General features: G+C 42.6%; 1 protein-coding gene and 1 pseudogene across 1 annotated transcript; both read right to left on the bottom strand.

Annotated features, from left to right (window-relative positions):
- Positions 1-5,034: 5,034 nt before the first annotated feature.
- Positions 5,035-200,633, bottom strand: TRPC7 (transient receptor potential cation channel subfamily C member 7). Its single transcript, XM_058549377.1, has 14 exons — positions 200,578-200,633; positions 145,934-146,160; positions 139,144-139,306; positions 136,101-136,878; positions 91,882-92,064; positions 60,413-60,577; positions 53,320-53,536; positions 40,818-41,051; positions 36,703-36,967; positions 21,872-22,067; positions 15,908-16,129; positions 15,153-15,233; positions 8,101-8,176; positions 5,035-5,898 (listed from the first exon to the last, which is right to left on the bottom strand). Exons 1-14 carry the CDS (start codon positions 200,631-200,633, stop codon positions 5,729-5,731), a joined length of 3,033 nt encoding a protein of 1,010 aa, XP_058405360.1. The 3' UTR covers positions 5,035-5,728.
- Positions 98,077-122,140, bottom strand: LOC131409948 (small ribosomal subunit protein eS4-like; annotated as a pseudogene).
- Positions 200,634-203,350: the final 2,717 nt, after the last annotated feature.

Below are 203,350 nucleotides of genomic sequence, written 5' to 3' on the forward strand. Positions count from 1 at the left end.
CACTTCACCAGTCTGTACCTACAAAATAAGGCTAGATATTTCCTATTTATGGCAGGAACCTCTCCACCAGAACATGGTCATCCTCGAAGTGTCTCCTGGTTATTTCTAGAGTCTCTGAGTGGGGACCCCCCAAATAAGGGTGATAAGTGGAGTCACCATGCCAGCTGCCTTGTCCCCCTCTTTGCTTTTCCCCCTCCTTGGCCTCTCCACTACCTGCTACTTGGCACAACTGTTGAGAGGTGCCTCGCTGGGGGCTGTCACAGAAGTGCCCAATTCTGGATCCCTCCAGAGCTGGAGCCTGGGCAGAGCAGGGAGAAGACTTTCCTCCCAGCGCTGAGGTGCTTTATCACTGGGGCCCCAGAGCAGCCTTTATGTCTAGCATCTTGTGGATCGACCTTGAATGGTTTAACCAGCTTGAGACCATCACCCATTGTCCAGACCCTTGTGAAGTCTCAAGAAAAACACTCCTGGCAGTTTCTGGCCATTGCTCCTCTAACCACAGAAACGCAAAACAGCCCCAGGGGAAGGTTGGGGCGGAGAAGTCCTAGGTCATTTCTGTGATCATCAGAATGATGTAAATGATATCCGAGGATTTAAATGACATCCAGAAACCCAGTGCAGACTAGCTTCAACAAAAATGGGATTTATTTGGCGCAAAGCTGAGAAGGGCTCTGGAACAGTTGCGCAGAGTTAAGGAAGGGCATTGGGGAGAGAATGTCACACAGCTCCCTCTCCTTCCCTCCCCTCCTTTCCCCATCTCTTCTCCTCTCCCCAACCCCCTCCTACCTCCATTTCTCCCTCACCTTAATTTCTCATCTCTGTTTGGCTTCTTTTACAGACAGTCACCATCCATGTGGCAGGAAGGGGTCTACTGGTGTCGCAGATTCACATTCTCCTGTTCACGACCCTACTTGAAAAAAGGATTTCTGTTTTCCAGTCCACAAATATCTAAATCTCAGGGCAAGAACAGATGGCCCTGCTTGGGGTTCTGTTGGTTTCAGGGGCACTGGGGACTCTGGTCAGCTGGGTTGGGGTCAGGGGACAGCCCCTGCCTGGGAGGGTGAGGTCTGTTTCTAGCCAACGAGGAGGTCACAGCCGGTGCAGAGCTGACAAGCCCCTCTTCCCCTCCCCTCTGCGCGCCTTTCCTCCGCATAGTCTCTGTGTCTACACTGCTCTGGAGGCGCTAGGAGTGGAAGGGGCAAAGTTAGCAGTGTGGTCTACCCTGATGGTGTCCACATCCGCGCTCAGACACCTGTAGGTGTCCTGGTAAACTTTTACTTGGAGAATTTAAGTTGCCTTCTTTGGCCTTCTATTTCTCCAACACGCTGCTGGGGTGGGTGGACCACTGGCCTGGGTATGTGTGGGCTCAGTGTCAAGGACCCACCAGCCTCTTTTGTCAGTAGCCCAGTCAAGACGCAGGGTGCAGGGAGGGAGGCCGCGGGAGCGGCTTCCTCCTCCTCCTCCTCCTGCTCCTCCTCCTCATGCTTCCCCAGTTCAGGATCCGGGGAGGAGCCAGCAGCTTTGGACATCCTTCGTGGATGCCAAGGGGAGGGTGGCTGTGAGGATGTGGCCTTCTGTGGTCCCCATTTCTATCAGCATCCAGTCACTGTTCCTCCACAGGCAGGGCCAGGCTGCGTGGACCTCTCAGTTCTCAGGACCATGCATCCATTCCTCTCCACCGCAGTCTTAGCGAAGTGTTTCTGGGTAGGGGAGAGCCCTACGCTCCCCAATTTCTCTTAAACGTTTTGATTCTTCCTTCAGTCCTCTCCCTTCTTTAAAGACTCACGTCTTTGGAAACCCAAGGACAAAGGAGATGGGTCAACCTCTGGAGCTTGCTGTGCCTGCAGACCAGGGTTGGAAGGGGTTTTGCTGCCTGGTTAACAAGCCTGAGCTGATTTCATCTGTGTCTCTCCTGGAGTCCTTTCCCTCTAGTACATTCACCCTTCGGGGAGGAGGGGAAGAGATGGAGAAAATATAGAATGGGGGCGTGCCTCCATGCCTCAGAGGATCAGAACTCCTAATTCCTGCCAGCCTCTGGGGGCCTCCAAGTCTGCACTTTACATAAGTGTTAATGTGCACTTTGAGGAGTGACAGGTGGTGAGGCTGCTCATTTTTAACCAGTTGCTCAGTGCTCCTGAGCAGGGCGAGGTGTCTCGGCCTCCCTGGGGGCAATCATATGTGAAGGCGTCTTGTCACGGCCTTCCCAGATCTGTGGCCCCTTGAAGGAGCTTTCACAGAGTCACATCCACATTAGGGAATCTCCTCCAGCCTGGACTGTTGGCCAATTTTTTGTCTTCAGGGCTCTGTTGGAAAGGAGGGAGGGAGGGAGATATTCTGTGATGGGCAGAGGAGGCTGGCCGTGTTTTCTCAAGTGTATGAGCACACGTCCTTTAGGAACAGCTCTGGGGACTAATTGGGGGTTTTTTGCCCAGGAAGTGTCATTAGGATTTGTTGAGTCCTATTACGAGCCATCAGAGGGTGACAAGTTGCTGGAGAACTTGCTGCTTAACCGCCGGTTACCCGGAGACCCTGGACAGGGCTGCCACTCCCGAGTCCCACAGGCAGCCCCAGCCAGGTCTGCATGCGGGTTGTCTGGCCCACGCAGAGTCTGAAGAATCTCAGTAGTAACAGAAGGTGCTAGAACTGGGCCTCCTTTCCTGCTGTGACTAGAAAGGAAACCGCACAATTCCGCTGAATCGTGTTTCCTGCAAACTCACCAGATTTTCAGAGCCCAGTGGTGCCATCTGAAGGGCAGCAGTGACTCATTGAGTGGCTACTCTTTGGCCCTGTGCCCATGCATAGTGGGGAATAAAACAGACCCAGCCCCCCTCATGGAGCTTCCCCAGGAACAGTGAAGACAGACATTAAATGCGTACATCGTTATTGATGAAATAATGACAGAAGTGCATAGAGACGCACAGGGACAGGTACGGTGCTTTGGGAAGTGGGCAAGTCCTCGGGGTGTCTGTGCAGTTTTCAAGGAGGGCCTGGGCCCATTCTCCTCCCTGTCTATCCTTGAGCCCCTCCCAGACTCCATTCTTCGTGCTCCTGTTTTGTTTCTCCAAGAGCTGCTTCCCCTGCCTGGCTAATTCCACAGCAAGGAGATGGAGGAGAAGTGAGGGAGGGTGTCAGTGCCTGGAAAATCACCCGGCTCTTGCCCCTCGCTCCAGGCTGATAGCTCTGCCAGCCCTCAGTTCCAAGGCCTCTCCAACAGCTGTCCATGAAAGAGGGGTCCCTCTCCTCCCCCACATCCATCTGGCAGCCACGAATCCAATCGTGGACTACCTTCACCTCCCAGACACGCCATCAAGCCTAATGGATGGTACTAGTTTTCCTTTCCAGTTTTTAATTACTTAGAGGGACTTGTTTTTCTTTATCTGCTTAAGGGACAGATTTGAGACTTAGGTTTGATATGAAAAGGGCACCCCAGAATTTGAAAATGGGGTTGCCAGCTGCTTCTGGTTGAAGGCAGATAGGGAAATTGAATAATCCATCTTTGAAATGTTTATTAGCATTCTGATGAAGGTAAGTGAGGGATCTGAAAGGAAATCTTCTGGAAGTGTTGGTAATTTGTCCCCTGGATAAATCAATTGCTCTTCCTACAAAGCACATCAGCCTCCCTATTCAGAGTCCAGGCTTAACAAGGAGCCCCACTGGATGCATATGTATTTCATCCCTCAGACTAGGCAAGGGACTCAGTCAATGCCTGCTGAATGAATTCAGTCATCAGCCGCAGGCTTTGGGGGCTGTGCGGGCTGTGGATGAGTATTGGAGAAAAGCTGCATGTATTCTCTCTGGAACAATGCACCATCACAAAGACACACACAATCTGATGTGCACTTTAGGATTTGTAGGTTCTTTGAAATCCATCCATGGACCCCCACGCGGACCCCAAGTGAAAAACTCCTGGATCAGAGCTGACATCTGTAAAGCTCCCTGCATGTACAGTATGCCCCCCGTACCCTCGGACGCCTCTGTTTCCTTCTTGTTTGAGCACTGGGTGGGGGAGCCGGGAAGGTCCATGTATGGAGCCACATTTCAGGGCATCTTGTCTAGTCACCCATCTTGGCTGCCAGGGGACCAGCAAACGCCAGCTTTCTTTTCCCCCAAGAAATTGTGAAGATTTGGCAAGACTGGGCCTGTATTCCCTATGGCAACAATCAGCTGGCTTAGTGTCTGCGGCCCGCTTTAGGTAGAGCATGGCTGTCTAGTTTGTCAAAGCCCTTCCCCACCCGCTCAAAGCTGGGACCGACTTCAGCTCTGTTTATCACCCCGTTTGATTTGCTCTTTTCTTAGGGCACAATTACACAAAAAGCTTTTAATTCTGAAGGTATACTGTCTATCACGAAACACAAGCCCCCTCATGCATATACATATATAAAACACACACACATGCATGTGCACACACATATTTTGCCCTTCCAGGGTGTCTGCAAAACATCTGAATTTGGACCCTGATCCTCCTTTTCCTCACAGGGTTGCTGTGGGGGTTCAGTGGCCTGATGCATGCAGAGCCCTCAGCATAGTGCCAGGTACACAGCAAGTGCTCACTCAAGACGTCTGACTAGTGTTACTAGTGTTTCTTTGGGGCCAGTGGGCTTCTCCTGGAATCCAAAGGTATCCTCTCCAAGCTGATCAGGACGTTGTTCGGGACTGGGGTGCCCTCTGGTGGCTTCTCTCCCTACTCACACCCAGATTTGTGGATCCCTTTCACCAGGTGCCTGCTCCCCTCCCACACAAGGGGAGAGAGCCAGGGGTGGGGCCGGAGAAGGTGATCTGCTTCCCACACCATTTCCTTTGCCTCCCTCCTGACTCTGGTGAGGTTGGGGTGGGGTCCCTAGGTACGGGGATAGAAGGAGGGGCTTGGAGGTGGGGTCCTGGCTGCATGACCCTCAGGGGTTGGTACCTTACCCCCTTCTACCTGCCCCCTTCTCCTCCTAGAGCAGTGCTGCCCTGTGGGTTCCCAAGGCCACCTCCGTACAGGGCACCGGACGGCAGGAGGGCAGTGCATCCACAGAGGCTCTCTGTGCTATTATGAGGTAATTTTATTTCTTTCCATTTTAGGTAAAAATAGTAAATACAAGATAATCTTAATAAAGGTAAAAATACATCATTTGGATTTTGTTGTTGTTCTCTGAACAGTGTTACCTACAGTACAATTTTTGATTTAGGATTTTTAAACTTTTTTTTTTTATAAACAAATAGAACTATTTTGCTATTAGGCTATCTGTGTTCTCATCTGGCACTTAAGAATAAATCACAGGTCACCTCCCAGTTCTGTGTGGATGTGTGTGGGTGGCAGGGAGGGAGTGAGAGGGGGTGCATGGGATGAGGTGGTTTGTCTTCCAGGGATGCAGACAGAGCTACGATCCCGTGTGCAGTGGGAGGGCACGTGTGTGCATCCAAGATGGACTTTCCTGCGCTGGCCACAGGGACGTATGTCACTGTGACTGGACCGAAGGTCTCACATGTGTGTGTGTGGGGGGGGTGCTTCTTCCCCTCCTCCTGTGGTTGTGTGTCTCACCCAACAGCCTGGATTCACAACAGTTCTGGGACCAGGCAGGCCACTGGGCTGCAGATGTCAGCAAGGCTGCTCAGGACAGAGCCAGTGGGTCCCTTTAGTGTCCTAGAGGAGTGGGCCTGGGACCTCTCCCTGCCAGGGCTGGTGACCAGGGCATCCAACTTGGCCTTGGAATGCTGGTAGAAGTCACAGATGCCGACGTGAGCTCTAAATGTCTTTGCCCTTGTTCACTCTCAGGTGGTCTTTGTTTAAATTCTTCCCAAATTTCTCACTGAGCTGTTGGATCAGGTCGGCCAGCTCGCCGGTGGCTTGAGATTTCTCTTCCAGAAGCTCATAGCGCAGGCTGGAGATATCCTGCTTGATTTCCTTCAGTTCGCCTGCAAGGACAGAGGAGATTTTGGTGAGTATGAGCAGGCAGAAGGGGCTCATGCCATGTGCATTAGGGGCGTGCATCTTTCCAGCAGAGTGTCCAGTTGTTGGTCCAGCCCACCAGAGTGGAGGTGGGGGGACAGGAGCTGTGTTTTGACCTAAGTACCACCCAGCTCCTATCACTGAAGGTCACATTCATCCATTTAAAACCCTTCTCCCCCCATTCCCCGTGAAGCTCTCCTTTCTATTAAGGGTTTGAGGTAGACGGAGGGGTCGAGATCAGGGTTGTGAATTGCTAGCACCTATTTCATATCATGATTGTTAGAATGTTGGTCTTAGAGCCACTAAAGGCAGATTTCAAGACTCTGAGCAACACCCTTGTTACTAATATTTGTTTTCATGATGCTCCATGTTTTGTTCTGTTGTTATTTGCAGAGAGGAGAAACTCCCAAGTGTGAAGGAACGGCTCACACAGTGGACGCGGCCACGGAGCCGGGCAGCCTCGCAGGAGCAGGGTCCATCCAGACCACGCCGGCAGTACCGCTCTGCCGAGGCAAGCTGCCACAGGCCCGCCTCCTCCTCCTTCCGCAGCAGGGGACACCAGGTGGGACTTTCACTTATTTCCACAGTGAACCACGTGGTCAGAAATCCACATGGGCCTGGCCTGTGGGAATTTTTTTAAACACAAAAGGGAGTCGAAAGGTTCTTTCCTGGCATTATAGATACCGGACTTGACTCAAGTGGGGGTCTACTGCCTGGGGCCACATTATTCTCATCTATTTTCTAGGTACTCTTTACATAAAGAAAATGCAGAGATCTTCAAGGTACGGTTTGACCAGCTTTGAAAAATGCATACATCCCCTATTTTCTTTTCGTCAGGTGCTTCACCGAGCCCCAGTTTCCTGGTGTAATTCTAGTGGCATGAAACCCCACCTTCTATAATCAGTTACATTCCTGTCAATCACAATTACGCACTGCTCGAGGCTGGCTGGCATGACACCTGGCAGTTTCATATTTGAGATTCAAAAGTAGGGGTAGGTAGGGGGCTGCTGCTCAGCCCTTAGAAAGTGTCAGCCCAGGGATGAGGTCAGTCATTGCTGATCTTCAGGCTGCACCCTGGATGCCCCAGGATGAAGCAGAGGGCCACTAAATGGCTCTTCTGGTAGGCCCCTGTGGCCCAAGCCAGGGGGAGACTTAGTGCCTTCAGTCACGGAGGAAGCAGTTTCTAGGTAGCAAATATTGTCCCTCGTGTCTGATGAAGATTAATTACCTGGTATAAGGTAATTTGCTTTTCACTTAAGAGTAACTGCTTAGAATAGCCTGTTTTCAAACAGTGAAAATAATGTAGTTCACAAACTTCGGTGTGCATCAGAATGACCTGGTGCTCTTTTCAAAATGCAGACCCCCAGGCGCCACCCTAGAGATGCTGGTTCATTAGGGCTGGGTGGGGTCTAGGATCTGCATTTTTAACAAGTGATTCTGAGGCTGGGATCACTTTGAGAAACACTGCAGGTTGTCAGATTCTGCGAGCCAGCTGGAATGGAGAGGGTGGCAGAATCTGAAAGAGGTGTATAGTTTGCTGCTGTCTGTATGTGCCCCCATGGAATGAGCAATTCTGGGCCATCCTGAACTTGAGGGACAAGAGGCCAACTCAAGGCAGCCATCACTGCAGTAGGCAGAATAATTATCAACACCCATCCCCCGAAAGATGGCCAGTTCCTAATCCCTGGTGTTTAGTCTGTGAAAATGGTAATGTCACATGGCAAAAGAGAACTAACTACAGTTGCAAGTGGCATTAAGGTAGCTAATCAGCTGACCTTAAATAGGGAGATTATTTTTGACTATCCAATCTAATCATGAGTCTTTAAAAGTGGAAGAGGAAGGCAGAAGAGTGGGTCAGAGAGATGTGATGACAGAAGAGGCAAGAGAGGTGGCAGCGTGAGAAGGTTCCTGCCCTGTTGCTGGTTCTGAGATGAAGGGGCTATACACAGGGAGACTGGAGGGCGGACTCCAGGTTAGCGCTAAGGGCAGCCCCAGTTGACAGCCAGCAAGGGAACAGAGACCTCAGTCCTACAACTGCATGGAACCGCATTCTGCTGACACCCGAATGATCAAGGAGCCTCCCTGGGGCCTCCTGACAACACCTTGGTTTTAGCCTGGTGAGACCATGTCCAACTCTCAACCTATAGGAAACGAATCCCATCTCTTACCTTCATTGACTTCGTCATTTTCTCTATCCACCTGGGCCTTCAGGACATATCTTTTTATGAGCCGTTTCATGATTTTCTGAAATGTGAACACAAGTAAGGGATCAAGCGAGCCTGGGCGAGCACAGAGGCAGCCTGCACGGTGTACTCTCCTGCAGAGCGCCAGGTCTGCTGCTGGGGATCCTCCCATGCCTGGTGCCTCACTTTGGAGGGGTACACTGCCTAGTGAGGGAGGCTGGGCCAGTTGCTGTTTAACCTCTCCCTCCAGGATTCAATACCTCCTGACCGTGGGGTGTAAGAACAGGACACTCTCAATGGCAGGAGGCAGAGCCAAGGAGAGAGAGAGAGAATCATCTAAGATCCACGGGCACGGCTCGAGGGTCCTAGGCCTGACTCTACCCTGACCTTTGTGACCTTAGCCAGTCATGTCCTCTTCTTGGGGCTTCAGCTCTGAAACACTTTCTTCTATTTCAACAACTGATGCAATCAGGAGGGAGTGTTAAAGTCCTAGCAGGCCAGTCCAGGTGGGACTGCATCCCTTTGAGGTGCTGTGCATGAGAGGAGATTGGCTCAGCTCAGAGTCAGGACCAGGCAGGGAGGACAAGTCCACCATACCTTGGAAAATTCCTACCAGAGGCAGAACCAGATAGAGCCGGGCCTCGGGAGGTTCTGCCAAGACACCACTTCCCTGAAATCCCACACACCTGACACTGTGCTGCCCGTCATGCTGGAGGGGACGGGTTGGCCTGCAGGTTCCACTTATTATGCAGATACTGGATTCTTTAGAGCAAACGAAGCATGAATAAACCCTCGAGAGACATCCAGAATAGAGCCAAGTGTAAGAAAGACTGCAGGAGGTGAACTTTGGATTTTGCCAGCTAGTCATTTCAGGGTTCTTGTGAAATCACAGGATTTAAATATATTCTGGTAGCTGAGACTTCTGAATCTTGCAAAGAGCTGAGCAGCACAGCAGAGAGGGAGGGATTCCCTGCTCCTTGGACATCCTCTCCTGCGACCTGCTCACCTGCTCACACCTGAGGCTTGAGGGGACAGAGGCAGCATTTTCTAGATTGAAGGGCCCTGAATTCTGTCCCTAGCTTTGCTGTGTGACGTAAGCAGGTTGCTAAGCTCTCTCCGACTACATGGGCTCAGGAAGAGCTTCTTGCAAGTGAAAGAGATGTGACCTGCTGGAGGGCCTAACTCCTCATTATCCCCAACTAGTGGCTCTCTCAGTGCCTTTAATGGTGAGGACCTGGCCGAGGAGGCGTTCCCCGGCCCCCGTGATTCCAAGCCTTCAGTTGAACCTGGCGAAGGCTCTCCACCGTGAGCTCTGAGTCAGCTCATTTAGGCCAGGACTGCCCCTGCTCTGCCCAAGGGCAGTGGTCCAGTTCCACTGGCTCTGTGGTTTGAGTCGTGATCTGTTTCAGGCTGAACAGTGAAGTAGCAAGTTGCCTTCATGCTGCCCCTTCTCAGAGATGCCTGGGTCTTGTCATGTGAGTGGTTAAACTGCGTGCTAGAATTCTCGCTGACATTCTTCTAGTCAAGAAGGCAAGTTACCTGAGTTATAAGAATATATGCCTTTCCATGGAACTCAATAATGCTCTTTTCACTTTGAATTGGAAAAACAAAACTATAAAAAATAATCTTTGTCCTGAGCCAGTTCTCATGGGAAAAAAGAAACAACCCAGATACCTAAATATCTAACATTCTTACTGAAAAGGGAATTCATAGGTATTCTTCCATGGTAAAATGTCAGGCTGACACAAGTCAAAGGATCTAGTTAAAGTTTGTTGCCTTTTTAAGGAAAACTTCAAGAATTAGGGGTTCTTTGGTTTCTGGATCCATCAATTAAAGAGGCTTTATATTTATGATGTAAAATTACCAGCCAGAGATTGGAGGTGGGGAGTCCTCTCTTCTGTGATGGTGATGAGTGGCATCCTTTCATAGCTATGGCAGCCAGTCCTCCTGGCTGAGTGTGCACACGGTGTTTTAGTGCAACATGATTAAACCGATTATTTAAAAAGATTCCATAGTATGTGTTTATTATTAATACAAAATGTGCCCCTCAAACTCCATTTGTTTTGAATAGGTGAGGCCCTGCTCACAAGCCTCCCTTCAATGCAGAGTAGCCCACTGGGAGGAAGAGAGAAAGCGTGAAAAAGAAGCAAAGAAACAGTTGTACTGAGTCCTCGCTACAGACCAGGAGTTGTGTGAGCCTCCTTGAAAAAGTGACCTCATTGAATCCTCCCAGAATCCCAGTGAGATGAGGGTTGTCATCTCCATTTACAGATGAGGACACTGAGGTTCAGAGAGCAAAGTGACTTCTCCAAGGTCACACAGCCAGGAAGTGGCAGATCTAGGATTTAACCAAAATGGAAACCAAAGCTGGGGCTTCGTCCAAGCTTGAGAAAAGGGTTAAGTGCAAGATGCTTTAGGGATGAGATGCACGCAACTGGCTCCCATTGGTCAAAGGGGGATTGGACCACTCTTGGGTATGTATTTGTCCTTTTAAAAAGCATTGTCTTTTATGTAGGAGGAAGTCTAGCTAGATTTCAGAGGATGGATGGCTTTGTTCATTTGTTACCCTTGGGATATTTCAATCAAAAAAAATTGTTACCCTTGAGGAAGAGGGTCACTGGTATGTCATTGTCATGAATGCTTCTGGCCCACTCTTGAACACTGGCACGCTTGACCTGAGCTAGGGTTTCTGTAGACCTGCGGCTCAAAGGCAAGAGAAGCAAAGGTTTGCTTTCAAGCCTCTCACTATGCATTTGGATTATAGAGGCTTAATATGGAAGCAGAATTAATTGCGCGAGCACTACAGACATGCAGGGACATTTAACCCCCACCCCCCAGCCCCAGTTCACTCCCAGGAGCTACAGGTACCATAAGGGAGAACAGTGGGACCACCTGTCAGTTGCTTAGAGACTTTGTGTCCTGATGGGGACCTAGCTTCCCCTCTGGCATATGCATGTAGACCACTTGGGATCTACAGGAGCAAGATGCCAGTCTTGTCCCCAGAAAGCCTGAAATGGTTAGAAAATGCCCAAAGTTCTGTTTAACATGGATGCTACAGAGGATATCTGTTTCCAGAAAAGGTGGACATCAAGTCTACCCTCCTTTACTATGTAGGGGAAAAGCTTGTTCCTTTGTTTGAGTTTGAGATATTTCCTTGCTAGCTTCCATAGAGTTCTTTCTTTCATGAAGATAATAAACTTCCCCCTAACCTGTCCCTGTTGGTGGCAACTCTGTCCACCCTGCCCTCACGCATTTAGCAAGTGCTGGAGACGAGTATATTTAGTGATATTATTCAGGCAAAAGAAGTAATACTCAAGGATGAGAATGAGATGCACAATGGGTAAGAATGGTCGTGACACTGAGACCTACATCGAGGGAAGAAGGCACAGACTCCAGGGGACCAGGTGGCCTCAGGATGCTGCTGGTGGTGGGGAAAATAGAAAGTCTTTCTATGGAAGAGACAACACTCTCTGCAGCTAATGACAAAAACAAAGAAGAGAACACATACAGTATGTTGAAGATGCTAAATGAAGTAGAATCCAGAGGGAAGCAATGTTGCCACCTAGGAAAACAGAAATTGAGGAACATTTGGAAGAAAGTGGACAAAATGGATCCCATGACAAGTCATTTGTTAAACTGGGGTTTGTCAGACATCAGAATAGAAGAAATTAGCATTGGCAAGTTGTCTATTCTATTTGCTTTGATCTCTATAGAAAAGGCATCTAGAAGGTGAAAAAGGGACTCCCGGCTGGGTTTGGGGAAGGGATCGCATCTACAGGTCGAGGCTTGTCTGAGTTATGGACTGTGCCTGGGTTCTATGGTTCATTTGGGATGTGGCTTGTTTGCTTTGCCGGTGAAGGAAATGTGGCTCTCAGAGAGTGAGTGTGTGGGGTCTGTATACATGCTAACGAATTGACACACTGGATCTTGGAACAGGCCACAGCGGCTTTGAGAGGAGGCACACATTGGCCACCTCACCAGCATCATGGTTTTGTTCCACTGTTTAGTCTCGTGTTCACAGAGCCCAGACTAGAAAAAACATAGCAAAAGCAAGGAATCAGTTTTGAGAAAAATAACAATTCAGACCCCCGGAAGCCTAAGAAGAGCAAAGCACAGAGAGCCTCTGGTCTGAGGGGTCTGGCTTCCCTTACACGGAGAACCTCTCCAAAGAGTTGAAGGGTTGACAAGCTTAAAATAACAGCTCAAGCACTAAGTTTGAAAAATCAAGCAGATCTACTGAAGAGACAGAAAGGAGACAAGCTTAAGAGCTACATGTGTATGAATAATGGGGCTTTTGTCTTACTGAGAATGCGACAGAACTTCTCAGAACCACCACAGTGTGAGATGCTGACCGCACACGCGCTCAGTGAGATGGCAGCACTAGGTGTGGCCTGGATAGTAAGACAGCAGGAGTGAATTGGGGACGTTTGGAAGTTGCTTTGGGAAGAAAGCAATGCAACTTGGAAGGTCACCAGTGGGCCAAAGGACACAGAAGAGCCATTGTCAGGTCCTTGCCCAAATCCTTCCTTTTGCTTCGCTGGTTGCTGCCTGGGGATAGCAGAAGGAGCTCTCCTGCTCCTTGCTTCCTCCCCTCAGGCTCCATAGGCTCAAATGGATCTCATCTTAGTGACTGTCAAAAACAGTCACTGAGAATAGGGCAGGTTCTGAGGAAGGCTCTTATGCAGCACAATGAAGATAAATAACTTCATCTTCAAGAGAAGATGAATAAGATGCAACACTATGAGGATGCCCAGTGCCTGGCAGCATGACGTAGTAAAAGAGGGGTACCCCTCTGAGTCAGACAGATCCCAGTTCAACCAGCTGTGTGACCTTCACCCCTGAGCCTCAGTCTCTCCTCTGTTAAATGGGGTTGAAGACAGGGCCTCTCACAGGAATATGGTTAGATTACACCTGGGTAGTGACTAGCCTGACCCAGGTGTCCTTTTGTGCCATCTCACGGTTTATTCCTATTTGAGCAGATGATGGCTCAGGAAGATGCCCAGACTTCTCCTAGCAGGGCTGAGCAAAGTACACACATGCAAATGCAAGGTGCTCTCTGCTCCTGTGTGCTGTCCTCTCAACCCTTTCTCTCTGATGCCTGCTGGCTCAATTTTCCTTTCTTCTTTTCTGAGACAACTATTTGAATAAATAGCCCCAGGCTTTTCTTGGTGGAGTCACAAAATACAGGATGAGCAAGCTTCCCAAGGTCATCAGTAGCCTGAAGCTACAAGCCAAGCAATCTCTGTAATCACAGCAGGAAGCTCTCAGGGAGATGGAAGGCAGCGGAGACTCAACCAGTGATGATGAAGACAGAAATGGGATCGCTCTGAGACTGTTTCTGAAAATGGTCTCGTTCCTGAAGGATTCATTCTGGGTACAGGATGTTCACCGCATGATCAGTCTTCCTTTATCTCAGCAGCTGATGCTGCTCAAAACCCATGAGAGATTTGGCCCTCACCCATTAGGATTTTCTATGTTTTCTGTGACTCAGATAATCTGTACTTCTCTCTGAGAAGCTCAGGAATAAAAATCCTTCCACTGACCAAAGGATTTGTCCTTTAAATTAACTCAAAGCAGATCAAACTGGTCAGGTCCAATTTGCACACGATTAAATACAAGATTTGCCCATTGCCAGTTTTTGCTGGTGTCATCTGATAAAACTATAAGTACTTTGAGGGATGAGCCACTTCTTAATTATACACTTAAATCCTCCTAACGGCACAGCTGGATTCTGAAATATGGACGAGATTCAATTAGAGACCTGGGTCTGGAAGAAGCTAAGTCTGTAATTGCTCCGTCTGAGACAGCGCCACCAAGCACACATCACCTCAGCCAAAGGAACAGTCAGGACAGCTTCAGATTTACATCTGATAAGAAATGATCAGCATGGATAAAACTGCTGATCACCGAGAAGGGGAAGGCAGGAAAAGAATGGCCTGCACTTTTACATTCAATAACCTGTAGTTACCATCTCTCACGGGCTCATAGGCTAATTCAAACTGATTCAGAGATTTGGCATTAATTTCCAAAAGCAATGCAAGGTCTGCAAGCATAAAAGGTCTTCTAACTTTTGTAACAACAGACTTTGGCAGGCTGGCAGTCTAAGCTCAGGTGTTCACTGAAGACACCCACATCCACCTGGTTGCTTAAGACAGGTACCTGGGAGTCACGCTGGGTCCCTGCCTCTCCCTCCCCCTATCCAATGGTACAAATCAGGTCCTGTTGGCTGTGGGTCCAGAATGTATATTGAATCTGTCTGCTTTTCTCTATCACTCTACTCACACCCCAATCCAAGCCACGATCCTTGCACCTGGATGACTGTCACATCCTCCTCACTGGTCTCCCTGCTTCCACTCTTGTCTCCACCAGGCTCCTCTCATTATATTAGGTGGTCTTATTAAAGCACAAATAAAATTTTATCATCTTCTCCCTCCCCAAAGTTAAACTCCTCCCATGCCTTCGTAGATAATGTAGAGTAAAATCCACATCCTGACCTTTGGCTGGTCCCCTGCTTTCTCCTCTGACCTCATCACCCACCCCTCTTCCCCATTCCCTGAGCTCCAATGGCTCTGGACCTGCCAAGTTTCTCCCTCTGGCTTTCGCTGATGCTTTTCTTCCACCTGGAGGGCCCCAGCTGGCTACCTCCTCCTCCTCTATGAGGTCTTAGCTAACTGTCCTCTCCTTGAAGACATCTCCTCTGATAACCATATCTAAGTAGGGGCTCCCCATTTTTTTCCCTTTTTGCACCTTATTGTCTTCTTCTTGGCACTTTTATCAATTTGAAGTTGTATATTTATTTGTGTATTTCCTTATTCATTGTCTCTTTCCCTCACTGGATGGGAAGTACCACTAAGACAGGAACTATGTCTGTATCCCCAGGAAGTAGCATGGTGCCTGGCATGTAGTAAGCACTCAATAAATATCTGTTGAATGAAGGAAGGAATGAAGCTGTGTTCTGGGGGGATGACATAGCCATGTGACTAAATTGTGTCTTGATGGAGTCCACTTCTGCCCATACCTGGGAATGGGGTGGTTACCTGGTATCTGGTGGGCTTGCTGAAAGTGTTATTTGCTGTCAGATTTTCAGAATTCCTCATGCCAGCCTGGTAGCGAGCCTTCTGGGGAAAAAAATACAAAATACATAATAGATACATCCATCCATACGTGGTAGGACTTGAACAGCACTCACACATGGGGCAGTCTCTAAAAAGAGAACCCTTGGGAGGCCGATATACCCACTGCTACTTGCCTCCTAGGACACCGTTCCTGGGGACTTTAGTTCTGTAGGATGTCAACATCCCTACAGAAAGGGTTACAGAATATTGTCTGGTCAACTTTGGGAAGCACAGAGTTAAAATTATATGGGTGTCTTTCCTCCAGGACTCCTCAGAGATTTTAATGTGCTAATAAACATTGAGAATCTCCAGGAGGGGGAAATAATGGGCAGGGAATCTTTCTTCCCAGAGATCATTCTCCAGATCCTTTCTGGAAAGAGCTATTCTGCTTCTAGGTCACTAAGGACTCCTCTCAGTGGGGTCACGGCTCAGCCAGGCAGCTTGCTGAGCCCCCAGCAACGCTCCTCTCCAAGGAACTGGAGGGAGAAGGGGAGCGTTCACAGGCAGCCTCTGCTGGGGCTGCAGCTTTGCTGATGCACCGGCAGATTCTGAACAGCATCGGCCCCTCCCGGCTCCCGACTTCGCTGGTATCAGGGGCGCCATCCGAATCAAACACACACCATTCCCTCCTCCCCCTCCTGCTGCCTTCTTAGCCCCATAAACCCCATGCTACCTACCCTGAATTTGGAATTCAGCATGCCCATTTCAAGGTCATTTTCACAGCTTTTGGCCTTAGATTTGCAGAGTTTTATGAGGCACATCTTGATTCTCATTATGAGATAATAAAATGATTTAGGGCTTGGCACTAGATTAAAAGGAGCAGGTAGAGTTCTTCCTTCATCAAAATAAGACAGCCAGAGCTTTGCTCGGGCAAATTTCCACTCCACGTCTGCATCCTCCTGTGGAACAAGGGAAACAACAACACACCATCAAAGGCCAGGATTTAATAACTGAGCTCATCTGAGGAGTGAGGATGCAGCCTGCGAATTCTGAGAGGTTTCTGAACAGGACTCTGACTGATGCATTTGTGGGTGTTCTCCTTCGATACAGAGGCACAAGATGGGAAGTTTGCTCTCGCTAAAACCATATACAATTAGTCACCCATAAAGATCTCCACCTAACTCCTCGGATTCATCTCTGAAAACCTCAGCCAGTTCATCTTCCCTTGTCTCCACTGTGTATTTTTACCAACATTCTCCACTTGCCACTTACCAAGGCACTTTTCTCCCTGCCACTTAATCTTATTATTCATTAACGTTTATAGCTCTGTGAATGGATTCACCAACCACCACAGTGTCAAGGTATTAATCTTTTAGAGCAGCACTGCTAATAGAAATATAATGTGAGTCACAAAGGTGAACCACATAGGTAAATTTAAATGTTCTAGTAGCCACATTATAAAAAGTAAAATGGAACAGATGAAATTAATTTCAGTGGTATATTTCATTTAATTCAATAGATCCAAAATGTTATCATTTCAAAGTGCAATCATTATAAAAAATTATTAATGAGATAGCTCACTTTTTCTTTCTCACTGAGTCTTCAAAATGGGCATGTATTTTACACTTATAGCACATCTCAATTTGTGCTATAGCCACATCTCAAGTACTCAGTAGGCACATGTGGTTAGTGACTACCATATTGGACACCACCGTGTATTTCTTATTAGAAAGTGTGTTTCTTATTTGTCAGAGAGCTGCCAGGGAGGCTGTTAGAGATTCTGCATATGTAATTCAAAGGGAACAAACCTGACTGTAGTTAGCAGGAGGGAGTCTGGCCGTGTTCTCTTACCTGGGGATGATGGTAAGTTTAAACCCTAGATCTGTTACTTCTGACTTGATGTCAGTGCCAGACTGATGAGTGGGCCCCCTAAGAGGTAGCAGGTGTGTTTTTTACATAGGCAGGCTCCTTAGACCTCTGTTCTAGGAGGGTGGTTTGAGGCCAGGAAAGAGGCATGGGATTTGGAATAGACAGACCTGGGATCATGACCCCTTACGAGCTGTGTGACTTTAGGTAAGGGCCGTGGGCTTGCTCATCTGTCCATGGAGATAACGCTGCCCCCTCACAGAGCCCTGAGATTGGCAGTGAGTACCTGCTTCATGAGTGGTGGGTTCCTCTCCCCACAGGCAATGGCTACACTTCAAGGGGCTGTGAACCCAGCAAGGGCCCACGTGAGGCTACTGGGATGTGCCACGAGATATAAGGTCATCGCCAGCAGGCTTGACCATTTGGTTTGCTTTTGCTGAGACCCCATCAGCACCTGGCCTGGTCTATGGGGACATCCTATGTGGATCTTTTAGACTGGCAGCTTTGTGAGGGCAGAGGTGGCTCCTGGTCTTTGCTGTACCACAGAGAGGTGTGACAGGGACACCTGACCTGAGAGGAAGGGTGGGACAGTGGTGAGAGCACAGGTTCTGGAGCCTGCCTGGGTTCCAGTGCTGGCTGTTCCTTACTAGCTGTGTAACCATGGCAGGTGACTTGGCTGCTCTGGGCCTCAGTTTCCTCATCTGTAAAATGAGGATAATAATACCTACCTCATAGGTTGTTCTGAGAATTAAACGAGTTAATGCATGAAAAACACATAGTGTCAGACACTTAGGAACCCATCAGTAAATATTTTTATCTTCATAGCTTAACACAGTGCCTAGTGGTCAACCTTTAGTCATTTAGCAAACATTTATTGAGCACCTACTCTGCCTGGCATGTGCTGGGTAGGCACTGGGGAAGACAATCCATGCCCTCATGGAACACGAAGGCTGCCAGTGCCATGGGTATGCTCAACAGCTCATCAGCTAGGCTCTTACCTAGAGTCGTGCTAAGAGCCGTGGGAGGCTCTGGGTGCTAGGGCCCCTGACCTGGCCTGGGGGTCAGAGAAGGCTGCCCCGATGGCTTGTGTTTGAGCTGAGATCCAAGGGGTGAGTAGTTCTCAACCAGGTCAAGTGTGGGTGGGGTGGGGGGTGGAGAAGAGTAGGAGTTAATTAGTGGAAGAGGCAGTGAGAAGCGTAAACAACTCTTCTGAGAAAGTTGGCAGTAAAGAGCAGGAGAGAGAGAGGTTGAGAGCTGGAAAGTGAGATTGAGGGAAGATTTTTTGTAGTTTTTTTTTTTTTTTTTTGAAGATCAAAAGACTTATTTAAATGCTGACAGGAAGGATTAGACAGAGAGAGGGTGAAGATGTAGGCGGAGAGGGATAATGTGCAGTGGTGGCTGCTGAGGAGGCGAGAAGGCAGGGAGCCAGGGCACATGGGCAGGGCTGCTCTGATGGAGAAGGCCTCTCCCACCCACAGGAGGGCAGGCAGGGGGACTGCAGGTGCAGAGGCAGGTGGATCTGTGGATTGGGACAGTAGGTGCTCAAGATCTATTGACTGAATAAATAAGTGTTCTCATGGAAGGATTTACAAATATGTACTTCATCATTGTTACATACTGGGCACTTTCCAATGGGCTTATTTCACTTTTTGTGGCCCTTGCACAGGCATCACCAGTGAGATGGGTGGGGAACATGTGCTCTCACCTGACGAGGAGAAGACCAGAGCCCAGAGGGGAGGTGTGGGCTGCAGTGTGCTCTCTCCATCTCATGGCACCACACTGGGGTGAGATAACTTGACATCACAGCCATGGGCTTGCCCACTCCTGCCCCAAACTTGTGGGCATCTCTTATGCCAATCACGCGGCTTTACATTCCACATTCATTTGGACCAAAGCATGAATTGCTTTTTAGGATGGAGCCAACCTTCCTAGGTGAGTGGTACAGAGACCCACAGATTGTCCAGGCACCATCTAGTTTCTCTTACACATGGGGAAACTGAGGCCCAGAAGGGCAGGGAGGACTTGTTAGCAACAGCTCATACACATAGGTGACCAAATGTGTAAAACACTTTAAAAAAATATTTGTCCATAGACTCAGTGCTGCATTTGCCCGGGGTTGGTGGGGGTCGGGGGCTAAGGCTTCATGGCCCAGCTTACCTATTCCTGTCACCTCTTGTCTCTTTCCCTGCACAATCTATGCTCTTGCATTGCTGAATATACCACATTGTTTCACCCCTCCCTGCCTTGGCACATGTTGTTCCACGTTGTTTAGAATACTCTTTTTTTGGGGGGGTATTATGGACCAAATATGTCTTCCTAAAATTCATATGTTGAAGCCCTAACTCCAAGTACCTTAGAATGTGACTGTATTTGGAGATAGGGCTTCTAAAGAGGTAACTGAGGTTAAATGAGGCCATAAGGATGTGGCCCTAATCCAATATGACTGGTGTCATTATAAGGAGAGGAAGAGATTCCAGGGATGTACCACACACAGAGGAAAGGCCATGTGAGGACACAGCAAGAAGGTGGCTGTCTACAAGCCAAGGAGAGAGGCCTCACCACAGACCAACTCTGCGGACACCTTGATTTTTGACTTCTAGACTCCAGAACTGTAAGGAAATAACTTTCTGCTGTTTAAACCACCCAGTCTGTGGTATTTTGTTATGGCAGACCTAGCTGTAACTACAGACCCTCCAGGGCCCTCCAGTTCAACTGACCCAGTCTTATCAACAGAGTAATTAAGAGTGGTTTTTCAGGAACTGAGACCCCTTGTCCAGTTCAGGACAGTTGAGACCACCAATCTATCAACTGGGCCTGCGCAAATGCTCAAAAAGTGACCTTTTTGACGTCAAGGAGTTAAAAACTCCTCCCTCAGATCATGGTAATGCCGCCATTTTGTGAACATGCCTCCTATGAAGAGCCATGAAGCTTGAATATGCTTGTGCAGATCATCAATTACTCACTTCTTCTTACCTCCAATCATCTATCTCCACACTTCAGACTGCCCTGCCCTTCATCCCATAAATTGTGCCTCAAACCCTGGATCCGGGAGACAGACTTGAGAACATATGCCTCTGTCTCCCTGCAGATCTATCTTGCAAAATAAAGCTGGTTTCTTTTCCCAAAAGCTGATGCCGTAATAATTGGCTTTTTTTTAATGCACATCAGACAAGAGAACCTCAATTTTGTGCAGTAACATAGTCAATTAATACATGGAAGTCTTTATTTTTTCCTATATGAGAAATACACAAATAATTGTTTCTTATAAAAGATTTAAATACAGAGGTACACCAAGCAAATAGGACAGTCCTCTTTCAAATATCCTTTCTCCTTTTAGTCCCTTCCCCAGAGGATGCCCCAGGTCAAGGGTGTGGTACCTTCTCTCAGCTTTTTCTTTCTGTATGCACATTTGTATTATTACGTAAATAAGAGTTGCCTATATATATTTTTCTACAACTTGCATCTTTTCACTTAACAATATCTTAGGGATTTTGCTATGTCAGCACAAAAAATTTTTTCTCATGGTATATACAGTATTCTAAGATCTATACTATATCATAGTTTACTTAAACATCCTGATATTGATGGGCTATTTCCAAGTTTTTCCTTTAATGAACATCTATGTAAAATAATATTTCTGCATAGATCTTTTCTTAGAATTGGGATTGTTGAGTCAAAGGGTTAGTGCATTTTATTTTGGTTTAATTTTTAGTTTATTTAATTTTATAATAAATAAAACAATAATAGATTTGTAAAGCATAAAAAGGTATAAAGAGAAAGGCATTCCACCACCATGTCCCCCAACCCCCACCTCCCAACAGTTACCCCTGCTGTGCATTTCTTGTGTATCATTTCAGAGGTTCTTTTTCTTTTTCAAATGCTTATACAATGGAAAATGAATATGTATTCCCTTCTCTTCCTCTCTTACACGAGAGCGCACGCTATGTACGTTGTTCTGCAACTTGATATTTTTTCACTTAAAACTATATCTTGGAGGTCTTTCCACATTAGTAGATAGAGAACATCTTCATCCTTTTTTAAAGCTGCACAGTATCCTAATGTTCAGATGTATCATAATCTATTTAGGGATTCCTACTAATGCTCATTTAGTTTGTTTTTATTTCTTGCTGTTCCAAACAAGGCTGCAATCAATAGCTTATGGTTTGTGCATTTTAGATTTTGATAAATTGCTTCCTGATATACTCCCTTGACTCCCTTATCTGTTCAGCAAAATTGTATTAGTCTTTGAATGGCCATCAAGCATCACCTCTGGAAGCTTCCTCCTCTCATAGTCAATCACAGACTTTGCTTTGCACCTCCTGTACCTGGTTGGACTTCTCTGGTTGCCCTTCCCTAGTGCACTGCAATTTGTTGATTTACAAGTCTGTTCTTCTCACTGAATAGAGTTCTTTGAAGGCAGAGATTGTGTCTTAGTCAATCTCTGTGTTGCCAGTGCCTAGCACAGGTGTGGCATGCAGTAGCTACTTAATAAATAACATATGAGAGGCAGAAGGGAATGTGGGCTAAAAGATACAGTCATTCCAGTTTGCTGTGGGTCACCTGCATGAGGGGACACATGTAAAAGAGGAAAGATTCATGACCCTGACTCTTTCTGCCCTTCTTGGGCCATTTTGTGCCCACTATCCTGTGTGGCACGTTGACTGGAAGTGTTTCTTGGAGCAATCCACGAAGAATGCTGGTTGTTTGCTAGTCTGGCTTCACATTTAATAACACACAGCTTCTAACGTCTTTACCCTCATTGCTGAAAATGGCAATGTAAATTCAATCAAGGAGGAGAGAGCATTTTCAATTAACTGATACCTCAATTAACTTACCTCAATTTCCTGATACGAGTTGTTGATCATGGCTATTAGCATATTGAGCAGCACTACCACCATGGTGACGTTATAAACGCCGTAGAGAACGTAGCCGATGTTCTCGATGAATTTGTGGTCATATTTCAGCACCACCGAGATCACTTCAGACAAGCCAAAGATGGACCAAAATAAGGTTTTAAAACTTTCTTCAACTCTACAAGGAAACAGACAGTCCCTTCAGGCAGTTTTCACACAACAGTTGTCTTTATGCAGATATTAGGGGTTACCCTGTAGTGGGGCGGGGGCTGGCTGGTGGTGCCTGTATTCTGAAATAATGAGATATTCAGATTTCTAGGAAGACTTTGAAAGAATATGATAAAGGGCAGGCTCTTTCTTTTCCATTCAATCTGTTTATTGGGACTCCTGGCTGCGCTGTCATTTTTATCTCGTAATTAAACATTTAAATTAAACACCAGGGCAAATGCTTGTTCTTGTATGTTATTAGCCTCAGAAAGCACAGGCTTCCTTCAGCAGTCTCTTGAGTGTCTCTTCTCAGACTGCCCAGCCCCACGTGAAGGGGAAGAGGCTGGGGTCCACAGTGGAGCTGGCATCGTCGGTGCCTGGCCCTTGCTGGGTACTTGCTACAGGGCAGCTCACTTAAGTCTCATGGCCACTGCCGTGGTGGGCTCGCTTATTACCTCCATTTTACAGATGGAAGCACTGATGCTCAGAGCCTTACATGGCTTTCCTAGTGGCACCCAACTGGAAAGGGGTGCAAGTCCAGGCATGTCTGAGGTTTTCAAAAGCACATACTTCTAACCACATGCTTTACTGCCCCCTGGCTCTGGGTAGTGAGGCCAGCCACCCAGATCAAGTCCTCTTAAACTGGAATTGGATTAGGAGAGTGGTGAGTTTGGTGTGTCCATATTGTTCCAATTCACGAGGTAACTGTCTAAACCTCACCCTGCAGCTCACTCAGGGTAGAGACTGCACGTGCTTTGAGGAGCAGTTCGGTGAAAAGCTGGCTTTTAGGATGCTGCTCTGTGACCTTTTTGAGACTATGAAGTTACCAAAATACACTGGCTTTAAGAATAAGATCCCAGCACATTTCACAGTCCATACTCTGTGGCTATGACCCTATATCAGGTTTACGACATAGAATCCGATGAGAAAACTGGATTTTGTTTGAGAGGTTTAGGACATGCACAGGTACCTGATAACACCTGAACAGTTAAGTGCAGTTCTCTTAGTTTGTATCCAGATTTTTGGTACCATTATGAGAAAGCATTTCCTTTTTTTTCTTTAACATTTCAGACTTTCAACACTCACCCACAAATGGCCAGGATTAGCTAGATCTCAAAAAAAAAAAAAAATCAGCATTTCTTAAGGGTTGATATTTATTTGACAAGATGTACAAAAATACTAGTACTCGTCACTTTGGCTAAAAATCCAACTCTGACTTGCATGAATTTTCAGCACTCCTGTAAGTGTGTGTGTGTGTGTGTGTGTGTGTGGGTGGATGTGTACATGTGTGTCTAGCCAGATGTTTGACTCATTCTCTGTGCATCCCAGAGTCTGAAAACTAAAAATCAGAGTGAGTTTTTGTTGGCATTATTTGTTTTTGGTTTCTCTTAAAACTGTGAGTTTGGAACATATAGTTTATTTTGTTTTAGCAAGAAAGAGTTTAGTTGGGCATTTGGAAGTAAGGACTGGGTATCAAGCCATCATTTTAGAGCTCCAGCTCCTGATGCTCTTCCGGGAAAGGGGTCCTCGGGAGAGGTGCAACATCCATTTTGTGTGAAACAGATACCATTGAATGTGTGGCATGATTCACTGAAGGTATTGTCTCCCGTTAGGAAGCAGTCTTTGGTTATCACCCTCGTAGAAGGGGATAGTGGCAGAGAGAGTCCAAAGCCACTGGATGAGCCCCAAATCCCAAACTGGAAGGAGCCAGCAGGACATGATCTCTCTGACAGTTGTTCCCTTCCTAGAGACATCAGGTAAAAACTGGAAGACACACTGTCTGAGGTCGGGGCTGGGCAGACAGGTGCTGGTCCAGGATTGCGCGCTGACCATGAACAGCCTAAGAAATGGATGATACATGTGACAGAGAGATGTTTTACAGAAATTCATCTTCCTTTTCCTACCTTGGAAAGCCCCACAAAACTTTGACTAACACAAACAAAGCAAGCAATTATAGAATACATTCAGGGAAAACCTTCTGAATTTTAATTAGGGAAAATGGCCTAGATTCAGCATGTATTTTTTTCTCATTTGCTTCTTGCTATGAATTTTGCTACTAAGCTCTGATTTATCCTTGGTGCCTTCACTTAGGGATTCTATGTCAATGATCTGAAGGATGCAGAGCTGGCCCATTAAGCAGTATGTGTTCCAGTTAGAGAGTATTTACAGATCCCTAAACCTAGGCCTTAGCCCCTCCTCTAGCAGCACCCCCCAGGCTTGGAATGCTGATCTGTTCATTTGTTGTCTGGCTTCCAGATAATCTTCACACCTGTTTCATTTCTATTCTATAGTTTAAGAATTAGCCTCTGGACTTGAATTTGGCTATGACCTCTAGGAGAATCTAATTACAAAAGGCCCAGACTCACTGGCATTGCCAGAGTGAAAGTGGCCCCATCCAGAGCAATAGTCATGGCCCCTGACTGGGCAGGAAGGGGTCTTAACCAAAGTATGTATTTTTAACAATCTCTTCTTAGCTCTTTAGGGAGTGTCTGCAGTCCTTGCTTCCTCTTATTATGAGGCAAAATGGGTTGCGGTAGCAACGACCTCCTTTAAAGAAAAGCTAGCTCTGTTGGCTTGAATCATCCCAAATGGTTGGATTCACCATTGAGATCGCTTGGGTCTTTCATTTGTTCCCATCCCTCTTGACATGAACTAGACTAACTGAATAGACTAATTTTGTTGTTGTTTCTCAGAGGGGACCTTATGGGCTGAGTTATGCACCATTAGCTGGGCTAAATGGCAAGCAGTACAATATTTCATCCATAGCTCAAATCATGTAACTAAATAAATTCTGAATGGAATTGAAGAGTTCAATGTTAAAAAATTACATGATCAAAAAACTAGAGTAAAATATTGGTATTTATATAATATTGGGCAGGGAGAGGTTTCAGAAACTAGAAAGGGAAAAATGGAGAGATCTAACCACATAAAACTTTACTTGTATACATCAAAAACATAATAAGTAAAACTATAAGGGAAAAGACTAAGTGAGAAAAGAATTTGTACTTGCAACATATATGACAGACAATAGATGATGTCTTTCTTTCATAAAGAGCTCTTATAAATCAATATGAAAATGACAGATATCCTAGTAGAAAGAAAAAGAGGAAAAAAAACTTTCGTGAAAACTTGATGCTTTTTATGGTAACAAGAGCTCCATGATTAACTTGATATGCCATGCTAGCGGCATCTTCTGGTTTAATATGTGGCAGGAAATAAATGAAATTTGTCCTCACTGACCCGAGTGAGAAAAGACTTGTGTTACCTTGACCTTGGAAACCTACAATAATATATTTTCAGAGAGAAGGCTGGCCTTGGAAAGGAGCCCATAGTACACTACTAATCCCAAGAGCTTGGGCATTGGAGCTGGCCCCAATGTCTCGTGAGGTTGTGATGCTCTCTGAGTCATGTATTAATCATCACCCACAATTTTCAGGAGCTATGGGATCCAGGGCACAGGGCAGAAGGCCAGCCACTGTGGAGGTCAGGGGCTGTCTTTCAGGAGGAAACTATCTTGGAATTGGCTTAGTTGATATTCACCACCAAGCTACTTGTCTCACAAAAAGCCCCTACTGTCAACTAGCTGGTCTCAAGGCTGAATTTGAGGTTCTTTACTGATAGGGATGGTGGTTCCTGGCTCCACATTCTCCTCCTACCCACTCTGGCCATCTACAGAGCTGGCCACAGAGGTCAATCACAGGAAGCTTCATAGAGGTAGTTGGAGGAGTAAGAAGAACAAAGATGCACGCCTGGGTTCAGATCCCAGCTCCACCATGCACTGGCTTTGTGAGTCTGGGCATGTTACAAAACCTATTTGAGTCTCAGTTTACTCATCTATGAAAGGGGATAATGGTGCCTTATTATTAAGTTGCTGTGAAGATTAAATAAGCAACTCATATATATATATAGTAAAAGCCCATTAAATGGTAGCCATTATTTTTATTTATTTATTTGCCAAATATTCACTGAACTCTGACTATGTGCTAGGTACTGTACCAGGTGACGAGGATACACTGGTGGCCAGAGCTTGTTTCTGTCCTTGTGGAGGTCCCAGTCTAAAGCAAACCCAACTGGGTGAGAGAATGCTGCAGGGCTGTAGGCAAAGTGGCTCTGTTGGCCTTGCCTTACCCAGGAACACACACAAGCCCATCACCTCCTCAGGTGCTGCCACACAAGGCTGAATGGAGTTAATAACTCAGATGCTTACTGACTTTTCTGAGCAAGCCTCATTTTCCTTCCTGTCTGCAAAGATCATTACAAACCCTTGATTTCATGCAAATCCTCTTTCTGATTTCTCCAGCCAATGCTGTCTTTTAATATTTGACTCTTGGCTTGCAGTGGAAGGGCCTGAAAAGGTTAGTCAGTAGGCCACCCTGGCATAAGAAGTGCTCCTAATGAAGTGAAAGGGGAAAATGCCTGTGAGAGACGTTGAATAGACCTTGATTCTCCTCCTCTTACTGGGCGGGGTAGATGGGAGAAGGTTGGGGCTGAGTTGTCACGCAGACGGCAGGGATGAGATAATCAGTTCTCTACCAGGTCTGTCTCGCCTGGAGAATGGGAATTTAATAATAGGTTGCCTGAGAGGCAGTTGTGTATGGGTCTCAGAGAGCAAACTGATCAACAAGGGGTGGGTTTGGGGCCATCGTTATGAAAATTGCTGCTTCTTCAGAATGCCATGACGCCCTCCCCCCAGTGTCATGGAACTCTGCCCGCCCCCCAACAGTTAAGTTCAGTTACCTACACAAATCTGCACATAACAGGCTAAAATTAAGCAGGAGGATCAGCTCCTGAAAGGCTGTTTCTCACATTCAGAAGACAATAGCTGGTGCAGTGCTCGAGTTCTGCTGAAGTGGAAACAGTGCTCACCTGCCATCCGAGCTGCGATGATGGAAGAAGGTGCTTGGAACATAGGAAGACCCTGGGGGAGGGCTGCGTTTCTGTAACGCCCAGACCTGGAGATGGAGAGTAGCTGGACCAGGCTTGAGGAAGGTCAGGGGAGAGTCAAATGCCTGAGGAAGTCTGAACCTTGCCCCTGCCATGCCCTGCAAGCTTGTGTACTCTGAATCAGCTCTTGATTTATCTTGGGTCCTAAATGAGGAGTTTGATTTAGACAGTCCAGAAGTAGAGGAATCTGGCCCCAGAATCAATGCCAAGGAACTGGGATACACAAAGCCTGTGCAATCCAGATTTATTCATACTGAGGGTCAAATTCCTGGTAGCCTGGTTGCTACTTGAGGGCAGAGCTGTGTTACCTTCACCCTTGAAACTGCAAACCTAGTACAGAATCTGGCACACTGAATATGCTCAGTAAATTCAATGTCCATTGAATGAATCCCTGATGCACAGTTTGACTTCCTGGGCCCTGATCCCAGTGTCCAGGTAAGGCTCTGGTGAAATAGTCAGAGTGAAGGTTCTGAAGTTAGGCAAACCTGGCTTTGACTGTGAGCTTTTGGCCAAATAACTTAGCCTCTCTGTGCCTCTTTTTTTCCTAGCTGTAAAATGGGAAAACTACAATCTCTACTTCATAGGGTTGTTGTGAAGATTAAATGAGTTAGTTAAGAATGCTTGTGAAGTGCATAAAATACTGCCTGGCATGTAACAAATGCAATAAATGTTACTCCTTCTATTATTAGTCTGAGTTTTTTTTTCTTTCTTAACTGCAATAGGCTCCAGCATCAGACCCAAAGTCTCTTGTACCCTACAATTGATTCTCAGAATAACCCTTTAAAAATATAAATCAGATCTTGTCTCTTTCCTTTAGTGGCTTTCCAAAGGCTAACAATTGAATCCAATCACCTCCAGAGGCTCCTCCCACCTCATGCAGCCCAGCTGGCTGGCCTCTCACTCAGGGCACTGTGCCCGCCCCCGCCCCTCACCCCCCCCCCCCCAGCATCCACGCTTCCCTCTGTCTGGAATGCTATCAACTTCACTGTCATGTGCTCGGCTAGGACTCCTTTACCACCCTGTCTGAAGGAGGGTTTCCTCTAATGACTCTTTTGAACAGCATTTTTATTTCTTTCCTAGCTCTCAGCACTTAATCTGTAATGATCTTGTTTGTTTATTTTTTTAATTATTTTTTTCCCTCTTTTCACATTCGTGGAGGAGTGTGACCTCCCTGAGGGCAGGGCCTGCTGACTTGCTCACTGCTCTGTCATCAGTGCCCAGAGAGTGCCCAGCTCATAGTAGGGACTCAGTCAAGATTTTTTGTCAATGAATCATCGAAGGCTAGGAAACTGAGGCAGGAGGTGATTTGGTCTTAGCCAGCTTGCTTCAGACCCGCCTAAGAACTGTCCCTTCTGATAATATCTCTAGAGCTAACCCCGGACAGTCCAGTTTCCTGTCACTCTGTCACTTTGAGGAATGGCAGTTTAAACCTTATTTCCATCCTAGAATTGAATTTTAGTGAATAAAAAGGTCGGGATTTCTTCCCTTTAAGAGAGCTGTGGTCCATCTGAGAACAAGATGGAGGACTTGAGGGGAGTGCCTGCAAATGTGCCGTGAAGACATCATCCAAAAAAGCACATTTTCTGTGTATCCTCAAGTCTTTTTCCTCAAAACTTTATGGGCTTTTAGCCTGTTCCTGAAGCTCCAAGGTACCAGGCTGTTAAAATTTCATGTCATGAATAAACATGGGGAGAGGGTATAAATAAACATTATATGATGGTAGAATGCCTGCTGTAACAGGCATAATCATTCTTCTAAAGTAGCCCGGGAAAAGATACATATTTTTATCACTTATTGGAGAGTTATGCCAGAATAAGAACTTATATTTGACACAAACTATTTTTTGGACACGTAAAGGTCATTTCTAGATGCCCAGTCTCTCCAAGCCTGACCTGGGCCGCATCGCTGACCACTGCTGCCGCCTCCATCGAGTATCAGAACCTCTCTGTACTAGTTTCTCCATGAGAAAATGGGCATAAAAAGCTCTCTCATTCCCCCGAACCCTTATGCCTAACTTGAATTTATAAGATGAAGGGCAAGGTTATAACTTTCAAAATATAATGAAGTATGATGATAACGGTTCTGTATCAGAGACGCCCGTCTTTCAACACTGACCCGGGATCCTGGGAGAATCTGTCCTTTGTAAAGCCCAGAAGGCTGACTCCATGCCATGTTCCTACCTGCAGACCCATTCAGCATGCTCCGCACAAAGGACGTGGCAGTATGCCACATCCTGTGATGTCACGCTGTGACATTTCCCTGGGTTCTCTTCACTGGCCATTGGTTATAGTGAGTCTTACGAGGGCAGACAACATAATGCAGACAATATAATCTCAGCTGCCCCAGCAGGACCTCCTCTGCATCCTTCTTGGAGCTATGGCCCTTTGCTTGTCAGGAAACCCCTCTGGCTCATCACTCCCTTCTGGGTGTCTCTGGGCCTACATGGCTCATCTGACTGTCTCCCTTTGTTCCCTTCCTTGGGCCAGGGAAGTCTCAGGCTCTTGTCTTCTATTTGCAAAGCACAATATGGCATTTTTAGCTAAAGAGCCCATTTTACCCCTTCAGCAAAGCTCTACTTGGCCCTTGGTGCTGAGCGTGGGTCCCTCCTTCTCAAGACCCTACTGTTCCTCCAGTCCCTAAGGACATGGACTTCACTCAAGCTACTGAGCATTCACCATTCACCCAGATCTGAGTGCTTGCCTTCACCTTTGCTGGGTATGGGTCCTTGGGAAGGTCAAAGCCCCTATCCCTTTCCTGAATCACCAGGGACCTTGCCCTCCTCCCCATCATACTCCCCTTGACTCTCTCCCCCAGATCTCTCTAGGGCCTTCCCAATGTCAAACCCAAGAACATCCTTCTTCCCTCACACACCTCCACATTCAGTCGGTCACTACATCTCATCCATCTCCCATTCTCCATCCCCACCGCCACTCCCTTTGTTCAGGCATGCATCGTCTCTCACATGGCTACCTGCCATCGCCTCTGTCATGATGGATCTAGTTCAGCTCCCTTTAGAGCTACTTTTTTTTTTCAAGTTCCTTTCTTTCAGAACTCAATTTGTAAATATGCCCTCATTCCTGTGACTATTTGATTAACATCTGTCTTCCCAACCAGTCTGCAAGTTCCATGAGGGAGGAACCATGACTGTGTTTGCTCATCATAAAATCCCCAGCACCAAGCTCGGGCCAAGCTCGGGCCTCCCCTCTCCCCGCTTCCAGCCCAGCCTTCACCATGTTGCCACAGCACTTTTTCTGGAGGCAGATCTGATCATCTTCCTCCTCTCAAAGAGTCCTTAGCGGACGGAGACTCTGACACCCTATCAGGACTCATAAAGTCCTTCACCATCTGGCTCCTGCTGGATTGTCTGATTTAATCATCTGCCATTTCCCCAAACTCTTTCCTACTTACCTTTTTTTTTTTTTCCTAAACTAAAGTTTATTCTTAAATGTACAACAGGCTCCAAGACAACACTTCATTCTAGCTATAGGCGGCAACAGATGTATGGCAGGGAATCCACATGTTTAAACAGGAATGGAATTAAGGATCACCATTGCCTCAGGCACAAGGAACAGTTTACTTTTTGGCAGATTTCTCAGTTTTCCACCTGTGGTGCAGGGCCCTTCTCCGTGGCCTTCACTTTTAGCTCCTCGAATTTCTTCTCTTTTTGTTTCTGCTGGAATGCCTTATCTCAGCCATCTCCTTGGCTTCTTCCTTGGGCTGCTTCAGGGGTTCCTTGCCACCCTCATAGCCGGGCATAGCTCTTCAGCCTCTTCCCCAGACCCTGCCACTGGAAGTGGCTTTTTTGTTGTTGATGTTAAGAAAATTATTTCGTGGTTTTATTGTATCATGAGGCATTGAAACATCTGAACAAACTGATATCTGGGCAGTGAGATAGCTGTTTTCTCCTTCATTTAAAAAAAATGCCCTGTTCCTTTACCTTGCACAGGTGGAATGCCCTCCTAGTCATCCTCTAAGACCCTCTGTGTAGTCACCTCCTCCTTGAAGCCTCCCCGGACTTTGCTTCCTCCTTCCTGTACTGCCCAAGTACCCTTTGACGATGATCACGTGGTATAATAGCTGATGGTTTTTTTTTCTGAATCCCTTCCTTTTTTATGAGTTCCTCAGGGATGGGAGGATTATCTTATTAATCTCTATGACTCCAGGGCCAAACACAGAACTTGGCATTGAGTAGCTGCTCTGTAATGTTTGTCAAATGAATGAGCACACTTTGAAACAGAAACCTACTTTACCGGAGGGGACAATCACAGGCTGCATATTTAGAGTTGAGATATGTAGACTCACCAGGTTCTCAAGGATGATTAAAATCTGAATTGAGTAAGCTATTCTTTAGAATATAGTTCCACAGGAAAGTGACCCAACTTTCAAAGACACTCAGTCTCCACCTCAGAGCATACACCCTGGTGCGGGACTGATGGGTCCCACTCTTGGGCATTTCAGGTCAAAAGGTGGAGGATGGGCTTGGAGTCATAGACATTTGGGTTCAAATTCTCTTCTTAGCTCTGTGATCTTGGGCAAGTTCAGTATCTCTCTGAGCCTCAGTTTCCTGGTAGTAATATCTGTGTCATTCCATTGTTGTGTGGATTCAATGAGAGAGCAGATCATGTGTTTGTTACGAGTGCAACAACAAGGTGGTCCTGGGGTGGGGTGGGGTGTGTGTGGGCAGAGTCTCAAGGACCCTTTCCCTGGGTCCCAGTGCCCCACCCCAGGTTCAATGGAAGGAGGAGCTGGCTTTTCTGTGGCCCTGTTGAGCTGGGGGGAGCTGAATCAGTGTCTTCTGCCCCCGATGGGCATAAGAATCTCCCTGCATATAGAGTGTGGAAATTTCCCATAACTGCCATGGAAAGCAGAAGCTGCTAATTTTGCCTAGCACTGCTGAAGCTCCTTCCATTAAAATGATTCCTGAGGAGGCAGAATAACCTTAGGAGAGGTATTATTTTTGATTAGAAAAGTCTCAACTCAGCTGTGCTATGAAGCTGATTCCACAACAGCCTGTAGAAAAGATTGTCTGGGACAATCTTTTGAGGGTCAGGGCCCACATTTAATCTCCAAACAGAGTTATGTGGGGGAGGCTAAGCTGACTCAAAGGGGGACTAGGAGCCCATCATGAGTTGTGTTAAAGAGCCCCTCACTTTTCTGCTCTGGGTCACCTCATTGTCCCCAGACCCTCCCCTTCTCTGTGTACCTGTCCCACCATGGTTACCAATCAGAGTATAGGGAAAGCCACTCTTTTCTGTGCATTCTCACCCAGCTGTATTTCATCAGTGAGCCAAGGACTTTTTGTCTCTCTTTTTCTAACACTGTAACCAGAGTGCTGGGATCCCAGGGTTTCCATACAATCTCTAAGCAGAAAGTCTTTGCTTTATGGAATAGGTGCATTTCAGCAAAGTTTGCTATAAAACAAGCCTCCAAAAAGCAAATCCCATTTGTCTACTGACTTCCATGATAAAATCAAAGATATATTCCTAAAAGAACAAAATTCCTAATGGAATTCCTAGCCAGAATTGAGAACTTTTCTGAAAGACTTTCTTAAAGGAAGAGGATTCTCAGGTGACTTTCTCTCCACTTGCTCTACCGCCCCCGTCTTGGAATACTTTGATTTTGTACTCGGAGAGCATAAAACTTGTCAGAACACCTCCTTTTTCTCCCCTCTGGTCATCTGCAGTTTCTAATAGAAGTGCTGGGAGATAATGGGCTGCCAGCAGGTGTACTATCTGTCATGCCCAGATAGGCCCAGCTCACCAACCAAGGACCCATGCACACACGTCCCTACGCCTCCCTCAGGCCAGCCCGTGACACAGAAGCAGCTGTAGAAAATAACCCAGACCTTTGAGAGGACCCTTAGTTCTGAAGGGGAAGGAGGCTGAAAAGTTGGGAATTGCTTGGAGGATCTGACTCCAGAGCTCGCTCCCCAGTAGATCTGGCTACCTATTCTTACTTGTGCTTACAAAAACCACCCCTCGCCTGCACAGGGCCTAAAATTCTGCCAATAATATACTGAGGTTAACAAGCTCTTCTTTCTTGAAATGCACATAGCTGAGAGTGGGCTCCATCTCCCCGTCTGAATAATGCTGAGGTTGGACCAGATCAGCATTTCTCACCGTGTGGTCCTAAGATCACCTATATCAGAATCCTCCAGTGGCTTGTTAATGCAGATTTCTAGGCCCTACTTGGAGCTACTGTAATTAGACTCTCTAAGGGGTGAGGCCTGGAAGTCCCAAGTTTCACCATCTCCCAGATGATTCTGGTGGGGTTCTCAATCCCACCAGAGATCCACTGATCTCAATTAAGACTGTTCACACTGTGTGTTTATTCATACCATAGGCAGAATTAGTTTAATCTGTCTATTTTCTTCTAACCCCCTCACTGAGGTCTGCTGGATGGAGGGAATGGGAATTTGGGGGTGGGGAGGGAGGTATGTGATTCTGGAACTGGAACACACTAGGAGTTAGGACAGAGTTTGGCTGAGGGTTGGGGGTCTCTGGTTGGTAGAGAAACCTTTCCTTTTGTCCCAAGATGTCCCTACTCCTGCCATTTGGGATGGTACTATAACATGATGAGATTCAGGTGGGACTGGCTTTTGTGAGCTGTCCTGGGACTGTACCCCTAGGGTGAACAGGCCTCTTATGAGAAGCTCTCTGTTGGGTCTTAACAGCTGACTTTCAAACTGGACTCCTGAACAGCCTTTAGGAACACAAGCTGTCCTTGAACATGGCAGTGGTGGGGTTGGGGGATGAAAGATGGGGGCAGGATACCTGCAATCTGCTCCAGCCCAAACTCCCTTCTGTAGGATTGAGTCTTCAAACTCCATAGAAACAGATAAGAGGACCCATCTTACCCTAGAAGCTCAAAATTCCACAAAGAGAAGGCCCCCTGGGGCCTTGCACACAGTGCAAGGGAGGATCCCAAGCTGGGCAGGGTGGCCTGGACATGAGCTGCTCTGAGTAGACATTCACCTGGGAGGGGTCATTTAACTCTATAAGCAGCAGAGCTGGCACTCAGAATAGCTCTGAATCCCCTAAACCATGAGTCTCATTTATCCTAACGTGGCTTTTTGCTTATCAAAGAAGATCTCTTGGTAACACGCTCTAGAGAGCAGTCAAAAGGTAAGAGATGATATTTATAAGAATCCATTTTTTCCTCTCCACTTCACTGCTCTACTGTTTTCTTGTCCAATCAAATCCTATTCATAGCTGCACATCCCATTTTAGGAGCTGCCAAAGTGATAAATATCCTGTCCTTTCTTCACTGTGCTTGCTGCCACTGCACCTTTTCTTCCCTTCCCCATCCCACAGGGCCTGGGGTCCTCTTTGGTTGGGTCTCTCACATCTAGAAAAAGTCTCCATCCAGTTCCCGGGACACAGGACAAGCCACTTGCTTTGCCCCTTTCTCCTGCTTTCACTGTTTCTCATGACTTTTCCTGATCCCAAAGTCTCCTGCTTAAGACTGGCTGTGCTGCATCCAGCAGAGAATTGTGGCCGGGTCAGCCCTGCTCTTAAGTCATGACCTTCTTCATTTTCCCATGTGTCGTGGCACTGACCTTCTGAGGAAGTGTGGGCTGGTCATACAGGTTCCCTGTAAGGGGCAGGAAGGAGGATTGCACAGAACACCCAAGGCAGTCAAAATGGGATAGAAGTCCATGTGGTCAGATTCCCAGTCTACTGCTTACCCTGCTGCCTTGAACCTGGCTTCATCTCTCCTGTTCATTCCCTCATTCTTGTTTATGAAGCACTTAGCGAGGACACTGTGTGCAAGGCATCGTGCTAGACTGGAAACACAGGAGGGACGTCAGGGCCTGACCACAGAGGGTAAGAGCCCTTGTTAATTGACTGACATCTTGACTGTTGTTCAATAACAGTGCAGCCCTTACTGAGTGGATACTTTTGGCTTTGCCTCTAGCAGATCTAGAGCAAATTTGCTTTTGGGGGTTTCAAGCTTATTTCATTTTTTTAGCAGTTAATCACTGAGTATTGGAGTGGTCTAAAGCAGTCCGACTGATTCACTGCTGTACTTGACCTGGTGATTCCTCCAGAAGAAGGGTAAAGTGAGGCCTTGCTGCAACGTGGGAATTGCCCAGGGAACCTGCGTGGTTGAGGCTCAGTCATTGTCACTGGCTGGAAAATAATTTCCAGGCCACTCAGGGTTTTTGGGGACAAGTGTCAGGAAGTGCTTAGCCCTGCTGATCCCAGGTGCTGTCCTTGTGGCTGGAGACCTGCCTGTCCTTCCCTCCAGGTTCTGGGCAGGAGCTTGATGAAGGCAGGGAGAAGTTCTGGGCCTGGGTGGGCCTGGGGAAGACCTAGACTGGAAACACTTCTGTGTTTTGGGCACTTTACATAACTACCTTATTTATTCATGAAGGTATTTATAAACAAGGGGGGAAGTCATTTCCATCTTACAGGCGAGGACACAGAGGCTTGGATAAATCAAATGACTTGGCATTAAGTCATGAGCCAGTAAATGCTTGTGCCAGGACATAAACCCAGGTCTGCCTGACTCTTCTACTAGACCACTGCTCACAGCTACTGATGGCCCTGCAGGAGACTGCCTGGCATCCCCTGCAGAGGGGATGAGCTCTGGGTCTTCGTGGATACAGGCTCAGTGAGCTCCAACACCACCTCCATGGGGAAGGCCATGGCATCATCTTGCTCTGCCTGCACCAGCTACTTCTGGGCCCCTGTATCAGTCGGCCTCACAGTGCCCTGCCTCACGCTCAGGCACCTGCCTCTTGCCTCCCTTTCCTGGACCCTCCCTGCCGCTGCTGAGGCACATGATGCTGTAGGACTTGCTCAGTGCCCACGCACAGGTGCTGGCTTGCCCAGCCAGGCACGGAGAGCTGCTGACCTGCACCCACTCGCAGACCCACCTCCCACGTTGTGTGGACATGGCTTCCTCAGGGCTGCCTGGGAGGTGCAGGTGAGTCTTCCCACAAGGTGAGACTTGTGGAGTGAACTTGACTAATGAAACACAGCAGATGAAAAGATTGGGCTGATAAACTATTTCTCATTCTGATGGCCTATTCTGAAATGTGGTGTTTCCATATAATCTCCCCGGGGAAGTCTGTGATGACCAAGTTGTATATTCCAGAAGATGGTGGCCAGGTCAGCAACCTGTATGTGCTCTCCCTCCTCCCACACTTCGCTTTCCTTTTTCCTTCAGCAATATTTCATTTGGATTGCAACTCCCTTGCTCCAATAAAGTGTTGGCATGCAAGATTTGCTCAGGGCTCTCTTTTCTAGACAACACAGGCTAAGACAATAATAATAGCAATAATAATAATTCCTTCCATTTATTGAGAGTTTACTGTGTGGCAGCTATATCATCTCACTGAATCCTCACACTATCCCTATGAATCAGGCACTATTATTATCCTCATTTTAAAGATGAGGAAACTAAGACTCAGAGAAGTTAAGGAACATACTCATGGCCACACAGCATGTAAGTGGCAAAGTGATGATTTAACCCAGCTCTTCTGTTCTTCCAACTCCTGTAAGCCACTGAACTGTAAGCCAGTCTGAATGAAGTTGCCTTTAACCTTTATAAATACCAAGGAAACCTGAGTATCTGCAAGGAGCCACCTGCAGGAGACTCCCAAGGATCCCAGGGAAGCCCAGAGAGTCCCTAGGGGAGAGCCCTAGGATACTCACGTTGTAAACGCTGGGTTGTACTTTGCACCTCGGTAGTAGGAGTATAGGTTGAACATCCCAATCATGAAGGCCACAAATACCATGATGAAAATGACCATGAACTTGAAGATATCTTTCACAGTTCTCCCCAGGGAGATCTGCAGGGGCCCAAAACTCTCATTGGCTGGCAGGATGTACGCGATTCGAGAGAAGCTCAGCACGACAGCTATTGCATACAGCCCTTCTGATATGATCTGAGGGTCTGAAGGCCACCACTTGTCCCTGGCTAAAAGAAAACAGTCTGGGTTACTCATTGGTGGACAGGATCTGTTCTGGAAGAGAAACCAGTTAGGCCTGATTAGAGGTCTCTAACCTCATCACTTGCCATTCCTGCCCTTGTCTTTAAATTAATCCCAATACACTGAAGGTGCCACTCATCCTCTTGGAACATGCTGGCCCATCTGTCTGGAACACCCTTCCCTCACTTGAAGGTCTGCTTCATTCTCAATCATCCTTTAAGACTCTGTGCAGGTGTCATCTCTTTCAGGAAGCCTTCTGTGACCCCCATGGGTTGGGACAGGTTCCTCATTCCCCTTTCTGCTCCCACAGTATCCTGTGAACCCCTCTGTCATGGAACTTACCATGCTGCTTGCTATTCTGTCCTCCTTACCAGTGTTTGAGCTCCCCAAGCAGCGGCTGTCCCATTGGCTGGTAAGCATCATGAGGAGGTCATGGGGAAGAGCATGGACTTGGAGTTAGACAGAACTGAAGTTGAAAGTGGCCTTTCTACTCACTGGCTGTATGACTCTGAGCAAGTCAATTAACCTTTTTGAGCCTCATTTTCCCCATCTGTAGACTGGGGATAATATCATCAACCACACAGAGCTGGAGTGAGGATGACATGAAATCATACATGTAACGTGCTTAGCATAGGGTCTGGCTGACATATAGCAGGTGCTGATAAATGTTGGTTAAATGATCGGATGAAATCCTAACCACAAGTTTAAACTTGCCACAAATCAGAACAAATGAGCTCACCTGAGGGCCAAGAATCTGAAGGCTCTTGCCTGAGAAAATGTTCTTGGGTTTTGTTTCTCAGGCAGTATGTGTCTGGGACAGTTTCTCCCCAACTGAGCTAAGGATCCCAAAGTAGTGACCAGTCATCCAGATTTGCCATGATAGTCCTGTTCAAGGTGGCAAGAGTCCTGGGAACTGTCCTGGGCTGGAGAGATTCTGCTTGTGATCACGGGTGAGGGGCTGAGCTGCCCTGGGGTTATTCCTGCGGCATAGCAAATCTGTAAAGTGTTCCTATTGCGGTTCTAATGGTACAAGGAGCAGCATCTATCACTAATAAGCTGCCTACTATGTGGCAGGGCATACAGTGATTCTTAAGTAGGGCAGCACCTTCCTCCTGGGGAAGTGTGTGTGGGTGCCGGCAGTCGTCACAATGACAGGGTAGGAGTATTACTGGGATGCTAATATCCTGCAATGCTCTAGACAGACCTGTATCATGAAAACTGCCCTGCTGAAAAAGACAATAGGGTCCCTGTTGAGAAATGTGCTAAGTGAAACTTAAATTGAAAAACATTGAGAAACCTAAATCAGCCCTTACACTTACATTAGCTGTAATTTTCACAACAGCCCTGTAGAGTAGATATTATTATTGCCATTTTTAAGATTGGATTTGGGGTATGGGGTCCTTTTCAGAGCCATGTAAATGCAGACAGCGAGGATATTACATAGCCATTCTTGGCACCCCAAGAGAGACAGAAAAAGAAGAATTTTGTTCTCTATTTTCAAAGCTAGACTCTGTTAAACAATTATAATAATAAAAAGCAGTAAGAAACCTTTAGTAAGGGACTCAAGGCCTCTATTTGCCACAAAGCTTCACATAGTGCATTTTAAATTAAATTTGGAAATGTAATAAAATTATAAACTCTATGTTCTCATCAAGGTCATAACTCAGAAGTCCACAAAAGACAAGAAAGGAGAACAAATTATGTTCTTCCAATATATCTGTCGCCCTCTATGGATAAATAACACATTTAGATAACATGAAACAAGACTTGCCTTCTTCAAACAGACACCAAAAAGGAATTTCTTTTTTCTGCCTCCTATAATTTAGCATCTTAAACCTCAGCTGGAATAATAAAAGCTACTCCTATAATCTATTAAGATAGATTTAGCTGTTGTCAGACCATGGTGACCAGGTCAGAACTTTTAGTGAAAAATATTTTACTTGGACTGGCTTGTAAGAGTTGTGATGGATGTAAAAGCAAACAGCACTGTGATGATTCAGACAAAGGGATTTTCTTCTTCTTGGAGCTCTTTCCATGAGAAAAATTGCTCTATCACAACCTGAAAAATGGGGATCTGCCTCCTTGGTGCTGTAGAGGTTGGAAGGTACCACTGCCTGACCGGCCACAAGAGGGCTCTCTTCTCCTGCAACTAGAGCACAAGTGAACACTGAGAGATCCAAAAGATTTCCAAGGGCACAGGTGATCCACAAAACTAGGGCAATAATGTGCAATACTTTGGGCTGGGTGAGATCTTAATACAATCCATAAAAGGAATACAAGTCACAAGTGGACAATGCTGCAGCCTGAATCGTGGCATTAAGAAAAGTATCCAACACAATATCAAGATTCTCTCGTCTTTCATTGATGAACCCTGAGCAGCACAGAGGGGAAAATATACAAGCCCATTTTGCTTCTAAAAAGTCTGAATTTGCTAACCTAACAAACGAAGAGTGGATGATATATAATACTACAAGACTCTCCATTTCTCAATGGGTATTCCCCTACCACATTTACATGTAACATAATCTGCGTAACACAATCTGCATTGAATGTGGGCAGAAACTCAACTTTTGTGTTAAGTGGCCAACCCTCTGCGGATCATTGCTGTACCTGACCAGGAAGATTCTGAGGTCAGAGGAGCCCCGTGACTTCATCTATCAGGGACATTTGACACTCAAACCCTTCATGATACAGCAGCTGTCATTAATGAGTGCCTAGTAAGTGTCCAGGTGGTTTACTGGTAACAATAACAAATATCTACTGTTTCTTCTCCCCACTCATCTTTCCCTTTTGGTCCAGAAAGTACAGTGTTGGAGCAAGAAAGATCCAAGAGGTAGTAGTGATAATAACTGTTACCATTTAGTGAGCATTTAATATTTTCAGAGCACAATGCAAAATTCTTCATAAGCACTATCTTATTTAATCCTCAAAACACATTTTCTGACATAATCCCAGTTTTACATATGAGAACATGGAGGCTCAGAAAAGTTATGTAAACAAGGTCTCACAGTGAGCTACAGAAGTAGGATTTGAATCCAGATCTCTCTAACTCCAAAGTCTGGGAACATAAGCACTATGCCGTTCTGCATGGTTGTCAGTTCACGTCTGGCCAGGATCCCTTGCTATCCAAGGCATTCCTGTATTTCTGGGAACATTGTGGGCCCTGTCATGAAAACCTGTTTCTTTATCTATAAAATAGGACAAAAAAGATCCCTTTTGCAGAGCTATTGCAAGGATTGAAGTTTATGGTGTAAAATGTCTATATGGTTCCTGGCACCTGGTAGGTCCTTAATAAATGAATGCTATAACTCTTATTATTTTTCCTAAAATTTCAATCTACTACATCACACTGTATAGTCTTGTGGTTTGAAAGACTTAAGGCATCTCCTAAGAACCTATCTTGCCAGGAGAAAAGAACTTTTGAACTGGGAAAGCAGGATTTATCTTTGCACAAAACATAGGGATCCAATACAGAAAGAAAAATTTTCCAGATTTACATTCCCCCTTAGGGCTCCTGGATCCACATCAGAAACGAGATTTTTCTTTAAAAAAAAGAAAAAACATCCCACAGATACGTTCCAAGAGCCTTTCCAAAACCAATCCATTCTTCATAACACAAAAAGATGCATTTCTTATAGTCACTAATTCCACGTTCTGTTCAGCTGGTTGTACTGCAGGCAGCGGGACTTTGTTTGGAGGGGTGCCTGCGCTGGCAATGGAGGTGACCAAAGCTGGCCACATCACAAATCACCAGCTGCGGGACCAGCCACGCTGACCCCACAGCCACGCCCCGGAAGCGCGCCAGGCAGAACGTGCGCGGAGCACCTGCCGACTCACCGTAGGTGAAGTACGCCACTTCCGGCGGAAGCGAGACGTTGTGTAGCGAGTCGTCCTGCACGTGCTGGTTGACGTACAGCTGGGCCTCGCTGGCCTTCAGGAAGGCCATGAACCTCGCCGTGAAGGAGGCCACGAAGATGGACAGCATCCCGAAATCCAGCAGGTTCCACAGGTGCAGCACGTACTCCCGCGGCCCCTCCTCCCAGATTTCCTTGCATTCGGACCAGATCATTCCTGTGGGAGAGTGAGAAGGTCAGGCTCGTTTTTCAGTTCCCTTGGCATTTGTGACCACAGGGGACACGAAGGGAACCAGGGTACAAATGTAAATATAAGGTCTTTGGAGCTGAGGACCTTCATAGCTGTGAGCAAACTGAAACGTGTCGTCAAAGGCAGATTTAGGGGGTTGGCCTGGTGGCTTGGCGGTTATGTGCTCGCGCTCCGCTACTGGCGGCCCAGGTTCTGATCCGTGGCGCGCACCAGGGCACCGCTTCTCCGGCCATGCTGAGGCGGTGTCCCACATACAGCAACTATAACATACAACTATCTACTGGGGCTTTGGGGAGAAAAAGGGAAAAACAAAAAAAGGAGGAGGATTGGCAATAGATGGTGGATCAGGGCCAGTCTTCCTCAGCAAAAAGAGGAAGATTGGCATGGATGTTAGCTCAAGGCTGATCTTCCTCACAGGAAAAAAAAAAAAAAAACAAAGGCAGATTTAGAATCAGGAAATCCTCAGACTGCAAGAAGGTGTGTCACCTGACCCTCTGCTTACAGATAAACCATCTCCAAAAGTGAGGAGAGAGTTCTCATCCATCGATAAATTCTGGGAGGCAATATGGGAGAAGTATGATGGCTAACATTTATATATTTTAAGAACTGGGAGGTCTTAGGGAATCATCTAGTTCTAAATGAAATGTAAGGGAACTGAGGTCCGGGAATGGGAAGGGGCTTTCTGAAGGTCCCACATGTGACCTAGAATCCAGTTCTCCTAACTCCCAGATGAGAATGCTTTCCTCTGTATTTCTATGATGGTTTCAGTGAGATTAATTTTGGGACTGTTTCAGTGAGCATTAATTAATATAAAATAATTTTTTCTTACTCTTTTATAGTTCATTGGATTTTAAAGAGGTATGTCCTCATTGTTATACATTAAACAATGTAGAGGTATGTAAACAAAATGTTACTTCACCCACCCCACCTCTAAACCAGCCTTGTGAGGTAGCCTAGACGAACAGTTTGGTGTGTTTCTTTCTGTACCTGCACTGTCCAACATGTGGCTATTGAGCACTTGAAATGTGGCCCGTTGAATTGAGAGGTGCTGTATAAGGGTAAAATGCACACCAGATTTCAAAGACAAAACAAATGTAAAATGTCCCAATAATTTTTTATATTAATTACATGTTGAAATGATAATATTTTAGATATATTGGGTTAAATAAAATATATGATTAATTTCACCCGTTTCTTTTATAATTTGGCTACTAGAAAATTTAAAGTTAAATATGTGGCTTATTGTGGCTTGCACTGTGTTTCTATTGCATAGTGCTATTCTGCATCTTTATATTCACTGATTATTAAAACTAAATTGGTTTAGATTATTAAAACTTAACTATTCAATGACACTTTGAGCACCTACTATGTGCTAGGCAGTGTTCTGTATATACATGTATATATTAACTCCCTTAAAGCTTTGCAACAGCCCTATGAAGAACATTCTATCATTATCCAATTTTATAGCTAATGTTTCATTAGGCACAGAAAATTGTAATGTGCCGAACTAGGAGGCAGGAGGTCTGGAATTTGAATCCAGAAGGTCTGCCCCTAGAGTCCATGCTCTTGACCACTTTGTTATTCTGCCTCTCCAGGAAATAAAATTGAGTTCAAAGCAGGTGATGTTTAGAAAAGACTCTTGAGCATTTTGTAAATGACATCAAAGAATCTTACAGCTACTCAAACCTGGGAAAGATTTGATGCAGAACCAGCCCATTCTGTGTTATACCATGTTACACTTAACCTGCGTACTTAGGAGGTTAATGTGATAAAAGAATCACTAACTGGTTGGTTAGTGAAACAGTTCCAGCTCACTGAACACATGCTCCCTAACACGCTGGCCTCTTTCGGCACTCCCCTGGCTCTGACGTCATGTGCGTCAGACATGACGGCCTGCCTTCCCAAGTGCTTCCTGCCTCTCCCACTGCTCCTCCTCAGCTTCCTTTGTTGCTCCTTATCCTCCCCCCATCCCTTAAAGGCTGCTGCTCTCCAAGGTTTCAGCCATTCTCATTCTTCCCTCTCTCCTTGAGTAAGTGCCTCCACCCCTGAAGCTTTGTCCTTCATATCATTGCAAAGATGTCCCACAGGTGAATATCTTCCTATTTTTCTTAAGAGCTTCAAAGCTGAATTCCCACCATGTGGAGAGACTGCTCTAAGTGGATATCCTGCCAGTGCCAGAAATACCACATATCCCAAGCTGGCCTCCCTGTCTCTCCCTACCTCACAGTCCCACCATTGCCCAGTACTCCTTCTCTTGCACCCCTGACTCCTCGGGCTGTCACCCTGATCACCACAGTTGTGCAGATCTTCCTCTGGCGGACTCTCAGATCCAGCCTGTCCTCTCAGTTTTCAATTCCATCTTCTTGCTTCCTAAAGTACAGGTCAGATCATGGTCACTTCCCCCTGCAGTATATTCCTTATAACCCCAAGATAAAGTCCAGACTGCAAAGCTAGGCCGTCAAACCTTCCCATACTCTCCCACTATCTCCATACATCTGATATTACAGCAAAGCACGTCTACCCAGCAGTCCCCCACAGTTCCACCTCCAACCATTTGCTTGACGTTCCCTCCTTTCATGCCAGACCTCAAACCCAAGCACACTGGCAGATAACCACAATATAATACAGTTGCCTTTGAAGACCCAGCTGCTTAAAAAGCCTGGAGTCAAGGATGATATTAGGAGCAGACAAATAGTCATGGGGGCTGAAGCCTGGCTGACTTGGTCACAGGCCCGAAATCTGGCCGAATTCGGGTAATGAGCTGATTATCCTTACTCCTCTGGGACTCTGCCCAGGGACTGTTTTAATCAGAGTTTTCCCTTTTCTGGTGAAAATGGTCCATTAAATAAAAGGAATTGAAACTAAATGTTTTTCTAAGGAGAAAAGTAATTTGAGAGCAGCTGTTGAGAGAAGTCGTGGCTTTGATGGAACAGATTCTAAGATGTGCATGTCTGGATCCAGTTGGAGTCCCCACAGTAGGAAATATCCCCAGACATTGCAGGTCTGTTTACAAGACACTCCTACCTCCACCTTGCCTTTTTTTTTTCCTTAACAAAGCCGTACTTCTCAAGCTTACCCTTTCAAAATTTGTGTGGTAATTAGTGAAGTAATAATTTTCTTAACACTGAAATGTACTTTCTTCTGTGCCTGTTCAAATAGATATTTAAAAAATGTTATTAGAAAGACCATTATAGGCTGGAGAAAATAATGTTTGTTGCTTTCCTCTACCCCAAATTAAAATTCCTAATGTCTTAGTGGAACTGCTTTTAGCTGTGCACTAGGAGAATCACAGGCTATCACTTAGGGCCATCACTGGCCGTAATTCAGGAAGCCCTGGGTTCAGGTTCTAGCTTGGCTACTGACTGGGTTTGTGACCTTAGACCTTGATTTTATTGGGGTTTTGGGATAATTTCAAGCACTAAAAGCTCTATGAATCTGAAATGCAAATTATTTATAGAAAACAGACTTTTCTAACCAATATAGTAGCTCCTCATCGGGCATTGCAAATCACTTCCTCCATGGTCAAATGCCCATGTCAGTCTTCCTAGATTTAAATATTAACTCACCCAGACTAATTTAAATTATTCCAAGGCCATGAGTAAAAGTAGCATAGGCCCAAGGGTTTGAGCAGCAGGAATGCTTAATGAAAAAAGAAATGTGTGAAATTAAGTACTTTAGTGAGTGAAATTAGGCCCCCTGCTTCCAAGGTGCTGAGAGTAGTTTAGCATTTTATATCCAAGCTGAGCACCGTGGTCTCTGGCCTCCAGCATGTCAATCAGAGGAGTGTTTAGAGCCCAGGAGCTCAGGGTAAGGATGCTGGGCCCTGGAGCCTCCTTCAGACAAAATCCCCTTCACTGGATGCCTGGAGGCCAGAGAACAAGGTCACTGATAATTAACGAGGTTGGCTGGCAGAGGAACAGGCTGGGAAATGCTAGGAAGCCTTGGGGGAAGCGAGTAGCTTCATTTGGGCAGGTTCTGAGTAATGGCCTGCAGGCTGCTGAGATGGAGCTGGGCAGTTCAAAAGGCTGTTCACTCCCATCCCTGCCTCAGATGCTATTCAGAAGGGATCCCCCTTCAAAATCCCGTGAAACTCAAATATACACATTCCTTAAATGGTCATGGGCCCCAAGGCTTCCTCTACACTGTCCCAGGGGCCCCAGCAGAGCAAACTTCTTCCCAAAGCACCTCCTCCTGGGAGGCCTGTCTGTTCTTGCTGGTCAGCTTCTCATCATTGGGTCAGAATGTTGGTGTTCTGTGAACTCACAGGAGGGAGAAGATGCCTAGACGCTCTCAACCCTCAAGCCCTAACATCCAAACACTATCTCAGTGGCAGGTCCTTTGCAACAAACCTGAGCCTCAGACACATTCAGGATTCATTTGTTTTCCAGGCAGGAAGATGATATTAATAGATTAAAAATTTTCTTAACAAAGCTCCTCCTCCTCTTGTCTGATTTTAGTAGCTAACAATTATTGTGCACCAGCTAGGTGCTAGGCCTTGTGCTAAGCACTTTGCCAACACTAAATCTTCCTAATAGCCTGATAGGTAGCTACTGTAATTATCCCCACTTTACATGAAAAAACTCATGTACAAAGATGGCAAGTAAGTTGTCCAAAGCCACACAGGCAGTCCAGGACCCTTGCTCTCCACTGTGCTGTCACCACCATGCCCTCTACTAGGCACAAGCTTATTCTTACTGGTCGGGAACTCATTCATCCACTTAACAGACACTGTTGAGTGTTGACTCTGTGCCAGCCACCATTCTGGGGATACAATAACCAAGAAGATTACATCCCTTCCCTAGGAAGCTCATTCTAGTGCTGGAGACAGATGTATCCACAAACAGTAGTGCTACAGGGTGACAGGTGCTGTAATAAAAAATGTCCAGGGAACCATTTGTGGAGACACAGAGATAAGTGCAGTGAGCATTGTAATCGTGAGACCCAGAAGAGTGCCTTGAACAGCTTGTATCTGTCGACTGAATGGAGTGACTTCATGGAGGTAACTCTTGGTGTGAGGAACCAGAAGTTAGCTTGGTGAAGGAGGAAGGGCTGGCAATGTGTTGCAGATGGTGACCATGGAAGTGAGCAGGCTCTTCTGGGGAACTGTAGGATGCTCAGTATGGCTCAAGGGTCAGGGAGTGGGGCTGGAGATTGGCAGCAGGAAACGTTAATGAAGGCCAAGAAGACCATGGAAGGCCATGGGGAAGAGACTGGGCTTCATCCTGAGCACCTAGACAGCCCCTAAAGGTGATAAGCAGAGCAGCAACGTGATCTAACTTGTTGGGAGAAACTTCGGCAACTTAGTTGGAGTAGTCTGCCTGGAAATCTTACCTAAATAAATGAAGACACCATCTAAAGAACGAATTAGGCAAGGAACCTAGCACATATGATTTTACAATTTCGTTCTTGGCTAAACCTAGGTGTGTGATTTCAGAGCTAGGGCTTAGCACTGCCCTCAAATAGTTTGTATCCTGGGTGGGGCGAGGGAGCAGCTTGATCCTCACATTTTACACATGCAAAAACTGAAATTCAGAGAGGCAGAGCCACCAAGGAGGAAGACACAGAGTCAGGACTAGGTTTCCTGACACCCAGTCCCAAGTTCTTTCCTCTTTTCCAGCCCTTTAAGTGTATTTTCCTACTATGCTGGGCATTTATATCTCAATTGAGCTTTTGATACTGGGGCATGTGTTTAAGAAAACACGCCAGGTTTAGCAGTGCTGTAGAAAGAATCTTCATGACATGATTCTGTTCCTAGAGGGAGAAATGACATGCATTGTGGCAAGGCTTCCTGCCCTCCAAGCCTGATGGCTTTCTGGGAACTACTAATGTTATTACAGAGTCCTCTGATGAGTGTCTCTCGAGCCACAATCTCCAATTGAAAAGCCTTATTATAAGCTCTTAGAACTACCCCAGAGTCGCTGCTTATGATACAGGCAAGAAAGATAGGTTCCTATGATATAAATTGGAAGTTATTGTCACAGTATGTGGCCATTGATGAGGTCATTTGGAAAACCATATGGCCACATGGACAGAGGGCTAACAGAAGACTAAAAGAGTCAACTACAAATTTGTATGCTTACAGAAATTATAGAAATATTAATAATTATCAAGACAGCAAGAAACAAGGGAAAGCATGTAGTATTGTCAGAGGTGTTAACTGCGAGGAAGAAAAAGAGAAGGGGGGCCAGGAGGACAGTGCAGGTGGAGGAACTTGTAATTTTAAGTGCTTGGTTTAAAAAGGCTGCACTTTGAGAAGGAGACTTTTGAGCAGAGACCTGAGGAGGTGAGAAAGTGAGCCGTCTAGCTACCTGCGGGAAGAATTCTCAGGCAGAGGGGACAGCCCAAGCAAAGGCTCTGAGGGAAAAACAGTGTGAAGCAAGGAAGCCAGTGGGGCTGAAACAGAATGAGTGAGGTGGAAAGTGGTGGGAGATGAGGGCATAGAGATGGGGCGGAGGGCTTTATAGGCCATTATAATGACGTTGGCTGTCGCTCTGAGGGAGATGGGAAGCCGCTGAAAAGTTTTGAGGCAAAATGTGACAAAACCTGATGCATTTTAAATGGATCACTCTAGCTCCTGTGCTGAGAATACACTGAGGCACAGGAGCGGGAAGGGCAGAAGCAGGGATGCCTGGTTAAGGCCTTTACCTCTTTGCGGTCAACCTCTTCATCCCCGAAAGGAGCAGGCTGGACTTGTTAGGGTCATGAGGTTCTCTTCAGCTCTGGGGCTGCTACTGGTAGAAAGGGCGTAATGGTTTGGGTGTTTTTCTAAACAGTCTGTAAAGTACTGCATTTATGAGTATGATACATTATGGGAGAAAAGAACTGGGCTGCTGTGTTTCTAGCTGATCCCAGGCCTTCCCAGCAGTGCCTGGGAGTAGAATTTGAAGATTCCATCTGTAGGGGCCTGATCCCATTTCAAGCCTGTCTGTGTCTGAGCAGAGAGTGGATCAGATTGTGGACTTTAGGGTGTGCCAACAGCAGAACACAGTGAACACAGTGCTCCAAATCTTTCTGTCGAAGGTTATTATTTTGTAATAATTAAAGAGCTCCAGAAGGTATTTAGGAATAAGATAATGTTAGTCTTATTTTACAGCTGCTTCCCAGTATCTGGCACAGTGCCTGGTATATAATATAATGCTTAATAACTAGAAATATTTATTGAGAACAAAATTAAGAAAATAGAAGAAATATCAGAAAACTTCCACATTCTTCCTACCACTGCATCTACCAAGCTCTGTGCCCTCAACTCCACCTTCCCTCCTGTTACAGTGGGTGAAGTGTCCATGTTCCTGCTAAGGCCATGTCCTCCACTTGCATGCTGGATCCCATCCCTCTTACTACTCAGGAACTTTGCTTCCAGATTCAGTGGTCAGGTCTCAGGCCTCATGTTGCTTGATCTTGCAGCAGCTTTTGACAGAAGTGACCACTCCCTGGTTCTTGACACAGTTACTTTGATTGGCTTCTGGGACACCACTCTCTTGGCTCTCCTCTTACCTCAGTCTCCTCTGCTGGACTCTTCTCATCTTTCTATCCATATTGTTTCCATCCTTTAAATACTGGTCCTCAGTTCGTCTGTCCACATTCACAGTCGAGGTGATTGCATATAATTTACTTTAAAGACACGGAATGCCCAAATTTATGTCTCCAGCCCCAGCATCTCTGAACTTTGCACATGTATATCCAATTGCTACTTGACATTTCCACTTGGATATCTAATAGATATCTCAAACTGAACTCTTGATTTCCATCTCTGCTCCCTCTCCAGACTGCTCCTCCCTTGGTCTTTCCTATCTTAGTGAGTGGCTCTCTATTTTTACCATTACTTGAGCTAAACAACTTGGAATTTTCCTCGACTACTCTCTTCCTCTCACACCCCACAGAAAATCCAACAGTAAATATTATCAAGTTTACCTTCAAAATGTAATCGCCATCCTCCACCTCCTCAAAACCAACCACTTCCTGTCTGAATTACTGCAGTGGCCTCCCAACTGGTCTCCCTGCTTCGGCTCTTGTTCCAGAATCATCTATTCTCTACACAGCAGCCAGCGATCCATTAGAAACTTAAATCATATGATGTCACTTCTGTGCTCAGAACTCTCCACTTGTTTCCTGTCACACTCAGAATAAAATCTAAACTCTGTACCTTTGCCTACAAGGCCTTGCATGATCTGACTCTGCCTCTCCCTCTGACCTCATCTCTGCTCACTCCCCCTTGTTCACTATGCTCCAGCCACATTAGTTTCTTTGCTGTTCCTCACACATGTCCAGCTTGCTCCTGAATCCAGGCCTTTAACACATCTGATCCTTCTGTCTGGAATGCTCTTTACCAGATGTCTGCATAGCTTGCTTTCTCTCTCCTTCAGGTCTCTATTCAAATTTCACCCTCTCAGAGAAGGGAGATAAGAGGGCTTGCTCTTACCCGCTTCATTACCCTGATAAGGTAAAAGTTGAACAGAGACCTGCAGGAGAGAGAAAGCAAGCTATGCAGATATTTATTCAATGTGTCTCCGCAATCAAAGAAATTTGAATACTGACTAGATATTTGAATATATGAAGAAATTAATTATTATTAATTTTCTTTTATGTTTATGGTTCTGTTTTAGAAAAAGAGTCCTGATTTTTATTACCAGCCATGATGGAGTAACAAACAGAAAAAAAAATTATTCAGACATTGGAAACAGCACAGGACTGTGATCCTTAAGTAAAGGGAAACAAGTGAGGTATGATCACCCTGTCTTTCTTTCTGGTGGCACATGCCAGTCTGCAGTGCATGGAGAGGGATCTCAGAAGCAGAGAAGCAGTCCCTCTGAGTTGGAGAGAGATTAGAGTTCAGGCAGGTTGAGGTGATTAGATGTTGTGTGGCAGAGTCCCAGAGAGAAGGGTACTATGCAAAACAAAACCAAAAAACAAAACCAAAAACAAGCAAACAAAAAAAGTTCATAAATTTACATCAGGGTCCTTTTGAATGTCTCCTGAATATGAATTCAGGAATGCATAGAGTGAAACTCCACAAACAACAACTGGAGAGCTGCAAGCTAAACAGTTTCCAGAGCTCACCTAGAGTGGAAAGATGTTTGAGCTCTGACCATCCAGAGTTGAGAGTCCTTGTTGATTACTCAGGGCATTTAGTAGAGACTCCAGATATGTGTCTCTATAGTACGAGGATGAACAGTCCCTATGGTAAAGCTTCTCCAGATCTACTCTAAGAAAGCTTAAAAAGGACCAAACTCATCTGCAAGTAATTTAACAGCCTATCAGAATAAAGCCAAAAACTCTTTAAAGAAACAGTTCCTTTAAAGGAACAAAATCCAGATGCTCAATAACATATCATGTAAAGGGCCCATCAGTCAATCAAAAATTACTAACACACCAAGATGCAGGAAAATGTCAGGAGAATGATTAGTCAATAGAAACTACCCAAGAAATGACAGAGATGATGGAATTAGAAGTCAAGGCCTCTATAACAGTTACTATAAATATGCACAGTATATTCAAGGATTTGAGGGAAGATACAAACATCATGAGGAAGGAAATGAAATACATAAAAGAGAACCAAATGGAATTTCAAAGATTGAAAAATACAATATCTGAAAGGAAAAATTTACTGGTTGGGGATTAAAATCACAGAAAATGCAGAAAAAATATCAGTGAACTTGAAGTACAGGGAGAAAAAAGATTACAAAAAAGAAAAAGAGAACTTATTGTTTAGTGATACACACAAAAATGTTTATAGATGAAATATTATGATACCTGGGATTTGCTTCAAAATACTACAGGGTTGGGAGAAGGGAAGTAGGTGAGGTATGAATGAAACAGATTAGCCAGGACTTGCTAATTTTTGAAGACGAGAGATTGGTCCATGGAGTTCATTATATTCTTCTCTTGATTTTTGCGTATTCTTAAAATTATTCACTGTAAAAAGTGAAAAAATTATCTAAGTAAGAAAAAGTAGTCAGAATCTTTCTTCTGTCTGAAATGTAACAGGAAATGGCTCAATGAGAAATAAGTCCTCTCCCTACAATACTACAATACAAGACAATGTAGTTGTCTTGAAAACTCAGCTCTGTTTTTGGGGCAGAAACTGGGACCAAGCTATACAAGTTGGGAACCCTATAGCTGGAGATGCATCCCTCTTATTGGGCTAATGTCTGACACCCAGGAAGAGAAATACAAGGAAACTCAGGAGGAAGTCAGGGTTCATTAGGAGCCATTAGTATATGGTAGCTACACCCACTTAGGGGGAAGTATGGTTGCACTCACCTGAGTCTTCTGCCTGCGGTCCAGGTGGGGACATGGGATGGGTGAGTGATTGGTGCCATAAATACTTTAAGTTTTATCCATAAGCCCAACGTGTGAGCTTTTTTTTTTTTTCTTAGTGTGTCTTAGTCAGTTTGGGCTGTTCTAACTGAGTGGCTTATAAACAACAGAAGTTTATTTCTCATGGTTCTGGAGGCTGGAAGTCTGAGATCAGGGTGCCAGTAAGGCTGGGTTCTGGTGAGTGTGCTCTTCCAGGTTGCAGACTGCTTTTTCTATCCTTACACGGCAGAGAGAGGGTCAGAGAGCTCTCTGGGGTCTCTTTCATAAGGGCACTAATCCCATTCATGAAGCCTCCGCTTTCATGACCTAATCACCTCCTAAAGGCCCCACCTCCTCACACCATCACATTGGGATTAGAGTTTTAACATATGAACTTTGGGAGACGTAAACATTCAGTCCGTTGCAAAGTGCCTAGTATTAAAGTGCTTAGTTTAGTTAAACCATGGGGATGTGCTAGAAAGAATTGGGATAGACTCTGAACTGTGAAAGTGAGACTACAGAACTCACTCTGCAGCAGGCTTTAATGTCCCTTTCCAACTTTATGCCAGTGACTCCACTAAATGAGCCTTTGGTCACAGACTTGCTGGTTGGTTGAAAGCCCCTAGGAGCATTGTGTGCTTTTCTGCCTCTGTGCTTTGCATCAAACCATTCTTCTCCTCATCTCCCTCTACCTATTGAGAGATCCAGCTTAGAGACCTATTCCCAGTTGTCCTCACCTTAGGCATCAGTAGGATACTCTCCAGTGGTTCAACTCTGTGGCTCTCTTAGGCTGTATTATTTAATTAGCACAGGCCATGTGTTGGGCTATGTTTTAAAGTATTTGTTCTTTGGTGATTTTGTTGATTGATGGCACAGACTGTTTGACCCTGAATACATTTTGACTTAATGTTTGCTAACTTAAGCAAAATGAAAATTATACCAATGTTGAACTTTTGTCAAGAAAGCAAATCTGGGGTGAATACTGTTAGAGCAGTTTAATTAATTGATAATATCTTGATACTGCATAGTAAAATTTTTTCAATCTTTCTATCTTCAGTTTTGTTTTATTCAAAACATTCCCATCAAATTCGAATCTATTTAATGTAAATCTTACAATTTATTGATCAAGTTTCGGTTATATACAATATCACTATTATAACTTTCGGAATTTTTCATTTTTTTCCTACCAAGTCTGATTTTTTTACCAATCAATTTTGCAGTTTTCAGTGTTAGAAAAATCTATAATACATTTTGTCATGTATTATTTTAGCCATTGCCAGTTTTATTTTATCTTGCTTATTCCTACTAGTGATAGTGCTTATGATTTGGGCAAAAGAGAGATAGGCTTTCTTAGCTATTCAATGAGAAAATTGGGAACACTTTCCTTGGCAATTCCAGTGGCAGACCCTGGCAGCACAAAATATCACCACTAGAGGAATTTCACAGCTTCGTTGCATTTGTTAACACAAAAAATGAGAAAATGTTACTCCTCTAACTTTTTAGATTTATATTTATCTTCACAATTCTACTGTATATCAGTATTCAATAACAAAAAAATACCTTATAAGCTATGCAATTTTATACTCTTTTTCAGAAGCAGAACTTGATATCCTAAGGCCTTCAGTAGACTATATTTAAATGAGCAAAGCCATTTCCTGTGCAAAGCCACTGTATGATCACTTTCAATACTTGTATAATGAAAGTATGTAATGAGTTTCCCCCAAACGTCCCCTTTCAAAATTGGGATTTCTATTACAGGTCTGTGTATCTTACACACCAACACATAGAGAAGTTGACTTTGACTTCCTTGTTGAGCATTCACTCACCATCCTGTCTGCCAAGAGTAGACTCAAGAAGAAAGGAAGAACTTCAGAAGTCAGAGTTGAATAATGTCCTATTATGATTAGGGGAGGAGAGAGTAATAGAGTGACTTGCTTACCTAAGACCCACTTCATGATGAGCATTTCTGTCCAGGAGAATTGTGTGGTTTTCACTCTGAAGATCTGTTTTGGGTAGTCTGTGAAGGTTTCGTTGGGTAGGGTTTTAACACCTTCGAAGCGGTCAGATGCGTTCACAACTAACAATCCCAAGAAGATTGTAAAAGAAACTGCATGGGCTACAAATTTCATGAAAGGACTCCTCAGGGTTCGTCCTAGCTGGAATCAAAATATGTACAAGACATGTTAAACTGACAGCTCTAGGTGGGTGCAGGTCTCTCGTTAAAACACTTTTGCCGAAAGTTCACCCAGAGAATCCTGTCTTGGACAGAAGCTACTAACTGAATCCAGACAACATTTTCTCTAGCACTTTTATGTGAGATGCTGCTTGACCAAATCTACTTTCTACTGACTGATTTTTCCTATTTAGAAGACTTAGTGGGAGTGGTAAGAGAAAGGAGTAGAACACAGTGATATATCATCATGTTCCAGTCTGACTGCACAGCTACCTGCAACCACATGGATATGAATTTTATGCCCCTTGAATCTGGGAAAAAAACAATCTGTTTTAATAGAGTTCAGAATTTTAAAAAATACACTTTGGATATGCTCTGTTGCTCTTTTGTCCTTTTTCTTGAGTTTTACTGCTTAGATGATTTGTTTTCAATGTTTCTTATATGTTGGTAAATTTATTTAAAGTTATATGTTTTCCTACTTGAGCTATGTTCCCATAAGTTTTGACCTGTAGCATTTTCACTGATATTTAGTTATAAATATTTTATAATTTCCCTTTTGATTTCCTTTTTGACTCAGAGGTTATTTAGTTTCCAGACATAAAGGACTTTTTTTCCTGCTTTTAAAAATTTTCATTTTATTGCCATGTGTGTACAGATCACAGCCTCTATGATACTACTCTAAGGCTTACTGAGATTTTCCCTGTGGCCTTGTGCAGTTGTTCCACGTGAGCCTGACATCCAAAAGATGCCCTGTTAGGCAGCAAGTATTGGGCATATCTTCTCTATCCCTGGCATGCCATCCAAGGGTCACTTGGATCGTTGAGGACTAAATTGGAGGCTGTATGGTGAGTCTTTGCTGACCGTGTATTAGTGAGCTCACCCAGGTGTCTTCCAGGTCACTGCTATCACCCTCACCTAAGCAACAAATCTTACCCTCATCCAGGTATACTAATAAGACAAGAACAAAGGGAGAAACTTATGAAGCTCAGTTCCTTCTCCAAGGCAGACATTCAGTTATAGCCAGTGACTGGTTAATTGATGTTCACATTCTGCCTCATTCAGGAGTCCTAGAGTGAAATGTCACCCAGGAGATAGAGTATTGGTTCAGCAGAAGATCAGTTACAGGGGTTTCTCCAGGTAAAGTTTCCCTAGTTATGACTATGTTCAACATAACATTTATAAATCAGATGGCTTGGTAATGTTCTTTTAATATGTTTCAGCATGGTAATCATCCACTTTAATTATGCCAGTTATTAGTGTAACATGATTTATTATGGTTCTAATGCCATAGATAGTTTTTATCTTTTTCAAAAAACTACACCTCAGGTCCGGACATTGGGAATCCCTACTGGTGCTGGAAAAAACTTATTTGGATTCACGTGCATTGTCAAATTGTCATATAGTGCTCAGTCTCTGGCTCACCCCAAACTTCCTGGGTATTGTTCTTTTACTCTGGGAAATATATATATGAATGTGAGAACAACTAAGTAGCACTGCTAAATTAGCTCCAAATAAACTGCATTCATGAGAGCACAGGGGTGGGCACCTGTTTTTACTGGTTGACACACCTCTGTGTTCCAAGTCACCAGGCTCTTAACCCTAACCACAGGTGTAAGCACCTAACTGGGGCATGGTAGCCACATACCCACAAGGTAGCCATAACTGCAGTAGAGCATGCAGAGAATGTTTGCAGCGTCGCTCCCCAGTGTGTACCGCCAGAGTCTCCTTCACCAAATGCCACCCTCACTCATCACCAGGGGCCGATGGCCTCAAGCCAGGGCTCAGTGTACAAGTTGGAAAGCTGAATGGAGGCAAACTTTGGATCAAGCATTCCAAAAAGAAACATGCACATCTTTATGGCTAGAATGGTTCTCAAATTTTAGAGAGATCCTGATTAAATTAGTGGCAGATTCCTCAGAATGCTCCCTCCAAAATTCTTATTCAAAATATCTAACCTAGGGCTCAGGAATCTTCCTTTCTTGGGGGTGAGGGGAATGTTCACTAGGTGTCTCTAATCAGGGTGTCCTCACATTACCCTGTGAATCCACCCGTTGTCCTGGGGGCTGAAGAGGTGCTAAGTAATAGTGGGATTTCAGAGGTAGGGCTTCTAAGGAAAGAAAAGGAAAGTTTGTCATATGGTCGTTTGACTCCTCCCTTCTAGAAAGGTCCTGCTAACTCTGAAGATCTGAGTCAAGTCCATTCCAAAGTCAATTAGTCAGCACTAAGATGTTTACATTCAGCACTGGAGGTTGTAACGCTGCTGATGTAACTGGGCAGGGTCGGGGGGGGGGAGGGGAGGCTGGTGTGTGTGTGTGTACATGTGCAGTGGTTAAGGTCAGGTCTCTGGAGCCAGAGACCCTAGGTTTAAATCACAGCTCCATAGTTTTGGGCAAGATACTTAATCCCTTTGTGTCTCAGTTTCTTCATCTGTAAAATGGGGATAAAATAGTACCGCATAGGGTTGATGTAAGGAATGAATTATTTAATATGTGCAAACCAGAACACTGCCTTGCACATAGGAAGCACTTAGTATGTGGCACTGGAGGGCATCAGGCAATTTCCCTAAGGGGAAACTTAAAAGAAACTTGACTGACTCTTCAAAAGCTTATACACAAGGGTTCACAAAGGGAGACCTACACAGAATCCTTATGTATTTACGTCATGAGCCCTTTTGGGGTACTGTCCATGTGCAAGATGATGCTGGGCACTGGAGATGATGGTTGTAAAAGAAACTATAAGAGTTGGTCCTTCCCTGCAAAGTTGCTGATTTTTTAGTGGAGAGAGACACAGCTAAACACTATAGTAGGAAATAGATGGAGAGATTGGGAGAGAATGTTGCAGGGTTCAGGCTGGGCTAAGTATGCAAGTGACCAGCCTTCTGGCACTCTTAAATCTTATCCCAGCAGGGTGATAGGTGATGCACTCTCCTTTTGGATTTGAGGGCAGAAGCTTTTGTAATAAAAGAGCAAAAAATGCTCTATTTCTTGGCACAAATTTCCCCTCCGTGACAATGCTTCAAAAATTGCATCATGATTTTCTTTAATCTAGTGTAGCACTCTGGTAGAGACAAATGAGAGGGACACAGAGGCTTTTGGAGAACTATCCTCTCCTGGTTGGCTCTGGACCACATGGTTTGAGGACCTTGTTTCAAACCATTTCAGCTTTGGCAAGGCAAACCAGGGATCTTCAGAAGCTGCAGAGTCCCTCACGCCTTCCTCACTAGATGTTTTTGTTTGGGATGGGGCTGAGGGGGCTGGGGGCAAAGACTAACACTTCGATATTTCTGCAAATGAGAGTTATGTTGCAGTAAGGACTGATAGATTGCGTACTACAAAGACATCAGGTAGGAGTATAAAGTTGTTTACAGCTCTGCCTGCCTGAGTCCAGGGACTAATTTATAAGGATAATTGAACAGCAAAGGTTATCAGGTAATGGAGGAAGTCAGCGTCCCCTTCACACTTTTGTAATTAGAACTTGTGTGGTTTCCCCACACTTTCATGATGCTGACTTCTACCCCAGTCCTCCTGCTACAGAGATACTGTGAGCCCTTGAGGATGACTGTTACTCTTTCGGCTCCCAGATTTTAACAGGCAAACAACCTAAATTATTAATCAGAATGGAATAGCAAAAGATAGAAAACAGCCTAATCAGTCATAAAGGCCCTTTGGCGTTGGAGCCCTTGTTGAGAGGATAAAGAACTCTCTAGGAAAAGCTCTACCTGAGAGCATCCATGCAGATAAGAACTCACCGGCCTCTCAGTGGGCTGCCTGACCTCACCCATGTTGATGGTTACAATGAGAAATGATAAAATAAAAAATCACTGTTCTCTTTATTGATCCTGACAAACCTGTCTCATACTCCAGACCTGCAAGTTATCACCATGTGTACACATCTGTGACTTGGTTCCCTCTTCAGCTGCCATATTAGTAAGTTGAACTTCCTTTGACACCCTTAACCTTATAATCTCCTTATTTAACTGTCTTTGTTAGGGACCTTCAGAAACTTGGTAAAAATAGAATTGACAGCCTTAGGAATTCAATAGGAAAGAAATGATGAGGTCATTTTGACAGGCTAATTAAGTAATTTTAGTGTCCCTAATAGTCTCTAAATGAGGACAACAACTATTAGGAAGTAAATGCACTGTTAGGTTGGATACAGAAATATCAACATTTTCTGGACATTGATGGACATTAGCTGTTTGATGAGGTTTAGCAGTGACATTTTATGAATACATTTATAAAAGAATATCAAGGTCTAATTTCTTCAAGGGAGGTGTAATAAGGTTATTAGAACATGGAATTGCTGGAATGACACTGGCTTTTTCATGGAATTACTAGACACGTATAAAGGCAGTGACCCCTTGGTAGGAGGAATACTGGCACATTCACAGATTTCTCCACTGTGCCCCTCCTCTTGGAGGACATTGTTTTCTGGGCATCAGGAGCCTTTAGAGAGGGCTGGTTTCCTCACATGGAAGATGTGACACCTCTGTAATCCCCAGTAATATAATATCTCTGTCAAACTTGAAAAGACTTCTTTCTAAATGGTGAAAGGAAAGACTAAAAATATCTTGACTGTTTCATATGTCCTTTGGCTGACTTAGAGCAAGTTCAACAAGCTCTTTAATAAAGGAATCTTTCCTTGGAATGAGTGTTGCCACCAAAAATTATCTCATGCCATAGACTATGACTTGTCACTCAGCTGTGGACACACCTTCTACTTCATTGAGCTCAGACCTGGAGCCCAGAAAGTGCACAGAAACCACAAGTGGCTTAATAACCAGCTAATGATTATCTTGAGTGCTGTGTTTTATTAGTCTTCTGGAAACTCCACGAGCACCAGATCTCAATCAGACATATATCTGAATAGAGAAGAGGAAGCCCCAGCCATGGGCCCAAACTTTCTTGCAATCATTTCTTCTACAATGTTCCAGAAGATTGCTGTAGGTCTGACCCCTATGTTCCATGGTGGCATCAACCTCCTGGATTTACTCGTCCCCAGGGAAGTCCAGAATTCCCTCCCTCTCCCACACACACTGTCTTTTTTGCATCATATCTGCATGATATTGGCAAGATTCTTCTTCTCAGACCTACTGAAAAATCTAAAAAATCTGGAAAATCTAAAAAATTTTCAGCAACTGGGATATCATCTCTTTCTGACTATTTCCCCAGCCAGGCAGAGGCAAACCAATTTGCTGGTGTTGGCTAGTCCCAGTTTCCTGGAAGCTGTCACATTTAGTTTTATAGCAAAAGTGAGGACATTGGCAGTGTTTTCTCAACCAAGTGGCTGTTACTTTAATGACTGAATGTTCTAGAATTAGTTTGGGGCTCAGAGAATGTGGAGGCAAGCATCCCTATCCATCTAGGCTCTGGGTAAAGGCAATGATCTAACTTGCAGTATAGACTAGATAATTCCAGTATGAAAACATGTGCTGAAAACTAATGACCAGCTCAAATCCACCTTTAAATCTGGTTAGTTTTTTTTCACTCACTGTGCCTTTTTCAGCTCATAATGAAGGACAGAAAAATTTCCTTCACCTACATCTGTATCATTTGGGGAATTCTGATTTATAAATCCACGTCATGGTAGACTGCCATAGAAATAAAATCCTCGGTAGATATAAGGTTAAGCACCACAGATATTCAGTATGAGGACTTTTGTTTTTAATACTATTCTCAAGAAGAAGGAGTTGGAGTCCTAACCTCTCTGTGACACCTCTCCTACTCTAAAGCAGTCAGTTCATTGCCTGCCTAGTTAGGTGGCCTCTTCAGCAGCCCTAAAGTCTTGAGCCCATCATCCCAGCATGAGTTCCCTCTTAGTGCAGTTGACAAGAGGTTCCATTCACTGAGGACACTTTTATTAACTGCATTAGCTGCTCAAATTCCCTGTGGAACTAATCTCCCTTTAGTCATATTTCTTCTCCTGGATGTTGATTACCTAAGCTTAATTCCTTTTTAAATATATCACTAGGTAAGTGCAGCTTTGGAACCTTTAACGACTTTCTTATGAAACATATTTCAAAATTTCTGCATGGTTGGTTTTTATAGGCTCTAACTCTTGTCTGAAGCTGGAGTGACTGCTGGTGCTTTCTGTGGCTTTGGATCAGATGCTGGGCTGTAGGGATGGTGGAGCGGGAAGCATGGCAGCTTGGCACCTGCAGGTTCCACTCCTTCTATTACCAGTGGGCAACAGACACTCCCTCTTCCCCGTGAGAAAAGAACCCAGCTCTGCACCTTTTGAGCTCTGCTTCTCTTTCCTTTGTCTTTTCCTTCTTGTGACCTAATTAGCTGCCTGTGTGGGCCAGAACCCAATCAAGGAAGCCAGGGAAACTGGGAAGTTGTTGAGATGGGTCTGCAGTGCCCCTGCATGAGCTGTATTTGACTCTCAGCTTACTAGTTATTTCTTTTCTAAACCTACTTCATAAAGCATATGCATCATAACGTAATTGAGGGAGTGAAATGAGATATTCCATGAAAAGGGCTTAGCAAAAAGAAAGTACTCAATAAATGTTGGCTATTCCTATTACCATTATTATCATGATTATTACTATGAGTTGGAGGACATATTTAGGACACGGCATAATCAGAGAGGAAAAGTGCCTTTATTCCCTCTCTGTTCTGTTATTGATCAGATTATGCCTCACATATTTAAAATTTCCCGCTTTATCATTCCTCTCTCTTTAAAAAATGGTTTAAAAAAAGCAGGTCTGTGTGATTTTCTACTTTTGCTAGGTATCTCACATCCATTTTCTTTAAATGTGGGAGGTGATCAGCTATTGACTTGAGCAAATGGACTTCAGGTCATGCTAAGAATAGACAAGAAAGAACTGCGAACGACATGCACCTTCAGCAGTCTGTACCTTGCTGCACGGAGCAATCCAATAGGCTATGGCGAGAAAAGGGAGGCCTAGGGAGACTCCAAAGACAGCCAGGAATTTCACAGCGATAGACTGTTGACGTAAGCCTGACAGGTTTTCATACCACATGGTAAGCAATTGCTGCTGACAGTTAGGATGAGCAACGAACTGTAAAAACAAAACAAAAACAAAAACAAAATGCAAACAGGAAAATGGCATTGGTAGCATTTGAATAGTATATGGCCTCTGAGTAGCTCAGGGCTGAAATGTTTCACCTGTTGGGTGGCCTGGGTATTAGAGCTGGAGCAGCTGGGTCAGGTACCTGCTGGGCCCTTCCGACACTGGGATGCTGGGGGTCTTGGTGCTAAGGTAGAGTCCTCACAGGACTGGCCGCATCAGTACTTTGTAAACTGAGGGCCCAGAGAAGTCTCAGGCACAGAAAATGATAGCCAGCTTCTGGGTGAATGCTTGTCTCCAATCTAGGGGGACTTATCTCTGGGCAGAGTTCATTTGGGAGGCAACGCGGGGGAATGGCTGGAGCATGAATGGGGTTTAAGAGTCCCACATGAGTTTGAATTTTGCTCTACCATTTATTAGCCAGGTGACCTTAGCCTGGTTCCTTAACCTCTCTGAGCTTCAATATTCTCATTTGCAAAACAAAGCCTGTTACATTGTCTTGTAGGATTAAATGAGATGTTGTAGAAAGGTTTCCCTCTTTTCCTATGTTGTCTAAGAAAAGTGCTTACAGTGTTTCTAAAGGACATGTTAAAACTCCTGGGTATTTCCCAACGGGATTTCAGTGGTGTTTGGCTTGGCTCCATGGAGCTTTTTGTGGCATGCTGGAGAACTGACACGTTCTCTCTCTCAGGCGGTAGCTTCTCTCCACCACCTCCCTCTCTTGGAACTGCCTTGCCCTCCTGCCCAGGTTACAGGATGGACCTCTTGTGGCCATTTTGTATTGTGTGTCCTCATTGCTCTGGATATAGTGTATTGGACTAGGGGTGGGACCCTGCCTTAAACTGTGCCTATCAGGTTTTCTCACCTGAGTATTTGAGACTGTGATTGAGAGGCAGTTTATTTATTTGCTGAGGAGTTAACATGTAACCGTGGGAGATACGGTCTACCATCTTCTACTATGTGGACTAAGTAGCAAAACAAGCCAGTTAAAAAGAGAGAAAGAAGAAAGAAGATGCATAGGAAGAGGCTCAGATAGTGTCAGACTGTCTCTGGGGCCCAGCTCCTCTCTGCTCACGTGGTCCATGAGACACCCCTATATTCATATACCACAGTTGCATTTTTCTGCCTGATCCAGAAAGGTGGCTTGATTTGCTGCAACCAGACAGCCTTTTCCTGCAAATATTTGGTGCTACTTGGCCATTTGTTTAGTTGATTCTGAGTCCTGGCCAGTGGAAAGTGGTAATAAGCAATATTTAAGTAAAATTTATGGGAATAAAGTTTACATTTAAGAAAATTATACTCACTAGCTTATTTCCCCCCTGTGACAGGAGGAAGCCATTGTTTGCTTTTGGCAGCACTGCTCTTTGGCCCTACTCAGGATAGCCATGTGCCATAGGAGCTGGGCCCATGGACTAGAGCAGATAGACTGGGCATTCTTTAGAGGGACTGAGTTTTCATCTGATTACCCTGGAGCATAATGTGCCAATTGTCATCCCATTTGCCTCATTGGGTATTAAGGGGACATGTGCAATGACTCCAAGGAAATGCAAGACATTCCCTTTTCATTATAAGACAATATAAATAGAACTATTTTTAAAAATTCTCAGTGCAGACAGCAGCATGTTCTTGTTTCCAGTTTCTGGGAACTCTTGGAAGCAGCCAAGTGATCTGTGAGGACACTATCAAAAGTTTTTTTGGCTCTGTAGCAGCCCCTGATAATACTTACTACTCAAACATTAGTTGCAAGTGAGGCTTTTTTGTAGCATTATTGGATTTATAGCAACCATTGTGGTCTTTCTCTCCAAGAACAAGAGCAACGGATTCTCCTCAACCCAGGTAGGAACGCTCAGGCCAGCCAGTGATATGCTTCCCTGTGCCCTTTCTGCCTCACAACAAAGTGGAGCAAGCAACAGAAAACCATACAGATATTTCAATAATTCTTAGTGTCTCGTCACAACACAGGTCTCAGAGAGGGTGGGTGTGCAGGGCAGCCAGTTTTCTTTTTAAACAGCCAGTCTTTTCTGGGTGCTGAAATGGCCCTGCTCTGGGGAAACTCGTAGTCTGATTAGAAGGTGGGACATATGCCCATGAAATAGCAGAAGACCACTTGGCTCACCCTATGGCTCCCTACACTGTAGCTGCTCTGGAAGGACTCCAGGCCTAATCCCTTCCATGGCCTCTTCGTCTGTATACCGAGGGAGCCCCCCGTGCTTCTTCTGCTGCCTTTTGCGGACAAGTCAGCACAACAGACTGGGCAGCAGAGTTGGAGGGGAAGACATTCTGAGAGAGAACACAGGGAGAACCATGCCTACTTGCCCTTGCCAGCCTCTGAGGAAGATAGTGGTCCTGACTAAAATAAGGGAGGCTCTCTTGAGACTCTGCCCATCTTGGATTAGACCTTTGCTAATTTCCACAGCTGCATTTCTTCCTCCATAATGAAGCAACCTAGCTCCAAACATGCTATTTATTGTAGATAGACTTTATAATGCTCCCAGAAAGCTGACAGCAGCTGATAACTGAAACTGAATTGTTTATCTATATAAGGGCACTTTTCTGTATTTGTGACAGGTCTTCAAAGACAACTTCATGACATATAATCAGGGTGTATCAAAGGAGTTTTTCTACTGTGCTTTTGAAGCAGAGAGAAATATCATCCATGACTCAAGGAGGATGAGAGTGACCTAAGGCAGGCCATCAGGACACAAAGAACACCCTAACCCAAAGGGCACTCAGCTAGGGAACAGAGGCAGGAAGAACTCCTTGGGGCTGAGGGGCAGGGGGAGGATTTTCTAAAGCAGAGTCAGAGAAAAACCCATGGTTAGAATTGAATGGGACCTCAGAAAATTCGTGTTGTCTTGGGCTTGCTTTCTTTGGCATCTAGCTTGGTGGATGACACCATGAGCTTTGCCCAGGCCATTCCTGCCCCCTAAACCGTTCTGCACTGAGAGCATGGTACACTTGTATGGAAGTTCTTCAAGGAGAGAACTGATGTGACCACCTCAATTTTCCCAGCGACCTGATTCACACTCTTCATGGCAGGGAGTTTGTAGTGGCTGGAGCTGAGAATCTGTTAAGGTGGGCCTATGTGGAGCTGAGTAGCCTCTTAAGAGAAAAATAAATCAAACCACATCCATGATTGGGATGGACTGTCCAGAGAACTGGGGGGTGGGCGGGTGGGGAGGAGTGCTAAGAGAAGTTAAATTGCAGAGAGAGAGAGGAAGGAGCTCTGAGACAGAATTCCCTATAATGAAAAAGGAGACTGGTGGGATGAACCAGACTGGAAAACAAGACCTGAGAGTCAGGAAGGATCAGAGTTCATGTGGCTGCTGGTTCCTGAATTCATCCCAAGCCAATTATCCTAGTGGCACATCTGACCAGCCTTCATGGTTAATAACAACATTTGTACCCAAAGCTGGTTTTCTATTAATATCCTGCCCAAACTTCTTGTTCCTCCCGGCCCCTACTGACATAGTGAGAGTATAACACTGCCATACAGAAACCCTTGGGCATATTGGCCAGATTTCGGCTGTTACTTTGCTTTTAATTGATCCGTGGGCTACTGTTTTTCTTTTATAGCCCAAAGGAAAACCATCCCCTTTACTCTTTTCCCTGCTTTATATTCATTCACAGGGAAATACCTGATGTTTTAAGAATAAATAATTGTTGAAGAGCTATAAACATTCCTTAACTAACTATTGAGTATTTTTAGGGCTGTTTCATGGGGTGTTAACACCCTTGAGCCAGATACTCACATTACAGGAGGGTCTAAGACTTTCCTGATGAGGGTTTGGTTAAGTGCATGGACTGGTGCAAGGCTGCCTGGGTTCTAGTCTTGGCCCTGCCACACACTGGCCATATGCTCTTAGGTCATTGACTCTTTCCATGCTTAGCTTCCTTCTTCTGTAAAATGAGGCTAATAATGGGGATTAAGTGAGTATTTTTAAAGTGCTTAGAACAGTACCTGGGAAATAGTAGGCACTATATTAGTTATTGATAATTAAAAATAAGCCCATGACTCTCCTTTCCTTTCCCATTTTTTCTCTCCCTCTTCCTCTTGTTTCTCCCGTTCTCCCTCCCGCTCCCTACAGCTGTACTTCACCCTGCTGTCTTTACTCTTACCTCCATGTTGTTTCAGCAGTTTCTTGACGTGTTAGTACCTTTGGAAAGGTCCAGGTAGCCTAACCAGGTGGGTTAGGCCACTCCCTCTCTGTCCAGTCCCTCCCTCCTCATCCTTCACTGAAGGTGCAGCTTGATTTATCCAGGCAGTTAATTCAAAATGGGCTGGTCTCTGCTAGGGCAGTCAGGGTCACCATCAGGTCTATTCAGCTACACACTGATGCTCACCCCTTTACTGATTACGGAGCCCTCCATCAACGAGGAGCAGTGCAGGCTACTGAACCTGCAGAAGGCACTTCTCCTCCCTCCTTCCTGCTCCTTCCCTCCTCTACCTTGAAAGCTGTCAAGTCCTGCATTTTGCCCTTCTGGGGGAAGGGAAGAGGGCTATGTTTGAGCTCAGAGGCTCTGAGGCTGTGTGATTTCCATCTCCTGTAAGCACAGATATTCCTCTCTGACCCTAGGCCTCACTTATATACTAATGAGATGTGGCAATGCATGATTGGATAAGCTGAAGAATAACTTAGCTGGAGAAAAATTTATGAAATCCAGGGCTTACAGAGAAAATGACTTTCTTTAATACAGATAAACCATTAAAAGGCCCCACTGATGTCCGATGTGACTGTGGTCAAGATTTTCCACTTAATTCATCACCAGCATTTGCTTATAGAATCTTTTTTTTTTTTTTTTCCTGGAAACTCTCTACACAGGCAAAGAGAGACAGATACTGTGCGAGTCATCAAGTGGCTTTTCTTAGTTTGGATTGTCAATCTGATTAGAATAATTCTTTTTTTTTTGTGAGGAAGATCAGCCCTGAGCTAACATCCATGCTAATCCTCCTCTTTTTGCTGAGGAAGACAGGCTCTGAGCTAACATCTATTGCCAATCCTCCTCCTTTTTTTTTTCCCCCAAAGCCCCAGTAGATAGCTGTATGTCATAGTTGCACATCCTTCTAGTTGCTGTATGTGGGACGCGGCCTCAGCATGGCCGGACAAGCGGTGCTCGGTGCACGCCTGGGATCCGAACCTGGGCCACCAGTAGCCGAGCGCGCGCACTTAACCACTAAGCCATGGGGCCGGCCCTGAGTTAGAATAATTCTGAGTGCCATTTCCTGTTTGAAGCATCTCATCAGATTGGGTTCAGTGGTGCTGATGTTCCTCCCTCCCATTTTGTCTTGGCAAACCTCTCGAGTCATAGAAGTTGAGAAGGGAAGAACAGAAACGGAAATGTCAGCCGTTTACCAGTTTAGTTTGTTGGTTTGTTCATTCATTTGTTCATTCATTCAACAGACTTTTCCTCAGTGCCCCCTCTCACCAGGCGCTGTCCTTGGCACTGGAAATACAGAGAGAAGTTGCAGTCCTTGTCCACATGGAGCTCTCAGCTCTGTGACTCTGGAAGTGGAATGGGCTTAGCCGTAGCAGCCTGCCACTTCTGGAGTAGGCCCTCCGGGATGGGTGAATGAATGAACACCGAATGCTAGTCCTATCAGTGGGTGCCCTTTGTGTGCTTTCTCCTGGGTCCCTCCTCCTTGGCCCAGCTAGTTGATTTGCCTCCATTGATAACTTAACCTTCAAACTGCTCTTTTCTGTGCTAGCAGTTAGCAGAGTGGTTACATGCACAGGCTTTGAGGCTGGACTATCGGGGTTCAAATCCCAGATTTGCCATTTCCTATCTGTGTGACCCTGGGCAAGCCACTTGACCGTTCCTAGCTTTGTGATGTGTGAAAGAGGAAAATGCGTGTTGAATACTCAGCGCGTGGCCTGATGCTTAGTATTTAAGGTGGCATTGGCATTCCTGCTGCTGCTGTTCCTACTACCACTTCTACTTCCCCTCTGAGGCTGTTAAAAGAGATTTCCCAGCTCTTCCCTTTGCTGAGTTTATGCCATGAGCAGAGAGTGTTGAGTGGCCATGGTGTTTTTAGAGTTAAACATTCCTGAGGAACTTAGTATGCTTGATTACAATAAAAAAGAAAGCAGAAATTGCCATTGTTTTATTAAGTTTTGAATCAGTGGAGCATTCTGCTATGGGACCAACATTGTCACCACACTCATTGAGCCTATTTATTTAGCCATGCAGCTCTGGAGGGGCCACAACAAGAGGATAATCCATGACAGGTCTGGGTGGATGGTGGTGGGGAGTGAGAAGAGAAAGGTGTGGGGCTTAGAGCTTTGGGTGGGAAGCCCCCCAAATCATACCTCTTTCAAGGAGCCTCTAAGCATGGGCACTAGACAAAGTAAAAAGTTTTAAAGTCACAGCTTGAGTGTTTCTACTAGTAATTATTGAGGACCTACTATATGAAAGAACTTTATTTACGTTATCTGTAATCCTCACAATAACACTCCAAAAAGTGGATATATTGTCTACATCCTCACATACAAATGAGGATGTATTATCATCCCCATCTTGTAGTTGAGGAAACTGAGGCTGGGTCAGCTCAAGTTGCCCACAGTCCCACAGGTAAAGAGTGGTGCAATCAGGGTTCCAACTTGGGTCTGTCTGATTCCAAAGCCTGAGGTCTCTCCAGTCCAGTAAGCTCCCTCTGGAATTCTCTTGATTTGGTTGGCTCAGTCTTTAGCCCTTCCTGGTCTTAGTCCTTTGTCATAAATAAAACAGTAAAACATATATTGAGTACTCATATGGATCAGGCCCTGTGCTGAGCACATTATGAACATTTTCTCCTTTAATCCTCATTACACAATGAGGTGGGAACTATTAGGCCCATTATAAAGCTGATAATATAAAGCTGATACTGTGTTCAGATCTGACTCCAGAGTGGACCTTCTTAACCACTTCCTTATATTGCCTCTCCCAACTGAAGTTTCCTGCATCTCTTGCAAGTTAGGTCACTGTCTCATTCTGTCTGCCAAGAAGGAGGGCATCTCTGTGAGTCTACAGATTTCAGGTATGCCACAGAGATGCTCATGTGGTTTTCCAGCCAGAGTTCTGGGTGTCTCCTTTCACCATGTGGCCTGGGCTTTGTCCTCTTGAGGACAGTTGATCTCTGACTTCCTTCTCCAAAGCAGTACAAGTTATGTGCTAATCCCACTTGTACTCCATTTGTACTGTTTGGAATGGATGGAAAGATAGAGGCATAGATGGAGGAGATTTTAGTTGGGAAGAAAGGAAGTAAGGAAAGGGAATGAATGAAAGGAAGGAAAAAGAAGAAAAGACCAAAGGAAAGGAGAGTAGGAGATGGAATTTAAAACCTGACTTCCAGCTGCTGTTCCAACTTGACTCCTACTCTTTTTCTTCCCATCCCTAGTCTCTGGCCAGACTCCAGCAAAGCTATTCTCAGAGCCTGCCCCAAGCCTGACCATCTCTGAGCCTCTGCTCAAGGTATCTCTGCTACCTGGAATGCTTTCCTTCTCATCTCTACATATACAGGTTTTGTCCAGCTCAATAAAATTCTCTCTTCCCTGAAACCTTACTCTACCTGTGCAGGTGAGAATCTCTCTTTCTCTCCTCTCATGTAATTCTTAGTCTCTCCCTTTTATCATAGTTATATGCCCATAGGATCATCTACCGGAGAGAAAACACCTCCTGGAGGGATCCTTAGTATAATGCTCAATGAGCGAGTACTCAGTCAATGCTGTTTGAATGAGTAAATGGTGCAGCTAGAAGTTCTCTGTGTTCAGGTGCCCAGACCTGATGCCATCTACAGGACCAGAGTGGCCTTCCTTACTCATTGTCTCTGTGGGGTGGCAGATTCCTAGCACTTCTGGTCATGTCCGCACTTCTGGTCATGTCGGCACATCTGGAAGAGGCGCATGAGTACAAGAGGCTGAAAGTTTTCTTGCTCTCCAGGAGACATGATGAAGAGATAAATGACTGAATTCTTGTCTCCAGTGAATTTATTTTCACTGTACAAGTGTGCCGAGAGATTGGAAAACAATGACAACAACAACAACTTTCTTTATTTCCAAAGGCAATTGAGCTAGGAATTTAAAGGTTTTACCAGGAAAAAATTCATACCATCCTCTGGAGGGGGTGCCCAAGAACTGAGCCAAAGAGGGGGACGGGGATTGGAGCTCAGCTCAAGGGGATTTGTGGTTCTTTGTTTCATATGCATTGCCTCAGCACACTGCCTCCCTCTCCTCACCTTTTTGCAGCACCACCTTCAAAATTCTCCAATTTATGACCACCTAAGTGTCTTTCAGATATCCCCTTCATTGCTGGGAGATTCTTTTTGGCTGCCTGTACAAATGTCTCTCACTCTATTCCAACTTCTCCTATCTCCTCTTCCACTTGTGCACCCACAAGCCAAACCAACCCTGGCATGCTTCTTAGTTATTTCCACAGCTGAGAGTCCTGCCAGGCAGCTGCTCACTGAGCCATTTTGTAAGTCTTCTGGGCAGCAGGAGGAGATGGGCACTTCTGAAGACTCTTTACTCCCATGGAGATTTGACATCATCTATTCAGTTGAGTAACTTGCTTCATTGTTCTCAAAGACAACTCTCTATTCCTGTTTCCCAGGGACAGCAAGACAGGGAAAAGTCTCTCCTACCTCAAATTAAGCAAACCTCCAGTGTTCCAAACCAACAGGGATTACTTACACAAATGCCCCAAATTGGTGGGTTGCTCTCAGGACTGTACCTGTGACTCAGCAGAGAAAGAATTATCAGAGAAAGAATGTTTTTCCGATGAAGACAGTTATTCATGAACCACCTGTGCTTCAGTCTCTGGGGTGCAGGGACCCAAACAAATGGTGCTGGACTTCTCCCAGAGCCGTGGGTGAGTTATCTTCTGAGTGTAGGTGCAAGGGCAGGAGGCCTTGGCTGGCCCTCCTGGAGGCGACTGCTCAGTGTGTGATTTTCCACTGTGCACCAGGAGTCCTCCCACAGCACTGAGCCCAGAGGGTACTGACGAAGTGACTCTGTTTCTAGTGTGGTTACGTTGTCGTGGCCAGAGTCCCACTGCAGGCTCAGAGTGAGCATCTACCTGGCTGCAGATGTCTGCCTCTGCTCTTTCACAGTGTCACAAAGAGGCCACTCTCCATACCTCAGCAGTGACCCTCTTCACCCCGCTTAGGGCTGTGTCCTAGCCTGAAGCCAAAGGAGAAATGGAAGCAGCTTCTAGCAAACCTTCTTGCATTATCTTCAACTACTCACCTTCCTGAGCCTTCCCCTCTAGCCAACCTGCTCCCAAACTGTTCCCAGACATGGCCTAGGTAGCCCCCCATGCCTATGTTCAAGGAAGGTCCACCTGCCCCCCTCTGGTTCAATTCCTGTTCAGTCTTTGGGATCCACCTTTCTCTCCACCTTCAAGTCCTTCCTTCAGCCTTCTGAGATATCATGGACTCCTCTGGGTCTTTTTCTGTGGCCCACTCACTTGGCAATCATGGCTCATGGGTCAAGCTGTGAATAGCTGTACTATTGTGTTTATATCTGATCTCTTCTGCTATTTTTAAGCTCCCTGAGGGAACCAGCTGTCTTTGTCCCCAAGAGTGTGCAGCCATATGTTTTCCGTATAATAGGTGCTAAGTAAACATCTGTTGAGTGATAAATTGCATGTTCTTCCAAAGCCTCTAAGATTGCTCCATGATTTTCTCTGTGATTCATCATCCCAGAATAATTTCTCAATATAACAAATCCTCCGTTGCTCAGGGTTTGATGAACACTTACTTGTCTTCACATCTTTACTAGAGGGCAGACAGGGAGAGGTGATGAAAACTAAACCAGGCTCTTGTCTTCTTGTGCAGGAGAAGATTGAAATATGAGGCTAACATAGAGTTTGAGGATTATCTTTTGGATTGGATGAGGATTGTTTAAGTACTGTGTATGCTATTACCACTGCAAACTGACATCAATGTAGAAAATATTTATACAATAGTAATTATTATTATAGGGAATAGCTAATGTTTATTAAGCATCTATTCTGTGTCAGGCTCTATGCTTAACAGTCACTATATTATTTAACCCTCACATCAATTCCTTGATATAGGTATTGTTATATCCCTATTTTATTTTTTATTTATTTATTTTTTTGTGAGGAAGATCAGCCCTGAGCTAACATCTGCCAATCCTCCTCTTTTTTTGCTGAGGAAGACTGGCCCTGGGCTAACATCCGTGCCCATCTTCCTCTACTTTATATGGGACGCTGCCACAGCATGACTTGACAAGCGGTGTGTCGGTATGCGCCCGGATGTCGGTATGCGCCCGGGATCCGAACCGGCGAACCCCAGGCCGCCGCAGCGGAGCGCACGCATGTAACCGCTTGCGTCACTGGGCCGGCCCCATCCCTATTTTAAATAGGGAAGCATGAGGCACAGAGAAGTTAAGTGACTTGCTTGTAATCACAAAGGTTATTATGACAGGGTCTGGACTTGAAGCCAGGCCAGTCTGACTTTAAAGACAATGTTTTGAACTGTTATCCTATATTCCCACAACACAAATTTTATATCAGGCAGACATGCCAAAGCATGAGGGACCACAGTGATTTCTCCAAGCCCACGGAGCCCAGGGGCCTCACAATCTAAGATGTTGTTAGAACTCTCATCTCTCTGCACTTCTACCTGTGGGCCGGCCGAGTCCCAGTGGAGATAAAAATTAGGAATACACAAGGGCAAGGGCTTGAAGCCAGTTTCCTCGACAACTTCATCTTTCTGAAAGGAGTGAGTCATCACGCTAAAGATGAAATGCTGAGCTCTCTCTCCTGCATACAGACGAGTAGCAGCAACTGATTCAGCAATGGCTCAACTGTCTGGTCACCACTTTGCTGGGAACCAGGTTAATGTGGAGGCCACCTAAGTGCAGATTTACAGCCTTGGAAAGTACAGACTCCACTCAAAAAACTGCTTTGCTGGAGCACCTAATGAGGATCTCAGGCCTCTTGCCAAATCCCTCCTAACACTGACATCTTACCAGGAAGAGCTATAGTTTCAGATAATTCTCTGAGCCTGAGGTCTGGGTAATGTTCCCGAGTTGGATCTATACCTCTGCAGACCTTCCCTGGTGGCTGTGTTGTCCGTTCGGTGCAAAGATTCATGGGGTCATAGCACATACACAGGCTCTGGTGTCAGCCCACCTGGGCGCCAGTCTTGGCTCTACCACTGACTAGTGAGGGAGAGAGTAGTTTTACTTCTCAGGCCTCAGTTTCTCCATCTATACAAATGATCATAATCTTGACTAACTCAAAGGAGGTTTCAAGGTTCAGAAAATGCAGTTCCAGTTTTTGGTTTATGGTTCAATTTTTAAGTGCCAAAATACTGTTTTTTTATTGGTATAATATTTTACTTCTGTAATAAAAGTCAGAAACATAAATCACTCATATCTTAAGCCCTGTCCAAAGAGTTATATCACACATTAAAATTTTTAATCAATCAAAGGTATGCTCACTTACACAGTCTTCGTCTGCAGTTTTCATGGTTCCTAAGTAGAGAAAGGAATTTGATTATCAATTAAAGCAAAGGTTTTTTTGCAAGAATACTTCTTACTCTAGTTCAGAGACTTTATCAATAAGGACAACGGTCCAAAGGTATTGATATTCACATAGGAAATCTGCATCTGTATTTGATTAAACGAAAGAAAGAAAGACTGGGAATGCTTTCTTGAAATATAAAACACAGCTTCCAACCAATACGAAAATCGTAATTTTGGACCTAGGTTGATGGAGCTAGTGATAGAGTAGAGTCACGGGGGTCATACATTTTTCAAAAAGATTTTCTCAAGTTATTGAATAAAATATTAGGTCAGTTGCAGATGAGGGAATCAGAAGGAACTATTTGGAGTTTACATATAACTTTCTCTTTATGATTCCAAATTTTCCAAGTTTTTGCAGAGAAATGTGCATATAACTCAGCAATGATGTATTTGATAACTTTATTTTTTAAAATCACACTTTCATTTTACTTTTATGTAATTATTTAAAAATAACACTTTAAAATTAATTTCATCTCCTATGAATTTATATTATAATGCTGATGTATGTGTAACATATTTTGCCTGTATTTTATTTTTACTTGATGCTTTGATTTTTATATGCAGTTTTACATTTAAAACATACTCAAGATTTAGTATCACTTTTTTAGATTTAAATTTTTGAATTCTCAACACTTACAAAATGTTACTATTACCAGTATTTTGATAATATGAGACACAAATGCTAAAATAATGGTATAACCATTGATTCAAGAATTAGAAATAGCATGTATATGACCCAAATGTTCCAAGATTTGGCAGCTGATGAGTACAGACCTAGCCCCATTGGTAGACGTGCATCCATCCCTCCATCTGCCAGACAGGTAGTAAATGCCGATTGATACATGCACCAAGCACCTTCAGGTGGAGGACACATCACTGAGCAAGAGAAGGGCATGCTGAAGAGAAGGATCTGCAAAGAGTCTGGGCTCGAGAGTCAGATAGATCTTGGTTTAAATCTTGACTCTGCCTTTGAGCTGGATCTTTTCTTCTGTAAAGTGGGGATGACAGTATTGATGGTGCATTGAATGAGTGCATTCAAAATACTTGGCATGGTGAAAGGCACAGATTAAGCAGTTAATTGTTGTTATTATTGTGAATGATGCCTCAGAGCCTGGTGTGTCAGGTGAGGTATAGGTAGCTCAGGGTGGATGGAAGGGAGATGGTAGCCCCTCAAAGGGCTTGCATCATGCTAAGAGGGAGGCTAAACATGATTTGGAAAAGCAGGGTGCCTTAGGAGCTAGGGGGAGTTGTAATAGACTTTTATTTTTAGATATATGGGCCAGATACCCATAGTGTAGATTGTGTGTGCGTACACACTTGCCCCCTCTTCCGCCGCCACTGTTCTCCCATTTACCAAAGAGCAGAACAACATCATTTAAATTACATCATCAGACAGTCTCAAAAAGCTCCAGGGGCACCTGATTCATGGAACCTACCCAGGAGACAATGATAATTTATTGCAGTGTCCAGGATTCTGTTTGCAACCTCTTTAAATGTTAATCATCAATAATATAATTATGATGGGGAAAGTTCCTGGGCCAGTTGTAGTTTTAATTTAATTTACAAAGCCATCTGGAGCTATGCAGGATTCTTTTTACATTTTTCCCAGACCAGATTTAGATAGCTTCTGGTCACTATAATGTCAAACGTATAGCAAAGAATCTACCCCCAAGCTCTGAGAGTCCAGAAGGGAAGCCTGATGACCTGAGGATAAGCCAGAGGGCTCAAGGATAGTGGTAGATTCTGTTAATCTCCCCTCCTCTGTCTTCCCAAGAACAGAGAAGGGGCATTAACTGGCTAGTGAGGATGAGTTTCTACTAAGAACTGAGCCTCCTTCAGCTGGACAAGAGGCCAGACCAATAGCTGTTCACCATGCTTAGAAAAAAAATCACATTTCTTTCCATGTCTATAAGACTTTTGATAATCTGGTTCTTACCTACTTCACATCCTGCCACTTTCCTCTTTGCTTGTTATGATCCAGCCCCACTGGCTTGTCAATATTCCTGAAACACACCAAGGCCTTCCTTGACCACCCTAACCAAAACAGAAGTCTTCCCTCTGCCTACCACTCAGTCCCTTCCTGTCCTGTTACCTTGCTGGATTTATCTTTATATCACTTAGCAACCACCAGATTTTATGTTATGCATTTATTGTCTGTCACTGTACTAGAATGTAAGCTCCATAAGGACAAGGACTTTTTTTTATTGCATTGTATCCATAGTACCCAGAACAGTGTCCAGTACATAGTAGGCTCTCAATAAATATTTGTTGAATGAATGAATGGATGAATCTTCCAGCTCATCTCCTTAACTCTACAATGCACCTCCACAAATAGGAACTCCTAACCCTTTCTTCCTCCTGGAGTAGATGGCATTTCCAAAGATGCTGGCAACAATATCTCCCATCTGACATGCTCTGCAATGTGACCTTGACTCTCCCCCATCAAGAGGTGTGGTTTATTTCCGCTGCCTTTGAAGCTGGACTAACTCTCCGTGATGATCTATTTTGATAAGTAGAATATGGCAGAAATGATGCTGCAAGACTTTCCAAGACTGGACCTTAGAGATCTTCAGCATCTACCTTAACTTCTGGGAAAGCTCTGTCTGGGAAGGCAACTACCATGTAAGAGACCACCTCCCCAAGTCCACCGTGCTATTAGGAAGCCCAACATAGCCATGTGGAGAGAGAGAGAGACCATATGAAGGAACACTGAGATGCCAGACATGTGAGTGAAGCCTTCTGGCATCTTCTCTTCCAGACTAGTCAGCAATTGAACATAGCTGAGCACATGACTCTACCTGATGCCTTGTGGCACAGAAGAACTTCCCACTTGAGCCCTGCCCGATTTCCTGACCCACAGAATTGTAGTCAAGCGATTGTTGTTTTTTTTTATGCCGGTAAGTTTTATGCACCAAAAGATAACTTGAATGCCTGTCTTCAGTTTCCAGTCCCCAGCACTCCATCTTGTCTCCTTCCCCATAGGCAAGAGCTCTCTCCTTGGTCCTCACCTTTTCTCTGCCATGATGCTCATCTGCTCCTCTCTCTTCCCAGAGGAAGAAGCATCCCTCTTAATCACAGCTAGCTCTCAATTGTATTCTTTATCTTCCCTAGGGCTCCTAAACTCTGCTGCAATTGCTCTCTCAAAGTCTTGTTAATTTCCTCTGGTTGTCAGGCCTGTGAGTCTGTTTTGTGTCTTCCTTCCCTCTGACAACTCTGTCGCCCAGATGCTGCCTACCACCTGCTGAGCCGTAAATACCTCCTCCCTTGACCCCCTTTGCCTTGCTGGGTGTCTGAATAACTTGCCAGGGAGATGAGCCTGTCTTATTTTCTTGTCTGAAGTCTCATCATGGGAAAGTGAGTGGCGTTTTGGCTTCGACCTCTTGAGGAGGTGGCCAGGAGGGCTCTGGTGAGCCAGGTGGTCCTGACACCAGCCTGGCCCAGAGATCTTGCTTCATTGGAAGCTCCTTGAGGGAAGGGTTCTTGTCTGTTTTGTTTTTATTACTGTATTCCCGGCACCTACTATAGTATCTGGGACACAGTGGGTGCTCAACAGACAAACTGTTGCATGAATAAGATGGAGCTACAGCTTGGGACAAATGGTGGTGATCAGTGCATGTTAGGGACATCAGGTGTCCACAAAGAAAAGGGCACAGGCCAAGAGCCCTCCTTTGGGTATGTAGGTGAGTCTTCAGGACTGTGGTGTGACACAGAGGTGGATGCCCCAGAGTGACTGAGACAGAATTTCCTGGCAACCTGGGTAGGAGACACTGGGCTAGATTTCACATGATTTAGAAAAATTAGAGGGCCGGCCCCGTGGCTTAGCGGTTAAGTGCGCGCGCTCTGCTGCTGGCGGCCCGGGTTCGGATCCCGGGCGCGCACCAACGCACCGCTTCTCCGGCCATGCTGAGGCTGCGTCCCACGTACAGCAACTAGAAGGATGTGCAGCTATGACATGCAACTATCTACTGGGGATTTGGGGGGAAAAAAAAAGTATAAGAAAAAAAAAAAGAAAAATTAGAAAGTGATAAGACCCAACATTCATTGAGCATATATGATGCCCCAGACATTGTTCTAAGTGACTTTCATGTATTAATTTAATCCTCACAATAATCCTATGACATAGACACAATTATTAGCTTTTTTTTTTTTACAAATGAGAAAACTGAGGCACAGAGAGGCTAAGTAACTTGTCTAAGGTCACACAGTCAGGATGTGAACCACTCAGACAGTTTCTCTCCAGAGTTTCATCTATATCAACTAGCAGTTAAGATGTGAGATTTCTTACCCCTGAGAGTTGTGAAGCAAATTCCTGTTTCTCTACTAATTACATATTTAATATCATATATACCTACATGTATAATATCTATAAAATTTTAATAATATAATAAAATAATTCCAACAGAGCAGATTAAGGTTAGAAATAGAGAATTTGTTTTTAGTAATAGAGTATAACAACTTGGAGTGGGCTGTGCTTTGCCTGCTACCAAGATAATACGTAGCCAGTCTCTTAACTAGTACCAGTTATGGACCAGAATAATTCCTGAAAGACATATTTGTACTGTGCTAGTAGCCCACATTTTTCCAGTACTTACTACACTGGAACTTTATAAGGCAAGTATTATTACCCTCACGTTAGAGATGAAGGAAAAACTGGGTTAAGTGATTTGCCTAAGGCGACCCCAGGCTGTCTCCCTCCAGAGCTCGTGATTCTAAGCACTACTCCACACAGAATCTTTATTCCACATCACATTGGACGGTCTGTTTTTCAGCAGAAACATACGTTCTTTGATTACCTGGGGGGGGGAGTCAATTATTTCGGGAAGTCTTTAACAACCACATAAAGAACCTTCAGGATATATGTGCACTCTGTAAATATACTAACCAATTACAATAGAACATTGTACACATGTGTGTGTCCCCTCCCTGATAGTGCACCGTCAGTTTTCTCTGGGCAGTGGTCTATTATCAGCTAAGGCTCTGTAACTGGTGCTAATGGATTGGCTATTAGAACGTTGTCGTTATAAATCCTCCCTAACGGGTCTTAATTTCACTAAATTTCAGCCTGATGGTCATAGAAAGCAGCTTCCAAATTAGCGAACATTTAACATCTCCTTTTTGCCCACTGAATGAGAGTCCTTATTAGAAAATCAAGTGTTATTTTGTGTCCAATGAACATAATCTGGGGAAACCAGGTAAGAAGGGGTAGCTGAGGATCTGGTGAGCCGTTTGGTATGTCCGAGGATCTCACTGCATTAGTTTATACAGCCAGACCCCTCCTCATTTCTGGCACTGCTCTGCCTTCGTGCACAGGGCTTGTGGACTTGAACAAGAGCTCCTGGCTCTGTGAGTTCACCTGCTCTCCTGCTCCCCACCTTCAGGAATCCCTCTGGCAGCCTGCTAGGCAGGGAGAGCTGGTCTTAGCCAAGCCGGTCACAGCACAGTGTGATAGTTAAGAACAGAGGCTTTGGGACCAGGGATGTAAGTTAGAGTTCCTGGTCTGCTTTTTACTAGCTGCCTAACTTTCAGTCACTTGCTCTCCCTCTCTGGGCCTACGTTCCTTCTTCAGTAAAATGGGGAGAACATGACTGAGGCTGCTGTGAGGATATGACATGCACATGAAGAGTGGGGCTTGGCTGGCACTCAATGAGAGAGAGCTACTCTACCCGCCTTCTTTCTGAGCATCTCTCTAGATCCTGATGCTTCTCTCCTTGTCCTCTGCCCAGTCCCTCCCCCCATCCACTGTGGGCCCGGGGCTCTGCACTGCTTCATCCCACCATAGAGTCCTCCAGGCTCCTAAATGCCTCCAATTCCCTCGCTCACGTAATGAAATCTCTATTTGGATAACTTAGGAATCTGAGTGAAGCAATTTATCCTATAGTTGGTAGGCCAGACTCTCACAGAAGCTTCTAGGTTGAACTTGTGGCCTGGATTGCAAAGTCCTGTTTGTCACCTCCAAAATAACAGTTACACAAATTCTTTCCTTTTATGAACACGTCCACCACCATTAGGCCCTTATTATCTCCCACCGGGCTCTTCTAATAGCATCTTAGCTAGTCCCCCTTCTCGTATATGCCATCAAACCTTGCTACTAGAACTGTCTTATGCAAGCAACGCAACCTACAGTCATGACATACGGTTGACTTGGCCACAAAAGTGTAAAAAGTTCTGTATTGCACAAGAGCCATACAAATCGATGTGGAAAAGATCAAGGCTCCAGTGTGGAAATGCTAAAGGATATTGGTGGTGTGGTGTGGTGAGTGGCTCTTGGTGGGGGTAGTTCACATAGAAAATGCTCATCTGCCTAGTGACCGGAGGAATGAATTTTAAAATATGCATAAGATAGTATTTTACATATACCAAGTTAGAGGAAAAAAATCCTAATAATACCACATGCTTACAAAGTATTGACAAAAGCAGTTCAGTTGTATAACACTGTTGACATTGAAAAATAGTATAGCCCTTTGAGAAAATAATTTTGCATTGTGTTTTGCAAATATTTGTGTCCTTTGACCCAGTAGCCTCACTCCCATAAATTCAGTTTTAGGAAATAACAGAAAAGAAGGAAAGAAAGTGATATATACGGAGATAATAGTAAAATATATAAAGTCTTTACCAGTAGAGAACATATAAACAATGGTATATCAATCTTATGCTGGCATAAAAATAATAAGTATAGAAAAAATAGAAAAATGCTTGCCTTCTAATGCTAAGTGAATCAAGTCACAAAATTATTTACCCTCTAGCTATAAGTATGTAAATACATGTCTGCATCTGGGAAAGAATTGGAAGAATGTAAACAAATGAGAACAACTGACATACGGGGCATATAGTTATAGATTATTCTTTTCCTTTTAAATATTTATCTTATTGTTATAATGCTGTTTGTACAATAAATAAAATAAGTAAAATTATAAAGGCAAACTGCAAAGACAACCTGGAGAATTCCCTTTCCTTTATGGACTGAAGGCCGTAGGCTTCAGCACATCCTCACAGCCCACCGTAGTTGGCCCTGCTTCCCCATCCGGTTGTATTTCCTCCAACCCCCAGGCTCCTGATCCCCCACCTCATTTTGTCCCAGCCTCCTCTCTTCCCATATGCCCTCACCCTGACCATCTGTAATTCTCCAAATATTATCACACCTTTATGCTTTCCTCTACCATTTCCTCCATCTGGAATGTCTTCATTCCCCTTTTCTGTTGAGCTGTAACCCACCTTCTAAGGTCTGACTCAGAAGCTACCTCCTCTGCCTCCATGAAGGTTTCCGACATCATTTTTGCCTGAATTAATTTTTTCTTTCCTTGTTGGATAAAGGGCTGAATTCAGATCTGTGTAGCCCTTTAGGATGTAAGCTCCTGATGGTAGGGGCTGGGTCTTACTATCTTTTTAATGTCCACAGATTTAGCTGATAATAGGTGTCACATGATTTTTCCTTCCTTCTTCAAGCTTGCAAGTCTGACTGTTCAGAAAGAGCTAACACCTATCAGAAGGAGAGCAGGCAAAGCAGTCAGATGATGATACAGCTGATGGGTTTATTACAGAATAATAAGTATAAAAAGATTAATTGATTTGTAATTTCTTCAGGATGTAATTTGGTGACCAAATTATTACTAATTTTACTAATCAAACAGTGGTATTTTGTGTTTAAATGACCTTTTTTCTTTTTTTAAATAAAATAAGGCCATTAGTCATGATCTGAGTTCCTGTGGGCTCAGTGCCGATACTTGTAGGAGTTCAAGATTAAGACAAATAATGCTTAATATCTAGTAACTCATCATAGGCTCCTTTCCTATTTATCTCATTTTGATCCTCAAGAGAACCCTGAGAGTTTCCTCAACAGCTTTTAGGACTGCATCTCACCTTGAATGTTGGATTTTGTTGTATTTCAGAAAATAAAACCTGAAGGAAAACTCACGTATAGTGCTTTCATTCATTCATTCAATCATTCACTTATTCAATAAATATTTTTGAGAATCTTCTACTTGCTTGGTCTGCTCTGGGCTAGGAATACTGTGGTGAGCTGCTGCCACAGAGGTCACTGTATTGGGTGAAATAGACAATAAACAAATAAACAAAAGAAACAAATGATATTTACTACAAAAGAGGGCACTGGGACAGAGAATGGCTGATGAGGGAGGGAGCAACATGGCAGCACGTCTGTAGTGCTGCTCATACTCCAGAGCGCCCCCATGAGATCAGGCTGAAGTCAGGCCTCACTGATACTGCATCGTAGCTTAGCTTCTTCCTCTGCCCCATCCTGCTTCTGCAGATAGGGTGGTCAGGGGGCCTCTCTGAGAAGGAGACAGTTGGTTTGAGTTTTAAATGATGAGGAAGATCCAGCCAGCAGAGGTTTGAGGGAAAGGGATCAGTAATTTCCCTGGGGTAGGAACTAGTGTGGAGTGTTTAAGAACAGAAAGGCTGGTGGTATAGCTGGAGATCAGTGAGCAGGAGGGAGGTTGGTGCAAGGTGAGTTTGGAGAGGAAGGCAGGGGCCAGACCATGCAGCACCTTGCAGTCCATGGTTAGTAGTTTGGATTTTAAGCACTTTAGGGGCAAGAAGATGTTGGTAGCCTGCCAAGATCCCTTTAACAGTAAGGTGTACCCATCCCCAGCTGCTGGGGGTACTGGCTGCTGAGGGCTCATAAATACACCATTCTCCAGAAATTCCCTTCAGCCGCTAGGAGCTACTTTGCCCAGAAATGCCTGGGAGGTTATGCCCTCCCCTTGGGGGCAGCCTGCAACTAATGACTGATATAGGTGTAGAAAGGCTGGGCCCTTTGCCTCAGTATGGGGCATGTCTGTAGGGCTGCGTATACTCCACACTTCCCTATGAGATCAGGCTGAAGTTAGGCTTTACTGATACTATTTCTTAGCTTAGCTTCTTTTCCTGCCCTATCTGCTTCTGCCCCTTCATTGCAGATTTCTCCTGAGATCACTCACTTGCACAAGGACCCTTGTTTCAGGCTCTGCTTCTAGCAGTGATGATGATTAGACTGTGAGCTCCCTGAGGGCAGGGGCTGTTTCCTGTCTTATTCACTTTTAGATGGAAGATTTAAGAGGGGGCATGACACGATCTGATCACTTAAACTTCTCTGACTATTACTTGTGTGTGGGGGGTGGAGGAGAAGGGGAGGGAAAGGGCAGAGGTAGGTAGACCAGTTAGAGGCTATTGCAATAATCCATGCAAAATGTGACTATGGCTTGGATTACATAAATTAAAGCATCTCTATTAAGCAAAGATTTTCATCCACAATTATACTAAAAATCTCCCCTTCCACCAAGAAATTTGCAGGTGACCTTAGGCAGATGACTGTTAATAAAAGAATAATGCATTATGGTACATAACGGGAGGAATATATAAAAGATCAAATGCTCATTAAGACTCTGAATCCATATATGAGCATTTAGTACAGAAATAATGAGACAGAAATGTGTAGCTGGTCTTTAGCTTAATTACTGGAGCTAGTCACAGGTCTTCGATGGGGGGACTATAATTTCTAAGATCTGTTTGACTCTGGGATAAAAGTGACAATTTGGAAATCGTTCTTGTTCTTTCCACTTTGGGCTAGTAAATGCATCTGATTTACATCTATTTCTTAGGGACATTGGGATATATGTTCCTCCCTTGAATGATCCTCGAATTCCTCTCTTCTTGTTAACCCCCACATCAGGATGTAATAATAATCAGACTCTATCTTAACAAATGTGGCAGATGATAAATATAACAATAGGTACACAAGCCAAGGCTACATGGCTTAGGAAACATGATAACCAAGAAAAAGAAAAATGCTTTAAAGAATTATCCTTTCATGCAACGTTTTATATTGAAGGAGCTGAAGAAAAGACAGCAAAATAACCAAAATAACCAAAAGGCAGCAATAGTTTTGTGCCCTGTTGTGATGACTCATACGCTGAGGATCTGAAATCTCTCTTACAAATGTGCAGTAGTATCTGCTCTTTAGAGAAAGTTGTGTTAGATGATTCACAGCAGGCCTGAGGAAGGGCGGAGAGGAGGCATCGGGCGCTCTGCTTTTCCGTCTTAAAGCTGAGCCAGGCAGGGTGTGGGGGCAGGCCAGCAACTCAGACTAGTGAGTGGAGGGAGCACTTTTGAGACGCACCGTGGAGCACTCTGAGCACTCCTCTGGAGGACAAAGGCCCCAATGCCTCTCCCTGATTGTGTGGGGCCACCTGGGAACCACCCACGTCTCTTCTCTATCTCTGAGACTGCCATGCCAGAACCAGTCTTAGGGCTTCTCTGGATAAGAAGAGCTCTATTCTAGAGTCACACACCCTAAAGGGACAGAGGTCAGTAATGGAGGGAATGGACATGATGGCCCCATACTCTGAGGCCAGCCTGGAACATCATCTGAATTCTGTTATGGATTTTTAATCACCGGAAGAATTACAGATATTTGGAGTGCATTAAAGCCTATGGCTTCGCACTTTACACTCACCCATTCATTTACTTACCACGGAGAGAGAACATGACACATTATGTGTAGGGTAAGTACTGTTTTCTGTCTTCAGACACCAAGATGAATGAGGAGAGGTCCCACCTTCTAGGAGCTCAGTCTTTACAAAATTTAAAATCATCAGAGACTCTTTAAAAAACACAGTTCCTGGGCTCCCCTCGGAAGAATTGGATTAGAAACTCTGTGGGTGGGGCACCAACATTGGTGTTGTTTAAAAAGCTCCCAGTTGGTTCCATTTTACAGCTGAGTTTGAGAACTTAGTTTGTTCTAGAGAGATACGAGTCCGAGTTTGATCTAACCTTGAGTTTGGTCTAGAGAGATGCATTGTATCCTTGGAGAACTATAATCCCTGCCCTCAGGGGTTTACAGTTAAGGAGTAAGGGTCTGGATCCTGAAAACTATCCCAGAGATTCTCAACAATGGATGATTTTGTCCCCACTTCTTCCCCCAGGGACATTACAGATCATGTCTGGAGACATTTTTGGTTGACACAACTTGGGGGAAGGGTGCTACTGGCATCTAGTGGGTAGAGGCCAGGGCTGTTGCTAAGTATCTGATAGTGCACAGGACAGTGCCCACAGCTAAGAATTATCTGGCCCAAAATGTCAGTAGTGCTGAGGTTGAGAAACCCTGGTTTAGGTTTAAGGAGAATTCTGCTTGTAAAACCGACATGGCAAACAGCTTTCATTACCTAACATTTATTATGCACTTCCCATGTTCTAGCTACAATGTGTGTTAATAAACATTGATTATTATTTATTAGGCACTATTATTTGTTCCCATTATACAGATAAGAAAACTGAGGCCTGAGATGAAATAACTTATCTAAAGCCACATATCTAGTAAATGAAGGACTTGGGATTTGAACATGTGCAGTTAGGCTTCCAGCCACAACACTCTAGTGCTGCCCAACAGATTCTATTTTTCTTCTCCTGAGAGTTTTTCAGGCAGAAAAGGGATACATATATAGTTGGATTAGTCCTTCACCTAAGATTTGCTGCTTGAGAAAAACAAAACTTCTTTTCCTATGCAAAAGATAGCCCAGCGCCTATGAGCTGAGAGGTTAATGGACATTGATCATTTTTTGCCATGTGGTCAGGCTAGGGCCACAGAATTGCTGAGAGGAATCCCCAAAGAGGTCGCTGATTGATGCTTTCGACACCAATGGATTCCAGCAGCGTTTGGCAGCTACTGGGCATCCTGTGGTGCAGTTTGGGGTAGTGCCTGACCAGCCAGACTGTGTTTGTGACAACTCTGATCTTCTTAACTCTGAGCATCTGTTAAAACAATGCCTCAGCAGGAAAACACAGTGGGAGAATGTCTGCTCAGAGCATGTGAGTGTCTGACTGGCCTCTCAGACGTCCTCTAGAAAGCCATGTGTCCCCAGGTCCCCTTTGCTCACTGGCCCTGTGCTCTGTGCAGACAGAGGAAATGAAACAGAACCCTGGCAGAGGTCGTCTGCCCTCTCTAGTGTCCCTACCCATGGTCACTGCACTAGGGCGAGGGGTTTCAGCCAATGATGCATGTACTGCTGGGCCTCATGGTATCTCAGCACTGACTGAGGTCAGGAGGCTCCTGAGGGTTGGAGCAGAGTCCACCTTATCTGGGAGGCCCCTGCAGACCAGCAGATTAAGTAACTTGTCTAAAGCCACATATTTAGTAAGTGGAGAATGTGAGCTGGCAGGCTTCCAGCCATAACACTATATTGCTACCCAACAGGTTCTATTTTCTTCTCCTGGGAGTTTTTCCAGGTAGAAAAATGGGCCCATTTACTGCATGCCTGTAAAATGTGCACAAGATGGTGATTTTTCAAAGAAGGAAGCAAAGGGACTTCTTCTGGGGTTAGAGGCACTAGTCCAGCTTTAGACAGAGTGGTGATGTGGGTGGAATGGTCCCTCCACGCCCCTCCCCTCCAAGCTTGCCCCTCCCTCCTTGGCATTCTTCTCTGAGGGGAACCTTCTGTGTGCTGTGCCCTGTGGGCACATTTTCTGCACTTCTGGGCCCCATGTCTGTGAAAGAATCTTAAAATAAGTTGACAGCAGGGAATTGAAGTTCATGAAGGACATTGACTTGGTGTGTTACTGTTTTTTGTAGAGATTTTCCATTTTTATTAAGAACATAGGCTATTGCTAAAGAATTTACAATCTCCGGTCTTGGGTGGGCTATTGGATCTACTGTTCAGCTCTCTCTTCCATCTCCCACAGAATTTTTCCCAAACTTTTTTTTTTTTTTCACTTTTTTCAGGCTGCCTTCTACTTCAAAGGGTGATTCTGCTTCCTATTTACAGAGAAGTTGAGGCTATTAATATGACTTCTTTCAACTTTTCTCCTGTTGGTAGTCATTAGTGCTATTTGCCAAATAGCTCCGTTTTTCTCTCCTTTCAAATGCATGGCACGTTTATACTTCCTGGCCCCTCTTGTGGTGGCGTAGGTGATGTGACTAATTGTTGACAGTAGTTGTAAGCAGAAACAGTGTGTGTCACTACTAGGTGAAAGTGTTTGATTACTGGCATGAGTCTCTCCAGAACTGGATTTCCCTTTGGCAGGGTGGAAACATGTGAGATGGTGGCTCTTCTATCAGCTGGGCTCCTGAGTGAATTCTGTTCCAAGATGGAAATAGGATGATCAATAAATAAACCTTCTTTTGTTAAAAGACGCTACAACTTTGGTTTTGCTTGTTAACACAGCGTAACTTCACTTATCTTGATTAATATCCTGTCCCTTTTGCCCAACAAATATGCGGCATCTCTACCCACCCTTTTTGCCTACCAGCCTTCTCAGAGGAAAAGCTATCTCTCCATCTATCCTAATCTTTCCAGCCACTCTGATTAAAAGTTCTCCAATGGCTTCCTATTGTTCTTAAAAAAAGAACAACAACAACAAAAATCCTTTATGATCTACAAGCGTCTGCATGGTTTGGTTCCTCTCTGCTTCTTTAGACTCATCTAACATCCCACTCTTCCTCATGCTTTCTAACTTGGCCACATTCACCGTCTTTCAGTTCCTCTTATATGCTATACTTCTCACCACAGCACCTTTGAACATGCTTTGAACGTGTTCTCTCTGGCAGAAATGTCCTCCCCACCTCTGGTTAACTTTTATCAGAGCAAGCATGAGTTCCTCAGAGAAGCCTTCATTGACCTCTCTGATTAGGTCACATCTACCTTTAGAAGTTATAATATCATATTCTTCTCTTTTATAACACTTACTTTAATTGCAACATTACAATTTCTTGGTGTGAAGTTTTGATCAATATCTGTCTTCCCTATGATGGCTGACATCATGTCATTTTTATTCACCACGATGTCCCCAGTGATTAGGATAGCATACTTTGTAGTCTCTCAATGAAAGTTTGTTAAATGCATGAATGAGGATATACAGCCATGCCGTCCAATTTGGTAACCACTGGCCACATGTGGTTATTGAATTTTAAATTAATTAATTTTTAAAAATATTGAGAATTCAGTTCCATAATTACATTAGCCACATTTCAAGTGCTAATTAGCCATATGAGGCTAGTGGCTACCATATTAGATAGTAGATAGCTTCTTGAGGAGATTGGGGGGTGTCATCAGTTGGAAGGAAAGATGATTGGCATCATGATTAGATCCCCCAAATCAAGACTACATGCCAAGATGCAAGAACTAGGGGCCACCTGGAAATCAGAAAATAGAACATTTCCATCAACACAGAAAATTCTATTGGATAGTGCTGGCAGGATAAAGTCCAAGTGCCTATGCATGGCATGTGATGCCCTCAAGGGTGTAGTTCTGACAAGCTTTCCGGTCTTTCTTTCCCACAGTGGTACAGCCACAGGAAACACTCATCCCTCTCTAAACATGTTCCCTCCTGAAACATGCCACTCTTCCTCAGGTGTCTTGTGGCTTTTCACCTTTCACCTGTCTCTGTCTAAATTGTCCTCCCTCCCCTCTCTCTGTGTAAATTGTCATCCCATCCAGCACCTCTCATCCTTCAAGCCCCATCTTAAGCATTTCCACTTCTGGGAAACATTTCCTGAGGTCCAGACTGAGCTGGTCAGGGGTTCCTCTGACCTCCATGCTGCCCCTTCCTATTCCTGCTTGCCCTGCTCAAACAGGATTGTAACCCTGTGTTCATACATCCCTCTCCATTCCTACATGAACTCCTCAAGGGCAAGGCTTGGGTCTTGGTCTTCTCAGTTTCTCCAGTGCTCAGCACAGAGCTGGTGGTATAGTAGATATCACGAATGTTTGTTAAATGATGAGTGAGTAAATGAATGAAAATCACGGGTTATTATTTCCTTAGTACAACAGTGTGAAGAAAAAGGGAACTGTGTTACTGAATAGGGTTAGTGAAGGTTGCCCCCCTGCATTCATCTGCCCTCCCATGGTCCTGTCCCAGGTCTTATTTCATGTGAGACTAGCTCTCTGAGCCAGGAATCACCCAGGAGCCTGGCAGAGTCAGGAAAGGGCACCTCTGAACTTACATGGTCTGGGACGCTCAGCAGCAGAGTAGAGCTGCTACTTGTGGAGATTGGGGGGTGTCATCAGTTGGAAGGAAAGATGATTGGCACCATGATTAGATCCCCCAAATCAAGACACATGCCAAGGTGCAAGAACTGGGGGACACCTGGAAATCTGAAAGAGGTAACTGCTGTGAACTCTGCATTGCTCAGCTAGTGAGGTGCGGAGGCTGCTGCTGCTGCAGTCATAGCATATCTGTCCCCACCTCACCCACCACACTGATGGCTCTTCAAGTGCAAGACTGTGTCTTATACTCCTTGGGATTCCTGGCGGCTGATCAGTGTCTGAAGAGCTCATAGGCAATGGCTATTGAACTAACCACCCTTATTGGTGATATTGCCTGATAATCGACATGCTTTCTGCAATGGGAGTAATATAATTTTGGATAAAATATTCATGTGTTTTCCTTTTTGCCTTTTTTTGGTAGCAGACCTTTGCTTAGTTATGTCTGAAGGGGCTTCCGTCTCCTCTACAGGTGGAGTTAAGACCTCTGTCATGCACAGTAGGACCTTCTGGGTCTCTTTGTCCTACTCTCTTTTGGCAGTTGAGCCTGGACGACTTATGTCCACAAAGTTATTTGAGTGAATAGGAGATTCACCTGATGCTCATTAAGGCAGACCTGGAGTCAGGAAGAAGGAAGAGATGATAGAGAGAAAAGAAAGGAAAATAACATCCCTGTAAACCTAGAAATGAAGAAGTGAGAAAGAGGATAGAGAGGGAGGGATGAGAGTGAAGGGCCCAGAAGTGTGTCTTCAGTTAGACAAGTTGAATAGAGCACCAAGGATCGTGTCTGGGTCTCTGCGACTGGTCATTCAGCAGTGGCCACCTGCCAGACACTCGGCTCCGTATGGGTGCAGCCTGGGCCCAGCTGAGCCTAGGTGTACTCAGAGACTCAGTTGGTGGGGCTGGAAGTCCCCTAAGCATTTATTTACGGTATATATGCAGAGGGTGAAGAGGGCCTTTAAGAAGGATATTTAGGCATGGTTCCCTGGGGACAGAGATAGATAGAAAAGGAGAAGACAGCAAGATGTCTAGTACTTAAATTGGCCCTGGAGGAAAAGACCATGGCCTGTGTGTATATGGGGGCTGCAGGCCAAAGCTGGAGGGATTGTTTTCTTTATCTGTCAGGCACAAGTAGAGTCCCTTCTGAGCTTAAGTGTGACTCAGCGTGGGGAGAGAAGCATCCTTGCTTCTTCATGAGGCAAGCTTGGCTTCTGAAAGGACTGTGGCCTGTAAAGGCTGGGATGGATTGAGATGAGAAACAGAAATGTCTTAAGTAATGTGGACACTGACTCTAATCCAGTGCAATGTGTATATTAATACTGCCTCATTTTTACCTACAGGCTGGTGAGGCCTGGGGCTATTCGAGGCACACATACTTTATCCCATTTGATGTTTATCATAATCCTGTGAAGTAGACATTATTATCCAAACTTTATAGGTGAGGAAAGTGAGACACAGAGAGGCTAAGTGACTTGTTCAGGTGACCCCATTAATAAGTGGTTGGACCAGGATTAACTTCAAAGGGTACCTTCTTAACCACTTCTCCAACACTGCCTTCCAAGCACAATGGTTAACATTTCAGATGACACATCCGCCTAGATTATTGGAGAGGCTGAGTTATCCTCTTAAGGCAAAAGTCATGAAGAACAACCATATCCTTACAAGGCCTTTGGTCTTTTTGGGAGGAATTTTAGACTATAAGGACGATGTCTTTACCCAGGGGGACATTTCTAGCATTCTCTGGGGAGATAACAAAGGACAAGCTAGGGAATGTCTCTGGGGATAGAAGGACTCCTGTAGTCCCAAGGAAGGGGACATTGCTGCATGATAGTAAGGATGCTTCCCTGTGGAGCTGCAGAGAACTTTATAGTTTCCAGAGCGTTTCCTTTCATATCAATTCATTTGAAATTTCACAGAAAACTCTGTGAAGCAAAAACTTATATGCCCATTTTGCAGATGGGGAATGAGGCCCAGAGAGCTTCAAAGACTTACCCAAGACTACATGGCTAGTAAGTGTAAGAATCATACTAGAAATCTGGTCTCCTGACACCCACTTCGTGGTTCTTGCCTCTTTACCAGGTTGTCCCTTGTGCCACAGTGGGATAATTGTCTTTATCTAATGGAGGCTGACGTTATGAGTGAGCCAGTCAAAGGACCAGACATTAGGGTGGTGCCTGAAGAGAGGCAAACATTTAAATGAAAGACATGATCCAGGGTGCAGTTCCAGCCACAGAGCAGTCCCCACTTCATTCAGATCTATGCATTTCATAGATATACAGGCTGACTCTACATTAAAGTTTCCCTAAGACTGTTACATAGAAAACTAGTTTCACCAGATGCTTCATGAGAAATAGAGTTCTGTGGTCACGTAATACATATTGTACCCTTCTTCTTTTAAAGTAGCAATGCATATTAAAGGGTCTATAATATTTTTAAGCAGAGAAATCTGTTTGACTCTGCTTAACTCAAGGTCTCCAAATTTATTGGAACACAAAACCTTTTTCGAAAGTCATGCTTATTAGCAGTGCCTGGAACTGCCAAGAACAACTAGTTTGCTTTAATCACTGAATTAATGGTTTGATTTGATATCACGTTGGCAGAGCCTTAGGAATTTTTTATGGTTTTATATTCCAGCCTTAAGACTCATATATATATCAGGTATAAAAGGCAGTGTATTTGTAAATAGGCCTTGGTGCTAGTCATTTCATAACTCAAGACCCAGGATTAGATTGTGCCCATGGAAGCATGCTAAAGTCCATAAATTAAAAATGAAATCATTATAATATTAATAAGCCTTTTTAATATTAGGTATTTTCACTGGTAATTCATGATAGAATAAATGTCAAGGAAAATTATGAGTCTGTGTGTTGCTGCATGATGGTATACATGGTTTGAGAGAATTTACCCATTGAAGGTCTTTAAAATGAGCAAGGCTGACATTTTATACAGGTTGTTTATCATATTCCTACCTATGGATTGCAGCAGACGCTTGACATCTGTGATGGATATTTCCTGACACCTTTCTGATTTCTCTAATTGGCAAATATCACTAGAATAAATAATTTCCCTCATAAAACCTTTTTATTCTGACCCAAACCATCATGTTCATGGAGTGCTTCACTCTTTCTTCTCATTCATCGCCAAGGCTGTTTTGTACTTGGTAGTTGACAACGAGCGGGAACATGTAGCTATGAGATGGTGGCCAGACTTCTGGACCAGCTGACTGATCTACCCTCAATGACAGTTTTGCTAAGAGATTTGGATTTATGTTTCAGAAAAATGGTAAATGCTTGCATTTCACGGGCTGTTGGAATTGCTCATAAATACCCAAAACTGTGAATGTAAATCTGCAAATGCCAAGCATCTCATGTTCTTTGGGGTTTCAAAGACTTCTTCACCTTTCACGCTGTGCTTGGAGGCAGGTGGATACTCTAGCTTGAGGACAGAAGGAAATTTTTGTGGTTCTGGCAACTCGAGCTTATCTTTATCATTGCCAAGCAGTCTCCACAGCAGGGTTTGTCTGAACTCGAAGGCCATGGATATCTCAACAGCTTCAGGAAGGGATTGCTGTGCTTTAATGGAAAGCCCACTGAGCTCTGGGGGTAGGCTAAAAAATGAGTTTTCCTGAGCTAAGAAAATAGGATTGTACTTGAAACTGCAGCCTGACTCGCACCCTCCCATAACTCTATGCTTTTGAATATTAATCTAAGGCCACCTTTCCCATGATTTATCAGTTTTATCTTTGGGACTCAGAGTCTTTGAAAAAAGCTATTTTTCTTAAATTTTTATTTATTATTAAAAATAAAAGGGCAGGAAGACTTTATCAAACTTGGAAGCTCTCTCTAGGTGAATTCCACAGATATATATGGTCTGTTGAAGGCTGGTTCACTCCACACCAATTAAGATAACCAGGCAAGAGGAGAAATGCCCAGAGGCCAATTTTGGGGGCATTGAAAATACTCCCAGTATTGACCCTGTGAAATAGCTGGAAAATAAAAACAAAAACCCTTAAAAGCTGATCAGCCATCCTGCTTATGTGGAAAATACATTGATATTTAAACATACGGATCTTTGGAGCTCTGCAGTTTTTATCAGGATGAATGACGTCATCTAACATAAGAGCAGATTCTAAAGAATCCAGAGTATATCCAAAAAGTGGAAACATAATTGAGTTTTGCTCCTTAGAACCAGGACCTCAATCCAACCAGCCACTGTGGGTCTGAGGGCTACTGGGTGCCAGTGGCCATTAAAGACACCTTGAGATCAGTTGAGGAGGTGGGACGAGCTTACTCTTGTGAAAGTCTCCTCAAGCTTCCTACTAAGGACTTTCATAAGCCTTGGGAGTGAAATTCCTCTAAGCCTCCTAGAACCATGGATCCTGCAAATCTTCTACACTAAAACATTTTCTACACAAGTCCCCAGGCACACACAGAACGTTCAAGAAATGCTATTGAAGGAGCTGAGCCTGCTGGCTGATGGGAACACTCACTGTGACATTGTCCTTGCCAGTGGTTTGGAGGCTGAAAATCTCTTTTTTTCCCCAGGCTCAAAGCCTGTTCGTAGAATAACTATCATGATACCTCTCTTTCTCCTGATAGGCTGGGGGTGAAGAGAGGGAAGTTGGGAGAGGGGTTCTGGGCAGTCCTGCAAGGCTGGCAGTTCCCTGTCTAGAGAGAAGTCAGGTAGTTGGTGGTGTCTCCGTCACCTTGCGGGAACATAAAACATGCACTAGCACAAAGCTAGGCTAGCGGCTCTGTGAGGTGGGAAGGCCAGGAGCGGTGGGGAAGCTTACCTTCTTGACTTCGTATTTAATGGCAAGTTTGATCCGGCTCAGACTCGGACGGTGGTGGTCGGACCAGACTTGTAAGTTCACATCACCGTTTAAAATCGCTTCCACCTCTTCTGTGTCTCGGCATAGGTCCAGCACTCCCACCACAAAGTCCTTGCATTGCATAGATAACTTCCTGTAATCATTCTAACAGAATAAAGAGAAATCAGGGGTGTGTCATACGGAACCCCACAGATCAGCTTGCCCAGCACAGCAGTGTTCATCAGCAACTGTCCACCATGTGTGAGCTTATGGAGTGCACTGTAACCAAGAGATGTGCTGCCTCCAGAAGGCAGGGCAATTTCTCTTGATACAACAACGTAGAGGACATCTTCCCTAAGCCAGGATTTGTCAAGGTGTGTTCCATGGGCCACCTGCATCAGAGTCATCTTGGGTGCATGCTATAACTGCAGATTCCCAGACCCTGTCGCTGACTTATTGAGTCATAATTCCTGGGGAGAGGCCCAGGAATCTGTCTTAACCTTGTTCTAAGTGATTCTGATGCCTGCCAAAGCCCATCCTGGGCTCTTTCAAAGCAGCAGTTCTCCATCCCCCATTCTGAGCCAATTCTGAGGGAGGAGTGATAAGGAAATGAACTTTTAAGGCTGATGGAAATAATACTTCACACATTTACTACCAATCCATAATGTAACTGCTCTCCACAGGAAGTTTACTGGAAAGATATGGCTGATATGCTAAAACTGGAAAAAAATTTACACAGGTGTGCTTTTTATGTGCTGGAAAATCTTGTAAATTATAAATTTAAAAATCAAATGTAATTTAAATCTAACAGAATCCTTTCTTACCACAAATTCTTTTGTACTGCAAATCAGGGCTCCTTAAATTTCTCACCTGTTGAATAAACATTTTTAGAAGTTGACCTTTGTTTTGTTTTGTTTATTCTGTTTTTTTTTTTTTTTTTTTTATGAGAGCCTCTGGATTTCTCTCTTCTCTTCCCTAGGCATACCTTTCTGAATTTTCTTTAAGAGGCTGACTTCCTTTCCTAGTGACATGCCAACTTCTCTCTCCCCTAAAACAGACTGCTTCAATTCCAGATAATGATCCAAAATGTCAGACAGAAGAATGTTTTGTGTCACCCTCAAACCACTGCTCCCCCAAAATATTTTCCCCTACGGGCTTCCTTATTGGTTTCTTAGTTGAGATGAGTCTATTCAGCAGTGGCACAAGAGCCAAATGTCACTTTCAATGTTAATCAAGTCAACAGCCCTCAGACTGGTAAGTAGTAGTTGGTAAATAGGAGTGCAGTTTTGCTTTTCCAGAACTGGATTCCTCAACAAATAGGTGGGAGCCTGGCAAACTGCGGAAGCTCAGCCATTTTTTAAAATTAAGGATTCTTGTCTCCTTCCAAAGCCACTACATCAAAATGTCCCTTTGCATTAGAGAGACAGCTAAGTAAATGCTTGTTTGCTAGGAAAAGGAAAAGAATCAAGAAAATGTTTTCAGACAAAAGTGGGCGCCCTTCATTTTTATATATAATTTAGGTAGAAGAAGGGAGGTTCAGAAATGCTGGATAGAAAAATGATTGCTCAGCTCAGGCAGATTGTCCTGGAGAAAATTCAGGGAAGATACTTGGAGTGTTCTAGGTTTTGGCACCTAGCACAGAGCTGGGCGGTGACGTGAAGAGCTGTGCCCTGTGCTCCTCTATCCCTAACACCCACCATTCCCCATCCATCCATTCATCCATTCATTCATTCACTCTCATTATTGAGGACATACTATGTAACAGGCAATGAACAAGGCAAATGTGGTCTCTGAGTAGTGTCGGGGTAGAGGAGGTTAGGAATCCACTCTCAGGATTGCACAAGAATAGTGCTATGTAAAGCCTGCTCAGACCTTGTCCCAGATAATAAATTCTGCGGAGCCCTGATGAGCCAGAGGTGGGAGGCTCAAGGGACACTGGGCTCAGCCAAATGGACAAGGTGGTTCACTTCATCACATGGACCCATTCAACTCTGGCAGTCCTGCTGCTGTGACTCAGGATCCCTGAGTCTCCAGCCCCCACTCCATCAACTTTATTGTCTTTTTCTCGAGAACAAGGAGTCTCTGACTATTATTGCCTATTCCTGGTAAAACGGACACATTCTATTGACTAGATAGGACCTCATCTCTTGGTGGAAACCCCTGCCTAGAGCTGAATGCGTGGATGGATACAGAAAGGAAGTAGAAAGGGCTTAACCTAGCCCTTGTCCCAAACTCCCTGTGTTAAGAGCGAGTCAGACTGTACTGTCCCAAAGCTTCTGCACATTTCTGGGTTCAGCGCAGTTCAGAACAGAAGGTACCATTTCATTAGAGACTTTCATTTCCCTGGGCTCTTTTGAGCTAGCCTGGCCATAAAAAGGGGAGACACACCAGAGCAGCCAAAGCAGGTAATTTGCTTTTTGCCTTCTGCATTAGACGCTCCGGCTGAAAGGCAACAAGCCTGGTGTCTGTAGATGGCTGGAAGGGACAGAGAGAATCCAGGCCTGCCAGGAAGACGGAGATGACATGGACATGAATAGCTGCAGATGGGAGGGTCACGGCCCGGCCCAGGCTTACCAGAGAGAGCCAGAGGTGAACATCTCTAGGGAGTTAGGATGATTATGATTTATTGATTCACCCTTGAGCTTAGTGAGCCTTCTAAGCCACACTCCTCAACTTTATTGGAGGTAGATGAGACACCCAAGGCTTCACAGGTGCCCTTTTAAAAATAATTTAATATTCCTACACACTGCCAGTCCCAGTGGGTGAAAGATGTTCTACCTGAATCATTTCATTCAATCCTTATAAAAACCTCATGATGGAAGGACTATCACCATTTCCAACTTACAAATGAGAGAACTGAGACTTAGAGAGATAAACTATGAAGCTGAATCCACTTTTATGTGTATTAGTCACTCACTCATCTCTGGGTCACTCTCTTACCTTCCTTGAAGATTTTAGCTCCTGTCTCACTGTCACCCTCCCAACGTTACTGCTGTTATTTTGGTGGTTTCAATATGCAGGAAGATGACCCTCCCATTACCCTACCCTCTCATTTCCTTGACAACATCTTTTCCAATGACCTTATCCTCAACCCTAACTCAGCCACTCATTCTCTTAGTTACTGCCAATAACTGCAGCTCCTCCTTGACCCAACTTCAAGATTCCCTCTTTCTGACTACTACCTCCTATATGTCTAGCTCACTCTTTCTGGGACCTCAACTCTAGCAATCCTTTGATTCCACCAGACCTACAAGCCATTGACCATACCACATTTTCACCCCCTTCGGGGTGAAAATGCACCTCCTTGCAGAGCTTATATTGCATGGTCAGTTATTACAATCATCCCTGCACATATCATCAACTCTCTTGCCCTCTTCTTATTTCGTTGTCCTCACTAGATAAAAGCCCTTCAGTTGAGTCTAACTCTCCACTGCTCTGCTCCTGCCTCTGCACAGTAAATGTATCTGGAGAACACATACCTGCACTGATCAGGCATATTGTAAACTCACTACCTCCAACCTCAAGAAGTCCTAGTGCTCCTGCAATTTACTCTCCCTCTCTCCTAAACAAGTGTTTCATACCTTCTCCTCTTCTCAGTCTTCTGACACCTCCTCCCCTTCTTAACTCTCAGATGAGGACCTTGTTTCCTATTTTACCTGAAAAACAGAAGTCATCAACAGAGAAGCTCCACATGCTCACACTGTCACATATTTTACCTACATGCCTCTGTGCTCGTGTACTCTGTTTTCCCTCTTCTTACTGTGGATGAACTGCCTATGCTCCTAATTTAGGCCATCTCCTCCGCTTGTGTGCTGGATATCAGCCTCTTATGCCTATTCAAGGACACGGCTCCTGCAATCTTCCTTTCTTTCTTGTGTATTGTCAATTTCTTCCTTTCCTACTGGCTCAGTATACAAACATGCCGCTATTCTTTTGTCTTAAAAAGGAATTTCTCTTGATCCCACTTCCCTCTACAATTACTACTCCAATTTTCTGTTTTATTTTATAGCAGAGTTCCTCAAGAGACCTGTCTACACTCATTGTTTCCAGTTGACTTCCTTATACTCTTTCTTATCTCATTCAATAAGTCTTTCACACTCACTGCATCCACTGAGACTGTTCTTGTCAAGGTCATAGGTAACTTTCATGTTGCGAAGTCCAATGATTGGTTCTTACATGACCTATCAAGTGCTTTGACATAGCTGACTACTTCATCCTCCTTGATACACATTCTTCACTTGGCTTCCGGTATGACATACTCTACTGTGTTTTTTCTTCCTGAATGACTACTTTTTGTATTCTTGGTTGATTCATTCTCATCTCCCTGATGTCTTAATTTTAGAATTCTCCAAAGATGTACCCCATCCTTTGAATTCTTCTTCTATTTGTTTACACTCATTGCCTCAGTGATCTTATCTAAGATCACTAGATACCATTCAAATGCCAATGACCCCAAAATTTATATCTTTAGCCCAGCCTTCTCTCCTGAACTTGGCACATATATTCAATTGCTGACTTGATATTTCCACTTGGATGCCAAATAGGCATTTAAAACTTAACAACACTAACTCTGGATCTAGTCTTCTCCATCTAACTTAGTCTTCCCCAATCTTTCAGTTGCTCAGGATGAAAAATTTTGGATTTATCCTTTATTCCTCTCTTCCTCTCATACCCCACATATAATTCAGTAGTAGATCCTGCCAGCTCTGCCTTCCAAATATGTACATAATCAGACCTCTTTTCACCAATTCTGCTATTTCTGTCTTGGTCCAAACCATCATCATTTCTTGCTTAGACTAACCTAAGAGACTCCTAACTGGTCTCCCTGATTCTGTCCTGGTTTTCTGTAGTGTATTCTCTATGCTTCAGTTGGAGAGATACCTAGGAAAAATAGATCATGGAACTGCTCTGCTCAAACCCTCCAATGGCTCCTCATCCACTCAAAGTAAAAGTGGAGTCATTATACTATCCTATAAGGACATACATTATCTAGCCTCTCCATTCTCTCCCTGATTTTATTTCCTATGGTTCTCTCCCTCCCTCAGTCTACTCCAGCAACTCTGACCCCCTACTGTTCTTCAAACACACTTGGCATGGACCAGACCTTTGTACTGGCTGCTCTCTTTGTTTGGAATGCTCTTTTCCCAGGTATCTACATGAACAACTTTCTCAACTCCTTCAAGTCTTTGCTCAAATGTCACTTTCTCAGAAGCCTTTCTTGACTATCTTTTAAAAAATTGTAATGCTTCTCCATTTGCTATCACCCTTTCCTGCTTTTTTTTTTGGTTTTCTTCATAGTACTTATGACCATGTGACATACTATATATTTTACTTATTTATTATATTTATTGTCCATGTCCTCCACTAGAATGTAAGCTTCTTGAGGGCAGGAATCTTTGCTGTTTTGTTCACAAATATATCATCAGAACCTCGAACACGTCCTGGTGCTCAATAAATACATGTTGAATTAATTGGAGCAGTGTACTTGTCTAAGATGACATAGCTACTAAGTGGTGAAGCCAAGATTCAAAACAGGTGGGTCTGACCCAAACTCTGTTCTTTTCCCTCTCACCATTGCTCTTGGTGAGCAGCATGTTCCCTTCTACTCAGCACGCTGTAAAAACTAGAGGATTAATTGGGACTGACTCTCAACTTAATTTGGGGAAATAAGGGTGGGCAGGGATATGGATATTTTAATACCCAACAGATTCTATGGGATAGTAAGTGAGTGCACAGGTTCTGAAGTCAGAGGGATCTGGAGTTGAACTCCTATTTTACTACTTGCCAGTTGTGGGAAATAGAGCAAGCCATTTAACTCCTCTGCATCTCCGTTTTTAATCAGTAATAATATACACATCGTATAATCATTGGGAGAATGAATACCAAAACAATGTAAAATGCTTAGTATAGTTAACAATAAATAACACAAATAACAAAATAAATAAAAATTAGTAATAAAAACAAAGCCTGTAAATGGCAATTTTTATTATTGTTACCACCTCATTTTGACCACTCATTTCAAACTTTTGACCTCTTGCTCTTTGTAGTTTTTAATTAAATGGAGTGGGAACAAGACTGGCCCCAGAGTAGGAGAACACTAAATACCGGAGAAATCCTTGATTCTCTCTCTCTCACTCCAAATCTAATCTATATATCAAAAATATACTCAGACTCTGTTCACTTCTCTTCATCTCTGGTGATCACACCAATCCTTCCCAACTTAGGACCTCCAGTCACATGCACAGGTTACGGTGTTGAACTTGATTACATCAGTAATCTTGCTAGTCCCCAAATCAATCTGAATGATAAGATCAAGGTAGTGGATAGTGTGAGCATCATGGCTTACCAGATGAGGGATTTCTTTTGTGCCCACAAAAATCTTCCTCATTTTGCACAACTTACATTCGGCCTCTTCAGGAGTAATAAGATAAATAGCAAAGTGACTCTTGGTGTCATAGTCAGATGGAAGTTCCCTCTAGTCTTAGCAATGCTGATGACATTCATAAAACCAGCAATGTAGGTTATATCACTGTCGACCTTGCCATCCATGTCAGTGAACTGCTATATGCAGATCTTCTTTACTTAATCTCCTGTGAAGGCATACTGAAGTCTGTTCTTAAAGAAAGTAACAAAGTGGAGCCATTCTTAGCTTGAGGGGACTGGTGAATGGATGAAGACTAAGCACACTAGTCAGTTTGTCCAGATTCAATGCTTTGAAGCTACTACATGCTGCAATGCTTCTTGGGACTATGAGCTGTGACTGTGCTGAGCATGGAATGAAGAGGCCCTAGAGTTTTGCCCTTTCCAGAATGTCATATAAATGGAACATATAGTATATTGCCTTCAAGACTGGCTTCTTTCACTCAGTATAATGTCTTTGAGATTCATCCATGTTGTTGTGTGTATCAATAGTTCGTTTCTTTTTATTTCACAGCCACTGCATACACATATCAGTTTGTTTATACATTCACTCATTGAAGGACATTTGGTTGTTCCCAGTTTTTGGCAATTATGAATAAAGCTTCTGTAAACACTCATGTACAAGTTCTTGTGTGAAGATAAGTTTTTAGTTCTTGAGGGTAAATATCTAGGAGTAGAATTGCTGAGTGTATGGTAAGTGTATGTTTAACTTTGTGAGAGATTGCCAATCTCTTTCTAGAATGATTGTACCATTTTACATTATCACCACCAAACTATGAGAGTTCTGGCTGCTCTATATTCTCACCAGCACTTGGTATGGTCAATTTATTGTCTGTGTAGTGGTATCTCATTATTTATTTGTTGTTGTTGTTGTTTTGTTTTTTTGGTGAGGAAGATTGGCCCTGAGCTAACATCTGTGCCAATATTCCTCTATTTTGTATGTGGGACGCAGCCACAGCATGGCTTGATGAGCGATGCATAGGTCCCTGCCCAGGATCCGAACCTGCAAATCCTGGGCTACCAAAGCAGAGCACTAACTTAACCACTGTGCTACCAGGCCGGCCCTCATTATGGCTTTAATTTGCATCCCCTAATGGCTAATGATGTTGAGCATCTTTTTATGTGCTTATTTGCCATCATTGTATATTTTCGATGAAGTGTCTGTTCAAATCCTTTGTCCATTTTTTTTTAAATTGAGTTTATTTTCTTATTATTGTTTTGAGAGTTCTTATATATATTCTGAATATAATTCCTTTATAAGAAATAGGGTTTCTAAATATTTTCTTTCAGTCTATGGCTTATCTTTTCATTCTCTTAACAGTATCTTTCAAAGAATAGAAATTTTAAATTTTGGTGATGTCAATTTACCATTTTTTCTTTTATGATTATGCTTTTGTATCATAGCTAAGACATCTTTTCTTAGCACAAGGTCACAGATGTGTTCTATGTTTTCCTCTAGACATTTTGTAGTTTAGGTTTTATATTTAGGTCTATGAACCATTTTGTGTTAACTTAAATAAAGTATAAAGTATAGGTCAGGGTTCCTTTTATTGTACATGGATGTTTATTTGTTCCAGCCTCATTCATTGAAAAGATTATTTTTTCTCCATTGAGTTGCTCTTGACCATATTTCTGTGCTCTCTATTCTGTTTCCTTGATCTATATATCTATTATTTCACCAGTACTCACTATCTTTATTTTTGTTGCTTTATATTAAGTCTTAAAATGAGGTACTTTGAGTCCTCCAACTTTGCCATTCTTTTGCAAATTATATTTGCTTTTCTCATTTCTTTCCTTTTCATATATATATATTTATGAATAAGGTTATTCATATCTACAAGAAATTCTGCTGGGATTTTTATTGGAATTATCTTAAGACTATAGATCAGTTTGGAGAGAACTGACATCTTAACTGTGTTGAGTCTTCCAAACCATGAACATGGTATAGCTCTCCATTATTGAGGTCTTCTTTGATTTAATTCATTGGTGTTTTATAGCTTTCAGCATATATATTCTACATATGTTTTGTAAGACATATCTAAGTATTTCATTTTTTTAGCTATTGGAAATATTTTTTAAAATTTTTGGTTTCTAATTGTACTGTATAGAGAAATATGATTGATTTTTGTTTGTTGACTTTATATCCTGTGACCTGGCTAAACTTTGCTAAACTCACTTATTGTTGCTTTGTAGACTCCTTGGAATTTTCTACATAGAAAAGCATGTTGTCTGCAAATATGGATTGTTTACTCTTGAATGAACACTTAGCTTAGATGCATTTATTAATATAACTGATAAAATGGTCAGTAAGATGCTTTTACATTGGTTTGAAGATTTACGAAGTATTATTTCTAAGAACAAAATGTTGGCAACAAATTTTTGCTAGCTTTGAACCCAAAATTACTGCTTAGAGCTTTTTATTTATTCAATATATTGAACAGTTTTTAGAATGTTCATCCAACATTTATTTCTTGGGCTCTGCTCAACATAGATGTTAACAGAGATTTTTTGATTTTCAACTGGTCCAGAATTTCTTCCCTTTCCTTTTGGTCCATAAATTTCACACTCATTTATTATTGAGATGAATCTCTGGCTCCAACACAAAGGACAAATCAAAACCGTCTAACATGATATGTCGATACCTTGAATTTTTGGTGCTGGAGCTATTGTTTTGACAATACCAATTTCAGGAAATTATTAGTTTGCTTGACTTTGGTTAAAGACTCCAACTATCAAACTTTTTCAAAGCTCCTGACAAACTTAGAAGAGAGAGAGAAGCTCATTACTCTGATCGGTCAAAAGTTAAATGAATTTCTCAGACAGATTCTGTGGAGACACCCACACGATACAGGATAATTAACACTCATTCCTCAATGGAGACCTTAGAAATTAGATTAAAAAAGAGTGTGGGCCTCACATCTACTCCCCACCTCCTCCCTTCAGAGACCCAGTAATGGGGAAGGAATATTTATTGAAAGCTTCAACTGAAATACACATGGAGATAAGTCAACATATGTGTGCATGCTGTAAACCTAGGAGGTCTTCTGTTTTTGACACGTAGGCTGAGTTTAAGAAATGATTACAATAAGACTTTACAATAAAAGTGTTCTAAACATTTTAGTATTTCATTAAATGGTCACAATTACCCTATAAAGCTGATAGTAGTATTATTCCCAAATACAAGGAGGACTAAGAATTGACCATTGGATTTAGCAACTTAGAGGTCATTGGTCACCTTGATGGGAGCAGTTTTGGGAAAGTGGAAGACATGACTTATGAGGATTAAAGAATGAGAAGAGAGAAGAATTGGAGTCACTAATATAGACAGCTCCTTTGGGGAGTTTTATTGCAAAGGAGGGCAGAAAAATGGATAAGTAGCTGATGTGAGAAGTAGGGTCAAGAGAAGATTTCTTCCTGCTCCCTTCCTCCCTCCTTTCCTTCCTTCATCCCGCCCTCCCTCCCTTTCCTCCTTCCTTCCTTCTCTTGATGGGAGAAACCATAATATTTCGTATGTTGATGGGAATTTTCCAGTAATAATTATACTGATCATTGTATATGATATTAGTAGATTGTTATATTAATCCAGTAGTTCAGTAGCGTATATGACAGAAGATTGGATGTAGTGTATAAGTGGAGGAATGAATTTAGACAGAATCACATATGGTTTATTTATAGTAGGAGGGAAGGTCAAGTATGGGGGTGAGGATGCTAGTAGGTAGATGCATTGGTGATGGGAATCTAGATATTTTCTTTCTATTGCTTTCATTTTTTTTTCCAGTGAAATAGGAAGAAAAATTATCAGCTGAGAGTAAGAATTGGGGAAGAGGTGATGGAAGTTTGAGGAGAAGAGGTCAGAAATAGTTTTTAGGAGAATTTAAGAGTGACTGAATTAGGGAGATAGGATATGATTGCTGGAGAACAATAAGAGCCCATTTGAGGTTAATGGTCATAAATTTAAAATGAAATCAGCTAGTGTGGTTGATTTTTTTCTAATCACATTCACCTCCCTGGGTGCTGGCATGGAGTAGGTAGAGAATTAGATTTTACCAGTATTTTTGCCAAAGAATACAACAAATCAAGAGAGGGCAAGAGGAATTCAGGTGTATGTGAGGGAGATTATAATGAGAGTCCATGGAATTGAGGCTGGTTTGAAGGGAGACAGGACTTCCAGGGGAAAAGGAGAGTGGAAAGATGGTTAAAAAAAATCTTGTTTTTAGACCCAAGTATATGTTGTTTACAAGAAGCCTACTTTAAATACAAAGTTGGTGGTTTCTTACACAACTAAACATAAAGCAGTGACATAAAGAGAGATTAAAATGCTTCCTTAAATTATATTGTAAGGATTCAAGGAGGCAAGGCAGGTGAAGCACATGGCACAGTTCTGGGCACACAGGTCATGCTCAGTCCTCAGTACCTTTTAGCTAAGAAAGGACTTCAAAGCCACATCCACCGTCCAGCACTCCCTTCTGCCCTTCCTCCCACTTGGCCGATGGATCAGAAAGCTAAACGTTAAGATTTAACACACATGGCTGAATCCTTATTAGTTGTAACTGGAATCACTGAAATAATTAATGGATGTGAAATGCTGGGTAAGAACCTGAGCCTGGTGCTCATTATTGCACATGAAAATTGAAAAGCTTCAATCCATGTTTTAGCTTTCATGCGTACACTTAATTGTTTCATTAACCTTCACCATATGAATAAGCCCATGCTCCAAAAGATCATAAAAGGCAAATATCTTTCAGCACTTAATCTCCATTTAGGAACACAGATCCAAGGAAGGTGGTTCAAGTCCAGTATATGAGTCAGATAGCCAGTATTTTTTGCCTTGGGTTTCCCAGGGGGATTTAGACAGCCCCTAAGTCCTCAGAATCCAGGGTTCTGCCCCTAGGGTGGTGTGGGGTAGGGCTGGCTCCATGTTTCAGTGACCCTTTCAAAGGCCTGACTCTAACTGCCACTGGTCACCCACTGCCTCCTTGAGTTTATTATTTGTTCTCTGCAGGAAGCCTTCCTTTATTCATCTCACACTTACTCCCGCATTTCCCAAAGGGATCTCTGTGTCCTAAATGTTTCAGGATTTGGGAAAGATGATTGTATGTGAGCCATTGGTGATAGAATTTTTTGGCACAGTCCTGATCAGTCTGTGTGAGAAGGATAACTGGGTGATTAGTGCTTGGGCTCTCGACTCAGAGTGCCTGGGTTCAAATCCCAGCTCTGTTGCTTACTGGCTGCGTGATTTTGAGTGTATAACTTAATCTCTCTGTGTGTTCTAGTGTAATCTGTATAATGGGGATTATAATGCTGTTTACTATATAGGGTTGTTGCAAGGAGTAAACTAAATAAAATAATCTATGTAAGTTGCTTAACACAATATGTGACAAGTGTTAGCCAATATTATGATACTTGTGGCTTGTAGGTTAGCAGAGTATAAACATGGGTAATTTGTCTCTTTTGGCTGTTGATCTTCAAGTGCCTTTTCTAACAAAGCTGAAATACCCCTTGTTGGATTTGATTCCACAGTTTCATGCTGTGTGAGTCCTTAGGTGGAAGGTGCAAGCAGCAGGACAGAAGCTAGGAACCTGGAGTTGGAGCAGAGTCCTTGATAATTCACAGTGCAGGTGCAGACCCCTGGGTGCCTAACCTGAATCTGCAGATGACTGTACTGTCTTTCTTGGCCAGGCAGTGTTGACAGTGCCTCTGTTGATACTTTGGTTTCCAGCCTGATTTTGGTTGACTTAATTGGCAGCTACTGACATTGTGAGGGGCTCCTTAACCCATCACCATGACATTGTGAAGTCCCAGAGGTAATGTATTGCTCTGCTTCTTGATTTTATAACAAGTCTCCTCTGATGGATTCAGAGGCTTGCCTAAGGAGGATAGAGGCTGTCGTTCAAGGAAACAGACGAGCAACTCAAGTATTTTATTCACGAATTCAGCAAGTATATTTGAGCACCCACTGTGTGCCAGGCACTGGGGGTACAGACCTAAATAAAACACAGCCCTTGCCCTTGAGGAACTCAGGGTTTTGCTACAGAGAATGACAAGTAACCAGGTAAGGACCACAGGGTGACATAAGATGCCACCTAGCTACAGATATGGGGGTCTTCCAAGAGAAGGCAGAGTATAAACTGAGACCTGGGGATGAGTAAAGCTAGCAGGGGTGAAGCAGGTGTGGAGAGAAGACGTAACAGACAATGGACATTCCGGGAAGAGGGATTGGTAAGTGCAGAGTCCCAGAGGGGAGAGAACATGCACCGACCTGGGGACTGGTGGATATCAGCTACTTTAACTACTGCATGGTTATGTGCGTAGGTTATGCACATTATCCAATGTTTTACATAACTTCTCATAATTAAATAAACACGAATGTGCTTATGTATCAGAGAGGAATTCATGTACACTCTGTACATCTTTATCCAGATTAAAGATGCTGCTTGGTTCTTTCTCACTGAGCTCCCAGAAGAGCCTCTCCTCAGCTTTTTTTTTTTTTTTTGTGAGGAAGATCAGCCCTGAGCTAACATCCATGCTAATCCTCCTCTTTTTGCTGAGGAAGACCAGCTCTGAGCTAACATCTGTTGCCAATCCTCCTCCCCCCTTTTATTTTCGCCCCAAAGTCCCAGTAGATAATTGTATGTCATAGTTGCACATCCTTCTAGTTGCTATAGGTAGGACGCGGCCTCAGCATGGCTGGAGAAGCAGTACGTCAGTGCACGCCCGGGATCTGAACCCGGGCCGCCAGTAGCGGAGTGCACGCACTTCACCGCTAAACCACGGGGCCGGCCCTCTCCTCAGCTTTCTGCTTTTTCTGCTGGAACCACGGGGAATGGAAACTGGAAGGCAGGTCTGCCTGTGGGAGCCTTGCCCCATCCCCACACTTCACAGCCACATGGCCTCCCTGGGAGGCTCCAGGGCTCTCTTCCCTCTACATGCTCTCTGTTCTCTCTCTCTCTGCCTCTCTCTCTCTCTCTCTCTCTCTCTCTCTCTCTCTCGCCATCTCTCTCTCCTTCTCCCTCTCTCTCTCCCACACATTGCTCTATCAGCCATAGGTCAGTGCTCCATGGCAGGGTGATTGCTGCAAGCTGTGGCTCAAGAAACCAGACAGGATGTGTGAGTCAAAAGAGAAAGAGGGACCCTCAGGAAGCCCCATGGTTCACTTATATAGAAGCAGCCCCACCTTTTTCCTGCCTTCCTGTCCTGCCCTCACAAGGAATTGGCCTAAGCATGGTTGGTCAGTCTCTGTACCCACTAGAATAGGAGACAATATTAAAACATATGACTGTTACAGTTTTTAATACTATTAGTTATCATTTATTGAATGTTTACTATGTGCCAGGCCCCAGGCTGAGTGCTTTACATATTTAGCTCATTGAATTCTCATGACAAACGTAGGAAGGAGATACTATCATCATTCCTCTTTTATAGATAGGGAAACTGAGGCCCAGAGACTTCAGCAGCAGCTGGGATTTGAACTTGGGTATGGCTGACTACACATTCCATAAGGCTAATGCTGGGAAGTGCTCATCTGAGAAAAATACCAACTGCCTTGGCATTTGCCCTAAATCCCTGAGCACCACCCTGAAGGGGCAGGTTCAAAGTCCTTCCTGGTGAAGAGGAAGAGAGAGATGAAGGCCTATTGGTAAGATGCAAAGGTGCTGAAACCAAGTAAGGCAATACCTTGTGTGTCCACACCTAGGGGAAGGCCAGGGAGGTGAGACTAGCTGAACTCAGGTCTCTGAGTTTGCCCCAGACTATAAGTTACTAGCAGGTGTGCTGGCAATCAGAAGTCAGGGTGGAAGTCATCCTTAATGGGACGGGCTGTTCCTATTGCTCCCAAGGCCCTAAGCCTCTTATCAAAGTGCTAGTCTGTCTACTCCCTGACATCCTTTCTGGTATTATGACTCTCAGCAGGAGGTCATTCACCTCTATTCTGTAACGGATCCCCCTGCCCCATCTAGTCTTCACAGTAAAAAGTTATGGGAATTGGTGGGAAGCAGAGGGTTTGCAGAGTTTCCCCACTGCAGTGGCTGGGGGACCTTGTAGCTCATTCCTTAAATATACAGAGAAACAGAGCATGGCAGGATGAGGCAGCCGTGCTTATGCCAGCTGAATTCCAAAGGTGGCAGCACAGTGACTATTGTTCACCGTGTTTTAGCAAGCTTATTTTTTGAGTCTGTTTGCCCTGTTGGCACTGAAGCATACAATATAGCTGCAGAATCAACTCTTTATTCCTGGATCCTTCGAAAGCTTTCATCCACAAGCACACTTAAGCCACTTTGGTCTGTGGATTGGCTCATGGAAGTACTCATGTATTCATTCTTTTATTCCTCTAATAAACAAAAAATGACTAGAGATCTACCACGTGCTGAGCACTGTGCTAGGGTCCTGGAGATAACAATGAAGAGCAAGGCAGGCATGGTCACTGCCCTCATGGAGCTGAGAGACCAGAGAGAAAGATAGACAGTGAAGGTCCTGCAGGGAAGTGTGATGAGGATCTCTTCTTTTTGTGTAAATCAGACCTGTTTACATCCAGTCTCATAGTAATTCCTGGGAAAATATTTTCTTCCAAATAAACCCATGGCTGCTGGGAGGGGATAAATGGTAAGGTGCAAGAGCAGAAGCATTAAGACCAATTAAGAGGCTCTTGTACTTACCCAGGGGGGATATGAAGGTAGTCTGGACCAGAAAGATAAATGGTCAAGAGGGGGAGAAGTGTAGAATTCTAGATGTCTTTGAAAGATAGAGCCAAGAGGATTTGATGAATTGCATATGAAGAGAGAAAAAAAAGGAGAGGAGGAGATAAGGATGACTCTGAGGTTTTTGGCCTGAGCAACTAGAAGCATAACTGTCTATGATATGAGCATGATGTTAGATTAGCTCATTGTTTAGCAGTATTTCCTCCCGCCTTCCCCATCTCCATGAGACCAGTATACTTCCTTCTCCATTGATGTTGGGCTGATCATGGGACTTGTTTTAGCCTATGAAGTGACAGTGTGTGTCCTCTAAACCTAGGTCTTAAGAAGCATCATGTATTTTCCCTTGGCCTTCTGGGAGCTCTGACTTCTGCCAAGAGAAGAATGGGCCCTATGTTACCACCACCTATCCACACTGGGCCCCAGAATGAGATATGTAGAGCAGCCTCCTCCCCTGACCCACAGACTTGTGAACATGACAATAAATGTTGACATGTAGACTATTGAGTTTTGGGGTGGTTTGTTGCAATAACTGACTGATAAAGGGACTGTACTCAGTGCTTTGGGATATTGACTTCAAAGATGAGGTCTTAGCCCTGTCTGGATATTCAGAGAAGTTACCCTGGAGGAAAGAAGTCATAACTGAATCTTGAAGGGTAAATCAGAGCTACCCAGTACAAGAGGTGGAGGAAAGGCATTCCAAGCTGGGACATAGCATAAGCAAAGACTGACAAAAACATGCTATATAAATATACAGGGAACTATGCAAATAGAGGCAGAGGGTGGCAGAAGATGAGTCTGGAGAAGCAGACAGGAGCTGGGTCATGGAGGGTTTTGTATTCACTGGTAAGGAGCTTGCACTTTATTCCATAGGCAGTGGGGAGCCGCCAAAGCTTTTTAAGTGGGAGAATGGCATGGTCTGATTTGCACCTCGGTGGGATCCTTTAGGCCCTGTGTGGAGGACAGCCTCGGTGTGGGGGAATGTTGTGGCCTGGAGGTGGTACCAGGGTGGGAGCTGTTGTAATCATCTGATCAAGTGCAGTGGTGGTAAGAATGCAGGGGTGGGCCCGGCCCCGTGGCTTAGCGGTTAAGTGCACGCGCTCCGCTACTGGCGGCCTGGGTTCGGATCCTGGGCGCGCACCGACGCACCGCTTCTCCGACCATGCTGAGGCTGCGTCCCACATACAGCAACTAGAAGGATGTGCAGCTATGACATACAACTATCTACTGGGGCTTTGGGGGAAAAATAAAAAAATAAAAAAATAAAAAAAAGAATGCAGGGGTGGAAATGGCTTGGGGAAACATGTAAGTTTTAATACCAGCAAGATTTAAGGTACAGAGAGAAAGTGAGAGCTCAATATGTGGCATGCTTGGGATAGCAAACACTGGAAAGAAATTCCCTAACAGGTTAACATTTGATGAGATTACAGATGATTTTTCTTTTCTTCTTATACAGAAATACATTTTCTACATTAATTCTGCATTACCAGTATAATCAGAAAAAATTTTGAGTGTATTATGGTGTTTAAACCTGCCTGTTTTCCCTTGGACCAAGTTTGCTGAACCCTTAAATTTCAATGTTGGAGAGGAGGATCCACGCTTGGTGCTGGCTTGGCCAGGGCTACAGTCTTGATATCTGATAACTTTGTTTGTTTTTCTTAATATCAAATTAAAAGAAGATCCAAAAAGTGGTTCAGAGAAAATGTGACCTATGCATCCTATTTGTACTAACTGTATATTGTGAAAACATTTCAGAGAAATGCTAAATTAGAATTGGCATCACCAGATAACATACCCTTCCAGAGGATTATGTCATGACTCACCTGATTATGGATTCAGAATAGTAAATGTTCATGAGACTCGTGTTGAAGAGTAATTACAGCACAGAGTATGTACAGAGGTAATTTTTAAAAATTTGCTTGTGATTGCTGAAAACGCTATTGATTAAGAGGGGCTAATAACTAGATGGCAAAGTAGTGATTAAAAAAATGTAGAGCCTTGCTAATTATAAAACAAAAACTAAAAACCAAGTTAGGCAAATCAGTATTTGTGATTTCTCGGATCAAAGGAGCGTACTCCATTCTTTTCACTTCGGTGCCTCTGTCCATTGTGTTCCCGAGCCTGGACTGACGCTCCTCTTTGCTTCCTCTAAGAACCCTTACTCCTTCTCAAAACCAGCTCCAAGGTAACTCCAGGATGTCTTTCCTGATATCCCTGGGGAACCCCTGTTTCATGTTCGGGCCCTCACTGCGTTTTATTCTTAGGGTCCAATAGCCCTGTCTGTGTGTTCTCTGTGTTTTTGACATTTTCATACTTAACTAATCAACTTTGTTCATTTGTACATTCCAGCCCAGGGCGTACCACATTACAGGACTTAATAAATGTTGCATAAAATGACTTAATACGTATACTCTGATTCAAGAATTTTATTTATAGGAAGCTGAGGAGCAAGTAAGTGCTGGTGTGTGGCTACCAGAAGATTGATCTAGGAGCAGTGAGGGGGGTGTATTGGGCTCTAAGAGATGATCTTGGAGCCAAAGCTGTCTGTCAAAGGCTCATTATCTTGTGCATAGACAACTGCAGTCACTTTCTAAAAGTCCCAGAAGACATGGGTAAAAGAGGAGTAAGTGGTTGCATTTAAATAAGTTCAAATCTAATCAGGAAAATCAGATTCCACTTTTTTGCTTTAAGCTGATTTATTCAGTGAATGACTGAATAACACTTGGAAGTAGGACTTATTTGTAAATATAAAAAAAGGAGACTGGGGCTTTGACACGATTTCATTTCTCTCCACAGCTTCTACTGACCCCTCTGCTGGTGATTCCCAGGTTTTTACCTCCAACTCCAACTAAATTCTAAAGAGCTTATGTGGATAATCAGCTGACAAGTGGTCATCTACACTGGTAAGTTCCGTAGACACTTCAAACTCTGCATGCCCCAGACTGAACATGTGGGTCTTCCATCTAACAACCAAACCTAATCTGCTTTCTGTTTCAGGAAATAGAGTCCCCATCCACTCAGCCTCCTGAGCTAGAAACCCTGGGGTCATCTCTGTCTTTGCCAATTAGTTACCAAGATCTATTGATTCTGATCCAAAGTATCTCTTATGTCTGACCACTCCTTCTCATACTCATAGTCATCATTTTAAGTCATACCCTTATAATTTGGCATCTAGACTTTTGAATCAGCCTCCTGATTGGTCTGTTTACTGACAACAGTTCCTTCTTCTACCCAGAAATCAAACCATCATCACCTTGGTTACAAAGCTACAGGATAACATCCAAGTATCTTTATTATTATACCTCCACATACCTCACTAACATCAGCGTCCTTCCCATAAACCCAACTCCCCTCCAGCCACACCTGCCTACCAAGTACACTGGGCCTTCAGGCCTCTGCACATGCTCATTCCTCTGCCTGTATGCCCTTCTTTCTCTTCTCCATTTGCCAAACTCCTACGTGTCCTTAAAGAACCACTTCAAAATTTCTCTTCTGGGAAGCCCCCTCTCACACTACCAGGCACTTCGTTGCTCTCTTCTCCGTGTTCTCCCAGCATTTTGCTCCTACTCTACCACATTGCAATTATGCTTTAACCCTCCAGCCTCTCCCTTGCTTTCAGGACAGTCTGGGTCTCATCCACACTTACAGTCCTAGTACCTAGTACAGTATCTGACACACAGAGGGAAGACTGCCCTTTGCTGATATATCATTTAACCAGTCTCAATCTGTTTCCTCATCTAATGTGAGTAATAATCTCATGTAAATTCCTCATGTAAAATGTAAAGAATAATTTCTTAAATCTCAACTTAGATGTTGCTTATGAAAAGTGCTTTGTAGAAATGAGAAGCAGAAAGGGCTAGAGAAGGGGGGAGTCTGTAGTCTAAGCACCTGGCTCTATGAATGAGGAAGATGAGCAGAGCAGTGAAATGACTGAGCCAAGGTCACACAGCAGTCCATGGTAGAGCCTGCTTCTCCTCACTCAATGCCATTTTCTTCCACCTTTCTGCTTCTGGCGCCTCACCTGTCAAGGCCCCCTCCTAGCATCGCCTCAAAGGATCTTCTTTTATGATGTCATATCACCTGTGACATATGCCATGTCCTAGGCAGAGTGTGACCACAAGGCTCCAAGCTAAATGGTTCCCTCAAGTAATCTCCCAAATCTGACTACCGTGAGAGCACTCCTCAAATATTTGCTTTAGGTGAAGAAAAGATCCAACTCTATGTTTAAAATCTGGTTTCTAAATTTGTAATCTTAGAGGAGATAGCATTTAGGAAAATAAACCCTTGCTCCTAATTTTTTCAGCCAAATTAAAACATTTTTTCCCCTTCCTGCACATTTCCTGGGGGCTCATCTCCATGTTTATGTTAAAATAGCAGTTATAAGCACATAAAACATCAAGTATTTGATGTGCTGTGGGACAGTATTGGGTGAATCCTTTGGAATATAAACTTGAAGCAAAATTAACAATCACCAGAGAAGAGAAATTATCAGCAGAAAGATCCCTTGGGCCACTGTTTTCAAAGAACATATAAGAGAAGCTGGGGAGAGCTATGAACTCAACAGGCAAAGCCCAGGTCCTCATCATGCAAAAGGCCAGCAGCTGCATGCTCCTGCTCCCGAGAATGCAAACATGAGCTCTGACCCCCTAGGTCGGAGACACTATATTATTAGTCACTGTGAAGTGTGTTGTATTTCCAGGATGTGTGTGTGAGAGAAGCAGTGGTTAGTATTTCAATGTGGCTCTTCTGAATTTTCAAAGCATTTATCCATCAGAAATTGGCAAGCTTGCTCTGGACCCCAGAAAAACAGGGCATTATTAATTTTACACTGTAGCTATGGGAGATGGAGATAATCACAGTCATATGAAAGATAATCAGGCTACCAAGCATTTGGGGGGCCCTTTTCTGTTTGAGAATTGATAGTCTTTAGAAAATTTTAGTTTCAATCATTCTTACATCACTGTAATTTTAGGACTAGGTATACAACTTCAGTTTTCTTAGTTTTCCTGGATCTTACACCATACAGTGACCAGAGCCTGTACCCCCAATTCCTCCAGACTCCCTGGGGTTGGCAAAAAAGTGTAGATGGCACCACACCACCCTGATCTATTTTACTGAGAGCTGATGGAAAAAAACATGGGCTCCTTTTGCTCAGGCGATACATGTTTTGAAAGGATGCCCTTGCCAGGATAGTCAGAGTGTTTATTGCAGAGTTTCTTATTCCTACACGGTGTTTGAGTGTATAACACTTACGGTACATTCTGATCACATAGTTTATAAAGGGAAAAGAAAGAGAGAGAGAGAGACTTAGTTCATCAATGCCAAGTGAGATTTCTCAATGAAGGAGATTTTCTTTTTCACCTTGCAATCAAATGCAGTTCTCTCAGTTTTCTTGATTGGTATTAAATGGAACTCTACCTTGGATCCAGGAGCTGCAGTGGTATTTGCCAGCTTCTTATAATTCATGGGCTTGAAGGGTAGCAGAATATGCCACTCCAGAATATGCCACTTTAGCATAAGGATTATTTTGAGCTGAAGGCAATTAAGAAGAAGTAGGTACAAGAAAAGCTGTCTGCCCTCCCGCATGTGGCTAAAAGCAGGATATAAATTTGTAAAGGGTGTCTTCCCTTCCCTCTCTACCAGGAAGGGCAGAAGTTAATCATGGAGACAGCTCTAGATTCTTATCAGCCCAGAGACAGCATCAGAGGAATCTACATAACAAACCATGCTAAGACTAGCCCTCATTTACCATTAGTTTCCCCATATATTTACCTTCCCACAATTTGATGTCCCTAGTAAGCTTAGAGTCCTTTTCCTTGTCTTGTCACTTGTCTAAAAATTTACTGTTCTTTTGTTAGGATGCTGTATAAACCCAAGTCCTAACCACCCCTTTGAGTGACTCATCTCTGAGTTCTCCCATCTGTTCATATGATGCACATGTTAATAAACTTCTATTTGTTTTTTTCTTGTTAATCTGTCTTTTGTCAGTCTAGTTTACAGGGCTCCAGCCAGGGAACCTAGGAAGGTAGAGGGAAAAATATTTCTTCCCTCCCCTACAGCCTAATGGAAGAAGAGAAGAACCATGACTTTTTACCATTATACAGCCTAAAAAAAGCCTTTGTAAAAAAAATTGAGGGGAGTGACATCAGCATCATGGCAGAGTGAGCTTCCCCCATTGAGCTCTCCCCCTCTAAGACACAACAAAAAGGACATTCATATTCCAACAGAAGCTATTCACACAATGCAGGGGATATCTGAGGCACCCAGGCAGCCATACACCCAAGGACCGAGGTGCTGGAATGCCCAGAGTAAGTGGAAGGAGGTAAGAGGAGCTTCCTTCTCCAAGGACTGTGACCCAGAGACTGAGACCCTGTGGCTCTCAGAGGAGGGGGAGGGGCGGCTCACTGTGTGAAGAATGGCACTCTCTAAGACCCCTCACAGCCCGTGGGGATCCCCCTACGGAGGGAGCAGAACTGTTGCAAGGGTAGTTTCAACAAGCTAGCCCCTCAGGAGAGCAGAGAACAACAGTGAGGTGAGAAACCTCCGAGATCAGGGAGGCGAAAGTAAGCACCCCAACCCCACCCGGCCCACCTGAATGGTGCTTCAGCACAGTGCTGCTTCAGCTCAGCCCTGTCCCCAGAGGCAGTGGCACCCAGGCCCCACCAGCAGGGGTAGTGTGACCATGCCCCACCCCCACAGGCAGCAGTCCCCTGGTGCCCAGGCCCGACCAGCAGTGGGGTGAGCCTGCATCCCTGCGCCAGAGGCAGCAGCAGCTCAGGCCCCACCACGCCCCAGCCCCAGCTGCTCTGGCTGGACCAAGCCACGGCACCAGCTTCCCTGGCTCCACCATGCCACGGCCCCAGCTCCTTCGATTGGACCATGCCCTGCCCCCAGCTCCTTCAGCTTGACCCCCCCCCCCACCCCCAACTTCAGCTGCTTTGGCTTGGCCTGTGGTCAGGCTCCAGCTGACTTGGCACCAGCAACTTCGGCCTACTGCACTCCACTTCCAGCTTCTTTGGCCCAGCAGCACTCTGGCTCCTCCTTCTTCGGCCCAGCACACTCCAGTTCCAGCTTCTTCGGCCCAGCACACTCCAGTTTCAGCTTCTTCAGCCCAGTGGTGCTCCAACCCCAGCTGCTTCAGCTTAGCTGTGCTCCAGCTCCAGCTGGTCCCAGGCTCCAGCTTCAGCTGTTCCCATGCTTCCCACCCAGCATCCTCCACTCAGCCATGCCTCAGATCAGCCAGGGGCCAACGAGAGTGGCCGTGGATTGAGGTGGGCCAGAATACGCAGCCCTGGGCCCCCACCCAGTGGCAGCAAGAGGAAACTGCAACCATATATTTTCACTATGAGGAAAAGTAAGCCAACACCGAGAGGCACTATGCAAAAATATATTAAATCTCCAGACCAAAAGGAAAATGACAAGCACCCAGAAGTCAACCTGGAAGGCACAGAAATGTATAACCTTAATGACAGAGAATTCAAAATAGCCGTCATAAAAAAGCTTAATGAAATACAAGAAAACAGACAAACAATTAAATGAAATCAGGAATTTCTTCACAAAAGAGATTGAAACTATAAAAATAAACCAATCAGAAATCTTAGAGATGAAAAACATGATAGAAGAGATAAAGACAAATCTGGAACCTTAAGCATCGGAGCTGACAATATGGAGGAAAGAATTAGCAATAGTGAGGACAGCAATGCAGAAATGCTCCAGGTGGAGGAGGAAAGAGAACTAAGACTAAAAAGAAATGAAGAAACTCTCTGAGAAATATTCGACTCAATTAGGAAATCTAACATAAGGATTATAGGTATTTCAGAAGGAGAAGAGAGGGAAAAAGGAGCAGAGAACTTGTTCAAAGAAATAATAGATGAGAACTTCCCAAACCTGGGGAAGGAGCTGAAAATACCAGTGCATGAAATAAATAGATCTCCTAAATGTATCAACACGAAAAGACCCTCTCCAAGGCATATAGTAGTAAAGCTGGCAAAACTTAATGACAAAGAAAAAACATTAAGGGCAGCTAGATAAAAAAAAAAAAAATAACATACAAAGGATTTCCTATCAGGCTCTCAGCTGATTTCTCAACAGAAACTTTACAGTCTAGGAGAGAGTGGAACAATATATTCAAAATTCTGAAGGACAAAAACTTTCAGCCAAGAATACTCTATCCAGTGAAAATACCCTTCAGATATGATGGAGAAATAATAACTATCCCAGATAAACAAAAGCTAAGGGAGTTCATTGCCACAAGACCCCCACTACAAGAAGTGCTCAAGAAGGCCCTCATCCCTGAGGAAAAAAAGAGAAAGGGGATGCAAAGTTTTTAACAAGGAGGAAAATAGATCATCAAAGCCAGAAAAATTGCAGTCCTTTATCAAAATAGATTAGCAAACACTTAATTATAAAACCAAAGATCAAGGAGAGGTAAGCACCAAGCATAAATATAACCTCATCATGTTAAACACGAACTCACAACACAAGAAGGAATAAGATGTGACAACAATAACTTAGAAGGGGAAAAGGAAAGGCAGCGAATTGACTTAGTCTAAGGGAATAAGAGGCCATCAAAAAATGGACTATCGCATCCACGAGATTTTTTATACAAACCTCATGGTAACCACTAATGAAATAATCAGACAGAATCACACGCGATAAAGAAAGAGAAAACTAAGAGAACCCCCATACAAAACTACCAAACTGAATTGGTAGTCCGAAACACACAGGATGAGAAACAAAAGAAATGCAAAAGAACTGGAAAAAGAGCGATAAAATAACAACAAGCCCCCATATATCAATAATTACCCTAAATGTAAGTGGCCTGAACTCTCCAATCAAAAGACACAGAGTGGTGGGATGGATTAAAAAACAAGACCCAACAATATGCTGCCTCCAGGAAACACATCTCAGCTCTAATGACAAACACAGGCTCAAGAGTGAAAGGATGGAAGACAATACTCCAAGCTAATGGCAAACAAAAGAAAGCAGGTGTTGCCATACTTAAATCAGACAAAGTTGACTTCAAGATAAAACAGGCAATGAGAGACAAAGAGGGGCAACATATAATGATAAAAGGAACACTCCACCAAGAAGACGTATTACTTTTAAATATATACTCACCCAATACAGGAGCACCAAGGTACATAAAGCAACTATTAACAAACCTAAAAGGAGATATTAACAACAACATGATAATAGTAGGGGATCTTAACACCCCACTCAATGGACAGAGCATCCAGACAGAAAATCAATAAGGAAATAATGGACTTAAATGAAAAACTTGATGAGATGGACTTAACAGATATATATAGATCACTCTATCCAAACACAGCAGATTACACATTCTTCTCAAGTGCGCATGGAACATTCTCAAGAATAGACCCTATGTTGGGAAACAAGACATGCTTATATAAATTTAATAAGATTGAAATCATAACAAGCTTCTTTTCTGACCATAATGCCATGAAGCTAGAAATCAACTACAAGGAAAATACTGGGAAAGTGACAAAGCTGTGGAGACTCAACAACATGCTACTAAACAACCAATGGATCATTGATGAAATTAAAGGAGAAATCAAATCATATCTGGAGACAAATGAAAATGAAAATACACTGTACCAACTCATATGGGATGCAGCAAAAGCGGTCCCGAGAAGGAAACTCATAGCAATACAGGCCCACCTTAACAAACAAGAAAAAGCCCAAATAAACAACCTCAAACTACGCCTAACAGAATTAGAAAAAGAAGAACAAAGAAAGCCTAAAGTCAGCAGAAGGAGGGAAATAATAAAAATCAGAGCAGAAATAAACAAAATTGAAATAAAAAAAAACAGTAGAAAGGATCAATGAAACAAAGAGCTGATTCTTTGAGAAGATAAACAAAATTGACAAACCCTTAACCAGACTCACCAAGAAAAAAAAGAGATAAGGCTCAAATAAAATTAGAAATGAGAAAGGAGACATTACAACAGATACCACAGAAATACAAAAGATTATACGAGAATACTATGAAAAACTATATGCCACCAAATTGGACAATCTAGAAGAAATGGATAAATTCTTAGACTCATACAACCTCCCAAAACTGAATCAAGAAGAAATAGAGAACCTGAATAGACCAATCACAAGTAAAGAGATTGAAACAGTAATCAAAAACCTCCCAAAATATAAAAGTCTAGGACCAGATGGATTCTCTGGAGAATTTTACCAAACATTCAAAGAAGACTTAACACCTATCCTTCTCAAACTATTCCAAAAAATAGAGGAAGATAGAACACTTCCCAACACATTCTATGAGGCCAACATCACCCTGATACCAAAGCCAGGCAAAGACAATACTAAGAAGGAAAACTACAGACCAATATCCCTGATGAACATAGATGCAAAAATCCTCAACAAAATATTGGCAAACCTAAGAAAGCAATACATGAAAAAGATCATACACCATGACAAAGTGGGATTTATACCAGGGACACAGGGATGGTTCAACATCTTCAAATCAATCAATATGATACACCACATTAACAAAACGAGAAATAAAAACCATGTGATCATCTCAGTAGATGCAGACAAGGCTTTTGACAAGATCCAACATCCATTTATGATAAAATCTCTCAAAAAAATGGGTATAGAAGGAAAGTACCTTAACATAATAAAGGCCATATATGACAAACCCACAGCCAACATCATACTCAATGGGGAAAAACTGAAAGCTATCCCTCTGAAAACAGGGACAAGACAAAGGTGCCCACTCTTGCCACTCTCATTCAACACAGTACTAGAGGTTCTGGCCAGAGCAATTAGGCAAGAAAAAGGAATAAAAGGAATCCAAATAGGCAATGAAGAAGTGAAACTCTCGCTGTTTGCAGATGACATGATCTTATATATAGAAGACCCGAAAGAATCCATTTGAAAACTATTAGAAATAATCAACAACTACAGCCAAGTGGCAGGGTACAAAATCAACTTACAGAAATCAGTTGCATTTATATATACCAACAACGAAGTAACAGAAAGAGAACTCAAGAAGACAATCCCATTTACAATTGCAACAAAAAGAATAAAATATCTAGGAGTAAATTTAACCAAGGAAGTGAAAGACCTATACAATGAAAACTATAAGACATTACTGAGTGAAATCAATGATGACATAAAGAAATGGAAAAATATTCCATGCACTTGGATTGGAAGAATAAACATAGTTAAAATGTCCATACTACCTAAAGCAATCTACAGATTCAGTTCAATCCCAATCAGAATCTCAAGGACACTCTTAACATAAATAGAACAAAAAAATGCTAACATTCATATGAGGCAACAAAAGACCCCATATAGCTAAAGCAATCCTGAATAAGAAGAACAAGGCTGGAGGCATCACAATCCCTGACTTCAAAACATACTACAACGCGATAGTAATTAAAACAGCATGGTACTGGTACAAAAACAGATACACAGATCAATGGAACAGAATTGAAAGTCCAGAAATAAAACCTCTTATCTACGAGCAGCTAATCTTTGACAAAGGAGCTAAGGACATAGAATGGAGTAAGGAAAGTCTCTTCAATAAATGGTGCTGGGAAAACTGGACAGCCACATGCAAAAGAATGAAAGTAGACCATCTTCTTTCACCATACACAAAAATTAACTCAAAATGGATCAAAAACCTGAAGGTGAGACCTGAAACTATAAAACTCCTGGAGGAAAATATAGGTAGTACACTACTCGCCATCTGCTGTAAAGGGATCTTTTTGAATTCCATGTTTACTCAGACAAGGGAAACAAAAGAAAAAATAAACAAGTGGGACTTCATCAGATTAAAGAGCTTCTATAAGGCAAATGAAACCAGGACCAAAATGAATAGGGAGGGCTGGCCCCGTGGCTTGGCGGTTGAGTGTGCGCGCTCCGCTGCTGGCGGCCCGGGTTCGGATCCCGGGCGCGCACCAACGCACCGCTTCTCCGGCCATGCTGAGGCCGCGTCCCACATACAGCAACTAGAAGGAGGTGCAGCTATGACATACAACTATCTACTAGGGCTTTGGGGGAATAAATAAATAAATAAAATTATAAAAAAAGAAACAAATGAATAGGGAACCCACCAGCTGGGAAAAAATATTTGCAAGTGATATATCTGACAAGGGATTAATCTCCGTAATATATAAAGAACTCACACAACTGAATAAGAAAAAAACAAACAACCCAATCAAAAAATGGGCAGAGGAGGGGCCAGCCTGGTGGCGCAAGCAGTTAAGTGTGTGCGCTCTGCTGCAGCAGCCCGGGGTTCACCAATTTGGATCCTGGGCACGCACCGATGCACCACTTGGCAAGCCGTGCTGTGGTGGCGTCCCATATAAAGTGGAGGAAGATGGGCATGGATGTTAGCCCAGGGCCAGTCTTCCTCAGCAAAAAAAAAAAAAAAAAAAGAGGAGGATTGGCAGATGTTAGCACAGGGCTGATCTTCCTCACACAAAAAAATAAATGGGCAGAAGAAATGAACAGACACTTCTCCAAAGAAGATATACAGATGGCCAATAGGCACATGAAAAGGTGCTCAATATCACTAATCATCAGGGAAATGCAAATCAAAACCACACTAAGATATCATCTTACACCCGTTAGAATGCCTATAATCACCAAGACAAAAAACAACAAATGCTGGAGAGGCTGTGGAGAAATGGGAACCCGAATCCACTGCTGGTTGGGAATGCAAACTGGTGCAGCCTCTATGGAAAACAGTATGGAGATTCCTCAAAGAATTAAAAGTAGAAATACCTTATGATCCAGCTATCCCACTACTGGGTATCTACCCAATGAACCTGAAATCAACAATCCAAAGAGGCTTATGCACCCCTATGTTCATCGCAGCATTATTCACTATAGCCAAGACATGGAAGCAACCCAAGTGTCCCTCGACTGATGATTGGATAAAGAAGGTGTGGTATATACAGACCATGGAATACTGCTCAGCCATAAAAAAAGACAAAATCGTCCCATTTGCAACAACATAGATGAGCCTGGAGGGTATTATGTTAAGTGAAATAAGCCAGAAAGAGAAAGACAAACAATGCATGATTTCACTCATATGTGAAGATAAACCAACACATGGCCAGATAGAACTGTTTGGTGGTTCCCAGGGGCTGGGGGGTGGGGGCTGGGCAGAAGGGGTCGAGGGATGCACTTATATGGTGACTGACAAACAATAATGTACAACAAAAATTTCACAATTAAAAGAAAATTTAAAAATTGACTGTGGCTTTTGGCTGTTTCTTTTTTAAAACTTATGGCTTAAATATATGTATCTGGGGTTTGATGGGCAAAAGGGAAATCACTTCCACTGGCAGCCACCTTCATTCTGCTTAATTACATTAATTCCCTTGGTTGATATTTTCAGATAGGAGTCTTTGACTATGCAAATGAATCAAATCTTGGTACCTAACTGGAAGGAGCAGATGAATGTTGCTCTTAAGAAGGTGAGAGAATTTCTGCCTTATAACAAAATGAATTCCAGATGGATTAAAGAATTAAATACACAAAAATGAAACTGTAGCAATACTAGAAGATAACACAGGAGCATTTTTAAAATAATTTTTGAGTAGGAAGACCTTTTCAAGCATGACATGAAACCTAGAAACCATAACTGAAAGACTGACAAATAAGACAATATAAAATTTAAGCAACATTTCTGTTCAGAAAAGAACATCATAAGAGATATAAGGGGACCACAAGCTGAGAAATATTTGCAACGCATAATATAGATAAAAATCTGGGGGCCGGCCCAGTGGCGCAGCAGTTAAGTTTTTGCATTCCACTTCAGCGGCCCAGGGTTCACCAGTTCGGATCCTGGGCATGGACCTACTCACGGCTCATCAAGCCATACTGAGGCAGCGTCCCACATGGAAGAACTAGAAGGACCTACAACTAGGATATACAACTATGTACTGGGGCTTTGGGGAGAAAAAAGAAGAAGAGGAAAATTGGCAAGAATCTTCTTCTTCTTCAAAAAAGTTCTGATTTATTTTTCATAAAAATAACTCTTACAAACCAAAAATTAAAAGAGGAATGAACCAAGAAATAGTGGACAAAAGGCAGGAACAGACAATTCACAAAAAAATAAATACAAATGAAAGATAAACAAAAAGTTGTTTAATCTTACTCAAAAAATTTCAAAATAAATAACATTGAGTGACCATTTCTCACCTATAAAACCTACAACAATTAAAAAGTTTGATAACACTCACTGTGGGTAAGGGAGTGTGGGAATAGACACTCTCATAATCTGTTGGTGACATAAGTTTGGACTGCCCTTTGGGAGGGCAATTGTGAATCTGTAACACAATCTTAAATGTCCATGCTATTTTACCCAGAAATTCCATTTTGGGGAGCCTAGCTTACAGATATGCTCAGAGGAGTGCACAAAACTGCATGTATAAGGATATTTTATGCTGAATTGTTTATTAAAACAAAATCTGGAACTAACCTAAAGGTCCATCAATAAGGGCATGTTGCATAAATTACAGTGCATCTATGCCGTGGAATACTCTATAGCTGTTGGGGAGAAAACGGTGGACTTGTAGATGCTGATATGGAAAGACATCTCTGCAGATTTTATTATTGAGTGAAAAAAGCAAGTTGGAAACTGCATGTGGAGTATATTTTAATACAATTAAGACAAAAAGTAAATAAATACATATATATTTATATGTACATATGAATGTATGTCTGTATGAATAAAATATTTATGCCCAGATATAAAATAAATATTAATAAGACTGAGTCTGAGAACTGAGATGGGGGCAATGGAGAGGGTCAAGGAAGGGGGCACTTACTTCCCACTGTATGTTGTTGGGTCCTATCTGAATTATTTTTTACATCATATATTCCTTTGAAAAAATTTTTAAAGGAAGATGGGTGATTTCTTTATTTGTCCCTTATTTCTACATGCTACTCACTATAAGGGACCCTCAAGGAGAAACCAAACTTATGACTGCTCCAAGCTGAGCTCTTGCATCTGCAAGGAACTCTTCACCAGTTACAGATGCAGCAGCAATGTGGGACTGCAGATGATTATCACGGTTTAGTTCTTGTCCTCCTTGTGGCTTAATGCAATCAAAATAGATTAAGCCTATCTGGGTCATGTTGCTGAAGCCATTTGGAAAACAAATCTTTGATCTTAGCCCTCTTATCAGAGATTTTTAATTCTAGCTCCCTCCTGTTGATCTCAGGACACATAGAAAATAGCCTTCACCTTTCTTTCCTTATAGCCCTTCGGGGTAATTTATGCACAACCTCTTGGGTTCTCCCAGCATCTGCTCTACCACTTCCTCCTTTAACCCCAATGTGCAATTTCCAGGGGTCTTCTAAGTGTCTTTTACATATAACTTCAACAAAAAAATGGTAAAAAGTCCACCAGGACAGCTGGCCGTTAAGCTGCCTTGGTCCTGCCTGGTCTACCTACTGGCTAGGCTGGGCATGGCTGGTGAGTGAATGGATGTGAACTTACATGTCTCCCTCTGCTCACCAAGCCAGTCCTACGGGCCATCTGCAGAGTATCAAGGATCCCAGGGATCTGTCTTCTAATTCTGTCCAGGGCTGCCAACTGGTGGGTGTGTATGAGAAGGAGCCTCTCAAAAAATTAGGATGACATTCTCCCTTCTAAATGGATTGTCACCAGCCCCTGAGAGCACTGGGTTCTGTTTTGGAGAGAATAGCTGAGGATGACACAGTGGAAACCAGGTCTAGGTCCAAATATCATCCAATCTCCTGTGAAGGATCACAGGACATGCCACTGTGAAATATAACTGTAGGAGTTCAGGACATGCCACCCCAAAATATGCCACTTTGGTATATTGATTATTTTGAGCTATAGGCACTTGAAAAACAGCAAATGCAGAGAGAAGCTTTCTCTGAACTCCCCTTATCTGCCAAAAGACAGATCCTCCAACAGGAACTCAGTTGTCGTAGATCCCCTCCCTGGAAGCTTCATCAACCAGGAAGAGGGACTCTTGTCAAAGGAGAGAAGACTAGAAGTCAACACCACTCTGTGAATGTCGACATGAGTGGAGCCATATTAAAATAGAGCCAGAGCAGCCATTTCAGAGGAATTGCCTTGCATGTCTTGTTTTCTTTATCTTCCAAACTGGACCAAACCTCCCACATTCCAAAAAGTCAGTAAGGATAAGAATATCCTGTCTGTAAGAACGGATGGAGCTGGACTTGCTGATGACTGGATCGCTAACCAATCAATGAAGTACAAGTCTAGCCTTTTGCCTAATGACTGAATCTCAAGCCAATCTATGAAGTATAAATATAGCCTTCCCTCATCTAGCACCAATGAATTCTTCTTTAACATAGCTCACCTCATCCTCTCTTTTTCCCATAAAAACCCTAAGCCCCTCTCCTGTAATTGGAACACTATCTGTATTTCTGCCTGAATCTCTGCTCCCCAAATTGCAATTGTTTGATTCCAGGTAAACATTTGGCCTCTTTCTGTTTTTGTAGGTTGACAACTCCCAGACAGACTTCATCACAAACTATCATACCTCCCATCTATTCTTCTAATGGCCCATGCATCTTTCCTAAAAAGTATTTACTCTCTCCTAAGAGGCCTAGATCTCCCCTCCCCTTTCCCTATTAAGGTAGTATTTAAATCTGAATTTCAAAGCCACCTCAGCGAGTTGCTCATTTTTGTCTGGTTATCTCCCATGTATGTAGGAGGTATATATGCTACTAAACTGTTTTTCTCTTGTTAATCTGTCTTTTATTATGAGGTCTCAGCCAAGAACTCAGAAGGGTAGAGGGAAAATCATTTTTCCTCCTCTACACATGCCTATCTGGCTCTCTTTGGCCACGGCTTGCAACATCCTTCTTCACGCGGTCCTTCCTCAATCCCTGGTGCCCACTCCCATCCTATACTGGGCCACAGGAGGTCTGTGGTGGGGACTCAGTGAATTGTCAGAGATTTAGTTTTTATTGCTTATGTATAGGGACTCTATTGTTTGTTTTAAATTATTTTATTGAGGTCATATTGGCTTATAACATTGTGTAAATTTCAGGTGTATTATTATATTTCAGTTTCTTTGTAGACTGCATCGTGTTCACTATGTAGGGACTCTTGAGCCAGCCGTGGTGGTCTAGCGGTTAAGATTCGGGACTCTCACTGATGTGCCCGAGTTTGGGTTCGTTTCCAGTCAGGGAACCACACCACCCATCTGTTGGTTGTCATACTGTGACAGCTGGTTGTTGCTGTGATGCTGAAAGCTATGCCACCAGTATTTCAAATACCAGCAGGATCACTCGTGGTGGACAGGTTTCAGCAGAGCTTCCAGACTAAGACAGACTAGGAAGGATGATCTGGCCACCCACTTTTGAAAAAATTGTCCTGAAAACCCTGTGAGTAGCAGTAGAGCATTGTCTGATACAGTGCCAGAAGGTGAGAGGATGGCACAAAAAGACCCGGCAGAGATCTGCTCTGCTGTACATAGGGTCACTAGGAGTCAGAATTGACTCCATGGCACTAATAACAAAGAGACTGTCGATTCATCAGAATGGCACGAAGATTATTTTAAGTTAAAGACATCTGAACCAACAGCAGCTAAACTTCTTTTGCTGACTTAAGCAGAGTCCCCCCCAAAAATACAGCCACCATAAATTCCCTCTCTGGGGGGTTTACAGCCAGAAAGGAGACTGACCACTGGTACCTGGATGACAATAAACATCACAAACTATCATGCCTTCCATTTGTTTCCCTAAAAGCCTGTGTTACCTAAAAGTCTTCTTTTTCCTTAGAAGCCCTTTCTCCTCCTCCCTTTCCCCTGTTATGCTGGTACATAAACCCTTGTCTTTAGCTGTTCTGGGAGCTACCTCTTTTATGCACTTCTATATGCATATGAAATAAACTCTGTCTTTTCCTCTGTTAATCTGTTTTTTCTTAATTCACAGGCCCCCAACCATTGTGACCTAAGAAGGTAGAAGAAAAGTTTTCCTCCCAACATGTTACACTAAAATTTTCCAGGAACTGATATTTATAAAGTGTTGACATCATATGGGGGAAATGCCAAAGTTACAGTATTCATTGAGAAAACCAGGATTCCAAATTGTTTATATAGTCTTGTCACCATTGCACAAAACAAACACATCTATGCACAGAAAACAATAACTGGACCTCCCTACCTGGTCGTAAAACAAAGTCTCAGGAATGAGACTGTGGAGGAATAGTCAGATGGAACACCGGGATGGAATAGCAAGTCAAGAAGCAGAATCATGTGTGCTTGGGAATTGGTGTGTGATAGAGGTGGCATCACAGATTACTGGGGAAAAATTAGAATACTTAATATTTAGTGCTGGGAAACCAACTCCCCATATGGAGAAGAACAAAAATCTGATACAACCTCACCCTCCATATAAAAGTAAACTCCAACTGGACTAAAGACTTAAAAGTGAATTGTAAATCTATGAAGGTAATAGAAGAAAAAAATAGATATAATGTAGGAGAATATCTTTGTGACCTTGGGGTGAGGAAGGATTTCTTAATAAAACTAAATGCACAAAACATTTAAAAAATAAGGGATTCTGTTCAACAAAGGGTGCCATAGACAAATTTAACAGAGGAGTGACAGACCGGGAGAAGATATTTGCAGTGTCTGAAATAGACAAGGAACTAGTATTTAGAAAATATGAGGAACTCCTGTAAGAAAATTTAAAACTACCCCCAAACAGAAATACTAGGTTATCGCTTCTCAGCCTTTTGGCTAAGATCAAATACTAGGTTAAAAAGTAGGTGAAGATGAAAGGAAGAGGCAATTCACAGAAAGGAGAAACCCATGTGTCTAAACGATATATGAAGCGCTTAGCAATTAGAGAAATGTGAATTAAAATAACTTTACATTCCTCATACTGGCAAATATTAGAAAGCAGGTTAATACCTAGAGCTGGCAGTGTGTGGCAAACCAAAGCCCCCAAGGGCAGGCCTTCTGGGGAGCAGTCAGCTGTGCTGAGTGAAATTAACCATGGGCATTCCTTCCTAGGTCTCTAACACAAGAACACTTAAATAGGATTGTAAGGGGGTACAGGGATGTTCTTTGCAGAATCATTTGTGATACCAAGAAGTTAGAGGCAGCCTAGGTACCCATCACTATGGGAATGAAAAAGTAAAAGGCTGTAGATGCAGAGAATGAAATACTAGGCAGCAATACTAGACAGAAGCAATGAACTAGGTTTACCTGCAGCAACATGGAGAGACCATAAAAAACATGGTGTTGAGTGAAAGAGAGTAAGAAAGATCATAATTTTATACCATAATCTCTTTTATGTAATTTATAAACACACACACACAATATGTTTTTCTATAGTCTCTATTAAAATGGAAGCTCCATGAGGGCAGAAATTACAGGGTTTTGATGGTCTCTAAGTGTTCCTAGCCTCTAGAACTTTGTGATAGGTGCAAAAGAAATATTTCTTGAATACGTTATACATACACACACACACACACACACACATATATACACACATATATAAAAACATTAAATTGAGGTGGATGCCTTTTTTGGGGTGAAGAATGGGAATGAGGATAAAGTATAAAGGGAAACAAAAATATGATGATAATGTTCCATCAACTGAGTCAGTATTAATTCAGATTTTTGCATGTGGGGGTAGGAAGAGCACTGGGAGGAAACATAGCAAAATACAAATTATTCTTAGATGGTGGGATTAATGTTGACCTTTTTGTTCCTTCTACTTTTCTACATTTTCTAAAAATTCTCTAATCACTGTGTTTTATTTTGATTATCCCAACATGCAACACTTGAAAATGTTTTTCTCATACTTGAGGGGGGCAGTGCCCCCAAACCAAGTTTCCCCCGTTGCTTCTGTCAGCTGCCTTGCACCTCTTACAAATCCTACCTCCTCCAAATACCACACACACACACTTTCACAGAATTCCAATATTTCTGTCTCAGCTTATGCCTTGATCAATAGAAAGCAACAACAATCTCTCCCATTTCCTCCAGACTGACCTCCTAGTTTTAGGATTGTCTTTGGCTTCCCAGAATAACTGAACTCGGACTTTTTGTCCTGCACTGCTCTCAGGGTCTGCCTAGATTCCTGTCTCAGCTTTCCCTAGTTCATCTCAACCTCGGGCTACCCCCACTGTACTGGGTTGAATAGTGTCCCCCTCAAATTCACATCCTTCCTTGAACTTCAGGATGGGATCTTACTTGGAAATAGGGTGGTTGCTGGTATAGTTAGTTAAGTTTAAGTCCTACTGGAGTAGAATGGGCCCTTAATCCAAAATGACTGGTCCTTATAAGAAGAGGTTAAGAGACACAGAAACACACAGGGAGATTACTATATGAACAGAGGCAGAGATTGGAGTGATGTGTCTACAAGCCAAGGAACACCAAGGAAGCTAGGAAGAGGCAAGGAAGGATCCTCCCCTAGAGCCTTCAGAGGGAGCATGGCCCTGCTAACACCTTTTTTATACTTCTAGCCTTCAGTACTGTGAGAAAATAAATTTCTGTTGTTTTAAGTCACCATGTTTGTGGTACTTTGTTACAGCAGCCCTAGGAAACTAATATATCCACCTTGACTCAACTGTGTCCACCAGGGAGGATTTTGGGTGCCCAGAAAAGCCTTGCCTGCACCCAGTGTCCTCCTGGCCTGGCATTCTCAACATCCAAAGCCTTGGGGGAAGATAAGAGAGAGGTCTACTTGATGCCTTTAGTTATGCTAAAACCAGCTCCAGTTGAAAAAAATCAGAGATAAGATTTAGCCATTTTCCTCTACTTTAATGAAAAATTTACTTGGGTCCATGCATCCAACAGAGGGAGAAAGATGTCCTCAGAATCTGGAAAATGCAGTGGAAAGGTTAAAATCCAATGGAATCCTTTCTTTTCAGGGGTTATCACTTCTGAACTCACTTTCCAATACCTCTGCGCTGGCAGCGCTTTGCGATGAACAGTTTGGCCAAGCCAGCGGCACACACTTCTCTACTTCCAAAGGTCGGAGTGGAAAATCGGAATGCTCATTACTCTCCTGCCCTCCTGCTACTCCACTGGTCTTCTGTCTTGGAGGAGAAGATAAAGAGCTGGCTCTTTTTTGCCTCCTATCCCTGTGCCTCTCTATTGCTGGGACATCACTGCGAAGCACTGAGAGGCTCCAAGGACAGGAGAAGCAGGGTCCTGGGAGCTAACAGACAAGCAAGCTGTCCTGGAAACAGCCAGGAGCTGGTCACCTTCTCTGATTGCATTGTCGCTCCAGATGATTCACCCACTGGTTGAGATGGTCTGGTCCTTCTGCACTCATTGTGCTGCTCACCCCCTTCCTGGGAGTACCTCCCTTTCCTACAGCAGTCGTCCAACTCCTTCCAGTCTTGTCTCCTCCAATCCATTGTCTACAGAAGGCAGAGTGGATCTTTCCAAACTGTAGATATGAGTCACTCACTTATCTGTTGAAACCTTCCAGTGGCTCCCCATTCATCTTAAAATGAAGTCCACCCACCAGTGGTAAGGCCATGGCTGAGGTGTTCTTCTTTAGCTCCTCTATCATCTGCTACCTCTCCCCTTTACTCCCTACAGTAGACCCACACTGGGCTACTCACAATTCTCTGAATGGACCTCTCTTTCCCCTCTCTGCACTGGGTTATTTCATGTGCAATTTCTGTTCCTGGAACCATCCTTCCCATTCCTTGCTATCTGTTTATCTCTCCCATACCCTCAGGTTTCTCTTAAACATTGTCTCCTCTGAGAAATCTTTAAACACATGCACACACACACACAAACACACGCAGAGTCAGCTGTCCTGCTACATCTTTTAAAACTGCCTTTTTACTGCTTATCACACAGCACGATTTATAAAGCTCAATTTATTTGTGTGATTATATGAGGAATGCCTGTCTCTTCCACTAGACTATCAGGTCCTTGAGGGCAGGAACTCTGTTTATCTTATTCATCATTTCATCCCAGCACCCAACCCAGAGCCTGGCTCATACTAGAGGCTTGGTAAGTGATTGTTGCACGAATGCTGACTTTTCAGGTAGCCCTGTAACTAGGGTCCATCGAGTTCTGATATTCTGTGGGTCTACAGATCATACCCGCATCCCACCCTCCTGACATCTGTTTTCCACATTTAAGCCAAATGTGAATTTGCTGCTAATAAAATACATACCTCTTTGTTGATGGTGTGTGCAGCATACTTGATTAATGTTATCCTATTATGATTAATTTATATAGCATTGTAACTTTTTTTCAGAGAAAAATCCTGCATTTCCATCCTTTCCATTTGATTTAATTTGTGCTACTACTCATTGACTAATATTCTCTAAGAACTGTCTCCATTTTCTCCATATCTCTGATATTTCAGACTGATAGTTGCACTTGTATAGGAAATGATTTTTTCCCAATTTATCTTGTGTGTAGTGATGAATCTTTTCCATGGAGATATTTTTCAAAAAATAATCTCTGTCTGTATTTGGCAGGAGCTCTGCCTGCCCATTTCCTCCCTCTTCCTCCTTTGCTCCTCTATCTTTTCTGCCCATGTCGCTTCTTTTCACAGCAATATTTTAGCAGCACTCTAGGCTTATTCAGTTTCAGTGGTCTGCGTTTTTCCAACTGGAAAATATCCCCTTGGCCTATTTTTAACCATGGAGCTCACATGCATAGCCTAGACTTTTTCTTGTTCTGGAGAGATCTGCTGGGGGTGAGGTGAGGGGAGAAAGGTTAGCAGAAATCAGGAAGACCCTCTTAATAGAAGAGGTGCTGAAACTTAAGCTGTGTTTATTGGGAAGAAGAGTTGCGGTGCCGAAAATCCAGTGGGCTTTGGGGAACAAAATGGGATCTCCGCTGAGCTCTCTGGGGAAAAATTATGTATTTATTATGGGTCAGGTTCTCTGCAAAGAGTTTCATATTCTTCATCTCATTTAATCCTCACCAACACCCTGGGAGGTTATTGTTCATTAATTCACTCACCAACTCATTTATTTATGGAGCTAATATTTACTGAGTACCTCATATATGTGCCAGAACTTTCTGGAGGTTAAATGGGATGTGGCATGGAAAGCTCTTAATCTTAACAACTGCGTGAATCATGATGTCATTTCCAGAGACTAGAGTAAGAGCAAATGTTTGCATGGGGAAAACAAGCATTCGGTTTTGGACATGTTACAGCCTGATCCCTACTCCTCCCCGTCCCCCATTTTTTAAGTAAGAAAACTAACTTCTAATAGAAGCCCAAGATTGCATGGTTGCCAGGAGCTGGTGCTGGGACTGGAACCCAGGTCAGTCTGATTCCAGAGCCAGGCTCTTTCCTCTCCACTCCACAGCCTTGAGGAAACGAAGCTTGGCTGCACAGGGTGCTCACCAGAGCTTGTCTCCTGCCTTTGTCCTCATCTAGCAAAGTGGCTTCCTTTATCCCACTTGAATACTTGTCACCCAAAGAACACTGTCTCCCTGTATTTTAGAGGCTGATACCCTTGGCATAAACCATAGAAGAGGAAAATCATTTAACTTTTGGCATTAGTTGTGACCCAATGAAAAATTGTCATTAAAGGACACATTCATTAGCTTATTTTCCTATGATGACTCATTAGTGAATGCTCTGGTGAAAGTGCTGCTTCAGACACTTAGGTAGAAAAATAGAAAAAGACAAAGCTAACATAGGCAGAAGTCACCTCTATCCCTTCTCCTGAGATACGCCAGTCCCTGGATCTTGCTCTCAGATATGGAAGCCTTAGATCCTGGCCCCAGTGAGGACCTGTCGACCGGCATCCATGCTCTGACCACACCTTTCCTACGCATGCTTAGTGGGAAGCCGTCCCATCATAGCTCATCACCTGACATCTGTGATCTTTCTCTTCTCTGCTTACATTCTGCATCATTAGATGCTCAGGCAGAAGGCTTGGGTGACACAGTCAGATCTCTAAGGGTATTGGGGATGATATATAAGTGAGTGCTTTGAGGAGTTTTCTGCCAAATTCTCTTAAGAAAAAACAAAACAAAAAACCTTGCTTTTAAGACCTGCAGCCTTCACAGCTTAAAAAATATTTTCCCAATGGAAGAGGAAACAATTTTCAAGTCATTTCCTGCATGTTAAGCAGAGGTTTGTTTATACTACCAGCCAAGCTTTCAAACTTCAAGGAAACGTATTTTCCTAGGGTGTTGGTCTATAAAATTTAAAAATCTTAAAAATATTCAAAGCATGTGAGAAACAGATGCAAACACAGATTCTACTGGAGGCTGGGGGTGGTGGGCTTATTCAGCCTTCCGTACTGTCTCAGGCTCAGGGTGGCCTTTACTCAACCTTCCTGGCATCCTGGCTCTGGATGGCCAGAGTTCAGATGTGGTCTCAGCTCTCCCTACGACAATATAAAGTCACTCCTCCTTCTTCTCCCCACCTCTTCCCTCTTCCATTTTGATAAGTTTGCAAGCAGATTACAAACTGTCATCTCAACATTTTTACCTTCCACAGTGGGATCTCACTAGAGATCATAGCAGGTGGCAAATTGGTCTATCATTATTTGCATTTTTAATTTGTGGTATTTTAGGCCCAGAGAATTTTTTATGGGTCTTAAAATGGCAACATAAACATTGATACATAATTCATTATCTATTTTTCATAATACATGTGGTTAACAACCCACTGACAAACAGAAAACTCATCAGCACTTTAAGTGAGATGAAGTTACAGCTTTAGCTTCCTTGCCTTTACCCTTCCCCTCTGTGGTCTGTAAGAATAAATTGTTTGTGACTGAAGCACCATCAGCAGCCTCCATGCTGGTGTTTTGTCCACAGGAAAAGCCATCTCAGTTACAACTTTGTTATTACTCAGAGTGACCAAATCTTAAATAACTAAGGTAAAGTTTTGGGCTTCCAATTCTCTGACTTGGGAAGATTGGGCACTTTTAAATTTAAGCAAAAGATGAGAGAGCAAGAGGGCTACCTCCAATCCCCATCCTGCTTTCTCTTTCCTTCCAAAGCCCTAAACCTCCCTCTACAATATTTCCTTGTAGTCTTTTCCTTTCTCATTCCCTCCCTGCCCCTGCTAGTCATTGCTGTTGGTATAATTCTAAGTTGGAAGAAAGATTAACACTTGTAATCTTTTTGAAGCAACAGCTCCACCGATAAACAACATGCATAGATAGAAAGCCTAGGAATTTGGGAAGACATCAGCAAAATAAAGGGACCCTGAGAAATTGTATCAGAAGGATGAACAGTGAAGAAAACCAAGCAGACTAATTCAAGAGAAATGTTGAGACCTTATTGTGTTCTTGGTGCTAGGAGCTATAACTTAACTGAAATGGAAAAATGCCTTATTTTTCCATGTTACTCCAGGTGCCTCTACACAGAGAGAGCCTGTTTCATCAGGATGAAATGCCTCTGAATAGTCCATCCCACTCTGATCTTCCCCTTCTGTGTCTTCTACTGCATGGATAAACCAGGCAACCAAAATGTCATGTGTGGGCAGTGCTCCCAGACTCCACATGTTAGGTACTGTGGGCAAGACCAAGAAGAGACACTGTGCCCTCCAGGTAATTAGTGGCCATTGGCACCATACAGTGCAGCATATGATTGGTCTTCAGTTATTTAATGTATGTTGGTTTTATGCCCTTAACCTCCTGTAACCTTCTTTAGAGCTTTCCCATTTCACCACATCCATCAAATACCTCTATTAAATCCATATGTGTAGGAAGAGGTTAAACCATAGATAAAAGTAATCACTTGCTTCATCAGTCGAAATGATTATCCTTTTAGAATTTCCTTCATCAAGTATTTACAGAATACTTACTAGATTACTGGGCACTGTTCAAGACACTAGGAAGGGCTTAGTGGCCACATCGAGTTTTAATATCTTTTTAGACCAAAGAAGATTAGAGAGACATAAGAAAATCCTTGAACAGGTGCATAATTTCCACACCAAAAATAATGGCTTGCTAGTAGGCATCTGACTCTAGCCACAAATTACTGGAGACCTTGACATTGGTTGTATGTCTTGCTAATGACTGGACTCTATTCTGGTGATAAATTAAATGACTCTAAAAACAATAGCCTGGACAACTGAATCCAGGTTTTGATGCATGATGTTTTCCAGTTAAGAAGAATCACTCCCAGAATAAATGTTTTAGAGGATCTGGAGGATGACATATGACATCTCCAGTGAGAACCTGATAGCTTTTTTACACAGTTGATGGCACTGGGTCATCTCCATAACATGTGGCTACAGTCAGCAATGCATAGCCCCTTTAAAGCAGAACAGACTCCTGAAGAGTGCATTTTAGAACACATACGCTTGCTCTTTATTCTTTTATTATAATTTGACTTCCCTCTTGCTAAGTTGCTCTGCTCTCTGAGAAGATTTATAATGTCAGAAATGCACATACAAGGATAGTTGAATAAGTAATAAAGTTCTAAAGGAACGCTTATGTTAATTTATAATGCACAATTTGTCAACAATCTGAAATATTATTTCAAACAAAGGTAACTAGGGGGTGTTAATAACCAGCAAATGTATTTATGCTAACTCTTATTTTGAGTAAATCATTGCATTGTAGAAAGGATTTGTCATCATGTTAGTAGTGTTCTTAATTGTCCATAATTTTTATAATTTACTTTTTAAATCAAAATATCATAGTAGATGCTTTCAACAAACTTCCAGTTTTAGATATTATATATACTGAAATATGCCAGGTTTTGGGTTTTGGTAAAGGAAACAAATGGCTCAGATGTAATTTCAAATGTTAGTCTAGCATCGTTTTATTTAGTAAGGCTGGCATGCTCCCAGATTCCAGATAAGTAGAGAATTGTACAATTATCCAGATAATCTGATCCAAAAAAATTTTTTGCTTGAGTTTTTTTCTCTTGGCTAGAAATATCTAAATTAATTGGCTTAGTTTTTGTTTTACATGGCCTATGCAGATTCCGTCTGAAGCCCAGGGAACAAGCAAAATTCCACCAAGTTTCCTTGGGAATTATTGGCCTTATTGCTGGTAGGTGGAGTTTACTGTACAGAAACAAGGAAAGAAGAGGCAATAGCTACATTCCCTGGAAGATTCTTTGGGTAATCTCTACATCCACCAGGTTTTCTAGATGAGGCTATGAACAATGCAGGATTTAGGGAAGTGGCTCTAATTCAGTAGATGGGTCCAAGATGGTGAGGGCTGATGGGGTAAAATTAGTTTAATTATAGGATTCTTCATCTATTCACAATTTGCGGTGCCCTGCAGCTTCCTGTAGGCCTGGCTCTTCTGAACCTGGCTGTAGGCGATCCCATTCCTGCAGAGAGGCTTCCATGGCCTCATGCATGCACAACTAAATTGTCCCCCTCTTTAGTCCCAGTGCCTCATGTCCAAATCCTCTAATTCGTCTTACCTACCTAGTCAAGTAAATTTCCAAAACTCTAGCTTTCATCATTTTAATTCCCTAAGCACAAACCTTTAGTGGCTTGCCATTTCCTACAGGATAATATCCATAGTTCTCAGCCTGACACTCAAGGCCCTCTGAGATCTGCCCCCAACTCATCTCTTCAGCATTCCTCCTCTGTGCCCCTACAGGAAGTCTTCATTCTAGTCACATGGAGCTTCTCATCAGTCCCCTGCCTGCCATGGGCCATTCTGGACCTCACCTTCACTTGCCTCCTCCAAATGCGCACCTCTCTCTTCCCACTGATCCAGTTCCTGCTGCTCAGCAAGGCCCAGCCTAATTCTGTTTCCTCCTTTGAGATCTCCCTGAACAATGTGGTCTGTGGGGCCTCCTTTGCTGTGAGTTGGTAGCCATCCTTGGCTACCTAATTGTGTCCTGTGCAGGGGTAGCTCTTGCACTGACATCTTGTTTAGATAATGAACTTTCCTCCTGCAGGTGACATCTTTTCCCAGCTCCATTGTCAGCCCTGCATGTGGCACCTCTTTGTATGCTCCATGGCATCATAGGCTCTGATTGAATGGCAGGATGAGAAATTATGAGCCCAGTTGTAGTTTCTACTCTTTCAGCCACACCTTCTGCAGTGGAGAATCCCTTCATCATTCAGATAAAGACAGATGAAACTCTGAGAAGCCCAAGGCGTGAACAAGGCCTCTGACCCATAATTTCCCGGAATGGCTAAGAACTGGCTCTGGGGTCTGAATGCCTAGATTAGAACAATGGTTTTGCTACTTACTAGCTATATGATATCTCTCTACCTCTGTGCCCTCATATAAAATGGGGACGATAGTGGTACCCATATCAATGGTTGTTGAGGGGATTATACAACATCATATGGATAAGGCAATTAGTGCTTGGCATATAGTAAGTGCCTACTTAATGTTTGCTCTTGATTATTATTAAATATTGTGTCAAAAGAATTAGGTCCCAGTCTTTTCTTTCAGGAGGAATGTCAGTTGACAGTAAAAGCACAGGACCACTATTAAATAACGGACTTTGGAGATGGGTCTCTATCTCATGGGCTAGCCTGGTAGGTCCAGGTATTCTCAGGGTGGCTGAATTACAGGGCTTTGTCCTGGACCCATCTACTGGGATGACAAGCTCAATTTTACAGAGACAGTTTTATTTTCATCTTCATGTGCCTCCTCCTCAGTCCTTTGATAGGACAATAGCGATAGCTTGCTAAATTCAGAAAGGCTGCAGCTAAGTCTTTCTAGCATTAGATATGAGACTGAACCTAGGATCAACACAGTCCAGGATGGGATAGAGATGTGAACAAGAAAAATCGAAACCATGCAAGTGAGACAATCAAGAAGTCCAAGACCTGGACTACAAATAACCACAGGTATCCTAGACACTCCTGAGCTCCCCAGGGGCAGAGCTGAGGTATTTCTACCAGAACCACAATATAACCTGCCTGTGTGCTGCTTGTCTTTTACTGCATGGATTTGTGCTTAAGTCACCTCTTCACCACATTTACGTGGTTGCAAATATTCCACCTAATGGGCTGCTTTTCCCTCAGGCTACATCTGACACAGGTTGAGGAAGTGCTGGTCTCCCCTGTGAGCCTGAACTGCAAGACTTCAAGGCCTTTACCCTGTGGTAGACTGGAAGACTGCCCATTTGGCTACTGGACACACCTGGAAGAGCCTACTGGGCATCCCGCCTGCGGATTGGTGAGTGGGAGAGTTACCTTGAATTCAGTCTCAATGTTGGCTAGTCTGGCTAACTCGTTGCTTAGCTCCAGCGCGGTGAGAACAGGGTCTTCACTGGACAGAGACAAGTAGGCGGCACTTGCCAGTCCCTTGTAGGCATTCATGCGCGAGCGCGAGTGGCTAAAGGAGTCCTTGCGCTGCTTCTCGGTGCACTCGTTGCACTTGCAGAAGTAGTCGTGGGGCCGCTCAATGCGGGCGCCCTTGAGCAGGAGGATGTGCACGATCTCATACTCCTGGCAGTGGGCCGCCAGGATGATGGGTGTGATGTCATGAGAGAAGCGCGTGCCGTCCTCGTCGTAGGCGTAGAAGTCGTCGTCACGCAGCTCCTGCTCCAGCGGGCTGAGCGTCAGGCGCTGGCCCTGCGCAAAGGCTGGGTGGTTGAGGATGGCCTCCACGATGCGCACGTAGCCCTTGCTGATGGCCAGCAGCAGCGCGTCACCGACCCGTGCCAGGTTCTCCTTCTTGAGCAGCAGCTCTGTGACTTCCAGATGCTCATTACCCACGGCCAGCTGCAGCGCGTTCTGCCCCATGTAGTCCACGCAGTTGAAGTTGAGGGTCTTGGACTCCTCCAGCATTTTTCTGACCACTGGGATGTTGCCATACTCTGCCGAGTCCAGGAAACGCTCCTCCTCGGGCGTAAGGCTGGTGCCTTTCTCATTGAACATGTAGGCGGGACCCCGGATGGCCTGGCGGCGGCCCTTCTCCCTCAGTGTCGTGTGCCGGCGCTGCATGTTTTTGAAGGCGCTGCTCCCCAACCTGTGGGGCGACAAGGTAAAGATGCTGGATTACTCTCCTGTGGGTTCCCCAGGGCAGAGGGAACAAAAATTGTTGAGATAAAAAGAATGTCATCACTGAAATCTTATGAGAAATCACTGTCTTATCACTGAGATTAAGACAAAATGGATAACCTGAACTATTCTTATTCAAAAGAAGAATATTGATTTAGTTATCTGGTATCTGTACCTCTTGCATGGAGGAGTGGTGGCAGAGCTGAAATGTGGGTTTAGGTGGAATGTAAGGGGAGACAGAGGTGGAGAGTGTGGGGTAGTGATGTGGCTGAAATGGGCCAAGGGCTGTCGGTTTTATTTCCATTTGTGCAAAGTTGAGCACGTCACTTAACTTCTCTGTGCTTTGGTACAACGCTTCTCTGCGCTTTTACCTGTTTTTTTATTTATTTATAAATTATTTATTTACCAACGTGGATAACTTTTTGTGTGCCATTGGGTCCATAGGAGGATTAAATGAGGTGACATGCATATAGAAATTGCTCAGTCAATGTTGATTTTATTCTGTCCCCTCTTGCCTATTGGTATGCCCAGTTCTTTAGGGGCTCTGCTGTAGAGATGGCCGCCACAGATACTGCTGCCATTGGCTCAGGTGTATTGCCCCCAATGAGCTCCCGCACTATGACAAAACTGCAATAATATGCAAGCGTGGGCACGCACCTCTGTTTGTACATTTAGTACTATACTATGTGGGGACTGTGCTTCCTTTCTGGTCCCCGTGCAGCCTAAGCACCTACTAAAGGGCAAGATGTGGCAGGGAGCAGGCCTAGACTCGTTGCCACTTACTGATGGCCATTCAAGCAGCCCTCTTGAGGAAATTCAGCCCTAGCTTCTTAAGATCAAACCTGGATTTTTTTGTGTGTGTGAGAGGAAGATTAGCCCTGAGCTAATATCCGTTGCCAATCCTCCTCTTTTTGCTGAGGAAGATTGGCCCTGGGCTAACATCCACACCCATCTTCCTCTACTTTATATGAGATGCCGCCACAGCATGGCTTGATAAGTGGTGTGTCGGGCCGCGCCCGGGATCCGAACCTTCGAACCCCAGGCCGCTGAAATGGAGCACGTGAACTTAACCGCTCCACCACCAGGCTGGCCCCCAAACCTGGATTTTTATATGGATGGAAGAACAGGGCAATTTATATGCTGGATTCATTTCTAACTTGTTGTTCTTTCCTATTGTGGCATAGTGTGGAGGTTAATACTAATACTACTAGTAATAGCAGTTAACATTTCTTACGCACTTACTATATGCCAGAAACTATACTAAGAAGTTAATATACTTCACATATATTACTTGTGTAGTTATTGCATCAACCCTATGAGGTAGATACTATTATTATCCTTATCTCAGATGGAGATCCTGAGACAAGTGGGGCTGAGGGACAGGATTTGAAGTCAGAAGGTCTGGATTAGGAATCCTGGCTCCACCTTTTGCCAGCCTTGTGACTTTGGACAAGTTACCTAACCTTTAGATTGCAGGGTTTTAAAATTACAGACTAAGAGAATAACAACTATAGTGTAATCTGAGCTTGAGCCAGATACCCTATCTCCAACTAGCTTTGAAACTTTTAGCAGGTCCCCAGCTCAAGATACTTTGTTAAATTAGAGAGGCTGGACCAGATGTTCCCCAGCTCTTTACGAACTCGAATATCTCAAACTTTTCTGATTCTCCAATTGGTCCTACCCGTATTTTCTATTCTCCTTTTCTATTCTACCACCACTCATGTTATTCAAATAATATTACAGTGGCGTATATTTCAATAAGAGAATATTGTTCTAAAGAGTAAGTACTTGGGGATTTGTTTTGAACTATTTTCCGTGTTCCCAATTGTCTTTTTGTTATTGATCATATCTCCATGCATTAAGAATACTCGGTACTTCATTTAAACCATTTGTAAAGGGCCGGCCCCGTGGCTTAGCGGTTAAGTGCGCGCGCTCCGATGCTGGCGGCCCGGGTTCGGATCCTGGGCGCACACCGACACACCGCTTCTCCGGCCATGCTGAGGCCGCGTCCCACATACAGCAACTAGAAGGATGTGCAGCTGTGGCACACAACTATCTACTGGGGCTTTGGGGGGAAAAATAAATAAATAAAATCTTAAAGAAAAAAAAATTAAAAAAAAAAAACCATTTGTAAAAAATAAACAAAACTAATCACAGAGGAAGGCTTTTAAGTTAAACTTAGTTTTTTGAGATTTTAAATTTTGGAGTCCACTTAGTTTTCTGCTCATTTTACCTTTTGACCTGCTCACACCCTTTTGGTTTTAGCTCCTTTAGGGGGCCCTGTCTAGTATAGAGCAAAGACTTGGAGGTCAGAGCCTGTACTCTAATCCTGCCTAGGTCTGAGTGACACTTCTTGGGAGAAGCTGCTAAACTATTCAGGCGAACAGCTTCTTCATCTGCAAAAAGTAAAAGGAATAATTATGGGCAATTCCCTCAAAAGGCAACTGTACGTGATAAATCCTAATTAAAGAGCTCTGTGCTCCTTTAGGAAGAGTGTCTGAACTGCCATGCACTCAGTGCACTTTGATACCAAAGTGCACTTTGATAAGAGAATTCTGGGGAAAAGATTTTCAGGATTCAAGTTCATGAGCTCCTTCTGAGCCAATATCTCTCAACAATGCCATTATCCCAGGGAGAAAGGCTGCTCTTTGATGTCGAAGCAGATTGGGGCTGTAGATTGGGAGTCCAACAAAGATCTTTACAGGAGAGAGGGACTCACCAATAGGTTGCAGGCATTTATTATTACAGGTTTTCAGAAGGAGAGAAAGTGACTGTGTTGAAAGCTAAGCAATCTACTCATTTGTATTCCCAAAAGGTCTTGTTTCAGAGGATGTTATAAACTCAGTTTTAAGGTCTGTCATCTGGGTGCACACACTCAGCTGGGAACTGAGCCCACAAAAGACTAATAATCTTTCTAACAGAATTACTCAGCCTGTCCTATGAGGAGGCTTCTGCCCCTTTCATGAGCACCTCTCTGGACTTAGCCATCAAAAATCAACCCAAGAAAAGGCAGTTTCCACTCAAGAGCATCTGAGCAGTACATCAGAGATGAAGTGGCAGCTATCCTAGAAGGAGTTGGCATTGAGCTTGATTCCATGTCACTTTTTCATTAGAGGTCCGCTCAAGAGGGAGAATAGGTCAGACTCCAAGGTCAAGAGTACACAGCTATTACACAGCAACAAGCCATGGAGAGATTAATCCAAAGGAAATATATTAACTGTTGAACCAAGTGAGAGCAGAGAAACATTTCACAAGGAAAATATAAGTACCCTATCTAAATTCGGAGACCATATGAATATCATAGATGATGCAGCCTACAAACTTAAAGGATGTTAAAGCATCATTTGTTAATTCCCCTCATTAAACAAACAAACAATCAAACAAACAAACCTAAAAAACAAGGTATTAGCGTTCTCATTTTTTTTTTGTGTGAGGAAGATCGGCCCTGAGCTAACATCCATGCCAATCCTTCTCTTTTTAGCTGAGGAAGACCGGCTCTGAGCTAACGTCTATTGCCAATCCTCCTCCTTTTTTTCCCCAAAGCCCCAGTAGATAGTTGTATGTCATAGTTGCATATCCTTCTAGTTGCTGTATGTGGGATGTCGCCTCAGCGTGGCCGGAGAAGTGGTGCGTTGGTGTGCGCCCAGGATCCGAACCCAGGCCACCAGTAGCGGAGCGTGAGCACTTAACTGCTAAGCCACGGGGCCGGCCCTTAGCGTTCTCATTTTTTAGGTGGAGAAACTGAGGTAGGTGAAGCAAAAAGACTAAACCTTAAGGCAAATAATTATCTACACAAGAGTAGAGCATCATATAAATTGTGATGTTTCTATAATAATTATGTTATATCAATAAAATATGTGTATGGCTAGTATTTGTCAGATGTTAAAATATCCTCACCACTTGACATGCATTTTTCTGAATGACCTTGAAAGCAGACACCTAGAGGTAGTAAAAAATAAACAAGCCTCTCTTTCTCAGTCTTAAAAACCTCAAGTTTGAGATACATTTGAATGCTCACAGAATTGTCAGTTCTGCTCCTTTCCCAGCAGAATTTGGCACTGATGAAAACTTACGGGCCTTTAAGTCATATACACATAAAAGCATATGATGGGACACACTACTCAATGAGATTGCTTCCAACATAAGGGGTTTCACGGCAGACCCTGGAGCCACGTGAACTGATTCAGATATTGATGGAGGCCTTTTAACCTCACTGGGTTTTTTTATTAGCTCTGACTCACTCTTACCCTAATATCCCTCTAATGATGCTTTTTAAACATTTATTTTGGGGCTGGCCTGGTGGTATAGTGGTTAAGTTCATGCGCTCCGCTTTGGCGGCCCAGGGTTTGCAGGTTCGGATCCTGGGCGCAGACCTACGCACCACTTATCAAGCCATGCTGTGGCAGGCATCCCACATATAAAGTAGAAGAAGATGGGCAGGGATGTTAGCCCAGGGCCAATCTTCCTCAGCAAAAAGAGGAGGGTTGGCAACAGATGTTAGCTCAGGGCTAGTCTTCCTCACTAAGAAATAAAAAAAATAAACATTTATTTTATTTTTCAGCTTTATTAAGGTAGAATTGACAGATAAAATTGTAAAATATTTAAAGTATACATTGTGGTGATTTGCTGTGTGTATACATCATGAAAGAAATCCTACCATCTAGTTGATTAACATAACCATCACCTCACATATTAATGTGTATATATATTTTTGGTGAGAACATTTAAGTTCTACTTTCTTAGCAAATTTCAATTATAGAATACAGTGTTATCAACTATGGTCACCATGTTTTACATCAGATCTTCTGACCTTATCCATCTTATAGCTGAAAATTTGTACCCTTTTATCAACCTTTCCCTATTTCCCCCATTTAAACATTTATACACCTATGAATATGTTTAGCCACCATATCCTTGCCATTCAATCTTGGCATTATAGATAGGCTTTAGCCATACATTTCACGTGGGTTGGAAAAAAATCCACAAAAGATAATATGTCAGAAAGATAAAGTCTTTTGATCCATAATAGCTGGTGGCCAAAGCTCACAGTCATGAATCAGACGTGTTGGTCTCCTGGACCCTGGGGATCTTGTCACAGTTTTAGGGCCAATAAAGAGCAAAATGAATTATCCCTAAAATACAATTAGCATTTGATTGCCCTTACTTTAATATTTTTCTTGAAAATGAAATTTGAATGCAAATTCCTTTTTATTTGCATATATTATTGAGATAATGAGTGATCGAACTCATCAAACACCTCAATTAAGATACTGTGTTTTTTATTTTCCATAAATGCATACATTGACATTTGATGTCATTGAGAAGAAGGGGTTCCAGTGGAAACAAAACCATATTTGGGAGGATCACTGATTATTAAACTCCCTCTTGATCCCTTGGTTGCTATTTTTATCAAGCTGCTCTTACAGATGCATCAGCCAGTCGAAGGAAGCCAGATGTCAGTGATCCACGAAAAGTATGAATTCTGCATCCCAAGTCCAGCTGCAAATGAGCATGACCATACAGCTTTTTGGACACGGGGATTGTGGTTAATTACTGATGAAAAAAGGCAACTTAATCAAAATGTCCTTTTAGAGATATTTGTTGTCTATTTTGTAAAGTTACTACATACACCATAGGTCTCTGTGGAAATTATCCAAGCCTGAAACCAATTCAGTCTGTAACATTCCACAACTGAACATCAACCACGCAAAATCTAGGAGACAGGTCAGTCACCCAAGAAAATCTAGTTCTGGTCTGTGCATCCTCTCCCAAGTGTACATACTCTGAGGTTTAGTCCAGAGCAACAGTGATGAAATAGCCAAGTGATTTGGAGTCTTCTCCTAAACCTTAGTTCTCTTACTAATAGAAAGGGAATAAGAAAAGATATCCTCCTCAGGACCATGTGCCTCAGGACCACAGTGAAGATGAAATAATGTACATCAAATGACCTGGATACTGTAAAGCTTTATACAAATATCCATGACAATAATGATCAAAACTTTACATGTCAATACACTGAAGTAAATGATTATAAATTGGCTTATATTTTACTCTACACTGATATATTCAGCTTAGCTATTTTTCTAAATGACTATATAATAGTGATAGTTCACATATATTACACATTTGCCATGTGCCAGACACTGTGCTAAGTGTTTTATATGAATTGTTGTTTTAAATTCACACAGATCATAAGATAAGCTTAGCTATTCTCCTCAATGACTAATCATAATGATTAACATTTATTACACATTAACCATGTTGCAGGCACCATGCTGAGTACTTTCATGCATTATCATTTTAAATTCTCATAAACTATTACATGATATAGATACTATCGTCATCCCCATTTAACAGATGATGAAATGAGACTCAGGTAAATGCCCACTTTTGCCAAAGCTACACAACTTGTGAATGGTAGACCCACTATTAGGAGTCTAATCTTTCTGATTTCAAAGCCCATGCTTTTGGCTGGTATGCTGCTGCCATCCATCTTCCTCCTGCATTTTTTTCTAAGTTTCTTTCGACTGTACATTTTTCCATTAGACTGCAGGATCCTTGAGGGCAGGGAATTACTTCTTTGTATGGTATATGTACCCAGTACCTAGTACCCCTGATGCCTGGCATATGGTGCATGGTCAAATAACTCAATCAATTCTTAAATAGTTGAATTTGGGTTGGTCATTAAAAAAGACCAATAAAATAGAGGTCTTAATGTTTACCAGTGTCCTCCTTCTTACAAATACAGGAGCCATTTAATCCTATAACTGCTATTTCCTATTTGTAACTGACAACTTTTTAAACAAGTTATGAATTCCCAAAGCAAAATTGGTTTCCATTTAGCTCCACTATAAATAATGGCCCATAAGTTTCTAGATGAGACAGATAGTATCAGAAGGTGTATTAAGTCTCTTAGATGACTGGGACAGAAAACTGAGGCATTCCTACTTTTTCAAAAAACTCCTGAAAAATTGTATGTATTTCCAAAGGCATCCAACTTATTTCTAAGTATCATCTTTCTTATTCTGTTGAAGTTGAAGTGAGATAGTGCATATAAATTACAGTGCCCAGTAAGTGCTGTAGTAACATTGGATAATATTAACTATTTTAGTTTAATATAATTGTAATCATTGTGGATCTAAAGCATTCATGTTCCCACCTAAGCTAGTGACAATAATTTGCTTGTATAACACATGTATTTTGAATAAAAGAAAAAATATATCCACCTATTTACCCAATGAATATGCATGAGTTCATAGACCTCACCAGTCAGGTTCTACAGGAAACAAGCAAAGTATCCTTCTGCTTACTCATTACAATATTGAGATATACTTTCCAAACAGTTCTACAAATGCATGATATTTTTTTCCATTGCATCTTGGATTGAAAAATATTATCTAGTGTTCCTGAATGTTAATAAATGATTTTATCAGTGATTTATTTTTCGCCAAATAATATCATTTAGAGAAGTTATTCTCAGTATTTTCAAACTACCTTGTGTATTAGCGATGCAAGTATAACTAGTGCTTTGTGTGTGCTTCTTTTATTCTTCTTTCTTTTAAAATCCTTGTCAACATGGAACTGGGGAGTTACGAAACTGGATGTCTATATCTCATTGTGTATAGCTCCCGATAGAGCTGAAACAACAAGTTCTAATAGTTACATATTTTTTCCCCCAAAGATTTGTCTTGGAATAAAATAGATATGTGTTACTTTTTGATTGTTTCATTGACTTCTGTGACAGAAGAATCTGAAATGAACATCTACTACCAAGAAAGTAAGAGAAGCCCTTAAATTTTGAAATGACAATACTGAAAAAGGTAACATGCTGAATGTTTATCTGGGGGAAAATGTTGATTGCTCTTCCTAAGCAAGAGATCCTGGCAGCTCTCATCCAGGATACCACATGCATCTGCAATTAGCCTCAATGAGACTCCAAATAGTTCTGATTTTTTTTTCTGGGTTAATTACTGCCTAAAGGAGTTAGCTGGTCTACATGCCCCTAAGCTTAGGGGCAACTATTTTTGGAAATAAATTTTTATGGATTATAATTGTGACATAGAACCGTGGTAAGTTGTTAACTAATTGAACCAATGTCATTGTTTAAAAGATCTTAGACAGTGAGTTTGAGTCATATCCATAATGAATATTCTGGATTAAATGTGAATTCATTCATAAATTTGATGTGTGCCCAGTGCTTCAGAAATAGGACCCACCAGCAGGTGGCATTCTGAGGCAAAAATTCACTCAGTGCCACCATCCAGGTGGCAATCATTATTGCCTCTTTCAAATCTACCCTGAATCCATTAAGCCTTTAAATTACAATTAATGACAATAGTATCCTGGTTATGTCTACTCAATCATGCTTAAGTGAATTTACAACTTCAAACTTAAAGAGGGAGATTCTGTGTTCTAGAGTTTCAAACCTTGTGTCGAAGCCCTGCCCAGATTACATCTCTTTTATTAAAAGCGTATTCGTTATGTTGAAATGGATGTCTAAAGGACATATTTTCAACAAAAAAGAGGAAAGAAAAATTACAATTTCTTTCTTCTCACCCATCATTCTTTAATGGTGGCTACTTTTTAGAATATAGATTTCTTCTTCCTCCTACCCCCATATTTATATTAAGATAAATACAACCACAAAAAATATCAAATTAAAAAGCTGTCAGTAGTGAAGGAGGAGAAGAGACAACACATATACTCTCTTCTAGGAATAAAACTACACTCCAGCACAAAAGGACTGAGCTACCAGGATGAGTTGTCTATTTCTAAATGGCTTTGTAAACTTAGAATTTCAACTAAAAGTAAAAAAAAAAAAGAAAAGAAAAGAAAAGAAAATTTCTCTATCAACCCAACAAATAAGAAAGATTTCAGATCCAGATTTATATCTATAAATCCAAGCAATGCACAAGAGGGAGAGGGCTAATAAATAAAAGTTTAATTCCATATTTCAGCCAGAAAACGACGGAAAAATCAATATGAAAGAATCATCATAGCTGCTTACATTGAGGGTGAAATACGCAGACTTGTCCCTCCTCTAAATGACCGGAATCCGGTGTTGAGTCGCAGTAATCTGGCTCCCCATGGGTAGTAGCCGAGGAGGTGCCGCTCTCCGTGGTGCTGAAGTATAGAGCTGGTCGAGTGACTGGAGTTGCGAGGATGTGAAATCACGCTCCGCTGTCCTTTGTGCTGCAATGGTAAAAACTCGCCTTCCAAGGCAGACCCACCGTACGGTTTGTTTCCTAATCTGGGGGAAATTTCCCAGGGAACATGACGAAGAAGGATCAGTGTGTGAGACTGGCATGCAGCGTAGTGATGGGTTGGTATAGTCCCCACCCCCTCTCCCAGACAGTAGCTTTGAAAGGGAGGTAGCAACTCTGCCTTTCTACCATAGCTCCTCAGAATTTCTATCTGCCCCCTCTCACACCCCGTAACAGCACATAACACACACACACACACACACACACACACACACACCCCTCAATTATATAAGGCGGCGTTCTGGTTCCTGAGGCAGAATATTCATCTGTTTAAATAAATGAAAAATGAGAAATGAACTAGTTTCCAACCTGTTGTATTTGTGTGTGTTTACAGGAGGGTGTTGAGAAGAAAACTAAAACCAGAGGAACCTGAAAAATGACAGAAGTATTTCCTTTAGTAAGCTTTAAGGTCACATACCACTTTGTCTTCTGTGAGTGATGCATCTTCTGACTTTACCCTTTTGTTTCATGATCTTTTAGCATTGTTTAGGATCAGGAAGAGGTCAGTGGTATGTATAGATCAAGTCTGATGTTAGTAACAAGACTTTAAAAGGGTTAGCTTTCATTTGTAACTTTGAATTTTTTGAAAGAAAATTCCTAATGCAAAAACCAATCTTTCCCATACCCCACACTCATCAATTGCTGTGTTAACAAATGGTCTACAATTTCTAAACACTAAGGTATTTTGACGGCCTCATTGGAGAGAAATCTCTTTAATTGAAATATTGCCTGTGTGAGAGAAACCAGAATTACTCCCTGGGTCTACCTGGGTCACTGAACAATAAATTGGATTGGTCATTCTTTGAAACTAACTCATGGATTAACAACTGACAGTCTGTAAAGACTGTCTCTGTGTGCAAATGCAATAGGTAGGATTAAAAATTTGACTTATAATGTATTTTGCACAATGCCATTCTAGGTTTATATGCAAATAAGATTGCATTGGTTCGTTAATATGCTACTAGCATTTTGTCTAGAAAGAACATGGTGTGTGGGGAAAGACCCTGGAATTTTGATTCACTTATTAACTGTGTGACCTTGGGCATAATGCTTAACCTCATTGAATTTCAGTCTTCTCATATGTGAATGGTGAGTAATAATGCTATTTTCCAAATATGTGGTGATAATTAATTGAAATAACATATACAAAGCACCCAGAGGAGTTAGCATTTAAGAGGTGCATAATAAGTTTGAGTGTTTTTCCTCTTCTTTTTACTCAAGAGAAGTTGAAGTAATTCTCTAGTTAAAACTTCTAAAAAGTCTGACAACAAACTAATTTTATTCCTATAAACCTCCACACAAGCTTTCCAATGTTAATGATTGTGCTTTATTGGATAAAATATCTTTTTAAAAGAAATTTTCTTAAAATTAAGACTTTTTCTTTATAAAATTTTATAGTCTTGAAGGAAAAAGGAATTTTATTTTTAATTAGAATCAGCAACAAATATGTTTAACTCATTTGAGTAAAATGCTAATGAAGTAAGAGCTATTTATTGTTACGCTGAAGTGTAGAACAAAATATGTGAATCCAACAGAAGTGTCTTACACAACCACAAAGTTAGAAGATTGGCTGTGACACTGATAATATCCTTTTGATTGGGATCCTCATCATCATGGTTAGTGAAGCAATATAGAATAAGATATTCTTAATTATAAAATACTTTCTTAAGAATTCTGGATTGTGGCTTTTAGTTGATAATGATAGAGATGAAGTCTTATTATATTCTATTTTTAATAAATAACCAAGAGAATATTTTCACAAAATTCTGACATGAACTATGTTCTTGTTTCCACTCATGATGAGCTCATTAAAAAACAAACCATATTTTAAAAAGTGTGCCAATGATGGTACAACAGTTACATATATGGAGGAAAGGAGCTAATTATTTTATAGATATATTAACTGCAGACAGGTCAGAATCAGGCCAGACAGCTCTTCAAAAGTGATAGGATAAGATGATGTTTTGTGAAGGATCCAACCTCAGTGTCCACATTATTAGGGAGCTTTATCACTTCTAGAGGATCTCATACATGACATTTGGTTCAATGGGTAAATACTTGTAATCTGAAAAATGTTATCTACATATAAAAATATTATCAATATTTAAAACACAGAAGTAATTAGCTCCACACTATCAAAGTGAAAGTTCAGAAGACTATAGATGTCTAAGATTCCTGTGTAAGGTCTTGAGCTTTGTTTTCTCCTAGGTTTATAGTAGAGTGCATACCACTTCTAGTCAAACTTCTTGTGTTTTAATTCCAAATCTTCGATTTTCCAAGTGTGTCCCTCAGTTTTATTACCTGTAAAATGAAAGTAATAACAGTCCCTCACTTGTAGAGTTATAGTGAGGATAAAATGAGACAACTCACGTAAAGTACTTAGAGCAATGCGTGGCCCGTAGTCAGAGCTCAGCCTGTGTCAGCTTTCATTATTGCTTAACAACCCACTCTATGACTGAACAGTGAACATGTTATTGATCTGTGGTTCTCAGACTTTGTGTATTCCTTCATCACCTAACCAGCCTGGTAAAAATATAAAAATACAAATGTTTGGTGCTTCTTCCCCAGAGAATTTATATTTTTTTCCCAAGAACTTCTGGTAATTCTGATGCAGGTGATTCTTACATCACACTTTGAGGAAACAATGCTATTGTCTATTGGAAGACTAAGTTGTTTTAGAAACTGAGAGTCTTTTTCAAATGACATCCTTTGGAACACTGATTCTCTCTTTTTTCCCCTTCCCGAATGTTTCTTAATAGCCCATGCTACTTTGTTCAGTTACTGGACAGACCTGGCTATTTCTCCTGGAAAGAAACAGCAATATACTAAGCAGACTACTTCTTACACTTTTGGTTTAAGAAAGTGATGCAAATCTGTCCTATATAAAAAAAAATTCTGGTTGAAATTGCCAGAAGCCACTATGTTAAGCTCATATTCAAGAAGAATAGGGTATCTCTCTCATCTTGGTTGATGGCAATATCACTGCAAAACTTCTCCAGAATGAGCATAAGATCTGGCAAAAATTTTGTGCTCTAGACTATTCTCCAGTCATGAAAAATTGTGTCTTTATTCACAAACAGGTGGGGAGTGACTAGAAATGGCACTATATCTCAAAGTAATTGTAAGAATAATGCTAATTTGATCCTATTCATTTTTATACATTTTATGGAAAATTATTGATCTTTTGGTTTGTGGATTGTAACTTTGTAGATTTCAATGGTTGTGCCTTTATAGGATTTATATCAGCTATAATTGGCCAGTAACCTATTAAAGGTTTCTTTAAAAAGCAAACAGAAACTAATATGAAATAATTATTTACACATGGAGATCTCCTTTCAAGGAACGACTTCCGCAGGGACAGCAGTCAGCTGATAGACTCCAGCTGTCATATCCTTTAAGGTCTGCTTCAGCTGCAAAGAGGCACCTTACCTGAGGTCATGCCTTTTCTTGGGCAGCCTATATCTGGTGACTGAGCAAGGTGGGACTATACAGGCCATTTAAAGGACACCCTTATGAGCAATACTTATTCCAGAGTTCACTGCCAAATTATCATAATCTGATTTCTCCCTCTGCCCAATCCTACTCCTGTCTCTTCCTTTCGTAGATGTTGATCCCTAATAAGTATCTTTCACCTTAAACTCTGTCTCAGTATCTGCTTCCAGAAAATCCAGCATGCATTAATTGGTACCAGGTGTGGTTTGAGAAAGTAGGTGTAAGATGGAGTTTGAAGCTGGAACACTGCCATCCAGCTGGTGGTGGATGGCACCACACTCCATCACTGGTTATATGTGGAGCACACACAGCTCCTGGAACAAGGAGTTCCAGTTCATAAATTTCACGTGTTCTGAATGGGGAGGTTGTACTGGTGTAAGAGACTACATTAGCAGGTGTGATGTATCATGCATTTGAAACTTAGAGGAGAAATAGTAATAACAAGCACAATGGTACTGGATGGCTATTGTTAAATGCCACTGATGCCCACCAGAAAGATAATGAGTAGCTTAGGGTGTGTAATAGGTGATTGAAACCCACGTGTGAAAGCCAGAGGACTTCTTGGTTGCATACAAAGAAGCTCTTATCAACTCTACTGGGAAAGTAGAGAAAGTCAAGGTCTAAGCCTAGGAATTAATATTCAGAGGACTGAATTTCAGAGATGACTAAATGCACAACCAAAATATGTCTGTCATGCCAAAGTTAGCACAATTTTCCTTGGTTAGGAAAATCCAGGACTCGTTTGATGGGATGAGGATATCTGCATGGATGTCTCTGAAGATTTTGACTTCCCATACACCTCTGAGCCTGCAGACATGGCCTACTCATTCCTGTTAAGAGCTAGTACCCACCATCTCACGCTGGAAGGCATTATATAGACCTCTCACACATGAAATATCATGTGCCTGCCCTAGGACCCACACCATCTTCCCTACTGCCCACAGGGCCTATAACTAGGGTTAAGTTGTATACAGGATCTGAGATGACATTAATACCTAGACACCCATAATACAGCAGAGGATGTTCTGAGCCTGATAAGGCAGGAAAGGGACAATGCTCCAAAGGAGCTACAAGAACTAGTCAACATGTACTGGAAGGAGTCAGAGGAGTATGCATGGGACTGGATTCTGAGAATGCTTGATCAAGGGGGCCTGAAATAAAAATTTGATAGTGAAGAGTTTATTGACTTGGAAATGCTATCTTGAATTACATGATTTAACATTTTGGCAAGGATTCCAGGGGATAGTGTGAATTTACTACTAGGAAGGCCCCTGGAAACATGAAAAAAACAATGGCTCACATTACAAAAAGTTGAAATGACAGAATTTCCATGGCAGAGAATTGAGGAAGGGAATAAAAAACTTATAGATGTGGGGTTGCTGGAATCACTGTGTTTGGCTGGAAGGCCCGTGAGATGATTATGTTTTTGGAGTGTAGAGGACACATCTTTTACCAAAGGCATAAGAAATGCACATGGCTAGAAGGGCACCAGTATCACTAAAATTTTCAGTGTAGGCTAGGGCTGACAATAGGAAAATCTGTTACAGAACTTGGCTCACTGATAGAAATGGGCATGAGAGAACCCTGAAACAATGGAGGTCAGGTGGCGGTACTTAAATATTCTAAACCAGGCTGTTAGAATATTTTAATGACCAGCAATACGGGAGGGGCAGTCAAGAGGATATAACCCACAGAGTTATGGAAATGGTTAATGGAAAATGGCATCTCTAAGGACTAAATAGATGGGTAGATGACTAAGATACTATTCAGTTTGTGCCTGTAGAAAAATCAAGAAAGAATGACCAGTAGGCCGAGGGTGTGTTGCTTCAATGAAAAGTCATGATCCTAAACACATATTATTTAGTGAAAAAGGCCAATCTGAAAAGGCTACAATACTATATGATTCTAACTATATGACATTCTTGAAAAGACAAAACTATGGAGGCAGTAAAAGGATCAGTTGTTGCCAGAGATTAGCAGAGAGGAAGGGATGAAGAGGTGGAGCGCAGAAGATTTTTATGGTGGTGAAACTACTCTGTGTGATACTATAATGGTGAATATGTGTCATGTACAGTTGTCAAAACCCACAGAATATGAAACACCAAGAGCGAACCGTAAGGCAAGCTGTGGACTTTGAGTGATAATGATGTGTCTGTGTAGGTTCATCAGTTGTAACAAATGTACCACTCTTGTGGAGGATGGTGATAGTGGGGGACGCTGTGCATGTGTGGGGGCTGGGGATATATGGGAACTCTCTGTACCTTCTGCTTAATTTTCCTATGAACCTAAAACTGTTTTAAAAAGTATAATCTTTTTTTTTAAAAAGTCATGATCCCTTGTTCAGTTTTTGGATCTGATCCTGTTTTCAATCCTAGAATCCACTGATTGAAGAGGTGGGTCAATTCCTAGGAGAAAGAACACCTGTGTTCTTTACATGGTAGTGATTCCTCTAGTCCTTCCCTAAAGGGTCCTATGGTCATTTCCTTGAACAACTTTGCACTGGGGAAAAGATAAACAGGAATGCCAAGGCATTTTAAGATCTGTTGGACACAAGGTCTTAGCTGACATTAATATCCAAGGACCCAAAGCCTCATCATGTCTCCCTTGTTGGAGTGGTGGTATATAGTGACCAGGTAATAAATGGAGTGCTGACCAAGGTTGAGCTTACAGGAATTCCGCTGGGTCCATAAACCCACCTAATGGCCATTTCCCTGGTTGCAGGATATTAAGTGAGTTTGGCATACAGTTATGTGCTGCATAATGACATTTTGGTTAATGACAATTGCATATGTGACACTGGTCCTGTAAGATTAGTACCATATAGCCTAGGTGCATAGTAGGCTATACCATCTAGGTTTGTGTAAGTACGCTCTATGATGTTCACACAATAACAAAATCACCTAACGATGCATTTCTCAGAATGTATCCCCAACGTTAAGCGATGCATGACCGTAGTTGGAAGTTGGTGTAACCTCCACATTGGCTCCTAGTCATGTAGGGTAAGAACTGTCACAGCAAGGATAACTAAGTGGAAGACTCTTGAACTATCTCCTACACCCCATACACAGCCAAGATAGTAAAGTAAAAAACAGTATGGCATCCTGGAGAAGGAAAGTAGTGGAGATTAATAATATTCTTTAGGATTTAAATGATACAGAGGTAATAGTGCCCGAGGTACCTCCAATTAACTGGTCAGTCTAGCACCTGAAGAAGCCCATGGCTCCAGGGTGATAACTGTAGACCTCTGCAAGGTCAAGCAAATAGTAGCCCCAATCACAGCCACTGTTCTAGATGTGGTATTTTTGTTGGGGTGGATTAATAGGCCTCATATGTGTTGTCATTGTTTTGGAAAATATGTTATTTTCTATCACAAATCATAAAAGAGGATCAGATATCATTCACATGGAGTAGACAACAAGATATATTTACAGTTTTGCTCGAAGACTTATGTTAACTGTCCTACTCTCTGTCATAATATAGAACAAAGAGATCTGGACTGCCCAAGCATACTGTAGAATATCATATTGATTTATTAGATTGATAATATTATGTTGACTGAGCAAAATGAGCAAGAGGTGGTCAGCATGCTGGAAGGAAAAAGAATGAAGATTGGTGACAAGAAACTTTGGGTTAGAGGCATGTGGATGGACATATGGGAGTAGATATGAATTGTGAAGGTCACTGTATCACATGTTAGTGTCCACCAGATAGCATCTACCACAGATGTGTTACTCAACTACCAACTAAACAAAATGAACTATCCAGCTGACATCAGCCAGCTTCTGTCATCAGCCACCTCAGTACTGGCACAATGGGCACATAAATGATGGTAGCAAAGATAAAGGATACGCAAGACCCCAACAACGTGGACTCCCATTTCCCAAGCTCATTTCATCCTGGAAAGATTGATTGTTTATTTTCACATGTCTCACAGGAATGGACATATATTCTAGGAATGAGTTTGCCGTTCCTATGCATATCATATGGTCTCAGCCACCACTACTATCCAAGGGCTTATAGATCATTTTACTCATTGGCATGGGATTCTGCATAACATTGCCTCAGATCAAGGGACCCACTTTATAGTAAAGAAAGTTCATGCATAGGTCTATGACCATGATAATCACTGGCCATATCCATTCTACTCCACTCAGAAACTGCTAGCCCGGTAGATGGTTGGAGACTCAGAGGGAATACGCTACACGGGTGGGATGCTATCTTCTAGAATGCTAATATATAGCTAATATATAGCATATATGCATTGAATCAATGACCTTTATATGGTGTTGTGTCCCCAGTAGGAAGAGTACATGGACACAGGAATCAAGAGGTAGAAACAGTAGTGACCCCACTTATCATCACTCTCAGTGACCCACTAAGGATCGTTGTTTTTCCTTTTCCCATAATTCTGGTTTCTGCTGGGTTAGAAGCCCTGCTCACCAAAGGGGGTGCACTTTCTCAAGGCGACACAGAAAGAGTCCCATTGAATTATAAGTTTCAATTGTCACTTGGGCACTTTGACCTCCTTGTGTTCAGGGACCAAAAGCAAGAAGAGGAGTCACTATCTTGGTGGAGTAATTGACTGATCATTTGGAGGAGAGAGGGCTGCTATTGCACAATGAAGACAGAGAGGAATATGGGTGGAACTTAGTTGATCCACTTGGACCTATCTTAGTACTCACTTGCCCAATAGTGACTGTAAAGTAAAGTAAATGGGCTGGTACAGTGACTCTAGCCAAAGGGCATGGTGATCATAGGTTCAGGTCCTGAGAGCTGAAGATCTGGGTCACACTAAGTAAGCAGCCAGGCCAGCAGAGGTGGAAGGTGATGGTTAATGGAATCTAAAAAGGACAGTAGAAGAGGATAATGAGTATCAGTTGGTACTCTGAGATTCACTTCTGCTTTAGATACTGTAGTTATCCCACTAACATCTCTCTTCTAAGCTTCTTTTAGGAAAAGAGGTACACCAGACACCTGGAGGAACTTCTCTTCCATCCTGTATGGAGAGGGAGACCAAAGTAGAAAAAGAGGTGGTTGTGCTGCCTAGCTTCCCCCTCAAGGAAGGACTTGTTGCCTAGCTGAGAATATTATAATCAGCAGACAGTCTCCATAATATAGCACCTTCAGAGTCTACTCAGCTCTAGAGACCCACCTTGCCTGAGCTCACATCCTTGCTGAGGAAGCCTGTGTCTGTTGACTAACTGAGAGAGGGAATACACCAGCCACTATGGCTTGGCACAGGACCGTACTCACTTCTCAGTGCCCTGCCAGGCTGGCAAAGGTTTGATCAGGCTTGCATTTTCCCTCTGCCCAATCCTACTTCCTCCTTCTTCTCTTCACCAGTGTTGATTACAAATAAACATCTTGCACCCCAAACTCTTTGATCTGTTTCTAGAGAACTCAACCTGCAAGAGATGACTTACAGGGATATATGAAATACAAAACAAATTAGAGATAGGTGAAAAAGAACAAGGCAATAATGATAGGGATGTAAACTGCTTGATTTAAGCTAACATTCAAATATCTCCCTGAGTCCTATCCACAGATTATAGTAAGGCTTCAGGTTTCTAGAAACCAGAGTGAAATAAAAACAAGCCAAGTAACCACTGGTAACCATGTGATTAGGGAAAGGACAACAATTCTTCATCCTAAGAGCAGAAAAAAATTTTTTCTGAGAAATGACATTGTGTAATGAAGTGAACAACCTTAACAATTACAATTGTGCTGCATGGTTAACTAGATGGTGCATCGACATTTGTTACATTTATTTCAAATGGAATTACAATCAATCACATTATCCTAAACAGGTTTAGCATTTGTCACTCACACTCCTCAGCCTCTGAATCAGTGAGCATGTATTAGTCATTGGAACCAATTATCCAAGGGTGTTTGGTTAAGATGTTTTTATTGGATATGGAGTATGCAGAAGCATGATGACTAATAGTACCGCACACGCTATTATTTATTTCATCCACCTCTGCACCAGGATGTTTTTGCTTAAGCTGATTTATTTCCCCTTTTGATTCTCCTTCCCCCAAATGCTGATGCTACCCAGTGCAGAAGAGGACACTGGCAAGTAGAAGAAGGGAGGAAAGCAGAGAAGAAGGAAAAGAAATAAGTGGAACACTGAAGGGCCAAGAGAATCTTCTAACTGGAGAATTCTTTGTTGAGTACTTGAATCATGAGTCAGCAAGGTGTCTGATTTTGAGCCCTTGATGTACTAGGAAATGGAACAGAGATACGTTATTGGTTTTCTTACAAGAAAGTGATCTTGTCTCATTGGACTAATTCTGAGAATAAATCATTCCTTCAAAAAATCAAAATATTTCTTCTATGGCAACTAACAAATCTTCAAAACTGGAATTATTTGGATTTTGCTAGATTAGGATGTATAATTAATTAGTGTAATGGACTTCTTAAGGTATAAATTAGAATGTTAGATTTATTAAGGTTCATATTTCTGAAAACATTACTTTAAAATGCAGCACCTAGAGAAGTTATTAAGGATAAAAAAGAAATTTTTGCTTCCTCTGAGTACCTCAACTTCTGCATTCATTATATGGCTCATAATTTTTCTTCTTTAATTCAATTTTAATTGTTTTAAAATCAAATTTAAATCTTTTTTATTCAGTTATTTTCAGTTATTACTTTTTGATTTCAATTTCAGTCTCTTGGATGCTTATGATTTCCGCAGGGCTAATTCTATTTTTTAAATCTTTTTAGTTTTATCCCCACACTTTTGATTTCCTCGATTTTTCTTTGTCCAAAACACATGCATAATAAAAATTTCACTGATTCAGATTATTTTCAGGAAAGATGGTTTGAACTAATAAGAAGATTGTATTACAGTCTGTCTTTAAACCTATATATACCTTTTAAATTTACTTAGAGGAATTTGACTACTGGAGTGTTATGTTAATAAGTTACACAATATCTTCTGGGAATTTATTTTAATGATAAGATAAAGAATTATTCTTATATTTTTCACTGAGTGCTATGTTGGCTCTTTGCCCTCAGAGCAATTCTTCCCCCTCTCCCATCTCCATCCAATTTTGCAAGGGGGATAAACTCTGCAGGATGCATTTCCCAGGCTCTCCGTTAGCTGGCTTCCACCTGGGTTTGGCTAATGGGAATCATTGGTGGGAGACTGGAGGGCAGGAGGAAAGGAGGCATTTCTATACCTCTCTTTATACAATCGTGCATTGCTTACCGGTGGGGATACAGTCTGAGAAATGCGTTGTTAGGCAATTTCATCCTTGTGTGGACATCACAGAGTGTACTTACGCAAACCTAGATGGTATAGCCTACTACACACCTAGACTCTATGGTGCTAATCTTATGGGACCACCATCATGTACGCTGTCTGTCGTTGACCGAAATGTTGTTAGGCGGTGCATGACTGTACTCAGGCAGTAAGTGCAGCTCCTGGAGGGCTTCAGATGTTACTGGACAGGCTGGCATGATTTCTGCATTTTCTTGGTGTTCCTAAATCCTGGGCTTCGGGAACATTTCCTTCTCCCTTTGCTACTTTACCCAAGTCTGAGGGTGGTTTCCTGTGGATGCCTCTCTCTGAGCTGTCCCATTGCTCCCTGTTGGGCTTCTTGGCCAATTAATCACTCATAAAACTAATTCTATGCCTCAAATTCCCTCTGTTTTGGAAAATATGGACTTTTAAAATAAATGGTTTTGAGACATATAGTCATTTGGAAAAAAATTAGTTTCATGTCTCGTACCAATCACCAGAACAAATTCCAAATGGATCAGAGATCTAAATGTAAAAAATGAATCCATATAATAATAGAAGAAAACATGGGTGATTTATCTCTTGAACGGAGCATGAAGAAACATTCAAACTATAATTCAAAATCTAGAAACAACAAAAGAAACAATTGATAATATCAATTACTTAAAAATAAAAAAAATATTTTTTACATGACAAAACACCACATGCAAAGTCAAAGATCAATGGAAAATCAGGAGTCTTATATCATGGTCAAAGGGCTAATTTCTCTAATAAATAAAGAATTCTTAAAAATCAAGAAAACCCCCACAGAATATAATATAAAATGGACAAAAAAAAAACCCCAAACATTTCACAAAAAATATAAAAATGGCCCTTAAATACAAGAAAAGATATTCAATTTTACTCCTAATAAAATGGTCACTAAAATTAGAACTTTATTGAGAGACCATTTCTCACCTATCAGATTGGTAGAAAGTTCAAAATCTAGATAACACATTTGTCAAGGCTATGAAAATTCACATACTTTCATGCATTTCTGGTGGGAATGCAAAATGATAGCTACCCCTCTGGAGGAGATTTGATGATATCTCACAAAATTATATATATATTTCTGAACCAGAAATTCCACTTCTAGACATTTGCCCTGAAGACACACCTCCACAAATATGAAACAGCATATGGGCAAGGTTTTCATTCAGGAATAAGTTGTAATGACAAAATATTGCAGTCAATCTAAATAATCACTCAAAGGAGTATGACTGAATTAGATATAGTGCTCTATAAAATGGTGTATGGTGCAGCCAAAGAGAATGAATAAGGAAGTTCTCCATGAATCCAGGGTATAATGAAGTGCATATAATAGGCTACCTATCATGTAAGAAAGAAGGGGAAATTGCTTATTCTTGCAAAATGAAACAGGATATAGCAACCAGAAATTAATGAAACTGTTTACTTACAGAGTATGTAGGGATGATATGGAGAGTATAGAGATGAATGTGAGATTTCTCTTAGTAGACCATTTTTATATAGTTTTAATTTTGAACCGTGTAAATATTTTAAATATGACAAAAACATGAAAAGGCAGACATTAAATTTGAATATAAACAGAAAAAATAACCCAACTGCATGTCAAATTGATAATAATCACACAGAAGAACTAAGTCAAGTAACTTTTGAACACAGGGCTTTGACTGTACACCCTAAATAGCATATGCTACAAAGTCAAAAAGAACTGCAAAGAACTATTGACATTTGCTTAGTAGCTTTGTTCTTGGTGGTGGTATTGGTGGTATAATTCTGAAACTGTTTTACGTGTACAATAGGATAAAGCAAATGAGTAAATATATTGATGTTTGGGGGAAGTAGGCTTTTTACTTTCATAGGTGAGGACAAACTGTAGAGGGTTGGATTTCAATATGAGCTCATCACATATATATATATGTACAGATTATATATATGTGTATATATATATATACACAGATTGGTAGATTACATGAACACACATGCACACTTTCTAGCTCTGTTCCCTGAAAGGGCTTTAAGCAAATTCACTTCTGTAGCAATGAGTACAGTTGGCACCTAGATCTGGATTTCTAAATACCAGTCGCCACTAAAGTGCTTCTTAGAGAAATGGCTATTTCCAGGCCCAGAGCAGGGAATTGACAAGGTAAGCCTGAAAAATCTCATGTCAAAAAGCAAGTAAGTGCACAAAGACTAATGAGTTCGTTAAAAAGAAAAATACAAAAGCTGGCTTGGGACAAGTTACACATCAAAAAGAATGATGAAAATTGATTATAACATGTTGAGTAAAAACTGAATTAATGAGTTCATAATCATGAGATGAGAGAGGGAGAGATACTGAGAGAGAGATCAAGAAAGAAGAAAAGCTTTTTTCATAAAAGAATGCTAGCTAATAAATGTAGATAGAATAACACAATTAGAAAATGAGTATTTTCACTGCAATGTAATCAATTATTAATTATTATCAATAAGTTATTCAAATTAAGATGATCAGTGAATGCTGAAACCGTTGGGTGAAAGATTGTTGGCAAATGGGGTGTTTATGCGGTCTCAAAGTATCACCCCAGAGATTTATTGGGTAAAAGGAAAAATGTACTTTTATAATGGACATATCTGATGTTCTACACCTTAACCAGGTGATCAAACCTGGCATCTCTAGAAGTGCGATAATCTCACATTATGTGCCTCCTGAAGTAAGGCAATAGGAAGTACAAAACATCATCTAGTAGTATATTTGCTAAAAATATTTCATCTAAATCTTAGGTCATTTTTGGTAAGTTGTGCTTTTTGAGGAATTTGTCCATTTTATCAAAGTGGTCAAATTTATTGGCATAAAGCTCTTTATAATATTCTCTTATTATCCTGTTAACATTAGTAGGTTGTTCAGTGATGTCCTCTCTTTTATTCATAATATTGGTAACTTGTGTCCTCTTTCTTTTTTTTCTTGATCACTCTTGGTGAATGTTTATTAATTTTATTACTTTTTCCAAGGAAATTTTGTTGGTTAATTTTCTCTCTTCTTTGTCTGGTTTCAGTTTTATCAATTTCTATCCATATTTATTATTTCCTCCTTTCTGTTTACTTTGAGTTTGACTTGTACCTTAGGTCATTGATTTAAGACCTTTGTTATTTTCTAATATAAATATTCAGGGTTACAAATTTCTCTTTAAGCAGTGCTTAGCTGCATCCCACAAATTTTGAGATGCTTTATTTTCAATATCATTCAGTCTATTTTCTACTTTTTCTTATAACTTTGTCTTTGGTCTATGGATTATTTAGTCATATTGCTTAATTTCCAAATGTTTGAGGATTTTCTAAGTATCTTGTTTCTATTAATTTCTAATTTAATACCGATGTGGTCAGAGGATATCCTCTGTAAGATTTCAGTCTTTTGACATTTTTGAGACTTGTTTTATGGCCCCACATATGACCTATCTTGGCAAATGTTCCATGTGTACTTGAAAAGAATGTGTATTCTTCAGCTGTTGGGAAACCTGAATCTAATAATGAGGATAATAACAGGCATATCTGGAATCTGGTTTATTCTACAAGATAAGTGGCCTGGAGTCTTTACAAAGTAAGTATCATAAAAAACAGACTTAATACACAAAAACATGCAGACTTGTCTAGATTAAAAAAGACTAAAGAAGCAAAACAATGTAGAGATGTATGTTAACCTTGAATGAACCTGAATCAGAAAGTAAAAAAAATAAATAAAAGACATTTTGGGAACAGTTGAAGAAATTTAAATATGAACTGAATAAGAAATGGTATTATTGAATCTTTTTAGGTGTGATAATGCATTTCAGTTATGTAAGAGAATATCCTTATTCTCTGGAGATGGATGCTGAAGTATTTAGGAGTGAAATATTTAGGCATGATGTCTGTGACTTATTTTCAAATGGCAGAGAGAGAGAGAGGGAGGGAAGGAGGGAGGGAGGAAGGCAAAGTGTAAACAATTGGTGAATCTGGGTAAAGGTAATGTGATTATTTATTGTACTATTCTTTAACTTTTCTTTAGGTTTGAATTATTTCAAAATAAAAAGTTGGGAGAGAAAAAAACTCACTCTTTGTAAGTAATTAGGGTAATTTTCTTTATTCCTAGTTAGACCTTACTCATATAAGTGTCAGGTACATTGATTTAATTCTCAATACAACCAGCACTAATATTTCTATCACTTTTTTGCTGTGCCGTAGAGGAAAATAAGGTTAAATCATGTTCCCAGTGTTGCTAGACCAGTACGAGAAATAAGAGATGAATCAAGGGCCCGAATTTGAGTCTGGTGAACCCACAGCCTGTGCTCTAAATCTCTATGCTGCTTTTCTCTCAGTTTGGCCCCCTAAGTGTTTGAATTCCTCATTTTTTGGTTGATATTATTATCTTCCTTTGCATAATAAATGTTTTCCTCGTAAGTAGACCTCTTCTGCCCATTCCATATTAGGTTTATGATTGTCAAAGCAAAAATTGCACTGGACAAAGTTAAACAGGTAAGAAAGACTCTCTTCAAGGCTACTGCAGTAACAGAGAGAGGCTGGAGCCCAATCTGAGTTCTGCTCCGCTGAAACAAAGGGCTGGGAAGTTTTTCAGAGCTGGGATGGAGGGTGGGGAGGGCCATAGGCCACCTGTGTTTGCTAATTGGCCTTGCCCAAAGGAAAAGTAAACTTTCTATATCTTCATGACAGGAGGTAGTTTTACGACTTGCAGCAGGGTGTCCGTGGGAAGTTAGGCTCCTATCCTCCCACAGAAACTAGGAGGCAGGGGTGCTATCTCCCTTGATATTTGCATTTCAAAGAGATGGCTCCCAGGTCCTTGAGAAGGACACTACAGGGTGGTAAAACTGGTAAGAAGATTTTAAAAAGATTTACATCTCAAGGAAGCAGAGAAAGGATTTACAATTACAAGTTTTCTAAAGTAAGTGCTCTAGGACAAGAGAAGCCTGTCTAAAGTTTAGTCAAGCTGGGATAACGATAAGGCCATTTTGGTCATCACAATGCAGGTTTACAGAGGTCTGACCAAGAGATGTGCAACTTGTCTCTCTCTCTCACCCCAGCCTCACTAAAATTCCTGACTTGACCTTGATCCGCTCATGATTCTAGACAAATCCTTCTTTTCCTTTTGAAAATGCATGAGTACTATGAGTACTTTCCTTCTTCTGCTCATACACTTTCTTCTTCCCACCTCAGTTCTGCCAGATATTCCCTTTATAGACCCGTGATTCTCCTCTCTCACTTTCATCCTGAACTTTTAATCCTCCTCTTCCCCCCGCTTCTTCCTTGTTTCTGAGGGTAGACCATCTCTGGGTTCCCTTCCAGTTCTAATTGTCTATGGGTCTCGGACTCTCTCTCTGTGTCCACCCAGGAAAAAGTAAGTAGGGATACACCAATGTAATAAAGAGTCTGGCTCTTTTCAGGTTTTCATAAAAGGTGATGATTGAAAGTATTTTCTCTAACTAGTGCCACAGGAGTAGCAGAGTGAATTGGTAATAGGCAGGAGTTATGGAATCGGGGAGATCTGGGTCCCTGACTTGCAACTTACTGTGTAACTTTGAGTAAAGCCTATTAAATTGAGTAAAGCCTATCTAAACTTCAGTGCATTTGCTTGCAAAATAGGAGTAATAAATATCGTACTGACCACAAGAATTTAACTAAGGTAATGGATGTAAATCCACAGTGTCAAGTATTTAATATCTGATCACCATTTCTTTGAGAAAAAAAAAAAAACTAAGTCTTTGCCTACATAATGCCAAGAGCATAATGAGACGACCTGAGGTGACATTTTCTCAGGTACAACATCTGATTACTTCCCTCTTGTTTTAGATCTGCCCTTAAAAATAGGTGTGGTGGATTTGTGTTGTGTCAACTTAGCTGGAACTACACTTCCCAGAATTCCTTTCCCTGCATAATTCTAAGTCAATTGGGCCACAAGAAGCATTTTGGAGGAGATGCGGCAGGTGGAAGTGAAGCAGCAACCATATTCTTTATGCCCTGAAGGTCAACACAGGACATGAGGTGCTGCTGCAGCCCACTGCATGTTGTCACATGCTGCAATTGATCTGCTGGCTCACCTCCTGCTCCTGCTGAATTTCTGCCTTCAAGCTTCTCTGATTCTTGGATCAGATGTGTGCTTAGCTCTGTGATGAAGGGTGCCAGCTTCCCCTGCAGGATACCTCCACCATCCAAGTCGGAGCTTGGAGGTGGTGAGAGACTGCAGTGAGTACTAGTCCTTTCTACTCATCCTCACAGGTTCCAGTTTGTCCTTGCTTCCCCCATTTTCATCATCTTCTCTTCCTGATGGCCTTGTCTGCGGATTCGGGCTCCAGCCCAGAAGCAGATGGAATAGTTTCACATGGACTATTCAACCTGCTCCACCAATTGTGTGAAGTTAAATTCCTGATTCATCTTTTAATGTATCTAATCTGTCATAGTGGTTTTGCTTCTCTGATTGAAGCTTGTCAGATACAATAGGTAATGAGCTTCATCAGAGAACTGCATAGATCAACCTTACTATCTCTCAGTTACTAGGATAATTCAGTGAAAGATTACCATTTCCTGGGGAATAAGAAATGAGGCTCTCTGCCTGGGCCTTCAAGTTCTCCTTCCTCATGGCATATATTTTTTTTTTTCCTATTTCCAGCTCCTTTGAATCAGACTAATTCTAGGATGGTGTTTTCACTCTATCAGTGATTACATGCTATAATGACAGCCTTTCCTAATGTGGTGACAAAATATCACATAACTTTGCAGATGTTACTTTGGTAGTTTCTAATACAGGCATTGAATGATTTATAGAATCAGTGTGTGCCAAACTGCCAATTTTCACATTTTGAACATAACATGCAAAAATAGTACCTTTTCAAGATAAGATATGCAATACAAAATAGAATAAAAAAATCTGGGTGTAAATACAAGCTCAGACGGGCAGCGGATTGTAGTAGTTAGAAATGTAGAATAGGACCAGACAGCTTGGAATTTTGGTTGTTACCCCTGAGCTCCCTAATTATGTTGTGGGTGATTACTTGGCCTCTCTGTGCTTCAGTTGCCTCATCTACTGTACCTAGGCGTAATGGGGTGGTTGTGTTAATGAGGTAATAAATGTGTAGAGCTTAGAATAGTGCATGGCACAATGCAGGGAGACGCTTTGGTTTGGTTGGACTGGATTCTCCCTTATAAAATAGAAACTATTGATTTCTCCACTCCATGAGGGCGGGGATCAGGTCTATCTCTGCTTGTATCCCTTATCTGACCCATTGAAGGTGTACGTTGTGGTGCCCCACCCAGGTCCCCCTTGAGGATGCAGGTACTTATTCCCACAACTGCTGGGAATGTTGTCTGCTGAGGCTCACAGCTGAGTCCCTGGCCAGGAATTGCTTTGGGCCAAAGGGAACTGCCAAGGTTAAGCTCCTCTCCAGGGAGAAGTCCGTATCTAATGACTGGCGGAAGTGGAGTACAAAGGACAGGCTCCTTTGTCTCAGCATGGGGTGACTCTGAAGACCTCCACATGGGGTCGGTTGGCCTGGGGCCTCTGTCATCTCTGCATCACAGTTCAATCCCAGCTCTTCCCTGTCCGCAGTCTTGCTGCCCTCACTCTTCCTGAGATCACTCCCTGATAAACCTGCACATAGACCTCCATCTCAAAGCCAGTTAAAGGGGTGTGAGCAAGAAACTTCCAGGAGTGATTGAAATATTTGTTATCTTGGTTGTGCTGATGGTTAAATGGGGGTGTACATACATCAAAATTTGTCAAATTGTTCAATTTAAACATTTACAGTTTATTGTATGTCAATTATACTTCAATAAGGAAAAAATTAGAGGGACAGTGGGAGAAAAAAATAAAGTGCATTTTGGTCACATCCCACTAGTAGTGCTTGTCTAGAGCGTTGTTTATAGTCTTATCATTATATTTTTGCTCATGAACCTATTGCTCACCAAATCCAATTTCTCTTCACTCCTTCAAGTATTACTATAGTCGTTCATTCATTCTCTTGGACAAGCATTCTCTGAGCACTCTCCAAGCCCAGATCCTGTTCTAGGCACTTGGGATAAGAAGATAAATTAAGCACAATCTTCCTCTGCAATGAGTTCATTGCTCTATGGGGGAGACTGTACTGTGGGCAATGCCAATGTTTAACCTCGGCATTCACGACCCTCTATAGGTTGGCTTCAGCCTATGATGGTAGAAGTAACACATGTTTATGGTACAAAATGAGACAGATACAGAACAAAGTAGAGAAGAAAATAATGATCACACTCCAGTGCATTCATAATTATTTATTTATCATTTCATCTCAAGCTTTCTCTCGTATCACCAAATCTTTGAAGATATGATTTTTATCAGGAAAAGTGTATTTTATTCCATGAATATGTACATTATGTTTTAACTGTTCTCTCATGTAGCATCTGTTTTGGGGCTTTTGTACCCATCATCAACCATGTCTCTTTGGCGTTATTGTCAGAGTTGGCTGGAAAAGTCCTGTGGCAGATCCAAGGATCTATGCCCACCTTTCAAGTTCCCCGGACCCTCTCCCTGCTTCATGACTCCTACTGATTTGATTTTATGCAACACTTCTCACATCTTCTTAAACTTTGCTCCAAGAAAGAAGCTCTTTCTTTCTCTCCCTTTCCATTTTTATGACACGATATGAAGGGAGCACAAATGCACACGGAGAGGGGGGGTGCTGTGGGGGCCAGAGGGGGAGAGGAGGAGCTGACAACTTCAACCAGTGCATAAAAATGTCATCTTAAGTTCCATTTGCTTTCCAGAATGCTCACCATTTCACTGGCAAAAAGTTAGACATACTTCTTTAGAGTCACAAGGAGACTAAATGCAACATGGCAGGATTTCTAACCCAAGTCGCTTTGCTGCTAGTTCATCAGCAGGTCCAGTATCCACAGCTCCACTCTCATCCATAAAGGACTTCAAAGGATTTCAAAGAAGAAATGATAAGGACAATAGAGGGGAAAAAATCATTAATCCATACATTTGGTAAAAGGTAGTCGAATTTGAATGACCTCTTTGGATGTTTTAAATAGGGAACTTGGAAAAGGAGTTTCCTTGGGAGCCATGAACACCTAGAGAAACCAAGTGTGAGAAACTAGAAACAGTTACTTTGCTTGGCCTCTTCTACTGTAATGCTGTGTTTGAAACTGAATCAGTGATTCAGATTTGAGAAAGGGTGCCTTGTGCCAGGATAGAAAACTTAAGAGAAATTTACTTTGTGATGTTGAGAAGCAAATGTTAGTATAATCGTAGTACCAACAATAATAACAACTAAACAAAATTAAATAAAACTTAAAAAAAACCAAATATTAGATACTTCTATGTGGTCTTAGTTTATGCCAAGTGCTGTGTATTATCTCATTTAATCCTCATACAGCCCTATGAGAAAAGCACTTTCCATTCTAACTGTGAGGAGCCAGTGGCACAGAAAGGCTGTGTCACTTGCCTAAGGTCACAAGGCTGGTAAGTAATGAGCTGGAATCCTATCGGGGTCTGCCTGACTCCATAGCCTACACTGTTAAGTCTTTTTTATTTACTCTTACAGGAGAGACCATTCAGTCGGTCTCTTTCCAAGAGCTTGGCAAGCTTTGAAAAACCTTGTGAGAGCTGTATGTATGGACTTTGAAAAGATGTCGTTTTGCTATTGCTTTCTAATGTTATTGCCTTGTAGTCAGAGAATTCAATGTTCGGTATTGATTGCTTGGTGGAAACTTCTTTTTTGGTCCAGAACATGGTCAATTTTTCTGAATTATCCATGTGTGCTTGAAAAGAATGTGTTTACTTCATTTGTAGGATATGTCTGCTGGATCAGTATTTTTTATTTTGTTTTTCATATTTTTTTATTACCTTATTTTATTTTATTTTTTGGGTAAGGAAGATGAGCTAACATCCGATGCCAATCCTCCTCTTTTTTTTCTGAGGAAGATTGACCCTAGGCTAACATCCATGCCCATCTTCCTCTACTTTACATGGGACTCCACCACAGCGTGGCTTGACAAGTGGTGCATTGGTGCGCACCCGGGATCTGAACCTGCGAACCCTGGGCCACAGAAGCGGAGTGCGCGCACTTAACTGCTGTGCCACCAGGCCGGCCCCTATTGCCTTATTTTTTTTTGTCTGCTTCATGTATCAGTTTCTGAGAGAGGTGTGTTAAAATATCCCATGGTGACTGATCAATTTCTCCTCTCAAGTCTACTTATTTTTCTTACATTTTGAGACTGTGTGGTTGCATTTGTACTAGATCAGGTTTGTTATATCTTCCTGGTGAGATTTTCCGTTCATTGTTAAGTAAGACCTATTTTATCCCTAAAGATTCATTTTGCCTTAGTATAATTTTATGTTAATATTATCTTATCATGTTTCTCTTAATATTTTCTTGCTTTATCTTTCTTTACTAAACTTTAAAAAATAATATAAAAATAGATGTGTGTGTGTATGTGTGGTGGGGTATTTTGTTTGGTTTTGGGAATTAAGTTAATTCTAAAATTTATACAAAACAGCAAAAGGGCAATGATAGCCAAAACTTCCCAAAGGAAGAAAATATGGTGGAGGGGACTGGCCTAGCAGATATCAAGATTTATTTAAAGCCGTAAAAGTAATTCAGTGAGGTATTAGTATACAGATAGGCAAATAGGCTAATGAATCTGAATAGAAAATCCAGAAATAGACGTCACATACATGGAAGCTTGATTTCAGACAAAATTATAATTGCAAATCAGTGGGGGAAAGGATGGGCTTTTCAGTAAATGGTACTGGGATCATTTTCATATTAAAAATATATAATTGGTTTCTTCTGAAAATATGACAAAAAAATTAAGATGAAAGTTCAAACCAAATAACTTTAGGAGACAATATTGGAGAATATATTATGAATTTGGGGTAGGAAATGATATCTTAAAATGGTCACAAAAATTCTAAACTACAAATGAAAGATAAGATTGTTATATTTGACTACAGTAAAATTAAAAATTTTTGTTCATCAAAAACTGCCATAAACAAAGTTAAAAACACTCAGAAAATGAGAGAGGATATTTGCAACACATGTACTTGACAAAGAATTAGTATTTAGAATATATAAATAACTCTTCTCAAGAACTCAGTAGAAAAATGGACAAAAGATAAACTGTTCCATCACAGAGGAAGAACCTGAGGTGGCCAATAAGCACATGAAATGATGATCAACCTCATTAGGAATCAAACAATTGCAAATTAAAAACTACAATGAAATACCATTTTATACCCATCAGTTAGTAAAAATTAAAACATCTGAAAATATTACAAGCAGCTTATAATACCTTATGACCCAGCAATACCCTATCCACTCCTAGGCACATACCCTAAAGAAATGCTTGTTTTTGTGCACCAGGAGACTTGTGTAAGACAGTTCATAGCCACAAAGTCTGTATTCATAAAGACCAGAAATAACCCAAATGTCTATCAATTGGAGAATGAAAAAATAAATTTTGGTGTAATCATACGGCGGAATACTGGACAGCGGGGACTCTACATCCCCATGATGGCTATGTCCCATGGGATACTGTATCCTTATAAAATGGGGCTGTGTCTTAGTGGGTCTTAAGACCGCAACTCCCAAACCCTGGAGTCTCTATCTGGTCCCACACTCCCTTGATCCACCACGACAGTAGCTTCCCCTTACCACTTTGCCTATTCATTTCTGACCCTTGGAGAGTTTATTTTCTTTCTTTCACATTAAACTGAATTTCACATTTTGTGAAGAATGTTTTATCAACCTTTTCTATGAGTTTATAGCAGGAGGAGGCCTCTCTGCATCAACAATGTCACAAGAAGCCACTGCCTCCCATCTATATTGATTCTGCCTGTTCCAAGATTCAATGCTTTGCCAAAATCATATTGCTTTGCCCAAGCTCAACTGTTGTCTCTTCTAGGAGACAGGAATATGTTTTTCATGAAATCTTTTGAGTTTTCTTTTATTTATGTTTGTTCCTCTTACTCAGAAAAGACGTAGAAAGTCTACAATTTGGAAACATAATTATTTCCTCTCTCTTTGATACCTAGCTCTGTTATTTCCACACTAGTCTGTATGATGACTTACCGTGATAAAGGCATTTTAAAAAACCTTTATTATATCGCTATCATGGTGCATCTGAATAATCATTTTCAGCTTTTCTAAAGGGCTGATTGTAGACTCGTGAAAGGAGACTGGGAATGACAGCAGAGGTACTCTTAAATTATATGTATGACACCAAGAGTTTAGAATACAGTGATAAGCTTGAACATTTGCTCTTCCCTTCCTTTCCCTCCCCTTCCCTCTCTTCCTCCTCCTCCTCTTCCTTCTTCTTCTTTTTCTCCTTTTTGAATTAAGATTTTTTAATAAACTCTAAAACTCGTAGAAAAGGCCAGACCACAGAAGATATCTACCTGAGAGTTATGTAAATTTAGCCAGTCTGGGGAAGGATTTTTGAGACATCTTTGATAGGATGAGTTCCATTTGGTGTACCAAATTGCCAAAACTCCCTCATTTCCCTGTGACCACTCTATTTTTTTCTCTAACCTCTTTTTTTTTTAATTTTTATTTATTTATTTATTTATTTTCCCCAAAGCCCCAGTAGATAGTTGTATGTCATAGTTGCACATCCTTCTAGTTGCTGTATGTGGGACGCGGCCTCAGCATGGCCTGGAGAAGCGGTGCATCGGTGCGCACCCGGGATCCGAACCTGGGCTGCCAGCAGCGGAGCACGCACACTTAACCACTAAGCCACGGGGCCGGCCCTCCAACCTCTTTTTTTGTGGAACACAAGAATCTGCCCGAAGTATCTCCCATTAATAGAAAGCCTTATGGTACTTGAATGATAAAAAAAAACAAAGATTTTAGACACTCTCTCCCCAAACTCTGTTTGCCTGGTACCATCCCTGATTCTAGCCTTTGGTCTAAGAGGGCTATAAAGGAAAACTTTTCAGATTGGCTGTTGGTGAATTATAAATTGCCTTATCTTTAATACATTCTGGGTCATGTAAACTGTACTTCATTTTAAACTCCAAATTAGATATTCCTCATCTGGTAATCACAAATCCAAAAATCTAAATGAACTGTAAGCACAAGAAATATAAATAAAATTACAGCAAGGCACATAATCAATTTTCTCAAAATCAGTAATAAAAAGAAAATCTTAAAAGCAGTCAGTGGAAAATGAGACATTGTCTACAGAGAAATAGAGATAAAGATGCCAGAAAATTTCTCGTCAGTAACAACACAAGTGAGAAGAGAGTGGAATAGCATTGTTAAAGTACTGAAAGAAAAAACCTGTCAACCTAGAATTCTATACCCTGTAAAAATATCTTTCAAAAATGAAGGCAAAATAAAGACATTTTCTGGCATACAGAAGCTGAAAGAATTCATCACCAGCAGATCTACATTACAAGAAATGTTAAAGGAAGTTCTTCAGACAGAAGGAAATGATACCAGATGGAAACCTGAATCTATAACCAGGAAGAAAGCACACAACAAATAGTAATTACATAGGTAAATATATAAGATTTTTTTATTGTTTAAATCTCTTTAAAAGATAATTGACTGTGTAAGCAAAAATAACAATAATGTATTGGAGAATTTATAATACAGTCATGTGCCACGTAATGACGTTTCAGTCAATGCTGGACCACATGTACGACAGTGGCCACATGTACGACAGTGGTCCCATAAGATTAGTACCATCTAGAGTAGGTGCGTGGTAGGCTATACCATCTAGGTTTGTGTAAGTACACTCCATGATGTTTGCAATGATGAAATAACCTAATGACATGTTTCTCAGAATGTATCCCCATCATTAAGCGACACGACTGTACATACATATATATGCAAATATATGACTGTAATAGCATAAAACCCTAGAGGTGAGAAATGGAAGTGTGCTATTGTTAGGTTTTATACTCTGTGTGAAGTGGTATAATGTCACTTGAAGGAAGAGAAACTGTGATAAGTTAAGGATATATACTATAAACCCTAAAGAAACCACTAAAACAACAAAACAAGAGTAACAGCTAATAAGCCAACAAAGGAAATAAAATGAAATCATAAAAAATACTCAACCCAAAAAAATGCAGAAAAGAATAAAAAGGGACCAGAGAACAAAGGGAACAAATAGAAAACAAATAGCTAGATGAAAAACTTAAACCTAATATTTTAATTATCACATTAAATATAACTACTCCAATTAAAAAGCAGAGGTTGTGAGACTGGATATAAAAGTAAGACCCAATAATATACTGCTTACAAGAAATGTAAAGACACAAATAGGTTAAAAGTAAAAGAATGGGGAAACATGTATCTTGGAAATAGTAGTCACAAGGAAGCTGGGGTAGCAATATTAATATCAGACAAAATATATTTCAGAGCAAAGAATATTACCAGGGATAAAGCAGGTAATTTCCTAATGATAAATAGATCAATCCATCAAGAGGACATAACAATACTAAATGTTTATACACCTAATAACACAGCTTCAAACTACATGAAGCAAAAACTGATAGAACTGCAAGATGATTAAACAAAAGCATAATTATAATCAGAGATTTTAATACCCCCACTCAAACATGCAGGCAAAAATTCATCAAGGACATAGTAGTCTTGAACAATACTATCAACCAACCTAACTTGGTTGGCATTTATATAGCTCTCTCAACATCAGTAGAATACACATTATTTTCAAGAACACACAGAACATTTACCAAGATAGACTACTGGGCCATAAAATAAGTTTCAGTAAATTTAGAAGGATTACAATATGATCTGTGATCATAATAGAATTAAGTTGGAAATTGATAACAGAAAGGTCTCTGGAAAATCCCCAAATGTTTGGAAACTAAATAACATACTTCTAAATAACACATGGATCAAAGAAGAAATCAAAAGAGAAGTTAGAAAGTATTTTGAAATGAATTAAATTGAAAAAACAATGTGTGAGAATTTGTGGAATGCTGCTAAATAGTATCTTACTTAGTGCTATTTATAACACTAAACACCTACATTAGAAAAAATAAACTCACAAATCAATGATGGCAGTACCACCTTAAAACAAAAAAAACAGAAAAAGAGGAGCAAATTAAACCTAAGTACAAGAAAAAAGGAAATAATAAAGTTCAGAGCAGAAATCACTGAAAGGGAAAACAAAAAAATAGAGAAAAATCAAAATGAAATAAAAAGCATGTATGTGAGAAGATGATAAAATTAAACCCGTAGCCAGGCTAATCAGGGGAAAAGAAGAGAGGACACGTAATACCAATATCAGGAATGAGAGAAATGACATCACTGCATATTCTCTAGCTATTAAAGGGATAATATAGAAATATTATCAACAACTTTATGTCTATAAATCTGACAACTTAGATGAAATGAAAAAATTCTTTGAAAGAGTCAGATTACCACCATTCATTCAATAAGAAACAGATAAACTTGACTAACCCTTCCCAAGATATTGAATTTTTAGTTAAAAACTTTCCTATAAAGAAAAGGCAATGCTGAGATGGCTTTCTGGTGAATTCTACCAAACATTTAAGGAAGAAATTTATGCTAATTTTACACAAACTTTTTCAGAAAATTGAAGAGAACACTTCCCAACTAGTTCTGTGAGGCTAGCAATAACCTATTAGCAAAACCAGAAAGAGTCATTACAAGAAAAGAAAACTACAGACCAGTATCCCTTATGAATATATATGTGAGCATTTTAAACAAAATTTTAGGAAATTGGATTCCACAATATATAAAAAGGGATCAAGTTGCCTTTATCCCAGGAATTCGAAGTTGGCTTACTGTTCAAAAATCAGTCAATGAATTCATCATATTAACAAATTATAACTGAAAAGCCATTTGATCAAATCAATATATGAGAAAAAGCATTTGACAAAATCCAAAATCCATTTCTGATAAAAACTTTCATCAAAGTAGGAATAAAATACAAGTTTGTCAACTGAAAAGATATGTGCAAAAAACCTATGAAAGACAAATACTTGATGGTGAAAGACTGAAAGCTTTCCCCCTAACAACAGGAACAAGACAGGGATGTCTGCTCTCATCATATCTTTTCAACATTGTACTGGATTTTCCAGCCAGTGCAAACAGGCAAGAAAAAGAAATAAAAGGCATCCATTTTGGAAAAAAGGAAGTAAAACTGTCTTTATTCACAGATGACATTATTGTGTCATCTACTACAAGTAACCAGAGAGCTTAACAAGGTTGAAAATACAAGATAAATATACAAAGATCAATTATATTTCTATATTAGCATAAAACAATTGGAAATTGAAATAAAAAATATTATTTACAATAACATCAAAAAGTGTAAAATACTTAGGGAGAAGTCTGACAAAAGAGGTGAAAGATCTGTACACTAGGAGAAATTAAAGAAAACTTAAGAAAGTGAAGAGACATACTGTATTCATGGGTTTGACAACTCAGCATTGTTAAGATAATACTATTGGTCATCAGATATTGTTAAATGACAATTCTCCCAAGTTATTTCATAATTCAATCCCAATAAGAATCCTGGCCCGATTATTTTTTTTTGGTAGATATTGAAAAACTGATTCTAAAATTCTAATGGAAATTCAAAGAACCTGACATAGGCAAAACAACTTTGAAAAAGATGAACAAAATTGGTGAACTAACACAAGTGATTTCAAGACTTATTATAAAGCTGCTGCAATTAATACGTGTGGTATCACTGCAAAGATAGAAAATAGAAAAATGGAACAGAATAGAGTATCCAAAAATAGACCCACACGTGTATGGAGAAATGATTTTTGACAAAAGTGCAAAAGCAGTTCAGTGGAGAAACAGTAGTCTTTTCAGCGAATAGTTCTGGAACAATTGGACATCCATATGCAAAACAAAACAAACCAAACAAACAAAAGGACTTTCATCCTACCTTAACGCCATATGCAAAAATTAATCCAAAATGAGTCATAGACCTAAATGTAAAACCTAAATCTATAAAACTTCCAAGAGAAAGTATAGAAGAAAATCTTTGTAACCTTAGATTAAGCAAACATGTCTTAAATATGACATGAAAAGCATGATCCATAAAAGAAAAACAATTGATAAATTGGACTACATCAAAATTAAATTTCTGCTCTTTGAAAAGCACTGTAGGAGAATGAAAGGACAAGCCAGAGTCTGAGAAAATATATTTACAAAACCTATATGTGATATAGGGCTTGTCTCCAGGATATATAAAGAACTCTGAAATCTTAAAGATAAAAAAACCAAACAACCCAATAAAAACATGGACAAAAGATTTGATCATACACTCCAATGAAGAAGGTGTATGGATGACATATAAGCACTTGAAAAACTGATTAACGTAACTAATCATTAGGCAAATGCAAATGAAGATCACAAGGAGATACTAGTACACACTGATTATAATGGCTAATATTAAACAGACTGACCATATCAAATGTTGGTGAGAATATGGAGAACTGGAACTCTCATACGCTGCTATTGGGAACATAAAATGGTACAAGCACTTTGGAAAACAGTTTTTTAGTTTCTTCAAAATTTAAACATTACCTATACCATATGACCCAGCCATTCTGTTCTTAGGAGTAGAGTTTGCCTGAGAGAAATGAAAGCATATGTCCATACAAGGCTTATATACAGATGTCCAATGCAGCTTTATTTGGAATAGTCTCAAACTAGAAACAACCCAAATGTCTATCAACAGGCAAAAGGATAAACATACTGTGCTATATCCTTCCAATAGACTATTACTCAGCAATAAAAATAATGAACTATGGATACACACTGTTATGACTCAAAATAATTATGCTAAGTGAAAAAAAGTCACACAAAAATAGAGTACATGCTGTATGATTCCATTTGTCTAAAATTCTAGGAAATTCAACTTGATGTAGAATGATAGCAATCAAATCACTGGTTGGTTGCCTGAATTCATAGGTGGGGGTGGAATGGGAAGGGGCAGGAGAGAAGGATTACAAAGATGTATGAGACAACATTTGAGGGTGATGGATATATGTTCATTATCTTGATTGTGGTGGTGGTTTCATGGGTATATACATATGTCAAAACTTATGAAATTGTACACTTGAAATAGATGCAGTTTATTGTATGCCAATTATGACTCAATAAAAGTGTAAAAAAAACAACCCTGAGAGATTATTTTCATCCTCATTATATTCATGAGGAAATTATGTTCAGAGGTTATCTTGCTTAACATCACGTGGGGAAAAAAAAATCCAGCTTATGTGCTTTATGTATTTTTGACATAATCCTTATGACAATTCACAGAGATACATTATACTTCTCCTATTTTACAAAAGAGAAAAATGATACTGATAGAATTTAAGTAACTTGCCCGTAGTCACACACTTTGTGACTTCCAAAGCTTGTGTCTTCTTACTACTGAGCATCTTGACATCTCTGGGCTCTAGACATGATCTCTGAGTCCTTACCCTTTAAAAAGAAAGAAAAATCACCTCTGAGCCTTGAGAAGTCCACTCCCAAAGAAATGCCTCTGGCTTTTCCCAGAGGAGCATGTCTGAATCCGCCCCCTCATCCCCAACACACAGTGAATGATGTTTCTGTGGGCAAGGCACTCTGTTTGGTGTTCCTGAGATTGTGAGCATTTTCCTACAGCCTAACTGCACCTCTAACTTTTCTCTGTCATTCAAGAAAGCATTTTAGAATGTGAGTCAGTGAGAGTGAGGCCTTGTTAATTTAATTTTATAAAAGCAAATAATTTATAAACCTCACTAATTAAAAATAATAGCTAACATTTGTTTAGTGTCAGATACTCTCTAAGCACTTTACATATATTGTCCTATTTAATCCTCAAAATGCCTAAGAGACAGGTATTAATATTACTTTTTTAAAAAATGAGGAAACTGAAACTCAAAGAGGCTAAGTCACTTTCCCAAGGTCATCCAGCAAATCAGTGGAGAAGCTGGGAACAAAAATTATTCTGATTCCAGAATGTGCTTATCGTCTATGCTAAATTGTCTTTTAACTCTTACTTAAACTATTTCTGGTGTTAAACGATTTGAAACCTACCTGACAATAGATCATGGCAACCCATGGTGCCTGATCTCAACCATTGAAAGAACTCTGGGTGGCCCACAACCCCAACAATCCTCAAATGGGACTCCGCAAACCCGACAAACATAACTTCAGGCTCCTTAGGAGAAGGAGGTCTGAACACCAGTTTGATGAAGAAGAACTAGCTCAGCCAGGGGAGGGGAAACATCAGTGATCGCCTGGGGATTGCTGATTTTATCAATGTTAGGATGGATTAGGGGAGCAGAGCAGATGGAAGTCATATCTGTAAAAGCTTAGGAAATGATGTCAACACTTCTCCCATCTTCTGTGCACGCTCCTCTGAAGTGAACGGATCCAATTTCTCAAACTGGAGAAAGGCAAGGAGAGCTGGAACTCCTCTCTCAAAATGACAGAGCCTCCTGGCTTCAGCTCCCTGCTGCTTCTGGCACTGAACACAATTTCTAGAACATTAAAATAACCCCCCACGATTAATAATTAATATGTGGTCATCACATATTAAAAATACAAGGCAACAATGCCAGTGATTCTTCAGGACATTAGGGGTTAATTACCAGATGTGTGATAGGAAGCAATCTTTTTCAAACTTGTGTTTCTTTTTGTTTTGTGTTCAGCAGTGGGACCAATTTTCAAACAAAATCTCACACATTTTAAAACAGATAAAAAAGATTTTTATTAATACAGATTGCTTTTATGTTTATAATGTTCATTTATACATTCATACAGTCGATCAATGTGGCTGCTGTGATGAACACAAATTTTTAAAATTGGACATTATGGTAGCATTCCCAGGCTCACATTCACTTCAGATCTTATGACACTAGAAGCAAACCTTGGTGAGATTTTGGCAGCATCAATGCACAATGTTTTGTGAGACAGTTTGGACGCTACAGGTATTGACCAAAAGGGCTGAATGATCCTAGTAGGGGAGTGATTCCTGTGACTGGAGAATCCAGAAAAAGCTCCAGAAAGAGTTGAGATTAGAATGAGTCTTGGAGGTGGGGAAGGGATTGTTGGTGAAAGGGATGTATGGGGTGAGGTTCCACATGAACCGTCTGACTCCTCTGCGCCCTCCTGGACATTTGGCACCTGATGTGCGTGGGTTCTGGCACTTGGTACTGGTTGAGCAAGAATCTGCTGTTCATGTGCAAACATTCTCCCCACAGACCCTTAGCCCCTTCAGGTCAGGGTCCGTAACTCATTCATCTTGGTCCTGTAACCTCTTCTCTATTCTGCCAGATGCTCAGTACATGCTTATTCAATGAATAGGGTCCCAGCTGAGGGAGAGGGGCACAAAGTGTGAAGCAAGAGTTCATCTCTCCCCAGTTTCAAAGGATCATTAAGTAAGGTCCAAGGCTCCTATGTTCCCTTGGCTAACAAACAGTTCCTCAGAACTGCAGGTGAATTCACAGAGGCTCCTTGGGACTCTTTGTTTCATTTGAGAGGATCCTAGAAAATGAGCAATACCTGCTTAGACTCTGTCCACACAGGCACCCTGAAGTGGACATTTTGATCAACTGATGTGCTGATTCTCTTTTTGGCAGGTTTCTTCATAACCATCCCAGAACCTTCCATAGACACTTTGCTCTTAACTCTTCAAGTCACTACCATATCTCATGTCATTCTCCAAATGGAGACACCTAGCTCCTCTTAGGTGGCGGATACTGACTGGGCTAGGTGCTGCAGGGACATCCAAGAGTTGGGGGTGGGGTGGGGACACAGGCAACGAGGAAGATAGAAAGACAGTTCAGCATAATTGGTTTAACTACTATAGGGAGTACGACAAGGCACAGAATGATTAATTGCCAAGTGAATTATGCTGACAATTAATGCTCTTGAGGTTCAAAATAGGAAGGCAAGAGTTGTCAGGGAAGGATTTACAGAGGATGCAGGAACTGAAGAGGGGTTTAGGGTATGGGAAGGCTTTAACCATCAGAGGGTGAACTAGACAGGCTGATGAGAAACTTGGAGGGGCAGTGTACACTCCATGTTCATCAGGCAATGGGCAAACTGGTTTGACAGGAAAGGATTTTTTTTTTTTTGATTGGAGATCAAACATTGTTAACAACAACAACAATAAAGCAAAGACAATGAACATTTATTGGACATATTCTTGTCAAACACTGAGCTAAGCACGTAATAATCATAATAATCTCAGTTAATTCTCACAAAACCTTATGAGAAATCAGGGCTCTGATAGCATATGCAGTAGTTTTGGGAAATGAGAAAATGGCACCCTCTCAGGCAGACACACCTCACGGATACATGGCTTGGAGCGACCGAACGACTTCGTGCAGTGCACAACTGTACATGGTAGTGGGAACAATCATCACTTTTACCAAGTATAGACTATGGACCAGGCTCTGTGTTAAGTGATTGACACACATATTAACCTCCTTACTCTTTGTAACTACCCCATGAAGTATATGCTATTCATTTCCTCATTCCATACAATTCCACTTTGCAGGGATGATGCTGTTAAAGTAAGTTGGGACCAAATTGTGGAGGGTCTTGACTGTAGTCTTGGGAAACAGGGCCTTATTCGGTAGGCTTAGGAGACTTTTACCCCAGTCACTTGGGGAATCCCTGGCAAAGCCCGCCCAGTTGCCCAGGCCTTTAAGGCCTAGCCAGGGCAGGCTCTCTCACACACTTACCGTGTTCTTGCTGAGAGCACGTTCAAGTCCTCCATCCTGCCTCTTTTCTCCCCAGTTTACTCTCCAGCCTCCTCCTTCTCATCATCACAGTCACTGGCCTCACTGGATGCCCCCACTTTAGTCCTGGGCAGTGAGCTCTCCAGTCACTGTGCACATGAGCCCCTCAAAGGTGGGAGCAGTCTCACGTCTTGGCCCCCACAGCACTAAGCACAGACTTTTGGACTTAGCAGCAGTTGTGTGGACATTTCACAAGGACATTTTCCCTTCTCCTTCCGTCTACTCAGTTTAAAGAGCTCGACTTCTTTGGCTTCCAGTACTTGCAGCTGCACATTTTGTGTTCCTGCTTTTCTAGTCTCTCTCCACATCAGAGCCTTCGGACACTCCTCACCTGCTCCCTCTGATGCTCGTCTTCACTTGTTTCTCGGCTGGTGTTTATCTCCCGTTGCTGGCTGCCAGGCCGTCAGATGCATGGGACTCTGACAAAATTGCATGATTATACTTTTGTTCCCTGGTTTGAATCATTGCTGGGCAATGGCTACTTTTTAAACCCCACGCCTTTGGATGGAAGGGATGAGATTTTGGCTTCCTTCTTCCAGGCTGGCTGCACTAATCAAGTCATCCACAGAAGAGGGGCCTTGGTAATTCTTGTCCCAAACATGGCTGTTGTTTAAGCTGGTCCACACCTGTATGGCCATATTTGGGGTTACAACATTGAAATATTTCTGTATTTATTGGTAAATAGCCACTGCTCCAAGCCCTTCATGGGCTCCCCTGCCACCCTGCTTGCCCTGGCCTGTCCCCTGGGATGTCCTAGACCTCCCCCAATCCGGTGACTGAAGGGTTAAAGCTCAGCATAACAGGGCCCTAAGACTGGCTTAAGTTCTAACTGGCTAGTCCAGGACCACACAGATTATTCAATATTTTGAATCTCACTGTTGCTTCCCGGCCAAGGAAAGCCCAGCCTGCCTTCTAATACCAGGCTCGTGGAGATAGGAGGAGCATATTCATTAGAGGAAAAGGCTTCCATTCCAAATGAAATGGGAGCTGTCATTTATTAAGCACTCACTCTTTACCAGGTCCTGTGCTGAGCACTTTACCTGAAACACTTTATTTAATTCTCATGAAGGCCTTTGTGAGGCCCCTAATAATATTACATCAATTTCCTGCTTGCGAAGAAAGGTTCTTAGAGGTTGACAACTTGCCCAGGACTGGCAAGTGGCAAAACTGGGATTTGAACCCAGGTCTGTCGGGCTGCCAAGACCATGCACTGGGCTTTGAACAGTAGTCTCCATTTCAGCCAACCCCTGTCCACTGGACTCAAGGTGGACCAGTACCTCAAGGATGACCTTCTTCAGTCACATCAGTCCTCGTGGGCTGCTTTGAATCTGGTGGGCATTCTTGGACTCAGTGAAATACTTTAGGTCACCTCTCACCAGGATTTGGCAGGGAAAGTCCCTCTTACTTCATCTGAGTGACATCATTCCATTCATTTGGAGAGCATGTATATAGTGGAGTCCTTAAAATAGCATCCAGTGAATTATGCCTTCTTGTATCTACACCCCTTTGCAATGTGATTTTGCTGTTTCACCCATTGAGAGGTGGAGTCTGTTTTCCCACCCCTGGAATTTGGACTGACCTGTGACTTGCTTTGACTAAGAGAATGTAGTAGAAGTGATGTTTTGGAACTTTGCAGCCCAGGCCTTAAGAGGCCACGTAGGTTCTGCTTTTGCTCTCAAAACACAGCCACAATGTAAAGAAATCCAGGCCATCTTGCTCCAAAGAGGCCACTTGGAGAGGGAGGTTACCTGGAGGAGAGCTGAGGAACCACCGTCCACTGCCAGCATCAAGCTCCCAAAAGCATGGATGAGGCTTTCTTGGATCTCTGTTGCTAGCTGAGTCATCCCAGCTGACTTCTTGTGGAGCAAACACAAGCCATCTACACTGAGCCCAGCTAACCCACACTGTGAGCAATAAAATGGCCATTGTTTTAAGCCACTGAGTCTTGGAGTGGTGTGTGATGTAGCAATAAATGTGATACATATATAAAGGGAGAGGAAAAGTCTATTAAAAGTCAAGGCCTAAAAAATGACTTATAGTTGTTAATAACTCTTTATGAGCATAGATTGACTTAACAACAACTCCATTCTTCATTCTTAGCTGAGAGTTAAACAATTTGTTACACAGAGAAATGTCATAAACAGAAAGGAAATCAAAGAAAACCCTTCATCTAAGGAAATTATTATTAAAACAAACCATTTGGTACCCAACATCTCCCCAAAGTCAACAGCTAAGCCAGAAGAAAGGACGTCCTTAAGAAAATCTACAAATGCTTTTCTTTATTTGGACATTTCTTTGAAAATTACCTGATTCATTATTCTCTTAATGCAGTTGCAAGATGGAAACATAAATGTTAGAATCCACAAAGGAAAGTGGATATGCTTCTCTGTTTCCTTCCTTGCAACCGACATTTGGACATGTCATAGATCATCATACATGTGTACATCATACATATATAGACCTTTAATTAAATTCAGCAAGCACTTATGGAACACCTGCTATAAGTAAGGTAGAATCATGTCTGTATAAGCAGAGAGAGAGTCTGAATAAATCAGATCTCTGCAAATTCCCAGAAGACTTCAAAAAAATATGTTGAATCTCTAACATCTTCAGAACTACTAAACAGTTCTGATATTTTCTGACCCCTGCTTCTGGAGTACTAGTTATTTAGTAGAGTCTCCATAAATATTTGTTGAATGAATGAATTAGTAAATGATTAGTGAAGCTGAAAAAACGGGGCCTAAAGGAAGGAGAATGAAAAGGAAGAATCCAGGAGGTTTTGGGAGGTAGGGAGAGGAATAATCTAAAAAAATAATCAAGTTCTGGGTGATGGGAGTTGGCTGAGCCTTCCCCAGTTGGAAAAGTTGTTCTCTACCAGAAAGAGCTTCCATATCTTAGGGCCTTCAAACTCCAGGCTTGAGAGAAGCTGAGCTCAGATGGATATTGCAGTGTGTGAAGATTAAGCATGATTTTTAGCCGTGCTTTAGTGTGTGGTGTACAGTCCTGGCTAAAGGAAATAGCAGTCCTGGCCTCTATCCTGGACAGACTGCCCTTGTGGTTATATGTCCAATTGTAGACAGCCTATTTCTAGGGGACGAAATCAGAGGCACACAGAATTGGGCGGTGAGCATTTGGAGAAGTCCTAGGACCGTCCCATGGGATAAGTAGTTGAAGAGTTTGGATGTTTAGTTTTTTAAAAAGACTCACAGTGTATTTGAGGATTATCTTCAGTATTCTAACTGCTTCCGTGTGGAAGGGATTCACCTTGCTCTGCATGACCTCAGGGAGCAGAGGGAGGACCAGCAAGCAGAAGTTACATCCCTAGGAGATACGTAGATATAGCACTAAGTGGGGGAAGGAGCACCAGATCCCAAAGCAGACTCTGTTCTAGAGAGATGTACTTCTTTCAGCTATTTTATGGCCCAAAGAAATATGGCTTTACAGTAGGATCAAAGGATAAAGATGTCTGAGGGGAAGCTGGGAGGAGGACTGGAAGACATCCCTACCAAGGGCATTAAGGTCAGAAATTCTGGAGCCAGATGGCCTTGGTTAGAATCCCAGCTTTACAGCTTATTATCTTAGGCAAGTGACTTCGCCTCTCCTTGACTCCGTTTCCTTAACTATAAATGGGAATAATAGTAGAACCTACCACATTGGGTTATTTGAGGATGAAATGAATTGATATTTGTAATCACTTAGAGCAGTACTTGTGCGTGGTGAGCACTGTAGGAGTGCTAGCTGTTATTGTCATTATCCCTACAAGAGGGGCAGGAAGCCTGAGCCCATTAGCCAGGTTACCTTCTGTCCTTTCACAAGGGCATGAGGTTTTACAGTGCACAAAGCTCTTTCACATGTATCAGCTGATTTGGTCCTCACAGCAACCACGTGCTATAGGTAGTGCTGATATTTTTCTCCCCAGGAGAGAGATGAGAATTCGGACCATAAATGACTTAGCAAGTGGAGAAGGAGAGAGTCCTGGTTTGAGCTCAAGTCTTTTGTCTAAGTCTAGCGGTCATTCCCCTGTACCAAATTGCCCTCTCTGTAGTTTCTAATCTGGCAATACAGCTGGACAGCAATAGCTTTAGGATGAATCTGAATGAATGACTCCATAGTCATCTCCATTCTCCAGCCAGAATCTAAGGAACAATGCATCTGTGATTTACGTTGCAATATTTTCCTTAAACTTTCAAAGTAAATAATTAACTCATAAAGGAAGTTACCTCCTGGCACACACGTTTTCTTTTGGCTATAAAATTTTTATACCACTTATTTCAGCTATGTTGATTGAAAGTCAAATTATGAGCCTTAGGGCAAATGCAATATGAAGTTTCCAAGAGCCCTTCTGAAATTATTACCAGTTTTCCCATATTGATGTCCATGAATTTATCTCAGTGCAAGAGTTGATAGTACAGAACATGAAATGAAATGATAAGTATGTTCCCTGGTTTTTCACTTGCAGGTCTAATGAGGTCAGAGCCACAGATGCCAGGAAGGATGCTCATTTTCTACAACTTCCCATCTTCTCCATCGACTATACCCGGACTGATAAGGCTTTAGAGCTTGGTGGCTATTCTCTGGGCAAAGAGAGCCCTCCCATTTTCTAGTGAAAAAACTGAGCCTCAAGCACTAGGAGTCTTGTTCCTTAAAAGATTCCGCATTCTCATTTCTAAGATAGAATTAAGTGGGATAATGTCTGTAAAATATCTAGCAGTGTCTGGCTCATAGTAACTGCTTAGTAAATTCTGGGAAAAAAAGAAGTGATGCAGAAGAATCAAGATTATCTGTTCTGTTGGCTTTGCCATTCCAATACGGAGACCTTTGCTCCCTTTGTATTGCTTATCTGCACTCTATTTAATAATCCAACATATTGTTTATTTCTTGAAATTCCAAACACAATGAATAGAAATCAATATTTTATTTATTTGTTTTTCAACTAAAATTTACTGAGAATATGGTAAATATTAGTAAAAGAAATGAAATAATGGACTTCAAAGAGCTCGGTCTGGTGGAGAATCTGACAAGTTAGGAGGTAGTGAGATACTAGTTTGATGTATTTACTACTGTATTTGGTTACTACTTTTTTTTGGTCATGTGGCACATTCCATATTCAAATTAGACCTTGAGGCGTTCTTTGCCTCAGGGAAGTATTTTTACAGAAGAACACAGAAAGATATGAGTCAAGTCTTGCATTTGAGTTTCAAAATATGTTTGAAAATTCAAGGCACGGACAATAGTTTGAAAGAAAAGATTTTGGGATTCCAAAACCTTGGGAATTTGGGTTTCCAAAAATCTTTGCTTTAAAGAGATTCAGAGTCTAGATAACATAAGATCAACCAGAGTTTGGGATTGTTTTTTCCCCACTCCATAAAAGATAAAGATTTTCTGGGCTAAAGGAAAAGAATTGGAGGGAATGCAATAGAAACGAACACTGGTGCTATTTCCTTAGAAGGGATCCCATGGCTCTCAGGGATGAGTTCTAGGGAGGATGAGTTAGGAAATTGACAGTATCTACAGGTAGGTTTAGGCGACAACCTAGAGGGAAGATATCTGCACTTGACTTTCTTGGTGGAGCCTGGGAGGATGACAAGACTCCTTGAGTTGTCCTTTCTTTATCCTTACACATAGAGGCAGTGGAGTGTCGAGGGCACATGGCCTTGAGACAGCTTCTTAGAACTCAGCATTGCATGGAGAACAGGGAAATGATTCCTGTGCACCCAAAGAGACACAGAAGTAACCAGATAGTGCTGAACTTGAAGAGACAGATCATGGGGCAGAGCTAAGACCTTTGTAGATTGATAACAGAGGATCAGAGGAGGGTGGGCTATATCTCAGCAGATGCCAGCATGAGTTAATGATGACAACTGAGGAGCAGATGCCCCATCCATCTCTCTCCTCACCCTACCTATACCCTCAGAGCCCAGACTAAAGCTGGGGAAGGTGTGGGGATTGCAGGTGGGGCCAAATTGGCTGAGAAAATCTCAAGTTAACTAATATTACCTGAAATGACTGAGATTATGATTTGGGAGCTTGAATGGAAATTAAGGTCACTTACTGAGCAACAAAGGGAAGGTATTTTTTATGCACAATGTAGATTGTAGACTGAGATGCTTATCTGCTACACAGGTCATTCTGATTCAGTGTGATATTGGCAATGATGGGAGCAGGACAAGGGCCTGTGGAAGCTCATAAGAGGTCACCTGACCCAGCTTGGGGTGGGAGGGGGTGTCAGGGAAGTCTTTCAGAGAAAATGATGCTTGAATGGAAAGCAAGAGGTGTGAGTTAGCCCAAGAAACTAGGCAAGGGTATTCTAGACAGAGAAAAAAGCCATGCAAAGGTGCAGAGGCATGAAACATATCATTTTCTTTTTAGAAAAGTGTGACTAGTCCCATGGAGTGAGAGTTAAAGCTATATATGTCAGGGACGGGAGTGGACTAGGTTGCGAAGGTCTTATGTGTTACACTCATTTGGGGAGAAGAGGAGGGTTCTTTTGTGGATGTTTTGAGACTGAAGTATCTGTACACTCCACATATGGAGGCCAAGGAGGCAGAGAGTAATGGAAATACAGACTCGTGAGTCACCAGCCTATATGAGGAGGTTGGTACCTTGAGCAATTACCAACCAACATGGAGTGGACAGTTACCAGTTTTTGGATGCTAACTCTGTTCCAGCCCTGTGCTAATTTCTTTGTGTGCATTAAATCACTTAGCCATTATAGCAACTCTGTGAGGTAGGTGTTATTATTATCCCCCTTTTACAGGGGAAGAAACCAAGGTTCAGAGAGGCTAAGCAACTTGTTTGAGGTCACATAACCAGCACGTGGTCTCGCTGGAATCAGAACTTGACTTTATTTGGTTTCTAAGTCCTTGCTTTTAACTATAAACCACCCAATCTTGGGGCATCCCGGGAAAGTGGGCAAGGAGTTGGGGTGTCAGCTGCAGTGGAGAAGAGGGAGCTGAGCCTCAGCCCCACCACGGTTCCATCTGCTGAGGAGCTATTCATGAGGACTTGTTCCCATGCACTAGTGGATTCCTCCTTATTTTGAAGGAATGTTCTGGCCTGTCATAGACAGTTGCACATGGCTACCACCAAGGGCATGGATTGTGGGATACATACCAGAGAGGAGGCCGGTTGTCATGGCTGCTCATGTAGCAATCTGCCTCAGAACCCCCAGGAAAGCCCCGGGCAGAAACCTCTCAGTGTGGAGCAGTTTAAAGAAGAGCAGAGGCATCTACAGCATAGCCCAAGGCTGTGTGTGAGAAAGCAGAGGGTGCAAGCTGTCCTAGGGACACACCTCTCAGCCCAGGTCCACAGCAAGGTGTAGATGCCCTGAAGAGGCCCATTTGGGTGATAGCCAGAATCACTTAGGGAGAGATGCAGGGATGGTACAGAGCAGCAGGATCCTACCTGATTGCTGAGCTTGCAAAGCCAGCCTAATGTTCCCTGGGGGAAGCTTTGATGCAGTCTCTCACCTTGGAACAGACTCACTCATTTATGTAAATTGTCTCTGAAACATTACTTGCATTGGACACTCCATGCTTTGGTCAGATGTACTCCAAAGAATTCTTGGGTAGTTTCAACTTAGCCAAGAAGACTTGGGGCAAGGCAGGGGTGGGGCGGGGAAACAAAACCTGTTACTGAGAAGTTGGATCCCCAGAGCTAAGGGAGAAATGGCCTCGTGGGTCCCTCAGTCCAGGTCTCCTGGAGCAGGGGATCCTGGAGCAAGGGAAAGAGACTTACAGACTCTGCAGTCAGACAACCCGAGCCCTCTCCCCTTCTCTGCCACTCACTAGCTGTGGGATCTTGGGCAAATAACCTCCTATTTCTGGGTCTGAGTTTCACATTGTATGATGGAGTTATTAATAAAGGTTATTTTAGGGTTATTGTGAGGAGTATATGAGATGATGTGTGTAAATTGCTCAGAAGAGCTCCCTGCACACAGTAATTCCTTCAGTTCATGTTAGTTCCCATTTCCATATGTAATAACCACTACGTTCATTGTTATATTTACTATTCTTATTGTTGATCTGCAGGCACAGCTGTGCATTAGATTGGGGGCTCACCTTGTCCTCTGTCCTGCCTGAGGCTCTCCCCAGAATCAGCGGTGGCACTCCTCCCCTGGGAAAGCAGGACTAGCCAGAAGGGAACAGGCTCTGGGGGCCTAAGGTTTTTTTTGAGTCACTTGGCGGTGAAGACAGGAGTGCTTCCCCAGGGAGGCATTCTCCTGAGTAACGAGCAAGGAAGCTCGAAGGGGGCAGATTTTTTCAGCTGCAATGACAGTGCTGGCTCACACATGGGCACTGGAAACTTATGCTGATTACTAGGCAGTGGAGTCCGGCCTGAAGCCGCACCTGCCAGAGACCAGGTGGAGGCTGGATGGCCCCATGGCTGTGCCTCTCCCTGGGCCAACTGCAGCTCCCTGAAGTTCTTCCAAGACTGGCCTCAGATTTCTAAAGGACTTTGGTGGGGAAGCAGGTTTTAGACAAACTTCTTGGGGAATAGTTCTCCAAAACTTGGTTTGGAGAGTCAGGATGGCAAAAGGGCCCAGAGCATGGGCTTTGAAGCCAGACAGACCTGGATTTAGCTTCTGACTTTGCCATTGAGTTACTTTCCTTTTTGAGCCTCAGTTTCCTTGGGTGTAAACCAGAGATAATTTTAAGCTGCTTGCCCTTTGGAACAGTTGTGAGAATAGTGCTTGGCACAAAGTAAGTACAAATTAGATGGTACTGAAAATATTAAAGTCATTTAACAAATACTTATGTGATGCTTACTATGTACCAGGCACTATTCTAAGTACCTTGCAGATTTTATGTTGTTTAATATTCTTAGCAACCTTATGAGATAGGTAATATTATTGTCTTTGTTTTCCAGAGGTAGAAACTGAGGCACAGAGAGGTGAAATAACTTGTTTAAGATCCCGCAGTTAGCCAGTGGCTTCAAACCCAGGCAGACTGGCTCCGTATCAGTCTGTGCAGCCTGACAATTTTAATGATGTTCCATAAAGGACAATGGCAAAGGGCCATGAAGGTATAAATATGAATTATAATGCAGAAGGTACCTCCCGCCCCAACCAATATGTTGGTCACTGTAGTGAGGTTCTGTGTTCCTTTAGGGACAGAATTAATCCTGTCTGAGGAAACTTAATTTCTAGTGACCAGGTAGATGATCCCCTGCAGACCTAGCTACCCTTACCTCCGAGTCCCCCTTAAGAAGCTATTTTTCTTAAGTGGTTCAGCAAGTAGAGCATCATGGGCTTGGTTTGTGTATTTCACTTTGTTTTCAAGCTCATTTGCTTGTGGGTTGGATGGCTGCAGCCTTAAAGGGCTTCTCTCCTCCATGGTGAGAATTCCTCTGGGTTTGGAACAGTGAGAAACCCAAATCTGCAGGACAAAGCCTGATGTGGTTCCAGCGACCAAGTGTCTGCTGTGTTATTGAGCTAAGTGCCCACCTCTCTGGCTACACACCTCCCTGTACACACATTATCTTCATCATGGCCCTTCGCAGAGTAGTTTGAAATGATCTGCTTGTGGGAGTGAAATGAGGTGGAGAATTTCTTGCAAGAAAAGCGATCACATGAGGAAACAACTGCTCCTCTCTGGGAGAGGGGAGGACGGGCTCTGGAGTCACTGGGTCCCCAGCCTTCCTGGAACCGCCCAGGAGGAGGCTTCGTCCCAGCAGCCACTTCTGGTAGGGAAGTAGTATTGCATGTTCAGGGAAGAGAAAGAAGAAGATCCCTCATGAGAAGGGTGCCAGGGAAACGAGGAGAGGGAGCTGAGTGCGAGGATGCCCCCAGAGGCTCAGGTGCATTAAGGTTCAGAGAGATTTGGAGATGAGATGAGCAAAAAGGGGATTAAAAAAAAGAGGAATGTGTGTGATGAACTGGATTTCCTTTAAAATTCTTTGAGAGAGATAAATAGAAATTAGAATTGTGTTTTAATTACTTTTAGTTGTTGGACTTACTTCTTTGACTCACCACTTAATCAAGAGAGGGCTACGTGGGGGGGTCCCTGGACTTATTTTGGTTACATGTTTGTCTTTTTCATTTTGCTGTGGAATTCTTGAAGGCAGGAACTGCCATATCAATCTCCATATCCTCAGGGCCTAGCCTGGGGCCCAGCAGAGTAGGTGCACTTGTAGTGGGCTGAACTAGGATGACCAACTCATTCTGGTTCATCTGGCACTCTCCTGGATTTAGCACAGAAAGCCCCATGTTCCTAGAGTCCGTGAGTCCTGCAAATCGGAGTGATTGACATCCTAGCCTGAATCAACAAAAACTGAACCCTAAAACTGACTTGCTCTCTTGCCCTTGGCTAACAAGAGCTCAAGAGACTAAGTGGAATGTCCAGTGCAAAGCCAGTCCCGCCTCCAGTCAGACCCTCCAGTAGGGAGTTTCTTGGTGGCTATGTTAGTGGGAATGCTGTTTTTTCCTGCACGACTCATTCTCATTGGGTGGTAAATGTACAGTGAGGCCAGCTCAGCTGCCAGGCCCAGCCTGATGGGTCTCTTCTAAGGCCCTTGCTTTGGTTCACACAAACCCCAGCAGCTGTTGGGTGATCATCACTGCTTTCTCAGCTATAAGCTAAAGGTCTACAAGGATGTTGCTTCCACTCTGAAAAAAATTGGCTCCATTTCAACGTAGCGTAAACAACTTCTTTTTGGTATCAGAATATTAGAGAAAAAGAAGCTTTCTTAATCCAAGGTGTAAGATTTTGTTGAATGTCCACCAATCCTAGAATCTTACAGAATTTTTTTTAGTTTCTTAAACCCACTCCGTTTCTCTGACTTCTGGACCTTGGAATATGCTGTTTCCTTTGCCTGGCATTTCTTATCCTTTTCTTCTTTCTGCTGAACTGCTCCTCAGCCTAAGTGACCCCCTCCAGGCAGCTCCCTAACTACCTCTTCCATTAAGGTCAGACTCTCTGCCACGCGCTCCCCGAGAATCCTGGGTTTATGGGGAATGTGGCCTGTTTGCATGTGCTCTCCCCTGTTCTATGAGTCCCTGAGGACCTGGGCTATGTCAGAGGTGCTCTCCTACAAACCTGTTCAGCCAAGTGGTTGGTAAAGCCTGTCCTGTTCCCATGTGAGTGACAGGACAACTTTGGAACATGTCATTTCTCTGAAATCTGTTGAATCACCTGGAAATGAGTTTGCCAAAGATGATAATGATTTGAGCAGAAGCCTTTGCTGAGCATGTGCTACAAATGGATCACAGAGATGTGAAAAGAGAACAGCCAATTTATCAGAGGGAGCTTAGAGTCCAGAAATCTGATTACTAACAGGTACAAGATTAAAAGCTCCCTTGATGTCTGTCTGGGACCACTATTATTCTTTCATTTTCTGGTGATGGAAGAAGCAAGTCTTGCTTATAGGGTCTCTGTTTATTACATAAACATGTTGTTTTTATACCTTTCCTTCTCTAGGCACAAGCTAGAAAGGGGCCAGCCTGCCTAGCCAAGTCCTAGAGGAGAAAACTGTCACATAGAAGGTCTTCATGCAGAAAAGAACAATGCAGAAAGAGACAGAAGCCTGGGTCTTAGACCTGGCTCTGTACCTTCCCATCTTATGACCTTGACTAGTCTTGTTTTTGTTTGTACTAATAATATTCATTGTGTGTGCTGGTCATCTCACAAGTTGTATCTCATTTATTATAAAAAATATCTTGAGAAGTAAATTCCCCCCGCTTCACAGATGATAAACCTATGATTTAGTGACTCTCTAACCAGGGTTTATACCCATTAACACATAAGCAGTATGAGAAGTTGGGGTTCAAAGTCCATTTGACTCTATAGCTGAGCCACTAACCATGGCACAGTATTTCTCTTTGTCTCTATTTGTTAAATGAAGTCTCTTCTAGTTCTGTCATTCTCAGGTGCATGAGGACAAACAGGTCATCTGTATTTTTAGCTGTGCTTACAGATGGAAGCCCTGTCAGAAAAGAAAATACTGCACACATGCATTTTGAGTTGGATGTTTCATGGAAAAAGTCTTAGGATAACATCTTTATTTTTTCCTCTAAGCACAGAAAACATTTAATCTTTGCACATGTCATTACTCTGCCTGATGAAAATAGGAATTAGCTCTGTAGTTCTGAGATGTCTTAATGAAGTCACTGGAAGAGGCACCTTGCAAATGAAAAGGCAATGTGTGGCGAAATAGAGTGAAATTCTTCAAAGATAATTAAAGATGACACCTCCCACTCTGAAAAGGGTGGATCTTTTGGATGACTACTCTTCCAAGTGTTTTCTGGGGATTCCCAAGGCTGCATCAGTGCCAAGAAAGCTGGGAACACTTAGGTTTTTTATACCGTCAAGATTGTTCTCACTCTCAAAGCCCAGTAGAGTGTGATGATTAAAGCACAGATGATGGAGTCTGATAGAAAGGGGTTCAGATTTCAGATTCTGTGTGTTGATTTTAGGACTTAGTCCTGTCCTTCTTCTAGGCCAAGGGTAATTAACATTTCTGTTCCCTAGACCCTTCAGGATCTGGTGAAGCCCATGGACCTCTCTTCAGATAATGATTTTAAATGACTAAAATAAAAAACATAAGATTTTGTAGGAAAGCAATTATATTGGCTGTGAAAATACATAAAATAACAAATTTGTGATATGGTAATATATACTGCTTTTGTTAATGTAATAGCCACTAATTTTGGGGTAGGCATGCATTTTTGAAATATTTCAACTGTAATGTGATATGAAGATATCTGTGCCTTCTATTGGTAAAAATGTCACAGTACTATTAATTCTTCTTCGTATAGTTACTTATGCTCATAATCGAAAGATATGCTAAATTTCAGTGAGAGGTTAGTGAAAACGGTGACGGAATTATTTTTTCTCATCCAAGTTCATGAGCTACTTGAATTCTATCCATAGGTACCCTTGGTCTTCTGTACCATAGGGGCTGAAAGTCTGTAAACTACACTTTCCAGACTCTCTTTTCAGCAGGGATCTCTTTTAGGTTCTTCCAATGAGAGAATTGTTGGTCACTTAGGTGATAAATGAACTTCTTCATATAGTCCTTGTGGCAGTGGCATCACCCAATGGCTGAGGAGGTCCGTGACCTCCTGAGGCAGCTGCTCTGGTCACTCAGGGTCAAGGGCCGTGGATCAGAAAAGTGCAGGCTCTGAGGTGGGGCAGTGACTCCCTATAGTTTATCTTTGGATCACACTATGACCTCCCTTTTGCTCCTCCAGCCCTCCCAACAATTTTGTAACTTAATTCTCTGTGTTAAATCCCTCTCTACTTGAAATATCTAAAGTGGCTTCTGCTTTTTTTTTTTTTTCAGTGAGAAAGATTGGCTCTAAGCTAACATCTGTTGCCAATCTTCCTCTTTTTGCTGAGGAAGATTTGCCCTGAGCTAACATCTGTGCCCATCTGCCTCTATTTTTGTATATGGGATGCCGCTACAGCATGGCTTGATGAGCGGTGCGTATGTCCGTGCCCGAGATCTGAACCAGGGGCCGCAGATACGGAGCACACGAGCTTAACCACTACACCACTGGGCTTGCCCCAGCTTCTGCTTTTTAGATTGATTTATGACTCAAAAAAGAAAAAAAATCCTGACTCTATCTTTTACCAGTTCTGGTCCTCTGGTAAGTTAATGGACCTATCTATGCCTCATAAGCATAACACCTAGCTCAAAGGTTTGTTGCGAAAACCTAATGGTGCAGTATATATAAAGCATCTTGCACACGAAAAGATCTCTTGCAGTGTCAGCCAGGAACCTTTGACCTGAGCAACCATGTTTATGTTAGGATGACATTTCAGAGAAAGTGGATTCATTGCCTATAATTGATATGGAAATCTGATCTGGCTGAAGTATCCTTTGGACATAATTAAGTAGGATCATCTATTTGTTTATAAGGACAGTTTAAAAATTAATGAAAAATATTGTTAGAAAAAATAATGAAAACTATTATTACTGGTGTTGTTCAGTTGCTTTTGCTAATCTGAAATGTGGCCCCTTGGGCAGTGATGCTGTAATGCCCCATGATCAGCCTAGGCAAACCCAAACTCTAGCAGGATTATATATAATAATCACTATAATTTCAAGTCACCTTACACTTGTGGATGATCTCCTCCTCCCATTTTAAGTAGAAATAAACAACCATATTAAGCATCAGGGCAAAGTGCCTTCATCAGACTCAGAAAAGAAAATATTTTATCAGACTACTGGGAACCTATGAAGTATCTAAACTGAAATCCTTGAATAATTCTACAGATTTCAAAAAATTTTTGTGGGCAAAATATTTGTCAGAAAGAAAGATGGTAAATTCTTGGGGGCTAAAGTGCCAAGAACTAGGGAGTGAGGGAAGTAAGAGAGCCCTTCGAGAGGTAAAAGTTACAGTTAATGCATACTAGTCATGCCAGAGAGAAACTAAGAGACCTGAAGGAGAAACACTGGTTCTCCATTCAGAAAGACTGTCTAGAATGTTTGATTTATTAAAAAGGAAAGAGAAAGGCAGAGGAGAGCTGTAAAATGGTGCATAAGCAGTGCTCATCTGACCAGAATAGAAGAAGCTTTAAGCAGCAGACTTGGAATATTCTGACCCAGCAGATGAAACCTTCCTTATATAATAGAGATGGGGAGATGATGCATCCTGGCTGATTCCAGTAAACACTGGATTCATCCAAATGTGCAGACCCCATGCTCAAGCAACACTATGCTTATGATGTGGCTTTCTCATGTGGATCTGTTACAGAGACAGAATGGGATGATAATAGAAGTAACATCAGCACCAACAGCTAATATGTATTGAGTGTTTCCTATGTGCCAGGAATTGTCCTATTTAATCCTCACAATAATCCTATGAGGAAGATTCTATTAATGTCTCCATTTTATCAGTGATGAAACCGAGGCACAGAGAGGCTATGTAACAAAACTGAAGTCCCATAGCTAGATCCAAGAGTCTGTTGACAGTTGAGACAATGAAAGGTGTCTCTGATATGGGCCCAGTTGCTTTTTGTTTCATCCACCTGTGTGTTTTTAGGTTTCAATCTCAAATTATTTTACTCTCTTTCATGCTTTAGCATTGTGGAAACACTAAATCACCACATTTGAGTGATGAAAGCTGGTTTAGCTTTCTTGAAATACAGATTACATTTCCAGTTGGCTGCTTCAGAAATCCATTTAGTCAATGGAATTGGTGAGTGGAGGAAGCCTATACAAGCTATATTTTGAAATTCCCTTATCTGTAATTTCAAAAGCAAATCCAACAGGCTTATTTTTGTCTCCAATTAAGGTTTGCTTTTATCCACTTCACATGACCTCCTCTAGCCATGTCTTACCTTAGATGCTGCCACCTCTTTTATAGGACAACTTTCCATCTTGGTAGCCAAGGACCTGATTTCTGTCCAGCTGGAGAGGCTTGACTTTGGACCTGGGGAATGTTCTTAGTGCATCCCTAGAATGAGAAGAGCTTTAGGCCTGGTGGTTCTCAGGATGGGCAGATCTGTAATGTCAGCTCCTATGCCGTGTCCCAGATAAGGGAGTGTGAGACATGGATGAGACAAAAGGAGCAAAATGAATGAGAGAGAAAATGCCACGTACATCCATTTAAGTGGCCTAAAGAAAGCACACACTGTCTTGTCCCAGTAGCGCTCCAGTGGTAAAGACCTCTTCTGAACTCCCAACAGGATTTCAAAGTCCGCTTACATTAAATCAACTTCTAGTCAGTAGAATTCCATGGCTGCCAAATAACGCAGAGGGACCTTCCCTGTTCATAGTAGTAGGACTTTATCCCTGCATAAATGTTTCAAATAATTTTCCCACACAGGGCAAGGTGCACACTCCTGAGAATTGGACTCAATTTTCAGACGTTCGAGTCTTTTGTCTCTGTCACCACTCTGACATATTTCTAATGTCAGCATGCATTTCAGTGGACTGGAAAATTCTCATCGTGTAGCTCAGAGTCAGAGACCAAGAACAGAGCAATGAGATGTTTTATTTGAGTGGTGCTGTAGCTGTGTAAGTCATTTTGCAGCAGCATATACTCATGCCAGATAAGAACGTAATATCTTTGGAGATTTTGTTGTTGTTATTTCACTCTTCATTAGTTTGTTTGCTTTTTAGCTAAATGGAACTAAAAACAAAGGTTACTCCGAAAATACCTATTAGCTTAGGTCTTCAAAGCAGTGGGCACCTGGCAAGGAAGGATGCTGGGAAGGGAGCAAGTATAGGCCAATTTTCAATTAAGGAGGCAGTGTGGAGAATAATTAGGGAAAGCGAATAAGGAAGCCCATCTGCAATATGTGATTGTCGATATGGGCGAGGCCTCTTTCTGCTAATTAAGGCCAAAGGTGCCTGTATTACTTATTCACTTATCCCAAACCTAGAAGCTTAAAGCATATCTCACAGCTTTTGTGGGTCAGGAATCCAGGAGCAGCTTAGCTGGGTGGTTCTGGCTTGAGATCTTTCAAGTCAAGCTGTTGGTCAGGGCTGTAGCCTCTGAGACATGATTGGGACTGAAGGTTCCTCTTCCAAGCTCACTCATACAGCTATTGGCAAGAATCTGCCGTGTGGATCTCTCCATAGGCCTGTGCATGACATGGTTTCCCCCAGAGCAAGTGATGGGAGAGAAAGAGAGAGAGAGAGAATGAATCCAGTCAGAAACTGCAGTCTTCTTATAACCTAATCTAAGAAGTGGCACACCATCTCTTCTGCTGTATTCTCTTTGTTAGAAGACAGTCACTAAGTCCAGCCCACACTCAGAAGGAGGGGAGGTGAGCTTCACCTCTTGAAAGCAGGAGAATCAAAACATTTGTGGACATATTTTTAAGGCCAAGACAGTGCCATCTTAAAGTAAACTGCAAAAATGTGAGGAGTAAATGCTTAAGAGGCTCCAAGTGAGGAAGAAGACAGACAGGGTAGGAGAGGAGAAGCTATCCAGACCAGTGTGGACCAGGGGAGGCTCAATGTGGCCCAAGGGCCCTCTTGGATAAAAGAAGAGTCAACAGCATGGTTAAAGATCTGATGAGAGAGGAAAAGTTCCAAAGCGAAGAGAGCTGAGATCAGAAAAGCCAGAGGAGAGCTGTGATGGAGATTCAGTGCCTAGAGCAGAGGGCAGTAAGTCCGAGGTTAGTGTAAACATGCAAGAAGGCAAGCAGGACCAGCCAAGGCGAGGTGTTGAGGGAGCAGGCCCGGCTCTCCAGCCGGCGTCAGGGACAGAGGAGCCTGGGCTGTCTATTCAGGGAGGCTCAAAAGAGGGGGTAGGGCTCTGGAGGGACAACTTGGCCTGGCCACTCACCTGCTCTGAGGCCTCGGGAATATTATTAATTTGCCATTTTTATCAGACAGATATGATAAAATATTGTCAATTTCATGTGGTTTAATTGAATATTTTGCCTCCCTGAACTATGATTTCTTCAGTTCTAAGACGCAGATGATAATATTTACCCTGCAGTATTGATATTGAGATTAGAGATAATGTGTGTCAAAAGCCTAGTTCTGTGCCTGGCAAGTGGGGGACACTTAGTAAATGGCAGCCCCTTTTGTTATCAGGTTAACTTTGGTGGAGTTTTTGGCTGCAGAGTCGTCACCAGAAAGAACTCAGGGCCATTTCACTTAGGATACAAAGGACCAGATTGATCCTGACCATCGCTAATTCACTTAAGCAATTCTCTTCCCCGTCTGGGGCTCAGTTTTCCCATCTCATTTTAAAATGAGGAGATTGGCCTAGAAAAACTCTAATGACTTTTCCAATGCAACTGAGAAATTAAAGAAACAAACCAGACCCCACTGGTAGAAATTGCTCTATTCTCACCATCAAAGTAGGGTATCAAAGTAATGAAAGAAGTAATGGTAAATCTAGACCCAAACCTTGTTATTAAGGTAAAGATGTCTATGTGTGTGTCTGCGTGTATGTGAGTGTGCATTTATGTGTGTGCCTCTATCTGTGTGCTGTTGGGTGTCTGGCTGAGCTTTTCTGTGTATCTGTGTTTTCCTGTGTATGTCTGTGGGTGTAGTAGGGGGAGAAGTGAAGGCAACAGTCAGAGGGAAGGGGCCACGAATATTTATTGTGTTTCTGCTGAGTGCCAGGGGTTGAGCAGTGGGCTAGGGGTTCAGCAGCGACAGATGGGGTCTCTGTCCTTGTGGAACTGTTGGCTTAGCAGTCCTGGCCACTGTTTCATTCTGCACTCAGTTTCTCAGTCTGGAAAAGTTATTTCCAGAGCCTTGGAAATAACTTCAGGCCCATAATATAAATGTTAATTATGCAGTTACAGAGCTGCAGACACCAGAGGAGGTCAGCATTTATTATTCCTCTTCTGGGAGTCTGCTAGGGAAGTCTCATCACTTGGTGGGACTAGAGGCTTCGATGACTGATGTGACCTAGGAGCATGGGGCAGGTGGCCCTGAGCTTGCATGTGGAGCAATTAACATTTTATGGCTCTTTCACGCACTGCCCCTCATTCAGAAGGCAACTCTTGGCTCAAAGCCAAGCTTTCCAATTATGCCAACAATAAATGTAGTGACATTGGCAAGAGAGACAAAGGAAGAGAATGTTTGCTTTGCCTGAGGTCTGATTTCCACCCTCACACTCTAGCACTCCTCCTGTTGATGGTTTCCTCGTGGAGAATTTGAGGAAAAATAGGAAATAATCATTTAATGGTCACATTGGAGATTGTTGATTTATAGAGCCAACATATGTTCCCATATGTACTTTCTTTATTGGAAGATTACACCCCATCAACTCATTTCCTTGTAACCCAAGCAGGAGCTAAAGGGCACCTAGATTCATAAATGAAAGGGGCAAAGTTAAATTCACCAAAGAAATGGATGAAGCTGGACCTGGAGCCACATGCCCAGGACAGTGGCTACTTCTAGTGCGAAGGAGAACATTCTGACTGCACTGGAGGTTGCTTCTCTTGAAGATATCTTTCTGATGTTCATATATGTTTGTGAAGTTTCGTCTGTGGTGTTTCTTATATTCGCATTTCCCTAAGGCTAGAACTGCATGTAATATGGTACTGGTGGGGCTTAAGAAATTCGAGAGATCTCTGAATGAATGGACATGTTGGAGCGTGGGCATGTTAGGGTCTCTGTGCTGAGTTCACTATATGTAGGGTGTCACTTATCTCTTCCTGAAGCAGCCACCAGTGTAGGTGGTAGCCCACAGAGAGTCAGTAGAAAAGAGGAAGGGAAGAATGACCCATTCCCCTGCCCCCCCAACTCTGAAGGATCCTGAGGAAAGCAATCCAACTCCTGGCAGAAGGGACATCCCAGCAGCCAGCCAGCCCTCTTCCAACTGTCCTGGGTGTCTAGTTCTGAATTTCTCTGTTCAAGAACAATGCATTCAGCCAGCATATGTCATGTTCTGAAATAGAGATGAGCATTGGCAGCGCAAGGTCAATGAGCATGGGCACATTTTGAATGACTACAAAGGGCAAACACTGCAGCTCCATCCTCCATGGTGGTGTATCATATATAAGATGTGTCTTTGGGGTGTGGGAGCTTAATGTCCACTGGGCATCAGTCTCATGTCAGCACGTCTTCTAGATGGATAGGTGAACCAGCCAAAATTCTCTCTTCACAAGAGGCTGGGGAGCCTCCCGGAGAGAACTCATCCTAAAGGCAGAAGGAAGCAGGCAGGGCAAACTTGAGAAGTGTGAGGTGTGATACAGTGAAAGGCTTTCTCCCTCATTTGTCTCTTGGCCCAGGACTCTGTTTGATTTGTGACTAAGTTCTGTGGTGGGCAGGGAGCTGGGGGTGGTTCTAAAGGAGGTGACCAAAGAGCATCGTTTCTGGACCCCTCTGAGAGCATACGAAGCCCTGCTGACTTCATAACTCTGTGCCATTTTGAGCAACCCCAGGACCCTCACAGAAGGAAGCATCCACTTTAGAAATGGCAGCAGGGTCTGAGTGAGGCAGTGCGGACCTCAGAGGCCACAGCTGTGCCCAGCCATGTGGTGCTGCCCAGGCGGAAGTGGAAGTAGAAGTGGAGCTCACGGTGTGGTTCTTGACCCACAGCACAGGGTTGTGTGGTCCTGATGGTGAGATTCAACTCTCCTATGCCTTTAAACTAAGTGAGCATCTTCTAATATTTGTAACATCTTTGAATCCTGATCTTTTTCTCTTTTGGCTGTCTTTGTAAATGTAGAATACTAGGTCTTTACTACTAATTTAGCTCTGGAAGTCTACTTCTTTATTTGGAAAAAAAAAATGAAGCATTTTCAAGGAACTTATGTGCCAAATTGGGCCATCATGTTTATTATACTGTTTTTCCTTAAAGGCTTCAATTTACCAAAAACTGTACTTTAATATCTGGTCCTACTGTGTCCCTGCCATCTTGTGACCTCATTTTTTTTTTTTTAACACATAGCTGCATTTTCAGCAAGCCCTTGTGGATTAAAGAGCCTAGAAACATCCATGTTGGGATCTCTATGTGACAGCACTGAGAGTGTCATCTGAATGCAGCAGGAAGTCTGACAGACACTAAACTTTTTTTAGAAGCTAGAAATTCTGCCATTTGTGGAGTTGAAGGAAGTTTCATTTCTGGATGATTGCTGCAATTTGTCTTTAGAATAGAACCTAAATTTCTTGGAGGACTATCTCTTTGGTAGGGGCCCTTTCAGTCATGCAGATGTAAGGCAATTAGTAACTCCCTCATTTCTCTTGGGGAAGCCCCACATGTACCAAAGAATGAAATGGAGGTGCTGCAGACTATTTTAAGTGTTTTGTTCTAAAAGGCAGCCAGCAGTGCTGGCAGTGTGTCCTGTCCCCACAGAGGTAGAGACCTTGTTTTCTTTTGTTTTGTTTTGCTCTTACCTCTGAATTTGCCCTGCCCATGCCTGTTTTAGAAAACACATGAGTCTTCTCACCCCAGCATCTGCTCACAGAAGAAGGGGAGCTTGAACCAGACAAGGGGGGAGGGGCACAGGCCTCAACTCATCTCTTTGTGGTGAGGAAAGATGATGAAGAGCACTAGGATCAGGCTTGAGCAGGGCAGATGGGACCACTGGTACATCTCCTGGTATTGCTTAATGTAGTAAAAGGCAAGGTGTTGCTAAATTTACTGTTGACCATTATGACTTTCTTTTCCAGGATGTGATTGTGGGTTTCCTTCTGAGGAAATCGTAGTTTCCATTGTCAACCCAAGAGGTTAATTCTAGAGCAGGCAGGACGCTGGCATTGGATGGGAGTGTGGAAGGACTTCTTCCTTAATTTGGAGCCAAGAGTGAAGAGGGTGTTGGGGAGGCCATGGGCGTAAAGATGCTTGGAACATTCTGCTGAAGGCCGTGAGTTAGGCCCGGCTATCTGGGACAGGCCAGGAGATAGGCAAGGACCAGCTACCAGAGGCACACTGAGTGAGATAGAGCCCATGGGCCTTTAGAAGAGCCCGCTCCAGGAGAACGTAGTTACCTTTCTGGGAAGAAGTTATGCTTCTCTGAACCTGTGCTGTCTTGTTAACATCATAGCTGTGCTGTGGGGAGTTAGAAAGCACAGTGCCCTCTCCCCGAAGTTGGGATGATGGGGTGATCACCAACAGAGACCAGAAGGAAGCAGCTGTGTCTGGCCAGACTAGCAATTTCCATAGGAAAAGCTTAGAGAAAATACTGGGGATTTGCTAGAGGGATTTATATAAGTAGGACTTATGCTGTAATAATTTGAGTATAAAAAAATGGTAACTTTGTTTTGTAGTCACAGGCTGGTGAGAATGTGGACTTAGTAGTTTCTATGAGAATCCCCACAAATATCAACAATACATTGTTTCTCTTCAAAAAAATCAAAATTGAAATTACATTAGTGTATGGGATTCATGCCAGGGCTCCGGAATGAAAAACGTAGGGAGTATTTTGGACCAGAAAGACAGGGCTGAGAGGGTTTAGGGCTGATGTGCTCGGGGTCAAACCTATGCATGTGTAGATGAGGGTAAACAAATTTATTATGTAAACTTACACATTCTGGAGGCTGGTAGGGTTGGGCCTCTGCTTCTCTGCTTTACCGCCCGCCATCGTTTGTGGAGTAGGATAGTTGCAGTGCTGATCACCGGGTTTTTTAAATGGAAAAGAGAACCCAATAGTGTGGCGTTCTTCAAGATGGGATTTTGCGGAAAATGTAAGAGATGGAAGGTGTGATTGTAGGAACAAGTTCATAAATATTTTGCCTTTTCAGAGACTCCGATGTAAGGAACCAGTAAGAAAATAGAAATAATAAGTCTCTAAACATAATCACTGAACTTAGAGCATTGAGGTCTGATTCTAGCCTGAGGTGAGACTCCAGTTGTGTGTGACCTGGAGGAACTCCCCAACTCCTCCCACCCCCTGGCCCTGGCCCTCAGGTTCTCCCAGTGGAATGAGAGTTCAGGCTTAGCTAGCACCTGTTCTTTTCCAGCTGTGATGACTGGGCCCCTGCGATGGGGCTACCACTTGCTGGACACCTGGTCTCTCTCAAATTGAGATGTTTAAAGTGCTGCCCTTGGCTACACACACATTGATGGCTTAAGTAGAGGAAGGCTGGCTTTCAGGTGCCTGAGTGTGACAAAGTGAACATCCTGGCTGCCTGATGGCCCTTTGTCTCCCTGCAGTGCCCCCTAGTGTTTCTGGGCATCATACTTAGGCATTCCACCAGGTCACTTGCAGGAAACCAGGAACCTATTATATAATGCTGGGAATTCATCTTGAGGGTATCAGGATTGCTGGGTCATTTCCCTCTGCCCAACTTTGCATACCAAATAGCAATATTCAAATACTGCTTATTCCTGGTAGAAAACCAGAAAGGAGCATAAAGCAGCAGTGCTGTCATTTCTGCATCATTCCAAATCCAAAGCAGGGAAAGGACCAATGGGGAAGCACACAAAACATGGGAGGAACAGAACTTCTTTCTCTAGAAACAGCTATTTTATCAACTGCTTTAAATTAAAAGCATGTTCTGGGCAGCCCTTGGCCTTCAGCAGCCAGTGTTCATATCACGTTCTGGTTTACAAGCAGCTGATGAGTGATTCCAGGTCTAACAGTTATCTGTAATTGAAATCATCATAAAACAACCCCCCTGCACTGACTGAGACAGTAATCAACATCAGGAATGCTGTGTGTACAGCATTCAGGACCTATAAAATATGCGCGATTAATCTGCTGAACTTCATTCAGGCTTCCAGCAGTGTTGTCACCTGGGACCAGAGAAGCAGCAAATTAATTCTGAACCTCCACTAGTTTCAAAACATCAAGCGCAGGCTCCTTCGTGTGACTGTCTTCTGCAGTGCTGATCTGCCTTTGTAGATACTTTGTGGAAAAATCAAACAGCTAGAATGCAAGGTTCTGTTTGGCCACAGAGGGTACGCCGGTGCCCCTCCTGGTTCCCAAGACCTCTTCTTTTCTTCTCATCTCGGTGACCTTCATCTCCTCCTTCAGGTACCTAAAGCCATAAACTCAGAGAAATGAAAAATTCTGACTTTGGTCAGCACATTGGAAACTCCTATGTAGAAATCAAGTCAAGGAAGAAGAAATGCCTGATGGCAAAGCATTAAGATTTGAGTCAGGAAGTGGGTCTAGTCTCGGCTCTGGCACTAACTGCCGTGTCTCCTTGGACAAGTTGCTGTCCTTCTCTAGGTCTTAGTTGGGGAGGATCCCGTTTTGAAAGCCCTGCCAGGTGTGTTGGTAGTGAAGGGGAATTTGAATGAGCTGATGCTCAGAGCATATCCCGTCCTTTCCAATCACAAGGCGGCTCTGGTGCTACTTATGGCTCTATGGCTCCATACACTGAGTGAGTTTCTAATAGCTGCGAGAGGTTGAGATGTTAGGACAAATTTCATTTTGGGAGAAATAATGGACTTGAATTTGTGACCTGTTTCAGGCATTTTAGCAGGTGCTGAGCTCTGCCCCTCCTCTGTTCACTGCCTCATTGCCAACTCATGCTCCAGTTATTATCCCTTGCCTCGGTTACTGTCCCAGTCTCCCATGGCTTCTGGTTTCTCTCCTTGTTCCTTCTCTAATCCACGCTAGAGTGAGCTTTCCTAGATCAAAACTTGACCATGTTCTTCTCAGGTGAATGCCTCCCAATCATCTGCAGAATAAAATTGGAATGCCTTGATGTTTGGGGCCTGGCCCCACACAGTCCTCTTTCCCTTCTGTCACTACCTCTTCCTTCGTCTATCTTGAATTTCCTTCTGTTCCCCAAGCAAGCTATGTTACTTTCTGCTCCTTTGCCTCTTCCAGTGATTTTCTTCCTCACCAACATTTACCCTTTCTTCCCCAAGCATATCTGATTTTTTTTCCTTCAAAAGTCTGATTGTCTCCTCCCCTGTGAAGCCCTCCTACTGGCAGAGTAAATCACTCCCTCTAGTGTTCCCATAACACCTAGACAAGTCCCATCAGAGAGTCTTTCCCATTGTATTTAATTATTTTCTCACTTCACCACCCAGTGGTATCAGTGAGGGCAGGGACTGTGTTTGATTTCCTGTCACAGAATTCTCAGACAGTAGCAGAGTACACGAGACGTAGGAGGAGATTAAGTCCTGCTGTCTCCACATGTTTCCCACCACCTGATAGTCTACCACACTGTCCCTCTCCTAATACCATGTGAATTTTTAAACATCTGTTTATCAACATTTTATGTTGATTTACATACAATAAATTGTATATATTTTCTGTGTACAAGTTTTGATAAATGTATACACCAATGTAACCACCACCCCAATTAAGATATAGAACATTTTAATCATTCTGAAAGTTTC

Source organism: Diceros bicornis, chromosome 1 (genome assembly GCF_020826845.1).
Source record: "Diceros bicornis minor isolate mBicDic1 chromosome 1, mDicBic1.mat.cur, whole genome shotgun sequence".
NCBI classification, from domain to species: Eukaryota; Metazoa; Chordata; class Mammalia; order Perissodactyla; family Rhinocerotidae; genus Diceros; species Diceros bicornis.

Bases quoted from the DNA above. Each gene is read 5' to 3' on its own strand.
- TRPC7 (XM_058549377.1), bottom strand. From the start codon at position 200,633: ATGGCGGGCGGTAAAGCAGAGAAGCAGAGGCCCAACCCTACCAGCCTC. The intron at 146,161-200,577 runs GTAAGTTTACAT...AATTTCCCCCAG, and splicing joins CCTACCAGCCTCCAGAATGT to ATTAGGAAACAAACCGTACG. The intron at 41,052-53,319 runs GTAAGCAAGTCA...ACTCTCCCACAG, and splicing joins CATCATGAAGTGGGTCTTAG to GAATGATCTGGTCCGAATGC.